Source organism: Macaca mulatta, chromosome 12, assembly GCF_049350105.2.
Source record: "Macaca mulatta isolate MMU2019108-1 chromosome 12, T2T-MMU8v2.0, whole genome shotgun sequence".
Taxonomy (NCBI): Eukaryota; Metazoa; Chordata; class Mammalia; order Primates; family Cercopithecidae; genus Macaca; species Macaca mulatta.
This window is the reverse complement of record NC_133417.1, coordinates 18,104,579-18,392,936: the sequence shown is the minus strand read 5'-3', so window position 1 is coordinate 18,392,936 and position 288,358 is coordinate 18,104,579. Positions and strand designations below refer to the sequence as shown.

The 288,358-nt window shown below is 46.9% G+C and overlaps 4 protein-coding genes and 1 long non-coding RNA gene across 27 annotated transcripts; 2 read left to right on the top strand and 3 right to left on the bottom strand.

Moving 5' to 3' along the window:
- Positions 1-39,941: 39,941 nt before the first annotated feature.
- C1QL2 (complement C1q like 2) lies at positions 39,942-42,595 on the bottom strand. Its single transcript, NM_001193780.2, is given in 2 exon segments — positions 39,942-40,678; positions 41,286-42,595. Coding segments are annotated over 2 exon segments (864 nt in total). The 5' UTR covers positions 41,970-42,595; the 3' UTR covers positions 39,942-40,498.
- Positions 42,596-108,884: 66,289 nt separating this feature from the next.
- On the top strand, positions 108,885-150,789 carry STEAP3 (STEAP3 metalloreductase). 3 transcript variants are annotated; one of them, XM_077956854.1, is made up of 6 exons: positions 109,092-109,169; positions 129,614-129,699; positions 130,686-131,185; positions 132,866-133,393; positions 139,812-139,976; positions 148,079-150,789. In XM_077956854.1, exons 3-6 carry the CDS (start codon positions 130,694-130,696, stop codon positions 148,358-148,360), a joined length of 1,467 nt encoding a protein of 488 aa, XP_077812980.1. In that variant the 5' UTR covers positions 109,092-109,169; positions 129,614-129,699; positions 130,686-130,693; the 3' UTR covers positions 148,361-150,789. The 3 variants fall into 3 exon arrangements, with proteins under 3 accessions (XP_014965419.2, XP_077812981.1, XP_077812980.1); XM_015109933.3 differs by lacking the exon at positions 129,614-129,699 and having other exon boundaries at positions 108,885-109,169; XM_077956855.1 differs by lacking the exons at positions 129,614-129,699; positions 139,812-139,976 and having other exon boundaries at positions 108,904-109,169.
- Positions 145,979-154,944, bottom strand: LOC144333366 (uncharacterized). Of its 2 annotated transcripts, none has more exons than XR_013401952.1 (2): positions 154,803-154,902; positions 145,979-148,333 (listed from the first exon to the last, which is right to left on the bottom strand). It is a non-coding gene; the product is annotated as an uncharacterized LOC144333366 (long non-coding RNA). The 2 variants fall into 2 exon arrangements; XR_013401953.1 differs by lacking the exon at positions 145,979-148,333 and adding an exon at positions 148,390-148,453 and having other exon boundaries at positions 154,803-154,944.
- An 11,339-nt stretch (positions 154,945-166,283) lies between these two features.
- C12H2orf76 (chromosome 12 C2orf76 homolog) lies at positions 166,284-247,276 on the bottom strand. 17 transcript variants are annotated; one of them, XM_077956120.1, is made up of 9 exons: positions 233,759-236,284; positions 233,552-233,657; positions 227,630-227,773; positions 207,067-207,117; positions 203,321-203,358; positions 197,750-197,831; positions 167,544-167,700; positions 166,915-167,027; positions 166,284-166,677 (listed from the first exon to the last, which is right to left on the bottom strand). In XM_077956120.1, the coding sequence occupies exons 3-8, from the start codon at positions 227,760-227,762 to the stop codon at positions 167,018-167,020; spliced, it is 471 nt and encodes a 156-aa protein (XP_077812246.1). In that variant the 5' UTR covers positions 227,763-227,773; positions 233,552-233,657; positions 233,759-236,284; the 3' UTR covers positions 166,284-166,677; positions 166,915-167,017.
- A 142-nt stretch (positions 247,277-247,418) lies between these two features.
- On the top strand, positions 247,419-252,976 carry DBI (diazepam binding inhibitor, acyl-CoA binding protein). Of its 4 annotated transcripts, none has more exons than XM_015109930.3 (5): positions 247,419-247,502; positions 248,000-248,085; positions 248,638-248,755; positions 251,169-251,231; positions 252,679-252,976. In XM_015109930.3, exons 2-5 carry the CDS (start codon positions 248,026-248,028, stop codon positions 252,750-252,752), a joined length of 315 nt encoding a protein of 104 aa, XP_014965416.1. In that variant the 5' UTR covers positions 247,419-247,502; positions 248,000-248,025; the 3' UTR covers positions 252,753-252,976. The 4 variants fall into 4 exon arrangements, with proteins under 4 accessions (XP_014965416.1, XP_014965417.1, XP_014965418.1 ...); XM_015109931.3 differs by having other exon boundaries at positions 247,419-247,656; XM_015109932.3 differs by lacking the exon at positions 248,000-248,085.
- The last annotated feature ends 35,382 nt before the right edge of the window (positions 252,977-288,358 follow it).

Here is a 288,358-nt window from a genome sequence, read left to right as displayed (position 1 = left end):
TCTGCCACTGTGGGGTTTCTCTGTGCTGCCTTCAGTGTTGGTAGGGGTTCTAGATTGCAGTTAACAGAATCCCTTTTAGCTGGGTCAAGCATTAAAAAGTTCGATAACATGCATTAGGCAGCTCCCAGGGTTTCAGAATGGACCTTAGATGCTGCTAAGCCACGAACAGAGGGAGCAGTGCAAACATCCATCCATACCACAAGACTGTTCTAGGGCACAAGCACCTGTAGCTGTTGGTCACTCAGCACCATGGCACTGGAACAGGTGGCCGGGACACTGCCAGAGCTGCCCAGAAGAGCAGGTGCTTTTGCCATGCCTTTCTCCTTCCCAAGGCCACAATTCCAAGGGAAAGCTCTGACCAGCCCACCCCTTGAGTCCAGCACCCATGGCAAGAGGAATGAGTTGCTAGGATAGGATGGACCTAGGGCACAGTTCACCGAAATGGAGAGATGAAGTTCCTGAGGAAGATCCTGGTGCTGACATCAGAAGAGGCGGAATGGTGCCCAGCCGAGGCAAACTACAGTCTTCCAATGAGCTTCAGGAAGGTCACTCTGGGAGAAGGAGGACTACAGGATGAAAGTGTAGGCTGGAGAGGTGAGTCCGGTTATGAGGTCACTGCAGAAATCCAGCAGGAAGGATGAGGGTGCAGCCAAGGTTATGCTTGAAGCTTAAAAGGAAAGGGGGGATACAACGGACACATTGGAGAGAAAAATAAACAGACCCTTGTGCTGGTGAGCGTGGTGTCACTAGAGGGGAGAAAACGCAAACTATTCCTGGGTGCACTTATCAAAGATGCTTCTTCTGACAGGAGGAAGCTGACTAAGTAAGGGTTAATTGTCCCTGTTTGGTCTGACAGCCAGAACCCGATGTTCTCAATGTTATCCTTCTCTGTATGTGCCCTTGCTGTGATGGAGGAGAAGAAAACATTTGTCGACTTAAGCAGAGGAGAGCATTGTTATGATTTGAAATCTTTTTAAAGTTCCTTCCCAGGGGGCCTCATTGAACTAGAAAGCAGGTGGCCCTACTGGTGGTTTGACTAAAATGCTGGGGCAGGCAAGTTCCTATAACAGTGTCAGGGGCCTGCCTCAGGCACCTGCAGGCTGGTCTTTCATGTCAGCCAGTGGGAGGGTCACCTGGCCATGTAATTCATGGGGCCCCACAGGGAAAGGATGCCTCTACCCAGGGCCCACTGCTGAAATCCACCCCCACTATAGGCCTGATCCTCTGGGTGAATGCAAGCCTGTCTCCCGGGTGCAGAGCCTCAGCTGCAGCCTCACGAAACAAGCCTGGGACTGGGATCTGCCCTCTAGCTCACCTGGCCAAGGTCCTCCCTCTCCCTGCATGAGGCAGGGCCCTCACCTGGTCGGCTGGGGCATGCTAGGCTTTGGCCAGCTCCTGCTTGCACTCACTCCCTACCCCACCCCTCCCCATCTTGGCTTTGTCTCCCAGTGCAGCTTCTGCCTCAGTTTCCTCATCCTCCCTCTCCTGGTGGCCTGGAGCCAGGCATCAAGAGCCCCAGGTCCTCTTTGGAGGCCTGATGCTCCCCTTGCTAGGTGTGTGATCTCGGACAAGCGACTGCACCCCCAGGAGACCTTGTTCACTCATCTGTAAATATCAGCACCTGCCTCTGAGGGCTATTGTGCTGCCTGTGGAGTTAACACATGAAAAATCCTTAGACCAGTGCCTGGCACGTCTTAGGCATTCAATAAGAAGAAAGGCTTATCCCATCCCTTGGGGAAGCCCTACAACTCTCCCTTGCTCCAACCAGCTCCTGCTCTGGGGCCAGCCCCACCCCCAGCCCCTGTGCTTCTGAGCATCCAGATCATGGACAGGCCTCCCAACGAGCTTCACTTGCCACCCCACCATGGCTCCTGCTGCTGTCCCGCCCCCTCCCCTAGATAAGACCCTCCCCACAAAATCAGCACCCAGGATGAAGAAGTCAGTCCATATTCTCCGCTTGAAACACAGATATGTGAATTTTGTTTCTTCCACCTTCACTAGTCCCATAGCCAGTTTCTGAGTCCTAGATCCTCACCTGCCTGAGGTCCCAGCCATGTCTCAGCTGTGTGGATGAATCAGGGTAAAAGCGGCTGCGAGGCCTTGGAGGTTTACTTCCTAACCATGAGCCTCACCTTCCTTGGCTACAAAATGAGGGTGGCGTAGCTCACAGGAAGACGGCTTCCGTTCCACGTAATGCACTCCTAAATACTCCTGAAATGGTCGATGGGGTGGGGGTCCTAGCCAAGATCAAGGTCAAGTGGGTTTTAAACGAGGACACTTCCAAGGGAGGGCAGACTAGAGCAGAACTTCTTAGTAAAACGTAGTACAACTGAGAAGCAGCCTGAAGCTGCCTGGAGCAGTGATTGCCAAAAAGAGAGGGAGGGCCTCTGAAAGGGGAGCCTTTGGGCGCTGGGTGCAAATTATGCCTGCTTCACACACGGGCAGCAGGGGTGCCTCCCCAGCCCCAGCAGCAAGGGAGCAAGCCTGCCACCTTTCCCCAGTGGCACTTGCTTTGGAAGTCATACTTGGGTGACTTTCATTCTGACCGCCAGCAAACACTCCATTTATTCAACAAGGGAAAAATAAGGCGATTTAGAATGTGGAGCCGTCATTCCTAAACCTTACCTGGGTGTGAACACTGGGAGTCTGCTCACAGCATCAATTATTTACAGTGTAAGTTATTGTTGTTCGGCAAAACTAACTTAACAGCCTCTATTCTTTTTTAAATGAAGCACCTCCGATGACATTGGCAGCTGAGCATTCCTCGGCAAGAAGTCATTTCTCCATAATGCTAACAAAACCCGTCATTTGCTGCACACCTGCTAGATCCCACAGAAGCATATTTTATCCTCAACACTCATGTCAAACTCTGTAAGGTTGGTGTTAATGGCCCCCATTTCCAGATGAGAAAACTGAGGCTCAGAAAAGTCAAGCAACTTGCTCTAGAAGACGCTGCTAGTTAGAGGCCATATAAAGTTTGTCTCCCACAGGCTGGACGTGATTATGCCGCACTGAGTCTCCCAAATGCAACCCAGACACATTCTAGAGGACTTAAGATCTAAAGTCAGCAAGGCTATTGCGAATTGTTTAGAACCAAGATTTCCCATGAAAATAAATACCTTGGGAAAGACAGACAGACACACAGCACTTTCCTGGAAGCCTGATCTGTCCGTTATTCTTTCAGCACTCGTCTTTGGCTGAGTGCCATATCAGTAATTAGCATGTGTTTAGGGGCTCACTGTTCAAAGAATATAAGTCTCTGAACCCTAGAATCTGCCTCAGCAAAGGGAGATGCTAGCGCTGCAGAGGCGTGCAGGAACCAGGACCTAAGGAGCAGCCAGCACACACCTCACAACTCACCGTCACTCTGGGCTGGTGTGAGAGGGGGTCCATGGGCAGAATCGCCGTACTATATATAGCCAATCTCCCTTTGTACTTATTGATTGATTGGTTCACTGATTGCTGGAGGCATATAGTTAACTTTGCACATTAAACACACCTAATTATGATGCAACTTCACTGTACAGGCACTTCATGCCCCAGTCCAGCCCCACCCACCCTCACCAATCCCTTAAACATCCCTGAGGGAAACATACTAGCAGGGCTTCGATTGGAGGAGACAAATTAATTATAGTGCAATAGTGCCGGGATGAAATGGGCAGGCTATTTTTCCTGTTTCTTCCTTTCAGACCATGCATCCCTCACCTGTGCCTGAGAGTTTAACAAAGGAACGGGGCTTACATTGCAGTTCATAGCAGGAAATGTGTCAGGGGAGAGCAGAAGGCAGGAAAAGACCAACATTGAAGGAGAGGTTTTAAAACACATAATGATTTCATGTCAAAACACAATTTCCTAGTGTCAGTGCACTGTTCTGCAAGCACGAAGGAAAAGGGAAGTGATTGAAAACTCCTGGAATGAGAACGTGGCTGTGGATTCTGCAACATTGATTGATGGTCTTGAAAGGAGAGATTGATGGATTATGATTTTCGGGAGGGATCATTAAACGCCGAGTCCATGAACAGAGCTGCCTGGCATTTGGACATTTCGGTGCAAGAGAAAACCGTTTGGATGATCTTAATTCATCTGCCCATTATCCAAAACGAATCCGTGCAGGCCCAGCAAGTCAGATCCAAGGCCATGAGATAGGACGGGGTCCAGATTTGGTGCTCAGCGCGAATTTGTCGGATGAATGAGAAAGAACAGCTGGGCCGGGGCTGGCAGTCTCTGGATCTGAAAAGCTGTCAGATGCCTGCAATAGATCACTTTCCCTGCCTGTGTCACTCTGGCTAAAGCCATTAGAGAGGAGACCTGGAGTCAGGTGTTCTCACTCAATGAGGAGTTTGAGACAAGCTGGAGGGACTGGCAGCCACGAGGGTTGCACCAAGGTCTATCCTGAGCTGGGGAGGGTGGCAACTTAGAGCTATGGGCAGGGAGGGGGGCACTGAGTGTAAATCATAAAGGAGGTCTGGTGTGGGCCTCTGGGAAAGGAGCGAAATTAGAAATACATTTCACAGAGGCTAGGAGATCAGGAACAGGTTGGGGAAAGTGGTTGTCAGAGCAGGTCAGCAGAAAGACTAGGAAAGGTGTGAGGGTATTGGAGAACTGCTCCTATGTGGTGCCAGCTGTATACTTCAGAGACTGGTCTCACCACTCACAGCAGCCAGGCAAGAGTTGATGCCCCCTGCCTAGCCTGCCTGCCTGCCAGCCGCCAAGGCCGGAAGCTGAACTCCTACTGCTGCCCTGTCTGCTGGGCTTCTAACAGAAGCTGAAATCCTAAGAGACCACAATCTGAAGTGAGCAGGACCCCACTTTGCATGTCTTCTGGAGCCTCAGCTGTCACATATATGCATTCCCCTCTCACTAGCTGGCACCATGCACCAGGGCCCCACAGTGCATGGAGGCTGAGGCAAGACCCACCTTCAGGTGGACATGGCTTTCTGACCCTCCATTCTCTCTCTCTCAGAGGTCCCTTCTGTGGCCCACCTCTGGGGTCCTCATGGTCCCCCACGAGCCCTGGTGTCCTCGCCTGCCCCTACCACGCTCTCCTTTCCTCACTTAAATGGAGCTTCGTGCCCTACCTTCGCTTATCATAATTGAGCCACTGTCTAACCCATTCGCTCCTGGCCATGCTTTCTGTGAACAAATATGACTAAATCAATATATATTAAGGCACTCATGCCAGATGGTAGGTGGCAGCATAAGCCTTCCCTGGTGACACTATATTTATCTGGGGCAATGGTGGCATAGATGTCTTGGCAGTTAGGATGGGATGATGGTGGGAACCTCCGGCCTCACAAGTCCCAGGTGGAGAGATCTTCCCGCACCATCAAGTTACTCAGGCCATGCTTTCCCCATGGACAGGTGAGCTGATAGAGGGAGTATCAGAAACAGGATAGACAAAACAGAAATAGGGGACAGGCTTTCTGTCCCCAAGGGACACTCAGTCTACTAGGCCAACACAAACGGTATTGCCCAGGGCTGGACACTCACTCACCGGGGAATACAACAGCAGCATCAGAGAGAAGCTCGGTTTGGCGCTGCCTGCATACCCTACAAGCCGTGTGGTCTAGGCCAGCCTGAGGATTAGAATACCTGATCGGAAGGCTCTAGAGGGCATCAGAAGACACACCAATCACAGTACTTCATCCATCCTAAAGCACTAATGTAGGCACGGCCGTGTTATTCTGTCAAGAGAAGGATGTTGATTTGAAATAGCTACACGCCTTGCTAGTTTTCCGCTGAGTGCCCACCTTGTGCAGGGCACATGTGTTCAACATGGGAAAGATGCCAGTCCCACTGGACTTTGAAGTCCAAGTACAAAGATAGATGCAAAAACACTAATTAGGCTGGCTGCGGTGGCCCATGCCTGTAATCCCAGCACTTTGGGAGGCCGAGGCGGGCCGATCATGAGGTCAGGGATTCGAGACCAGCCTGACCCACATGGTGTAACCCTGTCTCTACTAAAAGTACAAAAATTAGCTGGGTAGCTGGGTGTGGTGGCATGCGCCTGTAATCCCAGCTACTCAGGAGGCTGAGACAGGAGAATTGCTTGAACTCAGGAGGCGGAGGTTGCAGTGAGCCGAGATCATGCCATTGCACTCCAGCCTGGGCAACAAGAGTGAAACTCTGTCTCAGAAAAAAAAAAAAAAAAAAAAAAAAAAAAAAACTCCGTCAATAAAAAAACCACACACACACTAATTAATTTTCTTCATATGGATTTCATTCTGAAATGACATTCCTTTGGCTATAGAGGATTACATAAGATATATTAAAATTAATTTCACCTGTTTCCTTTTACTTACTAAACGTAGCTATTAGAGAAATTCTAGTTGCATGTATGGCTTGCATTCTATTGGCATTGGCCAGTTCTGGTCTTACAGCACTCTCCAAAAGAACTTCCTGCCAGGATGGAAATGTCCAATACAGTAGGACTAGCCACCTGCAGTTGCTAAGCACTCAAAAAGTGGTTAGTGTGGTCTGAGAAAATGAACTTTTAATTTTATGTCATTTCAATGAATTTAAATGTCAATAGTCACATGGGGCTAGTAGCTATCATATTGCACAACACAGGTTAGATCTGGTTAGATCTGGAGTTCTGTGCCTTGGCTGCATCTTAGGATCACCTGGGGGAGATTTTTAAAAGCACAAAAGCAAACTCCACCTTCAGAGCTCCTCCGTCATTAGTCTGGGCTGGAGTCTGGGCTGAGTAGCCAGGATGGAGCACAACTAGGTTATGAACAAGAAGAAAAACAAAGGATGAGAGCTGCTACTTATTAAGATTTTGCTGGTGCCAGGGGCTCTGCAAGAGGTTCATGTTTTTCCACCCAATCTGCACAATAACCCTGTGGAGTTGGTATTTTTACATCATCATCCCCATTTTACAGATGAGACTGAGACATGCCCAGAGACACCCAGCTACAGAATGGCAGAGCTGATATTAGAACTAGGATGTGCAAAGGCCTTGGGGACAAAAGTCACCCCGCCCCCACCACCCACACCCTGGTGTCCAGAGATCAGAGGGCTGAGCAGCCTGGGTGGGATAGAGGGCTCAGACCCTGTGACAGGGACCTCTTGGGGCAGCCTTGAGCAAAAGACGGTGCTCACTTCCTGGGGAAGACCCAAACCCTGTCCTTGCCTCACATACACAGCTGGGCTGGGCTGGCCCAGGACTCTGCACTTCCCCAAGAAAGCCAGGCAGCAGCGGCTCTGACAACAAAGACACCCACGTGGAGCTGAAACGAAGCACTTCAGACAGCCAGAAGTGCTGGCAGGCGGGCAGCTGCCCCTCCCGGGGTGTCTTCAGGGAGCTATCGTCTCCATGCAGCAGCCTCCGAAGCCACCGTGATGCCTGGCTTTGTCATTTAGGACATCAAAGGGTTCCTTTGAGCTAAAAACACTGGAGGTTCTTTGGAGGATTGGAAGAGCTGGAGGAGTCTCACATGCCTGGAATAGAGATGGCAATGACTGACAGAGGCACGACCCAGGGCCCTGAGGCTTTCTTCCCAAAGGGGACCAGTGGAGGACACCATTTCTCCAAAGCCCCTGCTTGTACCCACGGGCTCAATAATCCTCATTGTCTGTGTGTATGAGTGGCCAGTGCATGGAGGGAGATGTCCCTGGGCTGGAGGGGGGAAGGAGAATGAATGGGTGGGTGATGGACATTTGTGGGAGGAGTTAGAGGTCCTCTCTTAACCTTGGCTCGCTCCTCAAACAGGAATCCTTGCATCCGAAAGTTAGATCTTTGGGTCTGTGGGCCCTCAACCTGTATCTGCTTTAGTAAATGCTGAAGAGGGGAACTGCTGGAGAACCCCAGCACAGAGTTCCTGCTGCACGGGGTGTGTGTCGTCTGCACACCCGCTGAGTTCCTCTTGGAGCTGGGAAGCCCCGGATGCACAGACATCAGACATCAGAGAACACAGGAGAAAAGGTGGTGGAAATCTTCTCCAGTGGCTCCAGGCCACTAATGCTGCCTGTGTACTGGGTGCTTGCTCTGTCCCCACCAATGACAGTGCTTGGCTCTGGGGAGCAGAGACTGAGCCACAAGCCCTGCTCTCAGGGGTCCCGAAGTAGCAGAGAAAGCCAAGTACACAGATGACAGTCGATGCAGGGACTCTGATGGAGCACGTGGGTAGGACAGGGGTGGCAGGGACAGAAGACACCTCTGAAGAGACTGCAATGTAAGCAGAGGCTCACCAGGGTGGGGGAGCAAAGCCTAGAGGAGCCCCACAATCCAGCCCAGGTGGAACTGGTTTCCAGGTAATTCCAACTTCTATCAGAAGGGAGCCAAGCTGGGAAGGAGCCCATGGATACAAAAATGGCCTTTCATAAGCCACTTTGTTTCTCTCTGAGCAAGGTCCTCCACTCCAAGCCAAATCTATGTTCATGCGGGCAGCTTCGGGGCAGGATTTCTGAGGATATGCGAGCCTTCTGTGGGCATCCATTCCACAGATGAGCAAATGGAGGTCAGGAGACATGGAATGACTTTCCCCTTTAAGGGACCAGAGCTCAGCTTGAGGCCAGGGCCAGGTGGCGAGTTGTGGAAAATAAAGATAGAGGAGTGACTGATGGCCCTGTCCTGGGGTGCCCTGGGGTGATCTCTGTGGGCCAGCATGTCCCCACTGAGGATCCTCCATGGGGAGGATGGGGAAGCAGAGAGGAAAGCTCATATCTAGCACATGTAGAAAATCGGCAGTAGGTAAGAGGGAGCTGGTCAAGGCGTGTGAGCAGAGGCAGGAGCTGGCGGACACCCGGTTGCATGTCTCTGCCCAGCCACGTGCACCTGTGGGAGCCGGGAGTGTGCTCAGTACCCACATCTCACCTGCCCCCCGCCCCAGCTGAACCGGTAAAGGCAGGAGGTTGTCTGAGGGAGGAGGGAGGAGGCGGCCTCTCAGTGAGGTGGTGACTCGGTGGCTCAGCAGCCTTGGTGAGTGACAGCCTTCACGCGTACTGGGGGTCCGGCAGAGAGGGGCTGCTTTTAACACTGATGCTTGCTCAGGCGCTGAGAAGCTTTGCTGTCACTGTGGAGCTGTGGGTCATGGCTGCCAGCCTCCTGGCTAGAGGCAGGAAGGGCATCGCTTCCAAGTGCCCAGCCTGGCCCCAGCTCTGCCAGCCCCTCCAATGGGACCTGGGTTGGGCTCTCACTCTCTCCGGGCCTCGCTCTCCTTCTTTGCACAGGATGAGGGTGGGCTGGATGGACTCTGTACTCCTCACCCTTGCTGTGGCTTCCCTCCGGGAAAGGAATCTTTTTGGAGAGTCTGCCTGCACCAGAGCCTTTACGAATGTCTGTCACCCCATTCAGATCTCACCTGGACCCCATGACGTTGGCGTTGCTTTCCCTGCATCTCAAAAAAATCTTGGCTCAGAGAGGGAAAGAGATTCACCTGGGCCACAAAGCCAGACTGCAGCAGAGCCAGGATTCTACGTCTGTCTGAAACCACAGGTGAAGCCCTTTCTCCCAGAAAACACCTCCAGCTAGGCCGGGAACTGAGGGAGGAGAACGCTAGACCAGTGGCTCTCAAAGTATGGTTTCCAGGCCTTCTGTTTCAGAACTCTGGGGGTGAGGCCCAGGAATCTGTGTTTTAGCAAGTCCTCAGGTTGGAGGAGTGCTGAGCCGGACCACACTGTCTTTGAGGAAGGAACTAAAATGAGCATGAGAGGGCATATAGGAGACCCAGTTAGACTACTTCAGCTCTTATGGGCAGAATGGGGGTGACAAAGGCTCGCCAGGCCCCGTGGAGCACTCTTTTCAGTGAGGCCTTGTCCTTGGGCACCATATTTGGCCTGCCTCATCCAATTGTAGCAAGAATCCTGCTAAGTCCATTTGGTGAGACTCCCCCAGCCTCGATACTTGACCACCCTCAATATCTGATCAAATTCCCCCACCCACCCTTGATATCTGACCACACTTGCTAAGTTGGGTTGGTGAGAATCCCCCTACCCTTGATGTCTCCTCTTAGCAATTTTCCATCCCCTGACCCCCGACTGCTGCTGGACTGGAAATCTGCATTGTCCTTGCTGTACTCAGACTTGAGCCCTGTCTCTCTCCCCTATTGCAGTAGTCTTGACACTTATCAAAATGGCTCTGAATAGTCTTTCTTGCATTTTAACAAGTGTCAGAATAATGTTTGCTTTAGCAGAGGGAAAGACAGGAGTCTCATCCTCCCTTCCCCCAGTTCCAAATACGGCATCTCAAACCAAAACGACTCAGAGGTTAATTTTACCAAAATCACCCTGCAGAGCTCTGCAGGCCTGGAGTTTGGTTGTTATGAAATACCCCAACCTACGAAGGCAGATTGGGACAGCAGCTGGAATTCCTCAGAGGCACACACAGTGAGCACCCTGGGCATGGGCTTTGACCTTAACTCCACCCCCAATCCCAGCCCCTACCACCTGCTTCTGATCCCAACCTCGTGACCCAGGTCGCAGGCCGCGCCCCCTGCTGGTCAGGGCCGACACACGCCTCCACAGGACAGCCTTCCTGGGGTTCCCGAGGCAATTTGCTGTGAGCTTTAGCTAAAAACTGACCTCCCTCAGACTCTAAGCAGGTGGCCCATCAGCACATTACAACAGGCAAGCTAGGACTGGAGGTGTGGCCCAAGCCATGGCCCTTCAGGGGAACAGGCAGCCCAGACAGAGGCTGGACCTACTGCTTACTGAGCCTGGAAACATCCAGATGAATGAGTCTGTTAGGTCTCACCCAGAGACAGCAAGAGGACGCTCCTTTCTTTTTTTCTTTTTTTTTTCTTTTTTCTTTTCTTTTTTTTTTTATATATATTTTTTTTTTTTGAAACTGAGTCTCACTCTGTCACCCAGACTGGAGTGCAATGGCAAGATCTCAGCTCACTGCAACCTCTGCCTCCCGGACTCAAGCGATTCTCCCGCCTCAGCCTCCCCAGTAGCTAGGATTACAGACACATGTCACTACGCCCATCTAATTTTTGTATTATCAGTAGAGATGAGGTTTAACCATGTTGGCCAGGCAGGTCTAGAACTCCTGACCTCAGGTGATCCACCCACTTCAGCCTCCCAAAGTGCTGGGATTACAGGCCTGAGCCACCACACCTGGCCAGAGGCTGCTTTCAAAGCAGGTGCTTGTCTTCTCACAGAAGCTCGTTTTCTGCCTAGCCTGGAGCTTTGGAGAGGCCTCCATGGTCTTGGACTGTATTTTGTTTCCCACTGCAGGTTTTCTAGCAAATGCACTAGGGTTTGGGTGACTACTGGGTGAACAACCTTGGTCAAGTCAAGGCATTCCCGGCCTCAATGATCCCATCTGTACAATGGAACTAGTAGTGGTCCTCTTTGTCTCAGAACCTGCAACCATCAGAGTCGATAGGGACCTGGCCCACTCCATTTTCAGATGAGGAAACGGGTCTAGAATGGGAAAGGGACTTGGCCAGATACGAGGCAGGGGTGGAGGCAGTGCAGTGAGATGTGAGTCTGCATGAACTCACAAAAGCACCTGACACTTTATGACACCAAAAAGGTAGGAGAACCAGTCCTGGTCCTCAAGGAGCTCTCCAGCTGCTGCGGAGGGTACCCGTGGTCACCTAATCCACCTTGGACATGTGTGCTGAGGACAAAGGCAGAACAATGGGTGTTTGGGACCCATGAGGTGGGCAATCTTGGGAAGCTTGGGAGAGGAGGAAATGGGCCAGGGCAAACACCTGACTGGCAGGGCCGTGGCAAAGGCCTCAGCATGTGGTCTGTGCCATTCAGAGAGAGAAAGATGCAGGCTGCGAGCAGGGAGATGTTTGTTTGCACAGCCTGGGCACTGCCTCTCTGTGCAGGAAGCATTTTCTGTGCACAAGGCACCGAAGACTGCCTCCCGCCCATCCTGTGCCTGGTCCCCAGCACCCTCCATCCTCCCAGAGGCTGCTGGCAGAGCCCTTGGCAGTGTTTTTTGCTTGCCCAGCACTCTGTAGCAGCTGGGAAACTATCTTTGTGGCTGCTCATCTTTCCCTTCTTTCTCCAGAGTTTGGGACCTTCCCACATGGCCAGAGCAAGTCGGTCCAGAGCTGTGCTGACTTTCACACCACCCACTCCTCTCCCGAGGAAAGAGCTCTTGTCCCTGGCTGCACATCAGAATCACTGGGGCAGACCTGCAGAGGACAGATGCCCAAACCCACTGAATCAGACGCTCTGGGGGCTGCGCCCCAGCACCTGTATTTTTAAAGGTCCTTAGGAGATTCCAATGTAGTCAGGGATGAGAATAACTGATGTAGAAGCCCAGAATGTCAGGGTCAGAGGGCCCCTTAGAAATTATCACATGAGGGCCGGGCACAGTGGCCCACACCTATAATCCCAGCACTTTGGGAGGCCAAGGCGGGCGGATCACCTGAGATCAGAAGTTTGAGACCAGCCTGGTCAACATGGCAAAACCCCGTATGTGCCAAAAATACAAAAAAAAATTAGCCGGGCGTGGTGGTGGGTGCCTGTCATTTCAGCTACTGGGGAGGCGCCTGGGGCAGGAGAAGTGAACTTCCACTTCAACACGTGGAAGTTGCAGTGAGCCGAGATTGCGCCACTGCACTCCAGCCTGGGTGACACAGAAAGACTGTCTCAAAAAGAAAGAAAGAAATAATCACATAAGTGCACACACACACACACAGAAGCATGTTCTTTTCAGATGGGGAAACTGAGTCTTAGAGTTATGCTCAAGGGCACAAAAGTCAGTCATGTGTAAGCTTGAACTCCTTGCTTAGGGCTGTGTCATTTATTCCACAAATACTATTGTGCCTTACTATCATGTACCAGACTTTCCACTTTCTGTCTATTTCAGTGACCCACTGAAATCTCACCAACTCCTCCTTCCTAACACACCCACAGGCCTCATCTGGACTCTCCCCTCCTCCAACTTGACAGAGTCTGAACTGCCGGCTTGTTCCTCAGGACCAGGATGCATGTCTTTTCACACACATCCTAGATCTGACAGTGCATCCCTATAGGAAGAGGGAAAGAAAGAGAGTACCTTTAAAGGAAAATGGGGCAGAAAAGGAAAAGAAAATTAGAGTGTCCCAGGACAAGCTCTTCTCGGGACCAGACTGTTTTCTTGGCACTGGGAGATGCCACTTTGGCATGGGACCGTGGGCAGGGTACAACATTTGTTCTCTCCCTGGACAGGACACTTGTCTTCCACAATGCTCCCCATAGGGTAGAAGGCTGTTAGAGCCCCATAGGCCATCACAAGGGTTCTGCTACCGCCAGATCCTTGTCAGCCTTGAATCAGGCCACCCTCACCACCCGCTGCCACCTTTCATCCTGCTTCATCCTGCTGTGTCAGTGCTCTAGCACGGCACCCCAGCTCCAGTGTGGAGAGAATCCTCAATGCCCTGTGGCCCCCCAGGAAGGTATGCACGGAACGGGCTCTGGGTTACAGATGCAACTTGCCTCCTAGAAATGTTCCCTGCTCTAATCACTTTTTAAACTCCACAAACACAATCTCTGCACCGTGATCAATTATTTAGCAGAAAATGATGCATCGTGTTAGCAACTAGATGGCATTTAATATGCCCCCAGAATTCTAATGATGCACCATCACCATAGGCCTAATGCAAAGTTTCCCTTGCCTATGTTTTTGAAGTCTTCCCACAATGGAGAAGAGCCAAGATCTATATGCTTTCGGGTGATGTTGGACTTAGGTAGCCCCCAGAATGTAATCAGCTTGGCCGCTGCCGTGCGGTGTCCTTGCGACTTATTTGTTTTCTTTCTGCCTTGCAAATTACTCCTTTTGCAAGGTTGTTTGTTTAGTGTCAGGAGGTTATTAAACAAACTTAAAGCTTGGGCCCTTAGTCAAATCAGGCAGGAGCGGGGCTGGGGAGAGGTGATTCAATATTTAAGAGGCTGCTCCTTCTGCCACGCTGCCCCCAAAGCTAGACGACCCACAGCTTGAAGGCCGGAGCCTGAGGACACAGTTGGCTGTGCTCAGAAAGTTCTGACTGTCTCATGTTTCAAGAGCTGAGTCCTGGGATGCTGCCTGACAAAGGTGTAGAGGTGATCAAGGAGGAGCAACACCAAGATATCTGCATGCAGGTCCCTTGGCTCCTGCCATCCTCAGTCTTGCTCTCCTGGTCAAGTGCAGGGCCCTCTAGAAGACACTGGCCAGAGCATCTGCCCTAAAGACTCTCAGCATCCCTGGGACTCAGACTCCAGAACAAACTCCAGCTATCTCCATTCGATCCAATTTTGTTACCATTTCCTGTGAATTTGCCATGCACCAGCCTCTCCGATCACAGTTCCCAATGGTGCCCACCATGGGTTGAGCCCCTCCTGTGAGTCTGTTGCTATGCTAAGCACTTTGCATGTGGTATGTCTCATCCCCATGCAGCCCTTCATGACTCATAGGACCATGTCCATTTTCAAGAAGAAAATTCAGAGGTTCAGGGAGGTTCAGATACCTGCCTGTGTCTCTCAGCTTGTATGTGGCAGAGGCAGAGTTCAAGCCAGGGTGTGTCTAACTCACACCAGGTTGGCAGTATTTGAGCTCAGAGAAGTCCTCAGAAATGAAGAGGGTGTTATGTGCAGAGGAGGGTGCTGTGGATAATGCTAATATCCCAGATGAGGAAGCTGAGACCTACAAACACTGCGTTGCCCAGGGTCAGGTAACTCACCTCGGTCTGTGTCCTGACTGGTGGGAACAGCGGTCACACAAATCTACACACGTGTGAAAATTCACAGAACTGCAGCCCCCAAAGAAAGTCCACTTGACTGTAAAAATACAATTAGTTTTTTAAAAAGCAAGATGTCTGGCATGAGAAACATTTTAAGTAAGACACTAAACTAGGTCTCAGAAAATATTCTCATTTACCTTTTTAGAAAACTTTCACGTGTGTAAGCTTATATAGATCATTTGAAACATGTAGAGAAAAAGGCTGGGAAATAAAAGTCATATTTATCAACTGTAGTCACCTCTGGGGCTAGGAAGGAGCTGGGAAAGGGTAAAGAAGTGTGTTTGTCTTTCATTCTGTATATATCTGTATTTGAATTTTTTCATATTGACCCAGGCGATACTCTCATTTTAAAAATAAAATAAAATAAAATAAAGGCCAGGCACGGTGGCTCACGCCTGTAATCCCAGCACTTTGGGAGGCTGAGGTGGGTGGATCACGAGGCCAAGAGATCGAGACCATCCTGGCCAACATGGTGAAACCCCACCTCTACTAAACATACAAAAATTAGCTGGGCATGGTGGTGGGCACCCGTAATCCCAGCTACTCAGGAAGCTGAGGCAGAGGAATTGCTTAAACCTGGGAGGCAGAGGTTGCAGTGAGCTGAGATCGCGCCATTGCACCCCAGCCTGGTGACTGAGCAAGATTCTGCTTCCAAAAAAAAAAAAAAAAAAACTAAAAGAAAAGTAGAAGAAAAGTACAAGTAAGCACTCTCATTTGTTGTTTAATGTTTTAAAAATAAATGCTCTAGAGCTAGGATATACAGTGTTTGGCAATACCAGGGTGACGGCTGAGGCACCTGGAGAAGGGACTCCATGGATTGGGAAGAACGAGAATGAGGCTCATGGGCAGTCAGGTATCCCAAGAGTCCCACTGTGCCAGTAACAAGAAATGGGGCAAATCAACACTTACTGTCTGCAAGGCTGTGTGCTGGGCAACATGAGAGTTTACAGGAGACCCATGGCACCATTTGTGCCCTCGAGGAGGACCTGAGACTCTATTTGGGAGGACAAGGTGAGAATGAGTGACAGGAGACTGAAGAGCAGGAATGGCAAGGGCCTTGCAGTTGTCTGGTCGGCATTTGTCCATGCCTACTGAGACAGGTGCCTCTGTGCCATTTCATCTACTCTAGCACTCCTATGAGGCAGCTGATATTCGTTCCATTTTATACACAAGAAGTGGAGGGCCTCTAAGGTTTAATATCCTGCCCACAGCCACACAGCCATGCAGTAGTGGGATCTGCATTCAAACCCTCTCTGTCTGAGGCCAAAGCCCATTCCCTTTACGGCGATTATTCTGGTCCACGCAGTGACTCTTATCAAGTATCCTGTCCGTGACACAGCCTGACACAGCCTGGAAGACTAGAGCTATTCCTGCTCAGTGGATGAAACATAGTTGCCCATAGAATAATTAAAAAAAGAACAAAGTCCCATATCTTCCCCCAAAGACCAATTAATAAATGGTTAGTATGTATAGAAAATAGAGATAACCACTTCAAAAAACATAATTTAAGAAAAAGCATGCTGTAAAACTCCATACAGCATTAAATATTAGTGATTTGGGGAAACAGAGCTTCCAAGATATCTTAGAGACATCTAATTCCCCTTTAGGTGAGGAGATTGGGCTCAGAGAGGGCAATTGTTTAGTCTAAGTTGCACAGCAAGCAAGTTCCAGACTTGACACGGGAACCCAGCCCCTGGACCACTCAAGGTTTGCTTCACAACACGAGACCACTTGGAAGCAGTCAGGGGGCTGCTATCTCCCAGGCCCAAAACTTCCTCATCAGCCAAATCCAAATCCCCTACTTGCCTAATATCATCATCTCAGTTCCTGACATTTGCTTAATCAGCCTCGTAGTGTTGAGTGGATGCCCAGCCGAGGCTTCTGATCTCAAAGATGGCTCCCAGAAAAGATGACATGTTGCATTAATGTAAACTTCTTCAGATATTCTCTCAGGAAAAAAAAAAAAAAAAAAAAAAAAAATATATATATATATATATATATGTGCTGGTATTGTGCTATTCATATACCAGCACGAACCCCAGGACCATTGGGACACATTTCCATTCACTTTGGTCTCCTCACAGCCTGTCCCTCAGTCGGGGTGAGATGCTCATCTCTGGGACACGGATGAGCCCTGTTGCCTCAGCCAGGTGTCTGTGGAATCACGGGAAAGGCTCCATGTGGCCAACTTGTGCACAGGAAGGCAGGCAGGCTGAGTGGACAGAAACCTGCATGGGGAGGGCGTTTCCTGGGAGGGCTGGCTGGCTGGAGGGTCTGCAGGCCACCTCAGATCCAGCTAGAGCAGAATTCAGATGCACGGCATCTTGGGTCCCCCACTCTGTGTCTGCGTCCTCTACCTCCAGGATCAAATCACAGACATTGATTCCAGGGCCTGAGAGAGTGCAAGGAAGCTAGGTGGTACCTGGGTGAGTCCCGGCTGAAGGGTGGATTATCCCCGTTAGAACTCCTGCGGAGTTGCCTCCCGTGAATGCTTCCAAAGCTTTGTTGAGCCTGTTTTGTTTTTGACCCTTGGTTACCTTCTTATTCGGTAGCCAGCTCCATTTTGTTCTATCAGGTTGCATGGGATTTGCCACCAGCATGACCATCAGCAGCATCTTCAGCAGCAGCACGTTGTTCAGGCACTGCCTTGGAAATGGCAAGACTTGCCTGCACTCCGATCCTGTCCCTGCCACTTCCTGCTGGTACATGCCTGGCCAGTAGGAAAGAGGGTGCTTAGGAAGTGGAAGCTCATGGCACTATGAAAAATGTCACTGATTTGCTTAGTCAGTTCTGGCTATCATAACAAAATGCCACAGACTGGGAGACTTACACAGCAGACATTTATTTTCCCACAGCTCTGAAGGCTGGAAAGTCCAAATTGAGGTGCCGGCTGATTCTGCTTCTGGTCAGGGTCTGGCGAGGGTCCTGGTGTGCAGATGATAGTCTTCTCACTGTGTCCTCACATGGCAGAGAGAGTGTAAGAGAGATTAGTGACTCTGAACTAGCATGACACTCTTGTCTTTTCCTATAAGGGCACTAATTCTATAGGATCATGGCCTCACCATTCTGACCTCATTGAAACTTAATTACCCTTTTATAACCCTTATCTCCAAATACAGTCACATTGGGGGAATTACGAACTTACGACTTTGGGGAGGAACAGGATTCGGTCCATAACACTAATGAAAGAACTCAGGGGACTTCTCTGACACCTCCGTTTCCAAGAGGAGGAGGAGGATTAATGTCTTCCCATGGAGATAGCCAGTGTCCTCCTGCATTCTCCTGTTGTTCTTTTCTGCTCCTTTGTGGGACTGGGTAGGGCTGTTGGTTCTCTGGCTAGGATTTGCTGAAAAGCAGTTGCCTCATGGCCAAAGGCCACCCACAGTGGTCAAGACTGGTACACCAGTTTCCTTCTCCCCATCACTCTCCTTCCCACCATAGACTCTGGGAAGGTCTGAGTGAAAGCAGCCAGAGTCCTTCCCAGAACACTGTTTCTGGGTCAGGGTCTCTCTGTGACCAAGCGCTGTGAAGCCCAGACCACAGGCCTTATTCCAGCTCCTCAGCTCCACTGCCCCTCTCCACCTGCACCCCAATTTCACAAACACCAGCTCAGCCCTTACTGTGTGCATGAGACTGTTGTGGGCTCTGTGATTCCTGGTCTCTCCCATGGTTTGAGCTGATGCTCCCCCCAGTCTCAGCCTGGAGGGACTCTATTGCATCAGGCAGTGGATGAGAGGAGACAGATGCCTTAGGGAGCACCTGCCCCACCCCCAAAAGCCTCTGACTGTGCCTCCTGCCAGGGCTTGGAGCATCAGTTCAGTCTATGGGCAGGGCGAGGACAGTGGCCTCAAGGACCTGACTCCTATTGAAGTGCACTCCCTGTGCTCAGCCTCCCTGGACAGCTCCCATTCAGCATCTGGGGCAGGAGTCCTCGTGCTGCCAGCTCCTAAAAGGGTACTAATTTCTGAATGCTTACTTGATGACTTTAATTGAAAACTAAAACCACCCAAAACTAAGTAATTAAAATCTCCCTTTCTGGATTTACGGCATTAAGACAGAGGTTAAATAGCTCCTCCTCCCCTTCTCTCCCCAAATCTTGGCATCGGCCGTGTTCCTCTGGGCAGACTCCACAGAGGAGCAGTGGCTTTTCTCCCCTGCTCCCTGCTTCCCATCCAGATTCTGGAACGTCCAGCTGAGGGTGCACTCACTCATTCAATCCCTTCATTAATTCATTCTCTCTGTGGGTACTTACTGTGTTCTGGGGGCTGTCCAGGCCCAGTGGAGGCAGCGGGAACTGACAGATGCGTCTCCCTGCTGTGCCATGGAACTGCAGCTGCCTCAGAGTCTGGGGACCTTGGCTGTCAGAAGTGGGTGGACCCTTCCAGCTCACCTGGTCCAACTCCTCATTATACGGAGCTCATGGGGCGGGGGTGCCCCTCACCCCCATTCATCCCTGAGCAGCTGATCCATGGCTAGTGACCACCACCCCCATCCCTTCTCCCCAGCCTCACAGAGGTAGAGGCAACATCAAGGCCTCCTGACACCCAACCTGAGACCCTGCCCCAGGCCCCTCCCACGCCCTCTCCCCCACTCAAAGCAGTTTTTCTGTGATCCAGGATAAAATTATCAGCATCTTCCATGCCCCCAGGTGTAAGTTCCCTGCAGTCAGCTCTACTCCCTGCGCCAGCCACACTCACTGGCTGTCTCGAGGGTGACAGACACAACCCTGCCAGGGATTTCATGACAGGAGCACCAGCGCCTGTTCCTGGATCCATCATCCCATCCTGAGGCCTCGGCCCTTGCCTTTCTGTGGGGTAGGAGAAAGGCATGGGCTTGAACTTCAGTTCTGCTGTTATTTGCTTTGGGCCCTTAGACAGATCACAACCTTGCTGTGCCTTGGTTTGTTCACATGTAATATGGAGATCGTAATGGGGTCATTTCGAGCATTGAATAATGGAATACATGTGAGCTTTTTTCTCCATCTCCTGTAGGTAGCCCACAAGCCCTAGCAGGGGCTCAGGTCACAGCAGATACTCAGGACTGGGACTGAATGACCAAGCTGGGCTGGGACAGGGCTGCACAAGCCTAGCAGGCTGGCTGCGGAGCGTTCTGCAGGCTGCAGGCAGGTGTTTCTTGGGAATGCCCTCTCTGGGCCACTCCCTCTCCAGGGCACTTCCTATCCCCGGCACAGACAGTGAGAGCATCACTCCTTCCCGGCCAGCTGGGTGGTGACTGTGCTCTCCTCTCTGGTGACTCATCAGTCTTTGGCCTGCTGGAGTCAGCTCTGTCCCTGCCCATGACCCCTCAGGTTGTATACATCGTCAGGAGATGGGGGGGCCTTCACCCTTCTCTGTCAAGGCCTCCCCCACATCCCAGGCCCTCACCCCTTCCAGATTTCTCACCTCCATCCCCCTCACCCTTCCCCTCTTTACCCTCCACTTCCAGCTCTCTGTCACCCGAAGTGGGATAAATGCTGCTTCTTAAATCCAGAAGGCACCCCAGGGTAGTAAAGTTCAGTATCACAAAACCCAGGGAGTCCACCTGAGAGACCCAGGGAAAGCCAGTACGGGTAGAGAGATGGTAATGTCGGGGAGAGTGGTGAGGCAGCCCGGGTCGGTCAGGGAGGGGCTGGTGTCCTAGAAACGGGGTTGGTGGATACGCCTCTTTGGGGTAGCGGATGGGGGGTGCCCCAGGAGGAAAGGGAGGCGCAATGCCAAAGTGGTGCCTGGTGCTGTGAGCCAGACACACTGGGGTAGTGGGAAACCAGAGGAGCAGAAAAGAAAGTGGGAGCTACTGCAGACATCAGAGTGAGTGAAAACTAGGGGCCTGGCAGAGGGCGATGACTGTGGGGATGGAGGGAACAAGATAGGTGTGAGGATGTCTACAAGAAGGGCCATGGACTCCAGGACGCTGAAGACTCAGAGCTGCAGGGGCCAAACACTGGGGGGTGCATGGGGGGCCAGAAGGAGGGGCTGCTTTGGAGAGAGGAAAGAGGAAGAAGCAGGTTGTGCTGGTGCCCTTTACTCCTTCAAAGCAGTATCTCTCAAAGCAGTATCATTCCCCACGGTGTCCAAATTTTCTCCAGTAAACGTGTAGGACCTTCATGAGCCAGAAAAACAATCACAAAAGCTATTTCCAGTAAAGAAAAATAAAAGGAACATTCCCTCCCCCTATTTGCTTATAGATATTAGCTTCAGAAAGTCTGATACTTTAAAAAAAATCTCCGTGGAATTATGGAAGAAACATTCAAAATGAAAAATGTGTCGTATCCAGTTTGTAACTAAAATGTCAGCACCCTGGAGGAGGGGACAAGCAGAGCTCGGAGAGCCGGGCTTTCCTCTTCCTGCCACACAGGGGGACCCCAGGCAGGGCGGAACAGACCTCAGGGTTCCCTACCTGCTGCACTGCCCTGGATGGCAGCCCCCTCACCATGACTCATGCAGCGCGAGTCACAAGTCCCAGGTGGGAGTAAGCATCTCCTCCTTGGGTCAGAGCTGCTCAGGTCAGCCACAGCGGTCAGAGAGGGCAGGTGGAAGGCCGCCGCCACCCATGCAGGCCTCAGTCTTCCTCAACACTGGGGACCTCTGGCCTCCAGAAGGTGGGAGACACAGACTGGGTGGGTGTAGTGTGATCAGCACTGAGGTTGAGAGGCTGTGGGAGCTAGAATGGAATCCGGCTCTGTGGCTAGCAGGGAAGGCTTCCTGGAGGAGGGGAAGTTTGGAGGACAAGTAGAGGGGCCAGTCTGAAGGAAAAATAGAAGGTGAGCAAGTGAATAGGGTGAGGCTTTCCAAGCAGTGGTGACTGGCGTGGGACAGAAGCACTGAGGAGTTACAGTGTGGCATGAAAGTCAGGAAAATGGAAATGTCATTGGTTTGGCCTGACTGGCACATGGGAGTATCGGGGGATGGGGAAAAGGATGGAAGGGCCCTAGTGCAGTGGCTCATGCCTATAATCCTAGCACTTTGGGAGGTCGAGGCAGGAGGATTGCTTGAGCCCAAGAGTTCAAGGCCAGCCTGGGCAACATAGTGAAACCCTCTCTCTACAAAAAATACAAAAATTAGCCAGGCGTGGTGGTGTGCACTGTAGTCCCAGCTACTTTCAGGCTGAGACCAAAGGATCTATTGAGCCCAGGAGTTCGAGGCTGCAGTGAGCCGTAATCACAGCACTGCACTTCAGCCTGGGTGACAAAGCAAGACCCTGTCTCAAAAATTTTGTAAAAAAAGTTTAGAAAAGGGTGAAAGGGTCAGTAGGGACAGGTCACAAGGATCTATGTGCCAGCTAAAAGACTTGGACCTTCGCCTTGGAGGTAATAGGGAGTTCTTGATGACTCTTTTTTTTTTTTTTTTTTTTTTTTTTTGAGATGGAGTCTTGCTCTGTTGCCCAGGCTGGAGTGCAGTGGCTGGATCTCAGCTCACTGCAAGCTCCGCCTCCTGGGTTTACGCCATTCTCCTGCCTCAGCCTCCCGAGTAGCTGGGACTACAGGCGCCCGCCACCTCACCCGGCTTGTTTTTTGTATTTTTTAGTAGAGACGGGGTTTCACCGTGTTAGCCAGGATGGTCTCGATCTCCTGACCTCGTGATCCACCCGTCTCAGCTTCCCAAAGTGCTGGGATTATAGGCTTGAGCCATCGCGCCCGGCCTCTTGATGACTCTTAAAGGACAGTGAGGGGGTGGAAATAACACAGCTAGTTTTGAACTACCCAGAGGCCATGGGCTGCACTCCTGAGCCATTTTCTTAGCCATAGTGTCAGGAGCTACCAGGACTTACTGGATGATGGAGATGAGTTTTGTGTGTGTGTGTGTGTGTGTGTGTGTGTGTGCTTATTTCCTACTGCTGTGCTCACTAACTCGGTGGCTTAAAACAATAGACATTGATTCTTACAGTTCTGGAGGCCAGAAGTCTGAACTGAGTTTTATGGGGCTAAAATCCAGGTGTGCGCAGGGCTGCTTTCTTCACAGGAGTATCTGCTCCTTGCTGAATGTCCCAGGTCGTAGCTGCCTCACTCTCATCTCTGCCTCCATGGTCACATGGCTTTCTCTTCTGTGTCAAATCTCCCTCTGCCTCCTTCTTATAAGGATTCTAGTGATGGTATTGTACCCACTTGGATAGCCCAGGATAATCTCCTCAACTCAAATTCTTAACTTAGTCACACTGCAAAGTCCTTTTTTTCCTATGAAGTGACATTTACAGGCTCTGGCTTTCCAGGAATAAGGACATGGACATCTTTGGGAGCATTATTCACCCACTAGAGTGTGTCATTTATTAGGCACCCACTGAGTGCCAGGCTGTGGGCTGTGGATTCTGCCATGGGCAGGTAAACAAGTAAGCATGGTGTCCCCCTTTGTGGAGCCTTGGAGCTGATGCAAGGCGCTGGGGACAGGATCATGCTCTTCCCCTGGGCATCTGGGTGGCATGCCATCGTGTGCACTGGAGAGGAGGAGCAGGTTGTGGGCGTGAGTGAGGAATTAGGAGAGGGGAGATAGTCAATGTACTTAGAAAACTGAGGCCATTGGCACTGGCCAATCAGAAGAGACTCAGAGCAGGAGCAGGGATCTCAAGGACCCCAACTGTGCCAGTGGTTAACTCTTTAGCTGCTGCAGCACAGGGTGGTCCAGGAGTCCTAGAGGAGAGGCCAAGGCAGCTTTGGGGTGACTCAAGGCAGTGGCAATTCACTAACCAATATGGAAGTATTTAAATAAATACGTAAATATCTTAACTGAACAATATGGCCAGCTGGCTATCATCGCTGGGTGAGGGTGATCCAGGCATTTGCTTTGAGCTTGCTGACAGTGGAGTGGCAGTTGAAATGCTGAATGGAGCTGGGCAGAGGACTGGGAACAGAGGTTTCTAGCATGAGGGTGGGGGCAGTGTATGTGGTGGAGAGGCTGGCATCCCCCCTCCACACCCGCCATCCGAATACCTGGAAGAGTGCGTCATTGAAACCGGCTCTTCTTCTGAGGCATTGATGGAGTGTGAACAATTCCATCGCCTTCCTTTCTTTCCCCTTAACTTTCTCCTAAGCATTTCTGTATTTTTCTTAAAAGCTCTTTTATTAGAGAATAGAATGCACCTGTCATGTAACTGCATTTACTGGAGCCAGCTCTCAGGACTGCAAATCTACCTGTGCCTGGGCTGGCTCCTTCTCCCCTCCACTGTGACTCTGGGGCCAGAAGGGGGCCTCAAGCCCCAGGCCTTAGCGACTCTGGAAGCATTGTTGGGGGGATTCCAGTATCACTCATTCCAACAGAGAACTAGAGCTCTCCGTACAGATAATTATACGGGAAAAAGAAAGAAATGGAAATTCCAGACAATTTGACTTCCTTTCAAAGTGGTGACAGAAACAACAAGCTTCCTGATCTAAACCAAACTGGGAAGTTCCCACCCACTTTGTTGCTGGATAAACTGAGACCCAGAACGGTACACATGAACAGATTTTACAGTGTTTGGAATGAAGGTTGATCTTCTGGTCTCTGAGGTGCAATCCGTGAATTCTGTCTGCATTTGTTTAGGCCATGCGTTCATGCTAAAACATATCTGAGCGTACCACATGTGAGTCAAGCTGTCATAGCTGAATTCTCCATAAATTTCCCTTCCTTTACTTCCAGCTACTACGGCACTGAAATCACTCGAGTGTTCACAATCTGTGAGTAAAGCCCTTACGTACTATACGTTGATCCGACCTTTGTCACATTGGCACGTGAGGAGGGCTGACAAGCCTGCATCTCCAACACATTGGGAACCAGCTCCTTGTGTATACAGCTCCTCCTATATCCCAGAACAGCGTCATGCCTCCAAGGGCACTCCACATGCATCCCCTCCACAAGCGTTTATAAAGTGTCTCCTCTACAATTGGACAGGAAATAAAATGCTAAATGTAGATGCAAACTCCCTGCCCTCCAGGAACTTACTCTCTAGTGGGGAAGATGGACATTAAGCAAATGAAGAAACAGCAGTGCGGGAGTAAGAGCTGTAAAGAAAACTGAAGCTAGGGAAGGGGATGGAGCGATAGAATGTGCTATGAGACATGAGAAGGTGAGGGCAGGCCTTTTTGAGGGGATGCCATGTCAGTGGAGACCTGAGTAAAGTGAGCAGGGAAAGCAGGGAGCGGTGGCAATACTGGGGGAAAGCGTATTCCAGAGAGAGCAGCAGCAAGAGCAGGCCCTGAGCAGGAGAGCACTTGCTTAGCTGTGAAATGTCAGGGCGGCCAGTGGCCCCAGAAGAGTGAAGAGAAGAGACTATAGTGGTGGGTAGTGCTGGACAGCAGAGATAATGCCTTGAATGAATGAATGAATGAATGAATGAATGAATGAATGAATGAGTCAGCCTCGGGACAATAGAATTGAACTCAGGCCTTGCCAGCTACATGATCTTGAGCAAGTCACCCTAACCTTCTGTCTCCCATTCCTCATGTATAAAATAGGAATCGTCATAGGTACTCAACTCACTGAAACGAGAATTATGCCCCAAAGAGTCAAGACTTGATCTGGAGTAACCAGTCTGCCATTTTCTGGCTTGAGCAGGTCACGTCACCTCTCTGAGCCTCTGTTTTCTCATCTATAAAATGGGAATTACGGGGCCCACCCTGCCAATCTCAGAGGGCTGTAGTCTGGATAAAATCACATGGCCCCTGTGGGAAAGGCTTGTAACCTGCATATGTCATACATATAGAGGGGCTTGTTGAATACCTATGGGTGAGTGAGGCCTGAAATTCCCACCCACCGGACCCAGGTAGGAGGCTCCCATTCCCCTGTCAGTTCTTTCTGGGGCAGCTCCTCCTCTCCAGTTCCTCCCCTCAGTGTTTGTTGGTTCCTATTTGTTTCTTGGCCCCTGTGTCCTGCCGCACTCACAGAGAATCCCACTTGCCCTGTAGGAAATGCGGTGCTCATTCCTTAGTGGGGAAGGGAACCATCCTGCCCTTCCCCACGGATGCTCCATACCATGTCCTGAAGATCTTTCAGCAAGGACACCCAGCCCCACCCCTCCCCTGCTTCCAACCCTTCAGTGGTTCCCCATCCCTTCAAATGAACATCTCAGCTCTCTCACAGGTCACACAAAGCCATAGGGCCCCCACTGGACTTTCCCGTCTCCCACTTGGTAGTCTTTGGCTGAAAAAAAATAAAATAAAATGTAACTTCTCTGCAAAAAAAAATTGTAACTTCTCTGCATGGTACCCAGTCTCATGCCTCCACAACTTTGTATATACCATTTCTTTTGCCTGAAATGCCCTGTCCTGTACCCGTAACTGCTACTCAATTACCCATAGGACTCCTATTTATCCTGCAAAACCCAGTATAGATTTCATTTTTGAGGACAAGCCATCCTGGGTTGTATGTTCTCTCCTTCACAATAATGTAGGCCCTTCCTTCTGCTGTGCTCCCCTAGATCTTGTTCGTGCATGTTCCTTTGCCTTCACACCATGATGCCCCTCGATGCAACTGTCCCTCCAGCAGACCATGCGTGAGCTCCTTAAAGGCAGCATCTAAATCATCTCTGCTTCCCCAGAACTTACAACAGGACCTGGCACACTGGAGATGGCCATGAAAGTTTTATTAAGAGGAAATAAAAGACATACTGGAGGAGACAGCCTCTAGAGACAGCCCCCAAACTCAAAGTGATTTACAGTCATCTCCCTAAACTGGACAGCGGTGTGTGTGATGTCTTCTCCCAACCTGCTGTATGTGGCAGCTTTGAAGTGAGAGGACTTCCAGTTGCCTACATTTTGAACTTAGTGAATATTACAAATGACCACATTAGTGAGACAGGCGTTTTGGAGACACTTTTGTTGACCCACCTAAGAAAGGCTCTAAATGTATGCCCCAAAAATGGAGACTAGCGATTTTGCAGCCTCACAAATGGCCCACATTGGGTAGGAAGCTAAATTCGATTTGCATGTCAAAGGAGCGTTATCTGGTACCTGATGTAAGACTAATTTTATTATTAAATTATCGACACTGATTTACTGAGAAATACGGTACTGCCGGGAGCTATTTTTAACCTCCCGCCTCAGCCCCACTCAGCAAACAAATCATCCTTTGAAGGACACTGCATTTGCAAAAGTGAATTAGGTGAATAAATATCCATCTATTCATGAAGTTTCTTTATTGAGAAATAAATAAATAACAGCCCCTGAATGCCTTCATTGTCCGCCTGGCAGGTTTCCACGAGGTTGACGGTGGGCATGGCGGAAAGGGCCGCTGTTTGAAGTGCCAGTCCAAGAGTGGGTGGAGAGGCACCGGCTGGGGTTCCTACCTGGGAACTGTGTGAGGCCCCGGGGCCTGGAACAGGGCGGGGGGATTGGTAATGTCTTGCCCACCCCAGGCACGAGGGCAATGGATAGGTCTGGTCCAGCTCAGCGCCGAGCATCCCACGCTCAGCCAGAGGACAGGAGCTCCTCTGGAACCAGGGTGTCTTCGTTCTCCCACTTACTATTGCTGGGACCTTTAGCGAGTTACTTAACCTTTTTGTGTCTCAGTTTTCTCATATACAAAACGGGGATAATTCCTATCATTTTGCCGTGGTTGGAAGGATTAAACGTGATACACAACACATATAAAGCACCTGGAAGAGTTCCTGCCACATAGCAAGAATCCAGTACATGTTTCTTATTGTTATAGTCTGCATCATTATTGGGATAGGGAGAAAGGTAAGAATAGAACTGTCCTTCGGGGGAGTCATATAATATTTTGGAGGAGCATGGGCCTTAGAGTCAGACCCAAGTTGCATTCCAGCTCCACCTGGCAGAGCTGTGTGTCTCTGGGCAAACTACTCAACCTTTCTGTTCTTCAGATTCCAAATCAATGAGACAAGCATAATCACACCTACCACTGCAGGAAAAAAATGAGATCATGAGTGTAAGCTCTGGAACATGGTGCCCGGCACTGAGTAAATGCTCAATAAACAAGGGATGTTTAGTAACGGGAGAGTTACTCTTATCAAGATTAATACAGTCAGTTATTCCATACCTTGAACACATTCTTAGTGCTCCCTACACCCTCTTTCTTCCCTTCTCTCTCAAAACCCGGTGCTCATCTGTGATAAAATGAGAAGACCCACACCTCAATAAAGTGGTTTTAAAAAATCAGGAAAAGAAAAAGCATCCTCTCTGAAGGATCCTGACTGATGCCATTCTTATTTAAACATTGATATTCCCTGAAGTAACCCAGGAATGGAAAACTAAATGCTCCTGTTCTCACTTGTAAGTGGGAGCTAAGCTATGGGTGCGCAAAGGCGTACAGACATACGTATAATGGACATCGGAGACTCAGAAGAGGGGAGTGAGGGATGGGGAGAGGATAAAAATCTACATATTGGGTACAACGTATACTACTCGGGTGATGTGTGCATGAAAATCTCAGACTCCACCCTATACAATTCATCCGTACAACCAAAATCCACTTGTACCCCCAAAGCTACTGAAATTTTAAAAATATATTAAATATGGATACTTTTTTTGTCCTAGGTTACAATAATCTTGATATTTTAAATATTGCATTAAATTATTTATCTTAATTGGAGAGGTTTTTTTGCACCCTCTTAAATTTTGCCCCTTACCCTAGTCCAGGCTCCGCATAGAGGCTAGAAGGAATCTCCTCGTGGGAGGAAAAGAATCTCCATTTATCTGCGGAGGTGGATGGAGGGAGACAGTGGGCAGGAAGGCAACAAGGCCAGATCATGAAAGGCCGGTCCACTGGGTTTGGGACTTGGAGGTGATTGTGCCAGGAGACATGGAGGTTTACCAAGCAAGCAGTTGAGAGTGATGACTATGATTTGATGGCAATCGGACTTCCTTTGCCCCATCCCTCCCATAATAGGAACACAGGAGAGTTAATCAGGAAAACCCTAACTGAGCCCCTGGTCCCCTGCAACTGCTGGCAAACCCTCATTAACCACTGGCTTCTCACACCGTGGAAACAATTACTTGTTGTTTGAGGATTTGGACCATGGGGTCCCTAACTTGGCAGCCCCATTAGCCCAGGGATATGAAAGAAGGCAGCTGGCAGTGAGGACTAGTTAGCCAGCTCCACAAATACAAATCCCACAGGCAAGCTCCCACGGCTGGCCCTCCGGTCCTGGAGCTTAGCGTGGAAAGTACCCAGCCTCCTCACATGCACCAGGCTGGGCGGTGGCCTTGCTTGTTCATTTCCACAAGAAGCCCCCATCATGAGTTACTTAGCAGCAGAAACAGAGTAAGACACAGGCCCTCTGCTGTGATGCAAGTTTCTCCCTCTGCATCCAGACCTCCCAACGTGGGTGATGACTATAGTACAGATGCTGTGAACTGTCCCTCCAGAAATGGGGGTGCATAGGCAAGGTACCACCCAGAGGGTGGCCAGCCGAGCAGAGGGTGCAACCTGTGACCAGGGGCCAAGCAAGGGCTCAAACACTACACATGGCACACAGTGCCACAAACTCAAGGCATGAGGGCATGAGACATGTGCAGTCCCAGACTTGCCATCCTGCAGGAGTTGCAGGAAGCACCTCGAGAGAGAAGCCAAATCCCTAGGCCCCTCATATTTGTAGGAAAGCTCTTGAGCTTGACTCAGGATTTCTGCCTCACCATTGGGGAGTTTCTTGTTCTCTGATGCCAGTCACCTGGGCCTGTCAGAGGCAGTCATGCTAGCTGCTGGGCTAGCTCAGTCACGGGGAGCCAGGCGAGAGTCCTATGCCTGCCTCTCTTAGAAAGTGGCTGTTTGGAGAAAGCGAAGAAGAGGTGGGCAGTGGCTTCTGGAAGCTCTGCCACTGGACTGGGAGACTTTCTGGATAGAGATCATCTCATTCCCAGCACCTACACAGGGCTGGCATACAGCTGTGCACTGACTGCATGGATGATGGATGGGTGGATGGATGGATGGATGGATGGGTGGATGGATGAATGCATGGATGGATGGATGGATGGATGGATGGATGGATGGATGGATGAGTGGATGCTCTAGCTAATATATCCAGGATGCTATGGGAGAGCTGGGATACAACCCTCGAAAGTGATCCACTCTAACTGCCTGACAGAGGGTTGGGAATCTATCTGCTTGCTCTGTTCCCCCATCATGCTTACCACATTCAGACCCCTCACTTTGAACTATCAGAAGCCCTGAAAAGCAGAGAAGACTGACTGGGAGGCTTTTCTCAGTAGAGTTGTTAACCAGCCGCAAGACCCTGGACCAGTCACATCATTTGTCTTAGCCTCAGTCTCCTCTATTGAGTGGAGATGGGGATGTTATAATTGTATGTCCAGCAACCACGGTCCTTGCAGAAATCCACTGTGAAGGCGCGCAAGAGCTATCTGTAATTCCACATGCTGGTGAATGTGGGGGCTGACGTGTCACTACAAATGAGGGAGAGAGTGGCTGCCGATGCCCTTTAGAAAGAATCGAGTGTATTACAATGTTAAGTTGTTGCTGTTGCATGTGTAGGTATCTGCATCCGCGATTCTGGAACACCATTATTTGGGGTCTTTTAGGCAACTCAGGACGTTCCTAACTTCCAGCTCCTGCCCTGAGATGTTTCTTCTCCCCAATCTCTCCCTCCCCCATCATTCAGCCCTCAGCCCTGGACACCTCCCACCCCCATCTGACTCCACCCCAAATACAAACTCCAAACACACTTCAAAGAGAGTCAGCAATGAAGTTTCTTGTGTGTTGGAGGCAGGGAGTTGGGAAAAGGGGAACCAATCAATGGTATAAAGCTCTTCTATCTTTCTAGTGAGAGGCAAGAAGGGCCCAAACACTCCCAAGAGTGTTCTGAGCCAGATATACAACCATTGCAATTGACACTGCTGTGTCCCCATAGGTACAGCATACCACACACACACACACACACCATCCCACACGCAAACATCCCTCCCACAACACATCCATCCTGTCACACACATAAGTCACAACATCTCCCTCCATGTATGTGCATGCCATATACACACCAATGCACACAGCCCAACACACGTGTAGAGAGAAAGGCTCCAGGAAACCCTTCCCCGAGGCAAGCTCACCTCCAGACCTGTGGCTGTGTGGTTCCCTCCCTGTGAGACTGGCATCAAACCGCCTCCTGGTCCCCTCCAAAGAGCTGGAGCATCTGCACCGTTTCATTTCTCCTCTCCTGGCTTCACCCTGGGCTCAGTGGCTTTCTGGAGTGCTGTCTGCTCCTTGTTCTGGGTGGCATATCCCCTGCCCTGGGCCCTGGTCTGGCTCCTGTCCTTCACAGAGTTCATGTGGGACTGGGCCTCATCTCAGGATATTTTGTACCCCAGGGCCTGTCAGAGCATTCAGTGTAGATGTAGGCACTCAACAATTGTTTGGAGAATGAATATGAAACCAAGGGATTTCCAAAGTGTGTGAATCTTGTCTGCTTAGCCTCATTGCAAGCTCCCTAAGGAGCTTAATGACCATACTTACATGACAAACACCTCAACTGATGGGTCACCACCTCCTGGAAGCCCTCCTGACCACCCCAGCCCTTCTCAGGACCTCTCATTCCCACATAGAGGTTCCCTGTGCCCAGATCAGCCATCGGGTCAACCCCTCCTCATGTATCCATAGAGTGGATCAAGACACACTACAGCACCTCTGTTGTGCAAAAAGTAAGGGCTTTGTGGCCACACAAACCTAGGCTGCAACTCAGGCTCCACCACTTCTTAGCTGTGGAGCTGAAGCACAAGTGAGTGAACTTCTCGAGTCTCGGTGCCCTGGGCTGTGAGATGGGAAGAATAACATCCATTTTGCAGGACTTCGAGGAGTTTTAAATGAGGGCATTCGAGTCACAGGCACCTCCCAGTGGATACCTGACGAACAGGAGGGAGTACTATTGCTGTTTTCATTGATAATTACTATTCTTGTTACCAACCAGACTACAAGAGAGTGACAACCATGCCTCCCACCACAATGCTGGGCACACAGTGGACACCCGGTAATTGGGTTTTAAGTGAAGCATGTGGCAAAGCCGGCTTTCACAATCTGCAGGCTACCAGACGGCTCCCACTGGATTCCATGCCCTTGAGCAGCATCTGGATTTCCCAGGTATGCATCATGGAGCTGGGAAAGAAAACAGAAACCAGTCTTCCAAAGGCTTGTAAGCTCCATATTGATCCCGTGGAGGCAGGGCAGGTCTTGAAAGAGGCCGCAGCCTGGACTGCATGCTCTCAATGTACCCTCCTGAATGGGCTCTGCTGAGCACACCCCCCTACCCAACCCTGACCCGAGAGCTTTAGAGGGATTAGCGGGCATTCTTGCTATGCATAGCAAGAGGCCCTGAACCACTGGGCTGTGTGTGCCAATTTGAAATCAGGCTGTGATGGAGCTGGGCCGTCAATGGGAGTTTGCATATTCATGTGGCAGAGCCCTGAAACTTAAGTCACAGCTCCAGGTCCAATTACGCAGGGGCTTATTAGCCTGAGATTTAACAAGGGAGCCCCACCAGGATCTGCACAGTCATCAGGCTTAAGTTGCACATGCATTCCCAACATGTATTGGGACCTGCGAGAGCCTGTGCTGAAGTAGGTAGGTGAGAGACCAAGGCACGAACAGTGGGAAGGGCACTGGGCTGAATTCTGGCTTTGACATATATAACCACCATTGAAAACGGCCTCTCACTTCCTCATCTGTGAAATGGGTACAATGATCGCTTATCTTCACCTCACAGGGTTACTGAAAGGACTGTAGACATGTTCGGAAAATGCCCTTGGTGTCTCCTAACACACAGGCATGCTCATAAATGCCAGCTACTGACACTAAAATCCTGCCCTTTCTCATTCTAAGAAGTCTCAGTTTGATGATTTCTGAAATGTATCGACTCGGGAGAAAATGAAGAGATCCCTAATCATTATCTCATTGTCACCACCACCTACTAACCCCAGGTCTCAAGCACTTACTCTGTATCTCATACTGTTATGACATCTCATTAATCCTCCCAATTACCCATGTGGTAGGAGGACTGGTCCCATATTATAGATGGGAAAAGAGAAGCTCAGCGAGTTAAATAGTCTGTTAAATGGTTTGCAGAGCTAGTTCATGGTAAAGGTGGATTTGAACCCACCAAGTTCAAAGACCATAGTTGAGTTCCTCAAAACATCAGTAGCTTAGACAAGTAGCCAGGTGGTATAGTTGGCAAAGTGACTCTTTCAAAATAAATGTTTAAATGCTGATGACAACTAACTTTTATGGAACACTTCCCAGTAACGTCGCTGACATCCATTAGCTCGTTCACTCTTCACATTAGTCTTGTAGAATAGGTAGCATTTTACAGAAAAGGAAACCTGTACCAGGTGGCTCATGCCTGTAATCCCAACAACTTAGGAGACCAAGGTAGGAGGATTGCTTAAGGCCAGGAGTTCGAGGCCAGCTTAGACAACATAGCAAGAATTCATCTCTACAAAAAGAAGAAGAGGAAACCATGGCTCAGAGAGGTTCTATGACAAGCCTCAGATAACCAGCAGGCTGTTAGGGAAGACAGAGAATTGGATTACTAAAAGCAGGACCTTTGACGTCAGACAGACCTGGGCTTCAATCTTCAGGCTCTCCTTTGCTGTGTGATCTTCAGCAAATCACTTGCCCTCCCTGTGCCTCAGTTTTGATCCTCTCACAGGGTGACTGAGAGAACTGTTGAGATATTTAACTTGCTGCATCTCACTTTTCTCCATTGTTGAGATTAAGCAAGACAACACAGATAAAGGACTCAGTTCAAAAATGTTTAAAGGGTTACAATCACTTTTCGTCTCCTCTCTTTACTCTGCATTGTGACCCGGTTGCTTTTAAAGGGCTGGGCTATTTTGGTGCACTCCGCTCCTGCCCACTGTTCAGTCTGGTTGCAGAGCACACATCAGATGACCGGTGTGGCCTGGCATCCTGGTGTCTGCGTCAGTCTCTTCAGCTGGCCTGGAGTTACCAGGCATCAGAGCAGAACATCCCGCCCTTCCCTGTCTCCTTCCCCCACTGTCAGGCACAGTGCAGCAGGGAAGAGGCATCAGAGCCCTGCCCTGGACACAGGAACTGGAGGTAAAGAGAGGAAAGAAGAGGGAAACAGAGCCATTCTGCAAAACTCAAGCATGGGGACCTGGGGACACAGCTGAGGAGCCAAGTGGGAGCTGAGTTCCTGGGCAAGCAGATACCACCACCAAGAAGCACAGCTCTGCCAATCAGTCGCCCAAGAGCCAAATCAAGGGTGGCACTCTTCCTAGGAAATCCTGAGGACAGTCAGGGTGCCTGCCTCCAGTTGCCTCCACCCTCCCTCGGATATAATTGCATCTTTAACAAGGCTTCAGCATAGGCAGCAGCCAGGTGTGTGGTGTGGGGTGGGGGGGTAGATACCTCATTCTGTAAGCATACTGGGCTCCTCCCTAACTGCAGCCACCCCACACACACCACACACATACAACCCCCAGGAGCGCCCTTCCTTCTCCCTGTGCCAACAGAGGCAACACTGGACTGGCTGGAGTCTATCTTTCTTTAATTCACTCAATTCTAGAAGAGGGGTTACTGAGCGTAGGAGATACACAAGGTAGAAATCAAGGGCAGAATCATCTGTAAAATGGATAAAGACTTTGTTTATACTGATTTGGAAATAAAGTAGGACTTTCCCACATGAGGGCAGAATCCGTAAGTGAAAGAGGAAGCTATCAGCAGAGACTCTTCTTCCTCTGGACCAGGGAATGCTGGAAGCAGCTTATAGGCCCAGTGGTGGAAGATTTGTTTCACCAATTAAAGGTCATCATCAACAGTACAATGAATGCACCTCGGTCAAAACAAACAGGAGCTCTGCACGCACCGCTGAGTTGTCCAAGAGTGAGCACGAAGGGGGAACCAGGTGTGGAGCAGTGCTTCGAGTTTTATACTCTGCGTGTTCAGAGCCACACACAGGGGCATTCTAAAAGTCTGAAAGAATACAAATCAAGCTGTTAACCAATTATCTCTGGGGAAGGAGATTGCAGTAAGGGAGAGGGAATTTTTGCTTTCTGTTTTATATTTCTCTATGTTGTTTGCATTTTTTGCTAGTGCATACTATGTCAACAATTTTTCAAAAGATGTTTTTCATTTGAAGAAAATGAAAGAATCCTCACAGCAAAAGCACCAATCAAGGGACCCACTGGAAATGAGGCTACTGCCCAAGCAGCTCCAGAATACAGAGGGTCATCCCCAAGGCCCCAAGGAGGAGCCTAAAGCAGCCCAGAGGCTGCAGTATGGCAGTGGTCATAAGCTTGTGTCAATTAGAAGGTTTTGGTAATTCCTAAAGGTGTAACCAGGGACCCAAAGGTGGTCATAAATGCACATTTGCACATATCTGTCCCCTTTCACCCAAACCTTAAATACTCGGGGTTGGGGGTGAGAGTAGGGGATAGATGGAGACTCATTGGTCAAAAAGCAGTGATTCAGCTTGCCAGGACAACCTCCTATGATCCCACTGTGAAGCAAAAATATTTTCAAGATTTACCTTCTCAGGATCCCCCAGGATGCCTCCATCCCTCTATCCATCCATTCTGAAACTATTTATTGAGCACCTACTATGTGCCAGGCACCATTTGAAGTGCTGGGGGCAGGGAATATTCCCTGGTGGCCCACATGGACACCAGGTAGCGCCCTTGTGAAGCCTACAGTCCATGGGGAAGACAGACCACCTGACACAGGATTACAACAGTGTCATAACTGCCATGCAGAGAAGCTCTCAGTAGGGTTCTCTCGCACCCAGGGTGGGGAGAAGAGAAGCCATGGAGCACCAGAGTTGTGGAGGAACTGCTGGAAATCATGTGCCAGCTGAGCCCTGAAGGAGTGAGAGCTAACCTGGAGAAGAGGGTTCCAAGTAGAGGAAAGAGCATGACTGGCACACGGAACAGTAAGAAATGGAGAGCAAGAAGCCAGGAACCAATGGATTGCAAAGTTAGGAAAGGGGGGCACTTCCTTTCAAGGCCTCCAGAAAAACCCCTGAGCACTGGCTTCACCCACAGAGTGCTTGATGGGGAATCTTCTTTCTAGAAATGCACCCTCATTGTCGTTTGTCTTTTTAAGGTCTCGCCTCCCTGCTCCACCCATATTCCCTAAAGGGCCTGGGCTCTGGGGTCACACAGACCTTGGCACCAGTCCTGGCCCTTACTTTGGAGTAGTCACTTCACCTCTCTGAGTCTCAGTTTCCTCATCTGTAAAATGGGGCTAATAGTCATACCTATTTCATAAGGTGTTGGGAGGACACAATGTGCCCTAGCACCAATTCCTAACGCATGGTGAGGTCTTTAAAAATCAAAACTCATCTTTTTATACTTTGCCAGCAGAGGTAATTGTTGAGCAGAGGACAGGCCCATGTGGCTCATCACACTATTCCATGTACTGGTGTGTATTTTTGAAATTAGTATGATAAAATGCTTTAAACTACTTCTCATATTATGTGCTTCAATTGCTGCTATGATCCATGCTCCTTCATGGAGGGGAGTTAGAATATAGCAATAACAAGAGACCAAAACATTCCTCCAAAATTCCTCTTTTCCATCTGCCGAGTTTGTCCTCCCTGATATTCAGAGGGGCTCCAGAGGGACCCCACCCTGCTGGGCCCATCCTGATACTGAATTGGCACCAACGCCAACATCAGTCTCAAAAATCAGGTGTAAGAAGAAAACCTGGGAACTTTAGCTTTATTTATTTTCAGTCTAAAAAAGGGGAGAGGAATCATGCATTATAAATTCTTAAAACGTAAACTGAAACTGTGCACTCCAAGCATTAAAGTACTCAGGCTCACCTGTGACTCAGAAAAGAACATCTCTGCAGGCCTAAGATTCTGGGAAATGCCAAGCTGAAGGGAAACAGCCCTTGAATTAACCCTAGTCTGTTTTTGCTCCAATGAAAGGAAACTGGTTTCCAAACTTGGTTAACCAGTTGGAACATAGATACTGACTTGAATGTGCAGGTCCTTTGATGAACGTAAATACAAACAGATGGAAGAATGTAAAAGTATAGATTGACAATGGTATACATAAATGATTCATAAGTTAACTAAATATATTGGTTGTGAGTGCTCAAAAACTGTTTAACCAGTAGAACTGCATGATCAGAGAAGTCTGGAGCAATGAGTCTGTGGCAGTGGCCCCTCTGGTGGCATCATAGCCTGACGCAGAGGGGGACTTGGATGTTTTGTCTGGGATGCCCAAAACAGCCATCTGCTCACACAGATAGGAGAGAAAGGTAGCAGAAGGAATAACTTCTATCAGGATTTCCAGGGCCAGGTGTGTATCTCATGCACTTAGGCAGTCCTGAAAATGATAGTAGCAGAGATGCCGGCTTTGGGAATGGGGAAGTGCTCTCCTACCAATCAGAGGTAGCCAATACTCGCTTCACTAAACTACACCTGCGGGATGGCCCCTTCCCCAGTGCCACCCAGAGGGGACAAGGGAGAGTTGTTCTAGGAGAAAGTGGTCAGCAGACCCTGAGGAGAGGGACTGGAGAGGAGGGGAGCTGCTGGTCAAGACAGACAGGTCCGAATGGAGCATTTGGAGTTGGTGACCTAAGACTCCAATGGGCCATCAGCACTGGCCAGGCTTTTCAGACAAATTCCTCAGGAGAGGGAACCTCTGTCTGGGGTGCTCTCTCGGGGGGCTACCTGGGCCAAAGAAGAAGCTGGCTGCTCTCATCTGTCCCTCTGGAGGATGCTGCCATGTCCTACATCAGAGGAAGGGGTGGGAAGTGTGCCCCACCTATGTGCTCTACTCTCAAAGGCCTGAGAACGCTGGGAGGTGGACCTGCCCCTTCTGTGCAGGCAAACAGGGGCATAGTCTGTAGGTCTGAGTTCAAGTTGCAGCTCAGACTCTTATAAGCTTTGTGCACTTGGGCAAGTCATGGACTTCTCTAAGCCCCAATTTCTCTGCCTCTCAAATGGACAGAATAATATATCTCCAACTTCCAGGGTGATGCCAGTATGATAATCCCAACCCAAGAACATAATTAGAAAAGGAACTCAAAAGCAATTAGGAAATTAAACTGATATATTATGATTATAATTGATAGTAAGTCCCTACTCTACTGGAGACAAGGGTAAGTGTCTGGTGCAAAAGGTTTCATGCACCCCAAGACTGACGGCACCATGACGGTGACAATGGTGGGAGGCCTGCCTCCCCAGTCCACCCTGCCCCCTTCCGGTAGAGTCCTCTGGACAGATGATGGTGTCATGGACCTCGGTGGGCCATGAGGGGCCTGCCTGTGACCTGGAAAGTGTGCATATGCAGAGAGACTGTTCCTGAGCTTGCTAGCTTCTGCCACGCTGTACCTCCCATCCACCACCTTATCAATCCATCATCCTCTTAGCAACTGACACCTCTGGCAGCACCTTCGGCAGCCCGGGCATTAGAATTGCAAGAAGCCCCGGCTGCACCAGGGAATACAGATGGAGGAATCTCAGATTCAAATTTGTCTAAGTATTGTGAACAGTCAGACCCAGGCAAGGCATCTCCACTGCCCTTCCGCCAAAGGGGAGTGGTAGAGGTTTTGTTAGAAGTACAAATTGCTTCTTAATGCAGAGGATAAAGCTGGGTTCGGGCACCTCCTTAGAAATTCCTCCCGCTCCCAGGAAAGCCACCACTGCATGTCAATTTTAATTTTTGAAATTTAAACCAAGGGCTTTGTGTCTAAGCTCCATCTCATCGGAGGAAGGGGAGGAATAAGTCAAAAAGGATTAGGTGCCCGCTGGGGATTGCAGATCCATAGCAATTAGACTTCATTTGGGTCTCAGACATTTGGTTTTAATCGCATTTCTGGATGATACAATCAACAAAGCATCAGAAATTGATACCTATGCAACTGTAGATGGGCCTGACTCTGCCCTCCCCAGTTCCTGGGCTCAGCTGGGTTAGGGATCCACAATCAGCAGGAGTGGGGTGGGGTGGGGAATTGGGGTTGGGATTACTAGGTCTGGAACTGGGGGAGGGGATGGCAGTATGTACATGTATGTTTCCTCCCATTCTCTTTGAGTACTTTATCCCTGGACTCAAAGCAGACATAATCATTGCTCATATTCAAAAGAATGACAATAAAACATTACTCAAGTAAAAGCAAAAAGGAATAGCGACAGCAATAGGACTCAAGGCAGGGGGTATAATTGTCTTTTAAATGGGAATCACAGCTTTCAGCATTCTCCAGGAACTAAAGTCGAGCACAAAGCAATTTGGGGCCAGAAATGCAGCATGAACATTGTCACACACCACATTGACATGGACGTATGAATACAAGTGTGTGTACATGTGTAATGTGGATTACGTGAGGACAATCACAACATTATATCCACATAGGAGATACACACACACATGCACACACACACACGTAGCTCCAGCCTTACACAAATACACACACCCTGGGGCTGCCTTTTTGTGCATACTCACACATTTCTTTTCACACAACCTGTCAAAATGACCTCAGTAAGCACTAGCAGATTGCCAGTAGCTGACTGGTTATTTTGTACATAACTTTGTTGTAACTCAGTGATCTGACAACAAAAAAAAGTAAAAAGAAAAAAATCAAAACCATGCAGGGTGTTTTCCTAACTCGTGTGTGTGTACAACGTTAATGGGACACCAAACACATACACTCAGGTTCAGAGCAGGCACCCCACATCGCATGCATAAGGGAAGGGAAGCCGGCAGGAAAGAAGCGTCCCTCCCCGAAGAAGAGTGTCCACCTCACCACACAGCCCTGGGGAAGTTCAGCGAGTTGGATGATCTGTGGAATTGCCTCAGTTTACCAGCTCTCTGGAGAGCTGTGGCCCTGGCGGCTGTGAGTAAATGGGCCTGTGCTTAGTGAACCATCTGCTCGAGTGGGTGTGTGTCTGCTAGGGACCTTCTGCACTTCCTCTTAGGAGCCAAACATCCCACAGATCCCTCCCTGGCAAGTGTCACTCACGCCTCCCATTTCCCATAGATGCCTTCTCTTCCCCTTCCTTCCCCAGAAGCCCCTCCCCTCTGACTTCCTCCCACAACTCCGGGAGGACAAAGTTGCCCAGGTTGCCCAAGACTGGAGACCCAATCATTCCTCTCCTGCCTTCCTCTCACTCTCCCTGATGCCCTTCCCCGCCTCCTCCCCTCCTCCCAACCCCACCCCAGGCCTCTCCAGCTCAGGGCTGCAGCCTGGCGAGAGCTTCTGGGAAGGGTGGGATGCAGCTCCCATTACCCCCACGTCTTTTCGGCCACTCCTGGTGGCAGGGACATAACAGTGGCTGGGGAGCAGGTCATAGATGGGCCTATCCTGGGCCCAGATAAGGTCATTATGCCAAGGCGGACATCTGGAGCCCTGGCCCAGGATATGCCGACATAGAGACAACAGAACCCATAGTCTAAAAACATAATTTAATGCATCGCGGTGAGTCTGAGTCGGGGGGGAGTGCGGTGTGGAGAGGTGAATTTTCTGTTTGCTGGAATTCTGCTGTGGGTGGAGTTTTGGCTGACAGACAGGGAAATCTGCACAAGTATTTCGGGTCACAAAGAAGGACGCCCCAGGAAGCCCGCGCTCTCTCTGGCCTACCTCCCTGGCCAGGGCCCAGAGCCCTCCGCTTCTAGGCCCTGGGAGGAGGCGGTCTGAGGAGGGCAGACTCCCGGCCTGGCCTGTCCAGTCTAATCAGGTTTGCAAAGTCTGTGCCGCCGCCTCAAGGACTGGGTGTCCCTTCCTCCCTCGCCGGGATAGGGATGGAGACCAGGAGCACAGCCCTGAGCGTGGTGGGTCGCAGATGCACTGAGGCCAGGAGCGGGCAGGGAGGAGGCAAGGATGTGTGTTTTCCAACGGAGATGCCGGGAAGTGTCATGAATCGAGAGTGGCCTTTGCCAAGCAGCCGCGCCCGGGCAGAGACCGGGCGGCCTGCAGCCACCCCACCTCGCACCTCCCGCGCCCCTAATCCGGGTACAGAAGAAAGCCCGAGAACGTGCTGTACTTGTTATTATTGCCTCCGTGAGCCTTCCCGCCATCCAGCTTCACATACACTTCGTCCCCTGAATCCAAGTGCAGCACCACGCTGTTACTGGCGTAGTCGTAGTTCTGGTCGGCGTCCTGTGCAATGGCGCTGGCCCGGACCTGGGGGCAAGCGGTAGGAGCGGGTGAGCCGGGGCACCTCTTCCCTCGCCCTTGCTCAGCCCACACCAGGCGCGCCACGCACGGGCTTCCCGCCTGCTGCTTCAGGGTCCACACTCCCACCCCAGCTCCATGCTGTCTCTCCAACTTAGCCAACTCCTTCCCGGTCCCCCCTCCTCCTCGCGCCGACAAGTCTGGGAAAGAGGGAGAGGGGAAGCTTCATGAACAATGACCCAGAGTGGACGGGTGGGAGCCAGGGGCCAGGGCCAAGAGGAGAGGAGGCTTCAGGGCAAAGGGGCGACCTGGAGGGAACTAAAGAACTGGGGTTTCCAAGAAGCCCAGAGAGAGGCAGGCAGGGACGCAAGTGGCCAAGGAGTGCAGTTTAGGTATGGGGGTCTCTGGGCTCTCAAGGCCCAACATTTGGCTCTATGTCCTGGTGAGCGCGGCCTCGGTGCATTGGGAAGCTGAGACGCTGTGGCACCGAGGCGCGTTCCTTCCCGGGGCTCGCTCGCTCGGTAGCCCGCGGGTGGAGAGAAAGGAGGCTGGTTCCCTGGGAGGTTCAGGGCGCGGGCGAGGGTTTGCGGGGCCGGTGAGGGTAGGGGTCACTGACCTGCCCGTTCTTGCAGAGGTCCGCCCACATGCTGGTGCCGTCGCCGCCGCGCATGAGGATGTGGTAGGTGAAGAAGTAGATGCCGCGCACCTGGCAGCTGAACTTGCCTGTGGTGGGGTCATAGTGATTGCCGAGGTTGGTGACAACGTCGTCGAACTTCAGCACCTCATAGCCTTCGTGGGGGCTCTTGAGACCCACATAGAAGGCGATCTTGGGGCCGCTGAAGGTGGCGCTCAGCGCACTGGTCACTTCACCCTCGGAGTCGCCAGCTCCCCCGGCCCCGCCGCCCACCACCCCGACGCCACCGGCCGTGCCCGCCGTCAGTTGCAGCCCTGGCAGCCCGGGCCGCCCCGAGTCGCCCTTCTCTCCCGGAGGGCCCCTGGGTCCAGGTGGGCCCGGCTCTCCAGGGGGCCCCCGCGGCCCTGGCTTGCCCGGTCGCCCCGGGTCGCCCTTGGGTCCCTGGATGAAGGGAGGCGGAGGGTTAGCACTGAGGTCCTGCATGACTTCCAGGGCGGCCGTGCTGGGTCCGGGAGGCTGCGCCTTTGCGCCCGCGGGCCCCCCGCCGGGTGCGGCAGTGTAAGGGTCGCAGATCATGCGGCAGGTACCCATCATCTCGTAATGCGCGGCGCCTGGGGGCGCCGCCTGCAGCAGCAGCGGCACGGCGATGAGCAGCCCGAGCGCCATGGCCAGGAGTACGCCGACGGCCGCCAGGCAGGCACGCCGCCGCCGCTGCCACAGCCGGGAGGCGACCGCCACCAGCTCCTCCTTGCCGCCCGGGGAGGTAATGGTGGGGCGGCGCGGGCGGCCCCGCTCCCCGTGCTCGGGGGCCGGCTCCGCGGGTCCTGGCCGCGCCCCCGACGTGGCGACCCCCCGCCCCGGCCACCCAACTACTTCAGCGAGAGGCGCCGGGACCTCGGCGCCTGGGCCCACCGCGCTGGGGCTGCTCGCAAGAGCCGCGGACCCCGGCGCGCATGGCGTGGGGCACACAAAACAAGCCCGGCGCCCCGCGGCTCCGGCGCCGGCCGGGGAATGCTTGCGCTGGTCTGGGAGTCTGCTTGCGGCGTCCGGCGCTGGCTCCGCGGCGCTGCCTCCTGCCCCGCTCCGCTCTGCTGGGTTCGGCTGGGCTCCTCGCGCAGTGAGGGCGCCCCGGCTCCGCGGCGCGCTCTGCTGTGCTCTCTAGCTGTTCGCTGTCTCCCGCGCGGAGGGGGGACCCAGCTACCCTGACGTAAGGAGTCCAGGGCTGAGCGGCGGAGGCGGCGAGGCAGCGCGCGCTGCCATCACTCGGGAGACGGCGCCCTCATGTCATCAGCCTCCTATCGGGCGGAGCCACAAGTGGGCGCAGCGGGCGCGGCCCCAAGCCGGGGCGCATCAGACACACCCACCTGCCGCCACGCTCACGCGCCTCCCACAGACAACACACACAGACACCCACGCGCGCCGTGTCGGGGCGCACATAGCCACCCCCACATGGCCACGAAAGCAGCTGGAATCCAGGTGTCAGCAGGGCTCCTCTGGGGTCACCTAATCCATCCCCCCGCCTGCAAAGAGGATCAAACCTCAACCCAACGAGTCCAGGAGAGTCCTGTGAGGCCCAGCGGGAAGGAGTTTCTGAAAGCCCTCCTTAGTAATTTCTTTAGAATTGAATAAATCTCGCTTCTAAAAGATCTTTCACAAACCTAGACTAAGGACTCCAAACTCTTAAGCATGCTCACCTAGAGCACCCCACCAACCTTTGGGGTCACCTTTGGGCGACTTAGTCTCAGCTAAGTGTCACTCTAAAAGCCCAAGGCTCCCAATACAAGAATATTCGTGGCCGGGCGCAGTGGCTCACGCCTGTAATCTAAACACTTTGGGAGGCCGAGGCGGGCAGATCACCTGAGGTTGGAAGTTCGAGACCAGCCTGACCAACATGATGAAACCCTGTCTCTACTAAAAATACAAAATTAACTGAGCACGGTGGTGCATGCCTGTAATCCCAGCTACTCTGAAGGCTAAGGCAGGAGAATCACTTGGACCAGAGAGGCAGAGGTTGCGGTGAGCTGAGATCCTGCCGTTGCACTCCAGCCTGGGCAACAAAAGCGAAACTCCATCTCAAAAAAAAAAAAAAAAAATTCGCCTCGGACCTTTTCTTCCACCAGAAGATGGCTGGCCCTTGTCCTCTGAAGGTCAAGGTGAAGCTGATGTAGAAACCAAATGCTAGCACTTGGCAGTGATCATGGTGCACTCAGCTTCCACTCCAAGCCTGGCCACTGCCAGGCAAATGCTTGGGCACATTCCCTTGGACATCCCCAGCTTCCTCCTCCTGAGGTGGGTTTAATTATCTTAGAAAATAGTCCAAATAGTCCAAAGTCATTCTGAGCCAGTCTTGAATAAACCATGGCCTCAGGTGAGAGCAGAATAGTCTATCTCCAATGTAGCATGTGAGGCTAAGGAAAGATGAGAGGCTCACGGGTTGGAAGAGACTTCCAGAGGAGAAATCAAAGCTCCAGCTTCTGCTCTTGCCCTGAGTAGCTGTGTGACTTTGCCAGGTGGTTCCTGTCCCTGAGACTCAGTCTCCCTAAAAGGTCGCCTCCTGCCCTAGCACCCCCAACATGGGAATCACACCAGGCCTGGCCTGGGGGGAGAATCCAAGGGCTGACATCAGTGTTTGGTGTAGCATCAGCATCTCTGGAACAACAGTGCACCCACCTAAGGCTATTGCTTTGAAGCTAACTCTCATTTATCTGGCACTGGGTTCTTACGGGTTAGTTAAAATCTATTTTTATCTTCTGATCACCCTGGGTCATTTCCCCACTCCCAACCATGTTGCTCCAGCCTGTTCCCTCCACATATATTTGTGGAAAGGGTGACTGAGTCTAGCCTGAAGCCAACTTTACCAAGGAGAGAAGGAGCACATTTATTGGCACCTACTATGTATGCATCAGGCACTTTGCACATTCTCCTTCATTCATTCCTCATGTTACTGTGGATTAGTGATCATTTTCCCACCACACCAATGAGAAAAAAAAAGGTTTTGCAAGTGTATGACATTTACTGAGTGCATTTTACCCACATGACACAGCCAGGATCCTCCTGGCACCCAGATCAGGAGCTCTCTGAACCTGTCAGTGAACACAGCTTCAACAGCTGCTTCTTGGCCACAGTCTTCACTGGTTTCCTCAGACTTGGGAGTCTTCCTCCACTGTCTGCCTCAGAGTCACCCCAAGAGCATGTGATTTCAGGAGCCACACGACCTGCTTCCAATCCTGGCTCTGAGACTTCCTGTCTGTGTGACCTTGAGCAAATCACTTCACCTCTCTGAGCTCTGGTCTCCATGTGTAGAATGGGAATGGGAAAAGAACCTACCTCAGAGTTATTGAAAGGACCGAATGAGTCAATGTAAAGGCTTTAGAACAACAGCTAACTCAGTAGAAGCTTAGCTATTTTTATTAACTATTGATGCTTTCAACCTCCCCTGCCATGGTTATGACCACTAGGATGAGACATGTGGGCAATATGCAGGGTGGCGTGGAAAGGGTTAGAGTTTTAAAAAAAGAGAAACTCAAACATCATTCACATCCTTTGTCCTTCTCCAAAGCACAGAAGGGGGCTGTCCCATGCCTCCCACATTCCCTAAGACTGCCCCGCTCTGTCTTTTTGTCTTTCAAAACTACCCAGAGTGTTTGCTCCCAGTCACCAGTTCCACCTGGACAAACATTTTCCAGGCAGACACTCACTCAGTTTGAATTCCCCAGCCTTGCAGACTGCTGGAGACTGCAAAGTCCTGGTGATTTTTGTCCTGGGACAAAGATGAAACAAGGAGCGTCAGATGTTTGAGACCCAAGCTTTCACCTTGGCAGACCACAAGCAAAGCTACCTTCCTTCGTGATCAACATTCCTGGGAGCACCTCCCAAGGCCAGCACTCCACCAGGAGGCAGGGGCAGCAATCGCTAGACAGGCAGAGCCCAGGCAGCCTCCACATAGCAACCAAATAAGTCAAGAGGTGTCTTTCCCCCTGCTTCTCCTTCCTCCCACCCATCATGGCAGGGCCAGACAGCATGGCCTGCTGGAGTGTTGGACGTACCTCTCTTTTTTTTTTTTTTTTTTTTTGAAACGGAGTCTCACTCTGTCACCCAGGCTGCACTGCAATGATGCAATCTTGGGTCACTGCAACCTCTGCCTCCCAGGTTCAAGTGATTCTCCTGCCTTAGCCTCCTGAGTAACTGGGATTACAGGCGCCCGCAACCATGCCCAGCTAATTTTTGTATTTTTAGTAGAGATGGGGATTTGCCATGTTGGTCAGGCTGGTCTCGAACTCCTGGCCTCAAGCAATCCACCTGCCTCAGCCTCCCAAAATGCTGGGCTTACAGGCGTGAGCTATTGCGCCCAGCTGACATACCTTTTTATCCACCTGGCTTCTGCTCTTCCTGAGTGATCCATATCATTGGTGACTATCTTCTCTTAAATATTAATTATGACCTATATTAACATATTGCCTTCCATTTAGACTGTTGTTTTTACATTTCAAGACCCACTCAAATCTGTTCTAAATTGCCTTTCGTAATCCAGCAGGCGTTCCTTCTACCAACGTCCACTGACAACCTACTATGTGCCAACCAGTGCTCTCTATCTTATCCTTTCATAGAGCCCTGTGCTCTGTGACACAGCGTTTGATGCTTGGTTCCACACTGTCAGCTCTGGTTCTCTAGCGGCCCCCACCAGCAGTGGGCCCCATGCTTCATCTACCTGCACCATGGCCTGACCCCTGCGTCTCATCTGGACTCATCTCTAATTATCCTTTCAGTCTCAGCTAAGTGTCACTTCTCTGTCTGAAGTCTTCCCTTACCCTTCTCTAAGTTGAGTTAATAGTTCCTAACCATGTACCCTTTAGAGTATATTGAATGTACCCTGCCATCTTATGTCTTACCACCATGCATTTCTTTATTAGTTAGCCCCCCCAACTAGGCTATGAGCTCCAGTAGGGCAGGAATCATATCACTCATTCATTTTTATTGCTTGTATATGTCATTTATTTGCTCAGTATGTGTTTATTGACCCCTGTCATATGCCAGCCATCATGCCACGTGCTGAGTGCACAGTGGTACACAACAGTCTTGGTTCCTTCTACTCTAGCTGTTCTACAAGACATCTCAGCTCCCCCATTTCTTTCCACCCGTAGCACTTGGGTTTGTACCTAAACAGCTGCAGTATGGGTGTTTACTGACATGCTTTCTCTAAATTAGACCTGTGTCCCAATTAGAGTGTAAGCTCTGTAGGGACATCATGTGGAATACATTGGCCAGTCTTCTGCCTGCATCCCCAAAGGGAAGGACAGCAGGAGATGTGTCAGGGAGATAGACAGGGGTGAGATCACCCAAGGCCTTGGAGTCTATACTGAAAGAGGTGAATTGTCTCCTGAGTGTAACTGAAAACTGCTGAAGGAGTTTAAGTGACGTGATCCATCTATGTTTTGCAAAGACCACGCTGGCTGCTGTGTGGTGAATGGATGTGGTGGTGGAGGAGGGGGCGGGTTTTAGAAATGAAACCAGTTTGAAGGCTATTGCATGATCTAAGCAAAAGATAATGATGGCTTGGTCCAAGATAGTAGAAGAGAAGTAGGTGAATTCCAGTTATATTTTGAACTTGGGGCCCCTGGGTCTTGCTGATGGATTTGAGATAGAAGTTAAGGGAGGAGAAGGAAAAGAAAAAAAAATAAGATTAACTTCTAAGATTTGGGTCGAACAACTGGGTGAGTGAGCATGAGAAGGCGGGTATATTTGGGGAAGAGCAATCTGTTGTCACTGCTGGGAGGTGGAAGGAATTATGAACTCAGTTTGGGAAATGTTCATTTTGAGTGAAATATCTGAATGAAGACATCATGTGGGCAATGGACATGAGTCTAGTACTCAGCAGTGAGGTTTAAAAACAGAGCTATTGGCCAGGTGCAGTGGTTCATGCCCGTAATCCCAGCCCTTTGGGAGCCCAAGGCAGGTGGATCGCTTGAACCCAGGAGTTTGAGACCAGCCTGGGCAACATGGTGAAACCCCATTTCTATTTAAAGAATTATTTTTAAAAATTGTCAATGGAGCTCTACACAAGCAAGTTTTCATGGAGATTTAAGGGTGAGAGAGAGAGAGCGTGCTAGCTCATGATAACAACCCCTCCATGCTCACCCCAGTCATTTAAAAGATGGATAGAGGAGAAATAAACAGAAGCAGTCAAAGTATGAAAGAAAGCCAGGAAAATGGTCTCACAGAGGGGAGCACTTCAAAAGGGAGGATTGTGATCTGTTATTTGGAAAGTCCACAAGAGATAGAGTAAGATGAGAATAAAAAGGTATCCATTGGGTATGGCAAGATAGAAGTCACTGGGGACGATGGCAGAGACAACACTGTAAGGTGCGAAATCATTTCCGTTTCCTCTTGGGCAGGGCCCGGCTATATTTTCCAGCCTCTCTTTCAGACTGCTGAGGACATGTGACAGAACCGTGGCTGATAGAATGTGAGCTGAGTGATTGATGTAAGCCATTTCAGGCCTGTACCCTAAAAGCTCCCCTGCAATATTCCAAACTATTCCTTTATCTGGTGGCAATAACAATAATAGGTAATTTTTACTGAGCCCTAACTATATCCCCATGCCAAGCATTTTAGATATATTAATTCTTTTAATGCTCACAGCACTATGAGATATGCATCCCTGTTTTGCTGATGGGGAAACTAAGATAAAGCTATATATATATATAAATGTCACCGTCATATGTAATCACTCCAATAATTGCTTCAGATTATGCTGGGATCCTGGACATGTGTCCCCCCCAGATCTGGAGCACCCAGACGCTAGGTCAGTCTGGCTGAAGGCTTCATGCGTTTGTTGCTCATCTCTCCCAGGCAGATGGTAAGCCTCCCAAGGGCAGGAACTATCATGAGGACATGGCAAGTGTCCAATAAATATTTTAAAATTATTGATTATTTTATATTACCTGAAAATTTTACATATTTGATCTCGTGTCATAGTTTGCTCAAAAAGTGAAAAAAATTAAAAGATACTCTTTATGCTGGAAAAGTAAGAAAGGAAGGCAAAGAAGGAACTTGATTGGCCATGCAGGATCCTGTTAGCCTTTGCAAAAAACAGAGAAGTCTTCCTTCTTTGCTTCCTCTCTTCCTTCTCTCTTTTCTCCCTTCCTTCCTCCCCTCCTTCCTTCTTTCCTTCTTCCCTCCCTCCCTCTCTCATTCCCCCCTCCTTCTTTCCCTCTTTTTCTTCTTCTCTTCTTTCTTTCCTTATTTATTAATTTATCTGCTCTTTCATCCTCCAAGGAGCATGTTTACCTACCCTATGCAGAATGCTGTGCTGGGGTGGGTAGGGTGAGAGGCATGAAGATGATGTTCTTGCTAAAGATCTTGCGGTCTAGATGGAGGAACAAGACTAACAAACAGCACCTAAGTAGCCATCTGTATTTAGGTGGTATAGACAAGGAGTACAGGCAAGAAGAGGTTGCCAAATGCAAGTCACTGTGGCTACCCACAGCACTTGAAGCCTATCCCAGGATGAAGAGACAGAGCAGGACCTTCAAGAACAAGTGAGACTTGAACCTGTGAGAGGTCTGGGTGGATAGTGCAGGTCGAGCTGCCCAACTGGTATCTGGGGCACAGCAAAGAGGCTGGTCTGTACAGAGCCAAGGGTTTGTGCAGGGCTGGTGTGGACAGTATGTTACATGTGCCACCTTTTCCATCAAGGCTTCTCCCAGGATCCTGCCTTCTACAAGTATTGATTACTCTGTCCTCCAGTTCCATTTTGCTTATGCATTACTTTTGGCCTTTTTGGAGATACTATAGTAAGCCTGGTCCTATACTTCTCTTTGCATACCCCACCTCCAGCCCCTTAGTCTTCTTCATGTGTCTAGTGAGTGATCACTCTGAAAGAAAGAGAAGGAAAATCATATTTTCTACCTCTGCTGGGCACGCGGCTAGAGCTGGGTATTTTGTGGGGCGTAGGTGCCATAGGCTCTTCCAGTCCTTTCAGGCAGGAACTAGTGCCCTCCAGTGTAGGGCAGAGGGTGGATGAGGCAGAGTGCACAGGCTCCTGCTGTTCTTAGAGTCTGGGCCACAGTGACCCACAGGCCTGTTTCCATTTTCAGCCCCAGCTCCTGAGATGCTCACGGCTAAAGTGGGTGGAGAAAGAATGCTCCAGTCTCAGCCCCTGAAGACATCAGACAGCCCTGCTCAGTGACCAATGAGAAAGCACCCACCAGGCCCATTAACCCAGAAGTGGCAGCAACACGTTTGAGTCAAGAGGGTCAGCCAGCCCCAGAAAGCTCTCACTTGGCCCTCTCAGAGACTGCTGCTGGGGCCCTAATTATCTCGCCTCTAAGGGGCTGGCCCTAGCTGGATCTTCATGGAGCTGTGAGTTTGGTGCAGTGTCTGGGCCTGCTTTCTCCAGAGTCCAAGTCCCCTGCAAAAGAGAAAGAGAGAGAGAGAGAGAGAGAGAGAGAGAGAGAGAGAGAGAGAGAGAGAGAGAGAAACAGCTCTCAGAAACCCAAAATGAGGATGATTTAAGCAGGTCCTCCTGCACTGAGCTCAGCTTATTCCCACACTACACCAGCCAAAGAACCAATCATTCAAGCCACCCTTCCCCTCCCAGCTTTTTTCAGTCCTGTAGCAGGGTGGTGCAGCTTAATTATTCATCCATTCAGGAACTATTTATCCAGTGCCTACTATGTGCAAGATACGAGATCTAGCAGAAAGCAGAAACACTCTACCCCTCACTAGCTGAGAAGCCTGTGGGGGTTACTTTTCCAACCTCCTTCTTTGCCTTCATGATAATATCTGCTAACACGGACCTTTCCTCCCCAAACCACCTATGTCCCAGAGCTGGGGTGACACACGTGACAAGTGGCAAAACTCAGATGGCCATTGCCACATCCTATCTCCCCCGAGTGGCTTTTCTCTCTATGAATCTGTATGTTCTTCAGGCAATGATTCTGTCATTTGGTCTCCTCATCGCCACAGGGTGGGTCTGAGATATCACTCAACATGCATTTGTGGGGCGGAGTAGAATAAGACAGGAGAGCCCAGCATAGGCTGTGTTTTTCCCTGGGTGGCACAACAAGCCACCAACAGCCCCAGGGGTCACTAGAGGGGTGTGACTATTTGTTTTTTCTTGGCAGCCATGTTAGTAAAGCTATGGATTGCTGGGAGAAGCAAGCTTTCGATTCAAAGAAGTTCACTGAGACCATTTGGACTTCCCCTAGAGGAGACTCAGCCCTTTGTCCATGCAGATGTAGAACTTAGCCACGGAATAGAGCTCACCTTCCCAATGCATCAACATTAACTGGGAAGTTGCCATGTGCTGGGCACTGAAGACACAGGCAAGGCAGGGGATTCAAACAGTCCAGTGCCACAGTGTTGCTGAGCCTCAGTTGTCTCTTCTGCACACTCCTGGAGGGCATGGATATACCATCGTCCTCACCTTGTCACCACCCTCTGTGACCTTGTATTCATTAGGTGGGATACAGGAGGAGTAAAACACAGTAAGTCCAGCTAAGCCCCAGTGCAGTGCAAAAATATCCCATTGATCTATCAAAACTCAGTCCCACCAATGCCTGCCTGCTCCTTGAGCAGCTGAAGTCCAGGCCTTTCCCAGGGCGCGCCTGCAGGCCTGCCGCTGTCCGTGGTGCTAATGGCTGTGGCTGCCGGACTTAGTCGGCAGGAAGGAATCGGGTTTCGGAAATCCAGGAATTAGCTTATGTTCCAGGCTTTGATGTGCGGCCATAGCTCTGTGTGGAAATCTCAGGCCCTCCATATATGCCCCCTGCTCCTTGCTCATGCCTACTCAAGAGACTTCCTCCCTGCCTGGGCCAGAGGCTGGCTGGCTGAGAGGAATAGTTCTTGCCTCTCGGACTCCCTATTTCCTGCCTCTCAGCTACTTGCTCTATGCACCCACTCTGACACACACACACACACACACACACACGCACACACACACACACACACATCCCATGAAACACAGCTGTAATGAGGCAACCACCAGCCCTCTCCAACAGGCAGGAGAGAGAGAAGTCAAGCATGAGGCTAAAAATGCAGCTTTGACAACATCAAAAGGGCTTCCTCCCAACTCATTATATCCTGCATGTTCATGTTTTGTAAAGTATTTGGAAGGAACACATGATCCTGGAAGATTCATTTAGGGAAGGCCTGCAGCTCTGTGAGACGGCAGCCATGCAGTGAGTGTAATTTGGGGGTCATTGGGAACCAGAAAAATCCTCCAGCCACCACCACTCTACCAAAGGGTCTGGGCTTCATTGGAGTCACTTTGGGGACCAGGCAGCAATTCCCAAAGAATTTTCCATCCATGAAAGAAAAAAAAAAAAGCATCCCTGGGTAAAATTGGTCTTAAAAACTCTGTGTCAAAAAAAAATTAATTAGCAATGCATGGTGGTGTGTGCCTGTAGTCACAACTACACGGGAGGCTGAGGTGGGAGAATCACCTGAGCCTGGGAGGCGAAGGCTGTTTTGAGCCAAGATAGCACCACCACATTGCAGCTTGGGTGACAGAAGACCTTGCTATTTTTCCCTGATATATTTGGTCAGATTTTATTTACTAGTAGAGCTTGGGTTCTAGAATATTCTAGCTTGAGTTGCACACTTAGCTCTGGCATTGACTAGCTGTGTTGCCTTGAGCAAGTTTCTCACACTCTCTGCGTACTGTTTCCTCATCTGTGAAGTGGGATGATGGTAGCACCTTTCTCATAGGGCTGTCATGGAAGTTAAATGAGTCGATGCATGGAAAGCTCTCAGAAGGGAGACTGGCATGTAGAAAACCCTAGAAAACTGTTATGTTGTATTATTCACAGGGACACTCATATTTGTGAAACTCACTCTCAGAAATTCTGGGTTGAGGCATTGTCTCCCAAAGTCCCCCACAGTAATGATTTCCAGGGCATGATTTGAGAAGAGGAAATCCTTTAGAAACTTGCATTTCTCAAAATGGGGGCAAGGATTTAACATCACAGAAGGAAGTGTGTTCCCACTGCCCTCTCTCCTGCAAGCCCAGGCCCTATCGTGGTTCTACAGTCCCTCCCCCTCTCCAAGCCTCAGTTTCCCCCTCTGCCAGATGGGTGTAATCACTCAAGCCTTCCTTAACTTGAGGAGTTGGGGTTGGGGGAGATAAGGAATGAGAATCTCCCTGTTCCACATTTGATTCCAAAGAAGGGGAAGAGGAAGGGGAGGAGAAGAAGAACCAGAAGCAGAAGCAGAAGAGGGGGAAGAGGAGGGGGAGGAGGGGACAAGGAGAGAGGAGGAGGAGAAAGAAGGAGGAGGAGGAGGAGAGAAAGAGGAGGAGGAGAGGAGGAGGAGAGAAACCTCTCCCTAGACAGGCTCTGGAGGCAGGGAAGGAAGGGAAACCCTCTCTTTCTGCTGGGCGGTGGACCCAAGAGGTCTTGGTCAACTCCAGTCCCCCTGCCACTCAGCCAATCCCCAAGTCCTGAGTGGAGGCACCTCCACTCCTCTCTCCTCATACTCCTTGCAATGAAAGTTAACATGGAGTCATAGTTCTAGGCTGTGGGTTCAGGAGTCCTCTCAGGAAAGGAGGATTCCCCCAGGGGCCAGAGTAGTTCACTCACCAGGAGGGTGGGACCAGTAGGGGCAGTTTAGACAAAGCCGCGTTTCAAGTGGCATTAGTCATTGCAGCTTCCTCTGCCCACCTGCCCACACACCAAGCTCTCAGCTCCATGCTTTCTTAACCCAGGCCCCACACACCTTCCCCATCTTCTGAAACCTCAAACAATTGCATTCCCCCTTGTGCCATGCAACAGAACCATTCTCTGAGACCTGAGTGCAGCTATCTCCTTGAAGCCCTCTTAAAACGTAAATATCTCAGTGAAGAGCAACGTATCCAGTGACTAACACCTCAATCTGAATGGATACAGGCTTCCTAATTGATAGAAGATGCTCTGTGCAGCCTGGGAGCTGAGTGCCAGGGGTTGGTAAAGGCCGACCAGAGGAAGGCAGTGCATGAAGTGGAAAGAGACTGGATATTGGCGCCAGAGCTGGGTTCAGATTCTGGCCTCTTACTATTGGGTGATGCCGTCTCTGAGCCTGAGCTTCCTCACCTGTCAAATTGGTATAATAGTAACAACTCCTAGGTGCTAATGAGGAGTACACAAGATCATGTATTCAAAGTGCCTGGCACACGCTGTGCGCGGTGGTGGCGTGCACCTCAGCTACTCAGGAAGCTGAGGTGACATCATTTGCACCCAGGAGTTCTGGGCTGTAGTGCACCCGCAGTGCCCATCAGGGGCCCACACAGTGTTCAGCATCAATACAGTAACCTCCTGGAAGCAGGGGATCACCAGGATGCCTCAGGGAGGGGTGAGCCAGCCAAGGTTGAAAATACAACAGGTCAAAACTCCCGTGCAGATCAGTCATGGGATCGTGCCTGTGAACAGCCACTGCACTCCAGCCTGGGCAACATAGCGCGATCCCGTCTCTAAAAATATATGTATTTTTTAAAGCACCTGTCATATAACGGGCACTTAAACCTTTTTGTTTCCTCATCCCTTTCTTCTCACAGTGGGAGAAGCAACATGGAGATGAGGAGGGGGTGAGGCTGAGGCCCAAATCAGGCTGTCACGCTGGGAGATTTATTTTCATCATGACTGGCCTGGTTGTTTCGGAGGGGGGAAGGAGGAAGATGTGGGGGTGCCTCTTCAGCTGCTGCACTTGAAGGCCCCCACACCCCCTACTCCCACCTCCAGTCCTGATGGCAGGCACTGGGGGGTGGGCGGGGAGGTGGGTGAGCAAAGCCCTGAGGCAGCCTAGCTGTCACCCTTGCCCCTTCTCACTCTGCACCAGAGACCTCTGCCTTGTCCTCAGGCTGCCAGTCGGCCAAGCCACTCTGCATGCAGGAGGGTAAGCCAGCTGGCTGAGCTCAGCCCAGGGTTGACACAAACATGGGAAGGTTCTGCAGGAAACACCGGGCAGCCGCGGCCTCTGTCCCTGAGAGGAGCAGCGAGGAAGCCGCAGGGCCGGGCTGCGGCATGACACTAGGGACGTGTGGGGAATGCAAGCGGGTCCAGGCCTGGGGGCCACCAGTGCAGGAGCAAGGGCAGGCCGGCCATCAGAGCTGGGGGGTGGGGGGGCGCTGAGCTTGGCATGGGAGTTTCCCCAACTGACTGTGTCTTCCGAGGACCCTCACCCCACATGCCCATCTGTGTCCTGGAGGGAGGAGCCACCACCCCTCTGTGACATCTGCTTTTTGGGGGCTGGCGATGGAACAAGCTCATGGACAGGAGTGGAGCCCCTGGCACAAAGCAGATGTCACAGAGGGGTGGTGAAGTCTGCCCAAATCAGAGAGGAAGAAATACATCTCTCTTATCACTAACATCAGGAGGGCAAGCAAGGAACCACACAGAATTGACAATAATTGCGATTTTGCCACCAAGAGGAATCACAAAGTTTGACAATAAGTGTGACAATATTGACACAAGTGTGACTTTGCCACCAAGAGGAATCACAAAATTTTTTCTATTTTTTATTTTGTTTTATTTTACTTTTAAGTGCTGGGATACACATGCAGAACGTGTGAGTTTGTTACACAGGTATACATGTGCCATGGTGGTTTGCTGCACCCATCAACCCGTTATCTAGGTTTTAAGCCCCGCATGCATTAGGTATTTGTCCTAATGCTCTCCTCACCCTCGCTCCCCACCCCCAGACAGGCCCCGGTGTGTGATGCTCCCCTCCCTGTGTCCGTGAGTTCTCACTGTTCAACTCCCACTTATGAGTGAGAACACGCGGTGTTTGGTTTTCTGTTCCTGAGAATCATAGAGTTTTCACAGCCCAGTACAATAATTGCAGATACGTGACATACAGTTGTGTGACACGTAGAGCCCAATAGTCCACTGAATGGGACGCTTTAGTAAAAAAGCACATACTGTATTATAAGTTTATGTTTTAGGATATTTTGATGATTACGTTTTAGAAATAGTTTCCTTTGTAACCTTGTTTATTTTACTTTATGCGTATGAAATCATTATTCAGAGGAGGGGTCCATGGCCTCGCCAAGATGAAACAGAGGTCATTGGCACAAAAAGGCTAAAATGTTGTGCCCTGGAACCAGGAGTTTCTGATCCAGGCCTGCAACATACTATATGACCCTGGCCACATAATTTCATTGTGCCTCAGTTGCTTCAACTATAAACCTGTGACATATGATGCTTGGAGGGTTAAATGTGACAAAAGCATTAGCACACTGTCTGCCATACAGTGAGTGCCCCAGCATGGACACTGACGCACCATCTTGATTCCTCCTGCCTTTCACAGGTATAGGGAGCTTCCCCAGCCTGCCTGCATCTGAGAAGATTCCATCAGAGAAACAGAACCAGTAGGAGGCAGATATTAAGAGCTGTGTTGTGGCCAGGCATGGTGGCTCATGCCTGTAATCCCAGCACTTTGGGAGGACAAGGTGGGCCGATCACCTGAGGTCAGGAGTTCAAGACCAGCCTGACCAACATGGAGAAACCCTGTCTCTACTAAAAATACAAAACTAACTGGGTGTGGTGGCAGGTGTCTGCAATCCCAGCTACTTGGGAGGCTGAGGCAGGAGAATCACTTAAACCCAGGAGGTGGAGATTGCAGTGAGCCGAGATTGCACCATTGCACTCCAGCCTGGGCAACAAGAGCAAAACTCTGTCTAAAAAAAAAAAAAGAAAGAAAAAAAAAAAGAGAGAGAGATGTGTTGCAAGAAATTGGCTTACACGACTGTGGGGGCTGGATCCCCAGTGCAGGCTCTCACGAGGGGCAGTCTAGAACTCTCAGGCTGATGCTGCAGTTCACAGGTGGGATTTCTTCTCAAGAAAGCCTCAGCTCTGCTCCTAAGGCCTTTCAACTGATTGACTCATGCCCACTCAGATTATCTCCTTTATTTAAGGTCAACCGGCCCGGTGCAGTGGCGCATGCCTGTAATCCCAGCACTTTGGCAGGAAGATTGCTTGAGGCCAGGAGTTTGAGAGAGGACTGGACATCAGAGCAAGAGCCTCATCTCTACAAAACATTAAAAAATTAGCCTGGTGTGGTGGCACACTCCTATACTCCTAGCTACTCTGGAGGCCAAGGGGGGAGGATCACTTGAACCCAGGAGTTCAAGGCCCGCAGTCAGCTATGATCTTGCCACTTATACTCCAAAACAAAACAAAACAAAAAACCAATTATAGATATCAACCACATTGCTGTGACTTGAATGTCTCTTCCAAAACTCAATCTGAAACTTAATCCCTAATTTAATAGTATTGGCAGGTGATAGGGCCTTTCAGAGGTAATTGAGTCATGTGGGCATTCATGGATTAATGGGTTATCATGGGAGTGGATTAGTTATCACAGGAGTGAGTCTGTTACAAAAATCCAGCTTGGCTCTCTCTCTTGAGCCCCCTCCCCATATGATGCCCTGCACTGACCATTAGCAAGAAGGCCTTCATCAGATGGGCCCCCTTAACCTTGGACTTCTCAACCTCCAGAACTCTAAGAAACACATTTCTTTTCTTTTTAAATTGCCCAGTCTCAGGTATTCAGTTATAGCAACAGAAAATAGACTAAGATACACATCTACAAGATACCTCCACAGCAACTCCTAGATTAGTGTTGATGGAATAACTGGGGACTGTAACCTAGCCAAGTCGACACCTAAGACCAAGGACAGGACAGCAAGGTCCTGAAGAGTTTCATGTGGGGAGAGGGGAAGAAGAGAGTAGGGAGGTCAATGTGGACCCCTCAGTTAATTTCCCCAGTGCTCAATGAGACCTGCCCCACCTCTCATTCGGAGCCTTGGCCAGGCCCTGGCCCTACTCGCCTCTCTTGTGTGGGCCACGTGAGCCCCTCCTGTGTGCCGGGAGCACGTGGGTACAGGCACACATAGAGAATGCTGTGTCCGTAGGAAACCCAGTGAGCCTGGAGGGCCTCGAGGTGCCATTTACAGGTCACTCTCTTGGGCCAGGCCTTACTGGGGATGCCAGGGTGAACAAGATGTGGTCAATGCTTTTGAAGGGCTCCCACCTGGTAGAAGTAGCCAACAAGTAAGGGGACAAAGGCCCCTCTGAAGTACACGTCAGGTGGGCCGGGCGCGGTGGCTCACACCTGTAATCCCAGCACTTTGGGAGGCCGAAGCAAGCATCACTTGAGGTCAGGAGTTCGTGACCAGCCTGGTCAACAGGTGGAAACCCCATCTCTACTAAAAATACAAAAATTAGCCGGGTGTGGTGGTGCATGCCTGTAATCCCAGCTACTTGGGAGGCTGAGGCAGGCGAATCACTTGAACCCCAGAGGCGGAGGTTGCAGTGAGCGGAGATTGCGCCACTGCACTCCAGCCTGGGTGACAGAGCGAGACTCCATCTCAAAAAAAAATAAATACATAAATAATAAAAAGTACATGTTAGGCATGATTATCACCTGGAGAGCCAGGAACATCCTTGAGAGGCGACTTGGGGAGGCATCCGCTGGGCTGCTCTAGCCCACTCTGGGCCAGAATCGTGATTCTAATTGCAGGTAGGCTTTACCCTATCAAAGCCCCCTAGGCTGGGGACTCTGTGAAGAAGCAAGGTGTGCTTGAAACCTCCCTCTCTGCTGAGAAATCTGGACGAGCTCCTGACTGGCTGCATTTCTGCTTCAGCCCGTCCTCAGGGAAGCAGGAGGCCCTGGGTCTCCACCGGCGCTCTGTGAACGACTGCAGACGCTGGTGGGGCTGCTTCCCTGTCTGTCTGCCTAGGACAGTGCCTACTGACTTCTGACTGCTGCCCCGTGGTCCAGAGCTCCAGGTACACCACTGCAATGTCACTTCGTGCTTGGGGTTCCAACTAGACAGACGCCCCATGTTGCACAGCCCTTGAGCCGTCCTGGGTAGCGTGCCCCCTGGTGGCCCTGGGCAGTTATTACGGTCAATCCTTTCTTGCCCAGATGCCTCTAGCATAGGCCACAGCAGCAGGCGGGTTCGTTGTGTCTGGAAAGCCCAGAGAAAGTGTTTCTGGAGAAAGAGGCCATCTGATCTGAGTTTTATGAACCAGAGGATAAAGAAAGGAAGGGATTTCTGGGCCTCAGAAAACCACATGCCAACGCATGGGGGTATTAAGGAGAGGGGCTCTTGAACCTCAGGCTGGTAAAATCTGGAAGGGCACAGGGAGGAGGGGTAATCTTTCTAGTTGATAGAAATAAAGTGGGGATGAGGAAGAGCAGGAAAGTCTGTCGACAAACCTGAAAGTGGGAGCGATCTTTTGTCAAATCCCGGGTCAACCTGAGCTCTCATTAATTGGGAAACTGGAGAGCCAGATCCTCTAAAGACAGTGAAAATGTTTGTTCTAAAGAACCCCTGCCAGGTCCCCGTTTACATGACTCATAAAGAGGCCTTCAGGCAGAAAGGATCCCAGTGCACCAGTAACAGAAGGGCTCCAGGACCAGAGGGAATGGGCAGGGAACCACCACCCACACCAAGCACAGGCCCATTGTCGGCATGAGGAGCCTCGACCCTGCAGATCACCTCTCAGAGGGGAGCGGATCAGAGATTAAATTCCCCACCTTTCTACAAAATCATAGCAGAGTTTGAAAGTGCCAAGGGGAGCAGGTGAGGAGGTTTTGAGGCATGTCTGCAGCCCTTTGGAGATACCAGCTTTCTGATGTAATCCTCATAACAGTCATTCCATATTTAAGTGATTAGTCCCGTTTTACAGGTGAGGAAACTGAAGCTCAGAGAGGTTAAGCAACTTCCCCAAGGTCACACAGTAGCCAAGTAGCATAGGTGGTATTCGAACCCAGTTCTACGTGGAACCTTCACAGGCTTTTTGCTGCATTCCACAGGGGTCTGTATATTCAGGAGCAAGTCTTCCACGGCCATCATAAGTCATCCTCACAGCCCACTGGCAGGGAGGGAACTTTGCCACCATAGCTGGGATCACAGATATGGTCTCCATTTGACAGATGATAAGACTGAGGCCTGGAAGACAGCCAGTCAGTCTGTGTGATGAGCCTGAACCACCTTCTCCTTCAGGTCCTCCCCTAACCCAACATCCTCTGGGTCTGGAGGGACAGTGTCTTGAGCAACTTCTTGCAGCTGCACTTCTCCAGCTAATAGTCTAGAAAACCGAGTCTGGTCCCAAGTCTCCTCCTCGGGGTAGGAGCCAAGGGCACTGATGGGGGTCAGGAGGTGCTGGCTAAAAGATGGTGGTGCAGGTGCCCCTGGCTTTAAGCACACCCAGGTTATAAAAAGCTTGGTTCCCACACTGGCCCTAATTCTCCATGCATTGAGTGCCTTAGGTCCCCTCTCTGGATCTGTTGCTCCCCTGTAAAATAAGAGGGTGGGAGAGATGACCTTCAAGTTCAAACACCGTATATCCGCCTGGGTTGGTATAGCAGATTGCATGACTTTGTTAGGGCTGTTTTAACAAATGCTGGGTGGCTTAACCAACAGACATTTATTCTCTCACAGCTCTGGAGGCTGGAAGTCTGAGATCAAGGCAGTGGCTGGCAGGGTTGCTCCCCCTGAGGCCTCTCTTCGTGCAGCCACCCCTCTTCTCCCTGTATCTTCACATGGTTGTCCCTGTGTGTGTGTGTCTGTGTCCTAATCACCTCCTCTTATAAGGACACCAGTCAAAGTGAATTACTGGCCACCCATAGGACTTCATTTTACCTTAATTATCTCTTTAAAGTCTCCGTCTCCAAATTAGTCACAGTTTAAGGTACTGGGAGTGAGGACTTAAACATACGAATTTGGAAGACAGGACACAATTCAGCCCATAACACAGATAGAAGACACTGCTCATTTTAAAAAAAGAAGTAGCAGACCCGGTGCTATGGCCCATGCCTGTAATCCCAGAACTTTGGGAGGCCGAGGCAGGAGGATCACCTGAGGTCAGGAGTTCGAGACCAGCCTGGCCAACATGATAAAACCCCACCTCTACTAAAAATACAAAAATTAGCCAAGCATGGTGGCATGCACCTGTAATCCCAGCTACTTGGGAGGCTGAGGCAGGAGAATCACTTGAACCTGCGAGGTGGAGGTTGCAATGAGCTGAGATCGCACTGCTGCACTCCAGCCTGGGTGACACAGAAAGACTCCACCTCAAAAAAAAAAAAAAAAAAAAAAAAAGAAGAAGAAGAAGAAGTAGCAGTCCCAGCCCTTTAACGGTGAGCTCCTGGTACATTTAAAACAGAATCTGATTCTCACTTTTTCTTCCAGGCCCACGTCAATGCCACTAATGAGGACTATCTGTCTGCAGTCTGATATTAGGGGCCAGAAATAATCTTTCTATTTGCCACTTACTGGGCACCAAACTCTTTCCTGACGCACGCTGGCTCAGGCGGGGGAGGAGGTGCGGTCCCTGGCCCCGGGAATGCTCCATCTTAGAAACAGACAGAATGTGCTGGGGTCAGAGGAAAAAGTACCTGGGCTTCAGCAGCAGATCCCAGCACAGCCACCGCCAGCTGGAGGACCTTGGGCAAGAGCCCTCTGTGAACCTCAGTTTCCTCACCTGGACAATGGGACTCACACGACTGCGGCAGACATCATGCGCCCACATTTTCTCGGTGCACAGGGGCCACCCTTCGAACTGCCAGGGTCTGCACTTCTGTGCCCGAGGTGCAGTAAGGGCCGCCTGCCAGAACCCACTCTGCATTTTGCCTCTTTGCACCCCAGGCTGGGAGAGCCCTGGAATCACTGACTTGCCGGAGCAGCCATTCACCAGTGGCCATGGGAGCTGATGCATAAATACTCCAGCACTCTGGTCCTTTGAGAGAGACACTTTGTGACACGCGTTGCTTACCTGTGACACGCGTTGCTTACCTGTGACACGCCCCTCCCAGCGTGTCCCGACACGCCCCTCCCAGCATCTCCTGACACGCCCCTCCCAGCATCTCCTGACACGCCCCTCCCAGCGTCTCCCGACCTCCCCTCCCAGTGTCTCCTGACACGCCCCTCCCAGCGTCTCCTGACACAACCCTCTCAGCGTCTCCTGACCTCCCCTCCCAAATGTACGACGTGCACTTCTCTCTTGTTCCCACTCTGCGTCTCGCAGGCTGGATCACACAAGAGCACACATGCGTGTACACTCGTGCTTGCCATGGCAAGTATTCAAAAACTGCTTGCTATTTTGTGGGTGGTGATGAAGGGAATAGTATATTTATAATACTTGAGGCCAGGAATGTGCATCTCCTCTGTTTTCTGATCCTTCCAGGAGTAGAGTGGATTCCACCCGCTTTTTTGTAAGCCCTCAGAAGTGCTCCAGGCTCTCTGCACAGCCCCAGATCTCCCCAGAGCTTCAGCTCTCACCCAGCTCCCCAGTCAGTTTGGCCCCTGTGACGATGTGGAGGGGGCGGGGGCAAGGGAAACAGCTGGCCCTGGCTCCTAACGGGCACTCTGTTCCCATCTCAGTTGGCTGGCCCTGCCCCTGCCCCTGGCATCCCAAGAGACCCAGTGGCAAGTCCTTCCTTGGCCCTTTAGGCCCCTTTCCCCAGTCCAGTAGTGAGACACAGGAGGCCCTGGCAGAGACACAAGCCTGCTTCCCTTCCCTGAACAGTCTTCTTCTCTTTGGCAGCAGGAACCCACCCCCTACTCCCTCTCCAGACCTACGCTCACACTCCCCGTCACCCCCAAGTGCCACCCCAGTCTGGGGTCCCTCCCTGAACTTTCGTAAGCATTGTGAATGCCCAATTCCTTCGTCGGCTGCGGAGGGCAAAGCTTAAATGCGCAGTGAGCTATAGATGGTGGCCTTCCAGGCACCGGCAGCAGGACACTTCAGGGCATCATTCAAATGCAGAGGGGAGAGAATTCTGCCCAAGGACAGGCCTATTTGGGGTGGGCACAGCGGACTTTTAGTGGAGAGTCCATACTTACGTGTGCTCTCCGGTGGCCACGGGACCCCTTCCCTCTGCTCCATGTGCCCAGGATTCAAACTCAGGCTAGTCTGATTCCCAAAACTGTGGGCTTCAGTTTTGGGAAAACTGAGAAAACTGGGCCTCAGAATAGGGATAGGGGTGGAGATGGAAGAAAATAAACCAGCCCCTCTGCCTGATCCCCTCCCTACTTTGGCTTTGGGGTTGGGAGAAGCTGCAGAGGCTTCATCCACTCTCTGCCCCTGCCCCCAGCTCCCTCTCCTGCTCTGTCCACTGGGCTGGACCCTGTCTGCTGGGCCCGTCAGGGCTCCCTATGTGTTCTCCACCAGCCAGCAATGGCCAGAGAGCCCAGCTGGCCCCAGCCTATCCCCTGACCACCCTGGGCCCTGCTCAGAGGACAAGGCTGAACTGATTCTGTCAGGAAGGGTTAGTCTTGTCTCAGGGCTGGCTGAATGCGAAAGGACGAGACAAATGCATGCAGACAGGCTCGATCCAGAGCGCTATCTGTCAAACATGCTGGCCACCTCTCTGGGAAGATCATTGAGGTTCCCTGCATCCCATCTTGGGAAGGCTGGCCTGAGGCTCCAGAGAGATGATGGGAGATGCCATGTGCCTGCAAGCCAAGGGCCCTCCGGGGAAGGGCGTCAGGATCCGCTTCGTCCTGCCTCTTGCAGAGAGGGCAACAGCTGGCTCCTTCTCCTGCCCCAGGGGGAGACTGATCAGATACCTGATTCCAGGATGAATCCAGCAGCATGAGCCCCCGCCTGGCCCCATGGGAGCATCTGGCTGGGCCTTTGGCCTATAGTCGAGTAGATAGAGGGAGGGCTGATGACTAGGTGACTACCACAGGGCTCCCTGCGCAAGGGTTCTAGCTTATTTCCACCCTCTTCCTGCACAGACAGGCTGGCAGGGCAACCAGTAGCAGGCACAGCAGATGGAACGTCAGGAATGAAATCCACAAGACTCCAAGCCCCTCCCAGGGTGAGTTTGCCACGGGCTACACCAGGAAGCTGAGCCCCTCACCCCAAGCCTGCCAGTGCCTACATGGCGGTCATTCCCTTGTCAGCAGACTTCCCACTGGCTTCTCTTGCTCCATTATTAAAAGCAAGAACCAAAAACTTCACTGAGGGGATGAAATCCCACTAATAAGCACGTCCATGCTTTGGGTCATCTTAGGGGCACAGAAAATCTGAGTATCCCCCATAGCATCAGGCAGAGCAGATTTCTTGTCAATTAGCTCAGCTGGTTGGAGGCTGCAGTCGTGAACACGCTGGCCTCAGGGCCCTCACAACACAGATGGGTTAGGGAATGGATGAAAGTTTGGCTGTTATTCCTGCCCGAGACTCCCCGCCCAACCTGGCCTCTAACGAGCTTTGGGCAGGCACAAAAGTGTCTCTGCTATGGTTTGAAGGCATCCCCGAAAGACCTCCGACGCAACAGTGTTGAGAAGGAGGAACTTTAGTAGGTACTGAGGTCATGAGGGCTCTGCCCTCACCAATGCATTTGTCCTCATTGCAGGAGTGGGCCCATTATCATGAGAATAGGTTTGTTATCAAATCGAATGTGGCCCCCTTCCGTCTCTCCCTTTCCCCCATGGAACGCCCCACTAGATGTGGCCTTCCAGTCATGGACTTCCCAACCTCCAGAACCATGAGACAAATGAACTGTTATTTTTTCATAGATGACTCAGCCTGCAGTACTCTGTTACAGCATCACGAAATATGTTAAAACACCCCTGAGACTCATCGGCCACCTGTCTGTCAGCTTTGCCCCAAAGATGATTTGGGAGCAGCTATAGTTAGCTTTCCTCAGACCACCTCCTGCTGGCTCCTTATGGCCACCTGCTGTGTGCCTGGAGTTTTTCTAGGTTCTTGGAATAAAGTGAACAGGCCGGGTGCAGTGGCTCATGCCTGTAATCCCAGCCCTTTAGGAGGCTGACATGGACAGATCCCCTGAGGTCAGGAGTTCAAGACCAGCCTGGCCAACATGGTGAAACCCTATCTCTGCTAAAAATACAAAAAAGTGCTGGGTATGGTGGTGGGTGCCTGTAATCCCAGCCACTCAGGAGGCTGAGGCAGGGGAATCACTTGAATCCGGGAGGCAGAGGTTGCAGTAAACCGAGGTCGCGTCACAATACTACTCCAGCCTGGGCAATAAGAGCAAAACTCCAAGTCAAAAAAAACAAAAAACGAAAAATAAAAAAACAGAAAGAATAAAGTGAACAAAGCAGGCAAAAATACCTGCCAAAAGAGAGATCGCATTCAGTGGATGTGTCCGTGTTCCTTCCTCTTCCTAAGGCATACACACATATCGACACTCCCCTGAACTCACCACTGACAGTCACTTCGCAGTGTGACGATGTTGACCAGCCTCCACGTGCTGTGTAAAGCCAGCCTGCCCTATAGTGACCCGCCCAACTGGGTGCAGAAGGCAGGCCCACCATCAGCCCAGTGGCCAGCACACCAGTTAGATACCTGCTGTTGCCAGGCAGCTGTCTGCCAGCCCGTAGGCACTAGAGAGCCTTGGGGCCTTTTCTGAGCCCTTTTAAAGAAGTGCTTCCCTTAGACATGGACTCTCAGGCCTGCTAAGAGCGGGGAGGGTGCTGCCCCGCCCCAAGGCCTTCCCTCCATCCTTTCCTGTGGGGATCACCGTGAGAGTGACAATGCCTCAGCCTGAGGCCTTGGGTGCTGCTTCCCTCAAGAAAACTGGCCAAAGAGTAGACGGCAGATACTTTCTCCACATTCCCACCCCCACAACACAGGCCAGCAGCACAGCAGCTGTAGACAAGATTTCATAAAGAACTGGAGGACAAGAAAGGGGGGTTTAAGGATCCCTAGGCTCTAGGGCCTGGCTCACACAACAATGACCTCCTCCCACCAACTTACTGGCCTTTACAAAGGCCCCACCTGGCCCAGCCCAGCCTCCTGGGCACTGGCCGAGTTCCACATCAAGACTACCAGACCCCCCCAAGTCCAGGCTCAAGAGAGAAAGCCAGACCCTGTCTCCTTCCACCTCCCTGAAAGAGGCCTGTCCTCAGGTGCCTGGCTCACATATGGGGGACCCAACTGAGAGTCACTCCCTTCTGGAAGCCCCAGGCCCTGTAAACAGGTCCCTGGCCTCAGCCTGGAGACAGCGGCCCAGTGCAACACAATCATGCCACAGCTGATCAGGGGAAACCCACGCAGCAGTTGAGGGGGCTGGGGCTTTGGGGGTTCAGTGAGGGGACTGCTTCCCTTCAGTGGAGATGCTGCCACAGGTGAGGGGAGGAAGATGAATCCAAAGGTTCTAACGTCAGCCCACAGGCTGAACTGAAGCCTGGCCTGCAGTGTTCCACCTGGGCCCCCGCCTGAGCGGCTAAAGAGTTCCATTTCCTCAAGGCCCACAGAGTTCCTCAGAGGGAAGCTTTAGCAGCTATTTCCTTAGGAAGGCAAGTATGTGTGCAACGTTTCCTAATAAAATGCAAAGGCTGTTGGAGGCACTCCAGCCCCCTCATTTAGCTCTGAGGTGTAATTAATACATGAATTAAGCTCCTGCAGACTCACAAATGTCCAAGGAAAAAAAAATGAAAAATATAATTAGTTTGCCCATCTGACTCCATCTGTCAGCTCTGAGCTCAATGCTCGACGTAGCAAATCCTGAGGGCTTCGGCCCCGCATTGGCTGGGCCCCGCGCTGCTCCTGCCCTGCTCCAGGGAAGTGGGCCCACCGCAGCAGCTGCCCAGAGCCCAGGCTCTGGACCCAGCCTCCAGGGCAGCAAGGACTCTGGAGTACATGCACTGCAGGCTGGGAACCGAAGCACTCGGCAGAGCGGCCAGGACCTCCTTTGTGGCCCTGGGAGCTGGCTAGGGGTGGCGAGGGCACCCCGGGGAATTTGCATGTGCCTCTTGCAGCCGTTTTCCTATCTGTGCAGACCTGGAAATGGGCAGCAGAGCCCTGAATGGGCTAAGACTCGCCCTCTGCCTCCAACCTGTCACCTCTGTTGCTTACTATGTATAAAAAGAGAAAGGCTGCAAAGGGGAAAGGGAACTCGAGAGGAAGGCACCGAGAAGAGAGGAGACAAAAGCGCATTAGGGGAGCAAAGGAGGCCACTCACATAGGAGGAGCAGAATTAACAACAACCCTACCCCAGCTCCCGCTAACACACGCTTACACACGCTTGTATTACACCCAGGGGTCTCACACACATCCGGCCACTCAGTATTTAGCACTCTAGGAAGAGGGCAAACAAATGGCTTGTCTTTCATCCCCCAAAATTACTTATGTCATAAAACTAATCCATATTTGTTTCAGAAACTTTTAAATAAGACATAAGGATATGGCATTAAATGTACCCCCAAATACTTCTTCCCCTTACAATCCTCAGTGGGGATCCCCATTAAAAACTTTCGTCCCAGGAACGGTGACTCAGGCCTGTAATCCTGGCACTTAGGGAGGCTAAGGTGGGGGGATCACTTAAGGCCAGGAGGTCAAGACCAGCCTGGGCAACACTGCGAGGCCCTGTCTCTAATAGAAAAAAGAACTGGAAAATTTAAAAAGAGGAATGAAAAACATTGTTTAAATAATAATTTGGCATGTATTATTTAAAGTACATTCATAGTTGGTACAATAGTTTTTGAAAGGGAGATTGTACTCTACATGTTGTTGGGCAACGTAGGTGCTCACTCAGGCACCAGGCCACACACATCTTGGGCATTCCACATCTAGGTTTTGAAAGTAAAATTTATAAGAAAATAAACAAAGGTCAAAATGGGTTGGAAAAAAAATTATTTACACGGTGAGTTTTCTACTTTATCATACAAAGAAGATGACTTCTCTAATTATTAGTATTTTTTTTTTTTTTAAAGACAGTTTCACTGTCACCCAGGCTGGAGTGCAGTGGTGCAATCTCAGCTCACTGCAACCTCCACCTCCTGGGTTCAAGCGATTCTCCTGCCTCAGCCTTCCAAGTAGCTGGGATTACAGGCTCCCGCCACCACGTCAGGCTAATTTTCGTATTTTTAGCAGAGACAGGGTTTCTCCATGTTGGCCAGGCTGGTCGCGAACTCCTGACTTCAGGTGATCCACCTGCCTCGGCCTCCCAGAGTGCTGGGATTGCAGGCGTGAGCTACCGCGCACCCGGCCCCTAATTATTCTTTATGTAGGACAGTATCAAAGATATTTTTCTTCCTAACTCTATACTTCTTGACAAGAAAAAAAACAAAAGAAAGGAAGAACCCACAATATATAATGGTACATTTGAAAATGAAGCATTGTATGTGCACTCACATGAGTACATACATATGTATTATATCCCTATGCATATATATGCATAGACTATTTCTAGAAGAGCTCACAAGAAACTGGTAACATTTGTTGCCTCTGGGAAACAGATTGGCAACTGGTAGAAGGTGACTGACTTCATTATAAACATATTTCATACTGTTTTAATTTTCTGTCACATGCATTATTACTTTTTTCCTTTAGAAAGGATTTTGGTTTTGTCTATTTTGTCTGAAGAGGCAAATTTTAACAATAAAAACAAAATGACTGACATTCAGCCATAGTCCCACCTCTCTGAATTACGCAGATCTACAGATTTACATGTAGATTAAATGCAAATGAGGGTGGCACTACGGCTGATGATTTAGCAGCTCAGCAATATGACCAATGCCCAGTTCCCTTCTACCCTTCTGCTCTGCCCCCTCGGCTTGTGGACTTTGTCCTTGGGCTTCCTAACCTCATTGCTATGAGTCAGGCACACGATCAAAACAAGACAGTGCCCAGAGGTGGGAAAGAAGGCACCTCTTCCCTCCTATTTTTAGGAGAAAAATCTTTCCCCCCAAAGCCCTCCTGCAGACTTAGCCCACATATCCCACTGGCCAGATGTACGTCACACGTCCATTCCTGAGCCCATCGCTGGCAAGGGAAAGGGACCCCTTTGGACATCCCAGGGCAAGCAGCCGTCCCCAATGCTATCAGACCAACTACCCCTCTTGAAAACAATGACTGTATTCTTGTAACCACCCTCCCTCAATCCAGAAACAAACTTCACAGACTACAGAATGTACCGACAAATACACATTTCAAAAAAGAATCAAATTGATGCCCTAGCTGTAATGTAAAGGAGAAAGTAAAAGTAATTCAAGACAAAACAGTATGTCTTATAATAAGCAAAGGCTCAGGCAGCAGACTCTACAGAACACAATGAAGTGGTGAGATGCTTGCAGCTGCACACGGAAATGCCAAGGTTACCCCACCATACACATAGATGCGGGAGATGACTCACCCAGCACGAGGCCATTGCCACTGGTGGCATGATTTTCCAAAATGGCGAACAACTCTTGGTAAAGCTTCAAAGAAAACACAGAGCAACCTTCCCTTGATTTATACAGTAGGATAATTCCTAGGGAGTTCAGGGCATATTTAAAAACATGCAAAAAGATACTTGGAGCTTATACATCAAATGGAATGAAGTTTTAGGCTTAAAAAGGATTTTCATCTACACAAAAGTCTCATGAGACATCAGAAAGTCTCGTGGGATATGGAACCATTTCCTCTTAGGAAGGATTGTCTCACACATTGTAAAGTATTTAGCCATCCTAGACCCTGTTTATTGAAAGATGATAGCAAGGGCCCTCCCCACAAAATGTCAAAGCCCCCACCAATTTCCAGAACACACTTAGGGAATGGTGCTGTTCCTTTTGAGAACTCCTGGCTTAGACCAACCTGCCTCTCCCAGCCCAGGCGACCTCAGAGCTGGGTGGTTACCTGAACAACATTCAGGTTCTTGTAGGAAGCATAGAAGGCAATTAGAGGTTGGATAGGTAGTCAACAGTCTGTTCATCACAGGAGCATTTGCACGTATTTGTCTGTAACTTTTCCTGTATATACATATTTTTAAATACAAATAAAATACGTATTTAAAATACGGTCAGGCATGGTGACTCATATCTGTAATCCCAGCACTTTGAGGGGCTGAGGTGGGAGGATCAACTTGAGCACAGGAGTTCGACACCAGCTGGGCAACATAGTGAGATCCCATCTCTATAAAAAATTAGCCAGGTGTGGTGGCATGTGCCTGTGGTCCCAGCTACTCAAGAGGCTGAGGTAGGAGGATCACTTGAGCCCTGGAGGTTGAGGCTGCAGGGAGCACTCCAGCCTGGGCAACAGAGAGAGACTGTGTTTCAAAAAAAAAAAAAAAAGACAAACAACTGATTTACTGAATGGGCAGAACGTCATGGCACATATATGTCTTTCTTTTCCTTTTTCCTCCATCACTGTTTTTCAGTGCTGGTTGGTCAGCTCTGCTCTTCCAGCCCCTGGATGACAGCTGGGGCTGTCCCATAGCTTTTCAGTCACTTTGAGCTATGTCATAACTGTGGTCACATTTTCAAGCATGAGGAGTACAGACTTGTGTCAATCAAAACTCAGTCTCACAAGAGCCACTTTCCTCCCCAGCTCAGTGCCCACCCAGTAGGCAGGAGGAGGGGCAGGTCTGTTCTTTTTCTCCCTCGCTGCCACCGTCTGTCCAAGTCCAGGTGGGGAAGAGTTGATGAGAGGATGGGGCAAAGTCTTAGAGGGCTGGACGTGGGTGATCCATCACACATATCCATTCTATCTTGGCCTCCCGGGTGGGTTTTGAGGAGCCCCCTCCCCATGATGATCTCTGCACTCCACAAGGAGTTCCTCGATGTGACGATGCACTCTCTGGCTGGTCTTCTGTGGCATGTCCTCTCTGGTACCCAGTGGTTCACCCCTGCCTACCGGCCTTTCCCTGGGGGACCTCCCCTACCCAGCAGTAGGGTCTCCTGAGTGGGCTTCTTTCAAGATACCTGAAAGCCCAACTCCTGGGAGATACACTTGCTCCTAGGAAACTTGTGCATCTTTGCCTTGCCTAAGAGTGGAGGAGCAGCTTCCCCCCAACTGACCCTGTAATAGAAGAAAACAAGGTGTTTTGCCTATTCTCACACACTGCTCAACACAGAACTCCCAACACCAGATGTGTGGGAGCATTTCCCACATCCCAAGCAATTCTGCCTTGGACACCGGCTGGGTGTCCTCTAACTCAATTCAGTTTTGATCCTGTCTACCTGGAGATAGCATCAGATCCCACAGGTCAACGGCTCAGTCCTGTGAGACTGCCCCTCTTGAGATGCCAATCTCAAGTGCAGGTTGTAACCTGTGCTTTGACCCATTGACTATATATTGGGACTCCCTCAGCTCCCTCGTTGGGTGAGATTAATCTGCTAGAGCAGCTCATAAAACTCAGAGAAATGCTTTATTTATGTTTATTGGTTTATTAGTAAAACTGTAATAAAGAATACAGATAAACACCAGATGAGGAGATACATAGGGTAAGGTCTAGAGGGCCAGCATCTTCTGTATCTGTGGAGTTGGAGTCCACCACCCTCCCAGCAAGCAGATGTGTTCTCCAACCTGGAAGTTCTCTAAACCTCATACTTAGCTCAGGGATTTGTTTGTTTGTTTTTGTTTGTTTGTTGTTTGTTTGTTTGTTTTGAGACAGGGTCTCACTCTGTCGCCCAGGCCGGAGTGCAGTGGTACCATCTCAGCTCACTGCGACCTCCACCTCCCGGGTACAAGTGATTCTCATGCCTCAGCCTCCCAAGTAGCTGAGATTACAAGTGCTTGCCACTAGGCCCAGCTGATTTTTGTGTTTTTGGTAGAGACAGAGTTTCACCATGTTGGCCAGGCTGGTCTCAAACTTCTGATGTTAAGTGATCCACCCGCCTTGGCTTCCCAACGAGCTGGGATTACAGATGTGTAGTTCAGGGATTTTTATGGAGGCTTCATCACGTAGGCACGATTGATTTTTAAGTCCATTTCCAGCCCCTTTCTCCTCTCCAGAGAATGGGGCATGGGGCTGAAAGCTCCAAGCTTCCAATCATGGCTTGGTCTTTCTGTTGACAAGCCCCCATCCAGAAGCCCACCAAGAGTTGCCTCATTAGAACAAAAGATCCTCCTTTAACCCAGAAAATTCCAAGGGCTTTAGGAGCTCTGCGTCAGGTGCTAGGGTCAAAAACCAGATATTAGAACAAAAGATTCTCCTAGCACCTGTATCTACAAGGATATTAGGAGTGCTGTCTCGGGAATAAGGACAGAGACCAAACACTGGAACAAAAGATTCTCCTGACACTTCTATCACTCAGAAAATCACAACTGACCCTTGAACAATGTAGGGGTTAGGAGTGCTGACAACTGCCCAACTCCTGCCTCACACACAGTTGAAAATTTGTGTATAACTTTTGACTCCCCCAAAGACTTAACTACTAGCCTACTGTTGACCGGAATCCTTAGGGGTAACATAAATAGTCAACAGATATATTGTATATATTTTATATACTGTATTCTTACAATAAAGTAAGCTAGAGAAAAGAAAACATTATTAAGAAAATCGTAACGAAGAGAAAATACATTTACAGTGCTCTACAGTATTTATCGATACCATAAGTTTGCACCATGTGTCTACAAGATGAATCATCTGTCTCAAACGTCAGGCAACCACAGCTGTAGACCTTAGTCTATGGTACATGTCGAGCAATTCAACTTCTTCTTGTAAGGTCATGACCTTACTTCTTAGGAGCTCTTCCGGCATCACTAGTGGCACTTCGTATGGGTCCCATGATGCTATTCAAGGTTTACAGTATTGCACTAAACTGTAATGAAATTAAATGAAAACAGAGAGAGACCATTATTTTTACTGCAATATGTAATTTACTGGAGATTGCAGTTGTAAATTGTAAATTGCAATATACAATCTACTGCTCACGTGGAGATGGTCAGCATCTCATGATCTTTTAAGCAGAGACTCGCAACACTTGAGCTCACTACAATATCAACAGGAGATAGCTACAAAAATATTACAGTAGTACAGCACTTACTACAGTGAATTTTATGCAGTTATGATTGAATACTTCGTGTTTACATTTGTTTACATTTCCCTCAACTACAAATGGTGCCATGTATGATCTGTGTTTGTGTGCATAAGTTTTGATAAATTTTAACTTTTTATAATAGATTTGTGTAACTTTATAGTAGTAAATTATAAAATAGACTAGTACTCACATATATTTTATGCATTCATGACATACCTAACTTTTTGTTGTTTTTTGTTTTTTGTGGGTTTTTATATATATATGTATATTGGGGCTACACAAGGGCAATGGCATGATCATAGCACATTGTAACCTGTAACTGTTAAGTTTTTTCTAACTGTAAAAAATAAAATCTAATATATTTAATGAAAACTATCCAAGTATAAGTTGACCCTTGCAGTTCAAACCTGTGTTGTTCAAGGGTCAACCTTACAAGGATTTTAGGAATTCTGCTGGGAACTGGGGACAGAGAGCAATGTGTATATTTTCTGTTATTTCAGGCGCGTTTGCTCATGCCTGTAATCTCAGCACTTTGGGAGGCTGAAGAGGGAGAATAGATTGAGGCCAGCAGTTTGAGACCAGCTTGGGCAACACAGAGAGATCGTGTCTCTACCTAAAAGACCCCAAAAATTCATATTCTCCCTCCTCACTTGACCTTACAGGATGCTCCAAATCAGTCTCCCACCTTAAGAATTCATAAGCAAAAGCCCATCTTGAATCCCACATCCACAGGGACCCTTGCCACACTACCCCACACCACCCTCCATTTTCTTTTCTTTTCTTTTTTTTAATTTTATTTATATTTATATATTTATATTTATATATATATATATATTTTTTTTTTTTTTTGAGACAGAGTCTCGCTCTGTCACCCAGGCTGGAGTGCAGTGGTGCAATCTTGGCTCACTGCAATCTCCACCTTCTGGGTTCAAGCAATTCTCCTGTCTCAGCCTCCTGAGTAGCTGGGACTACAGGTGCATGCCACCACACTGGGCTAATTTTTGTATCTTTTTTTTTTTTTAAGTAGAGACGGAGTTTCACCATATTGCTCAATCTGGTCTTGAACTCCTGACCTCAGATGATCCACCCGCCTTGGCCTCCCAAAATGCTGAGATTACAGGTGTGAGCCCCCACGCCCGGCCTCCCACTTTTCTCATTGGCCTATCACTCTGGTGTCCTGGGCACTAACATCCAGCTAAGGGATAGATGCCAGCTGCTCTCTCAGTGGTTTGAATGTCTGTGTGCCCTCCACAATTCATGTTGAAACTTAATCCCCAGCACAACAGTGTCGAGGGATGGGGCCCTGAGGACATGAGGGCTCTGCAGTCATGAATGGATTCGTGCATTATAGAAGGGCTTGAGAGGCTGAGTTCTACCTTCCATACCTCCACCATGTGAGGACACAGCATTTGTTCCCTCCAGAGGATACAGCACAGGTGCCATCTTGCATGCAGTGAGCAGCCCTCACCAGATGCCAAACCCGCCAGTGCCTTGAACTTGGACTTCCATCCTCCAGAACTGTGAGAAATAACTTTCCATTGTTTATAAACTACCCAGGCTCAAGTGTTTTGTTACAGTGGCGCAGATGTACTAAGATGTGTAGGTACCCACAACTCCATGAGCCATTTCCTTGGAGCTCCTTTGCTTGGCCTGGGCATGACCCCCTGGTGCTGTTCCCCATGAAGAAAAAGGATAAACCAACAAATTTCATGAATTCACTTCAGTGCATCTCTTATGTTTCTAATCTTCTGTTTTTTGCGGCTTTGGAGATAAAGAAAGATTAGGAAATTATGTGTAAAAAACTAACATTCTCTTAAGTGACTCACATTCCCAATCAATATCTCTTCCCTTGAAACTTGGTGTGTATAAATCCAATATTTTTAATGTATTTGTATATAGATATGTAAACATATACAAATATATACATCATATATATGTATGTATCTGCCTAAATGACCACCTGGAGGTAGCAGGTTCCGTACCTGGAGGATGCAGGCAGAGATGGGCAGAGGCAGGCTGGTCAGCTTCCACGTATATATATATATATACTCGGAAAATACTTTCTATTAGTTTGGTGGTTTTATTATTAACGTAGATGATGTCTTGTTGTACATATTATTCTGCAAGTTGGTTTCCCCATGTAATGTGTTGGACATTTCACACTCTTAGCCCATCTTTTGCACAAGAGTTGCTGTGGCAACCAGCTACCCCCAGGTGTAACCTGACAGCTTCACTTCCACTGCACCAGGTATGCCTTTCTTTCTGCCCCAGGCATCGTGGTATACAGAAAAATCTTGAAGTCTAAGGAATCAACCATCCCTGGAGCAATCCTTGCCCAATAGGAGAAAGAAACCAATGAATAAATATGCCAGGCCTCGAGGTCATAAGCCCTCAATCTAAGGCATAGTCTACATGGTTTCTATGGGAGTCCTCAATTAATCTGAATCCCGACTTCCCACAGCAATGGCCAGTGTTAAAAGAACAACCTTAACCAAATTAAATTTAACACAGTTTAATTGAGCAAAGGACTATTCATGAATAGGGCAGCCTCCTGAGCCAGAGCAGGTTTAGACAGACTCTGGTAGAAGATTTATGGACAAAAAAAGGAAAGTGATTCACAGAAAACAGAAATGAGGTTCAGAAACAGCTGGATGGGTCGCAGCTCCTCGTTTGCCTTATTTGAACACAGTTTGAAAAGTTGGCCACCTTTGATTGGCCAAAACTCAGTGATTGGCATAAGAGTGCGTTACAGCCTACACACTTCCCTGTAGGCTATAGTTTACTATGCACAGAGAAACCTTTAGGCTGAACTTAAAATATGTAAGGAGGAAGCTGTAAGCTAAATTTGATTTTTGTTTTTTTTGTTTTTTGAGATGGAGTTTCACTCTTGTTGCCCAGGCTGGAATGCAGTGGCACGATCTCAGCTCACTGCAATCTCTGCCTCCCCAGTTCAAGTGATTCTCCTGCCTCAGCCTCCCGAGTAGCTGGGATTACAGGTGCCTGCCACCACGACCAACTAATTTTTGTATATTTAGTAGAGGGGGGTTTCACCATGCTGGCCGGGCTGGTCTCAAACTCCTGACCTCAGGTGATCCATCTGTCTTGGCCTCCCAAAGTGCTGGGATTACAGGCGTGAGCCACTTTGCCTGGCCAGTAAATTCAATGTAACACTAGCTTAACACATGGCTGGATGGGTTTTTCCTACTTCCTTGTTTCATACTTCCCAGTCCTCCAATTCTTATTCCTAGATTTATGGCCCCAAATAAATGACTTAAATGCAGTCCCTTTGTCTCAGGTTTTCGGTGGGATCCAAGCTAAAGCACTAAATAAAAAATATTGTTAAAAATAAGTTTATTTTGGTCATTATTGATCCGCTTGGAGTGGTCCTCAAAATGTGGTCCAGGGAGTCAGTCCCTGAGGCAGTTTCTGGGAATCCACAAAGGCAAAACTATCTCCATAGTCACACTAAGGAGGTGTGACCATTTCAAGAAATTACGTTACCTGTGAACGTGCAATAGACTGAAAGCAGAAGCCCATATGAGCATCCAGCTCTCTTCTAGCAAGCCGGAAGTAAAATATGCCGGGTGCGGTGGCTCACATCTATAATTCCAGCCCTAAAGATTGCTCAAGCCCTGGAATTTGTCACCAGCCTGGGCACCATAGTGAGACCCCCATCTCTACAAATAATTTTTTAAATTAGCCAGATGTGGTGGTATGTGCCCATGATCCCAGCTACTCAGGAGGCTAAGGCAGGAGGATCACCTGAGTCAGGAGGTCAAGGCTGCAGTGAGTTGTGACTGTACCATGACACTCCAGCCTGAATGATAGAGTGAGACTCTGTCAAGAAAGAAAGAAGAAAGGCTGGGCGCGGTGGCTCACACCTGTAATCCCAGCACTTTGGAAGGCTGAGGCGGGCAGATCACAAGGTCAGGAGATTGAGACCATCCTGGCTAACACAGTGAAACCCTGTCTCTCCTAAAAATACAAAAAATTAGCCGGGTGTGGTGGCAGGTGCCTGTAGTCCCAGCTACTCTGGAGGCTGAGGGGAAAGAAGAAAAGAAAGAAGAAAGAAAGAAAGGAAGGAAGAGAGAGAGAGAGAGAGAGAGAGAGAGATAGAGAGAGAGAGAAAGAAAGAAAGAAAGAAAGAAAGAGAGAGAGAGAGAGAGAGAGAGAGAGAGAGAAAGAAAGAAAGAAAGAAAGAAAGAAAGAAAGAAAGAAAGATTGATTTGCTTATTTTTGTTATTTTCACATAAAGATTTTTTAAAGTTCTCAGTTTTAATTTATAATACTGTAAATATCAGTAGATATAACCCATGTAAACAAAAGCTTTTTGGGGTCCTCAATAATTTTCAAGCAAGCAAAAGAGTGCCAAAACCCAAAAGTTTGATAGCTATTAATTGAGTTCATTGCTTTTAACTTCTCAGTCCCATTCATATTTTATTATTATTATTTGTAAAGACAGGGTCTTGCTGTGTTGCCCAAGCTGGTCTCAAACTCCCAGGCTCGAGTGACTCTCCCATCTTGACCTCCCAAAGTGCTGGGATTACAGGTGTGAACCACAGTGCCCCGCCTCTTCTTTTCTAATCTATTTATGTATTTGTTATCTCTTACATTTTTCCTATCTTTTTTTTTCTGATTATGGGCCAAAAGGGGAAGATTTCTGCCCATGCTCATGCTACTATCTTGAAACTATTTCTTTTCAGACTCTCTAGTTCAGGACAAAGGTCCCCTACCACACCAAGTGGCCACGGAGGAGCCTGGGCCTGTGATGTCCCCTCGCTTCTGCCTAAATGACCACCTGGAGGCAGCAGGTTCCACACGTGGATGATGCAGGCAGGGATGGGCAGAGGCAGACTGTTAAGTTTCCAGGGCACACTTGTGGGGCATACAAGGGGCAAAAAGGTGACGGTGGCTCAGGAGGGCATCAAAGATGACCAAAAGCATCTGTTTTTAAGGTGGCAGTAGGAGGAGTTAATGGAAAAATAGAAACCAATCAAGCTACCTCTGCCACCAATGAAAATGAATTATTATTTATTCAACAAAATATAAGCTTTATAAGAAAAAAAACAGCAAAGGCTCAACCCACTTGCTAAGTGCCATTGGGGTGTAATGGTATCAGCTCTGAGTGCCAACTTACCTTGGCAAGGTGGTTGCACACCCTGAGGAGACCTATACCTTCTCTGCTGCTGGTCAGCTAGATGACCTTGAGCAAGCCACCTGCCCTTCTGAACTGCATCTCTTTGGAAAATAGGGACAGTAATATCTCACAGTTTGTAATGAGGCCTTAGAGTCCACATAGTAATTGTTCAGAACACAGTTCAAAAAATCTAAAACCTCTGGTGGGGCACAGTGGCTCACACCTATAATCCCAGCACTTTGGGAGGCTGAGGTGGGAGGAGAGCTGGAGTCTAAGAGTTTGAGACCAACCTGGACAAGATAGAAAGACCCCATCTCTACAGAAAATACAAAAATTAGCCAGGGGTGGTGGCACATGCCTGTAGTCCCAGTTACTCAAGAGACTAAGGCGGGAGGATTGATTGAGCCCAGGAGTCTGAGGCTGCAGTGAGCTATGATCACATCACTGCACTCCAGCCTGGGTGGCAGGGCAAGATCCTGTCACCAAGAAAAAAAAAAGAGAGAAAGAGAGGTGGCTTCAGTGGGCCGAATAGCAGAGATCCACTGGGAGCATTAGCAACATCGGGCCATTGCTTCAGCAGCCTGGAACTAAAGAGGAAGAAAGAGACAAGCTTCAGGAGATTGAACAGAAGGAACAAGGGAGAGAAGGAAGGAAGGAAGGAAGGAAGGAAGGAAGGAAGGAAGGAAGGAAGGAAGGAAGGGAGGGAGGGAGGGAGGGAGGGAGGGAGGGAGGGAGGGAAGGAGGGAGGAAGGAAGGAAGGAAAGGAGGAAGGGAGGGAGGGAGGAAGGAAGGAAGGAAAGGAGGAAGGGAGGGAGGGAGGGAGGGAGGGAGGCAGGCAAGCATATGAGGAAACGAGGCTAGGACTCTTGGAGTCATCCTTGACTCATCTCTTACTGTAGTCATTGCCAGTACTCACAGCTCCCAGACGACAGTGAGGGAGGGGCCACAAGTTATTTTCAACATTTCAGGAAGCTAAATGGAAATGATGCACACAACAAGGTTTCAAAGTTAACTGAGGATCAAGATTTTCTGCTGCTGTCTGGTAAGGTATCAATTCTGATTTTTTTAAACCTGATTACAGGCATCCACAAAAGAATATGCAACTAACATCATGTTTAATGTTGAAAGACTAAATGCTTTCCTCTGGGATTTGGGAGCAAGGAAGGGGTATCCACTCTCACCACTCCTGTGTACTTACCCAAGAGAAATAAAACAAATGTTCACACGAAAGCCTGTATGCAAATGTTTATAGTGGCTTTATTCATAATTCACCCCAACTGGAAACAACCTGACATGACCTTCAGCTGGTGAATGAATAAGCAAACCATGGTACATCCATACAACGAATTACTAGTCAGCAAAAAAAGAACCAAGTGATATAGGCAACAACCTGATGAGTCTCAAATGCACTGTTCTTAGTGAAAGAATTCAGGCCCAAAGGACTACATACTGTATGATTCGATGTTATGACATACTGGAAAAGGTAAAATTATACGAACAAATCAGTAGTTGTCAGGGTCTAGCAGCTAGGGAAAGAATTGACTACAAAAGGACAGCAAGAGGGAATTTTGGAGGAAATTGGAACTCTTCTGTATCTCAAATTTGGGCAAGACTGATTACGTGATTATACCAAAATTCATTCATCAAAAATGCAAATTTTTATGCATGTAGATATATTTTATTTTAAGTCAATAAAAGGAACAGGCAACTTGGAAGCAAAAGAGCAGGAGCCGGGCCAGGGCTGTGACTGGATTCAGAATTAGGGTTAGAGGGAATGGTCGAGGTGAATGACCCAGGCAGCTGCAGCTCTGGAGAAATGGCTGCAGGTGGGCAAAAAGCAGGTGGAAGCGCCCAGCAGGACCTTGACCAGACAGGCAATGGGAACATAAAAGACAGCAACAGATTGCAACATCGTGTCCATGGGCTCCCAAACCTGATATCTCAGAATCACTTCCAGAACTGAGTGGAAGAACAGATTCCATTGCTAAGCATGGTGGCGTGCACATGTAGTCCCAGCTACTCCGGAGGGCTTGAACCCAGGAGGTTGGGGCTGTAGTGAGCTATGATCGCACCACAGCACTCCAGCCTGTGTGACAGAATGAGACAAGTGAGAAAGAAAGAAAGAAAGAAAGAAAGAAAGAAAGAAAGAAAGAAAGAAAGAAAGAAAGAAAGAAAGAAAGAAAGAAAGAAAGAAAGAAAGAAAGAAAGAAAGAGGGGAGGGAGGGAGGGAGGGAGGGAGGGAAGGAGGAAGGAAGGAAGGAAGGAAGGAAGGAAGGAAGGAAGGAAGGAAGGAAGGAAGGGAGGGAGGGAGGGAGGGAGGGAGGAAGGGAGGAAGGGAAGGAAGGAGCAAAAGAGAGAGAGGGAGCATTAGCAACATCAGGGCCATTTCTTCAGCAGCCTGGAACTAAAGAGGAAGAAAGCGACAAGCTTCAGGAGGGAAGGGAGGGAGAGAGGGAAGAGGCAGAGAAGGTGAGAAGGAGGGAGGGAGGGAAGAGGGAGAGAAGGTGAGAGGGAGGGAGGGAGGAAGGAAGGAAGGAAGAAAGGAGAGGGGAGGGAGGGAGGGGGGAGGGAGGGAAGAAGGGAAAGAAGGAGAGGAAGGCAGATTTCTACTGAGGCTGCCTCTTTATTCCCCTGGGTGGAACAGGTACTTCTTTTGTGGGTGTGGCTGTGGACACCCAAGCACTGGCCATGATCCATGAAAAGCCAAGGGAAAAGGTAGGATCTGAGAACAACTTATTTGTTAATGGGAAAGGACCTGGGCAGGATGGTCCTATGGTAAGGTTTCAGCTAAGAAGCAGACAGTATTCAGTAACATCTACTGTGAGTGACAGATTCTGACTGGATGGGCTGCACCAGCAAGAGAACGTACACGCAACTGATGCGTTCCAGCAGCTCACAAGAGGGCTCTACCACGTCCTGATGGCTCCAGCACAGCTTTCTCTGTCCTTTCATCTCACTAACCATACATAAAGTCACTAATGTGGGTGCGCAAGCATATTGCTTTTTTTGTTTAGTTACATGACATGTGTTTTAATAGACGTGAAATGCAGATGGGGTGAGGAAAAACTGCTTCTGTAAAAATTCCTCCTTTCTCCATTACTGGCTTGCTTACTCAACTTGCATCCCTATCTTCTAGTAAATTGTTTGGCTCTCAATGTTTAACAAAAAAATTCCTTTCTTATCATGTTTGGAGAATTGCAATGGTTTTCATTTTTTGTAAAACCAAGGACACTCTTATAATTCATTTTGCATGTAGCTGCTTCATGTAGGACAATCTGTCTTTAGGGAGGGATACAGCACTTTAAACAGAGATTTCCCTTCAAGTCAAGCATCTAGTTATTTAAAGAAAGTTATTGATTCTGGGGATTTGGGTTCTGTGGCTCATGGGGAGGCCCTGGCACCTGTATTTTGAACACGTGAGTTAAGTGAGTGCAACGCCGCAGACACCCACGGCCTTTGGGACACACTGTTCTCATCTAGAATGGAGAAACTGAGGGGCAATCTCGCATGTTTGACCGAACTTGGGAGGCTTCATTTTGGGGTACCCCAACTTGTTTTCTTAGAGAAATAGAAAATGTTTTAAACACCAGCAGGCACCTAATACAGCTTGCAGACAAGAAGTTATAAGGAAAAGCAAAAGCACAGTTTCTGCTTTGATGCATTTTGCAATCCAGGGTGGGGAGGGTGCAGAAATGGGAGCTCAGGCTGAACGCCTGTGGGGGTGGGGGGTGGGGCTGAGGTCAAAGTCCAGGCCTGAAGCTGCAGAGAGGCACATCTGATTGGCATTTTGACTCAACACTATGGAGTTTTTGCTAAAGGATTTGCAGGGACAGGGAAGGGGTGGCTCCCTCCATCCTCTCCTCACCCCCTCCACGGAAAACCAGTTCTTCACCCCAGGGCTCTGTCTTAGATAATCATCACTCCAACTTTCTGCCCATCAGGGTGCAAGGAGGAACTTGGTTTGGTGGGTGTGCTGAGGGTTGAATGGGAGGATGTAAATTGCAGAGACCAAGACATGGATGGATGCTCTTGCAGGCAAAAGCATGTGGTCTTCACACATTCCCCCTCCTCCAGCCTCCCACTGCCTGAGGACCAGCCTCATCATCCCAGACCCTCGTAGGACCAGGATCCTTCCCTGGCCAGTGCCCCCAACGTGGAAAGACACTGGGGTCCTGGGTTTGACATTCTGTGACTCGAGACTGCCCTCCTGCCTTCTCTCTCCTCCTGCCCCAGAGAAGATTCAGGGTCTTTTTCCTCTCTCGGTTCAGGAGACAAAGGCTTTTCCATTGTCATGGGTAATTTTGAGCTCTTTTCAAGTGTAAGGTTCTCATCTGCCCTAAACCTGACATCCTTCCTTGCCTGGCTCGGCCGATTACTCAGAGAGCAGGATGCCGAATAGCCCCAGGAACAATTCCACTCCTTCCAGGCAGGGATCCATCTCCCAATTATTTCTTTATCCTATTTACTTAATGACCAAATCTAGTGTCATCCCATGTTTCACAGCCACGAGCAGCCCCATGATGAGGGGAAATGGTTCACGCCACTGCCAATGCGGGGCCCTGCCTCCACCAGCCTAGAGGGACCGAGGGAGGCTTCTGGGCTCTCCCCTCCATGCACCTGGGCACAGGGCACTGCTTCCAGCAGCGGCTTTCCCCTTCCCATGTTCAAATCTGCTCTGCCTACTCCTGGGCTCCCCGCTCCGTAGCAGACCCAACATCGTGGCCCCAGTCTTACAAAGCCCTTCTCATTCCGGCCCCTCTCCCTCACCTGCACGGGGCTTTCCCCTACAGTCACACCTGTTGCCGGTGGCTGGCACTCCCCATAGCAAGCTGAAAAGTTCTGTGCCAAGCCCTTTTCCCAGGATTGTGTCCTTTAGTCCCTACAGCAACCACAGAGATCAGAGAGGTTAAATGACCCCTCTGAGGCCACCCAGGATCTACAGTCCAAACCCAGCTCAGACTGTAAAACTTGCACTCTCAGTGACTGCCCTAGCCAGCCCCACCGAGGCCATGAGGGGCCTCTCGGAGCCAAGTGCAACAGCTTCTCTTGGCCTCAGCCTCCTTGACCTGCAAGCAATATTTGACCCCACTTCCCTTCCTGTCTCACGCCCTCCTGACCTCCTCAGCTCTCCTTCTTGGTCTCTCTTTCCCTCTCCCCACACCTCCAATTAGATCTTCAGCCTTCCTCTCCTCTCACTCCACATTTTTCAGCCGGAGTCCTGTGTTTTTCACTCTTATCTCTGCTCCTATGCCTGCCAAATCTGTGTGTTCAGCGGTCCGAACTTCTCAGCTCCACATGTGTGTTTGCAAAGGCTTCACCATCCTCCCCACACTTCCTCCACCAGAGGCTGCACCACGGATCACTGGGCCTCAATCTTTCTGCCCACTCAGCTGGAGGCTCTAGGGTCAGCTTTCCCTCCTGCCAGACCCTGCACTGCTGGAATCAACTGCCCACACTTCTCTCCTTTTGGACTCGTGTCCTCACTGAAACTTGCGAGGTGTCCCTTGGAGTCCCTTGAGAGCTCATGATTGTCACCCTCTCTAAGAGCCTAGAGACCCCTGATGGATACGGGTCCTGGAGCCCCTCACACAAGCCTAGCCCTCTGTGTTAGCTAGCCAGTCAAGTGGGTGCACACAGGGCTAGCACCACCGCAGCTCAGAAGCTGCCTTCCCCTGGAAGCCAATCCTTGTATCTGGGCACTTTCTCCCCTGGACTATCCTTGCATTGCACTGTTCTTCTTCTTTTTTTTTTTTTTTTTTTTGAGACGGAGTCTCGCTCTGTCGCCCAGGCTGGAGTGCAGTGGCGCGATCTCGGCTCACTGCAAGCTCCGCCTCCCGGGTTCACGCCATTCTCCTGCCTCAGCCTCCTGAGTAGCTGGGACTACAGGTGCCCGCCACCTCGCCCGGCTAGTTTTTTGTATTTTTTAGTAGAGACGGGGTTTCACCGTGTTAGCCAAGATGGTCTCGATCTCCTGACCTCGTGATCTGCCCATCTCGGCCTCCCAAAGTGCTGGGATTACAGGCTTGAGCCACCGCGCCCGGCCTGCACTGTTCTATGGTAGGTGCTGGAGACAGTGGTAAGAATCCACGGCCCCTCCCCTCAAGAAGTTCTCCAGTTTTATTGGTGGAAGCAAACAACTATACAGACAGATATGGAGAAAATGCATCAGGTTGGGTTTGCATGCAGGAAGTTGTCACTTGGGAGGGAATGACAAGAAGCAAAAGGAGGCAGAGGGAGAAGTTAAACCAAGGCGCAGTCCCAACAGAGGCATCAGAAGAACCCACGAGAAACTCAGAAACTGGACGGGCTTTCAGAGTTGTACCAAATGGAGGCAAGAAGACTGGCCTCTACCCCTGTCTCATCCACTGTAATGTGGGCTGCTCCCAGAGAGGGCGTGAGTGAGTTTGGGCAATACATCTGCCTTCAGTGGAAAGCAATTCCCAGAGAGGGCTGCAACCATTGCTCCTCCAGCAGCCAGGGATATGAGTACCTGCGTGCAGAAGGGGACCTGGGCAACATATCACAGCATCCATGACACGGCACAGACAGGGATGCCCAAAGTGGGAGCTGGCCAAGTCATAGACGAAGGAAGTAATGAGGTGATCATCAGATATTCCCATTTCACCTGGGCATTGACCTACATGTAGGCGTTTTTCAAGTAGGCAATCTTTAGTTCCCTCAGCTCCTCATCATACAAATATACCAGCAATGGCTGATGTTATCTTTGCACTTGCTGCGTGCCAAGCCGCGTCTTTAGCTCTTCACATGCATAGCTTATTTAATATTCACAAGAACCCTATGAATGAAGTAATACTGGCCAGGCACAGTGAGTCATGCCTGTAATCCCAGCACTTTGGAAGGCCAAGTTTGGAGAATTGCTAGAGCCGGGGATTTCAAAACCAGCCTGGGCAACATGGTGAAACCTCATCTCTACAAAAAATAAAAAATACTAGCCGAGCATGATGGCAGACACCCATAGTACCAGCTACTCAGGACCCTGAGGTGGGAAGATCACTTGAACCTGGGAGGCAGAGGCTGCAGTGAGCCAGGATCGCACCAGTGCACTCCAGCCTGGGTGACAGAATGAGACCCTGTCTCAAAATAATAAATAAACAAGTGGGCCAGGCGTGGTGGCTCATGCCTATAATCCCAGCACTTTGGGAGGCTAAGGCAGGTGGATGACTTGAGGTCAGGAGTTCAAGGCCAGCCTGGCCAACATGGTGAAACCCCATCTCTACTAAAAATACAAAAATTAGCCGGGCATGGTGGCGCACTCCTGTAATCCCAACTACTCAGGAGGCTGAGACAGGAGAATCACTTGAACCTGGGAGGCGGAGGTTGCAGTGAGCTGAGATCACGCCACTGCACTCCAGCCTGGGCAACAGAACAAGACTCCATCTAAATGAATGAATGAATGAATGAATGAATGAATAAATAAATAAATAAATAAATAAATAAAACTATTGCCCCTATCTTACGTAAATGGAACATGAGGCTTAGAGAGGTAAAATGACTCAAGGTCACACAGTAAGTCAAAGGCTAAACTATCTCTGCCCTTTCTTCTCCCTGGTGTACACCTTTCACCCTGCAAAGCTCAGTGCCCACCTTACTTGCTCTATGAAGCCTTCCCCATTTGCTTCAGAAAGACCAAGACCCTTTCTGGTTTCTAGAGAACAAGCTGCCCTGGGCCACACACCTTGGCTTCCAGCCCCTTCACTATCCCAGACAAGGTCACCTAGAAGGTTCCATCCAGACTGTGAAAGTCCCTCTTTAACTACAGTCCCCAGTGAACCCACAACCTCGGAGACATATGACCTTGGAGGGTTAAGTGGGATTTCATTTCCCTGATTCTGGACCTGAGCTTTGCTAGCACGCCTCTCCCACTATGATGGCATTCGCTTAAGGCAGCTGAGCCCCATCAGGGGCTCCCTGAGCTTGTGGTCATCTCAAGCCGTCACATCTTCCTCATCTGTGCTCTGGGAGGCTGCCTCTGCTTGGTCTACACAGCTGAGACAATGGAGCCTGGGTGGGCTCGGGGGCCCCTTCTGCTGGGAAAGTGCTTTGAAATAACACATTCATTGCATTCACTGGCAGAGCATCAGAAGTAGACAGTAATTTGTGTTTTTTCTTTACTGGATGCCCTAGGGTGGGTTCCCCTGAAGCAGATCCTGAGATGGGCATTTATGCAACTGATCGAGGGCGTGCCCAGGAAAACTGGATAAGGGAGCCAGAGTGGGAGGGAAGAAACTAAGAAAAGTGTGCTCCAGGCAAAGTCCCAGCCTCAGCTTGATATAAATTACACTGACTTGCAAGGGGGCTGGGCTCTCACACCCCAGCTCCAGTCAGTCATTGTTTCAGGGTTGCCCCAGGAGGACACCAGCTCCCAGCACTCTAGCGGTCTGTGCATGCATTCAGCACGGTGGCACCCCCTCAAAGGCCAGCCATTTAAGAGGGTCACAGGTGCTGGGGCCACAAAGCAGCCAGAGCTGGGTGCACAGCCACTATCACAGCGATGGGTGCACAGGCACTGTCAAAGGAATATGAGGGCCAGGTGCAGTGGCTCACGCCTGTAATCCCAACACTTTGGGAGGCTGAGACGGGCGGATCCCCAGGTCAGGAGATTGAGACCATCCTGGTTAACACGGTGAAACCCTGTCTCTACCAAAAATACAAAAAATTAGCCGAGTGTGATGGCACACGCCTGTAGTCCCAGCTACTTGGGAGGCTGAGGCAGGAGAATCACTTGAACCCGGGAAGCGGAGGTTGCAGTGAGATTGCACCACCGCACTCCAGCCTGGGCAACAGAGTGAGACTCTGTCTCAAAACAAAACAAAAAAAGGGATAGGAGAGGACCAGAGCAGCATCCCCTGTGCTACTGGAGGTGTTTTCGTCTCCTGTTAACAGGAAGGTACCAAGCTGTTGTTCCCTCAGGTTGTTCTCCCTTCCATGTTGCCCAGCCAGCCAAAATCAGAACTCGCCAAGGCACCCAGGGAAACAAGGCACCCACCGAAGCTCTTTGTTTTCAAAAGTTTGAGCTAATTAAAAGTTGATAGAGCTGGATTTCCCCAGAAGGGAAGGATACCAATGTTTGGGAAGGTTGGGATCCAGAGAAAGAAACATTTGAAGTCTTCCCCAGGGCCTAGAAATTAACGTTTAGAGATTTGGGAGGGTCTCTAGAAGGGCAGGAACCCAGGCCTTCACCTGAACCACTTCCTAAGCAGATAGCCAACCTCATACGGGAGGTTCCTAAAGGGGCTGCCATCAAATCCTGAGGCTCCATGGTGAAGACCACAAGCTTCAGCCTGGCCTGGAAGCAGAGTGACACACCTACTAGAATAAGAACTGATCAGAGTATCCAATGACAGGAGAAGTCCAGAGGGCTCTTCCCTGAATGTTCACCCTGGGTGAGTCCTGCCCCAAACCTGACAGATACAGATTTCTCATCTATCTTGACAAATGGGAACTTGCAGCCAGTTTAATTTGATTTAAAGAAAATAAAATGATGTGACATTCCTTCACTCCCAGCAAGAATTAATCCCTTTCTCCAGTGCTCCTACAACGGGGAGGACTTTTCCCTCGTATTGGTTTTTCGTGACTGTCCTTCCTCCCTTGGAGACCCTGATCTCCTTAGGGAAGAAGTGGTGCTTTTTAAACCATTTCTGCAGCCCAGTGCCTACCAAGGCCCCAGAATCCAGTGGGTCTCAATAAATGGGACCTGTCATAATCAACATTCCCCTGCATCAGCACATGAGTCATCAAAGTCTTACGTGTAGTTTGCACTTCTCTACCCCGTCCCCTTTCCCATCACATGTTGTTTGCACTTCTCTACCCCCTCTCCTTTCCCATCACCTCAAAGCTCTCCAAGCACACATGAACCACTGCTCATAAATGTTGCATGAAAGAAGGGGCGGATGTCTACTAAAAAATACAAAAAACTAGCCGGGCGAGGTGGCGGGCGCCTGTAGTCCCAGCTACTCGGGAGGCTGAGGCAGGAGAATGGCGTGGACCCGGGAGGCGGAGCTTGCAGTGAACTGAGATCCGGCCACTGCACTCCAGCCTGGGCGACATAGCGAGACTCTGTCTCAAAAAAAAAAAAAAAAAAAAAAAAAAGAAGGGGCGGATGGATGGATGGATGGGTGGGTGGGTGGGTGGATGGATGGACAGATGGACAGCCTGATGGATGAGGCTGGAGAGCAAGTGAAGGAGTGCTTGTTTTAGAATAAGCTATTTAGGCCACTGCCATTTCCTGTTGGCTGAGCAATGAGCATGCCACAGGGCCAATCAGCTCTAAATGCAAGGCGGTGCATGGCCAGAGGAACGTTCCTGCTGTATCTCCTTCAGCCTGACAGCCATGGCCCCAAAGGCTAACAGAGGCCCTTGAGACCAATTCTGCCAAGAGGAAGGAGAAGCCCTGGCAAAATATTTGCATTCAGAAAATTAGCACTTATGACACAGTCAGAGAACTATGAAATATCTTCCAGGCCAAGCACTGGGCATGCCATGTCGGTGGGTTCTGATGAGCCCTGGGAAACTTACTTGCACCTTTTCAGCCCCTAACCCTATGACTCATACCCCTGCGTGGAACAAACGCCCTCATCTGCACATGCTGTTGGAAGTGCACTTTGATACAGCCCCTACTCAAGAGCAATTTGGAAATACCTGTAGACATTTTATTAACAAATGTGCATGCCGTTTGACCCAGGAATTCTACTCCTAGGAATTAATCTTACACATACACTCACGTATATGTACAAAACCCCCATATACAATGTTTGTAAAAAGCACGGCATGAAAGCCATCTAACTCTTCATCAGAGGGACTGGGTAAATAAAGGATGTTCTGCAGCCATCAAAAAGGATGAAAGTTCTACATGTTCTGATATGGAACAATCCCCAAAATATATTGCTAAGAAGGAAAAAACAAGGTGAAGATCAGTGTGCATTGTTTACTACCATTTGTGACGGTCTTACATAGCACAGACCAGCTCTGGAAGGATCCCTAAGAATGGGTCCCAGGGACTGGGTGTGGTGGCTCATGCCTGTAATCCCAGCACTTTTGGAGGCCATGGCGGGCAGATCACCTGAGGTCGGGAGTTTGAGACCAGCCTGACCAACATGGAGATACCTCGTGTCTACTAAAAATACAAAATTAGCCAGGCGTGGTGGCACATGCCTGTAGTCCCAGCTACTCAGGAGGCTGAGGCAGGAGAATTGCTTGAACCCGGGAGGCGGAGGTTGCGGTAAGCCAACCATTGTAACCATTGCACTCCAGCCTGGGCAACAAGAGTGAAACTCGGTCTCAAAAAAAAAAAAGAAGAAGAAGAAGAAGAAGAATGGATCCAGGAGTAGTCTCCAAGGAAGGACCATGGGGACAAGGAGACAAGAGTAGAGAAATGCTTCTCATGTTGCACAGTTTTGAATTTTTTTGTATCATGTGTATGATTATGCTTAATCAAATACTCAATTTTAATATTAATTTTTAAAAATAATAATATCCCCACCCACCCAGCCAGGTGCCATAGTATCTGACATTCTGCCAATAGGGAGCCACAAGGTTAAAGTCTCGGACTGAACATTGTTTCAACATTATTTCTCACTGGAAGCGCTTTATCATGTAAACCTTACTACAACTGGTTTAAGTGTGATCCAACCTATCAGACCAACTTTCCTCTTTCAGGCATACAAAAAATTTCACTGGACATTGACTTTGTCCTACACACTTGCACTGGCACTGGAGAGACAGGGAGAACAAGGCTGACCTCACAGTCAGCCAGGTGGGCAGCTGCAGGCACAGAGTGGTGGCAGTGCACAGGGAGTGGTGGCTCTGCACATGGACTGTGGGCCTTGCATGGGACTGGTGGCACTGCGTACAGGGTGATGGCCCTGTACAAGGAGTGGCATCCCTGCATAGGGACCTATGGCCCTGCACAGGGAGTTGTGGCCTTGCATGAGGCTGGTGGTGGCCCTGCACGGGACTGGTGGCACTGCACAGAGAGTGTGGCCCTGCACAAGGAGTGGCGGCCCTGCATAGGAACTTACGGCCCTGAACGGGGAGTTGTGGCCTTGCATACAGAGTGGCGGCCCTGCACAGGGATGGGACAGATATACCCTGACATTTGAGGAGACTGAGGCAAGGATGTAAGTGGGAGAGAGTTAGAATTTAGAATTCTCAGACTCCTTGGGTTTCATGCTGGAACATGACAGCATGAGAGAGCCAGGCCTTGGCCTGTGGTCCAGCTCCCTCCTCTTCCCACCCCCTGCCCCGTCCCACCCCACGAGGGGCTCGCACACACACAGAGAGCTTCAGCCCTCATAGCCAAGCTCCTTGCATGCAGACTCTCTCCACAGTCAGCGCCCTTAGCTCCTCTCGAGCCTCCAGGTGCACACAAACCTGTGTCTTCGCTCGCCTGAAGGAGGAACGACCCAGCCAAGAGTCCCAGCAGGGCTTGGGAGCGATCTTGATGCCACCCGGGCAGAAAAATCCCAGGTGGAGCGCAGCCGGATAAAGATCTAGAAGGGAGAGCCCAGGCTTCAGGTTGGCATGTTCTTCGGGTTCTGCAGCTCTCTCGGGCCCTGGAGAAGGAGATGGCCAGAGGAAGATAGCAAGGCCTTCCAAAGTGCAGTCCCGGGTCACAGCCCGCTGGCCTGGGTCTAAGGACAGTGTCGCTGAGGCTCTGGCAGTGGGAGAGTCCAAGACACGGTGAAGACCTGAAGGAGGGAGTGGGTGGCCCTTGCTAAGAGCTGTGGCGGGCTGAGAGGGCCTCCCAGCACTCTGTCAGTAAGGCCCTTCCAGGACGAGGGAGTGGCTGGACAAGAGGCTGTGTGTGGAAGGCAAAGGGGAGAAGGGAGAGAGGCGGCTGGTAACTCAATCCTTCTTCCTGCCTCCCTACTTCAGCATCCGCCCTGCTCACACCCCTTGCAGAGCTCCCACAGCGCTCCCTGTGTACACCTTAGATGCTCAAAGGGTCTACACTAGCCAAGCACTGTGGCTCTTGCAAAGGAGGGAAGATGTCTTGAGGCCAGGAGTTTGAGACCACCCCAGGCGACACCGTGAGACTCTGTCGCTATTAAAAATAATTTTATATATATATATATATATATATATATATATATATATACACCTTTTTTTTTTTTTTTTTTTTTTGAGACGGAGTCTCGCTCTGTCGCCCAAGCTGGAGTTCAGTGGCGTGATCTCGGCTCACTGCAACCTTCCCTTCCCCAGTTCAAGCTATTCTCTTGCCTCAGCCTCCCAAGTAGCTGGGATGACAGGCACCCGCCACCACACCTAGCTAATGTTTGTATTTTTAGCGGACACGGGGTTTTACCATGTTGCCCAGGCTGGTCTCCAACTCCTCACCTCAAGCAATTCGCCCACCTCGGCCTCCCAAAGTGCTGGGATTACAGGCATGAGGCACCACACCCAGCCAATGATAATTTTTTAAAGGGTGATCTAAGATCAGCAGCGTGGCCTGGGAACTTGAAAATGCAGACCCTCTGGCCCCACCTCAGAACCACTGAATTAGAATTTGTATTTGGATAAAAGTCCCAGGTGAGTTCTGCAAGCTTTGTAATTTGAGAAGCGCTGGTCTACACTATACTCTAGCACCTTAACGGAGCTCTGTTTAGCAGTGGTGGACATTCTGCAGTGTATGGTTCCTTCTTGAGTGCAGTTTATGGAAGGAGGGGGAGGGACAGGACTGACCGTATTGTTCAAATCCCCTTGTGGTCTCGGGGTTCTTGGTGGCTCACTGCAGAGTTTATAGGTGGAATGAGCAGCTGTCCTCACCTCTCCAGCACCCTTGGAATGAAAGAGGCGGCCCTGAGCTGGGCTGGCGTCTCCTGGGTCCTCAGTCTCAAGCCTCTTTCTGATGTCAGTGAGCTCTTTGAAGTCAGGTCTGCATCCTGCACAGGGTAGGTACAGGGGGCCAGGAAGGTACAGAATACACAGTAGGTTGGATCCAGCATCTGATCCACCTCCCCATGTTTCAGGAATGGGCCAGTGAGTGAATCTTAGGGAGGGCTAGGCCCTGCCTCTTCGAGGAAGGCTTAAAAGGCCCCAACCTACTCTTCTTGGCCTGGGCAGCTGGAAGCAGGCAGATGCCCCAAGTTCAGACAGTCAGATGCTCCCACCAGGGATTTGGGTCTATGGTGAGTGACATGTAGAAGCAGGGCCAGTCAGAAGTCCTTCTGGGAGCTGGGTACAGTAACTCACGCCTGTAATCCCAGCACTTTGAGGGGCTAAGGCAGGAGGATTGCTTGAAGCTAGGAGTTTGAGACCAGCTTGGACAACATAGCAAGACCCTCATCTCCACAAAAGTAAAAATAATAATAATAATAATAATAATAATAACCAGCCATATTAGAGCATGCCTATAGTCCCAGCAACTCACTGAGGTGGGAGGATCACTGGAGCCCACAAAGTCAAGGCTGCAGTGAGCTGCAACCTGCAGCCCAGCAATTGTACACCTAACCCCATATACACATAATCAGATAGAGATTATACATTCACGATTGAAGCAAAAGTGTTATGACATAAAACTTACCCTTAGTACATGTGATAAGACCTGATATTTTAAATTTTTATTCTTTTTCATTAAAGAAAGAGTTTGTTGATCCAAGCCTCTAATAAAGCTGAAAGCCAACGTTTGCAAACACTGGCAGGTGACTGCATGTCAGGGTGAGGGGTCACTGAACAGGGTGACAAAGCAAGATCTTGTCTCTAGAATAAATAATATAATATAATAAATATAATATAATACGATTAAGTAGAATAATAAAATATCCTGCTGGCCAATGTGGCATCCCCGCCCCCAGCAGCAAAGTCAGCAGGGCCAGTGGTAGCACCTGGTATCCACACCAATGGCCACAGTGTCATGGCCAGGCAATCTCTGCCCTATGGCCTCAGCTGGCTTTCCAGCTGCCTGTGGTTTCTGCCAGTTTCCCTTCAGCCTCCCTAGATTCTGGGAGGGGCCAGTGTCCTGCTCGGGGCCGGCAGAGTCCAGGTCTGTTGTGGGCAGAACTCTGATGATCATTGCAGGAGAGGGAGGAGGGATGGAGGGAGCGTGATGCTGGCAAAACCTCCATGGCATCTGGGGAATTGAAGACTGTCTTTTTGCTCAGTTCTCACCGTCCAAAGCAGCATGAACAGTTTTCACCATGCCTCTCTTGCGGATGCCTGTGTTCCTGGTACACACCTCTGCTATGACACTTGTCACCTGGTATTAGTTAAGCATCTGCCTCCTTCATTTGCTGTGGGTATTTAGAAAGCCATCCATATTTCCTCTCTGTATGCCTCAATTTCTCCACCTTTATTGGAGGAGACTGGATATTATTTCTGAGGCTGCTTCCATCAGCGGTTCTGTGAGCTGGCCCGTGCATTCAACCAGCCAGTTGGCCATCAAGCATGCATCTATGCAAGGCACGAGGAGGGTTACATACAATGGGAAACTGAGGCCCAGAGAGAGAAAGATGAAGTGCCCAAAGTTAAGGAGACAAAAGCAGAAGCGCAGGTCAGAGAAGGAGTATTCATATTACTGCGGGAATCCAAATTTTACAGGAAGGTATGCTTGTTCTTTAAAGGGAGCCCTCGCTTTAAGCGTTTATTTGTCGATCAATACCCATTAATAATTACAGGACATGGGCAAAGATTCTAGCAAAGGTCCTGAGGTCTTCCTAGATGTGCCCAAAATAACAAGGAGTCCCCTCCGCAGGCGGCACCAAAAGTCGGAGGAGGTTGGAAGCTGACCTTCCCCACCCTGTCCCTGCCTCACCCACAGTCACCCATAGTCACCCACTCCTCTAGGATGTAATGGTGAATCACTCAACACATGGGCCACCTTGGGAAGTCGCTTAACCTCTCTCCCTTTTCACTTTATAAAATGGGCATAGTCGTTACACAAACGCATAAATCAACCTCAATTTTCTCATCTCTAAGTGAGAAGGTTGGACTAGAATTAACAAGAGGATCCTTGAAGTTCTTTCCAGCTCTGATATCCTCATCCACTGCAAACAGGCTGTGAAACCGGATTATGTAAAGTCCTGTGGCCTCACCAATTGTTTGGCACATGCGGTCTTTTTCCCTAGCTAGATAATGATGCGGCTGAGGGCAGGGACTGTGCCCACACTCACCAGGTGCATATGAGTCAGCGTCTGGATTGTGTGGCCCCACTGGGGCTACCCTGGCTGTATCACGTGCCTCTTGTGCCCATCTCACACCCCTCAGCCACCCTCTAACCACAGCATTGGCCGGTGTGCCCCTTGCAGGCTTTTATTCTCCTGCAGCCCCAGGGCCTCTTCGACACTGTGACATCAGTCACCTGAGAAGCCCAGTCCCACAGGCATGCACAGCTCAGGAGTGCAGGACTGTCAAGGACTCTTTTTTTTTTTTTTTTTTTTTTTTTGAGACGGAGTCTAGCTCTGCCACCCAGGCTGGAGTGCAGTGGCCGGATCTCAGCTCACTGCAAGCTCCGCCTCCCAGGTTCACGCCATTCTCCTGCCTCAGCCTCCAGAGTAGCTGGGACTACAGGCGCCCGCCACCTCGCCCGGCTAGTTTTTTGTATTTTTTAGTAGAGACGGGGTTTCACCGTGTCAGCCAGGATGGTCTCGATCTCCTGACCTCGTGATCCGCCCGTCTCGGCCTCCCAAAGTGCTGGGATTACAGGCTTGAGCCACCGCGCCCGGCCAAGGACTCTTGCATCAACCCTCAGCCATGCGGTAGGTATGTGGGGCGCAGGGTGGGGGGGCAGCAGCGTACACACTCCCCAGAAGCTTCCAGTGGGATGGAGATCACCTCAACAACACACCTTTGTCTTGGCTTCCCCTCCTTCTCCACTTCACTCCCTCAGCCCCTCACCCTACTCCCTGAGCTCTCCTCCCAAATAAACTGCATGCATGGAGGCACACATGCCCAGGCTGTGGCTCTGCTCTTAGTGGGATGCCAGGCAAAGATATCTGCCCTAGGGACTGGAGCCTAAGCCAGAGGAGGCAGGAGGGTTCAGGGCTCCAGCCAAGAAGTGCTTTCCAGATGCTGATTGGAATCCCGAGTAGGGGAGAGGGCATCTAACATAGAATGAGGAGGAGATAATACAAGGGTAGAAATAACCAAGAAAGGGGATTTCTCTCAGATGGCTTTAGAAGTGCTCCCAGCCATCGCTGGGCTCACATGGCTCATGTGTCATAATTTTTGCCAAGGCGGTTTCCTGCCACCTGCCTCAGCCTCCAGTGGCTTGTCCACGCATGGATCTGGCCTCTAACTGGGCAGGATTTTACAGGCTAGGAAGAAAAGTGGGGAAGGTTAAGGGAGAAGGAAGTCAAGTTTAACTTGGAACCAACTCAGAATGTCCAGCAGGAAAGGCCCATGGATGTTACAGGCTACAACCCTCTCAGTGCTCAGAGGAGGAACTAAGAGCAGAGATAGTGACTAAGTCAAAGGCACCCAGGCCTTGTAGGGAATCCTGTGTCCCTGCAGGATGCAGAATGGATGCTTCTGAACCCTGCCACACCCTCAGGGTACATGTCAGAGCAGGTGTGTGGCTGGGACAATCCTCTATCTACATTCTTCACTTACAATGGCTCCAGTTTAGGAAGCCCAAAAGGCTACATCCAACCCACCACCACAGTGACCACAGTGTGCTTGGTGACACCTCACCTTGACACGCAGCCACCTGCCAGTGTTCACAAATGTTGACTTTTAGCTTTATGAGAGGGTAGGATCAACAGCCTCTTTCTTTAATGAAAAAGAATAAAATTGTAAAATATCAGATCTTATCACATGTCCTAAGGTCTACTTTTGTCTCATAACACTTTTGCTTCAATCACGAAGGTATAACCTCTGTTTGATTATGTGTCTATGGGGTTAGGTGTGCAATGTGGAAAAGCTTGAAAAACATTGCCTTATACCCATTTGACAAACCAACCACCCAACAAAGGCTTGAAAAGATGAATATTTGCCAACCAAAAGGAGAACTCGTGGGCCCGGAAGAAACATCACGATTCAAGTGCTGCAGCACAAAAGAAATTGAGGCTGGATTTGCATTCAGCTTGACTCTTCATAAAGCACCATGCACCATGCAACTGCCTTCAGTTCTTTTTCTGTTTGTTTGTTTGTTTGTTTGTTGTTTTGTTTTTTGGAGACGGAGTTTCACTCTTGTCGCCCAGGCTGGAGTGCAATGGCACAATCTTGGCTCACTGCAACCTCCACCACCCCGGTTCAAGTGATTCTGCTGCCTTAGCCTCCCGAGTAGCTGGGATTACAGGTGCCCGCCATCAAGCCTGGCTAATTTTTGCATTTTTAGTAGAGACGTGGTTTCGCCATGTTGGCCAGGCTGGTCTTGAACTCCTGACCTCAGGTGATCCACCTGCCTTGGCCTCCCAAAGTGCTGGGATTACAGGCATGAGCCACCGTGCCCAGCCTGCCTTCAGTTCTTACCACTAAAGGATTCGTGTTCTCAACTGGGAAACAGGTATGTGGAGGGGCTTCCTACAAGGGCACTGAATATGTCAGAGATGATGCCTGTGGAGCCCCTGGCACACAGGAGCTGCCCTGCAGACTGCAGCACAGCCAGTTCACAGGGGCGAGCCCCGGCATCAGCTGAGAGAGTATCCAGTCTTGCAGCTCCTCCCACTAGCACACTCATGCAGGACCTCTGTCCAGGAGTGCTCACAGCAAGGCTTCTGCCTCAAAAACAGGGCTTCTGGGGCTGACTGGGAGTGTAAGGGTAAGAAGAAAGCTTCCACTAGGCCCCCCTGATTGTTCACTGGAAATGAAGGGACAATAGGAGATTAATAGGAGAAAAAGGCATACAAATGTATTAACATACATAAACATAGGAGCTATGCAAAATATGAGACTCAAAGAAGAGTGCCAGATGACTGAAGTTTAAATAGCACCCTCTTCATAGGAGAGAGGGAAATGGGGGTAGGTAATTTTCAAGGTTAGTGAACAATTTTGAGCAAAATCAAATGGACCCAGAAGGCAGACAGTTTCCTATAAATGTCTTCTTAGGAAGCTGAATGGAACTGCAATGTAAGGGAAAGTGCGGGGCAAAACTGCACTGTGAACAAAGGTTGTCTTACTATGTAGGTAAAGCCTGCTTCGCAATCCCTCAAAGCCGCCCTCAGAAGAATAGATGAAAAGTCTGGGCTTGGTGACAGCTTTTAGTCTTTTCTCCTTGCAGGTGGGTGGTTAATCTTTCCTGGTTATTTGATGAGATTTCTAGGGAGGGGGCCTTAAGACAGTCACATTTCTTTTTATTTATTTTTTATTTTTATTTTTTTTTTTTTTTTTTGAGACGGAGTCTCGCTCTGTCGTCCGGGCTGGAGTGCAGCAGCCAGATCTCGGCTCACTGCAAGCTCCGCCTCCCGGGTTTACGCCATTCTCCTGCCTCAGCCTCCCTGGGACTACAGGCGCCCGCCAGCTCGCCCGGCTGGTTTTTTTGTATTTTTTAGTAGAGAAGGGGTTTCACCGTGTTAGCCAGGATGGTCTCGATCTCCTGACCTCGTGATCCGCCCGCCTCGGCCTCCCAAAGTGCTGGGATTACAGGCTTGAGCCGCCACGCCCGGCCGCATTTCTTTTGGAAAGAAGTTTCCTTAGTCAGAGAAGGAAATTCTAGAGAGCCCCTTTTCCCTGCACTTGGGGAGGGGGCAGAGGAGAAACAAGAGAAGGTTAGAAAATTCTTAGCTCTGAGGCAGCTTCTAAGGACTTGCATTTTCTTTTAATTCACAGTGCTCAGCCTGCCAACGTTTCCTACTTTGGGGTATCGTTCTCCGTGACCCCACAGAGGAATGGGGTCTGTCTTCAGAGCAGGGAGGAGGACCTCGAGGCAGCAGGGCAGAACCCCAAGGTGAGAGTCAAAGACGGTTTCCTGGACCTGAGACTGTAGTGGGGTTCATGCTAGAGTCACCCCAGTCTTCAGGTTCACTGTCCAAACATGCACTTGAGGAAGTCCGTGGGGGCAGCTCCTTGTTTTGCTCCTCACTGTCATTTTCCAAAAGGCAGACGAGCCCTGGCCGCCTTATGCCAGGGCTCAGTCCACACCATGCTACAGGAGCACCTGAGGGGAGGCTCCTCTCCAAAGTGCATTACCGGGACCTGTGCTAAATTTTTCAGCAGCCTCTTGCCTCACTAATGGTCCCGGGAAATAGACTGAGACTCCATCCCCAACTAAGTGCTCAGGCCTCCCCCACCTCTGTCCTGCCTGGGCAAGAAGCCCAGCGCTGCCCCGTAGCCCAGCTCTCAATGCAGCCTCAGCTACCGATGGCCACCTGCCAAGCACTTGGGCCTCCACTGTGGGATGTAGTGCCTCATTTTACCCATAATTGTACATGGTCCCTGTGTGATGTCCGGGGAAGTGAAAAGTTGTGTCTCATTTCATTTGGGATCCAGTTAAAATTCCCAAATGCTGCAACTGAGCAGGAGTCTCAGTGCTCAGAGACCAGCAGTAGGAGGAGTCTGGCTGCTGGGCCTGGACACCAGGCCACTCCAGCCTCTGACCAGCTCTGGCCATTGGCCACCACCCTGGCCACCACACTCTGCCTGGCTGATCCCTGAGTCAGAGTCAGGCTGGGATATATGGGTCTCTGAGCCGACCAGCCTGTGACTCCCAAAAAGAGAGCCCCCTTGCTACTTGGGAGGCTTGCCACCGTGCCTAGCCAGCACTCTTGCTTTCTAAGCTGAAATCATTATACTTAGTCCTCTACTACATTCTACCAACAATGTATCCCCTCACAAAGTATACGTTCCCACCCTACCCCAATCCCACCATCGTGATTTCTGAGTACTTTCCAGAAAACTGTCTCCACTGGCTCCCAAGGGCAGAGCACTTCCTCCAGCCTCTGGAATGTCCACCATGTTGATGGTGTATGGATGCTAATGACCCCATGGATGAGCTCTCTCCAGCGGGATCACGAAGGGAGAATGGGATCCCTGATTCCCCACAGAACAGCTAGGCCCAGCTGTGAGCTTGAGCAAATGCCCTCAAAGCTCAGAGTTAACCCAAGTCCAGCGCTCTCAGCTTTCACAGGTGGCAGCCCAATCTTAGTGTTCCACTCAATCCATGTCTATGTCTACTTAATTCTCTGGAACTAAAATGGGGAATAGGGCCAGGCGTGGTGACTCACGCTTGTAATCCCAGCACTTTGGGAGGCCGAGGCAAGCGGATCACCTAAGGTCAGGAGTTCGAGACCAACCTGGCCAACATGGTGAAACCCCATCTGTACTAAAGATACAAAATTAGTCAGGCCTGGTGGCAGGCACCTGTAATCCCAGCTACTCGGGAGGCTAAGGGAGGTGAATCACTTGAACCCAGGAGGCAGAAATTGCAGTGAGCCGAGATCGAGCCATTGCACTCCAGCCTAGGTGACAAGAGCAAAACTCTATCTTAAAAAATAAAAATAAGGCCGGGCGCGGTGGCTCAAGCCTGTAATCCCAGCACTTTGGGAGGCCGAGACGGGCGGATCACGAGGTCAGGAGATCGAGACCATCCTGGCTAACACGGTGAAACCCCGTCTCTGGCGGGCGCCTGTAGTCCCAGCTATTCTGGAGGCTGAGGCAGGAGAATGGCGTAAACCCGGGAGGTGGAGCTTGCAGGGAGCTAAGATCCAGCCACTGTACTCCAGCCTGAGCGACAGATAGAGACTCTGTCTCAAAAAATAAATAAATAAATAAAAATAAATAAAATAATTTTTTTTTTGTAAAAAGAGGGGGGGACTAGGATGGGAGGGGGAAGGAGGGAGGTTCCAGCTCAATCCTTGCCAGCAGATATTCATGCATCCTCCATACCTGAACCTTCAGACCAATGCTTCCCAGGCCCAAAGGGGACCTCCCTTTCAAGTGTAAGGCTCCCCTAATTCCTCACCTTAGGATTAACTTCTTTCCCAGATGACTGCCTTAAAGAACATCTATTCCTTGCAGCAAGAAAACCCTACTCCCAAATCCCCACAGAGTGTGGTCTGGCCTGGACAAGCCTGCCCTAAGAAAAAAGCGACAGAGACCCTTAATAATTGAAATAGAGTTTAAGTACCATAAAGATGAGCTTTCAAGCATTAAAAAAAAAAAAAGGTTTACTGAGCCAGGCACCAGGCCTAGGAACTGAGAGGTGCATCCGGGCTGCCATGTTAGGTGGGCTTGGGCCCCACTGCTGGGGTCAGGAGGTATTAGAAAGGGTCTGGTCTGCTGGGCACGTTGGCTCATGCCTGTAATCCCAGCACTTAGGGAGGCTGAGGAGGACAGATCACCTGAGGTCCGCAGTTCGAGACCAGCCTGGCCAACATGGTGAAGCCCCGTCTCTACTAAAAATACAAAACTTAGTCAGGCATGGTGATGGGCACCTGTAATCCCAGCTACTCAGGAGGCTGAGGCAGGAGACTTGTCTGAATGCGGAAGGCAGAGGTTGCAGTGAGCCAAGAACACGCCATTGCACTCCAGCCTGGATGACAGAGTGAGACTCCGTCTCAAAAAAAAAAAAAGAAAAAAGAAAGGGTCTGGGAGCTCTAGGTGACCACATGCCCACATCTATACACACACCTTGGCACATTATTTATTGATCAGGTGGCACAGCATTGTAGGCAGCAGCATGGCAAAGACAGTGTGGAATCAGAGTCGGGCAGCCTTGGATGGGATTCCGGTTCTGCCACGGCTGGCTGTGTGATGGAAATCTACCACATCTCTCCAAGCCTTGCTGTCCTGTTTCATCAAATGAGGACACTGCACTGAATCACGTGGTCTGCACAATGCCCATGCATGTGCCTGGAATCTTCCCCTCTGGTGTCCCCTCAATGCCCATGGTGCTGCCTGCACAGGGTGTACCATAGTTGCTTTGCTCTCTTTCTGAAGCCTGCTGTGATGAGGGACTGTGTGGAGAGAAGGCAGTGGGCCTCTCCCTGTGAGGTCCTCAGGGGGCTGAAGGCAAAGTCAGAAGTAAAAAAAGAGGGGGGGCACCCCATCCCCAACCAGCTGCCATCCCAGGGCACTCAGCCTAAGGTCACTGTATTTGCATGCTATTTGCATAAATCTGCATATACACTGTATTCCCACTGTGTCTTGTAGGCAATTATTGCATTTAGGCAGCTCTGCATTCCAGGAAGGGGCACAAGCAGAGATGTGATCTCCTGAACTTCATGACAAGAAGGTACTCGAAGCTCCTCTCCCACCTCCAGCAGCAAATGTCTACCCTGGGGCTGTCCCGTGTTGTGTTTGAACCCTGCTCTGGGGCTCCTGCCCGCTGCCTGTAGGGGCTACCATTAGAAGTTCCTGTTAATTGGGGACGGCAGGGTCACAACATCTCTGCTCCTCTCCCACTTCTCAGCAGTTCTAATTTAAACCAGATTAGAATCTTTCCACTCGGTAGTCTGGTAGGGAAATTATAGTTAACAATAATTTATTATATAAGTCAAAATAGCCAGAAGAGAAGAACTATAATGTTCCCAACACAAAAAGAAAGATAAATGTTTGAACTGAAGCATTGAAGCGATGCTCCAATTACCCTGATATGATCATTACATATTGTATGCAAGTACCAAAAGATCACATGTACCCCAAAATATGTACAGCTATGATATATCAATTAATTTTTTTAATTGATTTTTTTTCTTATTTTCCTGTGTAGTGGCAGAGTCACAGCTCACTACAGCCTCAACCTCCCGGGGTTCCAACAATCCTCCCAACTCAGCCTCCTGAGTAGCTGGGACTATAGTCCCTCGCCACCACGCCCAGCTAATTTTTTGTGTGTTTTTGTAGAGATGGGGGTCTCATTTTGTTACCCAGCTGGCCTGTAACTCTTGGGCTCAAGGGATTCTCCTGCCTCAGCCTCCCAAAATGATGAGATTACAAGTCTGAGCCACCAACTCTGGCTGATATATCAATTTTTTTTAAAAAAGGATCTTCTCCAGGCTTCAAAGCGACTTCACCTATCCAGGTGTAAGCCGCCCTCATGTCCAGGTGGGTGGGGCCAGGCATCTACAGGGATCTCAGGCTCCTTGGATTGTTTGGGATGGAGGCCCAAGGAGGGGGAAGGTCTGGGGTCTCACCCAAGCTGGTGCACCCCAAGGAATAAGAGTAATCATATGGGCCTGGAGCAGAAAAGGGAAGAGAAGGGCCCCCAAGGATGAGGATTTCTGGGGCTTCAGGAAAGATTGTGGAACTGAATGGCAGAGCTAAGGGAAAACTGGACCTTGCAACTACCCAAATCAGGCCCTCCAGCTGGGTTCGGGGCCAAGGGAGAGTGCAGCCTGCCTTCTGCCATTCTCCTTTCATCCCCCCACTGAGCTTCTGAAATCCACAGAATTGTGGTGAAGGACAAGGAGCCAAGGGCTCACAGGCAAAGCGAGGCAGGGAATTCAACGTGTTCAAGGCCTACATTGCACCATCTGCCCTTGGTTTACTCTACCTAACGTTCCCATTTGACCAGTAAGAACACTGAGGCTCAAGATTCAAACCCAGGTTCTTGTAACTTCAAAAACCTTGTTCTTTTTAGGTGTCAAAGTCAATAGGTGGGCCACGGGGCTAGCAGTCACTTCTCTTCCTGGACTCAGCAGTCAAGGGATAGGACCTGAACTAAATTGCCTTTCTGCAGACTTTTCAGCCTCAACCAGAGGTCTGCTGCAGGCAGTTGTTTGAACTCCTTGATTAAATGTTCAGTCCCCGGCCTGGGCGGCAGGCTCCCTACACACAAGACTTACTGAGTCCCCCAAATAGACTTCAAAACACAGTGCTGAGACTCTGCCTGCCAGTTGCCCATTAAGCTCATCCCAGCCTGGCATCTTCCTTTGTTGGTCCACTCTCCCTGTGGCTACCAGGGAGAAAGTCTTTTCAGAGATGAATAAGGGCGTCCAGACAACAGAGACGTAGTAGTAGGAGGTGGAACCGAAACAGAACCAGGAACCTGAATCCTGTCTCTGCCACTGTCTGAGCTATGTCACATCAGACAGGTGACTTAACCTCCTGCGTTTCCAAATTCAGTTTCCAATTCAAAACCTCCTCAGTTTCCAAATTCAAAAACGGAAAATGTATTATGATGATCAGATGAGTTAATACAATCAAAATGCTTACAACAGCATCTGGGATGCAGCAAGCACTCAAAAACATGTTAGCTATTATGATCACATAGACTCATACCTCCTAAAATCTTCCTGAGCTCCCACCGCCGGCATGATAAAGCCTCATTTCTCACCAAAGGCAAACCAGGCCTCTTATCATCTGCCTCCTCCCTCCCCAGCCCCATCTCCTTAAGCGCCTCTCAGGGCACCTCCACCCTTGCACAGGGCAGGACCTGTTCCTGGCAATCTTCAAAGCAGCAGGGGAAGTTTCCAACACCAAGATCTCAGACACCTCAAACTGGCAGGAGTGTGAGGTCCAACAAGAAGAGATTTTATGAATCAGCCAGCCACGTGGGTGGGGCATGGCCAGGTTTCCTGATTCCCAGACCAGGGTGCCAACAACACCTACTGTTCATGTGAGAAGAGGAGGAGGGGCCACTGGCATCTTTTGCCCACCTGGGTTCCTCGCTGTGGGAGAGGGGAGGCCAGAGAACAGCAAGTTCCCTGAGGGCTTCTCAGAGAAGAGGAGGGTTTAGATCATCCCACAGGATAAGGAAGAAGACCTTCCCCAAGGGAGAGGAGCAGAGCCTGCCTGGAGGTAAATTTCTTTTGGGAACTGTCTTCTTTAGTAGTTGCCTTCCTCTCCGAACACTCTTTCTTTTCCTTTCAGATGATCTGACAGTCTTTTAATGAACACCTACTAAGTGCCCAGCACTTTCCTGGGAACTTAATTCTTACAATCTGCTGAGAGGTCTATACATTCATTCTACAGTGGAGGAAATGGAGACTTAGGGGAGAAGTGAAATTTGAACCAGGTCCATGTGGTTTCAAAGCCTGTGCGTGTTCCTTTACCCTGTGGAAGCCTCCAGAAGCCAAGGTCTCACCTCCCCTCTTCCCTGGAGGCCCCCAGCCTGGGTAGCTGTGGCCCAAGACCTTTGAGGGAGGGTCTTGAGGCATTATCTCCCTTATTTTTTCTTGCAGTGACTTGGATTCTCCCAGGCTGCTGTAACCAGCAAATGCCTAAAGATGGCTCTGAGATGATGGCCCTCTGTGCCTGTGTCCATGAAATCAGGTAGTACACCACAGAGACCCGGACTCTCGGTGACATGTCTGATATTCCATAGACCTGCATCCAGGCTGTGCAAATCTCAGGTAGACACAACCAGTGGTTGGGGATAGCTGGTAGGATCTTGCCTAAGCAGACCAGGGAGCTCTGTGAGGAGTGTTTGGGAGAAAATCCCCCAGGTTCATCTCCCTGCATGGACTGCCCCTGCTGGGCCCTCACACTAAGCTGGTCCTAGTCCTCAGTACTGAGGGGTCACCACAGGTGTGTAGGCCACAGCTCAAGGAGCCCTCCACCTAGCGGGTCAAAGGTAGTGGAAGATCTGAGAGTCAGGCAGACCTGGTCCAAATCCTGGATCTGCCATTTCCTCACAGCGTGATGCTAAAAAAAAAAAGTCACTTCTTCATCTGAAAAATGGGGCTGATCCCACCCGTTCTGCAGGGTCTCAGTGGGGATTGAAAGGGGCTGACCTCAATGTAGCACGATGCCTGCCCCAGGTGGGACTTCAGCAAACTTCACTTCCCTTCTCTTCCCTCCCCTTGAGGGCCAAGACCAAGAAAACAGAATTGGGTATGCGGAAAACATATCCCAGCCCTGTGGGGTGGATTTATCTCCTCTTCTGATCACAGTGTGTTTGCATATGACCTTGAGGCCAGTGACTTTTACACCTTGCCTATGCTGGGCTGGGCTGTGACCTGGCTGTGACTTGCCTGACCTCAAGCCAAGCCTCAGCTGACACGTGTCTTTCCACCACCCCTGTTGTGCTGAGTGAGCGCCAGCCACCTGTCCCATTGTTCCTGCCCCAGGCTGTGTGTGGAGAGTGGTCTGATGGGGCAGATAGCACCCTCCACTCCAGATATGCTGAGGTGGGCTGTGAGGGTCAGGAAAGAAGCAGAGAGGGGCACGGTGTGAACATCCAGTGCAGATTTACCCCCAAGTGGCCCTGCAACTGGTTGGATTTTCTTTTCTCAGTAACTCCTGGCAGAAGTCCAAGGAGGCCTCCTTTTCCCAAACCCTCTGTCCTTGGCTCAAAAATCCAGCAGAGGACGTGCCACGACCACGAAAGGTGACAGCAGTCAAGGGGAAAGAGGGCTCCCTTACTGGAGTGCACAGATGTTTCCTATTTATTTTGCTTACACGGTTGACTTTTTCCAAAGGCTGCTTGGGATGGCTTTACATCGAAAAGCTTAGCAATAAGGCTAATAGTAAATCAGACAAAAAAAAAATCACGGACTGGGGGAAAGAAAGTAGCATTTAAACATGTTTAATAAGGATGATATAGTCATGAACATGTGCCTGAGTATCCTGGCTACCACAGTAAAAGGGGAAATACGATTAGTTATGGGAAAAGAGTAAACATACTAATCATGTTTTTTTTTTTCTTGGAGCTTTGTGTAATAGGCACTGAGTGTTGAAAAGGGTAGAGTTATTTACTCCATATTTGTAGAAATTCAGACGATTATCAGATTATTTGCCTCACAAGAACGTTTAAGCAAGCAAAGAGTATGATGCTGTCATGCACCCTGATAAGGGGAAGTGTCGTCCAGTTCTAGGTTTCTGTGAATCTACCTTGATGCAGGTGTTCAGGGAGTAGTGAGTTTCCTTGGTTGTAATGCAGACCAGCGCTTCTCAAACTTAAACATGTATACAATCTCCTAGGGAGTCTTGTTAAAATGCCATTCTAATTTGGGAGCTTTGGGGTAGGCCTGACACTTTGCCATCCTAAAACCCTCCCAGGCCATCACGATCACCACCTTCCGAGCAGCAAGGGGTTAAAGCCCAGGCATCTCCCATGATCTAGTAGTGAGTACCTTTCTAATCTTCCCCAGCTGAAAGGCAATGCAATGTTATGGACGGGCAAGAAGAATCTCTTCCTTGGCTCTGTAAATGCTTCCGGGGTGTGCAGGGTCAGCCTCCTTCCATCCTGGTTGGCAATCTTGGTCTAGTCACGAGCCAAGACCATTGATCATACACAAAAGTTTAAGTACCTACTATGTGCCAGGAAGCTCCCTCAGAAAGACGGTTTGGTCCTGCTCCCTGACCCACCCTCCACCCCGGCATCTTTGATCCACTCTTCCTTCAGCAACTGCCTTTGTCAATGCTCTCTTGAGCCAAAATAAACAAATAAAAAGCAACTTCCTTTCGAACCTTCTCCATACTCCCCTGCTGGCCACAGTTGCATCTCCCTGCAGACACACAGATTCTCATGACACAGAGCTCAGACAGCGCTTCCTCTCTGGAGGGCTCGTGTTTCGAGAGAAGACTGAAAGAAGGACAACCTTATGCTCCAGTAGAATTCCACATTCTGGGGTGCAGGGAGATTTGGTGTGTGTATGTGGGGGTGGGTGTCCTAATGCCCCGGAAGCCACTCTTTACAATGCTGTACAATATTGGCTCACCATCATGGGCCATGGAAAGCGGAGTCTGTAAGGTTCAGTCCCAGGCTCCAGCACTCCTTTATCAGCTGGCCTCCCCGCTCAGCGCCCTCTCCCACTACCCGCCCTGCCTCAGCTCTGAGTGCTGCTGATGCGCCTCCACCCATCGAGATGGCAAAGACAATGCCTCCCTTTTACCCTGAATGCAGCCTCACATAGGGAAGAGCTTCCTGTGCCCCAGAACTTTGAGGAGCCCTGCAGCACCTGATCTAGTGGGGAGAGTATCAGTGGGGAGCGGCACCTTTCCTGAGGCCACGGCCCACCATGGCCTGGGCAGGACCAGATCCAAGTGGCCCGGCTCCTGGCAAGGGCTGTCAGAGTGCATTGGGGCACGCAGCTTCCCGTGACCCTCTCGTTTTCATGTAGGATTTATTTTGTGAAGTGGATCTGCTCTGTCCCAGCCTATAAATGCTGGATTAATCCAAGAAGCTGAGGAGGAACAACACCCCTCTCCTTCCTAATCAAATAAGAAATAAATCTAGATTTTCTTCCCGGATACTATTCTCTTCTTAGCCAAACAGCTAGCCTGGTCGTCAAGGAAAAGGGCAATCCCACGGGCTCTGAACATTGAATATTCAGCAACTCCGGGGGCAGAGACGTCCCTAAGTGCACGAGCGGAGCTCCCCTCTGAATCAGCATCACACCAGCCGGGGGCATACAAAGGAGGACAGCAGAATGGGCAGGAGCTGTGGGGACACTTCCGAGATGCTAAAAGAGAGGAAGGGTGAGGACGGGTGTGCATTCCTGCAACAGATATTTACTGAGCACCTACTATGGGCCAGGCAGTGCTCTAGCCGTTAGAGATACAGAACTCACTAAACACAAAAATCCCTGCCCAGCAGGAGCTCACATTTCTATGGGAGAAGACAGTTACTGCAAAACAGTCCAAAAAACTCTATTTGACAGTGTGTTCAAAGGTAATACAGGCTACGGGAAAAAAAAGAAAGAAAGAAAGCAGGTACATGGATGAGGAATGGGGGTGATCGGGGTGGGCCTCACAGAGATGATGACCTTTCAGCAAAGACTTGAGGGAGGTAGGGAGGGCCCCTGGGGATACCTGGGGTCCAGGCAAGGGGAACCGCAAGGGTCAGGATCCTGTCAGATCTATCGGAGGCGGGACTGAGTGTGAGCAGAGAGACGGAGACAGAGGAGGAGAGAAGGCCAATCACACTGGGCCACAGCTATTGCAAGGACTTTACTTTTGCTGGGGGAGGGGGGAGAGTTTTGAGCAGAGGAGAAATGCGATCTGGCAAACATCTTGAAAGCATGGTTCTGACTGCTCTGCCCTTGGCGGAGGACACCAGAGCCTGGCCCATAGAAGGTGCTCAACAAAGCTCAGCACATTGTACTCCTCCCTGGAGTAGGAAGGGGCTCGTCTGCTTTGAGAAATTTGGCCCTCAAGCTTCTGGAAACATCTGACCCTATTCTAGGTGAGACAAGCTCACACTCAAGGCCCCCTTAGTCCAGGGGTCAGTGGACAGAACAAACACCAAAGGTCAACGGCGTGGGTGGTGCCCTCTCTGCCAAGGTGTGTGTGTCCAAGTAGGGCGTTCACCTCCCTCCCTCTCTGTGAGAGATTTCAGACCCCTCTATTTTTTCCAGCAATTCACGTTCCTTTTAAGATAATCCTCGGTAGACCTCTGCCAGCCCAGCCTTCAAATGGTCTCCCTTTCTCTCTCTTACTCATGGAGAGCCCCCCCCCACCAAAAAAAGTCTCCCTCTCTCTTACTCATGCATCCAGAGCCCCACAAAAAGACACTGGTTCCCAGGGATTCTTCCAAAGATGCTGGAAGACCTCTCAGTGTTTGCGTTTCCCAAGCTCAGTTTTTGTCCCTGGGCATTAAAGGAAGGATATTCAGCCATCCCCGTCAGCAGAAGCAGGCCTCAAAAGAACAGCTACTGTGTGGGGAGCATATTGGGGGCACCAGAGGGGGCTAGCAACTGGGTCTTGTCTTTTCAAAGTTTACAACCCACTGCAGGGGCAACTCACCAGCCCTGGCACCCTAAGGGCAGGAACCTCCATTGGGCACCTGTGTCTCCAGTACTGGGAACACTGTCTGGCACCTGAGGCACCATAAGTGTTGAATGGATAAAGGACCTGTGAGAATTGCCACAAGAGGTGTTGCCCTGGGGCAGGGTGGGACAGGAAAGTTCTTGCAAGAGAAAGGAGAGGCTCTGGCCTTGGGCCCTGGCTGTGCAGAGAGCTGGGAGGTGGGTATTTGGGCAGGAGGAAAGCTGTGTGGAGGGGGAAGCAAACCGCCTGCGGGTGGGTCTGGGTGGGGGTTGGGGGTGGAGGAAAAGGCCCTCACAGCAGCGCTCCCTCCACAGGGAGACCAGAGCTCTGCCTCTTCCTCCCTACCGTACCCTTTGGGGTCTCGTTGTGGGGCCTTCCCTGAGGCCCAGTTCCTGCCTCTGGCCTCTGGAGGCTTATCTCCCCAACAGAGGCTGGCTCCCCAGAAAACAGGATTCTTAGACTTCCTAAAAATAACCTGAGGCTCCTCATCAGAAGCTAATAGAATATGCCCCTCAGGAATACTCTAGAAAGAGTACCAGGGGTCAGGAACCCCCACTCAGCCTCCACGAATCCGAGCGGAAAAGCCCGGGTCTCCTCACCTGTAAAGAGAATAACAGCAGCCGGCAACTGTGACCACAGGTGAGAAAGGGCTTCGGACCAGGGCGCACACCTCTAGAAAGGCGCCCACAGACGGCCTCACCGTACTTATGCCCGGCCTCACTGCTGTGCTGTGAAGCCATCGGCACTGGAAGTGCGGAGGGCAGCGAGCAGTGCCCCAGGGGGAGCGGGGGACGGGTAGGGTTTCAGAGCCCAGAAGGCCTAGACAGGGAGGCAGCTCCGGGAGAAAGGCGCCCGCCATCCCACCGGTCTTGGAACCTGAGGACTGCTGGGAAGGGTCAAAAGGGTGGACAAGGGACAGAGATGGGCAGGACCACAAAGGCCTGGGTGCAACCTTGTTGAGACGGAAGGGATCCGGACCCAATCTGGCGCCCTGGTCTCTTCCCACCTGCAACCATGGCTGCCACTTGGCCTCCGTTATAAAATGGACAAGGATTCGAGGTGCTCCTCAGGTTAAGAGAGGGAGTCCTAGAGGTCACCCTGGCCTCGGTGCCCTCCCTGGCCGGGTTAAGAGGCTGTCCCGGAGTTCTGCTCACTTCAGCCATGTGCGGGGCACTGCAAATCAGGAAGTGTTGGAGCCCGGCTGGGGACCTCCTGCTTGGGGCCAGGGGAGGAGGGTGGTTAGACGCCGCCACCGCTGCCGGGCCTGCAGGACTGGGCGGGGAGCGAGGACCCGGCGGCTCCTGATTGCGGCCCCGGGGGAGGTGGCCGAGCCGGATAAGCTGCGGCGGGCTGGCGGGCGGCCACCTCCCCTGCAGGTCCGGCCCTCCCGGGCGGGTGGGGCGCGCGAGAGGAGGAGCCTCGGGCCGAGCCACTGCCTTCGCCGCGGACCTTCAGCTGCCGCGGTTGCTCGGAGCGGCTGGCCGCAGAGGTGAGTGACCCCTCCCCCGGTCTCCGCGGGGCTGTGTGCTGCGCCGGGTCCCCGAGACACCCGCCCGGTTGCACCCTGCGCCATCGCCGCGCGGACCTCGGGTGCTGCCACACGTCTGGAGGCGACCCCTCTCCCCTGGGACCGAGCCACGTGCGCCCAGCGGCAGAGAAACCGGGTTCGGGGCCCCCACCCCGCGTGGCTTCGTTTTCTAGGCGCAGAAGCCGCTTGCGCCATGCGAGTTGGGCAGGGCCGGCGGCGACAGTGGCGGGGAGCAGGCTCCGGAGCCCCGGGTGCAGACGTGGGCGCCCCTCCAGGTGACCCCGGCTGAGTCCACAGGTTCCGTGTGCCCCACAGCTGGGGCTCTGGCCAGCGGTCCCAAAGGAGGGCTGGTAGCTGTGGGCGGGATCTTCCAGGCTCTTCCTCGCCAGACCTCCCAGTCCCTTCGTAGCCGGGCAGGGAAGGGGCAGGGGCTGGGCAGGGGCTCCGGACCTCGGTCCCCAGGAGGAGGCTGGTCTGACCAGTGCCCGCCTCTGCCCGCAGAGCTCTTGCCTGGCAAAGTTCCCCCTCCTGCCCACTTCCCCGAAATTTGGGGACAGGCGGCCCGGAGAGGTGTGGTTGGAACTTTGGTCACTCTGGGTAAATGAAGGGGAGGGTGTGCCCAGATAATATGCCGTTTGGGGACCAGAAAGCCGGATCCGTGGGGAGAAGCAGGAAGGTCCTGCTGGAGCCCTGGCAGAGGGCACGGAGAGGCCTCCCAGGTATCCAGGGCCACCTCAGAGATGGACTCCAGAAGTGTGGGGTTCTGGAAATAGCCCCAGGGAGGTATTTCTGTCCATCAGAGTGCAGCCATAATATAATTAACAGCAGATATTCCCATTTATGTGTGCCAGGCCTCTTGCTAAGGGCTTTGTGCATAATATCCCAGTTAATCCTCACAACAGGAAGGCACCATTATCTCTTGTTAAAAATGGAGAAACAGCCTCAGAGAGTCCACACATTGTGCAAGGATACACAGCTAGCAAGTTGCAGAAGTAGGATTGGAACCCAGAGTTATCTGACTTGGAGCCCAGAGGAACCTACCAGTGGGGTGAAACAGGCTGTGTCCTCAAGAGGATTCTGGTAGCCCCAAGAATACAGTGCTGGGAACCAGAAGGTCCACAAAACCAAAGGGTCTCACGTGAGTGTGTCCCCTCGATCACCTGCAAGCCTTGTTAAAAATATAGATCCCGAAGTCCCATCCAAAGCTGACTGAATCAGCTAGGAGCACCTGGAGGACCCAGACTGTGTCTTACTCATCTGTGTCCCCGGTGGCCTGCAGAGGGGCTGGCAGGGAGCAGGTGCTTAGCCAATGTCTGATGGGTAAGTGGGCGGAGTGGGGTAGATGGTGTCACTAGTGTCCTGAAGGGGCTTAAATGGAGCAGGTGGCCTCAGCCAGGCAATGTGGCAGCAGGTATGGAACTGACACAGTCTAATGCTGGCCTCAGAGCCAGCAGGGAACTCAGGCTGGGCCACTTGTCCACCTGGAAGTTGAACAGCCTGCCCCAGGTTTGCTGAGGTCCCCAGGACCAGGCCAGGTCCAGCTGGGATCACACATGTGCCCTCTCCAGCCTAGAGATGTCAAACAGGTAGATTCCTCTCCCATTCATGTCTCCTATCCTTGGCTCACAGCCCTTCCCTCCTTGGGCTTATCAGAGACCAGGGTGCTGGGCAGGGCTTCACATAGTTAAAAAGTGAAAGTTCTTGAGTGAAGTCCAAAGGCACACACCTGAGAGCTGGGTGGGTAAAGGTCGCTGGCTGAGTGCTGGGGGGAGAGTCTGGCTTTGGAGCCAGATGGATGAGTCCAAATCTCAGCTCCTTACCCCCAACATGAAGCCCTCAGCTCTGTGAACCCCTGTTCATTTGCAAAACCTTGCCAAGGGCTTCAAACAGGATATCCTCATAAAACAAGGATGCCTATCCGGGGGACTAAGTGTGTGAAGTGCTGAATTTTAGGAGTGCAGTAAATATCAGATCCCTCCTTCTTCACCTCAGGTTTACGCGTTAACCAGTGAGGGGCCTTCCAGGCCCAGCACTCTTCTAGACCAAACCACTGACTTTCCTAAAGAAGGTAACTGAGGCCCAGAGAGTGGCCTCCAGGTTCCGTACTCTGTGGCAGAGCTGGCCTTGGCTCCAAGCCCCAGGGTTCCCAACTCTGTCTTAGCTGATGCCTCCCAGACTGGCAGTCTACGCTGCCTGCTGCATTCTCTGTCTAGCTGCAAATGAACAACTGAGCGGACTAGGGTGAGGTTCAGGCAGGCTGGGGCAGGGGAAGGAAGCAGGTCATTCGGGGAGTCGGGCTCCCTGGTCTTCCAGCTGAGGCTGGATCTGCTCTTTCCTGTCCACCCACCGTGCACAGTGGCCAGGTCTTCCTGAGCTGGGCAGGCCTGAGCTGAGCAGGTTGAGTACTATGAAACTGCTTTCTAGCATCTAGACCAGGGAGGTGCCTCTCGATTTAAAATGAGGATGTTTACCAGTTTAAGTAGTTATTAGAACCTAAGGCCAAATTGGCGCCTTTCCTCCCTCTAGGGGTTGGAAGGGTGCATGCCTCTTTTTCCGCTCCTACCTCACCCCTGCCAACCCATCCCAACTTGAGAGGCTTTGGAGATCACAGAACTTGGAGAGGAGAGGGGCAGGGGTCGGGGTGAGACTAGGTGGTCTTCAAACATTGGGCTACTGAAGTCCCGCTTCCTCCCATCAGTCTCCTGCAGCTGTGTCCACCCACCTGTCCAACACAGCCTCCCACGGGTCCCGGGCCTCTGTGTGCTCCAACCATCACATCCTTGGCATGCCACACACCACCACCATCTCGCGTGAAATGCCAGTCCTCATCACTGACATTCAACCTCCCATGTGCTGGCTCCCGGGCCAAATACTTTACCCATAGGAGCTCATTTGTACCTGGAGACTCTTAGGAGGTCGACAGTGTTATTTTCCCAACCACGTGACTTTCCAAGCACATATGGACCCCAACTTCTTTTTTTCCACCCCTATCCTGAGACTCCTAGCCACTAACTAACCGCCACATTCTCCTGTCCAAATTCTGCCTCATTGGTTATTCATTCAACAAACACTTACTGAGCACTACCTTTGAGCCAGGCACTCTAAGACCAGCTGAGTCCCACTGCTGGCAGGATGAGTGTTGTCATTAATCAACCCACAAACACACATGCCTTCTGCGTACTGGTGAATCTGAGTGAGGAGACGCATGGCGGGGAGGCCCAGGACCTATTGCTCATGTGAATGAGCCAGGATGCAAAGCCAGAGACGCCCCCTCCCCTCACCCACTGAGCCAGAGGGATCAACCTCTGTGCCTGCAGTGAGGGCTGACAGGCGACTGCTCGTGGCTAAGAAACTCTTACGTTGTCATTTCAACCCAGGGGCAGAGTGTGCTCCTCTTCAGGTGTGGCCTGGCCTCATGAGCACTCCTCCGAATGGGCCAGGCGTTGGTTGCTTCAGCGCTGTAAGAACACTGTTGGCCGGGTGCGGTGGCTCACGCCTGTAATCCCAGCACTTTGGGAGGCCGAGACAGGCGGATCACGAGGTCAAGAGATCGAGACCATCCTGGCTAACACGGTGAAACCCCGTCTCTACTAAAAAATGCAAAAAACTAGCCGGGCGAGGTGGCGGGAGCCTGTAGTCCCAGCTACTTGGGAGGCTGAGGCAGGAGAATGGTGTAAACCCAGGAGGCGGAGCTTGCAGTGAGCCGAGATCCGGCCACTGCACTCCAGCCTGGGCGACAGAGTGAGACTCCGTCTCAAAAAAAAAAAAGAAAAAGAAAACACTGTCACTGGAGAATTGTTTGATACTCAACTCTTCCCAGTCAGTCTGTCTTCTGCATGCCCACAGTTACCGGGCAGCGCAGGCAACAGGTGAGCACTGATTGTTCCGCAATCAGGCAGTGACTTCCTCCATCTCCGCCTTCTGCTTAATGAGAGCCAGGTGGGAGTTCAGCAAACATCGCTTGTGTAAGCCTTCTTTTTAAAGGTGTAAAAAAAATACTGCCCCAAGATTATAAAGCCGACTTTGGTACATGTAAAGAGATTTGGGGTTGGTGAATGGGCCCACTAAGCTTTATTTGGTGGTGTCAGCTGTCTCGGGTCATGTGTAGACAGCAGGGCCCCCAGAACTGCCATGCTGGGGTCTGCGAGTGAACAAGCTTCCCATTTCTTTTATGTATGTATGTATGTATGTATGTATTTATTTTGAGACAGACTCTTGCTCTGTCGCCCAGGCTGGAGTACAGTGGTGTCATCTCGGCTCACTGCAAACTCTGCCTCCTCATTTCAAGCAATTCTCCTGCCTCAGCCTCCCGAGCAGCTGGGATTACAGGTGTGCTCCACCACGCCCGGCTAATTTTTGTATTATTAGTAGAGACGGGGTTTTGCCAGTTTGGCCAGGCTGGTTTTGAACTCCTGACCTCAGGTGATCCACCTGCCTCGGCCTCCCAAACTGCTGGGATTGTAGGTGTGAGCCACCATGCCCGGCTGCTTCCCATTTCTATAAGCATCCAACTGGTGGGGTGGCCAGCAGGCTATGGCGAGTGGTGCCTGATTTTCCCAGTGGGCTTGAGAGGGTAACGGTACACTCCCTGTCAGGGCGAGGGTCTCTCTGAAGGTGAACTCTGGGTACACAGCTAGAGGATACAGTGGCTGTGAGCTGGGCCCTCCGGGTGAGGTCTGGCCTGCATATTGCCACAGTGGGCTTGCTGGCATCCAAGGGGGCTTTCTGGGTGACCGTCCAGGCCTGCACGAGGGTCAGTAGCACACTGAATGCAGTGGAGTTTGAGAGGACCCACCATTGGCCGTCAAATCGCCCCAACCTGGGTGTAAGGCCAGAGCAGCTGTGGGAAGTGACGCCGGGCCCTCTGGAGATGACCCTCTGGCCCTTGGAAATGTCTCTGGACTGGCCAGAAAGAAGGTGGTACCTGGAACTGGAAGGAAAGGAAGCAAGACAGTGCTGGGCCCAGCAGCCAGAGATCAGGGTGATGGGTAGATGGAGGGGCGGGCATCTGGGAAAGCCTTGCCCTCCTGGTGTTCCCAGATCTGAAGGCTGGAGGTTGGAAACCTTGTGTCACCCGGGCTGGTGTGAGTTTCAGTGGGGCTGCTGCTTGCCCTTCCATGACCTTTAACATCTGGCGCGGCTGCGTGGGGGGCGCTGAGAGGAGGGGAAGTCCCAAGGTTGAGGGAGCTCGGGGTAGAGCCAAGGTCTCAGTGAGAACCCCAGGGGGCAGCTGTCACCGCTGACCTGGAGCCCTCCAGGAACGTGTACTCTCCAGCTCCTGTACTCTCAAAAGCAACAGAAAGGTTTGCTTTCCTCAGGTGCGATTTCCTCACAGTGCAGTTTCTCCAAAGAGATCTGGAGACCCCCCCAGCAGCTTTGATAGGAAAATAGAGTCCTGTCCACCCCACACCAACACACTGAACTAGAGACTCTGGGCCTGGGGCTGCCCAGAAACCCACCCACTTAAACTGCCCGGACGATTCTGGTGTTCACGAACATTTGAAAGCACTGCCTGAGACCCGCTGGCTCAACAGGTATCCACCAGCTTCACCTAAGCAGAGCATGATGTGAGGGAGTGTGAGGATGTGCTGGGGTGGAGGGCACATAGTTCCCTCCCTCAGCTGACCACAGAGCACCCAGAGTGGCAGAGGGGCCATGTGCAGTGAGTGGCCACAGCAGAGCAAGGAAAGGTGCACACAAGAGCAGTCCTAAGGAAGACATGTGTTTAGGGGTTTCACATTCACTGTTTAATCATCAGGACAGAGAGGGAACGCAACCTGCCCAAGGTCACACAGCTAGCACATGGCTGGACCGGAATTCACACACAGCTCTGTCCAGCTAGGTCCACCAACTAACACAGCTGCCTCTGTGAATTCAAAGCAGGGAGAGATTGTCAGGGGTGGGGGTTGGGGGAGATGGCCGGTGCCTTAAGTGCCCAAGGCCTTGGGCTGGGATCTTCAAGGAAGGGGGATTGGGATGCACCAGGAGGATGTCAAGATTTGAGATGGAAGGAATGCCATTGGCTGTGGTGGGGGGTGGAGTGGGCAGGGACTGGAAGGAGGGGTAGTGGAAGTCAGTCCCTGCCTACCGGCCTGTGCTGCACTCCGCGGAGATTCAGCAATCTAGCCCTGCCCACAGGAGCTTCCATTCCAATAGGAGAGAAGAGACCCAGGGGGCCACAGAGCACAATGAGGCCTTGGCTTGGTGTTTGGTGATGATAGAGGAAACCTGCCCAGAACCTGTTTATCAGATGCTCAGGGATACTTAGATGTGCCCTATTCCAAGATCGCTGGGTTCCAAACAAGTTGAAAACAATAGAATACACTTATCCCTAAGAATGGACTTGCACATAATTCACTTCAACAACCCAAAAGCTTCCAAACCTCCAGCCTCCTTTGGGCTGCCGATGTGGCCTCCAAGGTCCACTGAAAAGCCATCCCCAGCCAACAGAAACATGCCTGTGTCTTCTTCAGCCCCCGTCCATGCTTTGCCCCAGAGACAAGTGCTGTCGTCTGTTTGTGGGTCTGTCTGTCTGTCTGTGGGTCTGTCTGTCTGTCTGTCTTTCTCCCCATTGTGAGCACTGACAAGCAAGTAAAGATGACAATGAAGCCTTTGTGGGCACCAAATGCTGAGAGCATTATCACTAAGCCAGTGGCAACCATGGTGGCTGCAATAAATTTCCCCCACAGAAATTGATAGATTGCCACTTTCTGCAGCCATTATGCTTGCCTTTGTATCCCGAAGAGTAAATGCCTCTCTCCCTTTCTTTCTCTCTCTCATGTGTGTGTGCGCACATTAGATGACATTTATTCATTTTATGCATCCTGGGTTCTACTGGTCGTCCCACCTCAGTTCCTGTAGCAAAGAGACTTGAGTCTGAGCCACTAATTATCACCAGTGAGGTTTCCTTCCCGAGCAGGAAGCAGCAGGCCAGAGCTGCGCTCTCTCAGTGCACTCTCCAACCAAGCATCAGTCACCACTCCCGGTCCAGTCCCTGCGGCCAAGAGCTGGTGTGCAGGCTGGAGGAGGCAGCTGGCTCTCTCCCTGGCAGGTCCCTCGTCTCCTGAGAAACCAAAAGTCAGAACCAAAGCCAGGCTGTCCTGGTTGGAGACTGAGCCAGAAAGGTGGCTCACCTCATGGTGAGGCTGTCGAGTGACCTGAGAGCCCCAGACCCTCAGACCCTCATGTCAGCCAGATGTCGCACCAGCCTGCTGTTGGTAAATCTGGCTATGATGCACATCCAAAGTGGCATGGGTCCTGTGCAAACCCCTCCCTCCAGCTCCCCAACCCCCTGACCCCTGGCCAGCTGGAGGGCGCCCCTTGAATCTCCAGGAGGTCCGAGGAACTTGACACCTCCCAGAGATCTGTACTGCCTTGGAACAGGCTGCAAAACGTGCAGTATAAAATGGGAAATATGTATCATCTGCACATTTTCATGGCCCCCTTTTGAGGAAAGGGAGTCCAAGTTATTAAGTCAAGAGGCTTTTAAAAGTCAAAGGTTCAAGGATTTATCACACACAGTTGCGTGTGTGTGTGTGTGTAAGGATGTTAATGTTTATGATGCATTTCTGTGGAATGCAGGCCCATTGGGAATTGTAAATTTTTCTTATTGGTAACCATTTCTGCATTGGTTTAGCACGGAACTGCTGCTGTGAGTAATTGAACCGGATTTTTCTAGAATGATTCGAAAATCTAGATGTTTGTAAAAAGCTCTCTAAATTATTCATTCACTTTTATTTTGCAAAGTGGTGTGATGATAAACTCTTTTCCATCAGACCTACCTTGTGCGCATGTGTATTTCTGTGGGGCTTGGCTCGAGTGTGCTTGAGCTTTCTGTATTCTCTTTTGTAGGAACTTCTCAGCCTTCCTTTTAAAAATATAATAATTTTTTAATGATGTCTAAATAACGATTCCAGGCAGTATTACAAGAAATATAACAGTAAAATGTTTGTAAGAGTCCATCAGAAAGGGAAAATGCCCACAGAGAAAATAGAAATATACCAATTAGATGTGTATGGCTATAACCAAGCTTTTAAACCATGATTTGAGACTGGCATCCTCCATCCTCTCTCCCCTCAGGTCAGCTGTGGGAGGCTAGGGGTGGGATAGCAAGAGGGACCTGGGGTCAGGTGGGGCCTCCTGGACCCCAGGCCCAGTGAGAACCAAGCCTGGGGGTTTGGGGATAGCGGGCAGCTCGGATTTGCAGAAACAGCCTGAGAATGAGAGGCTGGAAAGTGTGAGTTGGAGCAGCTCATTGAGGAGACAGAAAACCAAAGGGGAAGAAAGTAGAAGATGCCAAAGCCTGGTGCTGAGCGGGTGACCAGCTGTTACTCACGTCCCGAGCAATGAGCCGCAGGCCCTCGCCACCCCAGAGGCAGCTCGAATGCAGGGACTGGACGGGCCCAGGGCACAGTGGAACCGGGGCAGGCAAGAGCCAGCTCGGGGCCCGGAGGAGGTCCTTTAACCTGTCCGGGCCTCAGTTTTCTCTTCTGCAAAGTAGAAGGAATGAAAGCCTTCCGCAGGTCAAACCTTGTGCGCACATCCTCAGGCACGATCCCCGACTTCGCCTCGCGGGCACTTCTCTGCATTTGACTCCTGGTTATTGCAGCTGTGCCCATGCCAGCCTTTGTTAGGTTCTCCTCTCTGTTGGGGAAGATGGAATTCACGCTGTAGGGGAGGCCCGGAGTTGCTACATGGGGCAGTCACAGGGTGGGGGACTTCCCTGAAAACTTCTTATTTGCATACAATGTGCCCTGCTTTTGACTTACACTGTAAATTTCAGATCCATAAAATGGGAAAGACTTTGCAGAAGCTGTTATTCACTTTACCTGACTGGGAGATGTTGATTCTTCATATCCAAGGGTGTTAGTTTTAATACTAACATTAGCATGTGGGGAGGGGTGATCCAGACGATGGTCTCCCCATCCCCCCCACCACCTACCCTGGGACCTCTAAGGGAAAGTACTTACCACCGTATGTTAGTTGCATCCTGTTACCTGTGCTGCAGAACCAAGAGGTGGGGAACTTAATTCTGCCTTGTAGAGGCACTGGGCCTTCCTGTTGAATTTAGCTAGTTGGGGGAAAGGCACTTCCCAGGGAAAAAGATTAAGCCTATAACCTAAGCAGAAAGAAAGCAAGAGCTCTGGGTGGGAAGTGGCCAGAGACACAGACCAGGCAAACACAGGTTTGGAAGGGCCAAGGAGACAGCACATCTACCAATGGCAGCAGCCGGGCCTTACCTGCCCTGACACCCCCACCTAATGGAGACTGGGCAGACCCCCTCCAAATGGTTGCTATGCCCTGGCCCAGAAGCCTCCAAAAACCCTGAAGCCATTGACTCAGCATTCCTGAAGGCTCCTTCCATGAGTTCCCCCATACCAGGCTGCACCTCAGTGCACCTTAGATCTGGTGTTTGATTTTCACTTTGACCAGAGCTGCAGCAGTCTCTTTGCTAATATGTATTTCCAGTGTTTAAATTCATCTGTGCATAAGTCCTCAGTGTTACTAAGTTTATCAAATAGCAAAATGCTTGACTAGGTCTAACGATGTCACCAAGCTGCAGAAGGGATTAGAAACTCATAGTATTATTATTTCATCACCACTGAGTATGAGAGAGCCCCAGCTAGGTTCTGGGGAGAACTGCTATGACTCACAAATACTCCCCTCAGAATCTAGTCTTAAATCATTAAAACCACAGAAATGTATTGAGCACTTACTGTGTGCCAGGCCCCAGTAGGTGCTAGAGGCACATAAATGAGTTTTTTATTGGCCCCCATCCAATGAGGTGACAGACAAGAGAACCAGTGTGTGCAGCCAATGGTAATGTGACCAAAAGTGCAGAGTTAGTTCCAGAGCGCGAAGTCCTCCCTGTCCTAGATGCAGGTGGAAGCCAGGAACTGCTCCCCAGGCTGCCTGGACCAGCCTTTTGAGCTCTTGGGACTCTGGCAACGTCAAAGCTATTGCAAAAGTCAGCTCTTGCAAAAGTTGGAGCTGGCCCATGGCAGGTGGTTGGGAAGTGGCTGCATGACTCTCCCCATGCAGAGCAGTTACAGGGTGAAGGCCGACTTCCAGTATCCCTGAGAATCCAAAGTAAGAGGCCACTGAGGGGCAGGGGAGGGCCCCTCAGAGGCTTCCAGTAAAAGGCAGCGCAGCAGCTGGACAAACCAGGAGAAGATGTGCATCCCTAAGCCCAAAAATCAGGTGATGTGAGGCAGGCCGAGCTCCGTGGCAGACACCCTGAGCTACCTCTGTGTGTCTTGGCTAACTCTGCTCTTTCCTTACTCCCATGGCTTGCCCTGCCCAGGAGCAGGGCTGAGGCCCATCCCTGATTCAGTAAATCCTATGCCATAACAAGGGGAAGGGTGGGGGCAGCCACAGCCTACAAGACCCACCAGTCCCAGGGTTTGTGCAGCTCCAGGTCTCCCTGGAAAGCAAGAAACCACTCAGCTCCAGACGCTGAGGCTGCAGATTCAGCTGCCACTGCCTGATGGCCTCCAACCTGGCTGGATTAACCGGCCCATAGGGAGCTGGCTGCCCCTACAGTCCAGCTCCCTGGCCTCCCTGGGCAAAGTAAAGCCCTCCTCCGTGGCTCCATAGTGCCCAGTCATCCCCTCATTCCAGCACTTTGCTCCTTCCTGCATTGTGTAGCTGGCCTTTCTCCCAAGAGCCTTAAGAGGGCAGGTCATCTTTGGCTACCTGTATGGCCCTGGCACCTTGCTCCATGCTGGGTATACAGCAGGTACTCTGGGAATAACAAATAAGAGAATTTCTCAGAGGAGGTTTGGCAGGACAGACCATTGCATAAAACTGCACAGGCTGTGCAGAGGGCGCTCTCCACAGCGATTACTATGTAAATGGCACCTCCTAAAGTTGTGCTGCATAGGGACCCTAGGGCTTGAGCATGCCCCACCCCCTCTGCTGCTTCAAGCCCCTGGCCTTGTTGCTGACGGTTGGGCTTTCCTCTTCCCCTTCCCATCCGGCACTGACCATCTTCCTTCCCATACGCTGGCAGTGGGTAGTAATGAACTGTCCCAGTGAGCAGTTCTCCCAGGCTGGGCTGTCAAAGCACGGTAGTGAGAGACTCCTGGTTGGCAAGCAGGCCATCTGGATTCTTGGTCAGCCAGGAGACTCTGTCCTTTGGGAATATCCTCCCAGTCAAGATGTTAGGGGACTCCCGGATCCCCAAGATCTTTATGGTCCCCTAGAACTGCTTCCCTCTGCAGCCTGCAGTGGGCCTAATGACCCACATGTAGCCAGGGAGTGGTCCCATGGGATTCGTTTCATTGACTCAGCTAACAATGCCACGATGACTGATCACCTTCTTCTCACCTGAGAGACCCAGCTCTGGGCAGCCAAGGGGTGTGTAGGGACAGAGCATATACATGTGACTCTCAAGACCTAGAGGAGCTCAGAGAGAGCATGAATACGCGAAGTCCCTATGAGCAGGGAGGACTTTCTGGACCAAGTGGTCTGGGAGCTGGGCCAACTGTAAAGACCCAGGAAAAAAAAAGTCAAAACAGAGTTGCTCTTGCATGCAAGTGAGTGGTTAGTTCATTCACCCCTTCCACAGCCCTTTCCTGAGCACCTACGCTGTGTTTTTCAAAGTGTGGTCCCCACACCAGCAGCACCAGCAATTCTGAATGTGGAGCCCAGCAATATGTTTTCATCAGTCCTCCAGGTGACCCTGATGCAGCTCAAGTTTGACCTGATGTGTCCTAAGTGCTGGGGTTTGCAAACGTGAGTTTTACTTAGTTCTCACCTTGAGGAGCTTGGAGTTGGGGAGAAGATAGACAGGAGAGAAAACAGTACTGTCCAGTGAGACTGATTGCTCTGGAGGGCCATGGAGGCAGAGGAGCAGTTGGTGTGGGCTTGATTGTTGCAAGGGTAAGTGGCCTGGAGACCCCAGTGGCATGACTGTCCCTGGCAGGCAGCCAGATGTTAGGACCAGCATCCCCTAGAGGGCTCAAGGAGCCCAGTGCCCCAGTTCCCAACCACCAGGGCCGTAGCCCTGAGCAGCAGGCCCTCCTACTCTTCCTTCCACCCCAGATCTCCTGCTCTGCTCTTCCCCCATCTTCTTCCCACTCCCGAGTCCCAAATAGCAGCAGGTCTTTTCCTCCAATTGTCTTGGGGAGAAGTGGGTATGTCCCTCCAGGCCACTATCTTAGAGCACATTTTTAGAAAATTTTAAAGTAAATTTTTCCATTAGGCAGAGAACACCGTGTATTGATTTGGGTGCATCTATTTCTGCTTTACCCAGACAAGAAGATTTACAAATTATCCTAGATAGGAATAAAATAAAAAATGAGCAAATTAAAAGGCCCAAAGCATAGCACTTTATTTGTCTTATATAATCCTTCCTACACCTCATTAAAGTGAGGAACATCACCCCACAGTGCAGATGAGGAAATGGGGCTCAGGAAGGTGAAATGACTTGGCCGGGCCACCAGCTAGCAAGTGGTCGGGTGGGTTATGAAAATCCATCCCTCTGCTGGGCCCTTGCTGGTTGACCTTGCAGTTTACTAAGGTGACTGATTTGGAATAAATCCCAGAGTGTTCTAACGCTTTCCTGAGCCCATGTCCTGTTGGCTGCATGGTGGGACCTATGTCCCATTGACTGCATTGTGGGGAGTGGCCTGGCCTGCCTAGGGAAGCTCTCAGTGACAAATTGTGGCTTCAGCTGTGCTATTTAGAGTCCCAGGGGCTGAAATGATCCTGCTTAGGGAAGAGATGACTTTAGGAGGAAGAGGGACTTAGAAGATTTGCAGCTGTGTGCATGTTTCCACCTGCACATCCTGCTATAAACCCTCAGCCATGTGGGTGAGTAGCAGATGGCGCCTCCCCCACACCCCCTGGAACACATCTGCCCTCTTCACTGACCCAGGAGCTGGTGGGGTAGACCTCAGACCTGGGCACTTGGCACACACACATCATCCCCTGGGCCCTGGAATGGCTCTCTGCTTGCATGGATGGCAGAGAAGTAGCTGTGTGAGCAAAGGCCAAGAGGACAGTTTAGCCCAAGGCACCATTTTTACAACAACAACAGGTAATGGTACTGATTATATAAGCCTCACTTGTCCAGAGGTCATGGGGCTTAGAAACCTCAATTATGTGGAAAACAAACAGGAAATAACTTCAGAAGGTTGCAGAGTCACTGTGTTAGTGTGGTCTTTGTGTTGCTATGAAGGAATACCTGAGGCTGGGGAATTTGTAAAGAGAAAAGGTTTTTTTAGTCCATGACTCTGATGGCTGGAAAGTTCAAGATGAGGCATCTGCATCTGGGGAGGACCTCAGGCTGCTTCCACTCATGGTGGAGGCCAAAGAAAGGCAAACATTTGAATGCTCTGGATTTATTCCGGATCAGTCACCTTAGTAAACTGCAAGGTCAGCCAGCAAGGGCCCAGCAGAGGGGTGGATTCGTATCCCACCTGACCACTTGCTAGCTGGTGGCCTGGGCAAGTCACTTCACCTTCCTGAGCCCCATTTCCTCATCTGTACCATGTGTGCAGAGATCACCTGGGGACAGAGGAAGCAAGAGAGAGAGAGGGGAGGGGGCTGTCAGGCTCTTTTTAACAAGCTGCTTTCGAGGAAACTAATACAGTGAGAATTAACAGGAAACTTACTTGCCCCTCTGCCCGCCCCAAAGCCAGGGAGGGAATCCACCCCCATGACCCAAACACCTTTTACTAGGTGCACCTCCAGTATTGGAGATCAGATTTCAACATGAGGTTTTGGGGGGACAAACCTCCAAACCACAGCAGCTACCAACATTGGTATTAAAAATCCATCCAATGATTTAGGCTCATGGAGCGTGCTTAAGCTCTCATTCAAAACATGTTTACTCTTGGTTTACACACACTAGTAGCAGTCTGCCGTATCTCAGTTTCCTTTTTTAAGTAACAACTTTTTAAATAACTTTATTGAGCTATACCTCACATTACCATGCAACTCGCCCATTCAAAGTATACGATTCTATGGTTTTTAGTGTATTCAGAGTTGTGTAATCGTCACTATAATCAACTGTGGAATATTTCCATCACCCCAGAAAGAAACTGTGTACCTGTGAGCAGTCACTCCCCATTTTCTCCAAATCCCCCATTCTGGCAACCACTCATCTACTTTCTGTCTCTATTGATTTGCTTATTCTAGACATTTATATAAATGAAATTATGTAATGTCTGGCCTTTTGTAACTGGCTTCTTTCACTTAGAGTAATGCTTTCAAGGTTCATCCCTGTTGGAACATGGACGGGTACTTAGTTTCTCTTTATGGCTGAATATTATTCCACTGGATGGATAGGCCACATTTTGTTTAACCCTTCCTCAGCTGATGGACGTTTGAATTGTTTCCACTTTTTGCGTATTATGAATAATGGGTGAAAATGTTTTTGTGTGGATATACGTTTTTCCTTCTCTTGGATATATAGAGTAGTAGAGTTGCTGGGTCATATAGAAACTCTGTTTAATGTTTTGAACAACTCCCAGGCTGTTCTCCACGGCGGCTGCACCATTTCACAATCCCAGCAGCAGTGTAGGAGGGTTCTGATTTCTCCACATCCTCCCTGTGTTTTAAAAAAATCTATCATTGTAGCCATCCTAGTGGGCGTGAAGTGGTATCTCATTGTGGTTTTCATTTGCATTTCCCTGAGGGCTAATGACGCTGAACATCTTTTCATGGGCATTTGTATATCTTTTTTGGAGAAGTGTCTTTTCCAGTCTTTTGCCCACTTTATGTAGGTTGTTTGTGTTTTTTGTTTTTTTTTTTTTTTTTGGTTGTTTGTCTTTTTAATACCGAGGTGTAAGAGTTCTTCAGATATTTAGAAATAGGTCCCCTTATCAGATATATGATTTGCCAAACTTTTCTCCATTCCAAGTTGGCTTTTCACTTTCTCGATGTTGTACTCTTTCGATTTCCTCAGCAGCGAATTAGCAGGACCTGGGGGCCTTTAAGAGGCGAGCAGGCAGACAGACAGCGCCCATAAAGGCCTGAGGATGAGAGAAGAGGCAGAGCTTATACAAACGCTCTGTGAAAACTGAAGATGAACCCCAGGCAGGTTGGGGTGATCCCTGGGGTGCTGGATGAGGATCTGATTTTGTACTGCATTTCGGAAGGATTTCTGTCCCCAGAGGCTACATAGGCTCCAGTGGTGTATGCAGTCAGGCAGAGAGATGCACAGAACCTCTACAGTGTGCCGGGCATGGTGCGGGGTTCTGGGTGCGTGTGGAACAAAACACAGCGATCCTGCCCTCCCAAAGCTCAGGGAAGTGGGGGCAGGGGGTGGACAAGGAGCACGTGAAAAGAAAGACCACAGGGGAAGGACTCCCAGAAACAGCCCAGCCACAGAGCAATGCCCCAGGTGTATATGGGCCTTGGCTACTTCATGCCCTTGAGGGAAAATCAGTATTTTCATTTTATATATGAAAAAAAAGGTTAGAGAAAGGACTGACATGTCCAGTACCTCCCAGTGAGAAGATACTCAGGGTAGACCCCAGACCCAGTTCCTTCCTCTTTCCCTCGCTACACGTTTTCAGTCTAGAAAAGAGTTCTGTGCAAGAATTTGTTTGTTTTTGTTTGTTTGGTTGGTTTTTGTTTGAGATAGAGTCTCACCCTGTCGGCCAGCCTGGAGTGCAGTGGCGCGATCTCGGCTCACTGCAACCTCCGCCTTACAGGTTCAAGCGATTCTCCTGCTTCAGCCTCCGGAGTAGCTAGGATTACAGGCACGCGTCACCACACCCGGGTAATTTTTGTACTTTTAGTAGAGATGGGGTATCACCATGTTGGCCAGGCTGTGTGCAAGAACTGACGTTTTCACCTGTGACTTGCTGAGCCCCGGTGCTGGTTGTGGGCACATACTCGTTCACCCAGGGACATGCACTGCTGATATGTGCCTGCACTCTGGGCCATCGTGGGCCCCCTTTGCTCAATGCAGGCCCCTCTTTCTGAAGTGCTTTTCTTGGGCTCACTCTCAATTCGTCAAGGCTCAGCTCAGGCCCACCTCCTGCAGGAATCCTCCCAGTCCCCGCTGTCGGAAGTCAGTGCCCTTGTCAGGAGACCTTGAACACTTTAGTCCACTGCCTGGCCCTCCCAGGGGGCAAAGGTCTCCAGGGTGTGTGTGGACTTCCTCGGGGCTTGTTAAGGCTCATTCCCTGAGAGCAGGGAGGACATACAGAGCCTCCCTTGCACCTACATTTGTTTTTTACTTATAAAGAAATAGAGCAGTAATAGGAATATGTGCCCCCAAATGTAATTTTACTGACCAGATAAAAAAAATTTTCTTTAATTGAAAATTAAGTAGCCGGACGTGGTAGCATGTGCCTGTAGTCCCAGCTACTCAGAAGTCTGAGACAGGAGAATTGCTTGAACCTGGGAGGCAGAGGTTGCAGTGAGTCGAGATCGCGCCACTGCACTCCAGCCTGGTGACAGAGCGAGACTCCGTCTCAATAAATAAATAACAATTAAAAAAAAAAAAAATTGAAGATAACTGTGGGCTGCTTGAGGACAAGAACTGGGTTATTTTCTCTCTCCTTGCTCAGTCAGTCCCCACATGGGAGGTGTGGGAGACACCCCGTTCTTGGCCTGCAGGCTGCCCCTCCTCCATTTAGCTGCGGGGTACCACAGCCAGCCTCTGATTGCCGGTGGCCCCAGCCCCTCCATCCACACCGACCTCACAGCAAACTCTCCGTGGCCACAGCCTGCCCCGGTCAACCATGTCCGAAAGGTGATCAGTGTCCATGAAGAAGAGGCCAGGGGACTGTGGATGTCATACCGCTAACCATTAGTGACCTGCACAACAGCAGACAGCAGCTGGCAGGCAGGTCCATGGGCCAGGCGTGGCTCCCAGCCATAAATACAGGCTGTAGTTCTGCCGGAAAGAGGGAGGGGACAGACAAGCCTGGGCAGAGACCCAGAGGGGACCGGGACACCCGAGCCTCCATGCAGTTCTGTCCACAGCTTGGGAGGAGAGGTGGGCAGGTCTGCGTGCAGGAGACAGGCCTCGGCCCACAGAGCTGCAATCTGATCCCGTCTGCTCCCTCTCCAGTTCTATAAATAGAACCCCCAGGGAACCAGGGCCCAGACAGGATTAGTCACACCCTCACCTCAGGCCGCAGGGACAGGCCTCTGAGACTTCCAGGACATGTACCACCTGTCCTGCCCCCAACCCCTGCCAGCCTTCAGCAGGAGGGCTCGTGCTGAGCATCAGGAGGGGGCAGAAGAATTGAACGTGGCCACCGTCCATGAAGAAGTTAGAGAAGAGTACACACAGCACACATGCACACAAGAGTAGGACACGTGCACACACACACACACAAGATTAGGAAACACAAGTGCACATACAACCAGTCAGAAAAGAGTTCTGAGCTTTTACACACATTAACTCATTTCATCTTCAAACAGCCTTTAGAGAGGTATAATTAGCGTTCCGTTTTAAAGGTGAGGGAACTAAGGCACAGAGAAGCTATGTAACTTGCCCAAAGGCACCAAGCTACTGAATGACGTCTGAGGCCATGATTTCCCCCCAGGCCTTTAACCACCTGCCTGACTCCTCCCAGCCGAGCGGCTCTGCTCCTGCATCAAAAAGGTCAAGGAAGAGGCCGCCTAGGGAGCAACACAAGGCGGCATTACAAGCAGGCGTTTTCCTGTTGCAGACTGCATTTTGGTGGCAAGAGAAGCTTTGGAGGTGCTTAACGTTTAGTTTGCATTTATCCTACAGCTGGAAAGCAGGGCCCCTTAGAACCATAAGTCTAGGACTTTTCATAGCTCCCTAGACTGCTGGGGCTCGGCAATCCCTTCCCACCTGTGATTAGCTTTGGCGTTCAACAAAGACAGGACTCAGAATCTGGATCTGCTCGCCTGGCTTCACTTTGGGCTGGTTCAGTTTCCTTTTGAGGTAAATCATTCGAGGTTTTTCAGGGATCCTCAGATGCACGTCTGAGTGAAGCCGCCCTGGCTTCTCCTTCAGCTGCCCCCTGGGCAAGAGCCCGGGCCATACCTGTGCCATGCCTGAGCTCTGTCTCTAGCTGCCCGATGTCCAGTCATCGGCGGCGGGTCTTATTCAAGCCCCTCTTCCCCCAGCACACACTAGCTTGTAAGTCCTCGGGGTGGGGACCGCTTCTCACTCATCTTCATATGCTTAGGAGTGTTCAGCACAAAGTCACTCAGGAGAGGGGAGGGAGGGGGGACAGAGAGGGCAGACATAGAGGAGAGGCTTCTGTCCGGAGGGGTCCTACTTAGGATCAACCAAATCGTTAGCAAATGTTGGAAAGATGGTCCGGAGGCTTCAGGGTGGCTACTCTTCCTCCCCATCAGGGCAAAACTCCCTGGGACTTGTGTCTCCCTGTGGTTGGGGACAGGCCTGGGTGTATCTGTCCCAGCCTTGACTGACCACAAGGGGAGCCTTGGCCCTCCCGATTGCAGGAGAAGAGGGATTTGAATTCACCTTGGCTCAAATCGCAGATGCTGGCCTGTGAGCCCTGAGGCCATCTGCAAGGCCCTTGGGCTGACATAACTGTCACCCAGCTCTTCATCCTCCTTCCCTGGGGTCGAAGGGGTGCCGGCAGGGTCTTCTACCCTCCCTCCGCCTGGGCCCTGCTGCTGGCATGGAGCTTCGTTTCTGTTGGCAGCCAGTGTTTGCTTAGTGATTACTGAATGCCATTTGCTGGGTGCTTATTATGTGCCCAGCACTGTTCTAAATGCTTTGCACAATTGACTTATTTACTCCTATAACCTGACCATAAGGGAAGTGCTGCGATGGTCTCCCTTTTATAGCTGAGAAAACTGAGGCACAGACAGGCCCATGGTCACACAGTTCAAATGCGGCAGAGTCAGGACCAGAATCCAGGCGGTCTGGCTCTAGAGCCCGGCTCCTGGACCGAGCAGCCTTGTGGGCCTGGTGCAGACCCGCCTGCCGTGGACTCACTATAGGATGGGTCAGGAGGCCCGTTGTCACCTACAAAATGTAGCTTACCACCCAGGAAACGCTCCCAGAACCAGGCAGAAAACGTCGTCTCCTATTCTCAGGGTGGCTGCGCCCAGCGTGTGTGGGGTGGGGGTCTTGGCGGGTGCCTGCATGTCTGTGCGGGTGTGTCCCCATCTGTGGACTCGGGAAGCACGATCCCCACAAAAGCAACCCCTCAGTGTCTCACATCAGCCAATCCCTGCTATCCTGTGACAGGCAGGGCCGTGTTTGAAAACCATGTTAAAGATGCGCAAGAGGCTAAGGGAGTTTCCCACGCTGGCAGAGGCAGGACGGGAACACACGTCCCCTGACTCTTGACACTGAGAATGCACCTCCTTCCAGCTGGCCTCTCGTCCCAGCCAGTGTGGTCCCAGCTCTGCAGCCATCTGGGACATCTCTGGAAAGCTCGCTGTTCTCTGTCTGGGCAGTAAGATGGAGTGAAGCTCTGACTGCCGAGGCAGACAGACCTGCCTCCTGCTCTACCTCCCCTCAATTATTTGTGCTGCCTGACACAAGTTCCTGAGCCTCCCTGAGCCTCAGTTGCCTCCTCTGTAAAGTGGGAATGATAACTGAATCTACCTGCTGGGGTTCTTGTGAGGACCAGAGGCCCATCACCCGAGGAAAGGCCTGACAGCAGTGATGGGTGTATGGTAGGCATTCCGTTAACAGGAGCTGCTGCTGCTGCCTTGTAAAAGGAACAACCACAGTTTCGAAAACCTCTTAAGATTGCATTGTTTGTCATCTGAGAGCAGAGATTGTGATCTCCATTGACAAAGATGGAAGCTGGGGCCCAGGGAGGCCCACAGACTTGTCTGAAGACACACAGCTGTTTCATAGCAGAGCCGGGCCCAGCCTCCTGGTCCCCCTGCCCCATCTTTGTGTCAGTCCCTGGACCCACTCCTCACCTGGTCAGGTGTCCAGAGGTTCCAGGAGAGTGTTGTGGAAAAGTGGGAAGAGGCCGACACCTATGCAGGGTGTCGAAAGTCACCCCGACTGCTCTGCTGCCTTGAGGCAGGGGTTCTTAAGCCCTGTGGAACTGTGGGCTAGTGAAGCTTGTGGACTTCTGCTCAGAATAATGTTCTTACATGCGCCAAATAAAATAGCCTAGGGTTACAAAGGAAACATGTTACATGGAAACACGGTGAAAATATTTTTTAAAAAAGACTACAGTAGCATTACGCATGCTTCTTTATTAGCACATTAAATAACAAGCTCTAGTGGCAGATCTAATGTCTACCATAATTTTATTTTTACTTTATTTTAGTATTATTATTATTATTATTATTTTGAGACAGCCTTGCTCTGTCACCCAAGCTGGAGTTCAGTGGTGTCATCACTTCAGTCTTCAACTCCTGGGCTAAGCGATCCTCCTGCCTCAGTGTCCTGAGTAGCTGGGACTACAGGCATATGCCGCTGTGCCTGGCTAATTTTTTTTTTATTATTATTATTTTAGAGATGGGACCTCCCTATGTGGCCCAGGCTGGCCTTGAACTCCTGACCTCAAGCCGTTTTCCTGCCTTGACCTCCTAAAGTGCTAAGGTAACAGGTGTGAGTCACTGCACCTGGCTAGCATAGTTTTAAATTTGTGCTTAATTTAAATAGTATTAGGATAAACTATTTACAGGTAAATTTATGATATAATCTTGGCCAGTGTTAATGAAAAATTATGTTGCCTACCTTCATACTTAAAGGAAACAGCAAATTTTAGTTAGAAGTTGGTGACAATTAATATATAATAATTTTTCCCATCCAAGTTTACTGTAGACTGCTGGCCTGAGTCCAGGGTTTCCTCCACATCCACTCGTATCTTGGGCTCAGCAAAGAAGATCGCAGGGCACCCACCCTATCTTAGGGGCCCATTCACATGTCTCTCCAGTCCTGCCCTCAGAGATCAGGGTTTGGTGTTCATTCATTCATTCATTCATTCAGCAAACACTGAGCACTGCCTCTGTGCCAGACTATGATACACAGTGAGATCCAAGGTCAGATGAGATGAGGTCCTGCCCTCAAGCTGTTCACTATCCGTCAGGGAGAGCATAAGAAGAACCGCTCCAAGATGCAACATGTAGACAGGTATAGGGACATGCTCACCCTTCCTGGTCATCAAACACCCAGCGATGGTGAGGTTGGGGTTAGATGGTCACTCCTGGCTAGTGACACTGTCCATTGCATCATCCTTTTGAAAAGAAGTATGGCACTGCATCACGTTGGTCATGGAAATTCCAGAGTCCCCTTTCCCAGCACTCTCACTCTGCCAGCTTTTCCCTGAGGAAATAATTCAGCAGGAGGGACAAAGGGTGGAGGGCAGAAGTCCTCCCTGCTCTTCCTGAGTCTGTGTTCTCCCCAGGGAAGGGGCTGTGTTGTGCTCACCTTGTTCCCCTGGTGCTGACGTGTGGTAGCACTCGGTGAACACTTGCTGGATGAATGTCTGACTGCCGTGTAGTTACGACGTATAAGAGGAGGGAGGTGGCAGAAGGGGCAGTCCAGGAGCCCTCCACTGACCAGGTTCCTGACTTCTCTTGCAGCCACCAAGATGTCAGGAGAGATGGACAAGCCACTGATCAGCCTCCACCTGGTGGACAGCGATAGCAGCCTTGCCAAGGTCCCCGATGAGGCCCCCAAAGTGGGCATCCTGGGGAGCGGGGACTTTGCCCGCTCCCTGGCCACACGCCTGGTGGGCTCTGGCTTCAAAGTGGTGGTGGGGAGCCGCAACCCCAAACGCACAGCCGGGCTGTTCCCCTCAGCGGCCCAAGTGACTTTCCAGGAGGAGGCAGTGAGCTCCCCAGAGGTCATCTTTGTGGCTGTGTTCCGGGAGCACTACGCTTCACTGTGCAGTCTCAGTGAGCAGCTGGCTGGCAAGATCCTGGTGGATGTGAGCAACCCTACAGAGCAAGAGCACCTTCAGCATCGTGAGTCCAATGCTGAGTACCTGGCCTCCCTCTTCCCCACCTGCACAGTGGTCAAGGCCTTCAATGTCATCTCCGCCTGGACCCTGCAGGCTGGCCCGAGGGATGGTAACAGGCAGGTAGGTGCTGGGGGAATAATATCCATCATAACAATAAATATAAATGGTTAATTTTCATTGAGTGCTGCCAGCATGCCAGGCTCTTTTTTTTTGGTATATTATCATAGCTAATCCTGCATCACTGCAAAATTCCATTTTACAGAACAGGAAATTGAGGGTCAAAGATATTAATGATCTTACTCAAAATCCTATAGCTGGTAAGTTGGGATTTGAACCCAGTTCCTATGGATCTGAAACCCATGTTCTTTCTGCTATGGTAACTGAGTTTCCTAGAGGGCAAGGAGGAAAAGTTTGATGACTTTTTGCTATTTGGAGCCAAGAAGGAGAGAGACTTGGCTTTTAGAATTGGACTTATAAGGAGGAAAGTAACACACTTATGTACCAGGCCCTGAGGAAGGCAGGCATGTCTCAGACCTTTTCTTATTTATTCTAAGGGTTTCCAAGAACTGATTTCTCAGAAAAGTCAACAGCAGGATTTTCTGGGGCTAGATAATGGCTCCACAGAACAGCTAGAGCTGCATACATTTCTTGCCACGAGGAGTTCTTACCAAGACAAGGTGGTTTTTAATGCCACCTTGGTTTTTAATGCATTTTCTTGGTGAAAGAATGCCAGACTCCGTGTGTGTGAGAACTTCCACCAGTGAGTCCAGCCCAGGTGCCAGGCTCTGTAGGACAGTTTCAAGGTGCCCAGCTATACCTGACTACAGCACCTTAAATGCAGCCTATGTCACGGGACTCCCAGGTATGGACCAGGAGGAACAGTGGGGAGTGTTGGGTGCAGGGCGTGGAGGGAACAGAGCAAGCAGGCTGACTGGAGAAGACTTGGAGGAGGGCTTTGACCTGGGCCCACCTCATGCTGTCAGGCTCAGGGAGCAGGAGTGCATTCCAGTCTGAGGGAACACTCTGAAAAGGCACAGAGATAAGAAACAATGCTCCTAGACCTCAGTTTTCTCATCTGAAAAATGAAGACAATAGTACCTACCTGTGGGCTCATGGCAAGGCAGAGAGATCATATATGTAAAGCTCAGCACAGAGTAGGTGTTCAGTCTGTGTTTTGAGACTAGACTGACCAATGCAGTGTCAACAAGGCCCACGGGGTGCTTTGGGATCTGAGGACTCCAATGTGCCTGCAGGGGGACCTCGTGGGTCAGAGCAGTGGGCTTCAAGGCAGAGAGGGCAGGCTGGAGCTGGCTCGTGGAAGACCTTATGTGCTGACTGAGGGCCCTACTGAGCCGAGAGACATCATCAAGGGGGGCGATTCTGAACTGAGGGATGGAGCTGCAGCCACCGCTGCCCATCCTGCACCATATGCAAAACTCTTTTGCTGAGCGGCTCCCAGGGCAGGCCACAGCCTTGGCGACAGCCGTGTCAGGGGCCCATGGGGACAGCCTGGATGAGCATTTTGCTTGTGACTGCTATGTCCATGAGCTGGGCAAGGCGCTTACTGTTCGCAGCTTCTCTCCTTGAGTAGTTGGCCTGGCTGGGCAGCTGGGCCAGAGGCTGGGAGGCCTTGGCGCCAGAGAAAATACCCCTGGCCTGGGAGCTAGAGTCCCATTAGCTCCCACCTGTACCATTGACTGGCAGCTCACTTGGACAAGTCCCTGCCCCTCTGGCCCTCAGTTTCCTGCCCACTCCTGTGGCCTGTGACCCCATCTGATTGCCCCGCTTTTCCTCCCACAGGTGCCCATCTGCAGTGACCAGCCGGAAGCCAAGCGTGCTGTCTCGGAGATGGCGCTCGCCATGGGCTTCATGCCCGTGGACATGGGATCCCTGGCATCAGCCCGGGAAGTGGAGGCCATGCCCCTGCGCCTCCTCCCGGCCTGGAAGGTGCCCACCCTGCTGGCCCTGGGGCTCTTCGTCTGCTTCTATGCCTACAACTTCGTCCGGGACGTGCTGCAGCCCTACATGCAGGAGAGCCAGAACAAGTTCTTCAAGCTGCCCGTGTCCGTGGTCAACACCACACTGCCGTGCGTGGCCTATGTGCTGCTGTCGCTGGTGTACTTGCCTGGCGTGCTGGCGGCTGCCCTGCAGCTGCGGCGCGGCACCAAGTACCAGCGCTTCCCCGACTGGCTGGACCACTGGCTGCAGCACCGCAAGCAGATCGGGCTACTCAGCTTCTTCTGCGCCGCCCTGCACGCCCTCTACAGCTTCTGCTTGCCGCTGCGCCGCGCCCACCGCTACGACCTGGTCAACCTGGCAGTCAAGCAGGTACCCATCCCACGCCCTTCCTCCCTCTGGCAACTCAGCACATGCTTGTCCAGTGCCCTCCACCAACCAGGTGCAGCCGATACCCACAGGTGCAGCCTTACCAGGTGCCAACTGCAGATTCTGTTCTCATGGGGCAGCACCCACATCCTCCTGCCCAAGATTTTGAGTATCAGTGAACAAAGCAGATGAGAATTCCTGCCCCCATGGGTACATCCCAGCTGGGGCAGACTTCAACAAAATACAGCAGTGAATTATAGTGGGCGTTGAAAGGATCAGGAGTGCTAAGGCGCAAACGAAAGCAGGGGTGGGTGGTGGGGGTGCAGTTTTGAAGATGGTCCGGGAGGCCTTGCAGAGTGAGTGCTATGTGAGCAGAGCTGGAAGGAGAGGAGAGGGTCTGGTGGGCCGCTGGGGTGGTGTTGCAGGCCACGGGGCATAGGCCTTGGGCAGAAGTGTGCCTGGTATGTTGGAGGAGCAGCCAGGAGGCCCATGTGGCTGAACAAGGAGCGGGTGGCAGGCGAGGCCTGAGAGGAAGGGCTTCAGACTTAGGCTCTGAGTGAAATAGGGAGCTGGTGAAGGTTTGAATTTAGGCGTTGATCTGCCTGACATTTTAAGTGGTTCTCTCTGGGTTTTGGCTGAGAACAGACTGTAGGAGGTCAGAAGCAGCTAGCTGCTGGGGCCAGCGAGGAGGCCGTGCATATGCCCAGATTTGAGGCAGTGGAGGCTGGAGGCAGTGGGAGCAGTGGAGGAGCAAGGAGATCCCGAAGGCACATGTGAAGCTGGAGTGCACGGAATTGCTGCTGGAATGGGCCCGGGGTCTTGTGGGGTGGTCAAGGATGACTCTGGGGTTTGGGTCTGAGCACCTGAGAGAGAGAGTTGCTGTCAGCGGAGATGGGGGAGGCTGCAGGAGTCAGCGTTCCAGATTTAGGCTTGTTGTTGTTGTTCTTTGTTTTTTACTGGGGGTGGCATTAATCATTCATTTAGAAAATCCATATGGCACTTGGTTGCCAGCAGGATTCCTGGGAAGTGGAGGGCCTTCAGGCCACACCAGGTGGGGACCACCCAGGCATCAGCTGGCACCTGTGCCCACAGAAGCAGGCCCCTGATGCTCCCTCCTGGTCCACAAGCTCACGGGGCTTGATTCTTAGTCCCAAGCTCACATCTTCAAGCAACACTGTCTTTCTTTATTTTCTCCAAATGAATTCCACCTCCAGTGCCCAGCCCTGGGTCTGGTTGGTAATTAGGTCCTGCCCACTCCAGGACGCCAGTCACCCAACAGGGTTTGGCCCAGTGCTGGTGAGACACTTCTCATCCACCCCTCATTCCAGCCTGGCAGCCCCTGCAGCTCCTGCTCCTGCTCAGGATGCAGGGACCTTGTTGAGGCTGGGCCCTCCCCTCTGAGGATGGGGGATTGGCAGGACTGGGAAGCAGGGCTGGGCACCTCCTGAGAACCACAGACCTCAGCCCCTACTCACTCTCAGGGTTGCTGCTTCTCTGCCAGCAGCTACTCGACTGCCCTCATCCTTTGCCACCCACAGATACTGGCATCATTGCATCTGTGGGCTCAGACTTTCCTAAGACAAAGGAAGAACCCCAGACTTCAGGCAGAAAAGCAAGATGCTTGATGGAAATGAGAGGAAGGGAAGAAATCAGTCATGAACCCTTAACAAGAGCTCGCTGTGTTCCAGGAACCATTCTAAGAGCCTCATACACCACTGTGAATTCATTTAACCCCATCTCATCCCTGTAGGCCAACTGCTATTCTATCCTTATTTCATAGATGAGAAATCCGAGGCACAGAGGGGTTAAGTAACTGGCCAAAGTCACACAGCCAGTAAGTAGCAGAGCTGGGATTCAGATCCAGCTATTTTCCAGATCCATGCTTATACCCACGCTGCTTTCTACAGGGAAACCAAAGTAACAATTGAGTAAATGATTTCAGAACTAGGTCATGCACTCACTCATTCACTGAGCACCTACGCTGCCAGGCCCTGGGGCCACAGAAAGGAGTAAGAAAGACACAGAGCATCTGGCTGCTTGCCTCAGCTGCTGTGGGGCAGTGTGGAGGCCTGAAGGCTAGAGCCTGGACTCACGCTCTCCAGCATCGCTGACTGCAACAAAGATCTTGACCTTGAGCAAGTTACCGCCCCTCTTATGTCCTCGGGGCCCTGATGGGTAGATCAAGCTCTCTCCTAGTGCTAATGTTTTTGATGCTCTTTGATGATATTTTCTTACTGACTTCTACACAGCGCCAGCCCCTTGGCGGGAGGCTCTGCGGGGCTCCTTGGGGACTAGTACAATGTTGCTGCCCAGGATGGGCAGATCTGCGTGGAAGAGACCACGACCACTCCCTCTCCCCTGAGCTGGCAGGTATTTCCAGCACCAGTGGGTAAGACGGTGACGGTGCCCACTATCCCCCACAGCAAGACACACCACTGCTCCCTCCCTCCCCTGCCACCTTCCAACTGCCTTGGTCTAAATTCTCTGCCCTGCCAAGGCTCTCCCTGATATTCTGTTAACCCAATCCTGCCCTGATGCAAATACCAGGGCACAGAGAGGCTCATGCAAGGTAATTTTCCCTGCGTCCCAAAACTCTTTAGGGCTGCAGGCCCTGGTGAGGTTGCCAGGCAACCATCCCTCCCGCAGGACGAGATCAGTTAGAGACACCGGAGGCCTCTCACGCAAAGGGGCTTAAACTTGTTCTACAGAGTTCTTAAGGGCAAAACCAGGGCTGATGTGGGTATGTCGGGTGGATGGTCAGAGGGAGGCAGGGGCTTGACACACAGCAGCCCAGATGTGGGGAGGTGCCCAAGCCTGGACACATCCAAGCAGATTCTGGACGGTCCGTGGTAAGCCATGCCCGTGGTTCTGGGCCTGGGCACCTGAGGCTGTTCTGCCTTCAGCCCCAAACAGCAGGGCCTCTGGGCAGCTCAGGCCTGATATGTGGTTTCTGCTGCCAGCCCGTGGGCATCTCACCACAGGGTCCCCACACATCCACTCACCACCCCAACTGCCCACGGGGCCCTTGGGTCAAGGGAGCGCATTAGTCCAGGCACAAGAAACTCCTCCAAGATTTCCTTACAGCCCTGAGTCTGCAGATTAGGAGGCAAAGCTGTATCCCAACTGTAGGGAAAACCTTTGAGACCATGTTTACAGACTGTATTATTACCAACAATAACTGATATTTGTACAGGGCCTTTGGTTTTGCTTGTGTATTTCCCTGGAAGTACACATTTCAAGATCAAAATCAAAGATCAAGATCAAAGAAATGTTTAAGCTGCACTCTGTTCTCCTATTACCTTCACCCCAAGCTACATCTGCACATGGCTGGCATAGGATGGTCGGTCTGAAACGCTCATCTGACCATGTCACTGCTGAAAAGGTTCAGTGATTCCAGTGTCCTTGGGATAATGGTAGAACCCTCACTATGTAGCTAGACTCCCTCCACAGCCTCATCTCCCCTTCTCCTGTGACATGTCAACACTTGGGTCCCATACTGTCCTCTAAATGGGCAGAGCTCATTCCTCTTGCTTGGCATGCCCACCCTGGGACACCTTGACAGCCTGCAAACTCCTATTCCTCCTTCAAAACCCTACCTCTGTTAAGCTCCCCCAGCCTCTCCCCTGACTTCCCCACACCTGCCTCTGTAATCTGTCATATTTTGTAAATACTATTATTTTTCTTACACACTGCTTCATACCCGACTCAGAGGTCCATGACTGGGTCTTCCACACCTTGGGGTCCATGGTTCCTAACACAGGTTCCCAGTGCATGTTCACTGAGTGACTGATTTTTAACTGCCCACCACAAAGCCAATACCAGGCATCTTAAGAGGAGTGCACGTAGAGCTTGGAGCAAGAACTAGCCTAACTGCCTTGTTGCCACTGAGAACAACAGCCATTTATTACATTAAGCGCCCACTGTGTGCCTGTCCCATGCTACTCATTCCACAAACATAATGCTTTTAGTCCTACAGTAACACAGCAAGATACAAGGATGCTATGAGCCAGGAAAGGGACTGCCCAGGGTCTCATGACTGCCCACCAGTGGCAGAGTCAGCGTCAGAATCCAGGCCTGTGGTCTCTATGCCCCCCAGGTTGCCCTTCCACATCCTGCCACTCCCTCCTCCTCTGAGTCTGGCAGGCAGTGAGTTGGTACCACTCCCTTCCCATCCATCACCCGCTGTGCAGACATGGAGAGGGGCTAATGCTGCAGCCTCACTGGTCCTTCAGCGTCTGATCTGCAACCTAGAGGGAAATCCCACACCTGAATGCTGTCTTTCCCTCTCTTGTTGATGACGACTCTCCTTCGCCTTCTCAAGGTGGCGAACTTGATCATCTCTAAACATAGAGACTTACTAGGCGAGCTATTACACCTCTGTTCCAGTTAGCCGTGTGCGCCACCGGTCAACGGGGAGCTCTGAGCACAGCACTGTGGTTTAATAGGCTGACCAAGAATCTCATGGACTCCTAAGGCTGGCTTAGGTTCAGTCCTCACGTGGCTGTTTGCCATCCACTGCTCCCTTGCCCACCTCATCCCTCCCTTCCCAGCGTCACTGCAGAGAAGAAATATTAGAGGAAAAAAACAAGACATTTTGCAAGCCAATGCGGTATATGTGTGTGTAATCATCGAAACTCTGACTTGTGACATTAACTGCCTGATCTTCCCGAGACGCAGAGAGGAATGACTAATGAAGCAGAGTTAAAGAACAAATAACTTCCAGCGAGGAGATGACTTACTCAATTCATGCTGCGAGATGTGAGTAAGACTTCTCTGGGCAGACGTACGGAGGAGACCTCTCCGCCCTCTGCATGCCTTTCCAGCTAATGGTGACTTCAACCACAGCAGGCACACAAGCAAAATCAAGAGAATTTCAGACATGACCTCATCCAAACCTCCCAGGTAGAGAAACTGAGGCCCAGAGACAGACCTGCTAGAGTCACATGCCACTGGTGGTCAGGACAAGAGGCTGGGTCCCCAGACTCCTGGTCCCTTAGTGGCTTAAAGTCACCAAAGTGAGCCAGGCCTGCCCTAAAATAGACCAGAGGCAATCATTTTTCACAGATTGCAGGAAAAGCACTCAATGGATGGCATTTTCCCCGTTTCTTTAAACTTTCTCTTATAAGCTATAGAACCATTTTGCTCAGCCTAGTGGATTCACTTTTAATATTTTATCTGGTAACTGAGCTCATGTTATTTTTTTTTTTTTCTGCTGAAATTGTTTCTCAAAAAACCTGTATGAGTCATTCTGTTTTGAGAGGCAGCCTATTAAAGTGGAGTCACATCTTCTAATGGAAATACTGTTCCTTGTTCTGCTGACATTATAGAATTAAAGTACCAGCATTTCACAGTGATTCGCAGAGAACACTTTGACTTCCATGAACTCTGCTACCTGGTCTAGTTGCACCTTGATAAAAGTTCTTCCTCATGAGGGCACTGTGCGAGTGAGCGTTGGCCGGGTTAGGAGGGGGCTCAGTGGCAAGGTGCGGAGAGAAGGGTCAGAAATCTCCAGGTTCATACGGGCTCCCCAATTTATGTGTCCTGGAGCTTCGTGGGGGCCCCAGATCTCTCAGAGGGCAGGGTGAAGGCAGGTATCTTTATTTTCTGTAGCCCAGGGCCTGGCACACAGTAGGTGCTTCGTAAGTGCTCGCTGAACTGCTTGGTGAATGGCCGTCAGTCTCTCTTGCCTGGCAAAGTTGAGCCAAGGCTGTGTGCCCCAGGCAGAAGTAGAGAACTGGGTAGGAAGACGGGAGGCTGAGAGCTTTGGGTCAGGGAGTGTTGGGGGCTCAGTGTCTGCTTGTGTCTTTGTATGTCCTGAGTGTGAGCCAGTGACAGGGGCAGTGTGGGGCTCCAGGAAGACAGAGGGCTCAGGGTGAGACAGGCTGGGAAGGGAAGCAGCCAGTAGGGTGTGAGCTCATTGGCTGAGGGGATTCTGAGCTAGGAGAGCTCCTCTCTCCTGTCCTGGGATTCTGGGGCCAGAAAACCGTGAGACGGAGCCATGCTTAAGGGCTGGATTTCTGGTTGACTCCTTACTCTGCTGATGTGACTGTTCTGATTGGTTGCCCAGGGGCAGATGTGTGAAAGCCCCAGGATCCCCAGTCGTTGGCACCAGAGTGCGTGGGTCCTGGTCCCAGCTCTACATCTGTTAGCTGCATGTGACCTTGGGAAAGTGATTTCATCTTTGTGCCTCATTTCCTCCATCTCTAAAATGGGATAACAGTGATCTCTACTTCGTGGGACAGTTTTGAGGATTCGATGAGTTAGTGCCTGAGAAATGCTTGTCACAGACCCGGGTAGTGTCAGGTGCAGTGTGAGTACCCGCCGTATCATCTTTCTCGTGTCCTTCATCATTGCCCTCCCAGGGCACCAGCCTTTGCCACAGAGTTCATGGTTTTCCTTCTTTTCCTTCCATCCATGTCAGGTCTTGGCCAACAAGAGCCACCTCTGGGTGGAGGAGGAGGTCTGGCGGATGGAGATCTACCTCTCCCTGGGAGTGCTGGCCCTCGGCACGCTGTCCCTGCTGGCCGTGACCTCACTGCCATCCATTGCAAACTCGCTCAACTGGAGGGAGTTCAGTTTCGTTCAGGTAAAGTAGTCTCTCGTCCGCCAGCAAGCTTCAGCGTGGCCCTGGCCCACCTCTCATGAGTAAGTGCTCCACCTTTGAGAACTGGCTGGGCTCTGATCATCCGCACAGCAGGACCACTCAGTGAGATGCCAGGCCTTCCTGACCCAGAGGGCCCATCCAAGCCTTCTGATAGGGGCTGCCCGCTAAAAACTTAACCTGCCACCACATGAGGAAGCCAGACACAGGCATGGGAAAACATTACATTCCAGGACACTGAGCCCTGGGTCCACTGTTCTCAGCTTCTAGAATTCTTGAGCTTTCCAAACAAAATTGAATGACATGAAGTCACTGGACATTTTGCTGGTCTAGGTAGGAGTCCGTGGGCTAGGGAGTGAGCGAGCCTGGTCCACCACCCTCCACCCCTCGTCTCAGCCTGGCTCTGTTGTTCCCCTTAACTCCTCGATTCATGCAGTGTGGATGGGAGACAAGCATTAGGACCCCAGTTTCTAGGGGAGGTGGCACAGCTTTTTCCCAAGGATGCCATTCCTATGAGACAATCCGGAAAAGGGAGGCCTGTCATCAGATGAATTTGAGAAAAGATTTACTTCCCGCTAAGAGATCACAATGCACTTTGGCACATCAAAAATTCTAATAACATCTACAACAAACCAACCTTTGTCAACCACACTTATTGGAGCATTAGCACCCTCCCCCTCCTTTTTTCCAAATAACAGCTATCAGCACTCCACAAGCTGGGCACCGTGGCATGTGGCTGGGATCCCGGCTACACAGAGGCTGAGGTGGGAGAATCACTTGAGCTTGAGCGATCCTTCCAGGAGTCAGAAGTTCAAGTGTCCAGTCTGGACACCATAGCAAGACCTCGTCTCCAAAACAAACAAACAAACAAACTCCACAGAACATACTCTGGGAAATGCTGCTAGTGGCAAGTTTCTTTTTGCATTTGTTCATTCAACAAACATTTGTTGAGCATTTACTGCAGGCCAGGCATCCTGCTAGGCCTGTGATGCAATAGAGAACAAGACGGGCAGAGCCATCTTTCCATGATAAAGGAAACGGAGGCGGGGACATTGTTTACATTTCTTTGGCATCTCCCACTGTTCTCCACACAGAATCTGCGGTCAGTGTTGGCGGATTAACTCCTCCCCTCCCTTGGGTGGGAGCTGACTAATGCTGTATCCTGCCATTGTATCAGGGCAGAGAACAGCCATCCTATCCACCCCCACTATCAACAGAAATCTGTGCAGGGAGGACGTGGTACAGGACTCAGGGACAGTGACAGCGTAATGCTCTTATGTAATCCAAATTAATTGCTCCTGACCAGGGATGCTTCACATCCATTGGAACAACACAGAGTTGTAGCCATGTATTTTTTAAAGTGTGTCTGCCTCTGAATCTCCCTGACTCTGCTCATCTCGGAAGGTCCCTGGAGGAGGGCTCAGGGCTGACACATGCTAGCATACGAGAGGGGGAAGAATTTTATTTATCTGCCACTAATCCCCATGTGTCTCACACTCAAATCTAGGATTTTCCTCTTCCCACCTGGAAGTATCTGGCGTGCACGGCTTATCCACAATTAAAACCGACTGCAGGCTGCTCCCCTCACCAGAAAGCTGCTCCCTTAAGCAGCCATAGATTACATGCCCTGGCTCTGGCTGCCAGAGAAAGCCGGTGGATTTGATTTTGTTAGCAAGAGCTGACTGAGACCCTAGCAGCTGCCTTCTACTTTACATATGAAAGCGTTGAAATACAAATAGGACAGTCCTTTTGCCACTGCAAGAGCGGGGTGGTGTTAGGTGGGTAGAGAGGCAGGATTTTACTTGTGGAAATCAATGCCTGCCTTCCATCCACAAAAACCAGATGTCAATACGGAGGAGGCACTGTCAGCGTCGCCTGGGAAGCCCGGGTTCCAGCTTTCCCTCCCCGCAACCCTGCTCTGTAAGTGTGGGCAGAGCATGTCTGCTCCAAGAGCCTCAGTTTACACCCCTGAAAAACCGAGTTAATGCCCTACAGGGATTTTATGAGCCACAGTAGGAGATTATGTGTGAAAGAAAAATAAAAAGCATGTTGCTATTATTCTTAGGGTATCTGGCCATATTTCCATTATCCCTGACTAAGCTACCAGCCATCCGTTTCTCAGTTCAGTAGGCGACAGTGAGATAGAGGCCAGGGAACTCCAACGCTGGGCCTAAAAGTGGTCCAGGTCAGTGTTTGCAAACTGGTGGACACTCACTAGTGGATCATGCAATTGATTCCGTGGATCACAAGCAGCATTTTAAAAATGAAATAAAATAGAATGACAAAGAAAACAGTGGAGTGTTTTGCATGTTGTCAGGATACTTTTTCAGTTATGTGGATTTGCTAGTTATATTTGCAAATGTAGCATACCTCATTGTCTACCGGGCAGCAGAGGAAAACATGATTCTTATTGCGAGTCCCTGTCAAATAGGTTGAGACATTGATAACCCAGGCCTGCCTCCCATCCATGGACTCGGATGCTGAGGGATGGCTCTGGCAGTCTACTTTTGCAGCTCCCTGAGTGACTGATAGGTGCGCATGCCACAGTGTGTGGCAACTTCCAGTGCACGGAACGCAGACAGTGGAACCAGAAGACCTGAATTTCAGTCCCAAGACCCCCACTTACCTGCCCTGCATCATCAGACAAGTTTCCTAGGCTCTCGGAGCTTCGGCTGCTCGCTTGTGCCTGTGTCCACCCCACATGTCATTGAGAGGATTTGAGCTAGACACGTTAAATGCAGGATGCATGCAGCCAACAGTGGCATGCTGGCTTTTAAGGTAAGCTGCAACCTTCTCCTTTAAAGTTAGCACGGCCAGTGAGAAGCTACCTGAGCCCCATCACCCTCCCCTACACACATGTCCACAGCAGACACCACGCCACGGGGACAGCCATGATTCTTGAGGAGCCATGGCTGACCCCTAGATCTGTAATGCTTTTGTTACCGGAAAAGGGTCCCGATCCAGACCCCAAGACAGGGTTCTTGGACCTCACGCGAGAAAGAATTCAGGGCCTGTCCATACAGTAAAGTGAAAGCAAGTTTATTAAGAAAGGAAGGAATAAAAGAATGTCTACTCCATAGTCAGAGCAGCGGCATAGCTGCCAAGCTGCTTATACTTACTGTTACTTCTTGATTATATGCTGAATGAGGGGTGGATTATTCATGAGTTTTCCGGGAAAGGGATGGCAATTCCCAGAACTAAGGGTTCCTTACCTTTTTAGACCATATAGTGTAACTTCCTGACATTGCCGTGGCATTTGTAAACTGTCATGGCGCTAGTGGGCGTGTCTTTTAACATGCTAATGCATTATAACTAGTGTATAATGAGCAATGAGGATGACCAGAGGTCACTCTCGTTGCCATGTTGGTTTTGGTGCTTTTGGCTGGCTTCTTTACTGCAACCTGTTTTATCAGCAAGGTGTGTATGACCTGTATCTTGAGCCGACTTCCTATGTCATCCTGTGACTAGCAATGTTTAACCTCCTGGGAATGCAGCCCAGTAGGTCTCAGCCTCATTTTACCCAGCCCCGATTCAAGGTGAAGTCGCTCTGGTTTGAACATCTCAGACACTTTATTTAGCTAAAAACCATTGAAACAATGTGTTGATTCCACAAAGAGGCGACTTGCGCTCACATTTATCCTTTTGTTCCCAAAGCTGTTTTTAAAGTTTTACATTTTATTTTGTGTTCCTTTGGGTACTTTTTGTTATCGTTTTGGTTTGGTTTGGGTTGTGCTAACTGTTCCAATTCAGCCAGTTAAACATGATTAGATGTTAGACTGCAAAATACCCCAGTCAGAGCAGCTCATCTGCACAGAGAAATGAAGGTTCAGCTTTCAGAACCTAAGTTCTCTCCCAGAGTGAGAGGAACTGCCTGTGACCTTGCCCACTCCAGCCACCTGCCTGAAATAATGACAAGACCAGCCTGACCCCAGCTTCGTGAGCGATTGTCCAAAGCCCCTTCGTGCCACAGTAATTGAGCACCAGCAGGAGCTACAACGACCTGGCTGTTTCTTTTTTGCTAACAAGCTTACGTATAATAAAAATGGCCCTAGCTTGGGGATCTTATTAATTGCCTCATGACAATCCCTCTCCTTCTTTTGGGCTTCTTTGGGTTCTGGGATTTTTAAATTGTTCCCAAGGAGAGTTTCTGGGAAAGAAACTCTCTGGAATCATGCAGGCTTCCCACTGGGACAGGAAAGTCAAAGGCCCTTTGTTATTGGCTGGCCTTTGGCTGTCAGCCCTTGCTATGAACCACTAGCCGGAGGCTGGAGCTTCCTGCTGTCTGCACCGTGGGATTTTGGATGGCACAAGCATGAGGATATATGAACAGGAGGAGCTGACTGCCACTGGTGGGCCTCGGAGCAGTGTCTCCACACTGTCCCTGTGCAGAGCCCAGAGTGTCCAGCAAAATTCATCACTCTCTAGATCAGGGGCTGGGGACAGTGGCCCACACAGACCAAACACTGGAGCTACAGGGCACGTTGCCCGAGGGAGATGCAAAGACCTCACTGGGGCCACTAAGGCTGGCTTTCCAGGCCTGGACGGGCTCCCATTGCCGCACCTTCTGGAAAAGCGTCACGACACAGAGGTGGGCGCCCAAAGGCTCTCAGTGGGGCTTCGTCTAAGGAACAGATAGGTCCAGGTCTTCCCCAGTCACATGACCTGAGCAGAGGGGCCCGTGTGGACTTTTCACCCTGAAGCTAGAAGGGTGTGGTGACAACAGTCTCCTACATGAGTGGTCTAGTCCTGGCTGCCGATCAGCCTCATCTGCCCAACCTTAAAAACAACAGATGCCCACATCCCGCCCCAAACCAATTTAATCTGAAGGCCGGGCGCGGTGGCTCACGCCTGTAATCCCAGCACTTTGGGAGGCCGAGGCGGGCGGATCACAAGGTCAGGAGATCGAGACCACAGTGAAACCCCGTCTCTACTAAAAATATAAAAAATTAGCCGGGCGCGGTTGTGGGCGCCTGTAGTCCCAGCTACTCGGGAGGCTGAGGCAGGAGAATGGCGTAAACCCGGGAGGCGGAGCTTGCAGTGAGCCGAGATCGCGCCACTGCACTCCAGCCTGGGCTGGGCGACAGAGCGAGACTCCGTCTCAAAAAAAAAAAAAAAAAATCTGAGTTTCTGGGAGTGGGGTTTGGGCACTGATATTTTACCCAAGCAAGCTCCCCGGGTGATTTTAATGTGTAGCAAGGTTTGAAAACCACAGTCTGATAGCCACAGACTGACAAACTCTCGGGGATAAAGGGCATTGCCCAGCCATCTTGGCAACACCAATAAGTCCACAATGAGGAGGGGTGGGAGGGCCCACAGTTAATTAGGGCTGGGATCCTGGCTGGGGAACATCAGGGTGATTGACGTCAAGACTTATTCTTTTCCTTGAGATGGAATTTCACTCTTGTTGCCCAGGCTGGAGTGCAATGGCATGATTTTGGCTCACCACAACCTCTGCCTCCCGGGTTCAAGCGAGTAGCTGGGATTACAGGCATGTGCCACAACACCTGGCTAATTTTGTATTTTTAGTAGAGACGGGGTTTCTCCATGTTGGTCAGGCTGGTCTTGAACTCCCAACCTCAGGTGATCCGCCCGCCTCAGCCTCCCAAAGTGTTGGGATTACAGGCGTGAGCCACCACGCCCGGCCAAGACTTTTTCCTGATGGTCAGTGCTGGGGACCTTTTTAACCACAGTCTTCCACACCAAGAGATTAGAATTTAGAAAAGTTGGGGTGGCTGAGAAGTTGCAGGGGATTTGGAATTATTGATAGACACTTCCGGAAGTGGCAAGGATTTGCTTACATGTGCCACTGACGGTCAAGGAGGCTTCTCTTTAGGAGGTGACTACATTAAAATGATAGGAATTCACTGTGAGTGAGAGCACAAAGCCCACGGTGGCTTCCTCACTCTTCGTGGTGAGCCAGAAGTTGTTAAAGACCGGGCCAAGAAGATTCTAGAAGTGGACACAAAGCCAAGAAGAACCAAAGAGGGTGAGGAAGGATACAGAAGGTTTTATTTGGTTATTTTACTTGGGCCCAGGGATGTTGAACGTGAGAACCTGTCTGTGAAATTGTAGTGTGCAGCCATTGGAAAATGTTTATTATTATCTTTAGCAAAAGTATTACAAGCAATTCTCCCACACCATGTTCTTTCACTCACTGACATTCACCGTCCTGGTGTCTGTTCTGGAGCAGGCGCAAATGAAGGGACACACACACACACACACACACCAGGGAGGAGCAAGAACGGGGCCCAGTGTGGAATCAGACCCACTTAGAAACACTTCTGAGGGGAGTGCAAATGAGAAGCATCTGTCAGCCGAGGCTCTGGATTGATGCCGACAAGCTAGGCTAGAAGGGAATCCATAGAGACCACCCAGAGGTCTCGGTGAGCCACCACATTTAAATTACACCCTCGCAATGTCTCCTTGGAGAAAATGCGTATGTGTTTATTGCTTGATGGTCATTGCTATTTCCATCCCTGTGTAATAGACATGGTTTCTCCTGCCCCAAAGCTCTTAGTGGCTCCCCAGTGCTCGCAGAATTCAGTCAGAGTCCCCCTGTGCCACTCTTCCCTCGCTCTCGGTGCCCTCTGCTGTGTCACTGCCTGCCCTGTCTAGGGGACTAGATGGAGGCGACTGCACCTACCCAGCACTTCTCCCTCTGACTTTAGCTTTGGAAATTACTTATCACCCACTAAAGTTGATTAAGTGGACTGCCCAGGGTTCATATCAGTTGAACCAGCACCAACAGTAGAACCTGGATCTCTTCCTTTGTGGTCCATGAGAACTCGTACATGCCAAGAGGCTGGAGTCACAGAGCAGCACTTCCCAGCCATTTGCACATTGCAGCTCCTACAGAAAGTCATGCTTTGGGTGGTGGATCAGTCACTCTTGGCTGGAAGTGACCCACAAAAGCCCACACGTGGTTCAAGGGGTGGGAAGCTCCATTGTAAAATGGCTGGGACCATTTCCATTTGGAGTTGGACGGTCTCTTCTCCCCACGGTCACTAATCTCCAGAGGGAAGAGTAGGCCCAGCGGGGTTTCCACGCGGGATATTTATAACCCAGCATGGGGCGGGAGGTGAAGGTCTGGCATGCACAGAGGGCATCTGTGTGGTGTTCTGGGGCTTTCTATATGGTGCCAGGTCACCCAGACCACAGGCCCCATGAGTGGGTCTTCACTACTGGTGCCAAATCCACATGCCATCTGTAAATTATTTACTCTGCATTTATCTTCAAGCTAACTTAAAATCAGTCCACTTTTTATCTGATCTTAACTTAGGCCAAATGTTATCTGTGAAATTATGATTTTGGTATACAGGCAGACACTTGTTACTCTAATATACATTAAAATACACACATAACTAGTAAAATTTGTATACACACACACATACATGTATATGTGTATATATATATATTTAGAGACAGGGTCTTGCTCTGTCACCCAGGCTGGAGTGCAGTAGCGTAGTAGTGTAGTGGCACAATCTTGGCTCACTGAAGCCTTGACCTCTTGGGCTCAAGTGATCTCAGCCTCCCAAGTAGCTGGGACAACAGGCACATGCTGCCACAGCCGGGTTAATTTTTTTGTATTTTTTGAAGAAACAGGGTCTCACTATGTTGCCCAGGCTGGTCTCGAACCCCTGGGCTCAAGCAGTCCTCCCACCTAGGCCTCCCAAAGTGTTGGGATTACAGGCGAGAGCCACCGCAGCAGGCTTTAAATGTTTTTTAAACTTCTTTGAACTTAATTCCATCTGAAATCATCCAGCAGCCTCCAGAGATACAAATAACCAAGTTAAGGAAAAAACATGGTTATATGGTTATTGTAAGGAATCCGCATGAATTTGTCAGTCCTTAGATACCTTCAGCATAGAAGCATTCTTCCCATTTTCCTGTTGTGGAAGCTGAGGCACAGAGAGTTGAGAGTTATCATAAAATCACACTAAGAGTGATAGAAGTCGGGTTCCAACCCAGAGCCACAAGGGCTAAGGCCACCCTCCTTTCCCTCCGCCAGGCCAACAGAGGAGTCGTTGGCAGGATTGCTGCATCTGTCATCCCCTTGCCCTCACTCCAGCCTTTTTTTCGCTCCACAGTCCTCGCTGGGCTTTGTGGCCCTGGTGCTGAGCACACTGCACACGCTCACCTATGGCTGGACCCGCGCCTTCGAGGAGAGCCGCTACAAGTTCTACCTGCCTCCCACCTTCACGCTCACGCTGCTGGTGCCATGCGTCGTCATCCTGGCCAAAGCCCTGTTTCTCCTGCCCTGCATCAGCCGCAGACTCACCAGGATCCGGAGGGGCTGGGAGAGGGACGGCGCCATCAAGTTCACGCTGCCCATGGACCATGCCCTGGCCGAGAAGACGAGCCACGTATGAGGTGCCTGCCCTGGGCTCTGGACACCAGGCACACGAGGGACGGTGCCCTGGGCCTGTTAGGTTTTCTTTCCTTGGTGGTGCAGAGCGGTATAACTGTGTGCAAATAGGAGGTTTGAGGTCCAAATTCCTGGGACTCAAATGTATGCAATACTATTCAGAATGATACACACACATATGTGTGATATGTAGTTACATATATTCCACATATATAACAGGATTTGCAATTATACATAGCTAGCTAAAAAGTTGGGTCTCTGAGATTTCAACTTGTAGATTTAAAAGCAAGTGCCGTATGTTAAGAGAAGAGCAGATCATGCTATTGTGACATTTGCAGAGATATACACACTTTTTGTATAGAAGAGGCTTGTGCTGTGGTGGGTTCGATGTATCCCTGCCCATCCCACCCCCACAACTCCCCTTTTGCTACTCCCCCAAGGCTCTTGCAGAGCTGGAGCTCTGAGGAGGAAGGAAAGCAACAGCTCTGCCCAGAGTCACCCCTGATGCCTGTGAGCAGGGGCCACATCTCTTCCCTGGGGCAGCAGCAGGAGGACTGGGGAGGAGCAAAATCAGGCAGTCGGCCTGGAGTCTGTGCCTGGTCCTTTGCGGGGTGGTAGGAGGATGGGGGGATTGGGCTGAAGCTGCTGCACCTCATCCTGGCTGAGTGGGGGAGACATTTTCCCTAAAAGTCAGAAGTCACCATGGAGCCTGCAAATGGATCCTCCTGTGAGAGCGAAGTCACCTCCTTGCCAGAGCCATTAGTGAACCTGGCTTGAGAACAAAGCGTCATTTCCTTCCCTCCTTTAAGCTGGTGATGAGCATCCTTTAAACCACTGTGCCTTCTCACCCGTTCCATCTGTAAATTTGAACATCTCCCAGGAAGGCCTAGAGTAGACCCTTTAGAAATCAGCCCAAGGGGCAGAGCGAGAGGACACACTAGGGACTGAAGCTCCCCGGGCGCCAGCGTTGAGCCCTTTCAGGGACCCTGCCTGGGCTGAAGGATTGTCTTCATTAAGTCGCTCCTGGGGAAACATATTGGGGACTCCAGATGTCCTCTGGCAGAGGACCCAGAAAACCACACTGGCTCCAACTTCCTCCTCATGGAGCATTACACTTCCAAACAGTGGGGAGCGACGTTTCCACCAAAGCTACACACCTAAAATGCTGCTGCCCCAAAGCACAAGAGGAGAGAGCACCGCTGGGGCCACAGGACGTCTGTCGTCCAGTCACACGCCATCCTTGCTGCTTCCTCCTGACTCTAGCTTACTTCCCCTGTGGAGAAACAGGTGTTCTTGGCTGAGCCCCCAACTCCCTGCAGAACCAGGGTGATCTGCCACCAAAAAAAGCATCTTTGAAGACAAAGGGGGTGAGGTCTTGATGGGTCTCCTGGGCCCGAAGGCATCTTCTGATAGAAGGAAGACAGTAGGGCCGGTGAAGCTGCCCAGAGAGAGTGTCACAGATGAGGCTGCCCCTGCCCCCCAGGAAGGCTTCATGAGCTCATGTCTATGGAGCATATGAGGGTTCTTCAGTGAAAAGCAGGAGAAAAGCCCACCGCAAGGATAGCTCATTAGGCACATGACCGACGCAGGGAAGGCCATGCCGGGGAAGCTCTTCCTGCTGATGTTTTCCATCTGCCGTGCCAAGGCTGAGCGGCAGAAACTTATCTCATAAACTGGCACTGATGGAGCATCAGCTGTGGCCCACAGAGAGCCTCGCTGAGAAGGGGGCAGGTAAAGCAGAGATTTTAGCATTGCCTTGGCATAACAAGGGCCCATCGATTCCCTACTAATGAGAGGCAGAGAGAGCATGGGCAATGGAGACCCACAATGATCCCCAACCCTGGTGGGTACTGGCTGCCTGTCCTGGGCCAGGGAATGGCTCCTTATACCAAAGATACTGGCACAGAGCAGAGCCCAGTGCACGTCCTCCCCTTCCCACCCATCTCTGGCTGAAGGTGCTCATCAAGAGGGAAGCGATTCTAAGGTGGGTGGCAGGAGGGAGCAGGTGCCACCTGCTGGACAATCAGCACATGAAAGGCAGGCGGGCTGTGTACTGGGCCCTGACCGTGCGTCCACTGCTGTCTTCCCCACCTCACCAGGCTACTGGCAGCAGCAGCCCCTGAGAGCACATCGCTCCCTACAGCCTGGAAAATTCCATGTGCCTCTGGGTACAAAAGTGCCTCCACAACATGCTCTGGAAATCCCAAATGCCACAGTCGGAGGTTGGTATCTAAAATCTATGCCTTCAAAAGAGTCTGTGTAATTTTTTTTTAACCTGGTAGACGGTCTAAAAAGCAGTGCAGGCCGGGCGCTGTGGCTCACGCCTGTAATCCCAGCACTTTGGGAGGCCGAGGTGGGAGGATCATGAGGTCAGGAGATCGAGACCATCCTGGTCAACACGGTGAAAGCCCGTCTCTACTAAAAATACAAAAATTAGCCGGGCGCGGTGGCGGGCGCCTGTAGTCCCAGCTACTCCGGAGGCTGAGGCAGGAGAATGGCGTGAACCCGGGAGGCGGAGCTTGCAGTGAGCCGAGATTGCGCCACTGCACTCCAGCCCGGGAGACAGAGCGAGACTCCGTCTCAGAAAAAAAAAAAATAAATAAAATAAAAAATAAAAAAAATAAAAAGCAGTGCAAATAAACACCTAACCTTCTGCGAGCTTCAGGCTTTTATTTCTGCCATGTAGATCACATATCCGTTCATCCACTGACTCCAGAGGCCTTCGGCTTGGAGCCTGCTCTCAGGCAGGCAGTATGCAAGGACTTGGGACTGCCAAGGTGAACACAGTGATCTGTGCTAGAGCTGGCCAATGAGGAAGGGCAGATGTGCAGACCTAAGGGACTAAGGGACATGCCAGGGAGGAAATGGGCAAGATCCAGGTGACAGAGTGTTGGGTGGGGGCATCGGGATGTGAAAGGAAGGCTTCCTGGAGTGGTCTGAAGTCTGAGGCCTTGAGTGCAGGTAAAAGCAGCAGAGCTTCTCGAATTAGAATGTGCCTGGGAGTCACCTAGGAATGTGGTTCAAATGCAGGTTCTGATTCATGGTCTGGGGTGAGGTCTGAGACTGTGCATTTCTAATAAGCTCCTGGGTGACCTGGATGGTGATGATCCTCGGACACTCCGAGCAACAAGAGCTTAGATGGCATTCTTTGCCTCTGCTGTGCTGTAGTCTGTGGCACACTAATCAGTGCACACACATCTCTGTCCCCTCAACCCTCCCCAGGAGCCTGCATTCCCCTGGCAGCCCTGGCAAGGTACATGTCTGCACACTGCTATGACCCCTGCGTTCTCTTAAAGGCAAAGGGAGAAACACTCCATCCAGGAGCCACAGCCTCGTACTCTGTGCTTCGCAGGGGCTGCGGCACATTGGCCCTGGACCCATCAGGAAAACAAGAGGAGCTCTCTTCAGAGACCACCCGCCTATCATGCCGCCGAGCCTTCCTGCTGAAGCAACCAGACTGCCTTATGGTACAGGGTGAGGAGACAAGAAACCCAGTGCAGAAACTGGTCTAGCGGCTAAAAATCATTGATCGGGAACAAGAACCAAAAGACGGCCCTGCCATTTTGAGTTCATGATAAGGATTTTCCAAAGAAAGAACCACGGCCAGGAAATACATTCAGGACCAACAGTTTTCAAGGTGAAAAGCATCTTGTGCTTGGAGGTTTACTTTTCTCCTCTGTGTCCTCCCATGCATAAAGCTGGGAGAGTTAACTTTACAAAGAAGTAATCAAATAGTTGAAAAATACCCACTACTAAGGTAGCCCATGTAAGATCTAAGGAACCACCAAAATCACTCATATCAGTTCAGGAGAGAAAGTTATCATTCAGCTGTTTGACACACTGAATCTTTCCCAAAAGCCATGAAGCTGGCTCTTGGAGTACAGAAGCTTTCTTGTGCTGGGCCACTTCCCTGGTCTCAACCAAGAGACAGTTGGCTACACTAGAGCAGAAATTCTCAGTCCCATCAAAGATCACTGACTTCCTCTAAGAAATACTTTGAAAATCTCTTTACTAATTGCTGAAATTAAATTCAGAAATAATATAACCTACCTAGGCATACAATTTTTAAAATCAATGTAAGGTCTAAACTGAAACATAAAGTAGAAGTAATTTATACTGAAACATACATATGTAACAGTAATCATGAATAATTATTATATTACTAGTCTTACAATAAATAAATTGCTTTTCAAATGCAGTGATACTCAACTAAACATTATTGACTTTCTTGTAGCTGACATTTTAAGATAAAGACTAAAGGGGTGTGTGTGTGTGTGTGTGTGTGTGTGTATTGTGTCCACTGTGAGTGTTTGAAATTGTGTTGAATGCTACGAAGAAATCACATAGGGTGAAGACCAATAAATGTCAACTAGATTTGGAAACATGGAAACCTAACGGTGAGAATTTCAGTGGAACGTTGAGGGTAAAAGCCCAATTGAGTATGAATAAGAAGGAAATGGAGACAGTAATTCTGGACAACTCTTCTGAGATTTGGCTGTAAAGCAGGGGAAAGAGAAAGGATTGGTAACGGGAGGGGTATAGGGGGTTGAAGGAGGACTGGTTATTTTTTTCCATGGTTCTGACCTGAACATGTTTTAAATGCTTCTGGGGAATAAACAAGGTGAAAAGGAATGATGGAAGATGAGAGAGAGAATGATAGAGAATCACAAAGTCCTGGAGGACATTGGGAAGAGATGGAGTGCAGAGTACAGGTGGCTTTGGAGGAGGAGGAGCTTATCCTTTGCCACTAGGAGAAAAGGGGAAAAGAAATGGCTGAGTATTAAGGGGAGGGGCTAGTTGTGATGACACAGCCTGTGACAGTTCTCTTCTGATGTTGTCTGTTCTTTTTAAAAAAACAGTCTCTCCCTTCTGCTGAGAACAACAGGGGAGGAAGAAGGTTTAACTCTGAAGGTTGAAGATGGACAAAACCGTTGAAAATAATTGTTGGAGAAAATGAAAAGGGAGCAGACCAGAAAAACTGATAGGGTTTAAAAAACAAAAACAAAATTTGATTATAACCATTTTTTATCCAGAGTGAAATATACCAAATTGTGTTTCCTGGGAAGTGTGCAAAGTAGATTTTTGTTTAGTTAAATTCTGTTTTCCCTCACCAGTTTCTTTAATAATGATAGGTAGTTTGTCTTAGTTGAGTGTCATCTCTAATAGTTACTCAAAAATGCCTTGGCTTCATTTTTGTTTTCTCTGTTCAGAAATGAACAGTCACAAATGGAACTTTGATGCACTAAGCAACCAAAAACCTCCACTGCCAATCCTCCCGTAAAGTGAATAATCAACACTCTTGCTTATTGAGTGTTGATTTCATTTATTGGACCAGAAACCTAGCTTATTTGTATAAGTCTCATATATGTAGAGTCTATTCTTAAAAATCTAATTTTAGCCAACATTTAAAAGTTCCGCAACTAGAGAAATCATTCAGACTTTTAACTTCCTGAAGGGTCTTTCTGCTTAAAACACAATTAGTTCCTAAACAAAAGACATACTTTTTAAGGCAATACTAAATTTGCAGGAAGTAGGGGAAATCATCAGGACAGAAAATAAATGGGAACACACACAAAAATCAAAAACAAACAAACAAAAAATAGCTCTCCTTGGCTCCTGGCAGAAGCAAATGCAAGTCCTTTCTGAAGAAAACCTCAGTTCAGATCAACCACATAAGAAGCTTAATATTTACATTAATAAACCATAGGTGAGAATCAGTGGAAACAAAACCTGAAGGACTTAGAAGAACAGAATTGTCAAATATAGGATAATGATATATTAAATATCTAAAGAATTAAAAAATAGAGTTGCAAAAAACAAATAAGCAATATTATACTACAAAGGCACAGGCATGGTGAAAAATGGAATTTTCAGAAATAAAAAATGATCAGAAACAAACAATTTGGTGAGTTTAACAGCAGATTGGAGAAAATTATTGAATTTTAAAAGCTAAAACAATTACCCAGAATGCAAAAGAGAGACAAATGGATAGAAAATGTAAAAGAGTCATTAACAGAGATAAAGGTTAAAGTGAACAACTCTAACATACAAATAATTGGAGTTCCAAAAGGAAAGAATGGTGAAGAGGCAAATTTTAAAGCGATAAAGACCAAGGATTTTCTGAAACTAGTGAAATACTGGAATCCAAAAACGCTGAAAGTGTAATGTATACCACCAGGCAGGAAAGCAAATTTAAAAGTAAAGCTACGGTTAGCCACACTAAGCAGCTCTTAAAAGCAATCAGAGAAAAATTATAGATGACCTACAATTGTGGAATTATAATAGACTTCTTAACAATATCAATGGAGATTAGAAAATAGTAGTCTAATATATTGAAAGTCCAGGGGGAAATGATTGCCAACTTAGAATTTTAAATCAAGCAAAACTGATTTTCAAGATTGAGTGCAAAATAAGAAAGTTTCAGATTACAGAAATTGAGAGCTTACCAACAGTTCTTTCCTGAAGAACTTCTAAAAATATACTTCAGATAGAAAGAAAATGATCCCAGAGGGGAATCTGAAAACAAGAAAAAAACAGTGAGCGAATAAGTGGTGACCCTCAAGGTAAATCTAAGCAAACCTTTTCTCTATAAAAGAATAGTATCTATTTATGTGTTTTTTTAAAAGGACATACTAGGCCAGGCACAAAGGCTCATGCCTGTAATCCCAACACTTTGGGAGGCTGAGGCAGGTGGGATCACCTGAGGTCGGGAGTTTGAGACCAGCCTGACCAACATGGAGAAACCCGATCTCTACTAAAAATACAAAATTAGCTGGGCGTGGTGGCGCACACCTGTAATCCCAGCTATTCAGGAGGCTGAGGCAGGAGAATTGCTTCAACCTGGGAGGCGGAGGTTGTGGTGAGCCGAGATAGTGCCATTTCACTCCAGCCTGGGAAACAAGAGCAAAACTCCATCTCAGCAACAACAAAAGGGACATACTAACTGGCTAAAAACGATGATATGTAAATAAGGGATTGAGTTAAAATGTTCTGAGGCTCATATTTGTTTAGAGGTTAGGGCTGGGAAAGATATGAGCTAATTTAGATCTTGTTAAGTACATCAGGAAAAATGTCAAGGGTAACCACTAAAAAGCTAAAAGTATAATGCCAAAATCCTTAAGAAGGGAAAAAAATTTTAATTGGATTTTTGAAAAACAAGAAACAAGAAAAAGAGCATAAAGCAAGACACAGAAAACAAAAAGTAGATATTAGAAAAAATCCACATATATTCATAATTGTGAAACAGAATACCATGCACTGGTATCAGTCTTTATGAGGGATACACCATACGCTGGTTACCAGGAGAGGACTCTAAACACCTTGCCAATTTTTGTAAAGATTCCTATATCTGGTGGGTGCCCAGGTCTGGCAGGAGTCTTTACACAAACTCAGCTTCTAAAGGTTTTGCACAAACCCAGCTGCCAGAGTCTCAGTCTGGTATGACAAAACACCTGCACAAGTCAGGCAAAGCCAACTTATTACTCACAGATCGGTAGCAAAGATAGACAGAAGCATAGAATCCATGGTGAGCTGGTCCCCCAGAACTCAAGCAAGCTGCCCAGGGCAGACAGACTCTCATCTGCACATGCCCAACTTCACACTACTGCTGACGGACCCTGAAAGCAGTCCACTTTGGGTTTTATATCCTACAGGTACTTAAATCACTGAGCTTAAGCACTGCAGAGCATCTTGTTCTGAGAAGAACAAAGACAAAGCCCAGGCTGTTCTACATGGTTCTTCCTTCTCTCAGGATGTTACATTCTCGTACATTCTGCCCAAGAATTGTAAGAAGGAGCAGGGAGAGCTGAATCAGCCAAGGTCATTCAAGGACTTGTCCTCCTGCAATAATCACAATAAATACAAATGGATTAAACACTTCAGTTGAAAGATAGAGATGGTCAGAATGGATTTTAGTTATATTTGTAAGTGGCATACCTAAAGACTCAAGGTAAAGATATGGAAAAAAGTATGTTAGGCAAAAACAAACTAAATTAAAGTTGGAGTGGCTAGATTATTATCAAATAAAGCATGCTTTATGAGAAAAGACATTATTAGGAATAGAGAGAATTACTACATAATAATAAAGATTTACATGTTTTAGAATAATGTTCTTTAATAATATAGCCTCAAAATATGTAAAGCAAAAAAATAAAAAAGAAAGAAATGTGAATAAATCCCTCATTATACTAGATTATAACAAACAGAAAATTATATGCATGTGTGCACATGCATGTATGTGTATAACAACACAAGTTGGATATAATAAGAAATAGAAAAATTATATTTTTCTCAAGAAAACAAATTGAAGACATATTATACCATAAAGCAAATTTCAATAAATTTCAAATAATATCGGCATTCTCTCAGGTGAATACGAGAAAGTTAGAAATCAAGAACAAAATGCTATATGTATGTGTGTATATATGTATACACACATATATATCATATATATTTATATTTTAATAAAATATTTTTTATATTTTGTCACCGGGTCACTTTGTCACTCAGGCTGGAGTACAGTCACACGATGATCACTGCTCATTGCAGCCTCAAACTCCTGGGCTTAAGCAATCCTCCCACCCCAGCCTCCTGAGTAGCTGGGACTACAGGCACCACCACTGTGCTCAGCTAATTTTTAATACTTATTTTTTAGAGAGGAGATCTTGCTATGTTGCCCAGGCTAGTCTCAAACTCCTGACCTCAAGCAATCCTCCTGCCTTGGCCTTCCAAAATGCTGGGATTACAGGCATGAGCCATCATGCCTGGCCTAAAATGCTATATTTTAAATGTCTATACGTTTTAAAACTTTAAATATACATTTCTAAATAAGTCATTAATCAAAGAGAAAATTATACTGAAAATTCTTCAAAACTTTTAAATGTGAATGATTATTAAATATCTTCATATCAAATATTTAGAGATGCAGCAAAAATATTGCTTAGAAGGAAATCAATAACCTGGACAAAAATTAGTACAAAAAGAATCCAACCCACAGAAAGTAAAAGATAGATACACACAGAGAGATATACTGAAAGTAAGAGCAGAAATTAGTGAACTAGGAAACAAAAATATAATGGAGAGGATTGACAAAGCGAAAGGTTGGTTTTTGGATAAAACTCATCAAACAAATGAATCTCTGATAAAACTGATCTTGAAAAACGATAAGATGCTCAAATAATTTTAGGGATAAAAAGGAGAGAAAACTGCAGATGAAACAGAAATGTAAAAGATAATAAGAGAATATTATATGTGAGATTATGCAAATAAATTTGAAACCTGGAATGAAAAATACAACTTACCAAAACTGATTCAAGAAAACAAAAAGTGAGCATATAGGCCAGGTGCAGTGGCTGACGCCTGTAATCCCCAGCACTTTGGGAGGCCGAGGCAGGAGGATCACTTGAGCCAGGAATTCGAGACCAGCCTGGGCAACATAGCAAGACCCCATCTTTACAAAAAATTAGCCACGTGCAGTGGCACATGCCTGTAGTCTCAGCTACCCAGGAGGTTGAGGTGGGAGGATCACTTGAGCCCGGAAGGTGGAGGCTGCAGTGAGCCGTGACTCTACCACTGCACTTAGCCTGGATGACAGAGTGAGATCCTGTCACTCAAAAAAAGAAAAAAAAAAGAAAGAAAAAAAGAAGTAGCTATGTATCTGTGGTGATGGGCATACAGTGTATAATGATGTAATACAGTCTAACTTAGCAGTAATTACATTAAATGTAAAAGGATTTAACTCTCCAAGAAAAGGCAGAGATTGGCAGAACAAAAAATTCTTTTAAATGACCCATCCAGGCACAGCGGCTTGTGCTTGTAGTCCCAGTTACTCAGGAGGCTGAAGTAGGAGGATTACTTGAGCCCATGAAGTTCAAGTCCAGCCTGGGCAACACAGTAAAACCTCACCTCTAGACAAAACTAAACAAAAACAAAAAACCCAAAGATTTGAAAGTAAGAGGATGAGCCAGGCGCAGTGGCTCACGCCCGCAATCCCAGCGCTTTGGGAGGCTGAGGTGGGAGGATCATGACGTCAGGAGATGGAGACCATCCTGGCTAACAGGGTGAAACCCCATCTCTACTAAAAATACAAAAAATTAGCCAGGTGTGGTGGCACACACCTGTAGTCCCAGCTACTCGGGAGGTTGAGGCAGAAGAATTGCTTGAACCAGGTAGGTGGAGGTTGCAGTGAGCCAAGATCATGCCATTGCACTCCAGCCTGGGCAACAAGAGCAAAACGCCATTTCAAAAAGAAAAAGAAAGTAAAAGGATGGAAAAAACATAGGCAAACAGTAACCAAAAGAGAACTGGATGACTACATAATAAAGAACATTTTATAATAGTAAAAGTGTCAATCCATTAAGAGTTTATAAATTATAAACATATATGCAACTAACAATACAGCCTCAAAATATATGAAGTTAAAGCTGTCAGAATTGAAGGGAAAATAAACTATTCAACAATGATAGTTGGAGACTTCAATACTTCATTTTCAGTAATGGGCAGAACAACTAGACAAAAGATTACCAAAGAAATAGAAGATTTGAACAACACTGTACACAACTATACTTAACACACATCTATAGAACCCTCTACTCAACAACAGCAGAATATGCACTTTTATTTTTATTTTTTGAGATAGAGTCTTGCCCTGTTGCCCAGGCTGGCATCCAGTGGCATAATCATGGCTCACTGCAGCTTCTACCTCCTGGGCTTAAGTTATTCTCCCACCTCAGTCTCCCGAGTAGCTGGGACCACAGGTGTGCACTACCACACTCAGCTAATTATTAATTTTTGTAGAGACAGGGTCTTGTTATATTGCCCAGGGTCTTGCTAAGTTGCTAATTTTGTAGAGACAGGATCTTGCTATTTTGCCCAGGTTGGTCTTGAACTCCTGACTTCAAGTGATCCTCCTGCCTTTGCCTCCCAAAGTGCTAGATTACAGGCATGAGCCACCATACCTAGCAAAGAATATACATTCTTTTTTTTTTAAATACTTTTAAGTTCTAGGGTACATGTGCACAATGTGCAGGTTTGATACATAGGTATACATGTGCCATGTTGGTTTGTTGTACCCATCAACTTGTCATTTGCATTAGGTATTTCTCCTAATGCTATCCCTCCTCAAGCACCCTACCCCCAACAGGCCCCAGTGTGTGACATTCCCCGCCTTGTGGCCAAGTGATCTCATTGTTCAATTCCCACCTATGAGTGAGAACATGCGGTGTTTGGTTTTCTGTCCTTGTGATAGTTTGCTGAGAATGATGGTTTCCAGCTTCATCCATGTCCCTACAAAGGACATGAACTCATCCCTTTTTATGGCTGCATAGTATTCCATGGTGTATATGTGCCACATTTTCTTAATCCAGTCTATCATTGATGGACATGTGGGTTGGTTCCAAGTCTTTGCTATTGTGAACAGTGCTGCAATAAACATATGTGTGCATGTGTCTTTATGGTAGAATAATTTACAATCCTTTGGACATATACCCAGTAATGGGATTGCTGGGTCAAATGGTATTTCTAGTTCTAGATCCTTGAGGAAGAATACACATTCTTAAGTACATATGGAACATTCTCCAGGATAGACCATCTATTAGACCACAAAATAAGTCCCAATAAATTTTTAAAGATTACAATTATAAAAAGTATGTTCTCCATAGAATAAAATTAGAAAACAATAACAAAAATTAATTTGAGAAATTCACAAATATGTGGAAATTAAAAAACACTCTTCTTAACCAAGAAGTCAAAGAACAAATAAGAGAAATTAGAAAAAAGTTTTGAGATGAAGGAAAAAAATAGCATACCAAAGTTTCTGGGGTACAGCTAAAGTGGTAGGTACTTGGAGGGAAATTTATAGCTGTAAATACCTTAAAAAGAAGAAAAATCTCCAATCAATTACTTAAACTTTCATCTTAAGAAACTAGAAAAGCAAGAGAAAACCAAACCTAAAGAAACCAGAAGGAAGGTAGCAACATAAATTGATACAGAAACTTGAGAAAACAATTCAGCATTATAATGTTGAACCTTTACATACCCTAACAGCCTGTAATTTCTCCCCAAAGTATATTTAGAAAAATTCTTATAGGTGGCAACAGTGGATGTATAAAAAATATTCAATATAGGCTGGGTACAGTGGCTCACGCCTATAATCCCAGCACTTTGGGAGGCCGAGGCTAGATCACCTGACGTCAGGAGTTCAAGACCAGCCTGACCAACATGGTGAAACCCCGTGTCTACCAAAAATACAAAAATTAGCCAGGCATCGTGGCGCACACTGGTGATCCCAGCTACTTGGGAGGCTGAGGCAGGTGAATCACTTGAACCCGGGAGGCAGAGGCTGCAGTGAGCCAAGATCGTGCCATTGCACTCCAACCTGGGTGACAGAGCATGATTCCACCTCAAAAAGAAAAAATTCAATGTATATGAAAACAACATGAAGATTCTGAGAAGGTGGTAGCCTTGATGGTATAATTATTTAACATCTCCAAATCCCCCATAAAGATACACAAAGCAGCCAGGATTGCAAAACTAAAAACCCATGGACAATCCCTGTAACAAACAAACTAACACCAAATCCCTACAAACCCTAAAACACAAATGGGTGGAGACACAGCTACAAGATCTGCATGGTATTAGCAGCTTTGTTGGAGGACACAGAAGGAAGCAACAGAGCACCTGGTAGGCCTCAAAACTGTGGGGTCCTCATGAGGGGAAAGAAGTCAGGTTGGCAGGAGCAGAGGGAGCAAAAAACAGAAAACAGATAAGCTGTAAGGGTTTTGATAAGGTCCAAAACACATTACCCTCCCGCACAAATAACTCACCACCTTCCTGTGCTCAACTGTGCCTTCCTGTGCCAACCCTCAACCAATAAAATAACGCGATTTAGTTCACCGCAACCTTGGCGTCATCAGTACTGTACAAAACCCTCTTCAGCACATAGCACAAGCACCATCCTATAAAATCCCCAGGAAGCCTTCGTTTCCTTGCAATCAGTTCCTTTTCTAACCTGCCTGTTGCATCCTTGCAACATATTTGCCTACTTTCTCTAATAAATCTGCCCTTTTTTAACCTACAACTAACCATCTTGGCAAATTCTTCTCACAGCCCATGCTACTGGCCCAGATAGTCACTGATCACCTGCAACAAGAACTTTAAAATAATCAAGAAACAACTAGTGTAAAGCCCGCAGGCAGCTGGAGGACAGCACCTGACCCAGGGAGGTATTTGTATCTTTCAGTAAAAGCATGTGAGTTCCAAAGGTAAAGTCAGAAGAGGCTAGGGAAGACTGGGCCTAATAAACACTCCAAACTAACCAGCCCAAGCCCCCATCCAGAACAGAAGCCCAGCTGGGAACAGACTCCAAATTGAGCACTTCAGGAAAATAGAGAAAAGCAAAAAAGAGAACCCAGACTACGGTAGGAGAGAATGGAATGGAAGTTCTCAGAAAGTGAGGGGCCCTATTTTTAAAATACTCAACAAAAACAACAGAAGAGAGTGCTCTACCATTGTGAAATGAGAAAAACCCTTAAAATTATGCCTCCTTTCAAAAAGTTCAGGAAATCTAATATTATGTAAACATAAGTAGCAGAAAAGGATTGAAGTCAAATCCCACACGGTTATTCAAAGAAAAAAAGAAAAAGTAGAATAACATCCCTGCAGACGATAAAAGCATGCCAGAGAAACACACAGGTGAAAACTACAGCCTAATATTTTGACATAAAAGCAAAGCAAAGGGAGGGGAAGGGAGGGGAGGGGAGGAAGGCACAGCTCATCTGTAGTATTCAGGAACGGGGAGCACAACTGCAAAGAAAAGAGGCGATTAGCACAAAAGCCAGGCTGGTGTTTACTCTTGGAGGAGGGGTGGGGCTTTGCATTTGGGAAAGTGAACCTGGCAGGCTTATGGGGTCAGAGTCAATTTCCTTTACATGGGGATGTTTAAAGGTGTTTATCTTGTAATTTCGTTAACCTCTCACTTTGTCTTATGCTATATATACATGTATGTGTATAATGGTGTTTTTTGTTTTTCATTTTGGTTTTGGTTTGTTTTTTGTATTTGTTTTTTTGTTTTTTTGTTTTTTTTTTGAGACGGAGTCTCGCTCTATCTCCCAGGCTAGAGTGCAATGGCGGGATCTTGGCTCACTGAACCTCCTAGGTTCAAGCGATTCTCCTGCCTCAGCCTTCCAAGTACCTGGGATTACAGGCACCCTCCACCATACCCGGATGATTTTTGTATTTTTAGTAGAGATGGGGTTTCACCATGTCAGCCAGACTGGTCTCAAACTCCTGACCTCAAGTGATCAGTCTGCCTTGGCCTCCCAGAATGGTAGGATTACAGGCGTGAGTCACCGTGCCTGGCCATAATGGTTTCTTTTTTAGCAACTAAATTTGTTTAAAAGAGTGTTCATCTCAGTATTGTTCATAATTGCCCCAAACTCCATTGACAGGAGTGCATGAATAAATTGTGCTATTCAGAGGATGATCTGTTATTCAGTAATCAAATAAATGACCTATTCCTCCAGTGAAACTTAGAAACATGATTATGGAGAGGGAAAAAAACAAGTATCAAAAACCTACAAGCTATATAATGCCATTTTTATAAGCCTAGAAACCAAGCAAAAATGAAACAGTATATTATTTAGGAATACATATGTATGTGATTTTTAAAACTATGTTTTAAGGAAGCAAGGCTGGCAAACATAAAATTTAGGATAGACTGTATACCACATAACATTTTTATAATGCTCAGAAATCGGCAAAAATTAAACAATATTGTTTAGGAATAAGTAGACATGTGATTTTTAAAACTATTCTTTTAAAAAGCAGGGGAATGATAAACCCAAAATTCAAGCTGGTTTTATTTCTAGGGAAGCAAGGAGGATGGAATAGGGGAGCTAGACCCAAGTTTTCTTCCTAGGTCATGTGGTGGGTTCACAGTATACTTTTGATTATCATGTTTCATGATTCACAAATGTGTTTTATATGAAGACTTCATCAGATCTGCACACTAAAAATACAAATTAAAAATTGAATTATCTCCTTCATCAGTCATTTGTTTGTTTATTCATTCAGTCATGCAACAAATAGGCATTGTGTACCCGCCCTATGCCAGGCCCTGTGCTAGGTCCTAGGATAGGGCAGTGACAGACCACAGCTGTCCTCTCAAAGTTCCAGCCACCCAGGACATTCTACGCCATTGGTGATGGGGCCGAGTGGGAAATGGGTTTTTAAAAATCTGCACTGCAGAGAGCACTATTTACAATAGCAAAGACTTGGAATCAACCCAAATGCCAATCAATGACAGACTGGATAAAGAAAATGTGGCACATATACACCATGGGATACTATGCAGCCATAAAAAAGAATGAGTCTATGTCCTTTGCAGGAACATGGACGAAGCTGGAAGCCATCATCCTCAGCAAACTAACACAGGAACAGAAAACCAAACATCACATGTTCCCACTCATAAGTGGGAGCTGAACAATGAGAATACGTAGACACAGGGAGGGGAGCATCACACACTGGGGCCTGTTGGGGGTTGGGAGCAAGGGGAGGGAGAGTATTAGGATGAATACCTAACGAGTGTGGGGCTTAAAACCTAGATGACGGGTTGATAGATGCGGCAAACCACCATGGCACATGTATATGTATAAACCTGCACATTCTACACACGTATCCCAGAACTTAAAGTAACAACAACAATAACAACAAAAAATCTGCAGAGAGTAAGTAAGAGCCAGGACGATCCATAATCAGGACCTTCCATTCCAGGATAACTAGGAAATACCTTGTTGGTATGACTTGAGGGAGGTAATTTTTAAAATAAGTTACTTAAGGCAGCCAACAGGAGACAGCAAAAACATCAGACAGGCACTCCAGGTCGGTGGTTCCCAATACTGCCAATGTTGTTCCCCAAAGACGTTATCTTTGTCTTAAACAATGTGATATGCACATGCATGCAAACATGCGCACACACACACGGGTTATTCGAAGTTTATTTCCTCCCTATGTTTCTGTGCTAGGATCTCCCTTCACTTATGTATTGATAGTGATGATAGACAGTGGTCGGACTTCGTTACTGTTTAGGGAAGTGTGGTTTGGTTTTTAATGTCCATACTTAGTAAACTAAAGAGCTGCCAAATCCAAATCGATCTCTAAGATTTAGATTCTTCATTATGTAAACCCTGAAGTCTGAGAATCACGGTCCAGAGTCATGTTTGAACCTAGCACTTTCCTTTTTGAGTAGGATGACTGAGGTCACTTTTCTTTTTTTTTTTTTTTTTTTTTTTTGAGACGGAGTCTCACTGTTGTCACCCAGGCTGGAATGCAGTGGCACAATCTCGGCTCACTGCAACCTCCACTTCCCAGGTTCAAGCGATTCTCCTGCCACAGCCTCCTGAGTAGCTGGGATTATAGGTGCCCACCACCACGCCTGGCTGATTTTTGTATTTTTAGTAGAGACAGGGTTTCTCCATGTTGGCCAGGCTAGTCTCAAATTCCTGACCTCAGGTGATCCGCCTGCCTCGGCCTCCCAAAGTGCTAGGATTATAGGCTTGAGCCACTGCACCTGGCCTGAGGTCACTTTTCAATACTTGGTTAAGACCTTGCTTGGCCTCAGGAGTAGCCTTGCCTTGACTACCTGCCCAGCACCACCCCCATCCATAGGGCCTGGAGGAGTTCCTCAGCTAATCTCTGAGCAGAGCGGAAAACCCCCTATGGCTGTCACCAAGGTGAAAGGAAAGGATTGGTAGTTAATAGCAAAAGCAGCAGTATATGCATATGCATGTGTGTATTATTACAAATACATCTGTTCCGGCAAGATAGCTCTACTACAGAGTCAACCCACAGGAATGTTTAGCTGAGGCTCCAGAGGCCCTGTTGAGTAGTGTGCCGTGTCTGAGGTCAAGTAAGTGCTTAATCCACTGGCTCCTTCTTCCTCGTATCTGCCAGTGTGGCCAGCCGCTGCACCCATTTCCGTTCACCTCCACCATATCTGCCATTTCCACCCAGGCTTGGACCTCATTTCTTTATATCAATGTTTCCTTCAAATCTACTCACTTATTCTCCCTGAAAATGTTTGTTTGTTTGTTTGTTTGGAGACAGAGTCTTGCTCTGTCTTCCAAGCTGGAGTGCAGTGGTGTGATCTCAGCTCACTGCAACCTCCGCCTCCCGGGTTCAAGCGATTCTCCTGCCTCAGCCTCTGGAGTAGCTGGAATTACAGGCACCCACCACCACGCCCAGCTAACTTTTGTATTTTTAGTAGAGACAGGGTTTTGCCATGTTGGCCAGATTGATCTTGAACTCCTGACCTCAGGTGATCCGCCCGCCTTGGCCTCCCAAAGTGCTAGGATTACAGGCGTGAGCCACGGCGCCCGGCCTGAACACATTACTTTTTAATATTCCCTATGGAGAGGCAGCATAGCACAGAGGTTGTAAACACAAAGTCCAGGCCCGTCATGGGGACTTAGGCCTGTAATCACAGGGATCTGGGAGGCAGGAGGATCGCTGGAGGCCGGGGGTTCAAGACCAGCTTGGGCAACACAGTGAGACCCCATCTCTACAAAAAAATCTTTTTAAATATTACTCAAGCTGGTAGTACACACCTGTAGTTCCAGCTTCTCAGGAGGCTGCGGTGAGAGGATCACTTGAGTCCAGGAGGTCAAGGCTGTCGTGAGCCATGACTGTACCATAGCACTCTGGCCTGGCTGACAGCAAGCCACTATCTCTAAAAAAAAAAAAAAAAAAAAAAACGGTTAAAAAAAGAACACAAAATCTGGAACCACACTGCCAGGGTTTCAGCACCACTTCTACTACTTCCTAACCTGATTTAACCTCCTCTTGCCTCAGTTTCCCCAGCTATAAAATGAAGGTGATTATAGTTCTTACCACATAGGTTTGTTACTAGGTTATGAGAAAAACAAGAGTTACCCTTTTAACATAATTTTATTTTTAACTTTAATTTTAGGTTCAGTGGTACATGTGAAAGTTTGTTACACAGGAAAGCTACTGTCATGGGGGTTTGTCGTACAGATTATTTCATCACCCAGGTATTAAGCCCAGTACCCAATAGTTATCTTTTCTGCTCCTCTCCCTCCTCCCAACTTCCACCCTCAGGTAGGCCTCGGTGTCCGTTGTTCCCCTCTTTGTGTCCATGTGTTCTTATCATTTAGCTCCCACTTATAACTGAGAATATGTGGTATTTGGTTTTCTGTTCCAAGAGTTTCTCTTAGCTGAGATGCGAGGATCACTTGAGCCAGGGTGGTCGAGGCTGCAGTGAACCGCAATCCTGCCACTGCACTCCAGCCTGGGGTGATAGAGGAGATCCTACCACAAAATAAAAAGAAGAGAGAGAGACAGAATGAGAGAGAAAAAACAGTTTCTCTTTTTAAGGTATTTAAAACAGATCTTCCACAGAGTAAGTGCTATATAAGCGTTTGCTAAATAAATATCTCTAACATGAATAGAAAAACGTTATTACTGGCTGTAAGACCTTAAAGCAATTACAACCTCAAAATAAATAAAAACAAGACAATATAATTAAATTCTAGCTAGATTTTTTACCTGTTAAAATGCTTGGTGGAGACCCGCTCTCAAAAGAACAGAGAGAGGCAAGCAAGTGAAGTCTTAAGGACCTGCCATCACCAAACTAAAACCTCTTCTTCTCTCAACCAGACCTGAAAGAAAACTGAAGTAACAGTAACTGTCTTCCTGCGCTACCCACCCTCAACCATCTCCAGGTCCACTAGGAGCATGTTGTACATGTTCTGGAAAGTTCTGGAAAGGCATTAAGATATAAAAAGTTAGTAGCCAGGTGTGGTGGTAGACGCCTGCAATCCCAGCAACTTGGGAGGCTGAGGCAGGAGAATTGCTCGAACCCGGGAGGCGGAGGTTGCAGGGAGCTGAGATCATGCCATTGCACTCCAGCCTGGGAGACAGAGCCAGACTCCATCTCAAAGAAAAAAAATTTAAAAAGATACAAAAAGTTGGGAAAGTGAGAGGTGTCCCGAGTAGCCCATATACATGAAAAATGAAACCAGGCGATCCTGTGTGGATCTATATATCATAAATGCCCCTGGGCTGGAAGTGAAATATCTTATACCAACAGGTCAGCTCTGATGCAGGGAATCTGTTTTCACTTTGAATTGAAGCTCTGCTGTTCATGGCACTGCCAGGGTGGGACTGTCGCTCACCAAGCCTCCTTCCTGTCCTTGGTCTGGGGTGATTCGGCACTTCCCAGCAGGTGACTCCAGGTGACAGCCAACAGCCAGCTTGCTCCTGTTCTCTTTCGCAGGCAGATCTGGCTCTTAATTTTCATGCATTTATTCTTTAGCCACTTGAGATACCTGGCTGGAGGGACGGGGAAGAGATTTAGCATCTTGGTGCCTCCAAGCCTCCCATCCAGCATGGTCCAGGTTAACAAACACCTGTAAAGCATCCGTCTCCGCTGGTCCTGACAGACAGGGTGAGCACCCCCGTGCATCCTCCCTCCTAAGAGGATTAAGAGGGGGTGTTTGGAAAACAGAGCTGCATCCCTGGAGGGAAGATGCCACACAGACATCAACACACAGTTCTGCATAATCAGTTCAACAGCAGAACAACAAAAAGGGGAAGAGAAGATTAAAAAATAATCCAAATGTCATAGTACTGAGGAGTGTGATGAAATGGGGAATCAGGTGGAAGCATTAAACCTAGAATCACCAACCACCCCCGCTTCACTCTTCAAAACTCAAGGCTTCGGCGGGAAACAACATGCTCATCCTTGGGAGGGCTCCTCTAAGTCCCGCCTGAAAGACGGATGTCCACTTCTGAGGCTCTGTCTCTGAGGATGGGTACGGGGAAGCTGTGGCAGTCCCGCCATCCTGCGGGGGTGTCATGAATAATTAGCTGGGCTCTTCACAGTGGAGCGCAGCCCTAGTCTCTCTCCCTCTTCCTTGGTGGGAAGGAAGCCCAGGTCCCTGAGAGACACTGGTGGCCATCTCCCTGGAGGCTTCGGGCTGGCCGTTGACAGTGGCACCAAGGTGTAGCTCGGGGCAGGGGTGCAGGCACTTAGCACTCGGCAAGCTCTGTGGGCCTCCTCCCTGCCTCCCATTCATTGTCATGAGCTTGGCAGGAGAAGCTTCCAGTCCGCCTCTCAGTGCTGCACCCCCTCTGCCCACACTCCTGGGCATCCAGCCCAGGGCCTGCCTTGGTGCCAGTTCTGCCCTTCCTGCCTCCTCCTTCCTGCTCTGCCTTCTCCCCCTCTCTCTTCCCCACATCCATTTCTATTTTACAATGGTTTTGGGGTTTTTTGTTTTTTGTTTTCTTGAGAGGGAATCTGGCCCTGTTGCCCAGGCTGGAGTGCAGTGGCATCATCTTGGCTCACTGCAACCTCCACCTCCTGAATTCAAGCAATTCTCCTGCCCCAGCCCCCCGAGTAGCTGAGATTACAGGCACGCGCCACCACACTCAGCTAATTTTTGTATTTTTAGTAGAGACGGGGTTCCACCATGTTGGCCAGCCTGGTCTTGAACTCCTGACCTCAAATGATCCAACCGCCTCAGCCTCCCAAAGTGCTTGGATTGCAGGTGTGAGCCACTGTGCCTGGCCCTATTTTACAATGTTTAATGACCCAAACTTGAGGATTTTTCCACTTCTCTACACCATATAATCAAATCAAAAAATCAGATATTAGGCTGTGACAATGGGACTGAATCTTGGAAACTGGAAGGTCCAGTCTCAGGACATCCTGGAAAGTTCAGCACACAAGCAAGCCCCATGCAACTGTGTGATGAAATGGCCCCACACATCCAGGTGCACAGCCAAGGCGTCCCGTGCCACCTTCCTGGTAGAAACTGGCTTTTCAACTTTCTCACCCATGAAAGGAAAGCGGTTTCAGACATCAGGTTCACCCCTCTCCTAAGCCACATCCTTTTCTCATTTCCAGCTGAGGAGCTGAGCTTGAGACACTGAGGTTCCCAGCTGCCTCCATGATTCGCCAGCACTCAGCTTGTTTCACATCCTCCCAATCGTCACAGCCAGGAGAGCATGCCTCACTGACCATGAGGGAATGTCACATCCCGCCTGGCTGAGCCATGTCGCAGACAGGCTCCTGGCGAAGCACTTGGCCGACACCCCAGTATTCAATGCTGACACCCCACAAAGGCATAAGTAGCCTCATCTTGCAGATGATGAAAATAGGACTCAAACTAAATTGTGTACAGTTGTAGGGTTTATCGAGGGCAGAAAACTTCCCCATAGCAGGTCTCTGGCAACCCAGAGCCCCTCCCTGCACTCCTGTGTCCCTGTCGCTGCACCCATAGAACTCCCAAGAGGCCTCCATGGATCACTGGGCTGGTATAATTTTTATCTGTGTATATATATTACCAAATTACCTCCACCCCAAAAATACTGTTCCAGGTTTCCTGTTACTATATGGAAACACTGATGTACATCAGCCTGTGTTCATTTTGTATACTATCTGTATAGTGGGTGGGTTGTTTTGGGGGATTTTTTTGCAACCTAAAAGCTAAAATATTTTTCATGTTTAAAACTGAAATCCATGTGCATGGATGGGACATTTTTAAAAATAAATATTTCATGGGTATTTGCCAACAGAATCTTATGGTTGGTCATTTTGTAAATGATTTAACCCATCATTTCATGGGAATTAATTTAGATTTGAATATCCATAGGTAGCATAAGGTGAAAAACCTCTAAAATTTGAACCCATACTCTGGGATGGGAGACCTTAGGCAAATTAACCCCTCTGAGCTTCAGTTTTCTCATTTGTAAGAAGGGGATGTACTATCTGTGTTCCAGGATCGTGGAGATCAGAGGAGGTCATCTACCAAAAGGCCCCCACCATCCTCACAAAATATCATTACTCTCATCCTTTCATTCTTAGGTTGACTTAAATAGGGAATACAAATGTATTTACATATTCTTATTAAATTCTTCAAAACTGATAATTTATTCAAATCCAAATCATACAGAGATAATAAAAATATCTACTGTGCATAAAACCGTTAGAAAAGAATGACTCAATAACTATCACCTGACATTTTATTTCACATGATATAGTGCGATTGTCTCGGCACAAAGTGACCTTAACTGCTTCCAAATTCCTTCCTCATTTTTCCCGTAACAAATCATATGGTGAAGGAAGACCTTCATCAGGGTCATGCAACTTGGAAGAGCTTCTTGGGGGAAGGGCACAGGCATCTCTGGGCTGTGGAGGAAAGGCTCCGGAACTGGCTTTAATGGAGCTTTTTCTCAACAGGCTCTGTCCCGTCTCCCTTTGCATGTGTCAGGTCCTCAGTAGCTGGGACCCCATTTTCTCTGTCTATCGTATCCCACCCCCAACACCTGACCAACTCAAATCATCACATACATTTTTAAACAGGTAGTGGATATCCAACACTGTGTCAGGGCATGGAGAAAATGGAAAAGAAACCGAAATTGTGGTCCTGGTGCTGAGACACAGGTAATCTCATCAAGCAATTTGGGCAGAGGCTGAGTTACCTGGATATTATTGCTGGTATCTGGATTTCTTAATATAAGTTCCAGAAAGCCTGGTAACTTTTAGAAGAGTATATGGTATAGCAAGGAAAGTGAATCTGTTCATTCATACATAAATAACAGATGCATGCATTTATTAACTCCCAGTGTGTGCAGGCCGTGGAAATGTAACAGTAAGCCTGATCTTCAACCTCAGAGAGAGCCACATCTTTTGGGTAAGGTCAGTATATAAAAATGCAAGGCCGGCCAGGCGCAGTGGCTCACGCCTGTAATCCCAGCACTTTGGGAGGCCGAGGCAGGTGGATCACAAGGTCAAGAGATCAAGACCATCCTGGCCAACATGGTGAAACCCCATCTTTTCTAAAAATACAAAAATTAGCTGGGCATGTTGGTGGGCGCCTTTAGTTCCAGCTACTTGGGAGGCTGAGGCAGGAAAATAGCTGGAACCCGGGAGGCAGAGGTTGCAGTGAGCCGAGATCGCGCCACTGCACTCCAGCCTGGTGGCACAGCAGGACTCCATCTCAAAAAAAAAAAAAAAGCAAGGCCACAGTGTGTGATCAGTGCCACAGAGGACTAGCCAGGACACAGCAGGATGAAAAGGAGAGCAGGGTCGAGTCTCCTGGCTGTGAAGTGCTGGGAAGGTGGGACGGAAAGGACCTTAGGGACAAGATGGTCCTTGGCTGTGCCTCCCAGGATGAATGCTAGTCTGGTGGAACATTCAGAGACCAGAGTGGGAAGTCTGAGGAAGTGGCAGCACGGTGTGCCCAGAGAGAACAGGGCAAGGGGATAGGGGAGAGCTGGGGGAGACAGGAGGGGGTGCCAAATTCCATAGCTGGAGGAGAAGCTGGAGATGTAGCCAGAGATCAAACCCAGGAAGCCCCGGTACACCATGCCAGAGTGTGCCCGCGATTCAGAAGGAAACAAGGGCCCATCCGATGGTTCTGAACAGGGAGGGATACAGCAGTCAGACTTGCATTTTTAAAAGATCACTCTGGCAGCGGCATGAAGGATGGACTCCGTGGATGAGAGTCCGCAGGAAAGGACACCAGACGGGAGAGTGTCTCTGCGGTCAGGATGAGAAATGATGAGGCCCAGAGCAGGGCAGTGGCGGTGGGAAGGGAAGGGGAGGCCGTTCTCATGAGATGCTCATTCCGGCAATTCTGAGCTGACTCCTGTTGAGGAGGTATCAGCAAGTAGTGAAAGGCAAAGAAGGGTATCACTTGCTCCAGCTAGGACTAGGAATTTCTTCCTAGTACCCCCAGTGAGCGTAAGGACCCTCCTTCACCTGTGAAGTCCCTCCTGATGGTTGGTTCTGGTAGGCTCCATCACTTAGGAGCTGGGAAACCTCGGGCAGATCACTTTACCTCCAAGTGCCCCTTCCCCATTTGTAAGATGCAGATAACTAGTGCCTACCTCACAGGGGTCGTGAGCAATAGTGAGTAAATACCTGCAAAGTGCTTTAGTGAGGCCTAGCAGCGCAAGCACTTGAGAAATGTTGGCTGTTTTATGCCTGGCTCAGTCTCACTTCTGATGGCTTGTCCTGCAGAGCTTGCTAGACCTTGCTGGAAAAATACTTGAAATTCTGAAATACGGCTTTTGTCACATATGCAACATCTACACAATGGAAGTGACCACCAGCCAGAAACCAAGCAACTATCACACCTCAGTCCCCACCAGCTCACCCTCACATGTTCCCATGTACACACATGCACACCACCCAAGACGCTCTCCCACAATCCCATCACAACGGCCTCTGCCCTCAAGTGTACAACTTTGGAGGGTTATTTGAAAGGAGAGCTAATAACATGCTTTTTTAAATAAGACATCACATGTACATTTTTAAGATGGGAAGTCTCTGTTTCTGTTGAGAACAGCAAAGGAGAATATGGCAGGGAAGATCTGTGAAGGAGACGCGATGTTTGTTCAAAGACATCGAGGCTCTTTCTTGATCTCTTGAGTTTTTTTTTTTTTTTTCATGGAAGAAGTTTTTATCTGACACGAAGTTCTGGTTATGAAGGAAATCCCAGAAGACAACACACCTTCTCTCCTCACTCCTGAAGGAAGAGGTTAGATTTGGACACAACTGTGTGTGTTTTAAATAAAGTGGCGTTGTTCTTACTTAAATTCCAATTTCTTATAATACTAGAGTCGGTCTTCAGTTAGTTGTGTTGGGAGAGTGATTTGGACCATATACATTACCCTCATATATTCAAAAACGAAGGCCCAAATTCACCTATGGTGACAGACATCACAGCGGTGGTGGTGATGACAGAGGGGCAGAGAGGGAACTGTAATGGCACAAAGGAGGTTTCGGGGGCGGTGGGCATGCTCTGCATCTTGACTTAGATGTGGGTCGTGCACTTGTCAAAACCGAAAGAGCTGCATGTCTAAGATCTTTGCATTTCGCCATCTGTAAATTATCGTTCCATTTTAAAAAAGAAAGGGAGAGAGCAAGCAAGCAGATTTCCAAAGTTAAACATGAGAGGCTGATCTATTCACTTACATCATCTCCTCTGAAAACCCCAATAAGATGGGAGTAAGGAGATAATACAAACATAAACCCATGAAGACAAAGAGACCCAGAGAGTAGACATTGAGGACGAGAGAGTTGATCCAAGTTTGGAAGTTGAGAAGTGGACGGAGGGGTGGAACTGTCAGAGCAGAGAAAGTTCCAACCCCAACACTGGCAGAAAGCACCATCCACCAGAAGCTGGACGCTCACCCTCAGAACCTGGGAGCTGCAGGCCTTGCTCGGGCCAGAGACTGGAGAGGAGGCACTCACCTGCTTAGGGTCAGCTCTTACCCTCTGAGGACAAGTCACCTCCCCAGAACCAGACACCTGGCAACGGTGAAACCCACAAGCTCCGTCCCCTCAGCCTTGGTGAGTCACTCCAGCCCCCCACCTCCTCTCCCTCCCTTATACCTCAAGCCTTCTAGCAAAATTTCCCTGACTCTCGAAGGCTTTCAGGGAAGACTGAAATAATCCATCTTCAAGCTGTTCTGCTTTCAAGTGTACAGGCAACCCTGGGCCAAGACACTGAAAAACCCAACACATTGGAAAGAGAGGAAGAGGGAATACAGAGAGAATTGCTGGCTCTAGAAACTACTCTGTCCCTTTGACCTGGAGCCCAAGGAAGGCCAGTTACCAGGACCTTTGCAGGCAAGTCCCAACGCACTTCTAGCCAATACAGGGGCCTTGACACTGCAGAATGTGCACTAGGTCAGGGGGTCTCACACAGTCAGGTGTGGACGTACTGCACTCCGCCTCAAATCAGCCTTCTTAGAATTCTACTCTCCTGTGGTTTAGCTTTTGTGTTCCATCTTGCACTTAACCAAGTTTCCTTGACATCTTACTCTGGAAGCGTCTACCAGCTGTGGTGTCTGCATTAAAGCACAGGGCGGCCAGATGCGGTGGCTCACGCCTGTAATCCCAGTACTTCGGGAGGCCGACACGGGCAGATCACGAGGTCAAGTGATTGAGACCCATCCTGGCTAACGTGGTGAAAACCCATCTCTACTAAAAATACAAAAATTATCCGGGCATGGTGGCATGCGCCTATAGTCCCAGCTACTCAGGAGGCTGAGGCAGGAGAATCGCTTGAACCCAGGAGGCGGAGGTTGCAGTGAGCCGAGATCGTGCCACTGCACTCCAGCCTGGCAACAGAGTGAGACTCCGTCTCAAAAAAAAAAAAAAAAAAAAGTGCAGGGTGGCTTTGACAGGACTGGGGACTGGAATTAGACACCAAGGGGGTTCACAGAGCTATAAGGAGACCCTGCCACTTCAGACCTTGTCTCAGGCCCCACTCATAGCCTCAACTCAGCCCTCTGCCGGGAATGGTTCTCTGCTGTCAGCCACACCCAGCTAAGCCAGGAAGACAGCCCACACAGGCACAGTTCTGCACCAGGGCAGACTGGCTTTTATTGTGTCTGCTGCCTTAAAGTGAGATTTCTTAATTTTTAAAATAACCTAGAAACAAATGGAGGGTTTTGTACACTACCCAAAGAGTTACTGGCATGGCCTAATCATGTGTGAGAACATTCAGTCTTCGGAAGGGAAGCGGGACATCCCTCTGCAAAGTAATTCCTGTGTCCCTGCCCCTGCCTGGGAGTCACTGTTTGACCCCAAAGCTCTGGGCACTGCTTCCAGGCTCACATAGCTAAAGGACAGCTTCCAAGCCCCTCCACCAAGCAGAAGAGAGTCTCCCTGCAATTGGTTTGGGAAGGAGTTTTTTAAGCACCTCGCCTGGGCCAAACGGAGGAGGTTGCCTATCAATTGTTGTGCTAGGAAGCTTTTAACAAAGGAGCTATAGAAACCAGCTCAGCACCTTTCAACTTTCAACCCTCAGCTTTAAGGAATCCTCGACAAATAAACAGAGACATTTTCCAAAGCATTGACACATTGTTGGTCTTCTTTTTAGAAATGGCCCATCATCAAATAGAGTGGTATAAAAGAAAAAGAAAGAAATAAGACTATAGAGGTAAAACTGACTAAAGTTAGGTATTGGCTTTGAAATAATTAAGCATTTACTTTTAAAATAAAATTGTAGGCTCGGAGAAGTGGCTCACGCCTGTAATCCCAGCACTTTGGGAGGCCAAGGCAGGTGGATCACCTGAGGTAAGGAGTTCGAGACCAACCTGGTCAACATGGCGAAACCCCGTCTCTACTAGAAACACAAAAATTAGCCGGGCATGGTGGCGGATGCCTGTAATCCCAGCTACTTGGGAGGTTGAGACAGGAGAATCGCTTGAACCTGGGAGGCGGAGGTTGTGGTGAGCCGAGATCGCGCCACTGCACTCCAGCCTGGGCGACAGAGTGAGACTCTGCCTCAAAAAAATAATAAAAATAAAAATAAACAAAATTTTAGGCGGTAGCAATTGCATGATTGCTTTTGAGCACTAGTACAACACGCCACCCCATGTACAAGCTGATGGTTTTGACTTTCAGCTATCAGACGCCAAGGCTGACTTACAGGGGAATAAACCTACTGCACACAGTCCTTAATAAATGACTGACACTGGCTCGGCTTCATCAGTTCCCAGGCCCAGACAGACTCTGCTGCCACCTGGTGGCTGAGGGTAGGCAAAGGCGGACAAGTGCAGGGCCACTCCACCTGACCTGCAGCCTGGACTTCTCTGGGTAAGGAGGATGTGCTAAAATGGCGGGAAAGGTGTCATATCAGAGGAGGAGCTGCTAGGCAAGACGTAAAGATAAACAGCTGCGCATTAATCGGCTGGTGCCTGGCAGGTATCTAGAATATTCAAACTACAAAACCGGCCTTTGCAAGGTTTTTCTTCCCAGAGATTATATTTCCTTGGACAACCTGTGTATCCATTCATTCTACCAACCCACTCCACCCCATCCCACTTGAAGCAAGTCACAGCCAGAGAATACTGAAAGGGACGGCTTTATTCTTACAGAAAGGACGTTTAAATTGCCAGCTGTTGTTAATGAGCCCATTTGTCCTAATTGGGGAAAATTCCAACCAGAAGAAAGGGGACATGTCAAGGAAACATGTGACAGGTAATGTGCTCAGGGCTAGATGAATCCAAGGCCAAGACACCTCGGGAAATAAAATGGGAAGAGAAGGGTTCTTGGGAAATGAAAAATGGGTCCTTCCCTGAGTCCAAGAACACTGCTGGGCAGTGTGGCTGGAGCTGGCAGGTGGAGGGGGAGAACTGGCGGCAACCAGACACCCCTGCCTTGTAGGAAGAGGCCTGGCTCCACTGCCCAGTGCTCATAGGGGACAGCCTCCTAATCAGTGTCTAAATGTTCTCCCTGTGCGATGGGATTAATAGTATTTCTTTGTAAAATAGCAGTGTAACAGAACTTATTCCCCAAAACAGAATATGTTTAGGCAGCACCAAGCTAGCTCACCTTAACAAAGCCACAGAGAAATTCTGGAAGGTCAGTGTTATCATCCCCACTTAAGAGAGCCGGAAACTGAGATCTGGAGAGGCCGAGCAGCTCACCTAAGGTCACACCTCCAAGCTAGCGACAATGCCTTTGTTCTTCCAACCCCGGGCTGCCTATGTCAGAGCTGAGCTCTCTCCTCCCACTCATGCTTGCCTAAAGCAAACAGAAAGACCAATAATTCCGATATATGCAAAAGTGCACCATTTGCCTTTTCCAATTTGTATAATTTTAAATGTCACCACAAGTTCACTTCTAGGTCACTTTTAAAACAAGCAACTTTGCTTTAAGGCAAGTGGGGAAAAAAAATTCTGCCTTCATTTGTACAGTTGTACAATCCACTGTTCAGTTTTCTACTCAGTTTTCCAGGGAACAGTTCAAACAGAAACAAATGACAATCTAGGACACTTATCTTGCCTATTGTGACTAACCACCACAGCATTTGAGGTTTTTTGTCTTTTATTTCCAGCTGGTAAAAAAGCCCTCACAGGAGGCTCAGGACCGCCTCCGGGCATACGCGGAGCCACGCAGCAGAAAAGAACTGTCAGCCGCATGCAAATGCCAGTGCAGCAGTGACCGGAGTCAGATCCACAAAAACAAACTAACTTTCAACACAGGTTTTCATCTCATTTCCTCAACTGCATTTGAAACACATATGCACTCAGGACTGCTGACCAATTATTCCAGATCTCAGTCTATACCACTTTACACATCTAAGTGACTAATTTCAACTAAAGAAACTCCTAGAGAGTGTATTCAACCTACACAGATCTATTAAAACATTGCTATGAGATGAGCTTCAACAATCTGTAAAGTTTTTCTTTAACATTCAAATACAATCTTAGGCCAGGCGCGGTGGCTCATGCCTGTAATCCCAGCACTTTGGGAGGTCAAGGCAGGCGGATCACCTGAACACAGGAGTTTGAGACCAGCCTGGCCAACATAGTGAAACTCCGCCTCTACTAAAAATACAAAAATTAGCTGGTCATGGTTGCACGCGCCTGTAGTCCCAGGGCTGAGGCAGAAGAATCGCTTGAACCTGGGAGGCGGAGGTTACAGTGAGCCAAGATTGTGCCACTGAACTCCAGCCTGGACGACATAGTGAGAATCTGTCTCAAAACAAAACAAACAAAACAAAAAACAAATACAATTTTAAAGTCCTTCACTCATCCCAGAAACATCCATGCTGGCCTATGAAGTGCCAGCCACTGTTCTATACCCTGGAGACATTCTAATAGCAGAAGGCAGAACAGAAAAGGGTTTTTTTAAAGTAAAACAGTTAGACAAATGAGTTTTGCAAAGGCAAGCATTTGCTATTTTGTATAGGATAAGCAGAGAAGGCCTCTTTGATGGCATTTGAGCAGACATGTGACAGAAAGGGAGAAAACCATGCAAATAAATGTAGAAAAGTCATTGAAAGCAGAGGGAAGAGCAAGAGCAAAGGCCCTGGGGCATGTGTATGTTTACCAGCTGGCCCTGGGGCATGCATGTATTTGGTGTGCACCATGAAGAGGACCAAGGCCAAGGTTCTTTCTCTGAGTAAGGGTTTTGAGCTGAGGCATGACAGGATCTGACTCACGTTCTAGAAGAATCGCTGTGATGGCTGGGTAGAGCATTGCAGTGGGGCACAAATGAGAACAGGAAGAACTGTAGTGGGGTAGGAGTGACAGCAAGAAGGCCAGTTAGAAGGAAGGTGACTGCAATAGTCCAGGTAAGAATGGTGGTGCCTTGGGCCCAGTGGTAGTAGTGAAAAAGGTGAGAGAAGCCTGGGCCCTGGATATACTCTGAACGTGGAGCAGACAGAACTGGCTGATGGCCTGGTTGTGGGGGTTAAAGAAAAAAAGAGATATATCTCCAAGGTTTCTGACCTGAACAAATGGAGGACTGGAGGTCATGTCCTTCAGTGGAGAAGACTGAGCATGGTCCAGCCTCAGGGAGAAGGCACACAGGGGCTCAGCTGGGGTGTGTTAGCATCTGAGGCATCTATCAGAGGACACCTATCAGCCACCTCACCAGGGATGGGGAGCACCCAGCGGGGACTCCGGCAGGGAGCTGCGCTGTGGACTGAGATCCAGAGTCTGCAACATTTAGTTGTTATTTAAAGCTGGGAGCACGCATGAGGTCATCTAGGGAGAAGATATAATTAGAGAAGTCAGAGGACTGAGCCCTGGGGCCTTCCACATTGTAAAGGTTAAGGGATGAGGCAGAACTGGCAAACGAGATGGGGAGGAGTGACCAGTGAAGCTAAGCGAAGCAAGTGTGGGCAAGACGGGTGTCGGTTGATTCTGTGTGTCCAAAGATGCTGAGAGGTGAAGCAATTCCAAGACAGAGAATCCTATTCCTGTGGCAACAGGAACCTTTGGTGACCCTGCAAGAGCTGTCTCAGCAGAGAGCTGGACGGAAGCCCTCATGGAGGAAAGAGGGTGTGGAGAACTCGGTTCAGGAATTTGGCTGTGAAGGGAAGATGGGGTGACTCTTGTGGTAGGGTTCGATGGGTGAGCTGTCCCTATGCTGGTGGGGTACAGAACTTGATGGTGTTCCAGAGGGAGGACAACGCTGAAGTGTGCTCGTTGGTGTTCCAGAGGAGGGGAGCTTGGGCACAAGGGAGGACAGACAGCACTACTCGCTCGCCTACCCACACAGGAAGGCAAGTGGGGGACATGGCCGGGGGCAGGAGCATGTTGTCTAGGATGGCCCGAAGTGAGGACAGCAGCTGGGAGTGAGAGGAGGGGTCTCAGGGTTGAGGGCCTAAAGGAACCCGGAGAGCGAGGGGAACTGCAGGGTAGCGTGAGGACCTGACTGCGGCTTAGCAGCCATGACCGACAGCGTTGCCAGTCAGCACTCGCCCTCCACCCCACCACGTGCAGTGCAGCGGTTCGGGTGCGGGTGGAGAAGGTGGAGCATGGCAGGGTTAGGCCTGGGGCCTGAGGGGTCAGGGCAGCAAGGGTCTAGGCAGAGATTGATGAGAAGGTGCAGAGGATCTCAAGTCGGGGGTGGGACGGTGAGAAGACAGCAGGATCAATGAAGTGTAGTTCAGGTGGGATTGAAGAGCCTTGGAGGGGGCACCAGAGGCAGAGAAATGGAAATACAGGAGAGAACAGTCAGAGAATGGGAGGTGGACATTGAGATAGCGTTGTGGACTAGGGTGCAGTTATTAATGACTACAGCAAAGGTGTGCCTCTAGGAGTAGGTGGCTGAGACAGAGACGACAAGAAGGTTGCCGTGAGTTATTCAATGACCTAAGAGGCCCTAGGGTACAGGAAGGCTAGTCTACATCTATCCTGAATTACGAGAGACAGCAGCGGTGAGCCAGGAACTATAATCATCAGGTAATAAGGGAGAGTGGCACAGGGCCTGCAGGTGTCTGCAACAAGGTTGGGGGATGGCAATAATGTGTAGTCCGATGGCATAAGGCTCAAGGTCACAGGACAGAGGGAGGGGGAAGGGGCACTGATCAGGAAATTAAATGAGGTTGTTGTGCTTTGCTAAACAGAATTAACACTGAGTGGATTGAAGATGACCGCTCCCGATCTTACTGCTCTCATTCCCCACCAAGTCACAGATGGAGGGGAAGAAGCCCTTGCCACCCTCCATCCTGGGGACTTGCCTTAGTCCTGTGAAGGAGTCACAGCCTTAAGAGTGCTCTGGTGACTGCTTTGATTGACCAGATTTGATAGATCACAAGAATACCATTATGGACGACAGTTTTTTCCCTATATATTGGATGTAATAGAAACGAAGTTAAAACCAAAAGCTTGAGTCTCTAAGGCCGCATCCCGAAAACAGTCTGCCCTTACTTATTTTGAAAGAGTCACGTGACTTCATCTGGGACCTGAAATGGATTTTCTCCATCTTAAAATCTCGCGGCCTACGAATGACGTTATTTACTGAACACTAAGCCGAAGTGGCAGCAGCACGGAATGGAGGAGGGTCACTGCTCCCTAAGAAACCACATCGTCGAGCAGCACAACACACATCCTGCATGTTTAAGTCATGACAACTATATGACCCTCTCGCTGACTAATGATCAAAAAATGAGCCTCCAAAGGCCATTATCAAAACTCTTATGCTCATATTCTAGCCCAAAATGCACATTTGGGGATGGGGAAAGTGGTCTCAGGTCTGATTCTTTGAATAAATATGTCTCCTTTGATGGAAAGAAATGACGAATACCGTGCCTTCCTCTTCCACTCCTATAAATGCTAGAAGTGCAGAGTGAAAGGTACAGAGTGGCCATGAGATACGTGCTGTGGATCCACGTGAGATATGGGTTCTTTCCAGGCCTGCAGACAGCAAGGCCCACTGTCTTGATGGTGCAGTTCAAAATATTAACCTCAGACCAATTAAGTCAATATTCCACTTCAATTACCTTTGCTACTCTGAGCAATCATGAGAGTTTCTGAAAGTAAAATACGGAGAAACTGCCCAGCACCAATAATCAGAGCCCTTCTCCCAACGCACATGCATGCATACATGTACACATGTGTACATGCACAGTGAGAAAAAGATGACAAGATTGCTGGACAACTTCTGTAGTGGGCAGAGGGGTCCAAGTACAGATCCTTGGACATTCAGGCCTTGGACACTTCAGACCTGGTCCCAGGCCCCACTCACAGCCCCAACTCAGCCCTCTGCTGGGAATAGTTCTCTGCTGTCAGCCACACCCAGCTAAGCCAGGAAGACAGCCCACACAGGCACTGTTCTGCACCAGGGCAGACTGGCTTTTATTCTGTCTGCTGCCTTAAAGTGAGATTTCTTAATTTTTAAAATAACCTAGAAACAAATGGAGGGTTTTGTACACTACCCAAAGAGTTACCGGCATTGCCTCATCATGTGTGAGAACATTCAGTCTTCGGAAGGGAAGCGGGACATCCCTTCTGCAAAGTAACTCCTGTGTCCCTGCCCCTGCCTGGGAGTCACCCTTACAGGCTCACATATGCACAAGCTAAAGGACATGCATGCCCCAACATGCATTAGCAGAAATGGGGAAGCTCCTGCTCTTCACTCTTGTCCCCAGCAATCAGCAGCAGGTTTCCAAAGGGGCTCAGGCCAGGCCAGTTCTCTGGGTGTCCAAATAGGTAGGAACATCACCATCTCTCCTGCCTGTGTCTGGGACAAGCAGAAAAAGAAGGAAAAGAAAACCCGTTGGCTATGGCAAAGAAGTTCCTCAAAGTCACATGAAACCTGGCCCAACCTGTGGGACCAGGGCCCATGTGTTCCTTTGGCAAAGGCAAGTTCTCTTCACCTGAGAAACAGAAAAATGCATGTTAAGGGGCATCAACAACGCGATGGGGAACTGTCTCTTGGCCGTGGTTGACCACCTTTCTACCATGTTTCTCCAAGTGCCCAACTCCCTTTGTTTTCAAAGAGTGGCAGAAAGTAGGATTTGAAGCCAGAAGAGACCTGCTCTTCGACTTATCAGATTGTAGGCCTTGGGCAAGTGGCTTAATCTCTGAGGGTGAGGGTTCCTTGCTCTAAAATAAAGTTGTTGCTGCTGCACTCACTCTCACAATAAGCACCCGAAGACACGTAATGAGCGCTCACTTCCTGCTAGGCTCTGTCCGTAAGTGCCTTGTAGGCAATGTCCCGCTTGATCACAAAACTCTACAAAGTGGCCCTTATTATCTCCTCCATCTCACAGATGGGGAAACCAGGACTCCTCGGAGCTCTATCACAGTGTACTGTGTGGATTAAATGAGATAATATAAAATACATACAGTGTCTGGCACATAGCGGTGATTTAAAAAAAAAAGACTTCTCAACCGTATTTAAGAGAGTGATCACGCTTTGAAATGCACAAAATGACAAAGCTTTAAAATGCATACCTATATGTTTAAATAACATATGTGCAAAAAGAAAAAAATAAAGGTCTGAAGGTATGCTCACCAAGCTACGCAAAGGAGTGACTTTGCAAGAACAGGATTTTTACTTTAACCTTCAGAATTTTGTTGTTGTTGTTTGTTTTGAGACAAGGTCTGGCTCTATAGCCCAGGCTGGAGTGCAGTGGTGTGATCTCGGCTCACTGTAACCTCTGCCTCCTGGGTTAAAGTCTTCCTCCCTCCTCAGCCTCCTAGGTAGCTAGGGCTACAGGCATGCACTACCATGCCCAGCTAATTTTTGTCGAGATGGGGTTTCACCATGTTGCCCAGGCTGGACTCCAACTCATGAGCTCAAGTGATCACTGGCCTCAGCCTCCCAAAGTGCTGGGATTACAGGTGTAAGCCACCATGCTCAGACCAGAATTGGTTGTTTTAAAAAGCAAATGTGACTTAAAACACATGAAAAATATCAGAAACACTAAAAAAATATACATAGGACAAATAACCTAGATGGAAATATGTCAAAATGTTCATGGCAATTGCCTGATGAATTTTTTCGGCTTTTTTTGATTTCTATACAGGTTTTGGTTTGGTTTTTACTAATGCATTTTTTTTAATGAGACAGGGTCTCACTATGTTGCCCAGGCTGGTGTCAAACTCCTAGGCTCAAGCAATCCCCCCACCTCAGCCTACTGAGTAGCTGAGACTATAGGCGGACATCACACCTGGCTTGCTTTTAGTCATTCTTAATACAAACACACTCTCCTTATGAAATTGTGGCATACGCCTTTTGTAAGAAGGCCTTCTCTACCCCAAGGTCACAAATATAATCCATTTTTCCTTCTAATAAACTCATCATCTTGTTTTTCATGTTTGTTATTTAATCCATCTGAAATTTTTGTGAATGGTATGAAGTAGGGCCCTTGTTTTTTTAAATACCTGGCCATGTATAAGTAATCTTTCTTTTCCTCATAATTACAAATACTTCCTTTATTAGCTATTGTTTCCATGTAAATTTTATGTTTCTATATTCTATTGCATTCATCATTTTATCTAGTTCTGTATCATTACCAACTTGTTTTGATCACTGAATATATTTTGACATTTGGTAGGCAACCACCCATTCTTCTAGCCTACCTTTTGTTTTTCCAAGTTGATCTTGGCTATTCTTGCATATTTTTCTTCCAAATGAATTTAAAATCAATTTGTCAAGTTCCATGATAAATCCTTTGGGATTTTGATTGAGATTGCATTTACTTATGGATTAGGTAGGTATCTTCTATCTATAAACATGTAATCTATCTCTATTTAGGTCTTTTATACTCATCTAATAACACTATTTTATAGCTTTTATGGACAATACATTTTAGGTTCAGCACTGAAGTCTCTTACTTCAAAAAACTTAATCCTCTTGCAATCATATTGTCTACAAATGAATGTTTTGCCTACTACTTTCCAATATCTGAGAATCATTACTTTTCCCACAGTACTGGCTACAGTAAGACTTGCAGAAATATACTGAATAGTACTGGCAATAGTGTTCATTCTTGTCTAATTCATATTTTTTGTGCTGGAATGCAGTGGTGCAATCACAGCTCACTGTAGCCTTGACCTCCTGACCCAAGGGATCCTCTGACCTCCACCTCCCTAGTAACTGGAACTACAGGCGCAAGTTACCACACCTGGCTAATTTTTCGTTTTTGTTCTTTTGTAGAGATGGGGTTTCATCCTCTTGCCCAGGCTGGTCTCGAACTCCTGAGCTCAAGCAATCTGCCCGCCTCAGCCTCCCAAAGTGCTGAGATTACAGGCCTGAGCCACCGCACCCACCCGCAGCCTCTTATTCATATCTAACAGATTTGCTGAAACACTTCTGCATTAAGTAGGTTTCCTACGAGCAACCTTCATCAAGTTAAGGGTATTTCTTTCCCTTGCTAACTTGTATATATGCATGAGCAAGAATATCATCAAATGCCTTTTGGCACCTATTGAGATAAACATAATTTTTTTCTCCTTTATAGATTTTGAAAACTATATATTGAACCAATCTTCCATTCCTGGTAAAAGTCCTTTTTAGTCACAATGTATTTGTATTTATTGTAAAGACAACAGAAATGTCTTTTCTCACATAGTTCTGGAGGCTACAAGTCTGAAATCCAGATGTCAGCAGGGCCCTGCTCGCTCTGCAGGCTTTAGGAAACAATCCGTCTTTGCCTCTTTCTGGTGGTTGCTGTCTATAGGTTTATTTCTGATTTTTATTCCTTGTTTATAAGTGAAAATAGCCTATATGTACCTTTTATAAGAAAAACACACACCCAAAAAGGTACTATACATACATATTTTTACATTATCTACTTACAAATGCACAGGTAAAGATATGCTTAATTTTATATTTTAAAAAAGCCTGGTATGCAAATTGAATGTGTGCAAAGCAAACAAACGGAATATGTTTTAACCTCTACTTATTGAATTCCCTATTTGGGTTACTGCTACCATCATTAATCCAGCCACTCAACTCCAGCAAGAATCACTGAAGTCTCCATTCCTCCCTCCCCACACTAGCCCCGTCCAGGCATTCACCAGGTCCCAAACATTCTAAGGTCATTCTACCTCAGGTCTCCACTGGGAGGCTGCAGTATGGAATGGGGGAAGTCAGAATTTTAAGACAGACTTGGTTCTAATTCCATTGCACATTACTGCATTCTCTCGAGCAAATAACTTTACCTCTCTGGGCCCCAGTGTCTTCATCTATAAATATACATGCTACCATTGAAGAACTGTGGTAAATGTCAAATGAGATAACATATGTAAATTAACTACCACGTCACATTTGCCACGGAATGCATGATCAAATGGTAACACCAAGAACCTCCCCGCTCCTCTTCTTCCCCTCTGTCCCTGCCCTGAGCCAGGCCTTCCAAACGTCACCTGCTCAGTGATGTCTTCTAAGTCTTTCTGCCATCTGGACATTGCTGACAAAGCTCACTTGCTAAAATACAAATGGAATCAAACACCTGTTTAAATCATGCTACTGGCTCCCATCTACCTACTAGATACAGTTCCAACTCCTTAGCATGACTTGTAAGGCCTACCTCAACCTACCTTTCTGGCCTTATCTTCCTCTACTCTGTTCCATGCACTTTGCCCTCCTGTACAGATGCTCCTCAACTTACAATGGGGTTAGTCCCAATAAACTCATTGTTGGTTGAAAATATAAGTGAAAAATGCATTTAATACACCTAACCTACCAAACACTGCAGCTTAGCTTAATCTACCTTACATATGCTCAGAACATTTACATTAGACTACAGTTGGGCAAAATCATCTATCACAAAGCCTATTTTATTGTAAAGTATTAAATATTTCATGTAATTTATTGAATACTGCACTGAAAGTGGAAAACATAATGGTTCTATGGGTACTCAGTGTACAGTTTCTACTGAATGCCTATTGCTTTTGTACCACTGTTAGGTCTAAACATCATTAAGTTGCACCACCTATAAAAGTCGGGGACACTAAAATTTGTGCTTTCTCCTGAAACCTCAAGCTCTTTCTTTGCCTTTGTGTATGCTACTCCCTCCTCCAGTAAGCCCTTCCCTTCTTTTCTTCTAAGCAAAAATTCCTATTCAATCTTCTAAGACACAGCTCAACTGGTACTTCTAAAAACAAAGAAACAAACAAACAAAACAAACCAACAAAAACCCCAGAACTAATTTCTGTCAACAACGCTCTGATGGCAGCTTTTTCTGCTATTCTTAAAATCGTTTGATTGTACTATGTCTTTCTCCATTTACTAAGGCAAAAACTGGGTCTTATTTTCTTCTTTATTAACTCCCCCAAAAACTATGTCATCTGTGTATTCAACACTTTGCTCCTGAATGAAATAATGAGTAAAATAAATAGAATTTCTGTTTTAAAGAAGACCCTATTAACTTTTTCAATAAAGCAAAGCATCTTCTAATCATGTTAATCAGACTTTCAAAGTTTATTTTTAAAAAATAATAGGTTTTCTTAAGTTAGACGTGGTCATAATGAAACCAATTTGTCCTCCTGGCAACTCTGAGGACTCAGGGAGCAATGGCAGAGCTGGCTAAGTTCTCTAGGACTCAAGGAGCAATGGCAGAGCCAGCTAAGCTCTCCAGGACTCAGGGAGCAATGGCAGAGCCAGCTAAGTTCTCTAGGACTCAAGGAGCAATGGCAGAGCCAGCTAAGCTCTCCAGGACTCAGGGAGCAATGGCAGAGCCAGCTAAGTTCTCTAGGACTCAGGGAGCAATGGCAGAGCTAGCTAAGCTCTCCGGAACTCAGGGAGCAATGGCAAGGCTGTCTAAGCCCTCCAGCACTCAGGGAGCAATGGCAGGGCCAGCTAAGCCCTCCAGGACTCAGGGAGCAATGGCAGAGCTAGCTAAGCTCTCCAGGAGTTCTGATTAAACGCAGGCTGACTGAAAGGCCTCTGAAATAGTAACTCCTCACGTGCTGGTGGTCAGCCATGATCAGCAACCACAAGTATTATATTATTTAGAAGGAATGTATCTTCCAGGACATAGACTTGTTCTCAAGGAACAATTTTCTTCCAGAAGTGCAAGCATCCTGCTACTTCCTCTCTCTAAATAAATGAGTTTGGTTCTATGACAGTTTGCTCCTGAAGATGGAAAACACAGCTCAAGAAAGAAAAGAAAAAAAAAAAAATCAGCAACATTACTTGTATAGGCTGCGATACTTTAAAAAAAAAAAAAAGTAACCTTCCTACATCATAAAACCTCCCTAAAATATACACAATTCAGTTGCACATATGGTGGTATGTATCACACACCCTGAGCTAAAAGGTAGCCATGAGGGTCAAGAAATTCAGAATTTCTGGTAGCCACAGACAGTAACAGTTGCTCTAATTAGAAACTACAGAAAAAATATAAAATAAACAGTATGATCTTAGTCTTACAATCTTTTTAAGGAACTCAACATGCAAGTCACCAAAATAATTCCTAATTTTAGAAAATAAATGATAATTTAAGAATCAATATTCCACGATAATTTTTAATAACAATTTATTTCCCTTTAAAAAAATCAAATGTTTTTCTCGTAATATATTATTTTACGACAACAAAGAAAAAGAAAGAGGGAAGGGCCGGGCGCGGTGGCTCAAGCCTGTAATCCCAGCACTTTGGGAGGCCGAGACGGGCGGATCACGAGTTCAGGAGATCGAGACCATCCTGGCTAACACGGTGAAACCCCGTCTCTACTAAAATACAAAAAAAATTAGCCGGGCGAGGTGGCGGGCGCCTGTACTCCCAGCTACTCGGGAGGCTGAGGCAGGAGAATGGCGTGAACCCGGGAGGCGGGGCTTGCAGTGAGCTGAGATCCGGCCACTGCACTCCAGCCTGGGCAACAGAGCTAGACTCCGTCTCAAAAAAAAAAAAAAAAAAAAAGAGGGAAGGAAAGAAAGACCTAAAGAGAAAGAAATCACCAGATTTTAGCTCAAAGAGTAGAGCCTGGGATTAATTTTTTAAGATTTGTTTGTCAATTTCACAAACTCAGCAGTGGAATAAAAAGCTTAATACAGGTATGCAAAAAGGAAGCCCTCGCGATGTTTTCACCAGGATGAAATGGGATTAGCTTTGTAGTTCTTATAATCTTCTTCACAGAAGAATGCAATTTCAGTTTCACTGGCTGAAAAAAAACACAAAATAGAAAACAAGATTTCAATGTAAATCTCAATTTTAAACAAGTATGGAAATCCATATGACTTTGATTCGGTATTTTAGAATAGCTTCAGATGCCTAAAGTGAAAAAGATGAGTTATTTGTTGGGTTGCACAATGAATTTTACCAAATCAACAGGAAGTTTCAGGTGAAGTTTTAAGAATTGAAAGCTCAAATGATTTAAAAGTAAAAAAAAAAAAAAAAAAAAACAACCCAAAAATTAAAATCAAGAGTTAACGCAAGAATCTGATTTTCAGGAAATCATAAAATTGCTCATTTGTAGTACTCTTTACAGTGCTAGGAAATAAAAAACCTTGATTTTTTTTCTCAAATATGCTACTCAGGTACTGAAGGAAGGGGAGGGAAAACTCTTTTTCCCCCCTGAAATTAGCCTGTAGGTATAATAATTTAATACTTAGAGGATCAGTAGAATATTTTACAGATCACTTTACATTCTCCCTCATGACCCATCAAAATATGTGTCTGAAGAAGTTAATTTTTTGCCCTGCTTATAATTAATTCATGTGGCTTCAACAATATGCAAAGTGAAAGACACAAATTGGCTGCTACCTCAATACCTTCAAATACCTCTAATTATTCACAGGGGAGATGGCACCGCTAAAGGACCCATGAAGGTTCAGAGCAGTCACAATTCTTTCAACCTAGCAGGTCAAGGACTGCGTCTTCTAAAACAGTAAGTCAGCAACATTATTAATTCAGGCTAGAGACAAATCTGATGGAAAGCCTTCCAATTATTAAACATGCAATTCTTTAAGGTGTTGTGCCAACAAGTTCCACATTCGTTTTTTAAATTAAACCAGAAGTTAATACAGTCTGCTTGGCTTTTACAGAAAGAGCAAAAGGGCCTTCAGAATCTCCACAAGAAAACAGTCAAGATTATTCGTAATGAATACTGAGTACTCAATTAACATACTCTCTAAAAACAGACAAGTAAAACTCTCCAAGTCAAATAAATAGGATAATAAGAAAGGGTGCCAAGGATTACTACTGGTCTCTTAGTTTACAGCTCTCATCTCATCATTAGACTTTATCACAAAACAATGAAATTAATGAGATTAGCATGCCATTTCATTAAAAATGTTTTTGCTGTTTTCAAGAATATCAAATTTAACGTTTGTTAATCATAAGCTACCCGTGCTCATTACAGAAAATAAACAAGTGTCAAAAGAAGAAAATAAAGCCAGCCATAGTCACAGATCCTCATTCCAGTCCTTACTATATCTTCAAGATTAAATTTAATCTGAGGAGATGAAAATCAGATTGCAGCCTCGCATGACAAGGAGCCTGTGGGGAATACAGCAGAGAGAAACTGGAGATCAATAAGGAGGGGCTGGGAAAAGATGCACCCTGTGCCAACAGTAAGTTAAGGTACAGTTAAATTTTACAAGAAAGTGGCATCTAAAAGAAGAGGTAAAAAGACTCCACACTTGGAATCAGTGGGAAAAAGAAAATCAAGAAAGGGAGCTTCAAAAACTTCAATATTCAAAGATATTTGTAAATCTATCCTTTATACAAAAAGCTCCTGGGGTTTCCTTTTTTGAAGGGAAGCATGCCCAGAGGTAGACTTATATAATTTGCAAGTGATTCTAATCAACCTTCTAATGGAAAATGAGCAAAAGACACCCTGTTCTTAATAATCACAGAGCAAGGTTTTATCTGTGATGTGCTATTTACATACAGAACTTTACACAGTGCTTTGCCCACACAGCACTTTGCTCAATCCACACTAACTGTAATTACAATTTTCACTTACTGCAGTTGACATTTATCTGAACCCCTTCTGAGAAACTAATATGTTGTGTGGCTCTTCAGCAATAGTAGGTTCAGAGAAGCTGATGGGAAGCAAAGACTAAGCAGTTCTGTTTTGACACATAGGTTCTCCTGGGTCCAGTTAACTTAAACATCAATCCATTATTTACATAGGGCATTTATGCTAGCTCTCATAATGTAGACTCCGAATGAGAATCTGCAGTGTAAAGATTTTATTTTCAGAAGACTGTACTTTTTTTTCAGGAAATCTAGGTAAACAAATGGGTTAAACTATAATACTTCAGGTTGACTTAAAAATTTCTTCACCCGTAACAAACTGGAAAACACACAAATTAAAATTTACTCTGAACATTCAAAAGTAAAACATTAAATGGGTTTTAAATTTTAGTAATGTGGTCCTTAAGCAGAAGTAGAATATAATGTTTCCTTACATCTGTAAAACTCTGTGGAAAATGTTTGAGAGAATGATTTCAGGGACTTATACTGCAAATTCATTTGCCAATTTACGTGAAAACCAATTATAAATGATTTTTAAGACCTCTACATAATTACTCTTTCCACCATTATCCCTTAAATTCCTGCTTCCCAAATACTATTTAAAATGGCTCCTTTAAAACTGGCTGGGGATGAACCCTCTGGAAGTCTACCTTGTGCTGGTCCCCCAGGGCACCTGATTTTAAATTAAATGTGCTGCAGGCGGCAGTGCAGTCAGGTGCAGAGTGCCTTGGCATGGGAATCTGAAATGAATGTGCAATCTAAAATCCAATAAATACACTGCCACTTCATCCCTTCGTCTTACTATCAAATGAAACAGAGAACCCTCCAAATACATTTGTAGGATCATTTTAATACTGATGTTCAAGTTTAATGAAATAAACACAAGCCAGGGCTTTCAAACTTTGGATATAAAATTAATAATTTTATAAAGCTTCCAGACAGACATACACAACTTTAAAAGGAACATAATGATAATGACTTTAAATGAAAGAATATAAGATCAATTTTAAGTGTAAAATCCCAAGAAAAATTAAATGCAATGTATTTAAACTCTTCAACTAATTTATCTCAATAAACTCATCATCAACAAGGATTTATCCATATGTTCTGAGTCCCTAGCCTTGTGCTAGTCAGCACCAATGTAATACGAGGCGCAGCCCCTATTGTCTGGAAAAAGGAGCCTGAGACACACACACTGACTTTGTGGTACAGAAAATCCACGATCAGGAAGGCTGCCTTGTGACAATAACCACAGACTGTTGACCAAAAAAATACACGAAGGGTGAGGTGTGGCTTCTGTGGCAATCTGAGACCAAAAGGATGAAGTTTCCCCCTCTCTCCCACTTTAGGAGTATCACCTATCCTCCCAAATGTCACAAAATCCTCATCTACAAATCATTCAAAGCTGTGTTCGCAGCTGAGTTATATTTCTAGGTTTTCACCACCAACAGAGGTCCCAAGTGCTGTGCCTTTTATTTCGCAGCTTGCTTCAAATATTGTTTTGGATCTGCTGGTAGAGAAGATTTCAAACTACAGTTTGAAGAAAACAACTAGCCAAAAAAAAAAAAAAAATCTCAGTCTTTGCTAGACTGGGTACATGCCTGTAATTTCCACCATGGTGTGGGGAGGTAAAAAGGAAAGCACTCTACAGAGGTTCACTCTAAGTCTTGCTTCTGGAATCCCCCAGTTTCCCAAGTCCAACACCCACATTACCGAGTAACCAGACTATCACTGTTGCTATGTAAGAGTGAAAAACAGCCACCATAACATACTGTTGAAGGAAGAAAACACGCATGACCTAAAATATTGCTACCCAGAAGAAGAAAGGGAAGGGGACCCACACCTTAAGGACACACAAATCAAACATGATCCTGAAAGAAAAGGGGGAGCCATAGAATCCCACAACATTAGCTGTACAGACAAGATCACCCAAAGGGGTGAGGCGTGAACAACAGGGATCTGGTTGGGGGCAGATGACAGAAGTGACACACGAAAACAAACCAGGAGGGAGTTTTGGAATTATTACAGGACCTGGCTTGCCGAGAATGCTTCCCTCAGATAAACACTTACGGTTTGGCCACTGTATCTTGTTTTAAAATGTTTCCAATGAAACACAACTGGCTTTGGAAGAGTTACCCAGTCACAATTTCTCTCTTAAACCAGACCAGATTCCAAAGACAACAGTAGTAGAATGTAGCAAAATGAAAGAGAGAAAATAACACTTCCAAAAAAAAAAAAAAACCCTTACACGTAAATTTATTACTTAGGGGAATTAGTCCATAAAACTACAACTGCTGACAACAAGGTAAAAACAATCTTTAAATTATAAGTAACATTTCTAGGTAAAAGTCTCTTCTTGCTTCTACTGAGCAAATCTCTTTTAAGTACGTGTTTTCCGTACTGAGTCCACAAGCAAAAACTTCCACTGACGTCAGGTGTAGAATGTTCCATTGGGATCTGCACTGCAGAGAAAAAGCCAAAGGGTGAACTAGAGAATTTCTCCATGAGAAAAGAAATCTTCAAACATTTTTTTTCCCTAATTTCCCCACCTGCAGCCTTTCTTTTCTTTTCATGACTACTGCAGAAAAGTCCTAATTATAAATTTGTTACCCTGGCATTATTCCATGGCAACGGGCTGTGGCCGCAGAGTGACAGCTCTACAGCAAGATCAGGTGGTGAAAAGGGGGAGGCAGAGATGACTTCGAATTTTTCTCTTAAACCTCTTAAAAATCTCATCAAACATGGCACTGAGAGAGGGAAAATTCCCTAGAAAAATCACATATTTCAGGCCGGGCGCAGTGACTCACGCCTGTAATCCCAGCACTTTGGGAGGCCGAGGCGGGCGGATCACTTGAGGTCAGGAGTTCAAGACCAGCCTGGCCAACATGGCAAAACCCCATCCCTACTAAAAATGCAAAAATTAGACAGGCATGGTGCATGCCTATAATCCCAGCTACTCAGAGGCTGAGGCAGGAGAATCACTTGAACCTGGGAGGCAGAGGTTGCAGTAAGCCGAGATCGCACCACTGCACTCTAGCCTGCGCGACAGAGTGAGGTCTGTCTTAAAAAAAAAAAAAAAAAAAAAAAAAAATCACATTTCAAGTATCATTTTCACAACTCAGTTCTCACTTAGAATTTTTTGTTGCTTTCCAGGTACCCTCATCTCCTTCCCCAGGTACAACCTCAGCTTGTCCCCAAGAGCACAGCAACACCACTCTCGATAACAAAGAGAAAATCGCTCCCTGCAGGGACCCAAATCGCCCTGAGCCCAGGGTTGCTGGCTTGCTGGAGTTAGGAGGAACGTTTGGAGTCCTCATACCACCCTGAGCCCAGGGTTGCTGGCTTGCTGGAGTTAGGAGGGACGTTTGGAGTCCTCATACCACCCTGAGCCCAGGGTTGCTGGCTTGCTGGAGTTAGGAGGGACGTTTGGAGTCCTCATACCACCCTGAGCCCAGGGTTGCTGGCTTGCTGGAGTTAGGAGGGACCTTTGGAGTCCTCATACCACCCTGAAATGAGTGGAGAATCTGGGAAAAGAATCTGACTCTGATCCAGGACCAATAGCCTTAAAGTAAGAGGACAAAAAGAGGGATTTGCTTCCCACCTTTACAGATGGTTCATTACATAAGTCAGTTTGAAATTAATCACAAGACCAACAACTCAATATTGTAGTAAAGTCAAAACATTTGCCAATTGCCTCCTCCAGGACGGTTTCCAGACAAAGCAGTTGTTCTTGAGGGCCTTTTACACACATCACTCCCGATGCCTTCATTGTTTTACACAACCCTTATGACAACCTTCTAGAATAGGTTTCATTCTTCCTATTTTTACAGAAAACAAAATAGAGTTTCAGAGACGATAAGTGGCTTACAGAAGGCCAGAAAGCAAGCAAAATGCACAGCCTTCATTCTAACTGACTTTCCCCAACTTCATGGGTTTATACTTAAAAAAAAAAAAGGTCCTTTAATTACAAAGGAGAATATCAATTACCGGCAATGCCACCACCTCAAGAAACCATTTCTATAATTTTGGCATATGATCTTTTCTCCATATACACATAAACAATAATCTTACATGTATATTTTAAACATTTTAAAACAATAATGGGGTCGGGCACAGTGGCTCACACCTGTAATCCCAGCACTCTGGGAGGCCAAGGCAGGTGGATCACCTGAGGTCAGGAGTTCGAGACCAGCCTGGCCAATATGGCGAAACCCTGTCTCTACTAAAAAAATACAAAAATTAGCTGGGCGTGGTGGTACACACCTGTAATCCCAGCTACTCAGGAAGCTGAGGCAGAAGAATTGCTCGAACCCAGGAGGTGGAGGCTGCAGTGAGTCAAGATTGTGCCACTGTACTCCAGCCTGGGTGACAGAGTGAGACTCTGGTCTCAAAACAAAAACAAAAACAAAAACAAAAACCCAAACCATAATGGTATCACACAGCATGTTCTATTTCTATTCAATAAATCAAGCTCTACATCAGTGCTTCACATACAAGGGAAGGTCAGGGCTAACCCCACCACCCCCTTGAAGACCTATCACAACGTCACAACTTGTCCCTGTTGGCTTAGAAACAAGTATCACTGAAATTCAAACTTGGGAAAGTCTTATTGGTCAAACTGACCCACAGAAAATTCAAGATCATATTCATTCCTGACGGTGGTATAAGACTATCCATTTTTCCTACACCTTGAACTCCCTTGGACAATGCCACTTTTTTCATGTCTGCTAATCTTATAATAATTGCTGCTGTCCAAGGTCACCTAGACAGTAAAAGACAGAATCAGGATTTGGACCCAAGCACTCTGGCTCTAGACTCTAATTTTTATTTTTATAGAGATGAGGTCTCACTATGTTGTGCAGGCTAATCTAGAGCTCCTGGCCTCAAGCGATCCACTAGCCTGGCATCCCAAACTGCTAGGATTACAGGCATGAGCCATGGCACCCAGCCCCAGACTAGAGTCTTAACACGAGACTCTACTACATAAAACAGTATCTATGTACTCATTTCTAGTAAGTCCTCATTCTCTCCTAATGAGAAGGAGCTATTTTTTATATGTGAGTTATTTCTTCTATCAGTAGAATTTCTCTTTTTCATAGTAATTACAAGGGTTCTTTATAAAGTCAGGCTAATAACGTCTTCTTTTTTTCTTTTTTTCTTTTTTCTTTTTTATTTTTTTGAAACAGAGTCTCACTCTGTTGCCCAGGCTAGAGTGCTGTGCTGGAGTGCAGTGGCATAATCTCAGCTCACTGCACCCTCTACCTTCCAGGTGCAAACCATTCTCCCGCCTCAGCCTCCCAAGTGGCTACGATTACAGGCGTGTGCCACCATGCCTGACTAATTTTTGTATTTTTAGTGAAGATGGGGTTTCACCACGTTGGCCAAGCTGGTCTCGAATTCCTGACCTCAAGTGATCCTCCCGCATTAGCCTCCCAAAATGCTGGGATTACAGGCATGAGTCACCATACCCGACCCCAGGCTAACAACTTTTTTATCTGTTGTATATGCTGCAAATATTTTTCAAAGTTTCTCCTTTAACTCTGTTTACAGTTTTTAGTTTTTACGTAGTCAAATCTATCACTTATCCCCCTTTATGGCTTCTGTCTTTGAGCTCATGCTTGGAAAGCTCTTCTCCTTCCCAAGATTACGAAATTATTGAACTACACTTTCTTTTTTAAAAATTTTTTTACATTATAACATTTAACCCATCTAGAATTTATTTTGTAATAAAAACAGAGATGAGATAAGAGTTTGAATTTTATTTTCCTGAATGCTTTGGCAATGGGCTTCACATAATTTTCTGGCTAAATCATTATTTCCTCACTTCTTTGAAATGTCAACTTTATCATCCTGTGAAATATTACCTTTTTTTTAGTTTTTGGATTTTCCAGTGTTTTCCATGGAGCTCTCTGTCAATACCCCCATCAATATCAGTCTGTAATATTCATTATGCTTCATGCTTTAACAACAAACAGGGCTACCTTCTAGGTGCTACATGCCCCAATCACAAAGGTGCCACCTGCTACGATAATATAATAGCATTTAAAGAAACAAATGCCAAATTTAAAATCATTCTTCAAAATAACAACCTTACATATTCATAACAAGGAAAGACAACAATATTCTAGCAAATATTGTAGATGACAACACAGAAATCAAGTCTAAGGGCCGGGCGCGGTGGCTCAAGCCTGTAATCCCAGCACTTTGGGAGGCCGAGATGGGCGGATCACGAGGTCAGGAGATCGAGACCATCCTGGCTAACCCGGTGAAACCCCATCTCTACTAAAAAATACAAAAAACTAGCCGGGCGAGGTGGCAGGCGCCTGTAGTCCCAGCTACTCCGGAGGCTGAGGTAGGAGAATAGAGTAAACCCGGGAGGTGGAGCTTGCAGTGAGCCAAGATCCGGCCACTGCACTCCAGCCTGGGCGACAGTGCCAGACTCCCTCTCAAAAAAAAAAAAAAAAAAAAAAGAAATCAAGTCTAAGATTTCACAACATGCTATTTAAGATCCTGTTTAACTCAGATCTATGTCGGGAATTCATGCTAGTCACATGAATCAATCAGAAGTAAATTCCTGATATACGTGATTAAAGTAACTCAAATAATATTCATCCAAAAAAACAAAAAATCCAGGCTCCCAATGTGCACCTTACTAACCGTGTTCCTTAACAAGTGCATATAAATAATTATGAACAATGTGAGGCTGAGGCAGGCGGATCGCCTGAGGTTAGAAATTCATGACCAGTCTGGCCAATATAGTGAAACCGTGGCTCTACTAAAAAAATACAAAAATTAGCCAAGCATGGTGGTGCGCACCTGTGGTACCAGCTACTCAGGAAGCTGAGGCAGGAGAATCGCTTGAACCCGGGAAATGGAGGTTGCAGTGAGCCGAGATCGCACCATTGCGCTCCAGCCTGGGCGACAGAGTGAGACTCTGTCTCAAAAAATAAATTAATTAATAAATAATTAAGAAGCATGGCTTGTGACACTGCATCAGTCACCAACCGCAGAGGTGTATCAGGGCCACACTGCCTTTAACCACTCAGACCTCCCTGACAATCTCCACTTCCCCTCCTGCCAGATCAGCTTTAGGTGTACATATACGTAGAATAACAGTGACATCTAATGGTCACAAAATATGTCACATAACATTTATTTAGAATAAAACCACATGCACATTCTAGGCTGGAAGGCCCAATCAGGTACTTTTCAGCTGCACACACCAGGCTCCTATTTTAAATTCCATGCCTCAGTGGGCCCTGAGTGATTCGGAAGACCATCAGAAACCACACTGCATGTGATACCAACAACAACGCATTGCATTATTCCTCATTAGTTCTTACTATGCCCATTTCTCTCCAACCATCGGCTCAAGTGACAATGATAAGAGTAAGGAGACATGGTACTGACAACTCATCCCTTAAACGGCCCCTCAGGAGAATTCTGAGCATACCTTCTGAAAAGAGCCATTTGCATTCTGCATATTTAGAGAGCGGACACCTACTGCCCTCAGTCAAATCAGAATGCACATCATTCTCATCCTCCTCCTCTCAGCAGTTACCGGGCAGTGTCAGGGGGGCCAACGGCAGCATTTACTTTCCAGTGAGTTATCCAAATACCATCAGCCAGGCCTCAGCATAGGCCAGGAGAGGGTTCCCCCTCCAGCAACACAAGGCCCCCTTCCTCACCGATTCCAGCTGCTTTCAGAGTGCTGTCTTCTTTCAGCAGGAGTCTGTCGTCATCTTCCAAACTCAACACAAGTTCATTTGTCTAAAAAAAAAAAAAAGAAAAAGAAAATCTGCATTTTATCAGTACTTACATGGGTGTGTTCTGTGAGACTTCTCAAAGACACAGAGTTGTAACTTTGAGCACAGCAATAATCTAAGTAGATTCCACTCCCCTGGCCATAATGAGGGCAGTGAACAGAGGCACAGTGAGGTCCTGCCAAGTGCAGGCACCACGTAAAGCACTGGGGAGAGTCCTGCCACTGGCGTGGCAATGAAGTCAGATCAGGATGCAAATCCAGACTCCACCAGCACTCAGCTGTGTGTGTGTTCTCAACAAGCTACACGACCTCTCTAGGACTCGATTTCCTCGTCGGTAGAAAAGGGGAGGAGAGGGCTCCTTCCCCATCACCTGTGGTAAGGGTGACAGGATGGAGCATATAAATCCTCAGCAGTGCCGGCCACAGGGTGAGCACTCTCTCTTAGCTGTCACTGTTCTGTTGCTGCATCATCATTATCTTCTCCTGCCATCCTAACCTGGTCAGCGACAGAGCAGAGCTTCCAGCTCTGGCCAGTCTGACTTCTGAGAGAAGCAAGTATATTTCCTTCTTTTGTTTTGTTTTTTGAGACAGGGTCTCACTCTGTCACCTAGGCTGGAGTGCAGTGGCATGATTATGGCTCACTACAGCCTCAGTCTCCAAGGCTCAAGCAATCCTCCCATCTCCAGCCTCCTGAGTAGCTGGGACTGCATACATGTGCCACCAAGCCTAATTTTTTTTTGTTTTTAGTAGAGACGGGGTCTCGCTATATTGCCCAGGCTCATCTCGAACTCCTGAAGTCAAGTGATCCTCCCACCTTGGCCTCCCAAAATTCTGGGATTACAGGCATGAGCCACCACACCTGGCCACAAGTATACTTCAAATGGCCATAAGTCCACATATCTAAAAACCTTGCCCAAGCTAAAAAACATTTGGTTCCATGTCAGATTAATTGGAATATTTCTCTATGTGATTTGGGGTGGGCGTAAACAAGAGTGCTCTCCAGTGATATTTACAAATCCAGCGAGACTCCACAAATACAAGTGAAAAATTTAAAGTTGCTATCTGCCCCTAAATAGCACAAAGAGATGACCACTAGTGTCACACAGCACCACTTGTCAACCAGAACACACCTGTTTAGCAACATATTCTATTTCTAGAATACAGCTGAGACAGAGAGTCAACAGAAAGGCCTCTCAGCAGCCAAATCCGAAGCCCAAGCCATGCAGGGTTCATGGACCTCATTCACTGCAGAGCACAGGGGCTTAAACTCCAGAGCACACACATTAAAAGAAAAAATACTTTACTCAAAAAATCATTTTAGAATAGGTAATACAGTCTGTAATCCCAGCACTTTGGGAGGCCAAGGCAGGAGGACTGTTTGAGCCCAGGAGTTTGAGACCAGCCTGAGCAGGATGGCATAGACCCCATCTCTACAAAAAAAAAAGTTTTACTTAATTAGCTGGGTGTGGTGGCACACATCTATAGTCCCAGATACTCAGGAGGCTGAAGATGGGAAGATATCTTGATCCTGGGAGGTAGAGGTTGCAGTGAGCTGTGTTCATGCCACTGCACTCCAGCCTGAGCAACAAAGTAAGACTCTGTTTCAAAAAAAAAAAAAAAGGAATAAAGTAATTTTTTTTTTATTCTTTGTATAATAACTCATTATACAAAGTTCTCCAAGCACATATGAATAGGAAGTGAAAAGTCAGTCTCCTCCCAATCCCCATCCACCAGCTATCTAGTTCTCCAGAGAGGACTGGGACCACTGAGAGGCCCTATTTCCCATACTCTCCCAACAGTGTGTTAGCAAAGCCTTCTGATCCTTGCCAATCTGACAGGTGTGGATTAAGTATAGTCTTAATTTGTATTTTATTATGCTCAAAGTTCTGAACATTTTCTATTTTTTGATGGAGTTGTAGGCTAATTTATCCAATAGAGTTGTAGAGTCTAGAGTATCTTCATATGCTAAGGAAATTCAGCCTTTTCTGTAAGTTAGAAAAATTTCCCCCACTTTTTATTTGTTCCTTGCTTTTTCTCAGTGTTTTTGTTTGTTCGTTTGTTTTGTTTTTTTTACATAGAAGGTGTTAAGTTAATTTTCTTGGAATAAATAAGTTAGTGAACGAAGTAAAATATATCAGTCTCATATTGTTTCTCAGTTTTCTGTCATATTTAGAAAGACCTTCTTCACTCCAAGATTTTTAAAATTCCACGTTCTCTTCAAATATTTTCATGAATTTCATTTTTTGACTTTTCATCATGGAGAATTTCAAATATACAATAAATACAGAATAGTGTAATAAACCCCCTGCCCTGTACCCAGGACCCAACTTGAACAAATTATCAAGTCATGTTCCATCTGTTTCATCTCTATCCTCATCTATGGGTTTAATTTTTTAATCCAAGGGGTATTTATTTTGGCATAAAGAAAAATACACAGATTCAACTTAGCTGCTTTTTAGATGTTTATGCAGTTATTCAAGTACTATTTATTGAATCCGCCATCTTTTCTTTACAAACCTGAAATGCCATATTTACCATACATTCAATTTCCACATTGGGGTCTATTTTTGAACTTTTAATTCTGTGCCCTTAAACTACCAGTTCATGTGATAGTGCCATACTGTTCTAATTACTACAGTTTTATAACATGTCTTATATGTTAGAGCTAATTACTCTCATTTCTCTTTTTCAGAGTTCTCCTGATTATTCGTATTTTTTACATACTAATTTTCAAATCAGCTTATTTAGTTTACATATAAACACAAGTATTGTGTGTTATTGGGGCAGCATTAAATATGTAAATTGAGAGGATTGATTTTGTGCTGTTGTATCTTCCTATCCAAAATATCCTAAGCATTTCTGTTTAAGTCTTATTTTGGAACTCTCATAGCAGGTTTTGTTTTGTTGTTAAGTTGAAGTACAATTTCACACTATAAAATGCACAGATCTTGAGAGGAGTTCACTTTAATGGGTCTGAAAAATTAATCCCAGAGCTTAGATTCATATTTTCAAGTGTGTGTGTGGTGAGGGGTGAGGAAGGACAGCAGCATTTTAAGTTTTCTTTTTAAAGACCCTGCACATTTCTTATAAAGTTTATTCCAGGATATGACTTCCACACATAAAATGGAAATTCAAGTTATTGCAATCTCTTTAATAGAAATTATTCTAACTTTATAAACAGACCACTGATTACATCCATAATACACACATACACACACACACACACACACACACACACACACACACACACACGAGGCTATGGTGGGAAGGTATCCGGTCAGTCTTTTTATTGTTGGAATGGGAAGAAATTTCTGAGGATATGTAGTAACTGCAATTAGGAAAGTCTCTAAGTCCAGAAAACTAGGGAAATGGGAAAAATGCCTTTTATGAATGAGTTCATTAAGACAACAGAATTCTTTAGAAGTCTCTCCTTTTGGCTGATGAAGGAAATTAAAATTATAGCTGAGTTGGAACACTGACAGGCCAAGCCAGCAATGCCACAGGTCCCGCAGATGGGGAATAGAAAATGAAAGGACAACAATAACTTGGAAATGAGAAAAATGACTGTGAGCTGGATAAGGCACAAATGAGGACATGTGGATGAAGTTTCTTTGAAGTTTTAAAACTGTATCTGTGAAAATATATTGACCTCTTCCCTTAGAAAAGTTGAAGTAGAAACTTGCAGAACCATCCCCAGGGCATCTTAACTAGCATTGTTATGATTTGGATGAAAGTTTATAAAGCTAGATTCCAGAAGCACTCTAAGTGACTTAATTGTTTTGGAAATCCTCCCTTAAACAAATACATTGTTCAACTGTAAAGACAAGCCCTAATTTTATAACTAGAACCTGCCAGTGTGAAACATATGTCTTAAATATAAGTAACAATTCTAAGATTGTTTTGTCTTCCAATGACAGGATAATTTCCAGATTTCTAAAAATGTTATAATACTGATAATTTGAACACGATGAACTATGTCTTCACTAAGATAAAGGAATAATTTACTACTTACTCCTTTTTGGAAACATGAGCATATGAAAAGCCAAACGATGTAAAACATGCAGCAATGAATGGAGAATGGGGACTCACTTTGCTTTACAACCTTTTCAAAGAGCATATTGTTTTAACTTTATTTTATATTTATATTTGTATTTTAAATATATTGTATATAATATATAAAAATATAAAATAGGACATTTCCTATTCTCTACATTTTAGGAATGAGGTTGAAAACATTTCTGTCCCCAAGGAGAGAAATTGGACGAAGTCCAAATACGGTGGCCCTATATTCTAGTACCAATCAAAGGGGCAGATTCCATATCACAGCCCCAGACACATGTGAGCATGACATTTTGAGGCATTTCACAATGGATATTGTAAAACTGGCATATACAATCATTGGTATGAAAAATAAAGTAACTAGAAGGAACCAACCCTACTAAACCCTTAACTTTTGCTCAGTGAAACTGATTTTGGACTTCTGACCTCCAGAATTGTGGGAGAATAAACGTGTGTTGTTTTAAGCCACAAAAAAATTTTTAAATAAATTTTAAAGCAGTTATCAATCAATGGTCAACAGACATACCCTCATGCCATTTTCTTGTGATCTGTGATACCCATTTATCTGAAAGGTGATTGAGTGTATGAAGTACAATTACGACAACAGAAGACAATGAAATAAAATGAATTCATAAGTACTTCATTCAAAAATTGTTACGGAAAAACTACTATGAGCCAGGCATTGTGCCAGGTATTGGGACATGACAAATAATATCTTGTTCTTGAGTAGTTTATATAATACAGTAAGATTACTGCTTTAAAGAGGACTCTATAGAAGGCCACTGAGATTAAAGGGGAAAAAAATCACTCTGTCTGATAATTCTTTGATTGTGGCTTCATAAAAATGTTACTCCAAAAAAGTAAAAAAACAGAAATATAAACACGCATCAAACCCATACATAAACAGCTCTCTTTGGGAAAGGCAAGACAACTTCAGTATTGCAGGCCGTGGCCTTGGTGGAGCTAAAAGGTGTGCTCCCAGAGCCACGGTTCTGTGCCTTCTCTTATACCCAGCAAGAATCAAATCAGAACAAGTGAATTATTTGTGTTTGCTTCTGGCCCTTTTGTTCTGGTACAGAATTAAGAAAATAAAAGACACTGGATTGCCAGATAATAAGCAGTTTCTTTTATCTGTAAACTGAATTTACTTTTCCAAGTTTTATGCTTATTTTATGCTAAATATGTGCCTGATAAACAAAATATGGTATACTTTTTTTTTAATTAACACTTTTTTAAAAAGGACCTACTACTAACAGGGAAATAGCTTATTTTTCTTCAATGAAAAAGCCAAGGCAGTAGAAAGGGTACCTATAAAATAAAAAGCGCTATTATAATGGGAAATATTTTAGATGTACAGGTATTCATTCACTTATTCACAAATTCAACCAACATTGATTACTTGCTATGTGCCAGATACTGTACCTGTGGAACATACCTTTGATTTATGCGCTTGATGAATAATCTTTAGTGTATCTGAAAGAAAAAAGCAAGTTATCTTTTTACACAGTTTATTCTAAACTTCTTTTCAAATTATTAAAATGATTGGAGGGTGGCTATGAAATTGAGAAATGTAAGTCCTTGTTTTATAACCAGACTCACTTAGAAATATACTATATAGTAAAAGAAAAATTACTTTTGTAGATCATTAAAATTTTATCTTTTAAAGCCTTGGTCTTTAGACACACAGCAGTGTGTGTCAGAACTTTATGTCAACTCAGCACATTTTCTCTTAGAATGGAAGACAAGCAAATCACATTACTGTATCTTGTTTTTTAGAGTCACTACAGACCAGGATTAGCAAATAATGTAAAAAAAAAAAAAAAAAAAAAAAAAGTCTTAAAATACACATTAGCAAAAGCAGTTCAAAAAAATCTACTCAGACGACATACAATGACAAGAGAGCAAATGATGACACAGGTGTTGCCACTCTCAGAATTCAAACACTGTATCTAGGACCACAGGTATTTGGAACAAAGGCTGCTAATGCCCCAAGAATATCAATATCTGCCTCTTGGTTTGCAAATACTGCACAGGCTCACACCATTTAATCTGCTCTATTCAAACCCAGCTTCACTCCTTAATTTGTTTATCTTGAAGTCAGGCTACACTGTGCATTTCCAGTAAGTAACTTCTCCACACTTGGGTAAAATTCTAATTCAGCAACAATCAGCCCTTAATTACATAATCTACGCAGCCATTCAACAGGTTGAAATTCAGAAAGTTTCCAATTCTTCACTCGTTTTTATTTAACCATTTAATGAATGCATTATGATGACAATGTATTACTGAATAAACTCCCAACCTTACACTAAAACTCATTTGTATCAATCACGTTGTAACAAGGAATTCCAACAGTGGCAGGAAATGAAAGGATCTATTTTTAAAACAGATCTTATTTAACTATGTTCTAATAATACAGAATAAGGTGGCTATCGAGATAAGAACTAGCACTGTGAATTTGCCAATTATTTTAAATAGTCAACTTTCAGTTATCCATTGCAATTTTTTTTTTTTTTTTTTTTTTTTTTTTTGAGACAGAGTCTTGCTCTGTCACCCTGGCTAGAGTACAGCAGCACTATCCTGGCTCACTACAAGCTCCACCTCCCAAGTTCAAGCAACTCTCCCGCCTCAGCCTCCCAAGTAGCTGGGATTACAGGCGCCCGCCACCACACCCGGCTAATTTTGTATTTTTAGTAAAGACAGGGTTTCACCATGTTGGCCAGGTCTCGAACTCCTGACCTCAGGTGATCCGCCCTCCTTGGCTTCCAAAGTGCTGGGATTACAGGCATGAGTCACTGCACCCGGCCTTGTAACTTTTTATACAAGGTCAACATAATCCTCAGACTATAACTCTGTATTCCTAAGAAATAAAAATAAATCTAACCTAAGTAAAATGTGCATATTAGGGATGTAAACAAACCGTAATTGCTAAAAATAAGCTTAAAATGTGTGTAAGAAAATAAACAAAGCTGACTTTCAGCTTATCGATTATTCTGAATTACCTATCATGCTCTTTTTCTTACTGTAGGTATGTTCATTATTTGAGACAAGTGAGAGAAGCCAATAGTAATTTTTTAAATAACAGGAGCTCAAAGTCTGTTGCAATCAACCTGCAAAACTATAGTCTGACCTTACTAAATATTAATCCTGTTCTATATATTTTGCTAATGAGCCTTTCAACTAGAAATCCTGCTGCTCTAATAGGTTTGGCAAACACACAACTAAATGGCTACATATTTTAGCAGAAAAAGAAATGTTTTGAAGAGAAGTTTTTGCCAGATTTTTCTCTCCAACAGAAAGGGGTGTGACCTGAGGAGTGGGTAAGAAAGGAGAAATGACAAAGCAGCAAAGAGATGTATTACTGTCCCTTTCTGTGTTGAATAAGTTACTTCCCTTGTTCTTGCTTCTTTCAAATCATCCTCATAATGATCACAAACAACACCTATGGGCATTGTTTTCTAAATACAAATTCCTTGAGGAAAGCAACCTCACAAAAATATCATCTTGTATTTGTGCAGCATCTCACTCAGCTTTACGAAACAGAGAGGGATGAGCAGCCCACACTGTACAACAACTACATTTTTGTGTGCCCTCATGCGTCATGTCTAGGCGATAGGGATTTAAGATAAGTAGCATGCGTGGTAAATCAATAATAGATGTGGATGCCAATTAAATGGGAGGAAGGCTCTAAGAAATCTCAGGCTCTTGGTGGCAGAGAGAACCAGCCCTTTGCCAAAGGGCAGGGAGACAGTAACAGGCAAAACTGAAATTTGACTCCACACTCTTTCCACTCCCTAATAACCAACAAAGTGCTCTGTCCCGCAGACTGTGAGGTGGCAATCTCAGACTGTGAGGTGGCAATCTCGGATGACAATGACAGGCGAAAATAACACTGCAGCCTTCCTTGTTCAACAGAAAGCAGAAGATTGTTAAAGAGCCAAGTTCAGACAAAGCCACTTGAAGTCTACGAAAACTCGAGTGGTTCTAGAATTTCTTCACAGATAAATGTATTCATTTTTTCTGCCAATTCATCTGAACAGTATAGAAATACTAGGACAGAAGGATGTTAATAAGATAGAATAGCCTAAAAGGTACATTATCTACCACAATAATGCTTAGCAACTTGGATATTCTAACGCTTTCATTATCTAAAATTTCTTTCAAAAGAACTTCCATGGAACACAGCTTTGCACATAGACATATAGACACACACACACACACACACACACACACACCCACACACCATGAAAAAGGAAGCCATATGTAACTATTCTAATTTAAAATGGCATCTGTAAGTTGATTCAAGTTTAAGGCTATATTTCAAGACATTGTATTTTGAAAGCCTTGAAAGCCACAATTGAGAAGTTTCATATTTACCTTAATCATCCTTTTTATTCCTTTCTCTTATTCAATATTGAGTATGTAAATTCTTTAAGCCCAATAAATCAAAGTACTTTCCACTCAGTGCCTTCAACTTCTGCTTCACTACCCCTTATAACCTTACAATTAGTTTCTGGATATTAAAATGCATACACACGGTGAAGATTGTGATTTCAAAGGATTTTAGGTCATAAGTTGTTCTATCAAATGAGAACAGAATGAAAAGCCACTCCAAAAAAATAATCTAAGGTAATAAAAAATTTATACTTTAAAATGTCTGCACCAATTAACAGAAATATGTATTAGGTGCATGATATCTTTCAAGTGAAGTCTCAAATTCAAAGATTGGTGAGTGTCCCTCTGCTGAAGGTTAATAACTGTGCCATCTTTATAACAAATAATGAATGACATCTAGCTTCTTGCCTTATTACTCCATTTTTAAATCATCAATTGTAACATATAAAACTACGATATAACATGCTCAAATTACTGGCATTTAAAATGTTAAATCCCTTATTTTAATTCTTAGTCTTCAATCATTTTCCTTTTCTAATTATCTGGCAGAGAAACTCATTTTAAACATAGTTTTGCCAAACATGCTATTCTTTGCAAATATGTCACTTCCTTACTATTACAATTCATTTGCGCAACATACCAGCATTCCTATATTTCTAAATAAACTTCCAAATTGGTTTTTATTTACAGATAGTCAATTCATTTTTGAAAACAAAATATAAGTTTGTAACAAACTAATGCAAAATTGTATTAATATATAGTTTAAAAGAATAAAAAAATGGTTACCATATTTATAATTTCTGAATGGTGGTGGCAGGCTGGTCCTTAAAGGGACATCTACAAGAGAAAGATTATTTGTATTACACAATAAGCAAATAGACACTCATGGAATATGTACAGTCTTTTGGTTCTACTCTTCTCTATCTACAGACTAAGTTACTTTGAAAAAACTGATAGAACACAGAACGAACACATCACCGAAATCCAAGGGCCATCTATATTAGTTCATTTTCATACGGCTATAAAGAAATACCCAAGACTATGTAATCTATTTAAAAAAACGTTTAATGGACTGGGGAGGCCTCACAATCATGGCAGAAAGTGAAAGAGGAGCAAAGGCACATCTAACATGGCCAGGCAAGAGGGTCTGTGCATGGGAGCTGCCCTTTATAAAACCATCAATCTCATGACACTTATTCACTATCATAAGAACAGCGCGGGAAAAACCCACCCCCATGATTCAATTACCTCCCACCAGGTCCCTCCCCTGACAGGTGGGGATTATGGGAGCTACAATGCAATACAAGATTTGGGTAGGGATACGGACAAAGCATATCACCATCTAAAATATTAGAGCTATTGACAAGACGTTGAGTTGTTACTATTTGAACTAAGACTTCAGTAACACTATTAAAAGAATTTTTAATTTCATTAAAGACAACAGTATCTATGTATAGTTAAAATATATACTAATACACTTGTGTGAGACATATATATATAGCTGATGTTTGTTTAGCATATGAATCTGAGAACCCCTTATGGGTCTCTGACCATTAGTGGAAACCAATGACCTGGAACAATCTTACTACTCTTACCAAAATTCATATAACCAATAAATAACTCCTCTAACTCTGAAAAGACAACAAAACAATACACAGTAAATATTCTTTTAAAAACATATTCCAAATGCCAGTACTAATTTTAATTAATAAGATCTACTGGTACAACACCTAACAGAGAAATGTGTGTGTGTGTGTGTGTATAAAAATTATATATGCATATACTCCTTGACCTAGTCATTCCACTTCAGAATGAATGAGTGAATGAATGAATTTATTAATTGATTGAGACAGGGTCTCATTTTGTTGCCCAGACTGGAGTGCAGTGGTGCAAACATGGCTCACTGCAGCCTTGACCTCCCAGATTCAAGTCATCCCCCTGCGTCAACCCCCCAGGTAGCTGGGATTACAAGTGCATGCCATCACGCCCAGCTATTTTTTGAATTTTTTTGTAGAGACGGGGTTTTGTCATGTTGTCCAGGCTGGTCTCAAACTCCTGAACCTAAGCAATCTGCCTGCCTTGGCCTCCCAAAGTGCTGGGATTACAGGGGTGAGCTACTGTGCCCTGCCAGAAATTTATTATCATAGAATTATAGTATGCACATGTGTGCGTGTAAAATGACATTCATAGAAGGGTATTAACTGCAGCATCGCTCACAGCAGAAAATGTTAGGAAAAGTCCAAATGTCCTTCAATTAGGTACTTGTTAAGTAAATCATAATATGCCCAAACAATGAAAAGTACTTTTCAACTGTTAAAAGAACAAAAAGGAAGCTCTCTACTAACATGATAACATCTTCAAGTTATGTCAAGGCTAAAGAGATATGACAGAACGTTATTTTTAGGATGCTACCTTTTGAGTAAAAAGGGGATGAAATGAGAATTTATGGTTGGATTTGCTTGTACTTGCTGACTGGGGGTAGGGAGGGCAGGGGGTGGTGCACTGGTCAGACAGGGACCAGAAGGGGAAAGGAGACTTTTCACTATATTCCTTTTTACATTTTGATCTTAAAACCACATGAATGTGCTATCTACTAAAGAAAACTAAAAACAAACCAAAAAATCCACATATCTAAATGAGGAAATGTGAAGGATTTTTGAGACAGGGTCTTGCTCTGTTGCCCAGGCTGGAGTGCAGGGGCGTGATTATGCTCACAGTAGCCTTGACCTTCTGGGCTCAAGCGATCCTCCCACCTCAGCCTCCCAAGTAGCTGGGACCACAGGCACTCAGCACCATGCCCATAGTCCCGGCATCTTTTTTTTTAATAGAGATGGGTTTCACTAGGTTGTCCAGGCTGATCTAAAATTCCTGGGCTCAAGCAATCCTCCCACCTCACCCCCAAAGTGCTGGGATTACAGGCATGAGCACCTGGTCAGGAAATGTGGGGTTTTTAAAAATGCTTTTTCAAGGTCAAATACATATCAAATTAAAATAGAATTTATTCATTTATGTTACAAGCATTTAAAGCACCTACTACCAGGTATTCCAGGAACAGAGTGAAAGAGGAGCTGCCCACTCATGACAGCGTGTGCTCCAGTGGTGAATGCTGTTAACAAAAGTACATTTCCAGCCAGTGCTACGGTCCTAGGAGTGTGGTCCTCACCCGGCTACACATCAGAATCACCCAGCCTGGCACGAGTGGATCCAACTCACAGTAGGCTGGTCCCAGGCAGAGATAGTTAAACACAAAACAAAACAAAACAAAAAAACCCTGAGATGATTCATAGTCAAATAAATTTACCCGGGGGCCAGACAGGTGACAACAGGTGAGTGAAGCAGGTCAAACAAGGAAGGGCAGTGGGATCTGAGAGCACGCGCCCATCAAAGGGGGCTCTGCCAGTCAGTGCTGACTGATCAGTGCTGTAGGAACATGAGCCTGGAGTGGCCACACTGAAAGATTTAAATGGCAGTGCTACAAGTCTAGGGTTTAGGTGAAATTTCTTGACTTTTAAAACACTATGGGCCAAAAGAAACCTCTCTGGAGGCAGGATTTGCCCTGCCAGACACCAATTTGAAACCCCTGGCTTAGGCTTACAAGAGTATACGCACTTCATTTTATTCTTCTTCTGTCTCAATCATTTGTGAATTATGGGCCAAAGAAGTATTCATTAAACATCAGAAAGGATAATTAATTCCATTTAATGTATTGCCATTTTTATTTCCTGAATCAGACAATGAAACTCCCTGAAGAAAGCCGTGAGGTGAAGAACAGATGGCCCCATGAAGCTATTATCATTTAGAGATGTCTACGACTGAAGAAATCAAATCAGTCTTATGTTCAGTCCAGACTTTTGAGAGCAGAGACAACGACCAGGACACAGCATGCACCTATTCTCTTCCTGCCTTTAAATCTTAACTGAAGTGCCGCCTCCTCTGACAGCCTGCCTCAAGTGGGGGTCTTCTCTGATATTGTTACCTTCGTAACAGGTTTTACAATTATAGTTTTGTCTTTTAACTTATTTTTGTCTCTATTTCCTATGAATTTATAAATTCCTCGAGATGACAACATGGGCTGTCCTCTCAAAACCTAAGACCATGTCCAGCCCATAGCAAATTAACACAAACTGGCTTCATGAGGGCAGGGACCACGGCCCGTTTTCTCCATTGTGTTGTCAGAACCTAAACTAGTGCCTGGTACACAGCATGTGCTCAAAAACATTCATGAAAGAACACATATAATTTAATGCCTACAATTGCCAGTGGAGAACACTGAGGTCTCAAGAAGTGCCTGGTCAGCCCAAGGTGTCAAGAGCTGAGACCAGAACCCAGCCCTCTCCACTCCCCTCCTGCAGCACTTAGAAGGGTGGGAACTAAAGCGGTTACCTTCCACAGTGGCAGAAAGACAGATTAGACATTAGACACACTCCGGTGAGGTAAGAGCTTCAGCAAAAATACACATCAAGATGCCTACAAAGGAACTAGAATAAAACAAACATGTTCCTTAAGGTAAAGGTCATTTTTAATCTTGCACTATTACAAATAAAGCTGGGAGCATTCACATGGAGGAAATTACTTTCATTCCTCACAGGCACATACTGTCATTCCACCTAGAAGTGGAATGGCTGGATCATACGCTAGGTGTATGTTTAGCTTTCTAAGAAACTGCTGGCAGAGTGCAGGGGCTCACACCTGGAATCCCAGCACTTTGGAGGGCCAAGGTAGGAGGATCGCTTAAGCCCGGGAGTTCAAGACCAGCCTGGACAACACAGCGAGACCCTGTCTCTACAAAAATAAAAATTAAAAAAAGACACACCTGTAATCCAGCACTTTGGGAGGCCAAGGTGGGTGGGTCACCTGAGGTCAAGAGTTTGAGACCAGCCTGACCAACATGGTGAAACCCCATCTCTACTAGAAATACAAAAATTAGCCAGGCATGGTGGCACATGCCTGTAGTCCCAGATACTCAGGAGGCTGAGGCAGGAGAATCGCTTGAACCCAGGAGGCGGAGGTTGCAGTGAGCCGAGATCGCGCCATTGTACTCCAGCCTGGGCAACAGAGCAAGACTCCGTCTCAAAAAAAAAAAAAGACATGGTAGTGTCTGTAGTCCCAGCTACTCTACTCAGGAGGCTGAAGCAGGAGAATCACTTGAACCCAGGAGTTAAGGCTGCAGTGAGCTATGATTGTACCACTGCACTCCAGCTTAGGGGAGACAAAGCAAGACGGTCTCCAAAAGAAAGGAAAGAAATGATAAATCATGTTCCAAAGTGGTAGTTCCTTTTAATATTGCCACTAGTGGTATATGAGAATTTCAGTTCTTCCACATCCTAGTCAAAACTTGCTACAGTTACTCCTTTAAATTTCAGTCATTCTTATGGATGTGTTGTGTAATCTCATTGTGGTTTTAATTTCCGTTTCACTAAAGACTAATGATGAGTATTAATTAATGTGCTTATCTGCCATATATATGTCTTCTTTAGTGAAGTGTCCGTTCAAATCTTTTGCCCACTTTTAATTGTGTTGTGTGTCTTATTATTGAGTTATAAGAGGTTTTGGTTTTAATTGTTATTATTCTAGATAATAGTTCCTTGTTGGATGTATGTTTTACAAATATTTTCTCCACATCTGTGGTTTGGTTTTTCATTTTTTTAGTATATTTTGAAAAGGAAAAGTTTTTAATTGTGCTAAAGCCCAACTGATTTTTTTCTTTTATAGTTTGTGCTTATTGTGCTGTATTTAAGAAACTTTTACCAAAATTAAAGTCTCTAAGGTTTGTTGCTGTTTTCTTCTAGATGTTTTATAGTTTTACCTTTTACATTTAGTTCTTGGCCAATTTTGAGTTATTTTTGTATACGGTAGGGGGTAAGCATTGAGGTTCATTTATCTGCATATGCCTATCAAATTGTCCTAATACCTTGTTTAGGAAAATTACATTCTCCTCAAAAATACCTTGAGCAAAAATCAATTTAACACATCTGTGTGTCTGTCTCTGGACTCCGCTTCCCATTAACGTACATGTTTATCTACACACCAATATCACATATGCAGTACTGATTACTAGAGTTTTATAGCAGTAAGTCATGAAATCAGTTAGTGCAATTTCTTCAACTTTTTTTCTTCTTTTTGTGAGTTAAGACCATTTGAGGTCTTCTGCCTTTCCTTATACATTTTAGAATAAGCTTGGTATTATCTGAAAGGAAGAAAAAAAAGCCTGCAGAAATTTTGATTGGAACTGGAATCAATACCAGAGTTTGAGGACACATGGCATCTTAACAGTTTTGAGTTTTCTGATCCATGAACACAGTATACCTCTCCATTTACTTAGGGCTCTTTAAATTTCTCTCAGTGATAGTTAAAGTTTTTAGAGTAAAAGTCTTACACTTCTACCAAATGTATCCTAAGTTTTTCATTTTTTTGATGTTTTATCATTTTTTTCAGTTTCCCACTGTACATTGCTTATAACTATAAATACAATTAATTCTTGTATACTGATCTTATATCTTAGTATCTTATAACCTTGCTAAGCTCAGTTTGTAACATTTGTATAGATTTCATAGGATTTTCTGCATAGATAATCATATTGCCTGTGAATAATGACAGTCTCACATCCTCCTTTCAAACAGGGTTGCCTTTTACTTCATTTTCTTGCCTTAATGAACTGGCTAGAACTTCACTACAATGTTGAATAGCAGTGATGATGAACAGATGTCCCTGCTACCTTATCTTAGAAGGAAAGCACTCGGTCTTTTACCATTAAGTATGATGTTAGGCAACAGTTTTTCATAAATACCCTTCATCGGGTAGAGGAAGTTCCTTTTTATTCCTAGCTTGAAATAGTTTTTTAGCAGGAATGGATTTTGGATTCTGTCTTCAATTAAAACAATCTTATAGTTTTCTTTTCTTCACTATTAATATGACGAATTACACAGATTCTTTTTTTTTTTTTTTTTTTTTGGTGGAACCAGCATTGCATTCTTAGGATAAACCCTACATGGTCATTGATACAATCTGGATGTTTTGTCCCCTCCAAATCTCATGTTGACATGTAACCTCCAATGTTGGCGATGGGCCTAGTGAGAGGTGTTTTGGTCACAGGGGTAGATCCTTCACCAATGGGTTGGTGCTCTCCATGCTGTAATGGGTAAGTTCCTCCTCTATTCGTTCACATGAGATCCGGTTGTTAAAAAGAGCCTGACATCTTCTCCCTCTCTCTCTCTCTCTTGCTTCCTCTCTCATGTGACATGCTATGTGGCATGTTGACTTCTCTTTGCCTTCCGCCATGGTAGTAAGCTTCCTGAGGCCTTCACCAGAAGCACATGCCAGCACTAGGCTTTGTGTGTGGCTTGCAGAACCGAGAGTCATAATGTATTATCCTTTTTAATATTTTTGGATTTGATTTACTAAAGTTTGGGCAAGAATTTTTACATCTCCATTCATGACGGATATTGGCTGGTAGCTTTATTTTCTTCCAACAACTTTCTCTGGTTTGGTATCAGGGTAAGGATGACCTCAGAGAATGAGTTGAAAAATATTCCCCCCCTCCTTTTCTTTTTTCTTAAGAGACGGCATCTCACTATGTTGCTCAGGTTGTTCTCAAACTTCTGGCCTCAAGAGAACCTCCTGCCTCAGCCTCCTAAACAGCTGGGATTATAGGGAAGAACTATTGTGCCTGGCTCCCATCCTTCTTCTGGAAGAATCTCTGCAGAACTGAGATTATTTCTTCCTTAAAAATATGGTAGAATGTACCAGTGAAACCATCTGGGCCTGGAGTTTTCTTTGTGGAAGTGTTTTTTAACCATAATTCCTTTTAAAATACAGAGCTGTTCTGGCTGTTTCTTTTTTAGTCAGCTTTGATAGTTTGGGTCTTTCAAGCAATTTGTCTACTTTATCTAGGATAACGTATTTATTAGCATTAAATTGTTAAGAATATTCCCTTATTCTTTTCATATCTGTAGAAAGTCTGTAGTGATATGACAACTCTCACTCCTGATACTGGTAACTTGTATCTTCTCTATTTCCTGATCAGTCTGGCTAGAGCTTCCTCAATTTCATTGATCTCAAAGAACCAACTTTGACGACTGTTACTGATTTTCTCTATGGTTTTTCTATTTTCTGCTGCAATCATTATTATTTCTTTTATTCTGATTATTTTAGGTTTCATTTGCTTTTCTGTTTCTAGTTTCTTAACATAGAGACTGAAATCATTGATTTGAAACCTTTTTTAATATTTAGGTGTTTTAGTACTATAGACTTTCTTTTAAATACTATTTTTACACGCATCCCACAAAATTTGAAAAGTTGTATATTCATTTCCACTCAGTTCAAAATACCTTCCCTTTTGACCTCTGCTTTGACCCTTAGGCTGTTTAGAAGTGTGTTATTTGGTTTCCAAATATTTGGAGATTTTTCCAGAGATCTTTCTGTTACTGATTTTCTAATCTAATTTCATTATGGACAGAAAACAGACACTGTCTAATTTGAATCCTTTAAAATCTATTAAGATTTGTTTTATAGCATGAAGTCTGGACTATTCATAAACACTCCATGTGCATTTGAAAGAAATGTGTAAATTCCATTATTGCTGAAAGCAAGATTCTATAAACGTCAATTCAGTTAACTGGGTTGCTAGTGTTTTTCAGTTCTCCGGATCCTTACTGATTTTCTATTTGTTCCATTCATCTATTTCTTCCTGCAGTTCTATGAGTTTTTACTTCATTTATTTTGAAATTCAGTTGTTAGGTGCATTGTTACGTCCTCTCAATTGATGCCTTTATCATTATGAAGTGACAGTTTTATCCCTAGTAATATTTTGCTCTAAAATCTACTTCATCTGATACTAATATAATCCCTCCACCTTTCTTTGGATTCATATTAGCATGGTATAACTTTCTCATCCTTCTATTCTAACTTGAGTTTTATCTTTAAAATACATTGCTTGTAGGCAACATATAATTGGGACTTCCTATTACATGTCTGTCTTTTAACTGGGGTATTTAGACCACTTACTTTCAATGTGATTATTGATATGGTTAAAGTCTTGCTATTCCTTTAAATTTGTCCATTTGTTCTCTATTTCCTCTTTTACTCTCTTTTTTTGGATTGTCTATTTGACAATCTTTTACGATTCCATTTTACCTCTTTTGTTAGCTCATTAGCTGTAACCCTTAGATTGTGGGGTTGGGAGGCAGGAGGTGCTTTGAGGTTTACAGTAAACATCTTTATCAGTCAACCTCCAAATGATACTAGAGCACTTCGTAACAGCAAAAGATTTTTCCATTTCTCCTCTGCTGGCCTTCGTGCTACTGCTGTCATAAATTTCCCACAAAACCCACAATACGTTGTGGTTGTGTTTTTATAAATGGTCAAATATATTTTTTAAATTTTTTTAAAATAAGAAAAAATATTTTATATTTATTGTATTTACCATTTCCAGTACTATTTCTCTGTGTGCATCCAGATTTACGTCTGGTATCATTTTCCTTACGTCTGAAGAAGGCCTTCTAACATTTCTTACAGTGCAGATCTCCAGGTGATGAACTCTTTCAGCTTTGGTATATTTGAAAACATCTTCATGTTGGCTTCATTCCTTAACTGCTTTAAAGAAGTTACTCCAGGCCGGGCGCGGTGGCTTACATCTGTAATCTCAGCACTTTGGGAGGCTGAGGCAGGTGGATCACTTGAGGTCAGGAGTTCGAGACCAGCCTGGCCAGCATGATGAAACCCCATCTCTACTAAAAATACGAAAAGAATTAGCTGGGCCTGGTGGCACATGCCTCTACTCAACTTGGGCAGCTGAGGCAGGAGAATCGCTTGAACCTGGGAGGCAGAGGTTGCAGTGAGCCGAGATCGTGCCACTGCACTTCAGCCTGGGCGACAGAGCAAGACTCCATCTCAAACAAAAAAAAAAGTTAATCCAGTATCTTCTTTCTGGCACGCATTGATTCTGATGAGAAGTCAGCTGTCAATTTCATCTTTGTTCCTTTTTATGTAATGTGTTCTTTTTTCTCTTGCTGCTTTTAAGATTTTTTTTCTTTATCACCAGTTAAGCAGTTAGACTATGGTATACATTGGTGTGGCTTTCTTCATGTTTCTTTTGGTTGGGATTTGTTGAACTGCTTGGAATTGTGAGTCTCTAGTTTTTATCATATTTGTAAAATTTTCAACCATTATTTCTTCAAATATATCGTCTGTCCCCCATCCCCCTCTCCTTCACCATCTCCAATTACACGTATATTTGGCTACCAGAAGTTGTCCCATGCCTCCCCACTTCTTTATTTTTTCCAGTCTTTTTCTGTGTTTCATCTTAGATTGTTTTATTGCTAAGTTTTCAAGTTGACTAACCTTTTCTCCTGCAGCATCTAATCTGCAGGCTAATCCTGTCCAGTGTATACCCATCTCAGACACTATTTCCAATTCAGGTATTTTTAAATATCTTCCATTGCTAACATGCTCAATCTTTCCTCTAGCTTCTTGAACAGTTGCAATATGGTTATAATTATCTCTGTCATCTTTGTTGACTAATTTTATCACCTGCAATATTTCTGGGTTGGTTTCCACTGATTTTTTTTTTTTCCTGCTCATTATGGATCATATATTTTGCTTCTTTGCATGCCTGGTAAGTTCTGATTTGATGCTAGACACTGTAAATTTTATCTTGTTGGGTGCTGGATATTCCTGTATTCCTGTAAGCTTTCTTGAGCTTTCTTCTGGGACACAGTTAAATTACTTGGAAACAATGTGATCCTTTCACGTTGTGCTTCTGAACTTTGTTAGGTGGGACCAGGGCAGAATTCAGTCTACAGCTAATTTTGCTCTACTACTGCAGCAACACCCTTCTGGATACTCTGTCCGACAGCCTGTGAATAACAAGGTTTCCGCTCCAGGTGGAATAAAATCTATTCCCAGCCCTGTAGGAGCTCCAAGCATTTCTCATTCTACTACTTTTAGGTGGTTCTTTCCCAGGCTTCCAGTGGTTTCTTTACTTGCTTGCACTGATCCATACACAACTGAAGACTCACACTCTGCATAGCTTCAAAGTTCCTCTGCAAATCTTCAGAGCTCCCCATCCCTCTGTACAGCTCTCTATGTTCCTGTACTCTGCCCTGTGAACGCTCCAGGCTCCACTCCAGACTGCCAGCTCTGACTCCTAAACTCATGGAACCCACCAGCTTTGGCTGAATGCCCTCTCCCCGCCCTGTGGCCTGGAAAGTGGCACAATCATAGGGGTCACCTTGCCTGTTTCCCCGATCCCAGGGAAATGATTGTTTTATATATTATATACCGTTTTTTTAGTTGTTTAATATAGAAGAGCAAGCCTGGTCCCCTGGTCCCACTCCATCCTGGCTGAAAGCAAAAGTCTATGACATATGTATTATATTCTGAAAATTATTTCCCACTTTGCACTGAGTTATTCTTTCATTTTATGTTTTCCCACCTTTGAACTTAAGACTTCAGAATGTTGCAAAAACTAATTTAATATTTCATTAATAGAAAGGAAGGTCACGAGAAGGTAACCACTAACTTTTCTCACACAATTAAGTCTCCATAAAAAAAAAAATCAGTGGAAAAATTTAGACAACTTAACAAATATACTACTGAAATTTAGGATGCCCCAGGGGAGTCTGAAATGTTAAAACACACATTTCAATACAAAAATCAATAAAGTCTGGAAAACCATTGAAATATCAATAGGCAATAAAATAATTCTTTGCCTCACAGTAAAGGCTCCAAAAATAGAAGTGGTACAATCTGTAACTTATTGGATGCTGGATCTACATTAGAAGACCTTTGAGAAAGCATAAACACCTAAAGGAAAAAAAAAAAAACTAAACCAATGACTAATCTATATGGACAAAGAATACCAAACACCTAATAATCAAAACTATGCACCAACATTCAAACCTGATAAGGTATCTTTATCAGACATGATGGTAAGATTCCAAGGTAAAGCTATATTAAGATGCTTTTTAATTATAAAATAATCTAAATTATAGAAAAGCACAGAGTAGAACAAAAAAATTCATTTAACCCACCAACCCGATTTTACAAATGTTAACATGTAGTCATATTACTATAGATCCTTTACTTTTTTTTTTAACTAAGTAGAACAATCTGGAAACAGCTGAAACCTCTCTATCTTTCCCCAGTCCCGCTGTTACTCACTTCCTAGAAGAAGCCACCTGCCATCCCTAGGTTAGCACACCCGCTCTGTTGTTATACTCTCATTCCAAAGATTAATAGCCGGAGATGATAAAAATAGTTTTGTTTTGTTTTGTCTGAGCAGGGTCTTTCTCTGTTGCCCAGGCTGGAGTGCAGTGGCACAATCATGGCTCACTGCAGCCTCAACCTCCCAGGCTGAAGCAATCCTCCCATCTCAGCCTCCCAAATAGCTCGGCTACAGGAAGGTACCACCAGGCCAGGCCAACATTTTTAAATTTTTAGTACAGATGAGGGTCTTGCTATGTTACTTAGACTGGTCTCAAACTCCTGCGCTCAAGCCATCCTCCTGCTTTGGCCCCTCAAAGTGCTGGGATTACGGTGTGAGCCACCACGCCAGGCCATGTATTATTTTGTATATTAAAATTATAGAGTTAAGTACTTAAAGAATCTGTAGTACATCCTGTAGTAGAGTAGTAAAAACAAGAAAGCATTGCCTTAACAATATGTTGAAGGAACTGCCTCATGTGATAAGGCAATAATACATTACAACTGTGCTGCAGTCAAATTATTGTATTCCTTTCGAAAAAAGAGAGGCTTCAAGGGAGTGTTTCTTTACAGAAGTGTGCCAGATAATACATGGAGAGAGAATCATAGAATTGGAAAAATCACAGTTTTTCAACCACCAATGATTCAGATAAGGATCATCAATAAATGCTAAAACCATTAGAAACAAGATACGTAAACGGTCTCAACGTTTATCACTCCGTAGACTACTTATAAATCTGAAAGACACTTTCACACCAGGAAAATCTGGTGGATGGCACCTTTAGCCAAAGGATTTAAATCTGTATCACCAATGAAGGGATAAACTGACATTCAGTGCTTCCTGATGTGATACAAGGAAGAATCACCTACATCAAGGCCAGCAAACTATTTTGGTAAAGGCCAGCGAGTCAGCATTTCAGGCTTTGTGGGCGAGTCTCCATCTCTGTGACAGTGTCTGTCCCAACTATTCAACTCTACCACTAAAGCACAAAAGTGGTACATATATGGTCCACAGATTGTAGTTTGTTAACCCCTGACCTACATGGTAATCTTGCCAAAACTGCTTAACCTGAATCTAATAATGAGAAAACAATCTAGACAAATGCAAATTATGTAACATTCTATAAGACACTGGCCTAAGTTTTTCTTTAAAAATTAATATAATCAAAAACGAAAGAAGGTGGGGGACTGTTCCAGATTAATGGAGATTAGAAAGACATGACTTGTCACAAAAAGACATGAAGGACCCTTCAATGCATGTTCAATGCATGTTTCTTTTTTTTTTTTTAATACAGATGGGGTCATACTGTGTTGTCCAGTCTGGTCTCAAACTCCCAGGCTCAAGTGATCTTCCTACCTCCACCTTCCAAAGTGTTGGGATTACAGGCATGAGCCACTGTGCCTGACCCCTTCAATGTATATTTCTAAGTAAAAGAAGCCATTCTGAAAAGTCTACATACTGTATGATTCCAATTCAGTGACATTCTGGAAAATATACAGAGATAAGAAAAAAATCAGTAGTTGCCAAGGGTGCAGCATGGGGAGGGAGAGGATAAAGAAGTGAAGCACAGCGGATATTTTAGGCAGTGAAACTATTCTGTACGGCACTGTAACGGCGCTGCACGACATTACCCGTTTGTGAAAAACCCAAAGAACTTTGTAGCACAAAGAGTGAACCTCAATGTATGCAAAGTTAAAAAAAAAAAAAAAAAAAGGTCGGGCGCAGCAACTCATACCTATAATCCTAGCACTTTGGGAGGCTGAGGCGGGCAGACTGCCTGAGTCCAGGAGTTTTGAGACCAGCCTGGGCTACATGGTAAAACCCCGTCTCTAGTAAAAATAAAAAATAAAATAAAATAAATAAATAAAAATAAAAATTGGCCAGGCATGGCGGCATGCATCTGTAGTCCCAGTTGCTAGGAGGCTATGGTGGGAGAATCACCTGAGCCCAAGAGGTTGAGGCTGCAGCGAGCCGAGATGATGCCACTGCACTCCAGCCTGGGCAACTGGAGTGAGACCCTTTCTCAAAAAAAATTTTTTTTTAAATTATTTAAGGGCCGGGCGCGGTGGCTCAAGCCTGTAATCCCAGCACTTTGGGAGGCCGAGACGGGCGGATCACAAGGTCAGGAGATCGAGACCATCCTGGCTAACACGGCGAAACCCCGTCTCTACTAAAAACACAAAAATTAGCCGGGCGAGGTGGCGGCGCCTGTGGTCCCAGCTACTCGGGAGGCTGAGGCAGGAGAATGGCGGGAACCCGGGAGGCGGAGCTTGCAGTGAGCTGAGATCTGGCCACTGCACTCCAGCCTGGGCGACAGAGCGAGACTCCGTCTCAAAAAAAATAAAAATAAAAATAAAAAAAAAATAAAAATTATTTAAGAAGTCAGCGGATCCCAGGAAAGAATGCAGGTGGTGACAAGAGAATCTAATCTATCTGTACTACAAAAGCTACAACAACCTTACTGAAGGGAGTAGAAAAAAAAGTGCTGATCTAAATAACTCTGGCAATGAACAGATTTTGTAAGACTGCAGTGCTTATGGCGAAAGGACACAAAAGGACTGTATCTAACTGACATCAAGTGCTTCCCATGGGGATACACTGCTATACCTGTATGCTAGAATTAAACAATTAAATAAATGGATAGCAGATGGTGGGACCACGTTTCTCACTGTTGGTGTGGGAATTAACAGATAAGCAAGGAGAGGAAGCTAGAATGAACCATAGGGTAATGGATCAGAGATGGAAAGATCAGTAAGAATTCATGTTTAACATATTTACATATAGATCGTTACATATAAAAATATTTATACATATGTACATATGCAGAAGTTAATATAGACACCTATGTTTCTTTGCCTGATCAGCTGAGACAGTTTAAAATGACACTCCTTGGTCTTTAGATATCTACCATAGAAAAAAGAAAGAAAGAAAGAACACTCTAGTAGCAATGAACACATCTACTACCTAGATCCTGGTTTCTAACACCATTTTCTACTAAAAAAGAACCGAGACTCTTTGGAAATAAAGCTGATTCTAGGAATAGGACATGTACAAGACAAGTCTGGAGCATCCGGTAGTAGCAGAAAGAAAAAGTACTGAACACGTGCACCCATGCACACTGAGGGCGTGTGTCAGAGGAGCACAGGAAGCAACTGAAAGAACTCCCAAAGCTAGCATAATCTGAGCAACAAAGTCAAGTCTGCCACACAGAACTCCAAAGGATTTTTGTACATATTTTATTCTAAAGGAAGGGGAGCATAACCCCCGAGTGTTTAACTGTGGATATGAATTCCTTCTGAAAAGTATAATTTGAAAAGGAAAGGAAGAAAAGAGTAACTTTACAGTAGAGCAACTTGACATGACTTCTGCCACTTAATCAAGGTCAACATCAATAATCCTAAATCATGTGGAAAGCGTACACCTCTGATACGATCCGATAAAATCACTCTGTGCCTCTGTGACCTTCCTCTCAAAAACCCATAAGCCCAGTCTAACCATGAGAAAAACATCAGACTGAACTGGAAGGTTGGACAGAGCTTCCACAGTGTTCTTTTTCATAGTTGGGATGACTTTACATTTGGAAACCAGATCTGAAGTATTAGTAAGAATCGAAATGCTTGCAAATTAAGAATAATTAAAATAATTTTATGTTATCTAGATAATTGGTTTGTCTAGTATTCTGAACCTAAAAAATACAGTCATCTATAGATGGTAATATATTATGATACCTCTATGATCATAATATCTGGTTAATATCCATTTCCCAGGCCCCGGGTGTGGTGGCTCATGCCTGTAATCCCAGCACTTGGGGAGGCTGAGGCAGATGGATCACTTGAGATCAGAAGTTTGAGACCAGTCTGCCAACATGGTGAAACCCCATCTCTACTAAAAATTCAAAATTAGCCAGGCATAGCAGCGCACACCTGTAATCCCAGCTACTCAGGAGGCTGAGGCAGGAGAATCGCTTCAACTTAGGAGGCAGAGGTTGTTAGCTGAGACCACACCACTGCACCCCAGTCTGGGCAACAGAGCGAGACTATGTCTCAAGAAAGAAGGAAAGAAAGAAAGGAAGAAAGGAAGAAAGGAAGGAAGAAAGAAAGTTCTCATACATCAGCAATAGGTTTATTATATTTATATGTAAATATATACATTTATATTTATTGTATTTACACGACTTAAGGTTTTGATGACCTGATGCTCTAGGGCCATGATTCTCAATGGAGAATGAATAAAATTTAACCAAAACTTTTTGGCTGAGGAGAAAATACAAAGAATGATGGCAGGTAACTAGGTTAACCTGTGGATGGCAAAACGTGACTACAAAAGAAAAGAACATTTAGAAAGCCTTGGGGAGGGAGGAGGATCGAAAAATAAAATTTAATTTAAAAAGAAAGGAAGGCAATAAAGTGTGTAAAATAACTCCAAGAGATCTTTCTTCACAATGACCATTTCTGTAACTGTACAAAATTCCCTATGCCACTGCCAAACAATCTCGCTAGCACTCAGCATTCAAAATACTAGAGCAAGATGAACTAAATTCAAAGACCTTTTTGACACAGAGTCCATCCACTTATTTCAGAGATCCCACTCAAGCAAGTGAGGCAGTAGAGAAGAATAAAGAAGCAATTTAGTGCAGTGTTTAGTAAGAGTACATGTTTGATAGTTAGTATGCCTGGGTTGATTTGCAGCTTTGCCTTTTACTACCCGTGCAACATCAGGAAAGTTTTATTCGTTTATTTATTTTTTTGAGGCATAGTCTTGCTCTGTGGCCCAGACTAGAGTGCAGTAGTGCAATCAAAGCTCACTGCAGCCTCAACTTCCTGGGCTCAAGCGATCTTCCCACCTCAGCCTCCTGAGTGCTGGCACTACAGATATATGCCCCCATGCCCAGCTAGTTTTTGTTTTGTTTTTTGTTTTGTTTTTGATTTTTGGAGAGACAGGGTCTTGCTATATTGCCCCGGCTGGCCTCAAGCTCCTGGGCCCAAGTGATCCTCCTGCCTTGGCCTCCCAAATTGCTGGGATTACAGACATGATCCACTGCAGGTGGCCAAGCAAGCTTCTTAAACCCTCTGTTCCTTAGTTTCTTCACCTGTAAAATGGTTCCAACTTTAGAGGGATGTTGTGAGGATAAAATGAGATACTCTAGGTAAAATTCTTAGTATAGTACCTGATACATAGTCATGTTTGCTATCATTATTATTATTACACATTTCAAAAATCCCTCACTATCAAACTATTTGGTCTTTGTTATGTACACAATTCATAAAAGGCAAATATGTGGCCCATCAACCTTTCAGAGTTCCATAGTACCTCAAATCAAATGACAAAGGCTTGGACAGAGAGCCCACAACGCAAAAGAGCCTGTACCCCAAAAGTTCACCTTTTAGTCAGTGGAACACATTTCCTTAAGTGCACAACTGAAACAAGCAGTGGCTGCTATTCCCACTGCAGATGAAAGGTGTGAGGAGGCGGGTCTGCGCCTCTCACTGTGACCAGTACCACTGCTCTGCCGGGGAAGGCATCGTGGTACCTGGGAAGAAAAGAACACCATGACCCTGGGAAACAGACATCTTCCCCTGCCACTGCAGCAGCTTGAAAACACACCTTATTCTCAAGGACTTCAAGAACCTAGTCTGCACTGTACAAAGAACATCACAGCACTTGCTATATCCACATTAAGAAACGCTGCAACCCATAAAACACATGAAGATTATAAATAAAAAAGTAGGGATTTGTTTCTATTCCAAACTCTGACTATGCTTTGGGTAACGACCTCTCAAAAGCACAACACTTTCTAATTGACACTGTCAGAGACCAGGAAGTGGCCCTCAAAATACACCTCTTTAGCTAAGGATTTTTTTTTTAGCTAAGGGCAATTAAGCAGCAGCAGATGCAGGAAAGCTCTCAGCCCTCCCTCTGTTTGCCTAAAATCAGGACATACAATAGATTTACAAAGACAAAAAGTATCCCACCCACCTCTCTACCAGGGAAAACAAAGGTTAACCACTGAAGACAACTTTAGACCCTTATCAGTCTAGAGATGGCACAACAGAATCCACATTAACGAGCTTTAGTAACTATCTATTGGTTATTCACCTTCCCACAAGTTGTCACCCTGAGAGATTCAGAGTTCATTTCCTTTGTCTTGTCACTTCTCTAAAATTTTACTCTTCTTTGTTGAGGATGCTACCTTATCTGGGGGAGTGAGGAGAATGAGAGAACGGGGAAGAGGAGAGAGGGGAGTGAGGAGAATGAGAGAGAACGGGGAAGAGGAGAGAGGGGAGGGAGTGAGGAGAGTGAGAGAGAACGGGGAAGAGGAGAGAGGGGAGGGAGTGAGGAGAATGAGAGAGAACCGGGAAGAGGACAGAGGGGAGTGAGGAGAATGAGAGAGAACGGGGAAGAGGAGAGAGGGGAGGGAGTGAGGAGAGTGAGAGAGAACGGGGAAGAGGAGAGAGGGGAGGGAGTGAGGAGAGTGAGAGAGAACGGGGAAGAGGAGAGAGGGGAGGGAGTGAGGAGAATGAGAGAGAACGGGGAAGAGGAGAGAGGGGAGGGAGTGAGGAGAATGAGAGAGAACCGGGAAGAGGACAGAGGGGAGTGAGGAGAATGAGAGAGAACGGGGAAGAGGAGAGAGGGGAGGGAGTGAGGAGAGTGAGAGAGAACGGGGAAGAGGAGAGAGGGGAGGGAGTGAGGAGAATGAGAGAGAACGGGGAAGAGGAGAGAGGGGAGGGAGTGAGGAGAGTGAGAGAGAACGGAGAAGAGGAGAGTGAGAGAGAACGGGGAAGAGGAGAGAGGGGAGTGAGGAGAATGAGAGAGAATGGGGAAGAGGAGAGAGGGGAGGGAGTGAGGAGAATGAGAGAGAACCGGGAAGAGGACAGAGGGGAGTGAGGAGAATGAGAGAGAACGGGGAAGAGGAGAGAGGGGAGGGAGTGAGGAGAGTGAGAGAGAACGGGGAAGAGGAGAGAGGGGAGGGAGTGAGGAGAGTGAGAGAGAACGGGGAAGAGGAGAGAGGGGAGGGAGTGAGGAGAATGAGAGAGAACGGGGAAGAGGAGAGAGGGGAGGGAGTGAGGAGAATGAGAGAGAACCGGGAAGAGGACAGAGGGGAGTGAGGAGAATGAGAGAGAACGGGGAAGAGGAGAGAGGGGAGGGAGTGAGGAGAGTGAGAGAGAACGGGGAAGAGGAGAGAGGGGAGTGAGGAGAATGAGAGAGAACGGGGAAGAGGAGAGAGGGGAGGGAGTGAGGAGAATGAGAGAGAACGGGGAAGAGGAGAGAGGGGAGGGAGTGAGGAGAGTGAGAGAGAACGGAGAAGAGGAGAGAGGGGAGGGAGTGAGGAGAGTGAGAGAGAACGGGGAAGAGGAGAGAGGGGAGGGAGTGAGGAGAGTGAGAGAGAACGGAGAAGAGGAGAGAGGGGAGGGAGTGAGGAGAGTGAGAGAGAACGGGGAAGAGGACAGAGGGGAGTGAGGAGAATGAGAGAGAACGGGGAAGAGGAGAGAGGGGAGGGAGTGAGGAGAATGAGAGAGAACGGGGAAGAGGAGAGAGGGGAGTGAGGAGAATGAGAGAGAACGGGGAAGAGGAGAGAGGGGAGGGAGTGAGGAGAATGAGAGAGAACGGGGAAGAGGAGAGAGGGGAGGGAGTGAGGAGAGTGAGAGAGAACGGAGAAGAGGAGAGAGGGGAGTGAGGAGAATGAGAGAGAACGGGGAAGAGGAGAGAGGGGAGTGAGGAGAATGAGAGAGAATGGGGAAGAGGAGAGAGGGGAGGGAGTGAGGAGAATGAGAGAGAACGGGGAAGAGGAGAGAGGGGAGGGAGTGAGGAGAATGAGAGAGAACGGGGAAGAGGAGAGAGGGGAGTGAGGAGAATGAGAGAGAATGGGGAAGAGGAAAGAGGTGAGGGAGTGAGGAGAATTGTTTCAAGGTGAGCAGGTCTATGTGAACCTACCCCAGAAAGTCCGAGGAAGCTGAGAGGCTGAAGAAAGAGGCTGACACATTCAGTTTCTTAGAAAGACATATTGAATAGGAACTTGCAAACAGAAGCCATGTCTGTGTCTCAGGCTTCGGCAGGACAAGACAATGGATCCACACACCATTATCCCCCAGACCCAGGGCTTATACCATAGGAAAGGGTGATCTGAAGGGATGTGCAGGGCAAGCAAAGCACAGTAACATCAAGGTTGTTCGACCTAAGGTCAGGATTTATAGTAAGTACCTGTTCTTACACAAGGAACAGCAGATAACCTGGAAATCTTAGAGGCATCTCGAAACTGGGGCTAATGAGAAGTCAATATGGCAGACCAGCATCCAAGATGGAGCTGCTCTGGCCTCCACAGGAATAAAACAAACATAACAAAATGTTCACACAGGGAATCTGTGTGAAGAGCATCCAGGAATTCTTTGTCCTGTTCCTGCAACTTGTCTATGACTCTGAAATCATGTCAAAGTAAAAAAAAATTACATTGGACATACAGCAATATTATTCGTCAAAACCAATGGAACTATACAAGAAATCTGCAGATTGCACCATATATAAATAACACTTCAATTAAAATAATAAAACCTTATTTTAGATGTTTTCTCAAAGGTCGATGATTAGAACACTTCAATAATTAAAAACAGAGAAGAGAAACCCATTGAGGACGTAACAGAATGAAGACTAACTTCATGCATACTTTTAGTTTGAAACAATAAACTAGCACCACCGTTTCTGTGTCTGTGACCACAATTATCAGCAGCTCTCATGACTTCCTGCTGTACGGCCCCCGCTCCCCTCCTGCCACGCTTCCCCATGTGACCACCCCACAGCCCCTGTGCTCAGCTGGGTACCACAATCAGCTACACTGCACTCCCTTGCTAATCAACCTCCAAATACATCAGCCCATTAACAACAAACCTAGATATTGCCTTTTTTTAATTAAAAAAAAAAAGCCAAAAATGACGGTCACAATCCCTCATGAGGACACAGACTATTCAGTGAGAATCCTTGAGGGAGGCCCTCTGCAGATACCAGGGCCCAGAATAGGGGCTCACCCAGCACCTGGCTTAGAACCCAGGTTAATCTTTCAAAGTACTTTAGGATTTGTTAAAGATTATTATTAATGTCATAGTCAGCTATTTTTAAAAAATACTAGTAAAACAAAATGGCTTTCACATCTCATACCTTGCTTTAGAAATATGATAAATTCCTTTACAGTTTGGTCCAAATTCACTCCATGATACACTATAGGTTTGAAATTGCGATGCTCAAAGGAACGGATGAGGCGAACTGTGATGGTCACTTCTTCAGGAGCCATGTGAGGGATTCCTGCGGCGAGAGACACGAGAACCGTCTGAATGAAGCCAGCTCACAGCTGTCTACCAGCGCCTGGCCTGCATCTCTATCATCAGCTCTCCGGCACCAGCCCCCTCTTCCATATGCTGCATGATGACTGACAGAGTTTCCAAACAGAAGCCAGGTTCCAGAGTCCCCAGAAGGGTCAAGTGATTATGCCCACCTACCCGCTGCAATTCTGGACGGCTCTGTCACAGACACAGATGTTCTGACCAGCAGAAAACTGACAGGGCACACAAGATGAACCAAAGTAACACAGGGGCGTGTGTGTGTGTGGAAGCAGAGAAGCAGGAGGGCCAAACACAAACACATGGCAAACACACGTCTATTGTGGGTACCCTACGTCAGTGGGCCCCTCAGCTGGCCCTGAGATGGAAGCACATTTATATTAGAATCAACTATCAACAGACAGCATTTCAATCTCATAAATGCTGCCAGATTTCAGGGCTGATTTAATTATATATGATGGTGTACCCGTCTTTCACATTACTAAAGCTCAGTATGTATATTTCATCCTAAAACTAAGTACTAGGCACATGTGCCAGGTCTTAATGTTATCTCATTTAATTCATTCAATTCTCTCACCAAACCATGAAGCATTTTGCCTCACGCTTTAGTGAGAGAATTAAGTGAGATAATATTTTAAAGATGAGAAGATTGACTTGGAGAGATTGCATCAACTGCCCCAAATCATAAAGCTGGCAAATAATGGAGTCAGGATTCAAGCATCAATTTAATTCCAAAGTCCATGCTTTCTAATACATGCACACACACACACACACACACACACACACACACACACACAAATTGGAAAACCACCCCAAATTATTTCCTCCAAAAAATTTCTGCACAGTTGCCAATGTTTTTTTCCATGCTTAAAAAATATTTTTGTTTTGAAGTATCTTAAGCAAACAGTTAAAAAAAAAAAAGAACCTGCTACACTATCCTGTCAAATCTTAACATTCTGATGCAACTGCATCAACTTTTAGGAAGAAAATACATCAGAAGTCCCGTGTACCCTCCCCAATTCCACCAGCATTTCCTGCCCTGGGACGACAGAGCAGTGACTCACACACACCATTCCAATACATAATTTTACACTCTAATTCGTATCATTTGAATCTACAGAAAATAGACTATTATGTGCAGCAATAACAACACTTTCTATATATATTTTTTAACTTTGTTTTGTTTTGTTTGAGACAGGGTCTCACTCTGTCACCCAGGCTGGTCTCCAACTCCTGAGCTCAAGTGATCCTCCTGCCTTAGCCTCTGAAAGTGCTGGGATTATAGGTGTGAGCCACCAAGCCCAGCAACACTTTCTGTTATATATCAACAATGCTTACATGCCAGATACTATTCTAAGTGCTTAGCACTCATTCTATCATCAACTGCCCACTCACCTCCAATCAGCCTGTGAGGTTGGTAAGATCATCTCATACAGAAAAAGTGAAACACAAATAGGCTGAAGTACTGTGCCCACAGATACACAGTATGGTTAACTTTAAAACATGGTGTATTATATGTAGCTTCCACAAGCCTTTCAGCATCGCTTTTCACTTATCTGTGTTGAAAGATGTAACTCTAACTCTCACATTCACTTTCTGAAGTATCAAAAACCCATTTGTTTTAAAGACACAAGCAGGGCGTAGTTCTATCTAGTAGTACCAGTACCTACTTTGTGCTACTTACAACTTTCCATGTAACTTTAAACCATAATATACAGTAAGAGTAAGTATTAGAAAAAAAATACCTGTAATACTGATAAATGTAAGGAAAGCTATACGACCTCACTAGTAGTCAGGGAAATTCAAAATAACAATGAGACATATCACTCGTCTAACTGATAAATTACAAAGTCTAACAATACCTCCTACTGGCAAAGGTAGAGAACAATGAAAACCTCATCAATGACAGCAGGCACTTAAAGGAGCAGTACTTTTGGAGACAATTAGGCAATCTTTAGTAAAACTGAAGATACACATACCTTTTGAGCCTACAATTTCATTCATACATAGATACCCTAAGGAATCTCACATATATACACAAGGAGGAACCATAAAATATTAATAGCAGTGTCATTTTTTAACTGCAAAAACTGGAAACAACTGTCCATCAACGGCAGAACAGATAAGAAAAGGATGGGGTACTCATACGATGAAATATGACAAGCAGTCGAAATGAATGGATTGGAACTACAAGCATCAACATGGATAAATCTCAAAAATACTACCATGAGTGGAAAAAAGCAAGTTGCAGAAGAATCAGAGCATCCCGTACTATCATTTATACAAAGTTCATAAACATAGTCTTTATTTTGTTTCATACGAGACAATTAGTCAGGCACGGTGGCTCACCCCTGTAATACCTGCACTTTGGGAGGCTGAGGCAGAAGGATGGTTTGAAGTCAGGAGTTCGAGACCATCCTGGCCAATATGGTGAAACCCAGCCTCTAATAAAAATACAAAAATTAGCCAGGCATGGTGGCGGGTGCCTGAAATCCCAGCTACTCAGGAGGCTGAGGCAGGCAGGAGAATCTCTTGAACCCGGGAGACGGAGGCTGCCGTGATCGGAGATCGTGCCACTGCACTCCAGCCTGGGTGCCAAAGCAAGACTTGGTCTCAAAAAAAAAGAAAAAAAGAAAAAAGAAAGGAGACAATCACCTGAGGTGTAGGAAGAATTATGTACTTGAGAAGTAATAAATTGGGGCTTCAATTATATTAGTAACATTTTATATCTTAAGCAGATGTTAGGTATATGGCTTTTTGTTTATTTGTTTTGAGACAGAGTCTCACTCTGTCGCCAGGCTGAGTGTGGTGGCGCCATCTTGGCTCATCACAACCTCCCTCTCCGGGGTTCAAGCAACTCTCCTGCCTCAGCCTCGTGAGCAGCTGGGACTACAGGTACACACCACCACGCCTGGCTAATTTTTATATTTTTAGTAGAGATGGGGTTTCACCATGTTGGCCAGGCTGGTCTCCAACTCCTGACCTCGGGTGATCCGCCTGGCTCGGCCCCCCAAAGTATATCATTCTTTATGCCTTTTACTACGTCTGGGATATTTTGTAACACACACAAGCAAGTCACATTAATTTGGCCTGGAAAGTCTCTCTGAATCTTATAAGCATGTTTTGTGGTTAATTAGTTTAACAAATCTTTTCACAATTTCAATATTAGTTACTTCACTATTTCTTATTAAATCTGGCTTACAATGCTTCTCTGAAAATCTGATCCCAGAATCTATCACATAATAGCAGTTCAGCAAACATCTACAAAATTAAAATTTTAAATACACTGAAGTACTCAATAAGGAATAGCTCCTGAGAAAGAGACATATAGAAGCCTCTTGTATTTCAGAAGCAGTGTTGACAGGTTTGCTAAAGCTATGACCACATCTCCCTCTTCTCACCCCCCAAAACAACAAAAAAGCCCTCCCAAACACACATATATGCACACACCTACACACACACACACACACACAGAGGGAAGCCCTATAATGCAGCCCAGTGTCCCTAAGAGCTTAGAGTTGGACAGATTTAACTATTTAACTTAAAGATCAACTCTGCTTCTTAGCTGTGTTATAAAATAAGAAATCCTTGAAAAGCTGTTCCATGTTAGCCAGGCATAGTCCCAGCTACTCGGGAGGCTGAGGCAGGGAGGTGGAGGTTGCAGTGAGCTGAGATTGCACCACTGCACTCCAGCCTGGGCATCAGAGTGACACTCCGTCTCAAAAAACAAACAAACAAAAAAACAAGTTGTTCCATTAATTTAAGAAATTAACATACATTAAACACAATTCTTCGCACATCGGAGGATCTCAGTAAGTAGTAGCTGCTTTTATCATCATTATTCTATTTAGACTAAAATAGGTTTGGGTATAAAGACAGCTAAGCAGCAGATAAATATAAATTCCCAGATGTAATGAAGCGAAGGCTGCGCAGGCTGGCACTTGCATTCCTCATGAAACTGTTTTTCACAATTACAGGTTTGTTATTTTCACTTAATAAAAACCTGTCCATATGCTGTACTTAAATAGTTGAACTTTTCCATTTAAAACCCCAAAATCTGAGTTATATCTAATTTTGGGCAACTATTGTCATTTTTCTAAAAAATGTACTTCAATTTATACTCAGTAACAAAACAATATCAGAAGGACCATTATCTAATTTGCCGTAAGGACAGTGGGACGCAGGCTTGTCGGCCTAGAGAGGATGACACACTGAAAAGGCGGCTTAGAAGACTAATCTTACAGATAATAAAATCTGACATTTTTCCCAGAAGGTTTGGCCTGGTTTTTTTTAAAAAGTGAATGTGATCAATTTTAAAAAGCACTCCTCAAATGAAAAGGCAGAGAAGCCAATAAAAATAAACTTCAGGATAAATTAACAAAAAATATTCAAGGACATAAAAGATTTAAATAAATGAAATGATAGACAATGTCCTTAACTACAAAGGTTCAAAGTAGTAAAGAAATCAAGTCTCCCTAAATTGACCTATGCATTGAATAAAATCCCAATCAAAATAAAAAAGGGCTGTTTGGGAATCTTGACACAAATAATTCTAAAATCCATCTAGAAGAATCTGTGACCTTTGTCAGCAAAGTCATAAAACAACAAAAAAGAAAAGAGACCAGTGACACCAATTATTAAAACACATTATAAAGCAACCGTTATACAGGAAAAAGCTTGTTTGATTTTCATAATTTTACAAAATCCAATAACAACTATTTTAAATGCAAAATCAAGCCACAGTAATATAAATTTTGATACTGGAACAGAAATAGATAGGCAAATCTGTGAAATCTAACAGAGAACTCAGATTTCAGGTTATAAAAAATTTAATATAAGATGAAAGTGGCATCTCAAATTAGTGGGGAAAAGATAGTTTCCTTAATAAATGGCATTGAGAAAACTAATAATGGATTTGGGGAAAAGTAATAATGGATTCTTATCTTACTCCTTATACAAAACAACCTCTCAATGAAACAAATATTTAACTGTAAAATCATAAAGAGGCACCAGAAGAAAATAGGTACATATTTTTATAATCTTAAGATAGGAAAAGCTCTAAGCAAAGACAACGCAGGAGTCATCAAGGAAAAGACTAACAGTTGTAACAACATAAAAATGTAAAAAGAGACCAATATCCTAATAGAAACAAGGATAAAGGTAATTAACAGGCAACTGGCTAAACTTAAGCCAATAATGTGAAAAGATCAGCTTTACTTCCAACTAAAGAACTGAAAGAGAAACAGATATCAATTCTGCCATAAGACTGGTATAATAAGAAAAATTAAAAACTAGCCAACCAGTGTTGGCAAGGATATGGAGAAACAAATATTTTTTATAAACTAGTGGCAAGAATATAAAATGAAACACCCTATCTGGAGGTGAGTGGGTAGTCTGTATCAAAATTTTAAATTTGTCTACCCTTTGACATGGCAATTTCTTTTCTAATAATTCACCCTGAGAAGATAATCATATCAGTTATTTTATAAACCCATGAGTTCATAATGACACTTTTTTAAAAAGCTAGTCATTCTGGAGGCTAACAGGGCACTAATTTGTTTTTCTGAAAAGTGGCTTTCCAAGTGAGGGTTGGTGGAAAATCAAACATTTTACCCTTCCTTTCTTATACAGACCATATTTCAATGTTACCAAATAGCTTATGAAAAAAAGCTTCTTCTTTATAGAAGAATTACAGCTAAAAAGTACTAAAAGAATAAAATTTTTAAAATCCCAATTTACATACCTTATCAGGATGGCTAAAATAAAACACAGCAAGAGCCCCAAATGTTGGTGAGGGTGGAGAAATTCACATACATTGCTGGTAGGAATGTAAAATGGTACTAGCCAGTCTGAAAAAGAATATGGCAATTTCTCACAAAACTAGGCATACCCATTATATAACACAGTAATTGCATTCTTGGGCATTTATGCTAGAGAAACAAAAACTTACATTGACACAAAAACCTGTACATGAATGTGTACAGCATATCCATGTGTAATACCACAAAACTGGGAAACAATCCAAATGCCCTTTAACATATGAATGATCAGACAAACTGCAGTATATCCATATCATGAAATACTAGTCAGTAATAAAAAGAAATAAATTATTGATACAGGAAACAATCAGGGTGAATCTCAAGGGAATCAAACTGAATGGAAAAAGGCAGTCTCAAAAGGTTGCATACTGTATAATTCCATTTTTATGTCATTCTTGTGATGACAAAATTACAGAAATACCGAAATGAAGAATGCATTAGGGTGTTGCTAGGGGTTGGGGAGGAGAGGGAAAGAGGTGTCCGTAGCTATTAAAGGGTAAAATGAGAGATCCTTGTGATGGAAATGTTTTGATTCTTGACTGTGGTGTTACCCATTTTTATCTACATGCGATGTAACTGCACAGAACTAAATGCATACACATGCAGGCATACACATATATACACACACGTGCATATAAAACTAGTGAAATCTAAATGAGGTCCATTGTTTGTACCAATGTCAATTTCCTGCCTGTAAAATCGGACTATACTCAAGCAAGATGTTGCCAATGGGGGAAAGTGGATGAAGGGGAAATGGGATCTCTGTATTATTTCCTACATCTACATGTGAATCTACAATTATCTCAAAATAAAAAGATTCTAAAAATTATCATTCTGAAAACCCTAATGAAATGAGTGTAGTTGATGATCATAAAGCGGTGTTAAAACCATCAGGTAAAAGACTGATGGGAAACTTTCGCATGGGTACATCGGGGGCTGACAACACCTGAGCTTACTAATCAATATTAATGAATGAATCAAGACTCCAGATCTCACTCCCAGTTTATCAGCTATGATAGTGTGTGTAAGAACATGTTAAATGACACCACAAGGAGGCCATCAGCCAAGTTCAGATGGTGGAAAATTGTACTGGAAAAATGACTTGATTTCTTCAACAAATGGCATGAGAAATAAAGAGAACAGAGGAAGGCTATATATTAAAAGAGACTTAAAAGAGATAATCTCAACCAATGCAACATTTAGTCTTTGTATGGATCCTAATTTGTATAATATTAGTTGATATTAGGAATTAATGTTAATTCTGTGTATATCATATTATGGTTATGTTTTTAAGTCCTTATCTTAAAAGACTGAGGAATACACAGGTGAAATGGTGACCTGTATTTGCTTTCAAATACCCTAGCAGAGGAAAAACAATTATAGAAGCATAGATTAAAAAAACATTAGTAGAGACCAAGCATGGTGGCCCATGCCTGTAATCCCAGCACTTAGGAGGCTGATGAGGCAGGAGGATCACTTAAGCGCAGGAGTTCGAGACCAGCCTGGGCAACATATCGAGACCTCATCTCTACAAAAAATGTTTTTAATTAGCTGAGTGCAATGACACACATCTATAATCCTAGCTACTTGGGAGACTGAGGCAGAAGGATCACTTAAGCCAGAAGTTTGAGGCTGCAGTGAACTATGTACTGTGCTCCACACCACTACTCTCCAGCCTGGGCAACAGGGCAAGACTCTGTCTCAAAAAAAAAAAAAAAAGTACTAAACCATTGTTAACTGTTGACGCTGGTTATATATGAAGCCTCATATACTTTTCCATTTGTAAATGCTTGACATTTTTCCTAATAAAAACTTTTGCAAGAAGATTGTAAGTGCACAAAAGTGTACATTCAAAGATTTTCTTTCACTGAAATGTTTCTAATAGTTAACAAAATTAGAATCCAATTAAATGTCCACCAGTAAAGATACGGTTAAGTAAATTATGCCATGCAATAAAATAAAATACCCTGCAGTCATTAAAGGGTGATATGGATATATGGATACCAACTTTGAAAGATGGCCATGACATACTAGTGAGTAAAAAAACAAGTTAGGCTGGTTGCGGTGGCTCACACCTTTAATCCCAGCACTTTGGGAGGCCAAGGCAGGTGGATCACCTGAGGTCAGGCGTTAGAGACCAGCCTGACCAACATGGTGAAACCCTGTCTCTACTAAAAATACAAAGTTAGCCAGGTGTGGTGGTGCACACCTCTAATCCCAGCTACTCGGGAGGCTGAGAAAGGAGACTCACTTAAACCCAGGAGGCAGAGGTTGCAGTGAGCCAAGATTGTGCCATTGTACTGCAGCCTGGACGACAAGAGTGAAATTCTGTCTTAAAAAAAAAAAAAAGAAGTTAAAGGGCTGGGTGCTGTGGCTCACACTTGTAATGCCAGCACTTCGGCAGGCCAAAGCGGGCAGACTGTTTGAGTCCAGGAGTTCAAGAGACCAGCCTGGGCAACGCGGTGAAACCCCATCTCTACTAAAAATACAAAAATTAGCCCGTCATGGTGGCATAAGCCTGTAGTTGGGGGGCTGAGGTGGGAGGATCGTTTGAGCCTGGGAGGCGGAAGTTGCCATGAGCCAAGATTGCACCACCGCACTGCAGCCTGGGAGACAAAGCCAGACCCTGTCTCAAAAAAAAAAAAAAAAAAAAAAAATTAGAAAACTGCCTGCGTATAGTTTCACCGCATGTTTGTAATGTCAGTATGTTACATGTAAACATAAGCATGGAGAGATGTCCAGAAAAGCCTTTACCAAAACATTAACAGTGGCTATCTCTGAGGGCAGAAATCCAAGAGACTGTTACTTGTTTTATATACTTTTTAATATTGTTTGATGTTTTACCAATCATGTGTTTTTAAATTAAGCTATTTCCTGTATACTTATATTTGCACTTTTCTGATATATGTGTATGCATCAACAAAAAGTTATTTTAAAAACTCAGCTATTTCCATTTCTTTTTAAGAAGGAAGAGATAACAGAACAAAGCAAACAATACCAAACTTACGAGAGTATTGGAAAGGAGGGAAGGGCTAGGAACTTAGTTATACTCCTGCTATGTACCAAGGAACACCAAATAAATCCAAACAGCATTCGGAGGCACCAGAAGCAGGTCACACGCCCAGAGGAGTCTGAACTTGTCCAGGATGGTACAAGCCCCTCGCTGCCTCTCCAGTGGTATACATCACCATCAAAACCTGCCTTTCAAATATCCCTGCAGCCACAATGACAGCTCAGTTTCCCACACCCACCAGGCTGTTGCCACGCCTCTACCACACCTCTCCAGCCCGGCTTCTCTCCAAAATCCCTCCGCCCCTCGCCCTCTTTGCTTTCCCACAGAGGCTCCTTCAAGACCCAGCTCAGGGGCTCTCTTCTGCAGGACACCTTTGAGCTGGGCTCCTCCTCTCCCCCAGGCTGAGCCATAGGCCCCTCTGGATGCGGCAGTACCTATCACTCCCTATTGATGTCATCTGTTTTAGAGGTCTGGCCCACAAGCTCCTTAAGGGAAAGAATGCTGTGTGGTCCGTTTTTGTAGACCCAACAGCTTGTGTAGCATGAGACACCTCAGAAGCCCCATAAATGTTCTTTTTAAAATTGTTAATGTTGCGTAGAGCTAGGGTCTCACTGTGTTGTCCAGGTGGGTACTGAACTCCTGGGCTCAAGCAATCCTCCTGCATTCGCTTCCCAAAGCACAGGATTACAGGTGTGAGCCACCACGCCCACCCTCGATAAATGTTTGTAGAACTAATGAGCAGTTAAAGGGAGGAAACAAAACCTGATTTCTTCCATTTTCTAAGGACACACTAACATGGCAATCTTGCAGTAGAGACACAGGACCCAAGAAAATGTTTGAGATGCGGGAAAAAAGAAATCAAAATTAATATTAATTATATATTTATAAAATGTAACAGTTCAACAGCAACTTGATTCTATTCATAATTATACATGTTAGATTTAATGTAGGATATGGGTATATTGCAACATATAAGACCCAGGTGATGTTTTGAAAAGTAAGAGTGCCTAGAGCTTAGGAAGGTCTTTAAACCTCTCTGCCTAAAAAACCTGTAGTTCTAGCTAGTACCTTACCCAGCTAGTCTGGGGCAGTGAAGAAAAGTCCATACGCAAAGCAAAACGAAGCTCTTACAGACAAACAAAGCAAACACAAAACTTCCATAGGAACTGCCTTGCATGGAAGCCCCAGTTCCACTGCATCAGTTCCACTGCATCAGAGCAGCCCAGCACCCTCCCCTCTGCAGCTGCTTTTTTGGTCCAAGCTGCAAGGATGGTGAGGAGGGAAGTACAGCTTGGAAGCTTTGAGGCCCCATAGATGAGATGGGCCTTCAGCCTTCAGTCCTGCAGCCTGTGATGGAAATTCAGCAACCAGGGAAATCCAGAACAAGCTAAATGCAATGCTCCTTAACTTGCCCAGTGGCTCCCCTTCCCAAGCTGGCTGGTCTCCCCAGGGCAGAGCTCTGAGCTGCAGAGTTATAAACTGGCAGGGGCAGGTTTCTGGGTGAAAAACTAGGCACCACACACGAAAGCTCAGAGCCAAGCATCCAGATAAGCACAAAACACTCACAAGATACTTGATTGTTGATGTTACACTGATCTCTGTCAGTTCAGAACCAACATCACTACAGTTGGTTCGGCTTGTTGGTAGCAGTTATGGCTTATAAAGTTGGCTATGAACACTGAATTAGCAAATCCTGAACCACTGCTCCCAGGGCAACTACAGGATTAGGATCTTGTGAGCCCGTCTTCACATTTTGGCAAACGATCAATACATAATCTTGTTTCGTGCATGTTTCTCTTGAAAGAGACATTATGTGTTGCTGATTCATCAGCATTGAACTCCCAGCCAACAACACTCACAGCCTGCCTGAACAAAGCTTATCTAACACAGTATTTTCTCCATAAGGCACATCACAGCCTTCCTGCGCCTAGGAACACTTGACTGCATGTCTGCGCTATGCTTGGGGGACATTTTAAATAGCAGAATCACCAACAGAAAAGCATTAAAATGAAAAAAACATGGCACTACATAGTCCACAAACTGGTCACTTGTTTACAGTATAGGAGCTGAAACAAGAAGGCAGAGCGCGACTGGGCACGGTGGCTCATGCCTGTAATACCAGCACTTCTGGGGGCCCAGGCGGGAGGATCACTTGAGCCCAGGAGTTTGAGATCAGCCTGGGCAACATAGCAAGACTCTGTCTCTACAAAAAAAAAGAAAAAAATAACAAAATTAGCTGGGTGTGGTAATGTGCGCCTGTAATCCCAGCTACTCAGGAGGCTGAGGTAGGAGGATCACCTGAGTCTGGGAGGCAGAGGTTGCAGTGAGCCGAGACCGTGCCACTATACTCCAGCCTCAGCCTGGGCAACAGAGCGAGATCCTGTCTCAAAAAAATAAAAAATAAAAAAGGCAGAGCGTTGTCTTGTTTGACCTCAGCTGGGAACATACTGAGTGACTCAAAATTTTCACTGCTCTGCACATGTCCAAGAATGACTAAGAAAGTGCCATGAATATTGCTTTTGGGGTTACAAAAAAATGTTAATATGTACATGAATTTGCAAATACAGAATCTGAAAATAATTAGGATTGACTGTACTACCTAAAATAATTAGGATTGACTGTACTACCTCAAAAACCCAGTATATATGCCTTATGGTATTTGAAGAAAGCATCTTCTTGACCTTTTTGTCAGAGAATGGAATCCAAAATGAGCTATTGGAAGCTTTAAGGGTAGGCAAAGCATCAAGCACTAAGGCAGTTAACATGGAGAAGACCCTATAACCACTTGCACACTGGCTGACCTTCCTTCATGTCACACGCAGGTTTCCAAGAAATTATGACCAGAATTTTAACAGATTCCTAGAGAGAATCATTTTGAAAAACGAAAATATTTATAAAGCACATCTACTTCCTAAATTTAAGTACTGTAAAATCACACTTGTCATATATCAACTTTGCTTTAAAGTTTGTCTTATCCAAACAAAAAAGGTACAACTTTCAAAAAGGGAAGGTTCTAACCACTGTTCAATTAAATCTGACCTAAAGCTGCCTCCATAGGTAATGAACTGCACCCTATCTTACTATGTAAACAAGCTGCAACCTAACTTGCAAGTGTATTATTGTAGTAAGTAACGGAGCCTCAGCCAATCACAGCAGCCAAACTTTCAGCCAATACAGGCTGCAAACTGCCAAAACATGTCAAAATAAGGCAAAAGCCAAGCTGTAGCCAGTCAGACTATTTCGGTCTCTCACTTCTGTTTTCTGACCATAAATATTGCCTGCTGGGTATTTACAGACAGAAAATACTGTTGCTGGTTAGTGCTCTCTGAACCTTTACTAGTTCAGACGCTGCCTAATTCATGCATTCTTTACTTAAACGCTGCTAAATTGAATTGTCAAAAGTTTTCCTTTTAACACCAGATTCTCTCTTTCATTATAGACAGGTTATATACAGAAAGAGTATATTAGAGTGATTACATATATATACATATGTACGTATGTATATGTAATCATGCTAAATGCTTAATTCTCCTCAAGATTTAGGAACCAGTATCACAGGGCAGAGAGTCCATCACCTTCCTTTTAAAACAAATAAATCAATAAAAAGAATATATGAAACACAGTTGTTACTGTTCCTTTATGTGAGGAAACTGAATTGGCAAACGTGAGCAGGTATAAAAGGAGAAAGAGCAGGAAATTGCTAAGAAGAAAATCACTGAATATGCAAATGATTCTGAAACTGCCCTTAATGATTTTGGAGTAAATAATCCTTAAGTGCAATTAAATAGCATTTAAATATGTCATTTTATCAAAAAAAAAAAATGTTGTTTAAGGCCAAGGGTGATGTCGGGGAGCCTAAATTATTTTTATTACCCTTCTTAAAAAGACGGAACACCTACCATACTGTTAGTAGATGAATGATAAATGCTCACCATTTACAGAAAATTTAACCTTGGCAAATTAATAACTTTATATTAACTTCAGTTTAAGTTTGTAAGAATGACAAATTAAAATTAATTCGCACTTAGTACTATGACTAAAAGCAAAATGTTAATTGCATTTTTAATCTACTCTGGCCTACTTCAAAAGCATAATTTTAACTCTTGGATGGAGAACAAAATTGTCTTCTAAAAACAGATCTCAGTAACAATGAAATATCAAGAGTTGGACATTATAATAAAAAGAAAAAAGGTAACAATAATTTTCTTTTTCTTTTTTTTTTTTTTTTGAGAGTCTCGCTGGAGTCTTGCTCTGTCACTCAGGGTGGAGTGCAGTGACACGATCTCAGCTCACTGCAACCTCTGCCTCCCATGTTCAAGTGATTCTCCTGCTCAGCCTCCAGAGTAGCTGGGACTATGGGCACACGCTGCCATGCCCGGCTAATTTTTGTAGTTTTAGTAGAGATAGGGTTTCACCATGTTGAGCAGGCTAGTCTCAAACTCCTGATCTCAGGCGATCCACCTGCCTCAACCTCCCAAAGTGTTGGGATTATAGGCATGAGCTACCACGAGCAGCCCCAGGAATTTTCTTTTTAGGATAGACTGGAGAAGGGGTGAGAAAAGGATTGGGAGAGGCTGGTTGAAGGCACAGCTAAAATTAAATAGGAAGAATAAGTTCTGGCGTTCTATGGTTAACAGTACATTACAAAATAGCTAGAAGAGAGATTTTTAAATATCCTCACCACAAAAAGATAAATGCATGAGGCAATGGTCACACTAAATACCCTGAATTGCTCATTCTACAACATATATATGTACTGAAACATCAAACTGTGCTGCCCAAATATGTACAATTACGTGTCAATTAAAGAATCTGCTTTACATTTTTTCAAAAGCATATTTTTTAAATATGAAACTCGGCATTTATAAACTACATTTAGGGCAGGGCACGGTGGCTCATGCTTGTAATCCCAGCACTTTGGGAGGCTGAGGCAGGCGGATCACTGATGGATCACTTGAGGTCAGGAGTTCAAGACCAGCCTGGCCAACATGGTGAAACTCCGTCTCTACTAAAAATACAGAAAAAAATTAGCCGGGCGTGGTGGCATGCTCCTGTAATCCCAGTTACTTGGGAGGTTGAGGCATGAGAATCACTTGAACCAGGAGGCAGAGGCTGCAGGGAGCCAAGATCGTGCCACTGCACTCCAGCCTGGGAGACGGTGTGAGGCTCCGTCTCAAAATATAAAAACAAACAAATGAACAAAAAAACCCCTACATTTATAAACTAGGACTATATGAGGGTTAAATAACATTTGAAAACTTCTTGGCATTTTTTTGTTTGTTTAGCTGCATAATACAAATGAAAGCACCATTATTCTAGAAGAGTTGGTTAAATCATCTTTCACTGACAGAACTTTTGAGAAATATATTTTCGACAATTCATTTATAAATGATTTCAAAGTCTTTAACCTCAACCATTTTTTAGATAGGTTAAAAAAATAAACTCTTCCACCTCTAGGGGGTTAGGTAACACATTAGGTACAAGATGAATTTTAGCTAATCTGCTGACTGGCACATGCTTCTCCGTGCTGTAACTGCTTTACTACCCAATGACATTAGCAGCTGACCTTCCCTGAGGAAGAACCATTATCAGTTCCAAATAAATATATCCTTGATTACTGTTCACACGTACAGTACACCACCCACTGACAAATCAACACCTACAATTCCTCAGACCTGCCATTATGACCTTCAATCTGGAGCAAATGTACAAAACCATAATTTGTTTTCTCTGCTCAAGATATGCAAGACTCTCCATAAACCATTCTGGACAGCTGAGCTTTCCCAAGGGTTGGAGACTTAACCATCTGGAAAGAATATTTCATACACTTGCTTTCTTAAACAAGGTATACTGGGTATAAACTCTCTTTTTCTTGATTTGCAATCATCAGTGAGAATGTTAATCCCTGTATTGTGTGTTAGGAGACATTTCTCCATGGGTCTCTCACACTTCTGAGTGTCTCAGAAGTAGAGGCGCTGGCTGCTTTCATTCTTAACCATCTTTCAAGGATATGTATATAGCGAACAGCTTAGACAGACAGAGACAGTATCTCCCACCAGACTGTCCAGTACAATGAAGATCTCTCACCCCAGGGTAAGGCTGGGCAGGTTTGCCTGCAGCCCTTTATAAAGAATTTGATTTACCTACACCTGGGGTTTTACAGCTGTGACACAAATCCACTGCACACACAGTAGCAAATGAGCTACTCTGATTGCCCCTGTGGGACCTATAGGGAGAAGGAATGGAATCAACTCCTCCTCTCAGTGGTGGCATTAGATTCTCATAGGAGCACGAACCCTATTGTGAACTGAGCATATGAGGGATCTACATTGCACGTTCCTTGTAAGAATCTAATGCCTGATGATTTGAGGTGGGACAGTTTCAACCCAAAACCATCCCCCTACCACCCCATCCATGAAAAAACTGCCTTCCATGAAACCGGTCCCTGGTGCCAAAAAGGTTGAGGACCGCTGCTGTACAACACCATCCACCCAACAGGATGTAATGGACATTTATGGAACGCCCCACTAATGACTGCAAAATGCACATTCTTTTCAAGTATCCACAAAATAGATGCCAAGACATCCATATTCTGCACCACAGGAAAAAACCATGATGAGTTTAAAGAAGTGAAATTAAACAGTGTGTTCTCTGACCATAGTGGAATCAAATTGGAAATCAGAAACAGAAAGCTACCAGCAAAGTCTTCAAACACTTGGAAACTAAGGAACAGACTACTGAACAAGCCCTGGACCAAAGAGGAAGTCCCAAAGGAAACTAAGGCCAGGTTCGGTGGCTCACACCTGTAATCCCAGCACTTTGGGAGGCTGAGGTGGGCAGATCACTTCAGGTCAGGAGTTCGAGACCAGACTAGCCAACATGATGAAACCCCATCTCTACTAAAAATACGAAAATCAGCTGGGCTTGGTGGCAGGCACTGTAATCCCAGCTACTCAGGAGGCTGAAACAGGAGAATCGCTTGAACCCAGGAGGCAGAGGTTGCAGTGAGCCGAGATCACTGTTCTCCGGCCTGGGTGACAGAGCGAGACTCCGTCTCAAAAAAAAAAAGAAACTAAAAATACACTGAACTGAATAAAAGTTGGACACAGTTAAAGCACTGTGAAGAGGAAAATGTATTGCACTAAATGCATATATTAAATGAGAAAAAGTCTCAAGTCAATAATCTAAGCTCCCACCTCAAGAACCTAGAAAATCAAGAGCAGAACAAACCCAAAGCAAGCATAAGGAAAGAAATAATTAGGAGCGGAAATCAACAAAATTGAAAACAGAAAACGGAAAATCCATGAGAAAAGAGCTGGTTCTTTGAAAAGATTTTTTAAACACTGAAAAATCTTAAGCAAGACCAGCTAGGAAAAAAAAGAAGGCACAAATAACCAATATCGGTAATGAAATGGAGGATATCATTATAGGCTCTGCACATATCAAAAGGATAATAAGGGAATACGAACTAATTACATACATACATTTCACAGCACAGACAAAATGGACCAACTTCTTTAAAAACTCAAACTACCAACACTCACCAGTATGAAATAAACAATATGAATAGCCCTATAACTATTAAGGAAATTAAATCCATAATTTAAGAACTCCCAAGAAAGAAATCTCCATAAGAACCTGATGCGGTTCCTGGAAAAAAGGAAGGAAGGAAGGAAGGAAGGAGAAAAGAAAAGAAATCTCCAGTCTTAGAAAGTTTCACTAGAGAACTCTACAAAACATTTAAAGAAGAATTAACATCAATTGTACACAACCTCTTTCAGAAAATGGAAAAGGAAGGAACATTTCCTAATTCATTTTATGAAGCTAGTTTTCCCACAATAATAAAGCCAGACAAAACCATTACTAAAAAAAGACAACAACAGACCAATATCCCTTATGAATATAGACATGAAAATCCTTAGTAAGACATTAACAAATAGAATTTAGCAATACATAAAAATAATTATACACCATGACCAAGTAGTTTTTTCAAGAGAAGCAATGTTAGTTTAATATTTGAAAATCAATCAATGTAATCCACCAAATTAACAAGCTGAAGAAAAATCACACGATCACATCAAGTGATACAGAAAAGGCACCTGACAAACATCAATGGAGACTGAACATCCATTCACAATAAGGACTCTCAGAAAAACAAGAAAAGAGGGGAACATCTTAATTTGATAAAGAGCAACTACAAAAAACAAACCAAAAAAACCAAAACTAGAGCTGACATTAGACTTCATGAGGAAAGACTAAATGCTTTCCCCCTAAGATCAGGAACAAGGAAAGACAGCCATTCTCACCATTCTTACTCAACCTGCTGCTGGAAGTTTTAGCCAGTGAAACAAGGTAAGAAAAGGAAATAAAAGGCAGAGAGTTGAGAAAGGAAGAAATAAAACTGTCCCTATATTTGCAGATGACATGATTATCTACACAGAAAATCCCAAGAATTCTCAAAAAAAAAAAAAAATCTAGAACTAATGAATTTGGCAAAGTCACAGGATACAAAATAAACACACAAAACCAACTGTATTTCCAAATAGTAGCAAAGAACACATGGAATACAATATACAATACGAATACAAATACAAAATACAATAACATTTGCAATCACTCAAAAACAAGTATTTAGGTATAAATCTAACAAAACATGCACAACAATATTGAAATTAGGCCAATTAATAACACTGCAATGGCCTCTAGGTTTTCAAGTGACAGGAAGCATTGTTAGTCTCTGATTTTAAATCAAAAGTTAGAAATGATTAAGCTTAGTGAGGAAGGCATGATAAAAGCCAAGAGAGGTTGAATATTAGGCCCCTTGCACCAAACAGCCAAGTTGTGAATATAAAAATAAAAATATTAGCCAGGCATGGTGGTTGTACCCATAGTTCCAGCTACTCGGGAGGCTAAGGTGGGAGGATCGCTTGAGGCCTGCAGTTCAAGGCTGCAGAGAGCTGAGATTGTGCCACTGAACTACAGCCTGGGTAAAAGAGTGAGACCCTATCACACACAAAAAGAAAAAAAACAAAAAACTAAAAAACTAAATCAAAGCAACTGATCTTTGAGAAGTGATAATTGCATTATCAAAGTACCTAATCGTGACAATACCCTAACTTAAAACCTGCTGACTAGGGGATGTGTTTGACTGCAAATCTGGTCCACACAAGCAATCTGAGTTTCCATCAAGGAAGTTGTAAGCACCAAGTAGAGCAAAACCAAATCCAGGCCTCACATGGAAAAAGCAGCTCTGAATTGTGATTTTCGAAGAAACCTGCATTTCTTACACTTCAGTGTACTTTCCCCATATTTAACTCCAAGATTTTTGTTAATTTGTTTCGTTTTTCTTTCTCAAACAAAATTCTCAGACTGAAAACCCTAGATTTGTTCCCTATTGCATCTTTCTTCCCAAACCGTCCATAAAACCTGACCTACACTAAGTTAGTAAGTTAAGTCTGAAAGTATCTACCTTCCCTGAGGAGGGGGGAGGTGTAGGCAGGGCAGAGAGATTTGTAGTCCAGCCCTCTTGCCACAAATTATGAATTAGAGAGGAAGGATTTTGCCTTTTTAACGATCTCCAGAGAATTTTCCATCATTTCCCTCTCGTCACCCAGCTCCTTTGTAACCACTTCCAGAGAAGTCTTCCTTTAGCTTCTTAAACATCGATCCTAAAACACTTCCAGACACCTGTGCTGCTCCTTTCTGTTCCCATGGAAAGTAGTCTCTGTAACAATCTCGCAAAGCCGTTCCCCTCCGTCTCCTCATCCTCTTTTCAGATCCTTTTACGATTTCTCATCTCACTCAGCATGACAGTCAAAGTCCCTGTGAAGGCCAACTTCTACATCACTTAGCCAGCCTGCCACCTCCAAAACTCTCCAGCCTCATCTTTCTACTCTTCTCCTGGTTCCTTGTCCACGCCTTTACACTTGTTCTCTGCTTGGAATCCTCCCTCCCTTCCTTGAGGAACTTTCTCAAATGTCACCTTCCCTCAATACTCCCCCTCCTTCATTTAAAACTATAAACTTCCAACTCTCTAAGCCTCTAAAGAACTCTATATTTAACTTATTGTTAAATATGTGCTGAACACCTGGTCCTGTCCAAGTTTGTTAAATCAAGACAAATAAGACACTGTCCCTGCCTTTAAGGCCCCAGATGGAGAAATGCACCACAGACATCAATGTGCAATACAGGACTGATACTAAGGCCACAGGCAAGTCAAAGAACGCGTGCCAAAAGTTCAGAGGAAGAGGCCTCGGCTTCGCTTCTGGCTTCTGGAGACCAGTCCAGCTTTCCACCATCACGCAGCTCACCAGGGACCATCTCCGGGGGTCTCCTCTAGACCCCAAGAGACGAGCGGGTCCCGCTCACCATTCCCAGGTCTGAGAGTTTACTTGTCCAGAGAAGCAACTTCCGGCCTCTGCAGGCCGGGCAAGAGATTTAAGGAAAGAAAAGAAATATATGGACCTCCGCTCTTCGATCTGCGTCCCCTCCCCCTCCCCCGCGTGCCGTCCCCACAACGGTCCAGTACTGAACCCAACTCTCAACCTACTCCCATCCGCAAAACTAACCGCTCTACTTCCGTGGTCCCCACCTGCTCCCGGCGTCCCCTTCGGCTACTCCCAGCGCGTGCGCAAGCAGTCCCACGTGGGCTCGGGCGGGGCTGGCGCCGCGGCTGGGGCTGGGCACGCCCCTAGCACAGAGCTGGCTTCTGATTGGCTTTCCGGTGCTCGCCCGAGCGGGGTTGGGGCGAGTGAACCGCGCCTCTAAAAGCGCTTGCCAGTGCAGTCTGAGCGATCGTTTCCTGGTCCTCGCCTCCTCCGCAGTCTCCCTGGAGTTCTTGCAAGGCGGCCAGGATGTCTCAGGTACAGCGCGTGCACAGCCAGGCTGGGACGGTGCAGCGGGCTGGAGGCCTGTTGGTGGCTCACCCGGCAGCCAGAAACTCTCGGGCTCTTTCCTTCCGTGCCCCGCAGTTCCTCCTGGACCCATGCCCAGCCCTGATTCGTTGGACAGAGCTTTGTGAGCGGGATTTTCCGTTTGGGGATTTCTAACTCTGCTGCCCACCCCGCAACTGCCGGAAAGTTGCCCATGGGGTGGACTTCGCTGTGTAGCGGGAGAGGAGTGGGAGTCGAGGGTGCTCGATGGAAAGATGGGGGAAGGGGTTGCACGGATTGGAGGAGCGAGGAGACTCAGTCCCTATCCCGAAGCACAGGGCGGGACGTCGCGGCGGAGTGGGGAAGCGAGGAGGCCGTGGACGGGAGCTTGGAGGTCAGGGGAAGTACGGGGCCGGGTTCTCCGAGTGCGGGACGAGGAGAATCGCGGGCGGGGAGAGGTGACCCAGGGACCCCTCCTTTCCCTCCAGCGTAGACCCTTATCGGAGACCAAGCTATGTGGGGCGACCTCTGGCCCCTCCCGCCTGCCTCTGCCAATCCGGGCACTGGGACAGAGGTCAGTGTTGAATGCCCAGGCCCCAGGGGGAGGGAGGGGACCAACGGGCTCCGGCGCTGACACCGGGGCACTTATGCCCTGTCCCCTTTCAGAGGTTTCCAGCATGCTGTGCCGCCTCTGTCCCCAGGCCAGGGCTTAGCTGAAACCCCAGCCACTCCCTAGTGCCTGGCACGGTGGTGGCCAGGCAGTTGGCCGCGCTGCTTCTCCCACTTCTCCCGTGGGGTGGACACCCACTGCGGGCAAAGGCTTGGCCTGCCCTCTTCACTGCTGTATTTCCAGACCTGATGCCTGCGTTTGTGAGAGCGCTGGATACAGGGTTTTCGATTGAATGAGTGAACTGGAGGGGCTTCCCCTTCTTGTGTTGCTGAATCTTTCTAGCTGCCCTGTTGGGGCAGGGTGGGGCAGACACACTTCAGGGGCTGCATTGCCCGAAGGGTGCCACCTTTCCCACCTCTCCATCCCTGTAACTGGACTCTGTTCAGGCCACAGCAGGACTCCTACCCTCTCCCACCCAGAGGAGGCCCTCAGTCCTCTCCTCTCCCTTCCATTTAGGCTGAGTTTGAGAAAGCTGCAGAGGAGGTTAAGCGCCTTAAGACCAAGCCAGCCGATGATGAGATGCTGTTCATCTATGGCCGCTACAAACAAGCAACCGTGGGCGACATAAATACAGGTATGCGGAGCGGGGGTTGGGAGGGCCTCTTCTCATCAAAGCAGGCTCAGCAGCCCAGACTGGAAGTCCCTGGGAACTTCACTCTCAAACTGCCTGAGGCCCTACTCTTCAGTTGGGGTATGGTGATGGTTCCTGGGTTGGAAAAGTGGTGTTCCGGATTCTCAGTGTTTCCAGTAGTAGCAGAATTCAAATCCTGGCTTTAGAAGGTCTTTACTGGTTATCACCAGCAGCTCCTCTCCACTAGGGAAGAAGCAAAGGCTGCAGCTTGGAAAAGACTTGCTGTAGGCTCTCAGCTCAGTGGCATCATTGTTGAGCCGTTCAGCTTCTGCCCTAGATGGGCAGGATCAAAGGTGGAGCACTTGACAGCCTGGCCAAGCCTGATGTCAGGAGCAGAGAAGCACCTGGTTCCTTGGGCCAGGTCAGAGCATTTCGCTAACAAGTCTGTGCCTTCCTGATGACAACTTTTTCCCTGTCCGAAAATCTTGGTGTAGATTTTGAGGCTGTACTTTGGACTATCATGTTCTGTAATAACATCTTTCCTACCTTGGGCAGGTTTCATTCTGTCCCTAAGTCCCTGAAACATGGGTGGATACTGAGGCAACAGCACAGTGCATTCTGTGCAAGGACTCAGGGTTGTCATGGCAGCACAGACGGGAGGTCTCCCCTGCCCCTGTTGAGGAGGAAAGTGAGCATGGTCCCCATTTCCACAGTAGCTGGGGTGGAAGATGGAGCATGTGGGCTGGCTGTCAGCCAGCTAGAAGCAGGAGATGGCACCCAGAATGACAGATCGCAGGCAGTACCAAATCAAACCCTGGGGTTCACATGGAGCACTTAGTTGAGGAAGGTCTTGTGGCGAAGATGGGTTTTACAGTGAGTTCGTAAACTCTGTCCTTCCAGGGAGGGGAAGGAAAGGTGAAGTGGAGGAGGCCAGAGGTGCTGAGATGCTTTTCAGACAGTGTTTTCACAGAGACTGGCCTGTGCTGGTACTAGAGTTACCGGTTTTCACATGAGTCTAGATAGACTGGCATGGGAATCTTTCACTTACTGATCAAAGAGGTATCATTGGCTCTCTAGGGCTGTACTATACAGCCCTATTACACGATTATAAAACATGACAGTCCAAACACAATAGTTTAGTACAATAGCCAGTAGCCACATATGACTCTATAAATTTTAACTGAGGCTGGGCGCAGTGACTCACGCCTGTAATCCCAGCACTTTGGGAGGCCGAGGCGGGTGGATCACGAGGTCAGGAGTTTGAGACTAACCTGGCCAACATAGTGAAACCCATCTCTACTAAAAATACAAAAATTAGCTGGGCATGGTGGCGCGTGTCCGTAGTCCCAGATACTTGGGAGGCTGAGACAGGAGAATCGCTTGAATCTGGGGAGGTAGAGGTTGTGGTGAGCTGAAGACGCACCACTGCACTCCAGCCTGGTCAACAGAACGAGACTCTGTCTCAAAAAAAAAAAAACAAACTAAAAATAGTTAAATAAAATCAAGTTTAGTCTTCATTCACAGGAGCCACATTTCAGATGCCCAGTAGTCATTTCAGGTACTTGGTGTGGCAAGTGGCTCCTGAATTGGACATTGCAAATATACATGTACATTTCCATTTCCATCGCTTGGAGAGAGCTGTCGAGGAGTGCTATTCTAGGATCCTGATGATGACCGCAAGGGCAGTTTGTTTCAGCTGTCCCTGGGAACAGTTCCCTGAAAGCGCTCAGGAACATTTTCTCAGACACAGTGCTCCAGGCTACGGACGCTGTTCCCTTTGGCTTTGGGGCTGGGCGTGTTAGTGAAATAGGACAACAGGGAGATGGTGAGTATGTTTCCCAACTGCAGATGATAACAGGTCTATAAGCATAAAGTCATCATGTAACTTAAAGAAACCTTACCCTCGGTGAAAACGCCCACAGAGCAGCAAGAAATAGACTAACAATTTGGTAGAAAAATGGGGCTAGGATATAAACAGTTCATGGGAAAGGACACTTGATATCATTACTGATTAGGGAGAGAAATTGGGTAGCTAAGAGCAGGGGTGGGAGAGAAACTTTATAGTATTTTCCTCTGTCGCTTTTGAATTTTAAGCCATATGAATGGATGTTTTAAAAACAATTGTAATTAAAGTATAATTTTTTTAAAGGAGAAATTTTGGAGTCACTTAACTTGTAAGAAAAAGGTTATCTTGTCATAAGAATAGTGTTCTTCCTATTTGCTCTAGATTTTAAGTTTGGATTGGCGTATATCTGGTTTTCTTAGGGCAGAACCCACTCTACTAGACCTATTTAACCCCATGAGAGAGCCTAGAAGGAACAGGTGTAATAGAAGATGGCATTTATGGCAAGAAGGTTGATCAAGTTCTCCATTAGAATTCAAACCAGATCTAATGCCTTTTCTTTCCTTGTTTAAGAACGGCCCGGGATGTTGGACTTCACGGGCAAGGCCAAGTGGGATGCCTGGAATGAGCTGAAAGGTAATTGTTCTAATCAATTTCCTTCATTTGTGAAACCCAGTAATGAAAGAGTCTTCATTATGAAGTGTAAAGGAAGAGGAGAGGAAACAAAGTCAATGGGGCACGTGTGGGAAACCAGCCTGAGCTGTGCCAGAATGGGAAAAAACTGGGCCACCTACTTTTTTTCCTAACACTGTTTATGCCTTTTCTAAAAGCACCATCTCTGAGCAGGAGTATCATTTAGAGAGGAGGGGCTGGGAATCAGGCCACTGAAAAATAGTTTTGGAAATAATGTAGTTGGCGTGGGCTTCGGATGTGTTCAGAATAAGGGGTGGTTTCCTGTCTGCAGCTCCCTCTCCCCTACAAGGCCAGGCGGTGACCTCCTAACCCCAGTGGCCCTCCCCAGTTCCCTCCTAGCCAGAAGGGTACATAAAAGAAGGGAATGAGCTAATGCATGGCCTGCCACTGGCATCGTAGGCTCAGTGAATGGAGCCATTATATGCTAAGCACCAGCAGCCAAGAAGTATCCAAGCTCGTACTTAATCACGTGCCACCTGCAGCAGCAAGACCCAAGAGTTGGCACCAAAACTCCTGGCAGCATTGGCGTTCCTGCTGGCTAGTTTCTGAATAAGCCCTCTGTCTTTCTGCATATGAGCAATCCTTGAATTCAGAAAGGGTTACGATACAATAAACATACTCCCAGGATCTGCAAGTAACTGGGAAGGGAATGCCCGTCTGCCTGGCCGTTTTCATGGGACATTTCCATACCATTCTCAGGCCCCATACTCTCCAGTGCTTCACGACAAGCTCTGAGTTCCAGAGGGTCTCTCTCCTTCACCACAGAATCTAGGAAACTGGGTGTCACTGTCTCTGAGGGATACCTTCCGTGTCCTTTCTACTGCAGCAAGAAGACAAAGATTTGCCTCATTCCCCTCCAAGAAGCAACCACTTTTGCTCAGAGTTCCTGAAACTTTTCTCATAGCCTCCCTCTGGGGAGAAGAAGGTGCCTGACTTTGCTTTTTCACTGCCAGCTTAACAGCTCTGGGAGATAGGAGCCCAACCCAGAGACACTGAAAAGGCCAAAGCCAATGTCAGCCACGAGAGTCAGCAGGACCAGTAAAGTCACCACGGTGACAGTTTCTTGCCAGTCTGGAGGGTGGCGCCTCTCCCCCGAGGCTTACACTGGCCATTACCCCCGGGACAGGTGGGGGATGCAGATGTCCAGCAGATGGGCGACAGGTCTTGGCCAGCCCCACCAGGCTTTCTGAGTACGGTGGCTTATAGAGCATTCACTTCGGGCCAGGTTCCATGGATACTGTCTCCTCCAACATGTAATTAGTAGAATCTCAACTTTATAAGTGAGAAACTGAGCCTTGGAGAGTTACAGCAGAGCTGTCTGGGGCTCTGGAAGCTGCTTATTTCCTACCACGCTGCCTCCCTGACAAATAATCCTATCGATTCCTTACAGGGACTACCAAGGAAGATGCCATGAAAGCTTACATCGACAAAGTAGAAGAGCTAAAGAAAAAATACGGGATATGAGTGACTGGATTTGGTTACTAGGCCATGTGTTTCTCCTAAACTGAGACAATGCCTTGTTTTTTCTAATACCATGGATGGTGGGAATTCCGGAAAATAACCAGTTAGCCCAGCTACTCAAGGCTGCTCACCATACGGCTCTAACAGATTAGAGGCTAAAACGATTACTGACCTTCCTTGAGTAGTTTTTATCTGAGATCAATTAAAAGTGTATTTGTTACTTTAAATAACTTTAGTGATCTGAGTTCTTGAGATGACTTGCTCTGTCTGACCTCAGCCTTGCTTCCTTTCTCTAAAGACCTCTGGTAGTGCTTCAGCTGCGTACCTGGTAGGGTATGAGGCAGGCGGTCCTGCCCTGCACCCTGGCCCAGGGTGTGCTGGCCCTTTGTGGGGAGGAGGAGGATGGTAGAAGTGGCCTTTCTCGCCTCCTTCCCAGTTCAGCCACACTGAGGAAGATGAGGCAGGCTGGCTGAGACCACAGTCTGCAGGTACTTCTGTCGGGGATGTTCCTGCCCCAGGCCCTGCGCGAGGCAGGGTTTACAGTGTTTGAGGTTTGTCTGAGGCCCAGCTGGTCCCTTATTCCAGAGTGCACGAGCCAGGGTAGAAACCCTCATCAGGAATGGAGTGTGAACCTGACAGGAGGCGTTCCCCAAGTCCCAGGGGAAGCCACAGACAGCTGTCTAGGCAACAGTTAGTGGGCAAGGCGTGTGTCCTCTGCAGGCAGCAGGGAGAAGAATCCTGGGAGCTTGCAGAGGAGAAAGGCTGGAGCTTGACTCTGGAGGACGTAGGAGGTAGGTTGTTGAGAAGTAATATCGAAGAAAAGGAGACAGCTCTCTAGACCCTTCTTACCAGATGTTCCCCTCCAGCTCTTGGATTTACAATCCCACTGCCCTTTGCGGTGGGGATCATACCTCAATATTGTGTAATGGGGATTACTGTGCCCATTATTTGAGTGAGGAAATGAAGGCTCAGAGGTGATTTAACTGGAACCAAGCCCAGGGCTTACTGGCCGGGAGGGCCCTGTTTGTCCCCCTCCACAACGTTCCCTCTCATGGCCCCTGGCTGCCACTTAGTCTGCATCTCTGCTGTGGCGCAGCGAGTGACATCTGTCTCTGGGCTAGCGTAAGGTGCTGGTGTGAAATCTGTCCCTTGACTGTGCAGCTCATTCCGGAAAAGCGGCTTAGACAATGAGGTCCCACTTCCAAAGCTGGAGTGAGGCACAGATGACAGAGACTTTTAGGCACCTCAGGTGACTAGGTCATAGCCGGTTTGGGAGATGCCCTCCCCCCTCACTAGCAAGTACTTTACTGGTTTCTCAGAAAGTACTGTTTGTGCAGTTCTGAGAGCACCAGCAGCCTGGGGCTGCACCTGCTCCTGTGGCTCCCACAGGAGTCCTTGTACCACCCAGGGCTGGCTCACAGGGTGTCAGTTGGGGACAAATTATCGGGGGAACCTGCCCCCAATATTTCAACATACGTTCTATTTTCCATAAGTGTCGGCCAGCAGAGAAATAAAGAGAAAGAGTACAAAGAGAGGAATTTTAAGGCTGGGCCACCAGGGGTGACATCACATATCGGTAGGACCGTAATGCCCACCTGAGCCTCAAACCAGCTAGTTTTTTATTAAGAGTTTCAAAAGGGGAGGAGATGTAAAACAGATACAAAGATCATGTGCTTCAAAAGGCAAAAAGCAGAACTACTAATAAGGGCCTAACAAAGATCACATGCTTCTGAGGGAACAGGACAAAGGGAAAAAGCAGAACTACTGATAAGGGTCCAACAAGATCACAAGGCAAAGGGCAAAAGCAGAACTACTGATAAGGGTCTATGTTCAGTGGTGCATGTATTGTCCTGATAAACATCTTAAACAACAGAAAACAGGGTTGGAGAGCAGAGAACCTGTCTGACCACAAATTTACCAGGACGGAGTTTTTCCCCACCCTACTAAGCCTGAGGGTACTACAGGAGACCAGGGTATATCTCAGTCCTTATCTCAACCGCATACGACAGACATTCCCAGAGCAGCGTTTATAGGCCTCCCCCCTAGGAACACATTTCTTTCCCAGGGTATTAATATTAATATTCGTTGCTAGGAAAAGAATTTGGTGATGTCTTCCCTACTTGCACACCTGTTTATAGGTTCTCTGCAAGAAGAAAAATTTGGCTGTTTTTGCCCAACCCCGCAGGCAGTCAGACCTCATGGTTGTCTTCCCTTGTTTCCTAAAAATTGCTGTTATTCTGTTCTTTTTCAAGGTGCACAGATTTCATATTGTTCAAACACATATGTTTTACAATCAATTTGTACAGTTAACACAATTACCACAGTGGTCCTGAGGTGACGTACATCCTCAGCTTACAAAGATAACAGGATTAAGAGATTAAAGTAAAGACAGGCATAAGAAATTATAAAAGTATTATTTGGGAACTGATAAATGTCCATGAAATCTTCACAATTTATGTTCCTCTGCTGCGGCTCCAGCCAGTCCCTCTGTTCGGGGTCCCTGACTTCCTGCAACATCTCTCCCTTTCTTTTTATATAAATGTGCCATGGCGATGAAGTCTTGTTCATTCTCTTGGTTTTGACGCAGGATTCTTTGACTGGTCCAGCACACTAAAAACAAGCCAATTAAACAGAGAAACATGATTCCAAAATTTACTACAGTGGAGCCCCCAACAGACTTAATCCAAGTCGTGGGGTTTAGTCCAGAAAGACTTTCTGCCACCTGATGTAACGCCTCAGCTCCAGGCACAATGGATAAATGAGCTTGAGAGGCTTCAAAATTTGTTTCTTTGGGGGAGGGGGGAGGGATTGCATTGGGAGTTATACCTGATGTAAATGAGGAGTTGATGGGTGCTGACGAGTTGATGGCTGCAGCACACCAACATGGCACAAGTATACATATGTAACAAACCTGCACGTTATGCACATGTACCCTAGAACTCAAAGTATAATAATAAAAAAAAAATGAAAAAAAAAATTTGTTTCTTTAATTTAGTTATGTCCAATGGTAAATTATCTTCCCTACCCAGAAGGTGTCCTTTGACCATTTCCCACAAATGATCAGTCTTGTTGTAGGAATATGGTATGATGAAGAAATCAGAAGTATTCCAATCACACTGCATTTGCATGCAATGTTCGAGACTCACTACCCGATCTCCAAGCAAAATAACAGACTGTCTTAAATCATTAATTTGATTAGCTAATTTTTGATCAATGCCCTGTTGAGAATTCCACATTTGGGTAGAATTGGCTTGTCAATCATTAACAAAATGAGCCGTTTGAATAGATTGGTGTAATGCCATTCCAGCAGTGGTGGCCAGTGCAGTAACCGTAATTAGGCCCATGATCACAGCGATTAAAGTGAAAACAAATCTCTTAGATCTTTTGAGAATTTGTTGTAACACTTCATCAATTAAATGTACTGAGGGGGAAGATTCCCAAGATCTGGGTAAAGTTACCAGTATCCAGATTCCTTCTTGAGCTCGAACCAACATTACACTTTTCCTGAAGTCAAAACGGGAGTTAACACAAGTGTATAAATGACAATTAATGCACTGGACAGTTTGATTGTTCATCCAAATTTTGATATTTCCCACTAACAGCGTGTAAGGAGGCTTGACACAACTCTGTATAGGAATTGTCAGGCTGGAGGTAAACAAAGCAGAATGTTTGAATCTACGTTGATACTGAGGAAGAGGGGCGACAGTGGCAACGCCTGATGTTCTCCGCCATAAAGAAGCAATCCAAGGTGCCTGGGGATGCTGAAGAGGTACAGGGGCATACCTGGGTCGAGAAGAATTATAATGCCAATGGAAGTCCCATAAAGGAGGGTCGGCCGGGCGCGGTGGCTCACGCCTGTAATCCCAGCACTTTGGGAGGCCGAGGCGGGCGGATCACAAGGTCAGGAGATCGAGACCACGGTGAAACCCCGTCTCTACTAAAAATACAAAAAATTAGCCGGGCGCGGTTGTGGGTGCCTGTAGTCCCAGCTACTCGGGAGGCTGAGGCAGGAGAATGGCGTGAACCCGGGAGGCGGAGCTTGCAGTGAGCCGAGATCACGCCACTGCACTCCAGCCTGGGCGACAGAGCGAGACTCCGTCTCAAAAAAAAAAAAAAAAAGGAGGGTCGGCATCAAAAAGAGGAAAAGGGTTCAAAGGGGATTTATCATGGGGTTCAGAATCGCGGATGCGAGGGGCAGTAGTGGGGATAACAGAAAAGTTTCCCCTTCCCATACTCGCAGTCTGTACATGGCAATAGCCAATTTCCAAAGTTCTGGGTGTTCTGGGCTCAGAATGGAGAATATCATACCCTTGTAAAGGGGGGTATGCCCTTATTTTCCCATTTCAGAACGAGCTGAACCTCCTATGCAAAGTAAGATGAAGAGCCTCGTCCTCCCAATAAGAAATAAAATAAGTAGCCTCCAGGCATTCCCTTCCGCCAGAGGAACAGTTGTTTTTTTAAATAGCCTTTTGGTGCCCAGTCTATTACTAAATCATATGAGTAATACTACTGCATGTGAGTTAACACAATCTTCCCGAATTAAAGTTTTAGATGGACCCTCAAAATTTTTAGGACATGGTTTTCCTACAGGTTTATACTGAAAGTATGGGGTATCTCCTATTACTCCCCTTTTTATTTGTATTAAAGGAGAACGGGAGAGCTGGAGACTAAATGTCCCCATTCCCCTGTGGCTAATCTCTCTGGAAGATAAGCAGCCCAGACTTGAGTTTCTAGATAGATACAACATGTCTGAGGCACAGAGGAGGATATTTATAACCCATAGTAACATTAAATGCAGTGCCTTCTTCTGGTTGAGCGGGGCAACGGTCATCTGTAGCTCCAGGCGCACACTATCGTTAGTATAGATTTCCGCAGCAGCATCCATCCAGGTGAGAGGTCGAATAAGTGGAGGACCCCTCCGTTCAGGGTCCCTGACTTCACAACACAAATGAGATTGGCAGTGAGGGCATCACCAAGCGTCCCCTCGTCTGTGAGGGGCCCACAGCACCTCTGGTCCATCTTAGCTGGAATCTGGCTTTGGTGACACACTGACTTGTGAATCCTACTTCAGTCTCTCAGTGCTGAGTCATGTATCACCTTGAAGCCACAGTTCCTAGAATGGGTAGAATCTGCACCTCACAGTGCTGACAAGATGGGTCAGTGTTTAGCGCGGTGCCTACCCACCAGCAGCTGGTTTGCAGCCCAAAGGTCTCCCCGGCGGGCTGGCCTGGCCTGGCCGCACCGTGCTGCTCCTCACCTTAGCAGGGCTCCAGAAATTTAGGGGTCAACCACGCAAGTAGGTGGGGGTTATCTGAGGATGTCCTCCCCAAACAAATAGTTCCGAGATTCACAAGTCTGGAAATCAGGACTGAGGATCAGGAGCCAGCCAGAAGGCAACATGGAAAGGCCACAGAATTTCAAGTGGCGAGGGCTTTCACTCAGTCACCCTCCAGATTAAATAGACATGGGGCAAGATGTGTCACCTCTGTAAGCCTCATATTCTTCATCAGTAAGCTGGGGCTGAACAGAAGGTCGTGTGTCCATTGAAAGCCAGAGAAGGCGAAGGAGAAAGCCCCCGGGGCTGGCTGGCTTGATCAGAACCAGGCTTGGGCTGGGAAGTGGTGAGGGGGTAGTTGAAGTACCCACATAATTAAGGGTGCTTCACATTAAATTATAGGTATTTGAAGTTGAGGATGAGCCAAGAGACATCACCAGCGGGGGCGGCTTTTGCACGGTTGTGCCATTGGGGTCTGAGTCAGGGCAAGACAAGGCCTGTGCCCTTTGCAGTTCCCACGGAAGAGAAGTTCAGAACGTGTTTTCTCCTGTTTATTTTGTGGTCACAGTCAATCTCTCTTTCAAAAGGACTTGGGATAGCTAAGAATAAACCCCAAAATCAGGGCTGTCCTGTGCTAGACCCTAGAAATGAAGACTCATTCTTGCCTGAAAGCTATAAACCGCAGTGCAAAAGATGTGCCATGGGGGGCCCTCTCCTCCCCCTCCAAGCAGAGAACCCGCCTCCTTCTTGGCAACAACCCGCTGCCTAAGATACAACTCAACCCTTGGAAGAGTAGGAATCATTGGTCCACAGGTTTTCTTATTGTATGGTTTTCAGTAAGTATCCTTGCTAAATAATGAATGAATGTAAGCCTAAACTGTAAATATTTTCTTTTTAACGTAGCTGTTGATAACCAAAATGAGTGACTGAGGCAGGCGTCCCCATCAATCGAGGTTTATTGAGCCAGCTTTGAGAGCGTGCCTGGGAAAACGCACAAGCCACATAGACAGATCTGTGGCTGTTTTTCTTTTTCCAAAGAGGCTCTCAGGAGGTTTAGTTTTTATACAGTTTCCCTAAAGGTTTTTATACAGTTTCCCTAAAGGGGATGGGGCGGGGTGGCAGTGAGAGGAATGGTTACATACATGTGAGACCTCAGTCAGTGCCCACTAAGTCTACGTTTTACTAAAATAAGATTTGAAGAAAAAGAGAATAGAGGAAGCAGATGTCTCAGGGAGGGGTGAAGGAACAATTAATCTCATCTTTGTTCTGTACTTGGGAAGATAAGCTGATAATCTACATTATCAGTGTGGAGTCCTTGGAAAGGGCTGGTTTCTGTTTAGCTCTTAGGGAAGACAGCCTAATGGTGGTTAGCCAGGGACAGGCTGTAATGAGGTATGTCTGAACTCCCATCCCATCATGCTCAGGAACTCAGCTTCCACGGTTTCTCTGGGGTCCTCCTGGCCAAAATGGGGTCCGTTCATTCTGTTGGGGAGCTTGGATTTCAATATTGATGTGGCTTGGATGTGTGTTCCCTGCAAATCTCATGTTGAACTGTGAGTCCCAATATGGAAGGTGGGGCCTGGTGGGAGGTATTGGATCGGGGCGGGGGGGTGTTGGGGGAGGGTGGGAGCTGGTAGACCCCCATGGATGGCTTTAAAAGTCTGGGACCTCCCACTCCTCACTCTCTTGCTCCTGCTCTCATATGTGACATGTTTGCTGCCTTCCATCATTGGAAGCTTCCTGAGGCCTCACCAGGCGCAGATGCCAGCCAGCACCATGCTTCCTGTACAGCCTACAGAACCATGAGTCAACTAAACTTATTTTTATTTGTAAATTACCCAGTCTCAGGTGTTTCTTTATAAAAACACTAAGCAGTGCCTAACACAATTATTTCTCGTTTCTCCCCTTTGGCTGGGATTTGCCAGAGGCAGCATAGATGGCCAAACTTTTATTTTGTCCCATATTATTGCCAGGATGGTGTGGCTGCCCGCCCCATGTCCATTCTGTCCCTTGGTGGAACTCCTATTGCCAAGGGACTTAGAGCCAAAAGACTTACAACCAATTAAATGTTCTAGGTCAGATGAGAATGGAGGTGGGCAGGCACTTAACAACCTTAGAACCTTTTAGAGCCAAAAAGCAAGGTTATAAAATGGGCTTATCTATAAGTTATATGAATTGAGCTACTGTAGTCTTGTTTTCAGTTAAATATGTAGCAATGTAAAACTATTTGAGCTAAGGAACTTAGAGACTTTTGTTGTGCCAAAATTTTTTTTTTTTTTTTTTTTTTTTTTTTGCAGTCTCCTTAGAAATTTGTCCTAAGGTAGTCAATAAATTATGTCATATCTCTAGTTTCATAAACCCCATAACTGGGAACAATTATACCCAGAAGGCTTCATCACAGGTGTCTTGATGTTTGTGGCAATTCTCTTTTAAGCCTATGAGAAGCAGAAAATTCTTTATGGTTGGGATGGATTGAAAAGGGGCCACATAATGGCCCAGGAGGCAAAGTCCCTAAGCCGGCCAGCTGTTTGAGCATCTGTGTGCCCATCCTTGATTTGGAGTCTAAACCAATTCTATCCCTCAAAACCAACCCTTACAGTCTCGCATATCCACCTGCTAGATATCCACCTGCTAGATCGTCCCTGGGCCTAGAGGGAGGGTGCTTGAACAGTTTTAGCAGCAGGCATTGGTAATGAAAAACAGATCAAGTCTAGTGGGTATGAACCCCAAAAATCTGAGACAGATCTCAGTTAATTTAGAAAGTTAATTTTGCCAAGGTTGAGGATGCACACCCATGACACAGCCTCAGGCAGTCCTGACAAGATGTGTCCAGGGTGGTCGGGGCACAGCTTGGTTTTACATATTTTAGGGAGACCTGAGACATCAATCAATATATGTAAGAAGTACATTGGTTCCATCCAGAAAGGTGGGTACAACTTGAAGCAGGGAGGGAGCTTCCAGGTCACAGGTAGATGGGAGACAAATGGTTGCATTCTTTTGAGTTTCTGATAAGCCTTTCCAAAGGAGGCAATCAGATATGCATCTATCTCAGTGAACAGAGGGATGACTTTGAATAGAATGGGAAGCAGGTTTGCCTTGAGCAGTTCCTAGCTTGACTTTTCCCTTTAGCTTAGTAATTTGGGGGCCCCAAGATTTTCATTTCACATTTTCCCCCCTTTCTTTTTTAACATCTTTTGGAGAAAGCATTTGAAAAGAACATGAGTTTCTGGTCTCAGGTTGCATCTGATTTCTCATGGGGAGGGCAGTTTATTCCTAGATGGGTAGGTCCCAAAAGCTCATTAGTGGCTTTGTCCTATGAAGAGAAAATAGAAAGAGGAAGGGAGAAAAACAACAACAAACAAAAGAAAGATCCTGGAAAGTGGCTTATGTATGTAAATAGGTTGCTGTTATTTTCTTCTGAAGTTTCAGTTGTCCAGCTTCAGTTCACAGGGCTTTAAGAAAGCACAGCTTAGTTTTCAGTGATTTCAAATTAGAAAAAAAACATTGGGAAAGAAAGGAAAAGAAAGACGAAAAAAATTTAAAATATCATGTTGGAGACTTATAGCCAGGAAAAATTAGAATTCAGCCAAAACTGTAGAAAATAATAAAAATTGAAAAACTTTAGGCAAGACTAGAATCTAACAACAGGTGTACTATAGTTTTTGAAACATAATTTTTCTCTCGCCAGTTTACCATTTTTACTAAAGACAAATCATGGTAGGGCCAATTTGCTTTATTATATTTGGCCAGATTATTTGTATAAAGTACATCAAGAATAATTATTTTTCACATAGGCTTTTTAAAATTTGCTTTGATGGAACTTTCTCTCAGATAAGACTTTTTAAAAGCCAAGCCCAGCCATAGATTTGTATCAACAAATACCTATGAGTTGGGTGAATTTCCTCTCCTCTTCAGGTCCCAGGATAAACCTGGGGCTCCTGGGCCTATCAGAAAGTGACATTCATTACTAACCACAGGTCAGAAACCCTTTAGAGGGACTGTGTAGACAAGGTATGAGGCCAGTTTCCCCAAGGGCTTTTATTGGCTCCATAAGTCAAAGTTGATTCCTTAAAGGAAAACATACCATTCCAGTCAAAGCCTTGGTAAAATAACCAGTTTCTCCAATTGTGTCCTGTTACAAATGAAAACAGATTCTTATTGCACTTATGCAAATAACTGTATTGCTGTAAGTTAAGAATACTCACGCCTGTAATCCCAGCACTTTGGGAGGCCGAGGCAGGCAGATGACAAGGTCAGGAAATCGAGACCATCCTGCCTAACACACGGTGAAACTCCGTCTCTACTAAAAATACAAAAAATTAGCCAGGCCTGGTGGCCAGTGCCTGTAGTCCCAGCTACTCGGGAGGCTGAGGCACGAGAACGGCGTGAACCCGGGAGGCAGAGCTTGCAGTGAGCCAAGATAGCGCCACTGCACTCCAGCCTGGGAGACAGAGCAAGACTCCATCTCAACAAAAAACAAAAACGAAAAAAGAATACTCACAAATAGTTTTCAAATTCTGGAGAGATCAGGTAGAGAGAAACATATGCTCTAAATTTTGTTCATAGGCGTGTACTAAATTGTTAAAAGCTGTCAATAGCTCAAAAGAAAAGTTTCAAGACTGAAACACAAAACAAAGGATCAGCAACGTTTTAAGCAAAAAGTCAAAAAGATTAGTTCAGTCCATGCAGTTAACTCCTGTTCTGTTTGATATTCATGAACGTTTTAGCTCTCCATGAGTCCTGAAGGGTTTTCCTCTATTCTGATGCCACAATCTCCAAAGTTATCAGAAACCTGCATTCGAGAGCACCTGTTAGAGTTTCATAGCTGATTATAAAACCACTTTCTAAAGAGGACCAAAACAAGACAACAATTATCCATGGGTGAGAAAAAGTTTTAGGGCAGCCATAGTCAAAGACACAATTGACAAGGAAATTTGTTACCTCTGTCTCACACGATAATTTTAACTTTACAATTATGATTATTAGTGATAATGTACACTAAATCACATAAGAATTATAGAAGTTTCCCGTAATTTTGGAGCACACACCAATAACATTTATACAAATACAGTCCAAAGAAAATCAAACACCATTTTGTATTTGACAATGCTTCCTGTATAATTTTTGTTCCAAATAAACCAAATTATGTCATTTTTGGAGTCACTTTAGATGCCTTTTTCTAAGGGAGGAGACTACCCCTCATACTGTCTTATTCCCAATTTCTGCCTCCAAAGAAAGAAGAAGTAAAAACTAAAAGGCAGAAATGAAATCCACAGGCAGACAGCCTGGTGCCATGCCCTGGGCCTGGTAGTTAAAGATTGTCCCCTGACCTAACCGGTTATGTTAGCTATAGATTCCAGACATTGTATGGAAAAGCATTGTAAAAATCCCAGTCCTGTTCTGTTTCGTTCTGATTACCAGTGCATGCAGCCCCCAGTCACGTACCCCCTGCTTGCTCAATCAATTACGACCCTCTCACGCGGACTCCCTTAGAGTTGTGAGTCCTTAAAAGGGACAAGAATTGCTGATTCAGGGAGCTCAGCTCTTGAGACAGGAGTCTTGCCAATGCTCCCGGCTGAATAAACCCCTTCCTTCTTTAACTCAGTGTCTGAGGAGTTTTGTCTGTGGTTCATCCCGCTACAATTCCCCATGATTTGGAAGCTTCCTTTGGATATGACCAAGTTGGATAGAGTTAGTCAAACCCAATGGGAAAAAAGGCCGAAACAACAACAAAAACAGAAACAACAACAACAAAAAGTTAAGCAAAACAAACTATCTCACAACTTAGATGATTACCGAGCGCTCCTATGGTAAGGAGAAATTAAGATGAGCTGGTTGTTAACTTTAGCCAAGACAAAATCCCAAATCAGCTGCTTACTTAGGGATGGGTCTCATGCTGAAGTCTGCTCTCTCCTATCCTGAAAGCAGGGAGGATGGATGGAAACAGAAAGATAAAAGAATCTCGATTCCAGGTGGCTCTGAAGAAGTGTGAATTATCCCTGGACTGCTTACCTCAAAATTTATTTCTTTAAGAGAATAGATCCTGCGTGTTGAAACCACTTTTTTCAGGAGACCGTTACACACAGACAAATGTAATTCCTAGGTAATAAAGGTATTGTGATTAGTCAGGACTTTGCCCATATTAGATAAGTATGGTAAAATCCTAGAGTATAGGACTCAGGCTTCTGGAACAGAAACAATTGCATTTATAGTTATGTGAGAGTCTCAAAAATTTGGTGCTCCAGAAGTAGAAAATGAAAAGGATACAAATTTAAGGGGCTCTTATGAGACGGAGTATCGCTCTGTCACCCAGGCTGGAGTGCAGTGGTGTGTGATCTGGGCACACTGCAACCTCCGCCTCCCGGGTTCAAGCAATTCTCCTGCCTCAGCCTCCTGAGTAGCTGGGATTACAGATGCATGCCACTACACCTAGCTAATTTTTGTATTTTAGTAGAGATGGGGATTCACCATGTTGGTCAGGCTGGTCTCTAACTCCTGACATCATGACCCACCCGCCTCAGCCTCCCAAAGTGCTGGGATTACAGGCGTGAGCCACTGCACCTGGCCTAAAAGTTTCTTACATTTGGATTGTGAGCATGTATTCTGTATTTGTTACATTCCCTCTGCACTTTTCAATATTTTTAAAAATAGTGGGCATGGGATGTGGGGGGAAGAAAATCACTGTAGCACTCCTCCAGGCCAAGTGGGCATGAAGAGACATCCCTACAAAACTTCCTTACTGATGAGGGAAGTGGATTGGCTGAGCTCACTAGGGTAAATTAGATGATTGTTCCCAATGCCTTGCACCCTCCGTAAAGGATTATCTGTCTGTGCCCTTCACGGTGCCAACCTGAAGAGTGCCCACTAGAAGTGAACTGCTTGTCCCCACCCATTCACTCGAGCTTGGTCATAGGACTTGCTTTGGTCAATGGCATGTGATCAGACATGATGCAAGAAAGAGCTTTATATGAGCTTGTTTGACTTGGCTGGCTCTCTTGAACTTCTGCCATCTGCCATGAGAAGATGCCAAGGAGCCACTGTTGCCAGGTACATGAGAGACAAGCATGGCCTACCTGAACCTAACCACAGCCTTGAGCAAGTCCAACTGATCCCAGATAAGCCTGGCAGAGCCACCATCAACTGAAGGCCTGTGAGCTAGAAATTAACAAATAAATCTTTTAAGCCACTGAGTCTTAGGGGTTGTTGATCATGCAGCATTATTGCAGCAGATGTTTATAATGAACATCTGATGTTTTTGTCTGTCTGGCATCCTTCTCTCAGCCTGCTAATAACAGTTCCTCTTTCTTTGGAGCAACTGCCAAAAGGTGCTTCGGGCAGGCTGCCAACCACAGTGCCTCATCCCAGAAGTGGACGTATGTGGAGTCCATTCAAGATAGCAGGAAGGAAGAAGAAAGGATAAAAGGGTACCCTTCCTTTTTAAAGATTTGTGGTTAGCAGAATAATGATCTACCCAGAGAGGTTCGTGTCTGAATCCCCCAGAACCTGTGAATAGATTAGGTTGCATGGAAAGGGGAAGTAGGGTTGCTAATCTGCTGATTTTAAGGTGGGGAGATGCTTGGATTATCCAGATGGACCCATTGTAATCACAAAAGTGTGGAAGAGGTAGGCACAACAGGCAATGTCAGGGTTATGCGATGTAAGAATGACTCAATCAGCCATCACTTACTTTGAAGATGGAAGAAGGCACTAGCTAAGGCACATGGCAGCCTCTGGAAAGTAGAAAAGGTGAGGAAACAGATTCTCTCCTACCGCCTCCAGAAGGAACAGTCCCCCGACACCTTGACTTTAGCCTGGTGAGACCCACATCAAACTTCTGACCTCCAGAACTGTAAGACAATACATTTATGTTGTTTTAAGCTACTACATTTGTGGTGATCTGTTACAATAATAGGAGCTGATACAGGATCTTTCCGTAAAGGACCACACACCTGTCATTGGCCAGAATTTAACCACCTAGCCATGCCTACCTACAAGAGAGATGGGCACATTGCCAACCTGAATAAAATCAGGAGAATTTATGTCATTACCAGGGGAAGGAGGAAATGTATGTTGGAGTGAACAAATGGCAGTCTGAGTCACAGAATCCTGTTCCTCTGGCCACAGTGACCTTCCAAAGATGGGCATATGAGTCAACACACTAGCTGTCTCCTGAGATTGTATTTGGACTTTAGAAGAAAAATCTCTTTCTCATGGAGATACTAAGCCTAGAGCTTACTGTAGCCACTCCCGCCACCCTGCCACCCACCAGGAGAGAATGAGTTCAACGACAAAGAGAGGAAGAGCTAAGAGATGGAGATTGTTCTAGTTCTCTATTTTTGTGTAACAAGTCACCTCAGAAATTAGTGGCTTAAAATAACAATAATCACTTTATTATTGTTTTTATGGCTCTGGGGTTAATCGGGCTTAGCTGAGTGGGTCTTGTTCAAGATGGCTCCCAAGACTGCACCTGATGGTGGAGGCTGGCGCCCCACAGAGCTTCCTCACTCATTTGTCGGGTGGATGATTGATACTGGCTATTGGCCAGACGCCTACACCTGGCTCTCCATGTGGCTTGGGCTTCCTCACAGTATGGTAGCCGAGTTCCCAAAGTGAGTGTCCCCAGAGAGTGGGCAGAATTTGTGTCACCTGGTATAACCTCATAAATCACACAGCATCCCTTCTGCCATAGTCATAAGCCCACCCAAATTCAAGGAGAAGGAACATAGACCCCATCTCTTCATGGGAGGAAAGTCAAAGTCATTTTGTAGGAAAGGCCCATGGGATGGGAGATTGTTGCAGCCATTTTTGGAAAATATAAGCTTCAAGAGATTCATATTATCACATGAAGCTTCAATTGAACTGTTGTTTCCAATGTAACACTTTTTTGTGTATGCTAGTGCAAGAGAGGTTTCTGTCATTTTCTGCCTACAACAACATTATACACATGTCCCACAAGACTCCATAAATGGTAGTTGCCTTTCCCCTGTTCCTTCTTTTCCAGTGACCCTTCACTTTCCCTGTGGATGGTGGAAATTTGTCACTAAAGCTGTCTGTGTTGCAAGAAAGCGTAGCAGCAACCTTTGCCACTATGGACGGTTATGAAACTTTTTCAACTTACGTTGAAAAAGCAAACACCTACGTATTCACTACATAGATTTTCTTTACTTTAGTTGCATTATCTCTTTTTTAAAAAAAAAAAATTGTAGAGATGGGGTTTTGCTGTTTTGCCTACACAGTTCATAACCCTGCCTTACAACTACACTACACTCTGGGGAAGTTTTATAATGCATCAGTCCCTGCCAAATGGAGGCAGAGCCCTGCTCTTCAGCAGTCGGCTTTGTTCCTCCTACCCACAGACTCAACATTTTCATGTACGAATCTAAACTGGAACCTGCACTGTCTTTATAGTATAAGCAAAAAATTTGCAAATTTTGCCATGTTCTTGGACAGACTGAACAAAAGATTAAAAAAAAAAAAAAAAGAAAAAGAAAAGAAGGCAAGGGGCAGTGGCTCACGCCTGTAATCCCAGTGCTTTGGAAGGCTGAGGCACGTGGATCACCTGAGGTCAGGAGTTCAAGAAACTTTAGTAGAGACGAGCTCCTCTCTACTAAAAATACAAGCATGCCTGTAATCCCAGCTACTCGGGAGGCCGAGGCAGGAGAATCACTTGAACCCCGGAGGCGGAGGTTGCTGTGAGCCGAGATGGCGCCATTGCACTGCAGCCTGGGCAAAAAGAGCAAAATTCTGTCTCAAAATAAAAGAAAAAAAAAAGAAAAAGATTCGCAAATTTATTTTCCATTTCTTTCTTTCTTTTTAATTTTAATATAGCAAGCTTGTCCTTAAGCAAATTGATTTTTAAGAGATATTAAAGAAGCCTTGGCAATATTGCCTTCTCAATCCCCAGAGAGAAATCTTCACATTCCATCTCCAAATTGCTGCATTTTAAGAAATATTTTTCCAAATATGAAAAACAATATGCATGTATTGCAGAAAACTTAGAAAATATTGAAAACTATGAAAAAGAGAACAAATAATCTCTCATAATCATTTAGCACATAATGGGAATCATATCACATATAATAGTTCTATAACCTGCTTTTTCTCCCCTAAAAGTATATCATGAAAAATGTCTGCATAGTAGTTGCATCACATTGTTAAACTATTATTTAATTAGTACCCTATAAGCAATACCCCATTTCTCCTGTTGTTATAATAATTTGTTAAACATCTTTTTTTTTTTTTTTTTTTTTGAGAGAGTCTTGCTCTGTCGCCCAGGCTGGAGTGCAGTGGCGCCATCTTGGCTCACTGCAAGCTCTGCCTCCCGGGTTCACACCATTCTCCTGCTTCAGCCTCCCGAGTAGCTGGGACTACAGGCGCCTGCCACCGCGCCTGGCTAATTTCTTTTTTGTATTTTTAGTAGAGACGGGGTTTCACCGTGTTAACCAGGATGGTCTCGATTTCCTGACTTTGTGATCCGCCCGCCTCGGCCTCCCAAAGTGCTGGGATTACAGGTGTGAGCCACCGCGCCTGGCCTGTTAAACATCTTTATACATAGATCTTTGAAAACATTTTGATTTTTTGCCCCTAGAATAGATATACCCTTGGATATAACTTATTGAGTAAAAATGTATGACCTTTTATACATATTGTTAAATTATTTTCATGAAAACCTCTTACTAGTAATGTATAAAAGCGCCCTCTCTGGATGTGAGGGCGATCTGGCTGTGACATCTGTCACCCCATTGATCGCCAGGGTTGATTTGGCTGATCTGGCTGGCTAGGCGGGTGTCCCCTTCCTCCCTCACCGCTCCACGTGCGTCTCTCCCGAAGCTGTGCACTTGGTCGAAGAGGACGACCATCCCCGCTAGAGGAGGATCGGTCTTCGGTCAAGGGTAAACGAGTAGCTGTGCTCCCCTGCTAGAACCTCCAAACAAGCTCTCAAAAGTGCCCTCTCACCAACTTCTTGCTAGCACTGAATATTATTATTTTAAACATTGTTGTTTTTGTAATTCAGCTGATAAGTGGTAGCTTGCAGTTTCAGGCTCCCTTGAAAGCGAAAAGGGTTTGATGGCTGCCTTCTCCAGGTTTCTCTTTAGCGGCCTCTGCTGCTTCAGAGGCAGTCTTTCTCTCTCTCTCCCTTGGGGCCATCTTGCGTAATTTCTGGTTTCCTCCTTCCTCCTGTATCTTGGAGTTCTTCACACAGATTTTTTCTTTTTCAGTCCCAGCTCTCCACTTCAAAGTCTGCTTCTGCCAGGGTGCAGCAGGTCAGATGTTTTCCATTAACTAAGGTACTTCATGTTAAATGGTTAACCCAGAGCCCTCTGGAGCCAGCAGAGGTGTTGAGTGGAGCTGCGCCTGCCAGGAAAAGCCCCCTTATCCTCATCTCTGCCCAGTGGGCAGAGCAGCATTTTCCGCTTAGCAGAGCAGGCCTGATGCAGCGCTCAGGGGGAGCCAAGCCAGTGCTGGCATTGCTGCCAACAGCTACTGAGGAAGCCATCTCCTTAACGATGCGTGTGATCAAGACTCAAAAGCTTAAAAGGGAACCTGTATATCTTGCGTGGGCAGAGACCATGAGTCATCTAGAAACGGTGTTTGGGGCTCTGAGCAGATGACACCATTTCTGGCGGAGACGGCCATGAGACAGACAGCAGGACACAGCCGGGGCCAGGGGTCTGCAGAAGTCACAGGCTAGAGCCATAAGACCACCTGGCCAGGGCCAGGACACAGACCATTCTTTTAGCCATGCCAGACTTTAAAGGACTTTCCATTTGTTATTTCTCTCCATTTTATTATGAAAATTTTCCAACATACACAAAAGTTGAAAGAATTTTCCAGCAAACACCCATGTATCCACTACATAGATTTTCTCACAACATTTTACACGAATTGCGTTATTATTATTTTTTTAAGTTTGTAGAGATGGGGTTTTGCTATTTTGTCCAGGTTGGTCTCAAATCCCGGACCTCAGGCAATCCTCCTGCCTCAAACTCCCAGAGTGCTGGGATTACAAGCAAGAGTCACTGCACTGGGCTGCATTATCATATATTAATCCATCTATCCATCATCCCTCTATCACTCAAGCAATCTAAATTATATTTTCTTTGAATATCGAAGTAAATTGCCGATGTCCGTATGCTTCCCCAAAAAACTGAAGCATGTATATTATTAACCAAAGTTCAGTATTTATTTACAGTCCATTATTTCCTTAGGGAAAGATTTATATACCACAAAATGCACGCAAAAAGGTGTACTGTGTGATGTTTTAACAAATGCATATAGTTGTACAACCCAGATCCCTATCAAAATATAGAACATTACTATCAATCCAGAAAGTTCCTTCATGCCCCTCCCCAGTCAATATCTGTCATCATGGTTCTAGAGGCAAATTCTACTCTGACCTTTTCTACCACAGATTAGTTTTTCCTGTTCTACAGCTTCCTACAGATGAAATTATATTTTTGTGTATGAGACTTGTATTTTTTGTGTGAGAGTTCTTTTACTCCATCTAAGGACACTTTACTATATAGGAGGAAAGCGGCAAACTATAGGGCCTGCCAGGATCCTGTTTTTGTTCAGGAACCGAGAAAAGCTTTTTCCCTAAATTGAATTTTAAGTGACAGTGAGAAACACCGTTAAGGGGAGCAAAGGCTTCCTACCTCATTCTATGAGGCCAGCACTGCCCTAACACCAAAACCAAACAAAGACATTACAAGAAAAGAAAACTGCAGACCATTGTCTTTCATGAACATAGACGCAAAATCCTCAACAAAATATTAGCAAATTGAATCCAACAGTTTGATAGAAAAGTGTAACTGACTTTGGGAGTCTGAGGCAGGCAGGTCACTTGAGTTCAGGAGTTTGAGACCGGTCTGGGCAACATGGTAAAACCCTACCTCTACTAAAAGTACAAAAATTAGCTGGATATAGTGGTGCACACCTCTCATCTCAGCTACTGGGGAGGCTCAGGTGGATGGATCGCTTGAGCCTGGGGAGGTTGAGGCTGCGGTGAACCGAGCCTGGGCTCCAGCCTGGGCAACAGAGCAAGACACCGTCTCAAACAAAACAAACCAAAAAAAAAAAAAAAAAAAGAAAGAAAAGTGTAATCACCCAGCAGGTTCTCCTTGCCCATTGCCTAGAGAGAGCCGATTTATCAAATAGTTTAATTCTCACAGAGCCAGCTGTATGGGTGACTGCAGTTTCCTCATTACTCAAATCAGTCTCCCAGAAAGCTAGGGGATCAGGGTTTTTAAGGATAATTTGGTGGGCATGGGGTCAGAACGTGGGAGTACTGACAGGTTGAGTTGTAGATGAAACCAAAGGGAGCTGTTCTCTTGTGCTGAGTCAGTTCCTGGGTGGGGGCCACAAGACCAGATGAGCCAGTTTCTCGATCTGGTACCAGCTGATCTATCGAGTACAGGGTCTGATCTTAGTAATATTATCCCCAGGATAATTTGGGAGGTTTAGCATCTTGCAGCCTCTAGCAGCGTGACTTCTAAACGATAATGTCTAATCTTGTGGCTAATTTGTTAGTCCTGCAAAGGCAGTCTAGTCCCCAGGCGGGAAGCGGATTTGTTTTGGAAGAGGGCTGTTATCCTCTTCGTTTCAAAGTTAAACCATAAACTAAGTTCCTTCCAAAATTAGTTTGGCCTGCGCCCAGGAATGAATAAGGACAGTTTGGAAGTTAGAAGAAAGATGGAATCAGTTAGGTCAGATCTCTTTCACCGTAATAATTTTCTGTTCTAATTTTTGCAGAGGCGGTTTCAAAAGAATTATGCACACAACCAACTGATATTTCTCCCAGGAATGCAAGGCTGATTTAGTATTCAAAATCAATTAATGTTACTCATCACATCAACATGTTAAAGGAGAAAGTCACATGATCTAATTAATAGATGCAGAAAAAGCATTTGACAAAATTCAGCACTCATTTATGATTAAAAAAAAAAGAAACCGTCAGTAAACTAGGAATAGAGGGGAATTTCCTCAGCTGGGTGAAGAATATCTACAAAATATCTATAGCTAACATGTTACTTAATAGTGAGAGACTCAAAGCTTTCCCACTAAGGAAACAAGGAACAAAGCAAGGATGTCCCCTCTCTCCACTCCTTTTCGTTGTCCTGGAAGTTCTAGCTAATGCAATGAGATGAGAAAAGGAAATAAAAGAATACAAACTTGAAGAATAGAATAAATACAAATAAAAATACAAATTAAAAAGGAAGAAATAAAACTATCTTTGTTTGCAAATGATATGATCTTCTATGTAGAAAATCATAGTCAATGCAAAACTTCTGGAACTAATAAGCAATTATAACAAGATTCCAGGACACGAGGTTAATATACAAAAGCCAATTACTTTCCTATATACCAAGTGGAATTTGAAATTAAAAACACAATACTATTTCCATTAACATCCCCCAAAATGAATTTCTTAATTATAAATCTAACAAACTATGTCCAAAATTTTTATGAGGAAAAGTACAAAAGTCTGATGAATGAAATCAAAGAACTAAATAAATGGAGGTATATTACATGTTCATGGAGGAAGACTCAATATTGTCAAGCTATTAGTTCTTCCTCAGCTTGATCTAATTTAATGCAGTCCCAATCAAAACTTTATCAAGTTATTTTGTGGATATTGGTAAATTAATTCTGAAGTTTATATGCAGAGGCAAAAGATCTAGAATAGTGAACACGATATCTTCAAGTACAAAGTTGGAGGACTGACAGTACCTGATATCAAGACTTACTATCAAGTTCTAATAAGACAGTGTGGTATTGATGAAAGAATAGCCACATAGGCCTATGGAACAGAAGAGAAAGCCCAGAAAATAGCTCCACATAAATACAGCTAAGTGATCCTTGACAAAAGGGCAAAGGTCATACACTGAAGAAAAGATAGTCTTCAACAAATGGTGCTAGAACAACTGAACATCCATATGCAAAAAAAAAAAAAAAAAATGAATCTATGCACAGGCCTTCCACCTTTCACAAAAACTAACTCAAAATGGATCACAGACCTAAAAGTAAAATGCAAAAGTATAAAGCTTCTAGAAGATAACATAGGAGAACACCTAGATGACCTTGGCTATGGTGATAACTTTTTAGATACACACCAAGGGCATGATCCACAAAAGAAACGTGTGTGTGTGTGTGTATTTTTGTAGAGACAGGGTCTTACTTTGTTGCCCAGGCTGGTCTCAAACTCCTGGGCTTAAGTGATCCTCCTGCCTTGGCCTCCCAAAGTGCTGGGAATACAGGTGTGAGCCACCATAACTGACTGACACAAAACTGATAAGTTGAACTTTTTAAAAATTAAATAATTAAAATGAATATTCACACTATGGAATAATATACAGTAACAAATGGAAAACGACAACCTCATACAACATATCCTACAAGATTGTCAGAGGAACACGTAAAGGGAATGCTACAAGGTTGTCAGAGGGACATGGCAGAATGCTCTAGTGCAATGGCCCAGGTCTGGAGGAAGGAAGGTCTTGGGGCCTGATGAGCAAAGTGTGAAGTGTCTAGGGAGGGAGCTTTGGGACAGAGTACTTAAAGCATGGGATTTACTTCAGTGCCAGCAGGTCTGGGTTCAAATCCCGGCTCTGCCACTTACCACTAACCTCTCTGAAACTCCATTTACTCATCTCTAAAAGGGATTATTATGATGACTGAATGAAATAAAATGTGTTCAGATGTATAAAGTGCCTGGCACCCAGTACCTACTCAATACATGGAGTGGGTTTTATTGTGTGGCGGGAACAAGGTCTTTCAGTGGACTAACAAAGGGTGTGGAATCAAAATAATCTGTTTATGTGTCCGTTGCCCCCACTGCCCAATGGACAGTGGAATAGGGACTGCACCTGGCACGCAGTAGCCATTCAGTATGTGCATTCAAAGAATGAACCTGCATGGGAAGCATGGGAGCTCCTATGATTGAACCAATCATCATTTTGGGGGTCCCCACAAGCTTACTCAAGTCCTGTTGCCTGGCTGACTGTGCAGCCTCTCCTTTTAGTGGCTGGAATTGACACTGCAGGTATAGATTTATGCCACACCCTGATCTGTTTATGCAGAGCCCAATCCTGGACCCCACCGCCTGCATCTTGTCACCTGCCTGGTAGGATCTGAGGGGGAACTGCTTCTCTGAGTCTCCTCATGGTATGCCTCCCCACCCCAACTTCCCCCTGCCTATCTGGCCCCAGGTTATAGCACCCTTGTATACTCTTGAAAAAGCTGTTCCCTTCTCTCCTGCAACTTATAACACCCTCCTCTATCCCACCCACTCATGGGGACATATTTCGATCACAGAACTCTAGATGCATTTTATTGATTGATTGATCGATTGATTTTGAGATGGAGTCACACTATATTGCCCAGGCTGGAATGCAGTGGTGCGATCTAGGCTCACTGCAGCCTCTGCCTCCTGGGTTCAAGTGATTCTCCCACCTCGGCCTCCCAAGTAACTGGGATTACAGGTGTGCACCACCAAGCCTGGCTAATTTTTGTATTTTTGGTAGAGACATGGTTTCCCCATGTTGGTCAGGCTGATCTCGAACTCCTGACCTCAAGTGATCCACCCGCCCCGGCCTCCCAAAGTGCTGGGATTATAGGCATGAGCCACTGCCCCCAGCTAAATTCTTTGTTACAATTATTTGTTAGCGCAACTGCCTGCTTCCTCCTGGGTAAGGTCCTTGAAGACAGCAGCTGTATCTTCCCTATCTCAGAGGTTAGCCACATAAATCCTCAATAAACACACTTATTGAATGGATGAACAGATGGACGTCAAAATTTCATCTCCTTCTTGTCTTCCTCAGCTCTACCCCATTCAAGGTATTCCAAAACAAATTCTATTAGTAAATCCCCATTGCCAGCAATCATTACCACAATTAAGATACAGGAGCCCCCCTTATCCACTGTTTCACTTTCCAAGTTTTCAGTCTCCTGCAGCCAACCACAGTCCAAAAATATTACATATAATAAGATATTTTCAAAAAGAGACAATTCACGTTAACTTTTATTACACTATATTGTTATATTTGCTCTATTTTATTATTAGTTGTTATTAATCTCTTACTGTGCCTACTTTATAAATTAAACTTTATCATAGGCATGTATTTATAGGAAAGAAACATATATATGTGTGTGTATATATGTGTGTGTATATATATGTGTGTGTATATATATATATAAGTGTGTATATATATATAAAAAATAGAATTTTATTGCTCCATCATGGGAAGCACAAAATAGATTTCCTGCTGAGTGGACGGCTCCTTCCAGGTTGTGCCTCTCACCTCCTTTACAGCCATAAGAGCCTCTGAGTTTAGCCTGAGGACTGGGAAGGTCAATGGAGGTTTTTGTTTCTGTTTTTTTGAGATGGAGTCTCGCTCTGTCACCCTGGCTGGAGTGCAGTGGCGTGATCTCGGTCTACTGCAACCTCAGACTCCCAGGTTCATGCGATTGTCCTGCCTCAGCCTCCCAAGTAGCTGGGACTGCAGGCATGTGCCACCACACCTGGCAAATTTTGTATTTTTAGTAGAGATGGGGTTTCACTATGTTGACCAGGCTGCTCTTGAACTCGTGACCTCAGGTGATCCACCTGCCTTGACCTCCCAAAGTGCTGGCATTATAGGCGTGAGCCACCACGCCCAGCCGACAATGGAGGTTTTGATAGGCTAGGTCTTGAATTGACACGCATCACTTTTGCTGATATTCCATTGGCTAGAATTCAAGCACAAGGCACCCAAATTGATAAGAAAGGCTAGAAAATGTAGTCCAGATGTGTGTGCCCAGAGAGAAGAGGAAATGGGTTTCCTTAGTAGTTGGCTACTCTCTGTCACACCACCTTAATGGGAATTATTTTACCAGTTCAAAGATTTGAGAATTTAGATTCAGCTCTGTCACTAGCATCAGTAGACTATTTTCATATTTAGAAGGGTTTTTGTGTGGTAGTTAATACTACCTTTATTAAACAGAATGTAGTTTTAATAAACCACATTTAGAGAATGATTTTTCTTTAGCATTTGGACACTGATTACAGATGTTATTCAATACATTTCCTAAGTGGCTTAAACTAAAATTACAGTTTTATCACGATGGATCATCTCAAACTTCAAATATTCTACTCCAGGAGTAAGCAAACTGAGGCTCACTGCCTGATTTTACAAATAAAGTTTTATTAGCACATAGCCACACCATCATTTCCATATAGTGTATGGCTGCTTTCCCTCTACAACAGCAGAGTTGAGTGGTTGCAACAGTAACCACATGGCCTGTAAAGCCAAAATTACCTCCTGGCCTTTTAAGAAAAAGATTTAGACTGAAACAAAATATCCACAAATACACCAGACAAAAGATTACATTTAAACTTGTTCTAAAATACCACCAGTATGAGAGTCCGCTTTCTTTTTTTCTACTTTTTTTTTTTCTTTCTTTCTTTCTTTTTTGAGACAGAGTCTTGCCCTGTCTCCCAGGCTGGAGTGCAGTGGTGCTATCTCAGTTCACTGCAAACTTTGCCTCCCGGGTTCAAGCGATTCTCGTGCTTCAGCCTCCCAAGTAGCTGGGATTACAGGTGTACCACTATGCCCAGCTAATTTTTGTATTTTCAGTAGAGACTAAAATTAGTTCTGGCCTCGAACTCCTGACCTCAAGTGATCCACCTGCCTTAGCCTCCCAAAGTGCTGGGAATACAGGTGTGAGCCACTGCACCCAACCAGGAGGCTTTTTTTTTTTTTTTTTTTTTTTTTTTTAGATGGAGCCTCACTCTGTTGCCAGGCTGGAGTGCAGTGGCAGGATCTTGGCTCAATGCAACTTCTGCCTCTTGGGTTCAAGCAATTCTCCTGCCTCAGTCTCCCATGTAGCTGAGATTACAGGCGCAGGCCACCATGCCCAGCTAAGTTTTATATTTTTAGCAGAGACAGGGTTACACTATGTTGGCCAGGATGGTCTCAATCTCTTGACCTTGTGATCCACCCTTCTCAGCCTCCTAAAGTGCTGGAATTACAGGCAGGAGCCACTGCACCTGTCCAGGAGGCTTCTTATAATCACCATCCTTACACTTGTTGTTTTACCTTTTTAGAGCTTAGAACGCGTATATTGATACCTTCAAGGTATACAGCAAATATATCCTTAAAAACAAGGAGCAGAGATTAAGGAGAAGAAAAAAGAGAATAAGGAAAAGGAAGAGGAGAAAGAGGGACGGGAGGAAACATATACTTGTTTTAATTAGGATGTTTTTTCTTTTCATAGATTATTGGGTAACAGGTAGTGTGTTTGGTTACATGAGTAAGTTCTTTAGTGATGGTTTGTGAGATTTTGGTGCACTCATCACCTGAGATTAGGATGCATTTTGATTAATTAGGACAACTAGAGATCTCATCCCCCAGAAATCACAAATGCAGTCTGGACAGATAGTCTCTCTGGGAGACTCGCCTGGTCCGTCATTGTGTAGCACTTTGGGGCATCTTTCTACTCTGGGGCTTTGTGTGACTGACAACAGTAATAGGTTCCTCCTTGCTTTTCCTGGTCATCTCTCACTTGCTCACCCTTCCATGTTTATTCTTTACCACTTACAAATGGAGAATGCATCTTATATAGCCTTAGAAACAGACATATCCACACCCTCCTCACTATTGCAATTTATTCCAATACTATCTTTTTACACTTTATATAAACGTTTCTTTCTCAGGTATCATTATATTCGCATGTCTTTTTAGACTAAACTTATTCTTAACACTACAAGTATTCCATTTTGATGCTCAGATTATGATAGATGGTTACCAGTTGTTACAGTTTGGCCAAGCAGTTCGTTTGGTGCCAAATTTTTGAAACCTTCCATTGTTTGGGGCCAACAGCAGGATATTCTAGGACCATCCTGATCTTTCTCAACTCCCAGGACACAGACAGGTCATCAGTTACCTTCTACCAGAATCCTGATTCCTTTGGTGTAGAATTATATTAGAGTACAAAACCTTGGCACTTAGAATTAAGCAAAATACTATTGCTTACTGCTGAGTGTTTTTTTTCTTTTAAGACAAGGTCTTGTTCTGTTGGCTGGGTTGGAGTGCAATGGTGCAATTAGAGCTCACTGCAGCCTCTTACCCTTGGGCTCCAGCTATCCTCCCACCTCAGCCTCCCAAGCAGTTAGGACAACAAGTATGTGCCACTATACCTGGCTAATTTTAAAATTTTTTATAGAGACTGAGTCTCACCATGTCTGGGCTGATCTCAAACTCCTGTCCTCAAGCAATCCTTCCACCTCGGCCTCCCAAAGCTTTGGGATTACAAATGTGAGCCACCATGCCCGGCCTACTGAGTCACTTTTGAAAAGAGATGTCTTTTGAACATGTCATTGATCCCCTTTCAAACTGATTTTTTTTTTTATTAAGTCCTAGAAAGACAAGAATGTTTAAAACTCGATTTTATGAAGACAGAAAAGGTTTCTGACTTCCAAACGCTTCCCATTACTTATCAAAAGTAAAGCTTCAAGGGCTGAGACTAGACCATTAATATAAATTACAGTATCAAGAAGATACAGAATGACCAGGCTGTTGCACTCCATGAGACAGAGGAGGGCCTCCAAGGAGGTGTGAGGGGGCGGAGCTGGCAGGGAGGTGGGGAAGGCCTGGAGGTGAGCCCACAGTGTCTTCCCCCTCTCCCTAGGCTGAGTATGGAGGAAGGAGGCTAAGTCCTACAAGAGCAAAATACTCAGGTGGTGTGAGGGTGGAGGATGGATCCAACAGGTGGCTCCTCCCTGCTTCTGGGCACTCTGCTGGGTCTTAGGAAGGCTGAGGCCCCCTGCCTAGGAGAATGGGGCCCCAGGGCCAAGGGCCAGGCCCAGAGAGCTCCAGCATCCAGAGATGCCCACGGGCCCCAAAGGTAACCCAGGGCTGGCTCCTTCTGAGGAAGAGAGCCTGAGGAGGAGAACAGGCAGGACTTTAGGGCCAGGGCTTGAAAAAGAGCGACATCCAGACCTCAAGGATGGCAGCCCCAGCAAGGGCCCAGGCAAGGGCAGGCCAGCACAAGGACTTGGGGAGAAGGCCTGACAAGGCCCTGAGGTTCCTAAGCCATTCACACCTCCGTAAGGGATCCAGTGGGGGCCCTGTGACAGTTTCAGGCCAGGGGCCATCCTTCTGCCCCACCCCCTTGGGGAAGAGGGGTGAGAGAGGAGACGCCTTCAGAGAAGAGAAGAACTGATGGGAAGTCCTAATTCTGAAAGGGCTAAGTCTTCGGAAAAAAGTTTCTTTTAAATTGGAAGAGACTGAGATACTTTAACTCAGTAAGTCACCCACCTCTCATCATTCCATACCCACCCTCGGTGGACTGGAAGCAAAGCAAGGTGAGGCTGGGCAAGTGATGGAAAACAAAGATGGGGCACATCTGGCTGGACCACTCCCAGTCTCCCGACCAAGCAAGGGGCATCGGGGGAGTGGGGTGGCTCCACCTACAATGCACTTTGAGCTTTTGCCTCTAGAGGGTGAGCGGATACCTCTACCCACCCAGCATTTTCACAGCCTCCTCGAGACAGGGTCGTCCTTGGTCCCTGAAGAAGCAGGGTGCCCATTCTTGAAAGCCCTTCACAGCTTCACCAATCAGTGCTTTCCCTTTGCCAGCTGTGTTGTAACGCCATGGGTTTTTTTTTCCTTTTCCAAATATGAGTTCTTTTTTTTTTTTTTTTTTGAAACAGTCTTGCTCTTTTGCCCAGACTGGAGGCAGTGGCGTGATCTCGGCTCACTGCAACCTCCGCCTCCTGGGTTCAAGCGATTCTCCTGCCTCATCCTCCAGAATAGCTGGAATTACAGGAGCCCACCACCACACCCAGCTAATTTTTGTAGTTTAGTAGAGACAGCATTTCACCATGTTGACCAGGCTGGTCTCCAACCCCTGACCTCAAGCAATCCACCCGCCTCGGCCTCCCAAAGTGCTGGGATTACAAGTGTGAGCCACCGTGCCCAGCCCAAATATGAGTTCTTTTAATTTGAATCTGTTTTTCTGATACACATGCCCCATCCCAAACTGAAGACTTTCATCTCTCTCTCTCTCTCTCTCTCTACACAAACACACACACACACACACACACACACACACACACACACACTCCCTTTAAGAATAGCCCTAGAAGGCCTGTCCTTCTCAGGGACATCCTGGGACAGTCTCATTCATTTCAGGAGCTACACCTGCTCAGAGCCTCTTACCTGTGAGCTGTTCCCCAAGGATGGGAGCAGAACTGCCCTTTATAGACACCCCCTTCCCATTCTCCATTTTTAGCATTTTTCCCTTCATTTTAGTCCCAGCCCCAGAAATGCTTAGGATTTATGCTGTCTGGGAATATTTGCTTTCCAAAAGGAGAAATGGGGAACAATGCAACACTCTACCTGACAGATGACTCATCTGTGGTTCATGCTCAGGCATCAGAGAGCAAGGGAAGCTGCACTGGGGCAACCTGCCTTCCCCAGCGCTCCTCCTGCCTCCCCCCAGGGGACACTGCCTTCCCTACCTGCACCACCTGAGAGGCCCCAGTGCTCTCCTGATGTCCAGGCAGGTTAAATAGTTGATTACCAGAAGAATAATCAACAGCAGCATTTTGGAGCTGTGCACCAGGAAGTCTGTTCTAAGCTATTACATGGACTAGGCACTAACTCATTCTTCCTTCATAGAGTAAGAAGCTGAGACACAGAGAGGTTAAGTAAGTTTTCCAAGATGCACAGTTGGTAAGGGGCAGGGCCAGGCTGCAAATGCAGGCATCTGGCCTCAGACCCTCACCCTAACACTCCACATTGCCTCCTCTTGGGCTTTTTATGGAGAAGGAAATGATGACTCTCCACTTCCTCCTGCCCCCATCTCTGTCCATCCTGGGGACAGGGAGAGCCTGGGACAGAACGGCCCTGGAGCAGACTCAGCCACCATGCCCAAGTGTGGGGTGGATCCAGGGTAAGGAAGAGATCTTGGACAGAGAGGGAGCACACATTGACCGGGAGAAGGGATTCAAGTCGCCCACACCCAGTGCTGGACCCAGGGGCCTAAAGCAAATGGAGGCCAGATTCTCACCTTTACAGAGGCTGCTGCTGAAATTCTTGGTCTTTGGGCTCACAGGCTTATAGACTCTGCCACGGTGCGGGCCTGCATTAGGCGCCAGAGATGCGCAAATAAGTAAGATGTGTCCCTGCTCTCCAGAGTTCCCTGTCACCTGGGAACCGTGGATGAAGCCACTGCACCACCTCTGGGTCTTCTTGCCAAATAATCTAACCCCAATCTGATAAGACCCCAGATCTATCAGCTTTCAGGAAATACAGGGGGCAGGGAAAGAACACGTCAAACTACTCCATGGAGATGCAATCAGCAAAATCTGGGTGGCACAACAAACAATCCAGTTTTGTCAAAATAAAATACATGCTATGGGGAAGTAAAGAGAGAAGGAGAGCTTCTGAGAGACAAATCAACATAGCGCAGTGCATGGACCCTGGCTGGATCCAGACTAGAACAAAGTCGCTTTTTTTTTTTTTTTTTGAGATGCAGTCTCACTCTATCACCCAGGCTGGAGTACAATGGTGCGATCTCAGCTCACTGCAACCTCCGCCTCCTGGGTTCAAGCAATTCTCCTGCCTCAGACTCCCGAGTAGCTGGGACTACAGGCTTGTGCCACCATGCCCGGCTACTTTTTGTATTTTTAGTAAAGTCGAGTCTCAAACTCCTGACCTCAAATGATCCACCCACCTCAGCCTCCCAGAGTGTTGGGATTATAGACGTGAGCCACCGCGCCTGGCCAAAATAACTCTTTTTTTAAAAAGTGATGAGACAATGAGAAAGTTTGAATACTGATGGGACATTTGATGACATTAAGGAATTACTATTTACTTGGAGACAGGATAATTTTATTTGGTTTCATTTTAAAATAATTCTTATTTATTTATTTATTTATTTATTTATTTAGAGACGGAGTCTCGCTCTGTTGCCCAGGCTGGAGTGCAGTGGTGCGATCTCGGCTCACTGCAAGTTCCACCTCCCGGGTTCACGCCATTTTCCTGCCTCTGCCTCCTGAGTAGCTGGGACTACAGGTGCCCGCCACCTCGCCTGGGTAGTTTTTTGTTTTTGTTTTTGTTTTTGTATTTTTAGTAGAGACAGAGTTTCACTGTGTTAGCCAGGATGGACTCAATCTCCTGACCTTGTGATCTGCCCGCCTCCGCCTCCCAAAGTGCTGGGATTACAGGCGTGAGCCTCTGCACCTGGCCAAAATAATTCTAATATTTATGTCTTAGAGATACATACAGAAGTATTTATGGATGAAAATGATGTATTTGCTCAAAAACATTGAGTGAGGGGTTGGGGCATGGGTGGTGGCACATAGCTACAGCAAGGTTGGCCATGAGCTCGTCATTGTTGAGGTGGGTGATGTGCACATGGGAGCTGATCTTGTCTTTTGTACATAAATGTTAATAATTAATATGTGAAATATAATTCAGGCAAAAAAGGACATAGGCCTAGAAATAACCAACGGCCCTATTTGCAGCCAGGTTCTCAGGCCTGAATCTCCGTATCTGGATCCAGGCTCCTCTGCCATCAGGGGCTGAGCTTTCTCTAAATTCCTGTTGCCTCCTCAGGAAAGTCACGGGGCTTGAGTCTTCTAATGCCCTGGGCTGGCTCCCCAACTCCCTGAGGACCCGTAATTCCAGTAAATTCCAGAATTCAAATAAGCCAGTCTCTCCTTAGCTACACAGAGCACTGATGCTCCCATAGCTTCATGGAAGCCAGACTCTGGGATCATCGTCCCAATGACTAAGGGCGAACACTTAGTAAGGGTCCACTGTCTACACAGCTCTGTGCTCAGTTAGTGTTTCAGCAGATGGGCACATCAAGCACACAGCGAGGATGTAAGTTGCCTTCATAGGGTGACCCACTTATCTGGTTTACTCAGGACTGACTTGGTGCTGGCACTGAAAGTCTGTTGTCTGGGAAACTCCTCCGTCCTGGGCAAACCTGGACAACTGGTCACCCTGAGCCCACACCTGGGGGGCCTCCAGTCAGATCTGTCTGGTAGCACAGTCCATGTGCCTTCCACCATGAAACATGGCTTTTCCAAGCTGATGAGTAGAATGGTCTCAATTTCAAGTGGTTTTCCCATCAATTTTCTTTAGTAGCAACCCATTTTTTTAAATAATGAAAAAATTAGTACTGATGAAAACTGAGAAAATAATGTTGACTGCTAGTTTGACAGACTTTTTCTATTTGAGGCTCATTCATATATTCATGTCAGGAAACTGGATTTTCTACTATTCTTCCTTTCTGTTTCACATAAGGGAATTAAGATATTGGCGTTTCATGGTGCTTGGCAAAGAGCATTGTGGTTCTCAGGGGATTCCTTCCTGGACAGTTTTGTGATCCCTGGGGCTGACCAGGCACTCCTTCCTTCCTCCTGTGCGCTGTCTGCCCAGCGGCTACCCCCAGGTTAACTGGTGTCTGCTCAGATGGAGAAGAGACCCTGTGGTTCAGCTTACATCTGATCACTAGCCCTGGAAGGGAGGGCAAACAGGCTTCAACTTGAATGCTGAGTCCAGTCGATGGATTGGTAGTGGCTGCCTAGAGTACTATGTTGAGAAGGATTCTGAAGCCACATCCAGACCTTGGCACACATTTATATCAGCCACTCCCCGTTGCACTTTTGTTTCCTTTAAAAACCCACCTGCAATAAAGGCCACATGAAGCTCATATCCAGGATTACTTGGGTCTGAGTTTTTGGGGCAACTGTCCTTATTTTTGCTCATGTAAAATATTTTCTTATTTTTATTTTTATTTTCTTATTTCTTATTTTTATTTTTTTATTTTTGAGACAGGGTCTCGCTCTGTCACCTGGGCTGGAGTGCAGTGGCGCAATCACAACTCACTGCAGCCTCAACCTCCTAGGTTCAAGTGAACCTCCCATTTCAGCCTTCCAAGTAGCTGGGGCTACAGGTGTGTACCACCAAGCCTGGCTAATTTTGTATTTTTTGTTGAGATCAGATCTCACTACGTAGCCCAGGCTGGTCTCAAACTCCTGGGCTCAAGTAATCCTCCCGCTTTGGCCTCCCAAAGTGCTGGGATTCCAGGCATAAACCATCACATCCAGCTCAAGTAAACTCTTTAAATCACATTGTGCACTTCAGCCTCTTCCTTTTAGGTTGACGCAGAGGACGCAGATGAACATCCTGTGGAAGAAATGTGCAGGGTGAGGCATGGGAAAAGAGTCTCAGAGCTTCCATGCTCTCTCTGGACACAGCACCCCCTAGGAACTTCCATGTGTTCCATGTCCAGAAACAACTAAACCCAGTCCTTTTGGGTTTTTATGGAGGATTCATTACATATGCACAATTGATGAAATCATTGGCCATTGGTGACCAACTTAACCTTTAGCCCCTCTGCCCTCTCTGAAGGCTAGAAGTGGGAGTGAAAGTCCAAATCCTCTTGGCCAGCCAACAGTTAATCCATCAGCACTCAACAAGACACATCGCTTTAGAGATTCCAAGGGTTTTAGGAGTTGTGTGCCAGGAAACAGGGATGAAAACCAAACATATATTATATCTTGGCCAGGCATTGTGGCTCACACTTATAATCCCAACACTTTGGGAGGCCAAGGTGGAATAATCATTTGAGTTCAGGAGTTTGAGACCAGCCTGAGCAATATATCCAGACCTCATCTCTACTAAAAATAAAAATTTTTAAAAAGTAGCTGGCTCATGTCTGTAGTTCCAGCGACTCAGGAGGCTGAGGCGGGAGGATTACTTGAGCCCACAAGATCAAGGCTGCAGTGAACCACAATCACACCACTGCACGCCAGCCTAGGCAACAGGGCAAGACTCTGTCTCAAAACAAAAAAAACCCCCACATATTATATCTTATTATGAGTCACAATACTGTATCACAAGCACTAACTGTATGCCAGAGACTGTGGCATATGCTTAACACATATCATCGCATCTAATTCTCGCAATGACTCTGAGTTAGGGATGGTTATTATCATCATTTCAGAGATGAGAAAACAGCAAAAAGAAGATAGGTGGGTTACCCAAGTCATCAGGACTTTACAGCAGAATGCCAGTCTCCATGTTCTTGGTGCAATGGTCTGTACCAGTGGTTCTCAAAGTGTGGTCCCTGGACCGCTAGTAGCCTCAGCATCACCTGGGAACTCGATAGAAGAAAAATTCTTGGGTCCCACCCCTGACCCGCAACATCAGAGGCTCTGGGGGTAGGGCCCAGGCGTCTGGGTTTCAGCAGCCCTCCTGGTAATGGATTCACATTGAACTTTGAGAACCACTGTTCTATCTCTACTGCCTGCTTTTGGCCCCATCCTGCAGCAACCACCCAGTGGAAAGAAGCCATGTGAACTTGGAACCGAAACACCCCAGTTGCAAGGGCAAAGAGGGCAGGAGTGATAAGGTGGAGCTTTTCTAAGCACCAGAGGCGGTTGCAACATCCCAGAAGTTTAGAAAGCACCCACGGTGCAGGACCAAAGATTTCTGGTTTATGATCCTTCAGCAACACTGCACTCTCTACACAGGTCTCAAGGAAATTTCCGCTCAGCATTTAAAAATCAGACCCTAAAAGAAACAGAGCCTGAAGGTGTTATCCAAAAACACCAGGGTTCATTTGCCTGGGGAGTAACAAATAATTCCCCACAACAACACAGGTTTTGATCAATAGGAGTTTTATTTCTTGGCACAAGTAAGGAGCGCACTGGGTGTATTCTCCAAAGAGTATCTCCCTGAGGGAAGTGACAGGAGGGTTTTATGGGGGTGATGCAGAGAGCAGAGGGTGCATTGCTGCATGCAGAGGGGAGTCCTAGCGGCGCAGGCACAGCAAGTCATTACGCCAGCGTGCGGGTTGCGTGTTATGGTTATAAAGCTATAGCTCTGCCCAGGGTGGATACTTCAGCATGGTCATGAGGAAAGTTCACTGAGGCTCATCTATAAGTTGCTGGGGTCTGTCAGGAGCTGGTTCCAGCTAACTAGGTGACCACATTCCCCAAAGGGTTTGGGAAAACCGGGCTGCAGGGCAGGAGGCTGTAAAATACCCTGATTGCTTGAGTGGATTACATTCCTGTAGTCCCTGGAGACCCTCCCTGTCTGCTTACATTTTTGGTAAGTTCTTCTCCCTCCTTCCAGGCGTTGTTCCTATTCTCCTTTTCTTTTTTTTTTTTTTTTTTTCTTTTTTTGAGATAGATGAGACAGAGTCTCGCTCCATCGCCCAGGCTGGAGTGCGGTGGCACAATCTCAGCTCCGCCTCCCAGGTTCAAGCGATTCTCCTGCCTCAGCCTCCTAAAGAGCTGGAATTACAGGCACGTGCCACCACCACTGGCTAATTTTTGTATTTTTAGTAGAGACAGGGTTTCACCATGTTTACCAGGCTGGTCTTGAACTCCTGACATCAGGTGATCCATCTGCCTTGGCATCCCAAAGTGCTGGGATTGCAGACGTGAGCCACTGTACCTGGCGTTTCCATTCTCCTTTCGTTCATTCACTCACTCATCAAACGTTTGCTGAGCACTGCCATGTGCCACTCACTGCGTCCAGTGCTGAGGATGCAGATGAGCCATGGAATGGGACTGCTTTTAGTGCACGTCAGTAAGAGGAAGCTTCCCCCGTTCCTCCATGGCACCGCTCCTCCTGCCCCGTTCCTGAGCAGTCCCCAACCTCCAGCCACGAAGGGGTAAGGCCACTTCAGGAAGGAGCCTCCAGGGCTCTGCAACTGTTAGGCCAATTGTTGGATGTGAGGTGGGGAGCATGGACAGGAAAGTGGACCTTGCAGCACAGGGATGGGTGAGCCCATGGAGGGGGCCACCACCCAGACGGAGAGCCCAAAAGTCCCGCCAGTGCTCTGGGTCCAGCGGCTCTGCCTGTGGATGCTGTGGCTCGTCCCCAGGGGCAGGGACCAAGCAAGGGGACTAACACTTATTAAACACTTACTTACACGGCACAGCTGGTTCTTTCCACCCCGGGGAGTTCTCACAACAGCCCTGAGTGTTATCCCTGGTTTTCCAATGAGGACACAGGAAAGCTGAGCGTCTTCTCCAAGATCCCACAGCTGGGAATCAGGTTCCAGTCCATCTGATGACACCCCGGGCTGTCCCCATAGCTCCGTGCTGCCTCTGCAGAGGGTGGTCACTGGACCTATCATGCCTCCATGGTATTCCTAGGGGCTGCTTTAGTTCAAGGAGTTGGGTCTGGAAACACAGAGCCTTGGTCTCACCTCTAACCAGCTATGTGGACCCCTTAGGTCTCTTCTCCCTGGAGACCTCCTTTTCCTCATCTGTAGACTAACAAGGTAAGAAGGTCCGGGTCTCTGTCCTCTCCAGCTCCACACAGCTGGCCTCTGGTCCCATCTGCCCTTGAACCTGTATCTCCTACACTCCCAGGCAGGATCTGCAATGAAAATGCAGGGCCCCTGGCCCCAAAACTATTCAGAATGTCAAAATGCCCTTTCCTACATTATACATGTCTTCAGATCATAAGCTTTGTTGCCCACTCAACACCAGTGGCAGTTTGGAGAAGGGAGAGGCCACCCAGACCCACACATTGGGCCAAGCAGGAGGCACCACAGACACACAAACCCCAGCCGAAGGCATGGCCCCTCTCGCTCAAGGAGAGTTGGGATGGGAGTGTTATGATTGGCATATACTAGGTGTGCGTCTGTACCTGGGCACCTGCTAGCAGGTGTGGAGGGAAGGATGGCTCCTGGCTTGGCTGCTCTTGGTGTCAGTCACAGGCCCCTACTGGCAGAGCTTCCTGTCTTCTAGGCACTCCTTAGGACATGAGGTACAGGAGCTCCTACCCTGAGAACATGCAATGGACGGCACCTGGCTTTGCTTTAGGGCCACCAAATTCTGCCAGATTCTATCCAACCAGGGCCAGCTTCATGAGTGTATGATCCACACACAGGTCCCTGTTTCAGAAGGACTTGCTTTAAGCTCTGCTGTCACCATTGTCACACCTGGTGACACTGACACTCGTGGGAGAGAGTTCATCGTTTCTGATCCTTAGAACCCCTCTTTATACTGATTTGGGTCTCTGTGGTGCCTTCTGCTTGGCCCCATGTGTGCGTCTGGGTGGCCTCTCCCTTCTCCAAACTGGCACTGGTCTTGAGTGGGCAACAAAACTTATGATCTGAAGAAATGTATAAGGTAGGAAAGGGCAAGCTTAAAACGAATGTTAGAAAAACTATCTTGCATTTCTGCATTGCCTGCTGGAATGCTCACTCTTGACACCTTCACCTCCCAGGGCTGACTTTGCAGAAGCTGCCATGCTGAGAGGAGGCCCAAGCTCCCCCACATGGATAGACTCCATGAAGACGACCGATCACCTGA

What these genes read in the sequence shown, in the direction of transcription:
- STEAP3 (XM_015109933.3), top strand. Translation starts at nt 130,694, where the DNA reads ATGTCAGGAGAGATGGACAAGCCACTGATCAGCCTCCACCTGGTGGAC. An exon ending in CGAGGGATGGTAACAGGCAG is followed by an intron (nt 131,186 to 132,865) that starts GTAGGTGCTGGG and finishes TTCCTCCCACAG; the next exon opens with GTGCCCATCTGCAGTGACCA. An exon ending in GGGAGTTCAGTTTCGTTCAG is followed by an intron (nt 139,977 to 148,078) that starts GTAAAGTAGTCT and finishes TTCGCTCCACAG; the next exon opens with TCCTCGCTGGGCTTTGTGGC.
- C12H2orf76 (XM_077956106.1), bottom strand. Translation starts at nt 228,112, where the DNA reads ATGTGTTTGTGTTTGGCCCTCCTGCTTCTCTGCTTCCACACACACACA. An exon ending in TATCATATTTCTAAAGCAAG is followed by an intron (nt 207,118 to 227,629) that starts GTATGAGATGTG and finishes TTTCTCTTGTAG; the next exon opens with ATGTCCCTTTAAGGACCAGC. An exon ending in TCTGAAAGCAGCTGGAATCG is followed by an intron (nt 167,701 to 197,749) that starts GTGAGGAAGGGG and finishes CCGTCCCTCCAG; the next exon opens with CCAGGTATCTCAAGTGGCTA.
- DBI (XM_001087153.4), top strand. Translation starts at nt 247,726, where the DNA reads ATGGGGTGGACTTCGCTGTGTAGCGGGAGAGGAGTGGGAGTCGAGGGT. An exon ending in CCGTGGACGGGAGCTTGGAG is followed by an intron (nt 247,906 to 248,637) that starts GTCAGGGGAAGT and finishes CCTTCCATTTAG; the next exon opens with GCTGAGTTTGAGAAAGCTGC. An exon ending in CGTGGGCGACATAAATACAG is followed by an intron (nt 248,756 to 251,168) that starts GTATGCGGAGCG and finishes TCCTTGTTTAAG; the next exon opens with AACGGCCCGGGATGTTGGAC.